Here is a 267471-nt window from a genome sequence, read left to right as displayed (position 1 = left end):
CCCCTGGTCTAGAAGAACGGAGAGCAGCTGGCTGGGAGGGAGAAAGAGTGAACCTCTCTTTTGAGATGTGGCTATACCCGTTTCATATGTCCTTGGAAACAGACATTACGTTTACATGAATAATGATTTTTCAGCTCTGGGGCATCTCACTTTACATTTGGAGGTTGTGTTATAAGGAAAATTGGGGTTAGCCTTTACAGCCAAAATCCCCATCAAGTGACCCAGTATCCTCAAAGTCCATGATCGGTCAGAGAAGAATGGGTGGAGGCAGAAACCAGTAGAGGAAAGCAAGGGATATCTTTATTTTCTGTTGCAACAGAGTTCCCTCTCCCCTTGCAAGAAGGTGAGGACCTGGGACAAAGGTGTGTAACAACTTCAGAAATTCCCCAACCCCTTAGCCAAAGACCACCCACAAGCATCCTACAAGCCTAACAAAAGAAGCAATTTACAACAGAAATTTGAGACTATGACTTGTCTCCTGTCTGTCAGGATACCTAATAATGCTTGCTGATTGCCTTTTCCTGGCAACTGGGGCCATTATGTATTCTGAAATTGTAAATACCTTAGTTCTTGAATCCATTGTTACAAAGCTACCCTTATTCATACACAGAATATGCCCTTTTGACAGTTCTGCTCTGCTTTTAACAGATACTTGCCAGATCATTTTACCAATTGTGTGAGAAGTTTATCTATTTACAGGATTCAAAAGATTGCACATGAAAAGAACTATTAGAAAAGGTTTTACAATATTTCTTGGAGTTTTATGAAGAAAAATCTTCAGGGGATGGGGGTTGGTCAAGGCTTTGAAAACGGTATAGGTGCAATTTACTCAGAACAAAAGGCCAAACTAATTGTTAACAACGTGGTGACAGAAGAATTTAAGATGGAGAAAGGGACACGACAAGGCTGCCCAATTTCCCCATTGCTTTTTATTTCGGTCCTGGAGGTTTTGCTAAACATGATTAGAAGGGACCATTTGATCAAAGGTATTCAGGTCGGAGCTAAACAGTACAAACTTAAAGCGTTTGCAGATGACTTAGTATTGACATTACAGGAGCCAGAATCTAGTACTAAAAGAGTATTAGAATTGATTCAGGAATTTGGTCAAGTAGCAGGATTTAAGTTGAACAAATTAAAGACTAAGGTTCTTGAGAAAAATTTAACACTGACTGAGAAAGAGAGGTTTCAGAAGGAGACGGGTTTAACACTGGTTAAGAAAGTAAAATACCTAGGGGTTAATATGACTGCTAAGAACATAAATTTATTCAAAGAGAACGATGAGAAATGTTGGTCAGAAGTGAAAAAGGATTTTGAAATATGGTCAAATTTGAAGCTTTCCTTGTTTGGTCGAATTGCTGTTATAAAGATGAATGTATTGCCAAGAATTTTATTTTTATTTCAATCATTGCAAATTTTGGACAAAATGGACTGTTTCAAGAAGTGGCAGAGAGATATTTCTAGATTTGTCTGGCAGGGCAAGAAGCCCAGAATAAAATTTAAAATATTAACTGATGCAAAGGATAGAGGTGGATTTGCCCTGCCAGACCTTAAACTTTACTATGAATCAGCAGCATTTTGCTGGTTGAAAGAATGTCTGCCTCTTGAGAACACAGACATTTTGGATTTAGAAGGTTTTAATAATGTTTTTGGGTGGCATGCATATTTGTGGTATGACAAGGTTAAAGCACATAAAGCATTTAAAAACCATATTGTCAGAAGAGCACTGTTTAATGTCTGGACAAGATATAAAGACTTGCTTGAAAATAAAACCCCAAGGTGGTTATCACCGATGGAAGCGAAGGCTCAGAAAAAGCTCAATATGGAGGCCAAATGGCCAAAATATTGGGAGATTTTGGAACAGGAGGGTGACAAACTGAAACTGCAGAGTTTTGAGAAACTAAAAGATAAAGTGCGAGATTGGCTTCATTATTATCAAATAAGGGAGGCTTATAACTTGGACAAAAAAATTGGCTTCCAGGTGGAAAAATCAAAATTGGAAACAGAACTGTTAGATCCCAAAATTAAGACATTATCAAGAAGGTATGACTTGCTGTTGAAATGGAATACTCAGGATGAAACGGTTAAATCTGCTATGATAAAATGGGCACAAGATGTTGGACATAACATAATGTTTGCTGACTGGGAACAGTTGTGGACCACAGGTATGAAATTCACGGCATGTAATGCCTTAAGAGAGAATGTTATGAAAATGATATACAGGTGGTACATGACTCCAGTCAAGCTTGCAAAAATATATCATTTGCCTGATAATAAGTGTTGGAAATGTAAAGAAAATGAAGGTACATTCTTTCACCTTTGGTGGACGTGCCCAAGGATTAAGGCTTTCTGGGAGATGATCTATAATGAAATGAAAAAGGTATTTAAATATACCTTCCTGAAGAAACCAGAGGCCTTTCTCCTGGGCATGGTCGGCCAATTGGTGCCAAAGAAGGACAGAACTTTCTTTATGTATGCAACAACAGCAGCAAGAATTCTCATCGCAAAGTATTGGAAGACTCAAGATCTACCCACCTTGGAAGAATGGCAGATGAAAGTGATAGACTATATGGAATTGGCGGAAATGACAGGCAGAATCCGAGACCAGGGAGAAGAGTTGGTGGAAGAAGATTGGAAGAAGTTTAAAGACTATTTGCAGAAACATTGTAAAATTAATGAATGCTAAAATGATGTTGGATTGAAATGAAGTGGCTTTAGCAATAAGGTTAAAAAGAATATGTAAAAATGGACTGATAATTAGATGAAAATATAAAGTTATAATATGTTAAGATATAGAATTAAGATAAAAACAAAGAGGGAAAGGATTTGCTGAATTAAGTATATGAATTGGAATACAAAAAAGGGAGGTGTGAGGAGGTCAGGAAACAAGTAATTGAAATATAAGATACGAAAAGATTGGTTTGTTTTTAATTGTTTTTTATTTCTTCATGTATTTTGCATTTTTCTTTGCATTTTTGTATCTTTTTTATTTTTATTTTTATTTTTATTTTCTTATTCTGTAATTCTCTTTTGTCTGTAAAATTTCAATAAAAATCTTTAAATAGAAAAGGTTTTACCAAGATACTTTCTTCCTCTGCAGAGAAGATATTTGGGGTCTTTAAGAGAGTCAAGATGACTTCCAGATTGCTCTGTGAACTCAAATAGAGTGTATTCCTCCCCCCCAAAAAATATTTCCTAATTTTTAATGGTGAAGGTTTGGTTTTCTGTGAAGTGTGTGTCCACTATGTGTGCCTAAAATCCGTTTAACAGTTGGCCAGCATGGTTCTCTCTTCAAAGGCCGTACTTCGTTGTTCACTGAACAGCTTTCCAGGAACAAAACAATTAACCTCTTGTTCCTCTGCTACCCAAACCAAAATGATGCCAAAGGGTGCCTAAGTGAGTCTGAATCTATTCTTCAAGTAATCCCTGCTTTTCCTCCTCTCTCCCTTGTTTCCTGTTATCTCTTCCACAGTCCCAGTTTCGAATCTCAGGGCAGGATTCTGCACCTCCTGCCAAGGTTATTCTGAAAACAGTCTTCTAGTGTCTGAGGGTGCCACAGAAAGCTATTTTTACCTCTTCAACACACTTTGTATTTTCAAAGGATATCATTTCCTGGTCTTCTTGACCGTTTCCTGCACCAGAGTCCTTCCATGCTGAGCCTTGACAGAAAGAGATGCTACAAATAAAAGCATCATTGCTGCTCTGTAAATAATGGCTTTAGCCAAGGATGGGGAACCTCTGGCCAACCAGCAATTGCTGGCCACTAGGCTTTCCAAGGCATGAGGCAAATATCTACAACACCTAGCGTAGGTATTTACAAAGGTATTCAAAAACTCATTTATTACCCCCTCCCTCACTTTCAAAGCCAATACATCCCAGTTTCTTCAACAACCAATTGCTGTTTCAACAGTTGTGACAGGGAGCAATAGGACAGCCCCGTGCAGGGCCAGCCTGAAACATTTTGGCACCTGAGGAAAACTGCAAAATGGCGGTCCCCCTGGGACAAGGGAGGAGTGAAGACCTACATTGGCAAAAAGGGGGAGAATCAAATCAACCGGGTTGAAGTGGGAATCAAAGCCTGTTGCGGGGTTGAAAGGGGGCGAAAGGGGCCCACCCTGAATCATGCCGGTTGGGTGCCCAGCCCAGAAGACCATAGAAGGCAGCCCTATTCTCCTAGAGAATGTGCAACATAAGCAAAAATATGTACATGATTGCATCTTGTTATGTTTATATGCCTCAAAATTTAAGCATCTGGTTTTAAAAAATGAATGATCGGGATGAGATGACAGCTTTATTTATGTGTTGCTCCCACTGATCAGCATTGGCCAGGTAAAGAATGGGCAGGCACAGACATTGGCTGTCAATAAGTGCTTTAAAAAACAGGACATCCCCCTTCCAGAATGTGCCTGTTTAGCAATGAATATAGGAAACCATGACTACAGCTCCCTCACAGAAATTAAATGTTAATGCATCTTCAAGCAACTTGTGGCAGTGGCACCATGAAAAAGATAGGGTTGCCATACGTCTGATATTTCCTGGACATAGCCGGAATATGGTAGTTGAAAACAGTATCCGGGCAGAAATCACTTGAGAGTCTGGGAAAATCCAGGCATATGGCATCCCATGTCAGAAGTCTAGATTTTGGTGAATTTCCTTAAAAATAGCACAAAAACTCAAATTTTGGGCAAAACTAAAACAAAACAAACCTCGAACAACTTTGGCAGCAACAACTTTTGTGTCCGGATTTTCACTTTTTGCAGTGCTTTTTTCCCCTAAAAACATTTTTAGGGGTACTCTCATTTTGACTCAATAAAATCACAATTTTATAGTTCAAATTGGCAAAAATAAATACAGTAAATGGACAAAAGTACAAAGATTCACATAATGTTTAGGGGTATAAGTACCCATGCGACCCCCCCCCCCCGGAAAAAAGCACTGCCTTTTTGAAATATGACAACCCTAAAATAAACCCTTACTAAAGACACATGAGTTTCTTTTTAGACCAGTGATTCCCAAAGTGGGTGGTACTGCCCTGGGTGCAGTAGGATTGCCTACTACCACCCCCTGCTAAGAGACAAGGGGGTGGCAGGGACAGTGGAGGGACGTTGGGGCAGTTGGGAGTCGTTGGGGGTGCAAATGATTATCAGACCTTGAAATCCTGGTATCACTGGTTGAAGTTTACCAGTTTTGTTGACTTAAACTAAATAGTTTTATTTTGATTTTGAATAAACATGAAATTCTGCTACTCTGAATAATTCTTCTTATAGAGTAGAGGGTACTGTGGGTGGGTTTATGGAACCAAGGGTGGGGGTGCCCCAAAAGTTTGGGAACCGCTGTTCTAGGCTGCTTTTCCTGCCTGGTCTTTTGCTTTCTTGACAAATCAGGACCTGTCAAAGAAATGGTTTTAAATTTCATAGTGGTAATGAAATCCTTTTTGTAGACCCCTTCACCACAGACCAGCAAAAGCTGCATCATTTCAAAATGAAAAGCTGGTCTTCACCTTTCTCTTTGCAGCCCACTCAGTGACTTATACACAACCCAATATGCTTGGCTGGGGGGCCCAGGTAAGCTGCTCTCCTCATAATCACAGGTCACAGTGCACACACACCATTAGAATAGCAATGCCCTTCAACTTTGAGGTGGCCCAGCTCCCTCAGATATTTTATTGTCAGGGGGGTGGACCCCTTAGCCCCTAGGAGTTGGCTCTGTGATGCTTGATAATATTCTCTCAACAGACGTTGATTTTCTCTCTCAGCCAGCTAGTTCCCATTACACTCCTTCCAGCACCTTTCCTATTTCCATTTTTTATTTTGATTATGGCTATTTTGTCTGAGAGTGAAGTTGGTATTGTTCCATTTCCTCAAGTCTCTCTTCATTTGTCGCCACAGGGGCTCATAATCACGGACGTATCATTTGCTGAGGTTTCTGGTTATTTGAACCCCTATGTACCTGATTTTTTTATATTTAATTTTTTATTAGAAATTTAAACAAAACATATTATCGAAAAACATGTCATTCTTCATTTTTTAACCATTTCCCTCCCGCCCCCCCACCCTCCCATACAAGACCCACCCCCCCACCCCACCTGACTTCCCTCAGTTCCAATCTTTGGTTTCTCTGTGAATGCTATTCTCTGCATGTTACAAAGTTGTATAGATCCTTAAATTATCTAACTGATTATTATCAATAAAGAGTTTGTAAATGTTTATTCAAAACCTGCCAAGGAGTCCAGTTCGCTTTGTTGCGTCTTCAAATACTTTGTAAAGGGTTCCCATTCATCTTTGAAGTCACAGTTATCCTTGTCCTGTAGCTTGTATGTCAATTTTGCCAGTTCTGCATAGTCCATCAATTTTTCTTGCCATGATTCTTTAGTTGGGGTTTCTTCAGTCTTCCATCCTTGTGCTATTAGAAATCTTGCGGCCGTTGTTGCATACATGAAGATGTTTTTCAACTTTTTTGGCAGGTCTTTCCCTACAATCCCTAACAAAAATGCTTCAGGTTTTTAAACAAATGTTAAGTGGAACATTTTCTTCAATTCATTGTATATCATTTCCCAATTTTTTTTAATTACATTATAATCCCACCACATATGATAAAATGTCCCCTCCTTTTCCTTACACTTCCAACATATATTTGAACTAATTTTGTACATTTTCCCTAACTGCACTGGTGTCATAAACCATCTATACATCCTCTTCATATAATTCTCCTTCAACAGGGAACAGTCTGTAAATTTTTCCATAACTTTTCCCAATCTTCCATCATAATATTATCGCCTACATCTTGTGCCCATTTAATCATGACTGATTTTACCTCTTCATCTTTCGTCTCCCATTCTAATAGTATGCTGTATGCTGCCTTCAATAATTTCACTTTCCCTTCAATCACTTCCGTTTGGAACCTAGATCTTGTATAGCTAAATCCTTTCTTACTGTCTTCTTTATACATTTTGTATACAGTGGTACCTCGAGTTACATACGCTTCAGGTTACATACGCTTCAGGTTACAGACTCCGCTAACCCAGAAATAGTACCTTGGGTTAAGAACTTTGCTTCAGGATGAGAACAGAAATCCTGCTCCAACGGCGCGGCGGCAGCAGGAGGCCCCATTAGCTAAAGTGGTGCTTCAGGTTAAGAACAGTTTCAGGTTAAGAACGGACCTCCGGAACGAATTAAGTACTTAACCCGAGGTACCACTGTAATTGTCAATAGTCCAACCAACTTTGAAAATGATCTTTGATCTCATCGTAATCTCTTAATTTCCATTTTCCGTCATGATCCTTTAATAGATCAACATATGTGAGCCATTTTCCTTTCTTTCCGAGTGGTTTGAGCAGTAATGCTTCATATGGTGAAAGCCACCAAGGGGTCTTTTGTTCCAATAAATCTTTATATCTCTCCCATGCTCTCATTAATTATTTCCTAATTATATGGTTATAAAAACTTCTGTGGACCTTTCCTTTCCCATACCATAGATATATCCATGCCAGCCAAATCTATTGTCGTGTCCTTCTAATTCTAATGCCTCTTGCTTATCCAACCTCATCTAGTCCCTGACCCATACCAGACAAGCAGATTCGTAATACAATTTAAGGTCTGGGAGGGCAAACCCGCCTCTATCTTTTATATCTGTAAGTATTTTATGTTTTATCTTTGGCCTTTTGCTCCCCCCCCCCCCCCCCGATAAATTTTGAGATCTCTTTCTGCCATTTTTTAAAACATTCATCTTTCAGGATGACTGGTATTGATTGAAAAAGAAATAGCATTTTTGGCAACATATTCATTTTAATCACCGATATTTTGCCTAACAGTGAGAGATTCATTCTGCTCCAAATTTCTAGATTTCTTTTTACCTCAAGCCAATTTTTTTCATAGTTATTTTTAAATAGGTTTATATTTCTTGATGTTAACCAAATCCCTAAATACTTAACCTTTTTATGGACTTCAATCTCAATGTTTTATTCTAACTCTGCCTAGGTATCTGAATTTAGTGAAGCAGAGTTTTATCTTTGTGATGTTGGTGAATTCCTTTTGGGTATGCAAGACGTGTATGTGTATTGTTATGTATTGAAGTTCTCACCCTGGCCACCAGGAGTATTGTGTAGATAGTTTTCACTCAGGTCCACGTCAGTTATTTTAGGCGGGAAATCCTCGGTTGTTGCTGCTACAATGTTGACAGCCGGCTGCCTATAAAAGCAGGCCGGCTGAGCTGTTTGCTGTTTAGTTCTGCTCTGGCCTCTGAATAAACAAGAGCTGTTTGAAGAATCGCTGTGTCGTCTGATATGTTCACCCACAACTTAATGTGTTTTTTTTGAAGCACATAGCCTCAGATTTTGCAAAGTTTACTTGTAGGCCCGACAACATTGTGAATATCTTGAGTTCTTTAGTTAGGGTGGTTGCTGTGTTTATGGGGTCTGGGGTTTGTTATTTTAATAAATTTTATTTTTTGCATTTTCTATTTTACATAAATGAGTTAAAAACATAAATATATAATCCCCATTGACTTCCCTCCCCCACCCTTTTGGATCTTAATATAATGTTTTCCCCCTCTGCATCTCTTTCGTAACTATTCTTATAAATCCTTTTCAATCCTGTTCAAATTTTTACTACAGGTTTTCTGTCAATCCTAGCAATGTACGGTATGTATCTGTTTACTATAGTTTTTCCTGTAAATTATAAACTTTCCCCAATCTTTATTAAAGACCTCCTCTTCTTGTTTTCAGTTTCTTCCTATGCCATCCCTGCATAGTTCATCAGTTTTGTTTGCTGTTCTTTGGTCAGAGTTGTACCATCTTTCCATTTCTGGGCTAAGAGAGCCCGTGAAACAGTGGTCACATGCATAAATAGTTTCGTCTGGTCCTTCAGGATCTCTGGTCCCATAACGCAGGCTGAGACCCTACCTGCCTGCGACTGTCTCGCCAGAGTGGTGCATGCTCTAGTTATCTCCCGCTTGGACTACTGCAATGCGCTCTACGTGGGGCTACCTTTGAAGGTGACTGGGAAACTACAACTAATCCAGAATGCGGCAGCTAGACTGGTGACTGGGCGCGGCCGCCGAGACCACATAATGAAAAACCTACATTGGCTCCCAGTACGTTTCCGAGCACAATTCAAAGTGCTGGTGTTGACCTTTAAAGCCCTAAACGGCCTCGGCCCAGTATACCTGAAGGAGCGTCTCCACCCCCATTGTTCTGCCCGGACACTGAGGTCCAGCGCCGAGGGCCTTCTGGCGGTTCCCTCATTGCGAGAAGCAAAGCTACAGGGAACCAGGCAGAGGGACTTCTTGGTAGTGGCGCCCGCCCTGTGGAACGCCCTCCCATCAGATGTAAAAGCGATAAATAACTACCTGACATTTAGAAGACATCTTAAGGCAGCCCTGTTCAGGGAAGTTTTTAATGTGTGATATTTTAGTGTATTTTTGGTTTCTATGGAAGCCGCCCAGAGTGGCTGGGGAAACCCAGCCAGATGGGCGGGGTACAAATAATAAATTATTATTATTATAATACCTAAAAGAAAAGCTTCTGGTTTCTTAGGAAAAGTTATTTTCAGCATCCCCCCCATTCATTATGGGGTCTGGTGTTGTGAACATCAGGTCATCTGTGATGAGCCCTAGTTTATAGGTTTTCATTGATTGATTGATTGATTGATTGATCGACTGACTAACTGAATGTTAGTGACTGCCATTTACCCCAGCAGGCCCTGCCATGCCTTATCGTCAACCTATCTGCTGATGGGGGGCTTGTTTCACAGCTGCCCCCTCTCTGGGTCACCTTGGATCTTCTTGGGGTGTGTAGGGTTGCCATCTGTCCTGTACAATACAGGCTTGTCCCATACAGTCATACCTCATGTTACGTTTGCTTCATGATACGTTTTTTCAGGCTGCGTCCCGCGGCGACCCAGAAGTACCAGAAAGGGTTACTTCCGGGTTTCACTGCTTGCGCATGCGCAGAAGCGCCAAATCACGCTTTGTGCATGCACAGAAGCATCAAATCACGCCTTGCACCTGTGCAGATATGGCGCTCAGGTTGCGGGCTTTTCATGTTGCGAATGGGCCTCTGGAACGGATCCTGTTCACAACTGTATTTAAATGTAAAATGCTGCATCCTGTATTAATACAGTTTTGTCTTGTATTTCAGGCCTTTCTCTCCCCCCCCCTCGCCAAATTAGGGGTCCTCTCCAAATGCATGTGTTTGAAAAGGTGTATGAAAGGTCATGCATTTAAGCTCTGGGTAGTCAAGGGCAGACAGATTTACAAATTCATGCGTATGTGTGTGTGCGCCTGCGCGTGTGACACAATTCAGAGAGGACCTCCTTTTGGGCTGCAATAAATTGTCATGGGTCGCTTTGAAGTCACTTCAGCAGCGAAAACCGTTCCCCAACCGCCCCGCTTTTTGCAGGAACGAAGGTGGCAAACCTCGGTGCGGGGCTCCAAGACCCAAACCCACTCTCATCCCTCCGAGGAGGGGAATTAAGGACCCGGCCAGTAGCCCATCTAGTACAGTACACTCCTCTTCCATTGCCTAACGGGATGCTTGTTGGAAACCCGCAAGCAGGACTTTGAGCACAGCTTCCAGCAACTGGCATTCAGAAGCATTGCTTGCCTCCGTCGTGACCAGTAACCGCCGACAACTTATTTATCCCCCGTGAATTTCCCCAACCCTCTTCTAAAGCCATCCAGGTTGGTGGCCATCACTACCTCCTGAGGGAGTTTAGCTGCTTCTTTTTCTCCCCAAATTCAGTTTTCTTGAGTGTCCCAGAGATCCAGTGTGAGGAGAGAGGGAAGAAACACTTCCTCCGCCGATTCCCCTCTGTCACTCTTCTCTGAACCTTTCAATTATATACACGTGTGTATGTTTGTGCTTGTATAACGTGGCAGGGGGGACACTTTGGGTACCCCGCGAGGGCAGCCAGTCCCCTCAGGCGACGAGGAGGACCAGATACCCAACCGCTCTTCTTCCCTCAGGGGCTTCCCGCCCTTTCTGAGCCATTGCTGCGTGCGAGACGTGACCACCGCGCCGCCAGCCGGTGCCCCGGTTCCCCCACCCACTCCGAGATTGACGCGACCCTCTGAGCCAATCCTCGGCGCGGGTGGCGCTGCCCGGCCAATCCCGAAGCCGGTAGTAGGCGGGGCTCCGGTCGACCCGCTCAGGTCACCACAGCGCTAGCTCGTCCTCCCTCCTCCTCTTTCTCTTGCTGCCGGCGAACGAGGAAGAGGTTGCAGTTTGTTTGCTCCTGCTGCGAAAATGTCTCTCTCCAACAAACTCACCCTGGACAAAGTGGACGTGAAGGGCAAGCGCGTGGTCATGCGGTGAGCTGCTTTCGCTGCTTCTTTTTCGTCGTAGGCCTGCACCGCAGGGCTGGGTGCAAAACTGGGTAGCCTGGGGTGGTGGGCGCGGATGGAAAAGCAACGCATCTTCAAGAGGGTTTGGCGGGAGGGGGAGGTTGGCTTACCTGTTCGCATTTATATATGTGCAATGTGTATTGAGGTTTTCAGTTAAGTGGTGGCAAAGCAAGTGATGTAAGAATTAGAACGTAAATGAACATAAACCGTTATGGGTTGGGTTTATTTTTATGGTAACGTTCACTGAGGCTTTCAATTAAGTACTGGCGAAGCAGATAATGTTAGGGGGAGAAACAAACAGTTGTATTTATATCCCACCTTCCCCAGGCCACTCCAAAGAGATCTAGGTAGTTTTCTCTAATCTCATTTTATCCCCCCAACAACCCTGCGAGGTAGGCCGAGAGGCAGCGACTGGCTCAAGGTCACTCAGTGATCTTTATGGCTGAGCAGGGAGTTCAACTCTGGCCTGCCAGAAGGCCTACCTAGTGCAACACTTCAAACACTACAACACAGTGACTTGCATCTGCTGCTGAACTTTTCAGCCATCACAGAATATTTACATGGCATATCAGTTCCCCCCCCCCCTTTTGCAATGACATATATCTACTTTGGGGTCAAAATAGCCTTAAGGCCCATATTTACCTACGTGGGAAGGAGCAGTATTGTGGAATGATTAGCACAAACCCATTACAGTATAGAAAAGTAGTAAAGCGCTGTCCTTTAGGTGCTAACCATAAAGCCACAGGAACAGAAAACCATAAAAACTCTAGTTTCTGTTTTAATTGAGATGTTACACATCTTATGCTGTGTATTCTGAACATGGTTACTTATAAATAATTGAACACAGTGGGGACAAGATTATGCTGTTTGATTCCAAATCTGGGAGAACTGGACTGTGATTATGTTTTGTAGGACTTCTAAAAGGAAAGTATTAACTTATACTAACAGTGCTTAATAATCACTGTACAAATCACTATACAAGTTGCTAATACAGGATGCACATAGTAAACCTTTTTCCGCTTGCAGGTGCATATTTTATTCATAGCTTGTTGGCTCCTGTGGCTTGTGTCACTAATTTCAATCCCGCCCTCAGCAATAAGACTCTGAGAATTGCAGTGATTCCTATCAGGCACAGGAAAGGAGTTGTAGGTGGTTCCGTTATCCAGAAGTAATACTGAGCTCTCTATAGTCAATTAAACGAAGGACAACTTCAAAGCAAGATCTTAATTTTCATTTCAGCATCCCTTTGGGTGTTGCAAACTACATAGAACTATATTTTCATGCATAGTATATTATAATTTCAGAAATGTGCTTTAATTAAGCTATTTATTTCAACTAATATTAAAGAGGGCTTTTCATTTAGTCCAGCATTTGATTGACAGGGAAGGTTGTAAATGCCAAACTATTCCAAGCCTGGCAAGAGATCATAGGTGGGGGCTGGAGTCTAAAATCCAAGCTAAGGAATTGTATGCCTACAGAGCATAATCAAAATTAGAAGAGGGAAAATCAGTTGCATCTAAACTTTGTAGTACTACCTTATTAAAAGCAGAAGTCAGTCAAACCAGAATTTTGAACTGGGGGGAAGTACTTTAATTTCAGGTATTGAGTTCTAAGCCTCAGAAAGAGTTTAAACTGCCATGAAAAATTTGTTATGAAATAGTTTGCTGCTCATACCACATGTGTGTGAGTTTTTTTGTCTCCAAACCTTGTATATGTATATTATAAAAGTCTCCAGTATTTTTTTTTCAAGGTCATTGAGGTTTAGCAAAGGCATTTCATTTTGTTATTCATATTTCAGTTTCTTCCTTGAAGATATTAACAGTTTCTCTCTTAAACCTTTGTGAAACTTTCAGTGGAACACTTTCACTTTTCTACATTTTTTATACGTCTATCCCAAAGACTTGCATTACCAAGTGACCTTAATGTCATGGGCACTTTTTCATTCATACCCTGCTTTTCTAAGCATCTTCCATTGTGGTAATAGTTGCCAGCTTGCAGTCTGGTCACTGACTCCACCTTTATTCACTGTGAAGACACTTGTGCTGCACACAAACTAAGGAGATTGGTGAGCAGGGCCTCCTACTTGATACCCTGAGTAGAGATGTCCAGTGGCCTGTTTGTGTTTATGCAGGCCAATGGATACAACTATATAGGTGCAAAGTTCAGGCAGGGAAACTCTGACTTTTATCATTATCTCCATTGGTTCAGTGTTGTGCTCTAAATTGCCGCCTGATTTATAGCTGGATGACTAGAGCATCAAAAGCATGGAGCTTTTTATTTATTCAATTTGCATGCCACCCTTCATCCAAAGATCTCAGGGCAGTCCACAGCATATAAAAACAAAATAAAAACATACAATACATAATAAAAGCTTACCCATTATATGCTGTGGCCATCAGTCCAATTCTCCCATCTGTCCTCCACATTTACCATCTAACTTAATGATAGCAGAATGTTACATACCAAAGCATGTTATTTATGGAGAAGCCTAGAAAAGAAATGATTTGCTCCTGCATTTCTTTTGTGCCTTTGAAACTTGGGGAATGTTATTCTAAAAATCTTACATTGAGTAGAGTCAGCATGTTTCCTGGCACTACCTTTTCCTGTGTTAATTGCTTAAAACAAAATCTAGTCCTGTTAATCGTAATGTGTTCTGCTCTGCCAGTTGCTATATTATGCAACGAGACTTCCTGTCTCCTTCAGCTTTGGGGCACAGCATGCTTTGTAGAAATGGCTTCTGAGGCTCTTCCTGCTCTTCTGTCTGTTGGGCAGGCTACATCATGCGGGCCTTTGCTGAGTAATCTCCCTGCGTAGGCATGTGAGATGAGTCTTTCTGGAAGCACCGTTTGCTATTGAATCTACGTTTTTGTACAGTGCTGGCTGAATCAAGCAGGCCTCTTATAAAACCCAAACCTTGTACATGGTTGCTAAATGCTTGAGACAAATGCTTCCTAAATGTTATGTGCTTGTTTTTGACATCCCAGATGATGAGAACCCTAAAGTTTTGTTAGAATTATCTTTTTTAATATAAGTTTTATTTTATAATATTTTGCTAGAATTGCCAAGCATCTGTGATCAGGGAGATTGTATACAGCACTTAAAATAGTAGTTTACACAAAAGTGGGGCAGTAGTTAAATAAATAAATAAATAAATAAATAAATGGTAATTGCAACATCCCAGAGTATTTAAGTTGGAGAGAGAAACAGTGGTTGACCCAAGGAAATCATACAAGCTTGAGAAGTGACTTGATCCTAGATTTTCTGTATAAAAGTCCATTGCTTTAGTCACAGCCAAGCTTCTGGTGGTGGTCTTTGATCTGCAAGTACTTCAGATGCAGTATATGCCGCATCCTTCCTGGATTATTATTATTTTACAACAGTATAGCTAAAGCAGTTTGTGAAGGAAAATAAGGGATTATAACAGATATTGAAGATGATTGCACTCTGTGTTTACCTTGCCTGTAAAACTCATATTGTGTCTAGGTGGCTTTTGTGCCTCTCAAACCCCTACCCTTCCTGGTTATGGAATGGGTATTAGAACATTTTTCTCCTATTCTCTGCCTTACTCTTTGAATTCAACCTTTGCTTTCTAGTCAAGGGCATCTCTGTTAATACTTTTGATAACTTAGATATTCATAACTGGTCACTTTTATTTTAGGCCAGGGGTGGCCAACCTGTGACATACCCACAGGTATTGTTGGACTGCAGCCTTCATCATCATTGGCCGTGCTGACTGGAGTTGATGGAACTTGGGGCCCAACAACATTCTGGTGTTCTAATTCGCATAGTAATGAATTTCTAAACTTTTGCCTGCCTAGAGGTTGAACAGTGGCAGAAGCCTCCAGCAGAAAATATATCTGGCTTATATAGCCTTGTTCATGAGTGTTGAAGCTGTCTCAGCATGATTTACTCATTTGCAAAATTTCCTTTCCAAGGAGCTCTTTGTTGTGTACATGGTTCTCCCCCTCATTTTATCCCCACAACAATCCCGCAATGTGAATTAGACTGAGATTGAGTGACTGGCCCAAGCTCACATAGTGAGTTTCATGGTGAAGTGGAGACTTGAGCCCTGGTCTCCTAGGTCCTAGTCAGACACACTGATGATTATGCCATGATGGCACAAGTGGATTAATTCACTCAAGCAGCCTCTGAAACAGGACAGCTTTTGCAAAACCCTTTTGCAAATCTTCTCCTTTTTTGCAACAGTTTTACCCAAAGTGATTCAGCACAGTTAGGCTTTTCCCTTCGCATGGTCTCTTTGCTCCACCACTGCCCCCTGGTTTTGAAATTTATATTCCTGGTATAGAGAAGAGAGGTTGCATGGATTTGAGAGCCTTTGAGTGCTGTACCAACCAACACAGCAGGGGAAGGGAGTAGTGCAGTAATACTATGACAGCTGTCCCTCTGCACTCACCCCACCCAAGTGCAACTTTTGCTGCAGCTCCTTTTTGAGTATCTTGCCTGTTTTGAGACATTAACAACAGCGTCCAGTAATTAATGGTGTTTGTGTGAACAACTACTTGCACTGAAACATTTCTGTCCCTTTTTTTAGGGTTGACTTCAATGTTCCAATGAAGGACAACAAAATAACCAACAACCAAAGGTAAGAGTCCCCGCAAATTTCAAGTAGGACATATGCTTAGTCATTCCTTGCTTAGTGATTCTAGTAGACTGTGACTCAGTAAAAGAAAAAGGTAATTCACTCATATGAGGTTTCAGGACTGATGCCCTGGCATTTCCAGGTAAGATACTGAGGTACTGATGATGTGAAACATGTCTTGGGCTCATTCTGTCCTGCCAAGCTAGATTTAGGGCCATAGCTCAGTGGTAGAGCATCTGCGTTGCAAGCAGAAGTTCCCAGGTTCATACCTGAACGGTATCTCCAAGTGGGGTTGGGAGAGACTCCCTTCCTACAATCCTGGAGAGTTGCTGCTAGTTAGCGTAGCGTAGACAATACTGAATTAGATGTACCAATTGCCTGGCTTTGTATAAGGCAGCTTTCTATTTGAATCTAGCAGTAGTCAAAGTTGATAGCAAGATAGCCTCTTATTAAAGGCAACTCATCATACCAGCTTCATGTTTCCTGCTAATGCTGTGCTAGGCTTTAGGGGGCTTGAGCAGGAGAGGTGTGTTCGAGACCATTGGTCTCTTAGCAGCTCACACTTGCATTGTACTTTAGGAGGAGAGGCCTCTCCACACACCTTTTTGAATTTGACCACTGCTGGTGTATTGTTTTGCCTTCTGTTGGCCGGGAGGAAAGAAAGGGGCAAGGCAGGGCCAAACAGGGAGAAAAACTTGAGGCAGGATCTGTACTTAGGAGCTCTGTGACCTGTCTCCCTTGAAGCAGGTCACCTCTTGCAGGCTGTGGTTCCAGCAGCAAGAAGCCCTGCTGACCTCTGTAACTGTTGGATGTGCCTCTTTTTCTCTGGATTGATATTTTAAAACAGGATTAGAAATTATTTTATTGAGAATGAGGATAAAAAACATTTATCCACTGCAGAACATTCATTTCAGAGTAGCTAACTAGGCATTGCCACAGCCGTTTCTTTTTAACACAACCACCCAAAAGGGGCTATATATTATTTTGACTTGTATATTCAGCCTTTCTGCATTTTGAGTAGTTATTGCACCAAACGGATAGTCTGTGCACCAAGCAAGTTAATGGCTGCAAAGATTTTAATGGTATCAAACTGATCCATCTTTAACAGGACTAGTGAAACATTTGTTACAGTCCCATACATGGTAAAGTGATAGTGACCAAGGCAGTTTGTATTGTAGGGATTTACACTGATTGACAGGTTCAACTGCAAACTACACGCGGCTTTTGTGGACTTGACCTCCGCTTTTGACTCCATCCCTAGAGATAGGCTATGGCAGAAGCTTAGTTACACCAACATAGATAAGAGACTCCTCCACCTTCTTATGGAAATTCATAATGACATATCGGCCAGAGTAAAATTTGGCCCTCTGGGAGCTCTTTCTGATTCTTTCCCTCTGAATAAAGGGGTCAAACAGGGCTGCCTCTTGGCCCCTTTTCTATTTAATTTCTACATTAATGACATCGTTACAACCATGATGGCCCTAAACCAATCTGCCCCCTCTTTACAACAGCGCAAGATCCCCATATTACTCTATGCGGATGACATGGTGATACTGTCTTTAACCAAGCAGGGCTTAAACAACATGCTCAGAGGGCTCATGACATATTGTGATACCAACTCCCTCAAAATCAATTTCGCCAAAACCAAAATTCTTACTTTTGGCACGAAAACTCGGAAGCCATTCTGGAAATTTGAGGGCCACTCTATTGAATATTGCTCAGCATTCAAGTATTTGGGCATCACTTTTCAGCATGGGCTTAGTTGGTCAGCTCACCTAAATATGACCATCCTGGCTGCCCGTAGAAACATCAAAGCCTTGGAGAAATTCTTCTATGCAAAAGGCGGCCAGTTGGTTCCTCCAATCAGAAAAGCATTTATCAGCAAAGTCCTCCTGATGTTACTGTATGGGGTTGAAATCTGGGGGTGGAATTTAAAAACACTACAACGGCTCGAGATTCTACAAAACTCTTTTGCACGAAAGTTACTGGGCCTCCCCAAGGGCTCGGTTGCTGCACAGTTAAGAACAGAACTGGGCCTCCCCTCTATTGTTGCGAGAGCCCACATTAGAATAATTAGTTTTTATTGTAAATTAATCAATGCCCCAGGCTCCCTACTAGCCAGGCAAGCCTTTTTAACTTGTGCTCATAACAACAAATGGTCCAAGGCCATGGAGATTATCACGGCACGCTACTCCCTCCCAGATCTTGACACGCTGTCATCTTGGGACCATCATAATATCCGGGCCTGGATATTATGAGGCCATGGACCAGGCACAGTCCACCACAGCTCGCCTCTCCAAGTGACTCCCTAAAGTGAAAGTGGTAAGATCACTGGCCAACTACTTGATAGACTTGACGGAGCCCAATTTGAGAAGAGCGTTTACCATGGCCCGTTTCCATTCTATACCCATGGCCTTCTTGCAGGGGATTTACTTCAAGACCCCCATTACTCAGCGTCTATGTTCATGCACAATGAATGAAGTAGAGAACTTCATACATTTCTTTTTCTACTGCCCTATTTATGAGCTAATAAGAACTAAGCTCCTCCTCTTGATCCTGCCCACCATCACATCTAAGGAAGACTGTTTGAAATCGCTTCTTGTGGATGCAAATCCCCAAATTTCACGTGGGGTGGCAATCTTTATAGTGCAGGCTTTGAAACTCAGGGCTACACTGACTGGGTAGTGTGTCCCAGACCTGGACCTGTTTTAATTCTTTGTATTACCTTTTTAACCTAATGTGCCGAGCCTATTTTGGGGCCATTATATGTTTTATATACATCTGCATTTTAGACTCCCGGCGCTGGCAACTAAATTTTTACATTATTGTTTTAGGGTAATTTAAATGTCACAATGCCAGTAATATCGTTTGAATCTTGTTAGGTTGCTTCTCTCTAGCATTTTTGTCTTATCCTGCTATGGCTGTATGCTAATGCAATAAAGGTTTGATGATGATGGTATTGTAGGGAACAGTTAGTGTGGTATAGCAGCTGATGAGGGAGAATATTTCTACCTTGGTGAGGTAGGAATGAAGAGGTTAATGGGATCTATTACTTCCTGATTCTAATAACCCTTGATTCTGTAGCTCATGTGCATAATCTCTCCTTTAAAACCATGATCTGTTGATGTAGCTTAGATGCCGCAGGAACTGCTGTGGGAACCTTCTGTTCTTCTATTTTCGTTGCAGAATCAAGGCAGCTGTCCCAAGCATCAAGCATTGCTTAGACAATGGAGCCAAGTCTGTGGTGCTGATGAGTCACCTGGGCCGGCCTGATGGGGTTCCTATGCCCGACAAATACTCCTTGAAACCAGTAGCAGCAGAGCTCAAAGCTTTGCTAAGCAGGTATGGCACAATGACATTACAGACTGACTAGAAAGAGGTGCTTTGAATGATAATTTGTTGTGAAGCATTCTTATAATTGGTAAACTGAGGCTATACATTTATCTGGGAATTGTCTCCAGGGATGTCATGTTCCTGAATGAGTGCGTGGGTGCAGAGGTGGAAGCTGCTTGCGCTAATCCTGCAACTGGCTCAGTCATTCTTCTGGAAAACCTCCGATTCCATGTAGAAGAGGAAGGGAAGGGAAAGGACGCTTCAGGGAACAAGGTGAGACATCTTGTCTTGTGTTCTGCTTTCTCTACTGCATCACTTCTGGGTGCTTAAATTGTGCCACTCTCATGTAGATGTTTCCACAAAGTTACTAATAGTTCATGCTCTCAGATGGCGTTAGAGTTAGAAATTGATACATGCCACCCCAATCTCCCAAGTGGTGAGAGAATCCAGGGGTTCTAGGTGATTCTCCAAGGTTCAATTTTCTTGGGATGAAGGCAGCAGTGACTGTGGTGTCCTTGGGATATATGGTTTTATTTGCACCAATATAGGTATCATTCATTTTATGCAGGGGTTATGTTCAGGGGGTGACATGCATACACCAAAGCATATGTATACCAACCACCCGCTTGGAGTTGCCCCCACACAAGCAATCTATTATCTGTAACCCTTTTCCTTGATATGGTTACAAAGACAACTTGTAGCAACTACCATGAAGAGATGCTCAGCTGAGCGTTTAAGCCTGATATGTAAATAATTCACAGGAGATTGATGATATGCATATAAGTATAGAGCAGTGCATGAGTGCTGATTAACCATCTTGTGCCCAGCGAATGAAGGAAGAGTGCTGGCTAAATAACTAAAATCACTGTTTAAGGCTGTGGTACCCAAAGCGGGTGGCGCTGTGGGTTAAACCACAGAGCCCAGGACTTGCCGATCAGAAGGTCGGCGATTCAAATCCCCGCGATGGGGTGAGCTCCCGTTGCTCAGTCCCTGCTCCTGGCAACCTAGCAGTTCGAAAGCACGTCAAAGTGCAAGTAGATAAATAGGTACTGCTCCAGCAGGAAAGTAAACGGCGTTTCTGTGCGCTGCTCTGGTTCACCAGAAGCGGCTTAGTCATGCTGGCCACATGACCCAGAAGCTGTACGCTGGCTCCCTCGGCCAATAAAGCGAGATGAGCACCGCAACCCCAGAGTCGATCACGACTGGACCTAATGGTCAGGGGTCCCTTTACCTTTACCTTTTACCCAAAGTGGATGGTACTTGGGGTGGGGGTGCTAATAGGCAGTGGACTGCTGGAGGTGTAAATGACTATCAGACTTTGAAAAAACTAGTATCACTGGATCAAGATCATCAATTTGAATTAACTACACTAAATAATTTTAATTGGATTTTAAATACATGTGCAATTAATTGTTACCGTTTTGAATGTTACTGGGTGATTCTCTTCCTTAGTGGGTTGTGCAAACCACTATTTTGAGTACTGCTTTTTATAGGTTAGGGTGGGGAGTTACTGGAACCATAGGGTTGGCGGTCTGAAATGGTTTGGGAAACACAGGTTTAAGGGTATGTTTTTGCAGGAAATATCTTCAGCAAGAGCATGTGAGAAGCATGTTTCCCTTCTCCGCTCAGTTAATGCTGTGATTTGTTCATAGGCTGTTTGAACCCTGTTAACTGGGACTGGCAAAACCTTTGAATCCAGATGCCACACTCTGCTTGGGCAGCCGCTTGGGTATCCATACCTCTTGACATTTTAATGAAGGTCGCCATGACCATTTGGTTTCTTTTCTTAGCACCTCTGACCCTATTAAGACTTGAGTCTTGGCTCCCTTTCGATGCAGCCACAGTGATATATAGTACAGTGTCCTTTTTTAGGTTGATACAGAACACCACACTGTGCTATAAAAGCACATGCAAATTAACTTCTCAAGATGAAGAGCTTGAATTTAGAGATTCCAGCTTCAGCCTCTTGGCACAATCCTTTCGTCCTCATCTCCAGTCGAAAGTAACTGTCAAGTTACCTTGCATTTACACTTTTAACACTTGTTCCCATGGTCCCATTTTTTTCTTAAGACCCTGGCTTCCCTTTTTGTTGTCTACCTCTCTTCTATTCTTGAAATATTGGGATAGTATTGCCTGTATCACTGAAATGTAATTATTTACTTGCAAAATTTTCTATGCTGCCAATATTAAGAAAAAAGATTGTGTTGTGAACAGCATAAAATAAGTTATAGAACTACTTATCAGGAGGAATAATCCTCAATGAATGTAGAATATTTGGAATTGCCCATTTGGGTGCAGTTCATCTTTTGAGAGGATTTCCATCTTAAATTACAGAAAAGCTAAGTATTTGCTCTTGTTGTGCACTTTTAAGTATGGCTTGTTTCTCATTGTTTTCCTGCTTTAGTACAGGCTTGGAGAAGCAACAGGAAAGGTGGCTGCCTCAACAAGCCTGAGCTGAATAAACGGCAGATGCCTTAGAAATGCTGCAGCAAACACTTAAGATGTGTTGCGCCTATGTGCTGTGCTGGTGACTTAATCAGGAGCTAAAGGAGAATGGATTGCACATACTTCCTATTCTGCTAGCTGCCACTGGCTGTAGTAGAGACAGTTAAACTAAGTACATAAAGCTGATCAGCTGAGGAGATGAAGCAGCAATTGATTGTATTAGTTTAAACCAATAATAATAATAGATTTTTTTCCCTCCTCAAGGTTAGAGGAATGCTACAGATCTGTACTGCCTATATGCAACTGTTAGTTGGCAGTGTTTCCTGCTGCTTCCGAGTCTTGAAACAGGATTATTTTTAAGATCCCTACCTCCACTGCCATATGAGCAGAGGCTTTGGCAGGTTGAACTGCACAACTCAACCAAAGCCATACTAGATATTTGTTTGCTTGTTTGCTTGTTTGCTTGTTTGCTTGTTTGTTTCATTTATATCCCACCTTTTTCTCCAAGGAGCTCATTTAATCCCTGGAACAATGTTGTGAGGTAGGCTAGGCCTAGTAGGGATTTGAACCCAGGTATCCCAGTTCCTAGTCTAACCACTACACCACACTGCTTCTCAGTGTGTTGTTGGCCAAGAAGGCTGAAGAGAGCTTGCTTATTTATTTATTTATTTATTTATTTAACTAATTGGTTGCTTGACAAGATAACTCAAAAGCATAGCACCTACATTGAGACCAGCATAAAAGAAAAAACCAAGAAAAATCTAGAAGACAATCCTATTTTTAAAAGGCAAGATTAAAACATCCCACTCTCTGAAGGAGGCCATACATAATTAAAAGCCAGAAAAGAAAAACTTTTTATGCGTGAAGCTAGCATTTCGAAAGCATGTCAGAATGCAAGTAGATAAATAGGTACCGCTCTGGCGGGAAGGTAAACAGCTTTTCCGTGCGCTGCTCTGGTTCACCAGAAGCGGCTTAGTCATGCTGGCCACATGACCCGGAAGCTGTACGCCGGCTCCCTCAGCCAATAAAGCGAGATGAGCGCCGCGGCCCCAGAGTCAGTCACGACTGGACCTAATGGTCAGGGGTCCCTTTACCTTTTATGTTATGGTGCCAGACAGTCTCAGGGAGAGCATCCCACAAGCACAGAGCCACCACTGAAAAGGCCTGTTCTCATGTTGCCACCCTCTGAACCTCCTCTGGAGGGGGCACCTAAAAAGGGCTTCAGATTATCATTGCAAGGTCCAAATCGGTTCATATGGAGAGAGGTGGTCCTTGAGATACTGAGTCACATAAGACTTTAAGAGCTTTGCCCTGTTTTTAATGGGAGAGTTAGCAGGCAGAGTCCATTTGCCTTTGACTAGTTCAAAATGTGATTGCGTTGTTGTTGTTGTTGTTGTTGTTGTTGATGATGATGATGTTTAAGTTGCAAAAATACTGTGTGCATTCATTCTGATTCAAGAGGCAGAAGGGGAGTCACATCCTCTCTTAATTTTTTTATAATGAACATTTATCAGAGTAGAATCTGCACCCCTTCCAGAATGGCTTTCACTAGCCTAGAAAAGAGAAGAGCTCTGGTCTTTGCATTGAATGAGAACCACCTTGTGGTGGAAGCAATATGACGAGCTGTTCTTCTGTACATAGTTCAGAAACGGCACAGAAATGTGGCCCATTCTCCTAGTGAACTGTTTTGAGGTTTCATTGCAGTCAACCTGTATAAAGTTTGCTACATAAAATAAATGAAACAACCTGTACAGAAGTGCTTAATGATGATGGCATTTTAATGAAGCTTAAAACCCACCTGTCTTCCTTATTTTTTTGTACTTTTCGTATGTACTGCATTCACTTTCCATTTTTAAAATACTGCTGTCAAGATGAGAGTTTACATGTGTGCTCAGAGGCATTTAAAATACATCTTATACCAGGAGATCAACTGTTGTGATTACTGAATGGAAAGGTTCCCTACCCTGCCCAGGAAAAGCTCTTAACAATTCTATTTAAACAGTGATTTAGTGGCTTCTAATGCCTATTGATAAAGTAACTAAAACTGGTGAGTTTTAAATTCTCTTTCTCTTCCCAGATCAAGGCTGATCAAGCAAAGGTTGATGCTTTCAGAGTGTCACTTTCTAAACTTGGAGATGTTTATATCAATGATGCTTTTGGAACTGCACACAGAGCTCACAGGTATGTAAGCCTCTGACTTTTATTTTGTCATGGCTGGGCTTCTATCTGTTTCAGAGACTGGCTTTTAACAAAACGCACATGTTGCTTGAGTGTTATGAATCCTCAAAGTGCTTTACAAAGAAAAACGCATTAACATTATCAATAAAAGACAGTAAAAACAGGTAAATAATAAACTAAAAACAGATTGAAACACATGTAACTTCTGCAGGACTAGATGGGCTCACCTAAACAAAAATGTTTTTAAGATGAGCTGGAAAGAGTATAGCGAAGGTACCTGCCTGATATGAGTAGGCAGGGAGTACCAGGGTATAGGTTTTTGCCACACTTACAGCACAAAGAATTATGTGGCACCTGTAACAGCACCCATTCCACAAAACTTTAGGTTTGGATTCTCACCATTATCACAGAATCCTTTCAATCTTTTATGAAATACACAGTGATATTTGCTTTATTAACAATGTAGTATTGTTTGCTTTATGCACTGAAAACAGCTTTATATGGGCTCAGTTTTACTCAGACTGCTGAGTTGTATATTCTACTAAGCAGCTGCATTACATTGACACCCAGTGGGATGGAAAATTTTGACTGCCATAGGCCTTGGATACTCCTTGATTCGGTTTTGAAAACTAAGTTTGCCAAGGTATGAGAAGTATGTTTCTGTCATGCACATGTTTTAAATCTATATCCTTTGTCAAGTTGCAGAAATGACTTTCAGGTTTTGCCATGCAGCCTCTAAAAACCACTCTTCATTTAACAAAGCAAAACTCTGGTGATGGATCTTTTCACTTCCCTTTTCCCGGAATTTCACCCAGTAGCATAAAATGGGTATTCCATATTGAAAATGTTAAAAAAAAAAGTTCCTTACAGAATCTGCAGGTCATGTGCCTGTTAGATCAGAAAAAAAGATCTGGACTTCTGTTATCTAAAAGTATATACCTAAAAGTATCTAGATAGAAGAGCTCAACTATTTTTATGATACAAGGCATGGTTTAATTTCTGAGGTCACACAGTGCCACCAGTATATGCAAATGCCTGGCTCATTTAAGACTATATAGAACCTTTATTCTCAATAGTGATGGAGTTCACAAGGTGGAGAAGGCTTCTGCGGTGTATCTTTGTGTTTTATGTCTGCACTTTTATTTGTTAACAAATCAATTTTTTTATGTGGACTTCTGAAGTAACATGCCTTTTACACAGTTATTTATTCATTGCTAAATATTTGCACAGTTGTAGACATGAAGGGTTTTGTAGCATCCTTTCATATAGCATCAAAAACAACAGTGGAACTCATTTTTATTGGCTGATTTGTATATTTTCTCTCCGATGTAACAGTTCCATGGTAGGTGTCAATCTGCCCCACAAAGCTGCTGGTTTCCTGATGAAGAAAGAACTGGAGTATTTTGCAAGAGCTCTAGAGAACCCAGAGCGACCCTTCCTAGCAATCCTGGGAGGGTAAGGACAAAATATATTTGCCTATATTGTTGTTTGCTTCTACCTTTATGTAAACTTGCAACTAATTGGTTTACTGTGCAAATAGTTTTATCTTCCATATTTTCAACGCTATGTCTATTTCAGTAATTCTTTTAAAAAATAATATTTTTAAATTTTATTAAATGTGTAACAAACAAGCCTGAAGTACCCCCAACAATCCAACAAAGGGGGGTGGTGGTAAGAAAAAACATTTGAGCATGATTAGGTATAAGATAAGGAGAAAATATTAAAAGAATTTGTGCAAAAAAGGCAATATGGCAGTATTCCAAGATAAGACACAGCAGATCAGAAACTCATGTATTGTAATCAAGAACTACACCACATGAAATCACATTTGGATAAGATTTGCCTGAATGTGTTGTTAAACTACAAAAATGGGCCCACGTCTCCTCCAAGAACCTGAAGTTGGTGGGTCAGTTTCTCTGATGTGGCTATAAATAAGGCATTTTCAAACCAGTTCATAATAGAGTACATAAAAGTGTAGAGTACAGTCAGTGCATCTTGTGTCATGGGCCAAATCAGCATGTCTGTGTGTCTGCCTGTGGCTGACCTTTCCACCAAAGTTTAAAGTACAAACATAGTCCTTATTCAGCAGTGCTGTGTGTAAATTGACACTGCCTGTCGTTATGCAACTATGAGGAACTGTAGCTGGATACATGTCAGCTCCTACAGCTTCCAAGACGCATAGTTTGATGATGTAGATGTAGATGTACAGTCTCAGAACATGCGGTCAGATGCCAGAATTCTATATGTTAAGCCTAAAATGTTGTTTTTGTCTGGAATACCCCCCCCCCCGGCTTTGCTTAGAAAAATGAAATTAGGGTTTTTAAAAGCATTTATCAGGGTTTTGTTTTTTTAAGAATGCAGATTGTCACAAATGTAGTTATACAAAATCATAATTCTCATGCAAATCTCAAGGACTGCATTGCAATTAAGATTTCATTCTTATTGTGCACTGCTTTGAATCTTCCTGATTGCCCCAATTACAGCTTTCAAATGTGTATGATAAAGTACAAAGACCTGAGCTGCTTTGATGGCAAAATCTTTCTGTTCCTTTCTTCCCTGCAAAAACAAAGCAAGCTTTTGACGCTGAGCAAAGGCCCCCCTGTGGGGGCAAGCATGCAACCATGGATAATAGGGAACACAGTATCCTTGCAGCTCTTGACTTGACCAATCTCTGTTCATTTGCTGTGCTGCTGCTACCAGAAGTCCATTAAATTTCTCAATGGCGTTTCCAAAGGCCAGCCTTCCCTGTGCTGACTGAGAATGATGGGACTTGTAGTCCAAAACGCAGAGGTTGGGAGCAAGCCTGCTTCCCCCAGTTTTAAACATATTGTGCCAACTCAATTCATAATGTTAAAAACAGTAGGTGTGCTGTTTTAATCTCTTACCTAAAACTGCAGTGTGTACAGTTGTACCTTGGCTCCTGAACAGAGTACAGTACAGTACAGTTGTACCTTGGCTCCTGAACGCCTTGGGAATCAAACGTTCTGGCTCCCGAATGATCAAAAACAGGAAGTGAGTGGGGGTTTTTTGGAAGCCGAACATTCAGTGTGGCTTCCGCTATTGTTTCCAGCATGTCTGCACAATTGGAAACCAATCAGAAGCTACGCCTTGGCTTCCGAACTTTTTGGAAGTCGAACAGAGGTAGGATTGTAGACACTACATTTGGTCAGCCCATTATTGTGGGTGTCAAATGAAACCAGCTGGTGAGAAGATGGGTGATAAATTCAATAATTTATAGAGCACTTGCTTTGCATAATAAAAGTCCAGTCTAGTCCCTATCATCTCCAAGTAGGGCTGAGAGAGAACGCTGTTTGAAATCCTGGAGAATTCCTGCCAGTCCTTGGAGAGTATACTTTGCTAGATTGACCAGTGAATATGACTACTCTGACATTAATGAATCCATGCTAGTCATTTCCTGTGTTCCTATTAACTAGTGCTACCAGTACAGTTGTACCTTGGTACTTGTTGAACGGCTTGGTACTCTTGCGTTTCGGCTCCTGAACGATCGAAACCTGGAAGTGAGTGTTCCGGTTTTCAAACTTTTTTTGGAAGCCAAACATCCAATGCAGCTTCCACTGTTGTTTCCGACACACCTGCACAATTGGAAGCCAGTCGGAAGCTGCGCCTTGGTTTCTGAATTCTTCGGAAGTCAAATAGACTTTCGGAACACATTCTGTTCGAAAACCAAGGTATGATTGTAGTGCATAATGTCTTTTAGAAATAACTATTTAGAGCATTTTCAGCCAAAAAGGTTCCCAGGGTGGCTTACATACAATCAATAAAAACAAGACAGTGCCTTGTTCAGAATCCGTTTTTTTTTGGGGGGGGGGTAGGGAGCAGCACACTAGAGTGGCCAGCTTTGGAGACCCTGGGTATTTTCCTTCCCACTTTGCTGCAACTTTTCCTGTTTCGCTTTGAGTTAAATTGCTTCATGCTTCTGTAAAATGAGATGAAATCCTAGTAACATCCAATGCAGTGGAAGAAGTTGGAACAAGAGTCCAACCATACCACATACATAAATGTTGGATACCTCCTGTAGTTCTAGTATTTATAGATACACATTCAAATCATTAGCCAAACCTCGATTTTTTCCCCAGGCAGGGGTGGAGAGTGGGCTTCTAACAGTTGTAACTTTAATTTAAGAGAATTATTAGATTATCATGCATATGTATCAATACATGTGACTTCCTCATTAATCAATAATTATGTATTTGTTCTCTCTATTTATTTTTCTGTATTAGGTACTGATAACAAGTGAAACTTGGCAATAGTAGGCTTGTCTACAACCCTGCTAATAAAGTGGTGCATCAACTCACATTTTTTTCTTCTTCCCCTAACCTCTCTCTATTCATCAGTGCTAAAGTTCAGGATAAGATTCAGCTGATCAAAAACCTGCTGGATCAAGTCAATGAGATGATTATCGGTGGTGGAATGGCTTTTACCTTCCTTAAAGTGCTCAAAAACATGAAGGTATGCAACCTGCAGTGTCTGCTATATATAATTTGGGTGATAAAGATGCTTATTATGTTTCCTTGACTGTTTCTTTATAACCTTTCCCCAAGCTGGTGTCTTCCATGTGTTGTGGACTGCAACTCTCATCCGCCCCAGCATCATATGGCTGTGATGGCTGAGGCTGATGGGAATTGTAGTTTGAAACTTCCAGAGAACACAAGCTTGGGGAAGACTGTTCCATATGTGCAATCTTAATTGACAATAGTTTTTGAACTGCATTCTATGGCTTAAAATTTGCTAAACAGATCTGGATGCAAATTCATGAGCAAAATAAATCATGTATAACAGGACATTGGATTTGGGGGCAGGCTAGGCTGCTGGTAAAATCTATGGCTGTTGGCTGTAACTTAAACGCTCGGAGGACAAGCTGAAAATGTTTTTCCTGCAGCTTCATGTAGTTTATCTGGTGTTTTCTTATTTATATATATTCAACATAATAAAGTTATGGGATGCGGGTGGCGCTGTGGGTTAAACCACAGAGCCTAGGATTGCCAATCAGAAGGTCGGCGGTTCGAATCCCTGCCACGGGGTGAGCTCCCATTGCTCAGTCCCTGCTCCTGCCAACCTAGCAGTTCTAAAGCATGTCAAAAGTGCAAGTAGATAAATAGGTACCGCTCTGGCGGGAAGGTAAATGGTGTTTCCGTGCACTGCTCTGGTTTGCCAGAAGCGGCTTAGTCATGCTGGCCACATGACCCAGAAGCTGTACGCAGGCTCCCTCGGCCAATAAAGCGAGATGGGCGCCACAACCCCAGAGTCGGCCACGACTTTACCTAACATAATAAAGTATACCAACAAATGCCAAATAGAAGTAGAAAGAGATTTCTAGAACTAAACATAATTTGGATTTATTTAATTTATTATGTTAAGACTTTGTAGTGAAAAAAAGATTTTCATTACAAAGTCTTAACACAATAAATTAATATCACAGGGTTCCAAGTAACACAAAAGGATTTACATTATCCTGTTCTTTATTATTCTAGTACGTTATAAAAAGACTTCATTTCTCTATGAAGACATTTGTTTGTTACCTGCCTTCTTTGGTTTTCACTATGTAAGCTTAACCATGCTTACTTACTATGTGCCTTCAGTTATACTTCAGGCACCAGGCAAAAATATTCCTCTTCACCCAGACCTTTGGCTGATTGACATCTAATGCTCTTTTAAATGTGTTATGGTAGGGGGGATTTTTGGTTTTTTCTTATATTTTTAAAGTATTTTGTGGGTTTCATGTTGTAGCTTTATGTTGTGAACCGCCCTGAGATTTACAGGTGTCAGTATACAAATTTAATAAATAATAATAGTCCTAGGTTTTAGTTATAAATTTCCTCAGGGTTGCTTTTCTTGATATCTTTCCCCCCGCCCTGCCCCCTTCTGGCAAATAATAATCCTGGCAGCAGTTAAGAGGTTGCATTAATTCTCTGTCCTCTGTTAGTTACAGTTTCTTTAACATACCTATATTATCTGTTGATGTTACTTGGATTTAATAATAAAAAATACCTTGCTTTCGAGATTCTGATTTGCTTTGTAGCGGTCTACACAAACATCTGTAGATAGCTACATAGTGCATTGTCTTCTGCTTCCAGATTGGCAACTCTCTGTATGATGAAGAAGGATCAAAAATAGTCAAGGACCTGATGGCTAAAGCAGAGAAGAATGGTGTACGCATCACTTTGCCTGTTGACTTCGTCACTGCAGATAAATTTGATGAGAATGCTAACACTGGAGAAGCCACTGTGGCCTCTGGGATACCTGATGGATGGATGGTAGGTTTAACTCTTGATTTCCTGCAGATGTTTTGGATTGCAGCTCCCATCATCTCCAGATAGCATAGGGTTGATGGGAGTTGCAGTCAAAAGCATCAAAGGGACCCACATGGAGAATTCTGGTTTAAAGACTGGGGAGAGGTTGGGGTGGGTGGGTTGAGGAGCTCTTCTACTTGTTTGATCTTTCTGGTGCAGTGGCTGAACAGCTACCACCCTCCCCTTTTTGATCCTAGGGTTTGGATTGTGGTCCTGAAAGTGTTAAGCTGTTTGTGGAAGCAGTGGGCAGGGCCAAGCTGATTGTATGGAACGGTCCAGTTGGTGTCTTTGAGTGGGACAAGTTTTCTAAAGGAACTAAAGCTGTGATGGATAAAGTTGTGGAAGTTACATCCAAAGGCACTATCACCATCATTGGTAAGAGCCACCATTCGTCTTCTTCTCCAGTTCAAATGAATAGTTTTTCAGTCTTTTGGAATACTTGATTTATTTATTTTCTCTTCATAAGAAGGGCGTAAGAAGTTGCCTTATACATGGTCAGACTCTGGGACCGAGCTTTTAAGCCAGTGGTTCCCAAACATTTTGGGGCCACTGCCCCCTTGGTTTCACAAACTCATCCCCAGTACCCCCTGTCCTACCCTAACTGATTAAACATTATTCAGAAAAGCAGATTCTACAACCCAATAACAAAGATAGTAACAATGGAATTCAAAATAGTAAAAATTAATTGTGCATTTATTCAGAATCCAACTAAAACTATTTAACTGATGAACTTGCTCCAGTGATACCAGCCTTTCAAAGTCTCATAGTCATTTTAATCTCCAGTGACCCCCTTGCCTCTTAGCACACACCCCAGCAATCCCTTTGGTGCAGTGGTTTTCAGCCATTGTGCCCCTGGGGTGCCTTTAATGATAGCCAGGGGTGCTCCAGGCAACTCTGGCCTCTGTCCCTCTTTCCTTTCCTCCGATGCCCTCTTGCTTTTATGCCTCCCAAAGGCTTGCACACCTGTTTATTGCAGCAGCCCTGCCCATAAGTTCCACAGGTGAACTTGGCATTTTTGGCAGGCGCCAAAAAGAGTATGGCAATGGCTCCTGCCTGATGTCTATAGGCAGGGAGTTCCAAAGTATAGGTCCTGCCACACTAAAATACCAGTTTCTTACAAATGCAAAAAGTATTATGTGGCACCTATCACCATGCCAGTGTATAGGGTAAGGCGACCTCGCAGTTAAGCTTCCAAATTATGCTTCCAAAACCATTTTCAGGTTCCTTGACTGTGTTTTCTTGAACAGGTGGTGGAGACACTGCTACATGCTGTGCCAAATGGAACACCGAGGATAAAGTTAGTCATGTTAGCACTGGAGGTGGTGCCAGCTTGGAACTCCTAGAAGGTAGTGTGTGTTTTCCTCCCTCTTCCTTAAAGATGTCCAGGGGATTAATTTTGTTTGTATGCTTTTTTGTACCTAGGTCATGCTTACAGCTACCCACACACATGATTACTCTTCAAAGACCAGGGCCAGGTGGCTAAAGAAAATCAATGTCATGTTATACTACTGTTTGTTTCTTTAGAATTGTAAAGTTGGAAGGGACCTCAAGAGTCATCTAATCCAATCCCCTGCAATGCAGGAATCTCAGCTAACGCATCCATGACAGATAGCCACCCAACCTCCCCTTTCAGCCCAAAGGCTCTCAAGAATAAACAGATGCATACAAATACAATAATATAAAATAATGCAAATACAATACAAATGCATATACAATACAATAAAAATAAATCTTAATATTTCAAAAGTATTGATACATTCATTTTCCTGACAAAAAGGCAGCAGATTATTCCCAGTGAAAGACTTGAAAGCGAGAGAGAGCAGGATGAGCAGCTCCTCCTAAGGTTCTTGAGCAGGGACGTGGGGCAAGACAAGTAGAGTAGCTGGTGCCTGTGATGGTTCCAGCAGACCCCACATAGGGACCATTTTCATGACAGCTGCAGTTTTGCATAACAGTATATTTGATGGTGACCAGAAAAAGGTCTACATCTCACAAGCACTCGGACTGAGGCCTCCATAAAACCCAGACCCAGGACATAATTTCTGGCCACATGCCTTGACTAAACAAAGGGGTGAAACTAATGTTTACTATGTGCCCCCCCCCCGCCGCCGCCGCCAAAAAAAGGCTTATGCACTTAACCAAATTCATTGCCTACTCTTTCACCAGGCTCGTAATTCCAGGACTAAAGAGTTGCCCTCATATTTGCAGCTCTTTAAAAGAGCTGTCTATAATAGAAACAGTTTAGAAAATTGCTTTATATTGAGTCAGACCCTTGATCCATCTTAGCAATGTTTACACTCACTGGCAGTGGCTCCCCAAGATCCCAGCCCCACCTGGAGATGCCACTGGGGGATCAAACATGGGGCCTTTTCCATGCAAAGCAGATGGTTCACCACTGAGCTGGATTACTGTCCCGTGTCGGTGTTCAATCAGTGTTACTCAGTGTTCAATCAGCATTGTCAATGGAAGTTTTTTGTGGGTGCTGTTGTTTCATGAATGACTCTTGGGAGCTTCCTCTGGTAATTAGCTGTTTCTTAATACATGTACATTTTCCAAACCCTAGTGCCTTCCCCCTAAAAAAGAAAGAGGCGGCACTGGACTCGTCAGCTGTTGTTACCAAAAGTTATGTTCTGAAAGGGCTTTGTTTCTGTTGCCTAGGAAGTAGTGGGGAAAGGAAAAAATGCAGACCAATAAAAGGAGACCTGCAATGGTATACACACCAAAGGAAGACATTTTGGGAAATGTAGGCTTTGCTAAGTGGCACTAAACTTCAGAGTTTTAAATTGCACCAAACTCCTTTTCCTTAACTGTAGAAGAATTGTTAGGCAGCTTCAGACTGGGGAGAAAGGAATTGGATAAAAAGTCACAGATTGCAGAATTCGTTTAAAAAATAATTTTGTATTGGATTACATCAAGCAATACAATAAAAATAATGGGTTTTACAAATACAAAAAAGCAGTGCAGTATATCTGGAGGAGACTTAGGTAAATAGAGTACTTAAGGCCATTTGGAAAGCCAAATTTCACAATGTACCATGGAGAGGGAGTCGTGTGTGTCTGTATTCATTGTAAATAAGATAAAAGTGAGTGTAACCTACCTCACAGGGTGGTTGTGAGGATAAAATGGAGAGGGAGGAGAACCATGGAGGACAGAGGGGATAGAAAGGCAATAAATGATAGCAGTGACCTGAGTTTGTCAAAAGGCCTTGCTCAAAATCTCACTAAGTGGCTTTTAGACCGGCTACTGCTGCCTCATTCTTACCCCCAGCCTGCCCCAGAATGATAATAGGCCTCTTTAAAAAGCTTACTCAGAGGGTGCTCATGGAGAGCTTTCAGCACTTGAGGCAATTTTAATACTTTATTATCTGTCCACCTTCAGGACTGTGACTGTGCTTTCTATACAGATCAGCATTTAAAGTTTTTCACAATCCTGGCTAATACCCCAGCAACAAACTTAATGATAATAACTAAGTTGCACAGTGCAAGATGTGTATCAGAAATTCAGAGAAAAAATAAAATAATCTTAGGGTTTTAAGATGCAGCCCCAAGCATATTTATCTGGGAATATGTTTAATTGAATTAAAAGAGGCTTACCTCTGAGAAGTCTGGCACTGGATTACTCCGCTGTTCTGAAAAGAACTGTTTCTGGTTCTGTGTGAAAGCACCTGTCAATTAAGCTTTTAAACCTATTTTAGTAGAAAGGTGAAAGTGTTGGCAGAATTATGGCACGATCCTAACTACATCTACTCAGAAGTAAATCCTGTTGAACTATGTGGGGATTAGGATTGCAGCTTTAGACTGCTGATGGGTTTCAGGCTTTGTAGATGTAACATCTCTGTTAACCTTTATTGGGTACCAATTAATTTCTGGGCAGAATTCAATGTGTGGGTATTTTTCCTTTTCATTAAAAAAAACACTCATATGTGTTCTGGGTCTTTTGTTCAGCTCAAGAGCTGCATTCTCCTGGACAGCCTTCCAAGGGCCACATGGAAATCATGGGCAGCACCTGAGGCAAAACTGGGTGGAGATATTCATAGAAATTTTGCTTCTGTGCCTTAGGCTAGTTGCTCTACACACACACAGAGACCCCCCTTTCTATCCTCCTTCCAAGAAAACAGACTGCATTATCAGAGCTCAAAGATACATTAAAGTCAGGCAAAAACTCTGAAGGAGGGTGTGAAGCAGAGGAGTGTAGGTGTGTGGCCGGGGGGGGGGGATTCCCAAGAGTGAGACGGAGGCAGGGAAGAATGACATTGGGCCCCCTGTCATGTATAATACTATTATTTGTATGCTGCCCTTTCACAAAAAGAATCATGCGCAGATCTACAACCACAAAAAATATGTCCCAAAATCAACCATCATGAAAATAATCTCATAGCAACATAATAGCAAGTTTCTATGATAACTAAAATAACAAGGGAGCGTGGCAGTTTCACCTTGGTCCTATGAAGACTCCTGTGATGTTGCTTAAAGCTTCCAAAGGTGCAGGGGTGATTCCTTGACCACCAAAACACACACACACACACACACACACACACACACTGCAAGTCTCCAATCTGAAGGAAAGGTGGGGTACAGAGACTCTAAAATAAATTATTAAAAATTATATTTTATGCCATAAAATTTAAATATTGCTTGACTATAAAAAAGGTCAAAAATCTGAAGGCTGTTTACAAAAAACCAAAAAAACAAAACAATTATCAACAATTTTTCCCCCCATTTAAAACCTTCCACATTAAAATAACAATAGGCTGAAGACAGGTTAAAATACACATCAACTTTCTGAGCATCTGGACAGGCTTGTCTAAACAAGAATGTTTTTAGCAGATGCCAAAAAAAAAGTACAGCAAAGACACCTGCCTGATATAAGGCAGTCATGAAAGTGTCAGCCAAAGCCAGTTTCCATGTACCATCCTTTATAGATTCTTTATAAATGTGTTAAAAGATGTTCCATGATGCATCATCTTTATATGTGTTTGTCTCTCTTACGCTGTGCAGGTAAAGTTCTTCCTGGTGTGGCTGCTCTGAGCAACGTGTAGCAGTAGATGAGAGCGTGGGATGAATAAGAGCTCCCCCCCCCCCGACATGTTCCTGTGCACAGCCCTTAAAGCAACCACTGCAGCGCTTCTGTATTCGTACTGGCAGCAGAGTCAGATAAAGTAACCTGGAAAATTTACAGCAGCGTTAAAATGGCTCTTGTCTGCAGTTTACCTGATGTTGACTGTTGCCCCACCTGAATTTAGTGTTAAATGGTTTTTGTGATATTTAGAGTGGATATATTTATATATTTTTGCCTTCTTACCAAGGCCAAGTTCCCCTACTAGTTGTCAGTACCTCAAAGCAAGTTTCTTTATTCAATCTCAACAGCTTGTTTAGCTACTGCTAATTCTCACCTTTGCACAGTACCACAAGGTGGAGGGAAAATACAGATGTCAACTGCAATGTTAGCTTCTAAATAAATGTTTTGAGATGCAAACAGAGTTGAAAGTGTGTTTCTTCTCCCCCCGCCCCCAACCCCTGGGCTATCATGCACATTATCTTCACACTGTTTTGTGCATCTGGTTATTCTTGTATACTTCTATAGTCTTGCTTATATTTCTTACCCTTTGGAGGACATGGTGGGGACGTATGTTAACAACAGGCAAATTATCTAGCACTTGTTTATTTAAGCCTGGCAGATAGATAAAAGACAACCAAAAAAGATTATCTTATTAGTACTGGAAAATTGCAGGTTGGACCCGTTTCTAGGACAGCTTGTGCCCTCCAGATATTTGAGACTGCAGAAATCCTGCTGCCACATATTTGCTGGATGCAGGTGCTGGCAGCTGGCTTTGGCTGAGGGAAGTTGCAACCTTAAAACATCAGGAGAGCACCAGGTTGGGTGCAACTATTTGAAAAGGCCTCTTACGTCTGGTGTTTGGAGTCTGAATGAATTACATAGGTACAGTTTTCTGTTTTAGACTGGGATGAACTAGAAGAAATATATTTTTATTAGTTTTTCAGTTGTATAGAGAGCAAACCAGAACATAAAGTCTACATAAAGAATTCCCCTCCTCCAAAGCAGAACGGGAGAGCAGGAACATTAGCACTGTATATAAGATAATCATATATCAATGAGAGGCAAAAATAAATACCAGTGCAATAATAAAAGCTGGACCTTGATAGAAGACCTGAAGTCAAGTTATCCTGGTGGTTTCCAACAGGTGTTGTGACAAAATGTGGACTGGATGAGCTTAACTTTTAGGTGAATTTGTAGGTGGTTAACTGGCCAAACCCAAAGATTGCTCACTAATGGTTCCTCCTCATCCTGGAAAAAAAGGACAAGTGGGATGCTGCAGGGTTCTGTCCTGGGCCTGTTGTTCAGCATTTTTATAAACAACTTAGATTGCAGGTAATGAAGCGATGCTCATACAATTTGCAGATGGCACCAAACTGGAAGGGGTAGCAAATGCCACTGAAGACAGAATCTGGATTCAATATGACCTTAACAGGTTTGAGAGCGGGACGCAAACTAACACAATTTCAGTAGGGACAAATGTAAGGTGCTTCACTTAGGCAGGAAGAACCAACTGCAGAAATATAAGATGGGGAACACATTGTTTACCAGTAGTACATGTGAAAAGGATTTAGGGGTCTTACTAGACCACAAGTTGAACATGAATGGGATGCAGCAGCAAAAAAAGCTAATGCTACCATCAACAGTGTCCCAATCAAGGGAAGTAAATAGATCTACAGTGGTACCTCGGGTTACATACGCTACAGGTTACAGACTCCGCTAACACAGAAATAGTACCTTGGGTTAAGAACTTTGCTTCAGGATGAGAACAGAAATCGTGCAGCAGCGGCAGCAGGAGGCCCCATTAGCTAAAAGTGGTGCTTCAGTTTAAGAACGGACCTCCGGAACGAATTAAGTACTTAACCCGAGGTACCACTGTATTCTACCTTGGTTAGACCACACCGAGAGTACTGTGTGCAGGTCAGGGTATGACCATTTAAGAAATAAATATTTAAGTATGGTGTTTAAGAAGGATATTGACAAGATGGAACATGTGCAGAGGAGAGGTTCAGGAAAGCAAGCCTTATGAGGAATGGTTGAGGGTGCTGGGTATGTTTAGCCTGGAGAAGAAACTGAGAGAAGAGATGATAACCACATTCAGATATCTCAAGGGCTGGCTGCTACATGGAAGAGGGAATAAGGTTGTTTGCTCTGGAGGGTAGGACCCAAACCAATGGATTCAAATTACAAGAAAGGAGATTTTGACCAAACATTGGGAAGAACTTTCTGACGATAAGTGCTGTTTGATAGTGTCTTAAGCCAAGGTTGGACGGCCATCTGTCATGGATGCTTTTGTTGAGATATCTGCATTTCATCCCTTGAAGTCCCTTTCAACTCTACCATTCTATGATTAAAATAAAGTCCCAGCATATCACAGTAAAAGATTCTGGCCCCACAGCAAACCTAAAAGGTAAAGGTACCCCTGACCGTTAGGTCCAGTCGCAGACAACCCGGGTTGTGGCACTCATCTGACTCATCTCTGGCGGGAAGGGAGCCGGCATTTGTCCGCAGACAGCTTCCGGTTCATGTGGCCAGCATGACTAAGCCACTTCTGGTGAACCAGAGCAGCACACGGAAACGCCGTTTAGTTCCTGCCAGAGCGGTACCTATTTATCTCCTTGCACTTTGGCATGCTTTTGAACTGCTAGGTGGGCAGGAGCCGGGACCGAACAATGGGAGCTCACCCAGTCATGGGGATTCAAACCGCCAACCTTCTGATCGGCAAGCCCAAGAGTGGTTTAGACCACAGTGCCACCCGCTCTTAATCCTAATCTTTTAAGATTGCCTTGAGGTTACCCAAAATTTTAGAGTAAAGATCTCAGATAAGTAGGTGGTGTTTCGCACAGTTTAGAATTATTCAGAATTAACAGTTTTCCTAATACTTAATTTAATATTAGTTTTACTTGTATGAGTTTTATTGTTTTGGATTTGATCATTGAACCAGACTTGCACAGCCTCTGCAATAATGCCCCCCTTTTAAATTTAGTACAGTATAGTATGCATTGTAAATCTTTCAAAGTGCTCCTAAGTGAGCATGTGATATTTTTTAAACTCTCTATAACAATTATAAGTAGTGGACTGCAATTTTTAATGCTTATTCAGAGACAAATTATTTAATTTCTTGTTTATGGCAGGAAACAAATTGCTTCTATTCCTTCCTTCCCTGAATTCCCTAAATTTAAATTTATCTGAACTACCATACATGTACTCCTGAATTTGCTTCAAGTCTGAGGGTGTAATTCTCCATGTATTATATTGCATTAGCTTTCCTGATTATAATCTTCTGTCCAGTTGCTCCATGATTCACCCAGAAAATGGCAGGAAAGGACTATATACCTATATTCTGCCTCAAATTTTATTACTTTACTCCTATTTTCTGGGTTAGGGTTGCAAATAGATTGTTTCTGGAACCAATTAACACAGAAATGAGTGCCAAGTTTTCACTATATTCCACTAGATTTCCAGAAGTGCCCTTTATGACACATGAAAGTTCAAATATAATACAGTTAGGGAAACTGAATAAACTGCCATACTAATGTAGCATGAGTTGGAGGATAAAGAAGAACATGCTATTCACTACTTCAGAGAAAGGCTAAAACATGAAGAGTGCTGATATGATAACAAGGTTTTTGGGGGAAGCAATAGATTGAGAGGAGACGATAATCCCTTGGGGATACAGGATAAATTCTGTTACCAATAACAGGATATAGCTACTGAGAAGTTTGAAGATATTTTCCTGTTATGGGAAATCCAATTATACTCTTTTGGAGGGTGGGTGTTAATCTTTGCAGGAGCAGCATAGCTGATTTTTAGTCCGAAGCATGAGCTTTGGACTTAAATGCAAATACATGGCTGAAGTTCAAATAATTGGTCTAGCAGTGGAGGTGGCAGTTGGAGAGAAGGCAGAGGAGAGCAAACATTTGGAGTACATTTAATAAGTAACCAAAGATAAAAGGGTTAAAGCAAAGAGTGTTGCACCTTAAAGGCAAACATTACAGAAGCTTTTTGAAAGTTTAAGCCATTGTAAATGTTTTGGTCTATAAGCTGCCTCAAGTCTTAGTCTGTGGCAGCAGAAACAATATATGATGCTACTCTTACGATGTATAAAGGCTAAGCTTTGAGAACATGAAGTTGTTTGAACAGAACAGAGGAACCTGCCTGTGCCAAATAAGCACATGGGTCCACCAAGCTCAGAATTGTCAACACAGACTACTAGCAGATACCCCCTCTCCAACATTTCACACAGGGTATTTATTCCTCTGCTTTGCTTGGGGAAGCTGGAGTTTGTTTTGAAGCCAGGCCTTTCTCTGCGCAAAGCCACAGTTCTACTTTTAGAGCTGATTTGTTAACTGTTTGCATTTCCATCCCACCTTCTTTTCTCCAAGGAGCTCAGTGTGGCATACAGGCAGACCCCCGTTTATGCATCATGTTCAATATGTGTGTGACCATGTATACGCACATCGCACCGAACCCAAAAGGGACCTTTGAAGGAAAGTCTTTATTCTGCACATGACTGTGACATGTTTGGGAAAGTCTTGCTTCAAAGTTTCGTCTCTGTACATGCTGCATAAATCGTTCTGCACAAATCATTCTAATACTAAGACATTCCCTCACCACCCCAGAATGTTCAGTTCACATTGAGTTCATGAAACACTGTAACCTGACCTGTTCTTAATGCATACAGTAGTTGACCACATCTACGGATGAATGCTATATCAATCACTATTAAAAGTTTAATAAGGAGGTTTTCATGCCTGTCTAGTTCTGTGCTCCCTTTCCCAGCCTTTAATCTATCGGTGATTAATGCCTATATGCAACCTTTTGCTTTGTACTTGTGTTAACCAATCAGCAATAAGCACATATGTGGCAATGCTGTAATATTCAATAAAAGAGGCTCCTTGAGACTTGCTCAGGAGATGCCTCCCAGATGACACCCGCTACCTGTCTGTCGTTATTTTGACCCAACAGACCTTGAAACATCACTAAAGGGGCGGAACTGGGTGTTTGCAGGCTTTTCCAATTGGTTTCAATTACATGCGATTTCACTGATGTACATGGTGCCTCAGAACATAACCCCCACATAAATGGGGGGAGCTGTACATAGTTCTTTCTCCCTCCTCATTTAATTCCCACAACAACCCTGTTGAGGTAGGTTAAGCTGAGGGTGAGTGCCTGGCCCAAGGTCACCCAGTGGGTGACCTTCCTGGCTGATGGTCGGGATCTGAACCCATCTCCCAGGTCCTAGTCTGACATTCACTACTATACTGGCTCTCAAGACCGAAAGGGGAGACAGATGCACCGTTCAGCATGAGAGCTTGCATTGCAGCCAAATACTGTATTCGGGTTTTGAGTTTTGAAATGCACTTTAGGCATCAATAACTGCTGAGAGAGGGAAAGAGCATAACTGCCCTTATAATTTCATCTCTTTCACCAAACTTTCCATAAATGTTGCAGAAAAGCTGGTGTACCCAGCAGGAGCTGCTGCGCAATCAATTTCTGCCCTTGCAGCCCTGCTGCAAGACAGCCACCACTTTCTAGGCTATGAAGTGTGAGATGGTGGTAAGAAACTATGTCTGCTGGGAGAGCATACAAGTCCGGGCTGCAAAACAAGAAAAACCCTTAACCACCTACAGTTATCGCAATTCACAGGTGCAAACTCAAAAGGGTATGTTTGGACTGGTTACCTCATACTGGCATCTCCCACTGGGACCTTCTGCATACAAACAGATAATCTGCCACTGGGATAAGACCCTTCCCAACTATGTTTGAATCTTCAGCTCTTTAGAGCAGTGCTTCCCAAACTTCCGGTTAGCGCCAGCGCTTAATGGCGGACCTCACCCGGAGCTCCGGGAGAGGTCTACTTCGTAGGTTCGGGTCCTGTCAGCTACGGCGGAGCGGGGACCCTTAAAAATCACAGGCGCGTTGCCTGTGAACCGGAGACTCGGCGGGCACCTTTGCGCCCCCCCGACGCTGTGAAATAGCCTTTTTAAAGGCTGCAGATCAGCGGAGGGGGTGAGAAGCGGTGCTGAGAGTCGTTCTTACCCAGCCTGCGAGGAGAAGCCGCGTCGCCATTAGCGGAGAGCGCTGATTTCTTCCGGCGAAATTGGACTAAAAAACAACTATCCGTGAGTAGGATTGACCGCTAAAATATAATTGGATATTAAAATTAAAGAAATTGGGCACCGAGACGGATAAGCACTAAAAAGGAAGTCTGCTTTCCGTTCTGTAGCAAGATCAAAGCGAAAGGCATTCCAGCTGTAACTGCTTGAGAGGAAATTTGTGGGAGCTAAGAAATTCATCACCAAAGCAAAGAACTCCCTCCCCGAAGGGCAGAAGGGGGGGAAGAAGATTTTAAAGTGTTTTTCTGCCAATTTTAAAGAATTGAATTAAATACCGCTGTTCTTATACCTGGGATCGGACGCTCGGAGGAAAGGAACCGGCTAAAGATTGTTGCTATAAGAAGGTTAAAAAGTATCTTTAATTGACTTGGGTTACTCTCAACTTGAAATATTTACTTTGTTGCACTGCAAAGCTACTTACAGGACACTATTGATTTTAGACCCCACAGAAAGAGAAAATAACAATTGGAAGGGATTAGGAAAGTTTTGTTTACTTTTAGGAGAGTGTGGGTTTACTTGGAGTAGTAAAAATTGATTCTGCGCCCTCTGGTGGATCTACAAATTGTTACAGCAACGAGTGAAATCTATGAGAACTTTTGTTTGACGGCTCAAGAGTCTGGGAATGACCTTGACTAAAAGACTTTGTTATGGCAGATGGTAAAGAGAAAGAGGATTTACAGGAAACAACTTTGAGATCTGGCAAACAATATAAAATTGACTCTTTTATGCAGAGAAGGGCTTCAGTATCAGGAGCCTCTGGAATTACAGCTGTTCCAAAGGCAAGAGTGAAAACAATGTCTACAGAAGAATCATTTGCCAAGGTATTGGAGAAGATAAATGACTCTTTGGAGGAACTTAAAAAACAAGGTGCAGAAACTAAAGCACAAGTTGCTGAAACTAAAGTACAAGTTGCTGAAACAAATAAGAAAATTGAAGAAATCTCTGGGAAAATTGACTCAAATACAAAAAGTATAACTGACCTTGGGAATAAAGTGAATTCAAATACAGAAGCAATTGGGCAAATATTGCAAGAATCATCTACAACAAGAAAAATAGCTGAGGAAGCCAAAGAAATTGCAACTGCTGCGGAGGCAAAGTTTCCACCAGTGTTTAAGAAACTAGATGAATATGAACTGGCACTTTCTATGCAGGACATGCAACGCAAGGAGAGAAATCTAAGGATCAGACTTGTGCCGGAAAAGGAAGAAGATAACCTGGTGGACTACTTGACTAAAGAATTTTCTGACTTTTGGAAGCAGGAGCTGGGCAAAGAAGAATTTAAGATAGAAAGTGCTTTCAGATTGGGAGCAAGGCAGAGGAAGAATCGACCCAGAGATTGTCTTATAACTTTAAGATCAAAGGAGGAGCGAGATAAAATATTGAACCTGCATTACCAAACAACCCTTCGAATCGAAGACTTTTATATTGAGATCTTCAAAGACATCCCTAAGAGTATCTTGGACGCAAGAGGACATTACAAGGACCTGGTGATACTGCTGAGAAAGAACTACATACCATTCAGGTGGGAGTTCCCCCAAGGCCTGTCTTTTAAATACAAGGGAAAGAAGAGAAGAATAAAGACCCTGAGTGATAAAGACAAGTTTATGGGAGAACACGAAGAAGACCTACAGAAAGAGACTTATCCAGGACAAGGGCATCCTTCATTAGATACGGAAAAGGAATTACCGACAAACGAGGAACAAAAATTGGGAGCTGTAGGAGGAAAGAGCAAGTAACCCCATCATGGCCCTGCAACTTCTAACTTGGAATTGTAACGGTTTGAACATCCCTAGAAGGAGAAAAAATATATTTCATGCTTTGAAGAAAGATCAATTAGACTTAATTTGTTTACAAGAGACCCATGTGACAAGAGCTCATAGAAAGTTACTAGTAAATAAGAAATTGGGACAAGAATTTATATCTTCAGACAGAGTAAAAAAGAGAGGAGTGGTGATTTATGCAAAGGAGAAGCTCCAACCGAAACAAATCTTTAAAGATGACCAAGGAAGATATTTGGCAATTGAAATTCAATTTCAAGGAGAGAAGTATTTGATAGTGGGAATTTATGCACCAAATGAAGGGAAAGCTGAATTTTTTAAGAAGTTGCATGAGATTTTGATGGACCACATGGATTGTAAACTAATCATGATGGGAGATATGAATGGAGTAGTTTCAACAAATATGGACAAAGTACAAAGACAGGTAGTAACAAAAGATGGAAGACTACCAAAGACTTTTTTTGAAATGACTGACAATATGGACTTGATTGACATATGGAGAACAAAACACCCACTAGAAAGAGAGGGAACCTTCTTTTCTGAAGCCAAAATGACATGGACAAGGATCGACCAAATTTGGGTAACTAGCAGTATGGCGCAAAACATAAAGAGAGTGGAAATCTGCCCAAAAACTTTCTCCGACCACAATGCAGTGAAGATGGTGATGAGGCAAACAACAACTGGCTCCTTCAGATGGAGAATGAATGACACCTTATTTAGAGATGAGGAGATTTGTAAGAAGGCCCAAAAAACCTTGACAGACTATTTTGAAATTAATCTAAGGACTAAAGTAGAAAAAAGAATAATATGGGACGCAAGCAAAGCCGTGATGAGAGGGTTCTTGATACAACAAAATACATTAAAGAAAAGGAAACAAAATGAGAGGAAGGAAAAAATTCTGGAAAAAATAAAAGAAGGGGAAAGGAAACTAAGATCGAAGCCAAAATCACAAGAGATCTTAAGAGAAATCAAACTATATCAAACACAATATATGGAACTGACGAATCAAGAACTAGAGTGGAAAATTAAGCAAATGAGACAAAAGACTTTTGAATCGGCTGATAAATGTGGCAAGCTATTGGCTTGGCAAATAAAGAAGAGACAAAAACTCAACACGGTAATAAATTTAGAAGTGGAAGGAAAGAACATAAGCAACCCAGCGGAAATTAGGAATTGTTTTCAGAACTACTTTAGACAACTCTACACACAAGGGCCGCAAAAACAAACAGATATACAACAATTCCTCGAGAAAAATGGGCTGAAAGAGATCTCACAGGAAAGTAAGACAATCTTGAATCAGGAAATATCAGCACAGGAAATAGAAGATGCCATTCAAAACATGACGTTGGGCAAATCACCTGGACCGGATGGACTGACTTCCAAATATTATAAAGTCTTAAAGGCAGGGCTTATACAACCTTTGAAGGAAGTCTGCAATGAGATCATGGAGGGGAGGAAGGCACCCGATACGTGGAGAGAGGCCTATATTACACTTATACCAAAGACAGAGACTGAAAAGACTCAACTGAATCTTCAGCTCTTTAGAGCAGTGCTTCCCAAACTTGGGTCTCTCTCTCTCTTTCTGTTTTGCGACTACAATTCCCATCACTGCTAGCTAGAGGTGATGGGAGTTGTAGTCCAAAAACAGCTGGAGACCAAAGTTTGAGAAATACTGCTTTAGAGGAAAGGTGGGATAGAAATTTAATAATAAACGCTCTGCAGAAGCAATGCCTCTTACTTTTGTTCTTGAGTGACAGCATTATGCATGTCTGTTCACAAGCAAGTCTTACTGGGTTCAATGATGCTTACTCCCAAATGTGCACAGGATCACACACACTCCATGTGTGCTTAGAGCAGTCTTGTAACAAGAGCCTTCTAGAGACCCTGTGGTGTGGTGTGCCAGCTAGAACTAGGCCTCAAAGTGACCTTGGGCCCGTCACTGCCTCTCAGCCTAACCTACCTCACAGGGTTGTTGTGAGGATAAAATAGAGAGGGAGAAGGCGACCACGTACACCACCTTGAGCTCCTCGGAGGAAAGGTGGGATGCAAATGCAATGAAATTAATAATCATTATCATCATTCTACTGCCCTCCAGATGTTTTGGGTTACAACACCCACAGGCTGATGTGCTTGCTGACAGGGGCTGGTGGGAGTTGTAGTCCACCCAAGACGTCCGAAAGACACCTGGGTTGGTGAAGTCTGCTTTAGAATGCACTTCTGGTAAATCAGAAGTGGGTTCTGGTGGAGGTGCCGCTGCGATGCACCCACTGCCTTGCCATAATCGACGAGACAGCAAAGGTTGTTCGGAGCAATGAACTACATTTCCCAAGAGCCTTTGCTGCTCACCGTATCTTCTAGCTGCACGCTGAGGATCGTAGCTGAAGTTGGCTGGTAAAAGTTAACGAGAGGAAGAGGGCGGCTGCCTGCCCTTGTTAACCATGGGGGCTTCCGAGGGCGAAGGCGCACGGTAAGGTGGATAGGAGGGAGCGAGGCGCCGCGTGGTAGGGGGCTTTGTCCAGCTACTGCCCTTGCAACAGCCAGTTTCCTGGAAGGGGGAGCTTGTGAGAGTCGGTGAGCTGCCGTGCATGGCTGCTTTGCAAGCCCCGATGCAAGCGGGGTCTAGGGCAGCTGCGGCGGGAAGGGAGCACGGAGGTTGAACCCGCCGCCTCTAATCCGCCCTCGGAGCGGCTTCGTAGCTGCTGACGAGTAAAACAGAACGCGCCTTTGTGGGAGTTGGAGAAGGAAGGCTTGCCTGCCTGCTGCGGGGAGAAGTGTTTGGATGGGGCGCAACTTAATAGCAGAGCGTGCGCAGGTGGAAAGTCCCAGCTTCTGTCCCTGGACTTTCTCCAGGTAGGTCTGGGCCTCTGGGGGACAGCCTTGGTCTGAAACCCTGGAGAGTTGCTGCCGGCCAGTGTATACAATACTGAGCTAGGTGGACAGATTTGATAAAAGGCAGGTCGGGGGTAGGGTTAGCTTAGCGCAAGAAGGTCTCGTTTGCATGCAGAAGGCCCCAGATTCAGTCCTTGGCAGCTTCAGGTAGAATTGGGAGAAAAACTCCGGAGAGCCGCTGCCAGTCAGTGCAGGCAATACTGAGTTGGATGGATTAATGGCAGTGCCCGATATCATTCCCGTTCCAACACCTGCTGCACCAAGGCTGGCTGCAAGATCTGCCCGTAAATTGTATCTTTAAACCATTTCCTTCAAAACCAAGAAAGGAACGCCCACTTTGCTTTAGCTTTATATTACACCATTAGTGAACATAGTGTAATATTACACCATTAGTGAACATGAAATTTGTATATACACACACACACATACACATATGGCTGCAAGGTCCCTAGGGTTGGAGCAGGTCTGTAGCCAGATATTATTAGTAATATTTTGCAAGGGTAATTGCAGAGCTTTGCTTTTTGTTTTCATTTAAAACTGGCCCATAATGGCTTTTCAAAAAGGCCTGTGGAGCCACATACCACCAGTAGGGGGTGCTACATTTCTATTTGCATTTACCTTTTCCAAGGCATAAAAGTGACAGGATGAGAAGAACCACCTTTAGTTTTGCTTGCCTGCAGTTTGTATGTAGGGTTGGATACATGACAGAAGTTTATAAAATCATGCATGGCATGGGGGAAATGGATAGAGAGAAGTTTTCCTCCGTCTCTTGTAATAACCCTGGTGGACATACAATGAAGATTCAGGGGAGTTTAAAGAAAGCACCTCTTCATGCAGCACATAGTGTTAAATTATGGAACTTGCTCCCACAGGAGGCAGTGGTGGCCGCCAGCCAACCTAGATGGCTTTAAAACAGGATTAGACCGACTCATAAAGGAGAAGGCCACAATGGCTGTGCTCTGCCTCCACAGATGGGAATTGCTTCTGAATACCAGTTGCTGGAAACCACCAGAGTGGAGAATGGCTCATAGGCTTGAATCCTGCTTGTGGGTTTTGCCTTGGGGCATCTGGTTGGTCCCTGTGAGGAGAGGGTCCTGGACTAGATGGGTCATAGGCCTGACCCAGCAGGGCTCTTCTTTTGTGTTGTTATAAATGCTGTGTTTCTGATCACAATAAGCATCTGCATAACTGGGTCATTCTCTCGGCTTGAATGGGGTTTGAATTCAGCAGAGACTCTCCGAACTTGTTCAAGGAGGCTTCCCTTGTGATAGCAGCACCTTCTGTAGAACCAAGAACATGGCCAAAGCAAATTTATGCCTCCTCTGAATTCCTTGTTACAGTACTTTCTCTCATTCCAAGAAAGTGACTCTCTTTTTTTTTTTAAAATAAATTTTTATTAGAGTTTTACAAGAGAAAAAAAATAAAAATTTACAGAATAAAAAAAAAGAAAAACCACAGATAAAAATAGACAATACAAAAAAGAAAACGCACAAAATACACAAAAAACAGCTAAATAAGAAAAAAAAAGAAATTAAAAAGATAAAACAAATCCATTTTTCTCAATATCCTCAAAGTCATATGCTTGTATCCTTGACCTCCTCACACCTCCCCCCTTTTGTGTTCCCATTTTCATACTTAATTCAGCAAATTCTTACCCTTTTTCAAATATCTTAACTTTGTGTCATAACATATTATACCTCAATATTTTCAACCATTCATCAATACATTTTTTACATAATCTTATTAACTTTTGTCACTAGTTACCACTTATTACCAATCCAAGCATAATTTTAACATTCATTAATTTTACAGTATTTCCGAAGATAGTCTTTAAATTTCTTCCAGTCTTCTTCCACCAACTCTTCTCCCAGGTCTCGGATTCTGCCAGTCATTTCCGCCAATTCCATATAGTCCATCAGCTTCATCTGCCACTCTTCCAGGGTGGGTAGCTCTTGTGTCTTCCAATACTTTGCGATGAGAATTCTTGCTGCTGTTGTTGCATACATAAAGAAAGTTCTGTCCTTCTTTGGCACCATTTGGCCGACCATGCCCAAGAGAAAGGCCTCTGGCTTCTTAAGGAATGTATATTTAAATATTTTTTTCATTTCGTTATAGATCATCTCCCAGAAAGCCTTAATCTTTGGGCACGTCCACCAAAGGTGAAAAAATGTTCCTTCATTTTCTTTACACTTCCAACATTTATTATCGGGCAAATGATAGATTTTTGCAAGCTTGACTGGTGTCATGTACCACCTGTATATCATTTTCATAATATTCTCTCTTAGGGCATTACATGCCGTAAACTTCATACCTGTGGTCCACAACTGTTCCCAGTCAGCAAACATGATGTTATGACCAACATCTTGTGCCCATTTAATCATAGCAGATTTAACTGTTTCATCCTGCGTGTTCCATTTTAGCAGCAAGTTATACATTCTTGAAAGTGTTTTAGTTTTGGGTTCTAACAATTCAGTTTCCAGTTTTGATTTTTCCACCTGGAAGCCTATTTTTTTATCCAAATTATAGGCCTCTCTTATTTGAAAATAATGCAGCCAATCTCGCACCTTATCTTTTAATTTCTCAAAACTCTGCAATTTCAATTTATCTCCTTCTTGTTCCAATATTTCCCAATATTTCGGCCATTTGGCCTCCATATTGGACTTTTTCAGTGCCTTTGCTTCCATTGGTGACAACCACCTTCATCACCAAGAAAGTGACTCTCAAAAGAATCAAGAGCCGCTTCATGGTACTAATCGTAGGCATCATTATAGCATAATAGTAGCATCATAGCACCATCAATGTACATGGCATGTTCTGGGGAAGAGCCATAGCTTAGTGGAAGAGCTTTTCCAATGTGTGCAGAAGGTCCTGCTATATTAGATCAAATATCTATGTAGCATTCTGTTCCTAAAAGTGCCAGCCAGGCATTTCTGGGAAGCTTACAAGTCTGGCACAAACAACCACCACTCTTTTGTGTGGTTTGTCCCCAGGATCATGCCTAGAAATCGTTGATTTGATCCTGCCATGCTGGCTAAGGTAGATGGGAGCTGACGACCAAAATATCTGGAGGGTATCAAGTTGGAGAAGATCAGTCCAAATCTCCAATAAAGCCATACAAACTGCTGAATTTGTTTTCCTTGGACCTAACACAAGGGTGTGTGGAAGGTAGATTGGGATCTGGTGATGGATCTCTTGAGTGATTTATCGTGACACCCAATCATTTTATAAGAGCAACAATGAAACAACTTTTCCCACCTAAGATGCAGACGACCACATTTATTTTTTATTTATTTCACTGCATTGCTATCCCACTTTTTTCTCCAAGGAGCTCAGTGTGGCATCCATTGTTCTCACCTTCTTCATATAATACCCACAACAGCCCTGTGAGGTGGATTAGGCTGAGAGGCAGCGACAGACATGCCCCCCGGCCCCCCGGCAAGGTCTCCCAGGTCCACTGGGAGATTTAAACCCTGGTCTCCAAGGTCTTAGTCCAACATTCTAGCCACGACACCATGCTGGTGTAATGAGGAATGCTAACAGGGGGTGGCCTCTTGTGTCAAAGGGCTGTATAAGTTCAGTTCAGTTCTGGTGCATAAAAATTCCTCAACTCAGAATATGTATTATTCTGCTTATTTATTAGTTGCTTTTCTGGCCAAGAACTCACAAAGCTCAGAGAAGGGAGATAAAGCAACAGAGCATTAGGCAGAACATGGAGTATGGATACAGACAAAGATGTGTATGAGAGAAACCAAACTGGATCATCTAAACTCTCTTTAAGGTAATAGTAACAAATGCACGTGTTTAAGGCTTTGTTGAATGTTAGAGCTGGAGGGGCCAATGAATGGTAACATAAAGAGAGTTCCATTACTGCAGGGCCGCCACCAAGAAGGCCTTGTGAGCTTGCCAGCCTAACTGACTTCAGCACTGTTTTTTCAATTCTAACTGTGTGGTTTTTTACACCTGGCTCCAGCTGGTAGATTGTGAGGTTCTAGTACAGGGTGCACATCTATATGGAGAAGTATTCATTGAACTGCTGGGTATTTGAATGGCTCTAGAGATGCAAGCAGGTCATAGATCTCAGACTACTTTAATCCCCACCAAGAACCTTGAAGGTAGCACCCAGATGTGCTACAAGATTTTGCAGCTATGTATATTAAAGCCACCTGATAACTGTCTTCACCCGCTGGGGAGACAGGAATAAGAGAATGTAAAAGTGCTTCCCGATGACCTGTATGTGGAGCCTTTATCCTGATTTTTTTGCAGGGAGGTTAGACAGTGTGGTGCTAAGTAAGTGTAGTCCCACACTCTCCAATGCATTTTTCTGCCACCTTCCTTATCGCAAAATGTCTGATCTTTTAGAGAAGTGGATTTGTTGCACAAGACCTCCCAATCAACTGTAAATGCACATCCTGAATTTGCTGGTATGTGTTTGCATCCTACCTGAAAATAGTAGTGTCCTGTTATTATCCTGGTTGTCTTTGATATAGACAAATAGGGAGTGGCGTATTGGGAATTTATGGGTTATTTCTGTGACTTTTAATCCATTTTAACAAATGAGCTTGAGTTAATCTCTTGTGGCATGTTTTTGAACTAGTGAAGATTCCTGCGCACTTTGCAGCTCCAGAGTTTTTAAGGAGAAAAATTCTGCAGATTCTCTTTTCAGTGGTCTTCACTGTGCAACAAACATCCTTCTATGGAAATTTAACACCGATGGCTGCAGTCTCATGTTCTTTCACTGACAGAAGACCTTTAGGGTACCCTTTTGTTCAGCACCATCCCTGTTGCACAGCTTCTTAATAACCTGAGATAGAGCTCTTTCCAGCCACATTCCTATGGGAGGCAATGGCAACAAAAAGGCATTTTGGAGCCTTCCAATTTGTTTGCAGAGTAGCCCTTGTGTTCTCTGTTCTTTCCGTGGACCAGAAGTAACCTTTTGCTCAGTTGTGTAACTTGGCTTGAGAAATGCACTACAATTTAGTGGCTTTTACTAGCTCCTTTCCTGCGCTGTTTCCTGTATTCTGACATTGTAGTGTGATCTATTCATGGAAAATCGCAAGCTTCCTTTATCTGGCAGGCCCTCAAGAGTGCGCTGCTGCAGCTCACGGAGTGGGGGGAGGGAAGGAGGAACATTTGGCAAAGGGAACCTGGGATGTCCTGCTCCTTTCCTTGCTCCTTTCCTGTTCAGCTCAAGTTGTCGTGTCTGGCTTTGTTTGGTTAGAAAACGCAATGCATTCCTGCTCTCCTGAAATTAAAGGAAACTGGTCACAGAAGAACTATTACAGTACAGTACAAGAGAACTGTTTCTGAAAGGGTAAAGGAACCAGCGTGCCTCTTTTCCAGAACTTCCTAGAGCTGTCTTTCAGTCAGGGCTTTCCTGACCACCACCACCACCATCATTTTAACCTAATAATATCTTTACACTACCAGTGGATAGCGAAAAGTTTTTTCTCCCTCTCTCATAGCGCTAGAACTCGTAGACATCTAATGAAGCTGGATATTAGAAGATTCAGGACACGGATGAAAGAGAGTCATTCTTCATACAGAGCAGAATTAAACTATGGAACTCTCTCCCAAAGGAGGCAGTGATGGCCACCCACTTAGATGGCTTTAAAAGAGGCTTAGGCACATTCATGGGGGAGCATAAGGCTATAGGCCATGAAGACTATGCTCTGCCTCCATGGTCAGAAGCAACAAATGCTTATGAATACCAGTTGCTGGAAATCACAGAAGGGTAGAGGGCTTTCTTGTGGGCTTCCTTTTGGGGAATCTGGTTGGCCACAGTGAGAACAGGATGCTGGACCAGATGCTGGCTGGGCCATTGTTGGCTTGATCCAGAAGGCTCTTATGTTCAGAGTTCCCAATTTAAGACCAGGGTATGCATTGCAATGATATCGGATTCAACATTCAAATGATCAAAGCTCACAGATTTCCCACCAATCTTCACCAGTGCCTGCATGAGTCATGGTGAACAGACTAAGCCAACCAGTTCCCAAAGGCCAAGCAGAACAAGTACATCTTCAGTGATTGTTGAGGAAACATTGGTGGGGGAGTCAAGTGTCCCTTCAATGGAAAGGATTTCTACAGCCATAGTGCCTATATAAGCAAGAAGGCCCTGCTGTGAGCCGCTGCAGAATAAGCTGTAGCAGCCCTCCCAGCAGATCTCAAGGCATGGGTTGACAAATGCTGGTTAGAAACACTCCTTGAAATACCTTGTTCCCCCAGGTTTATCCCAAATTTCATTTTTTCCAGAAAATATGCAAAACACTTTGTACAAAGTTTTGATTGTGCTATTGGCTAACTGTAACCACTCTGGAATGGTCAACCGCTGGAGGTTGTGGACTCTCTTTGCTTGGAAGTTTTTAAGTAGAGGTTAGGTGGCCATCTGTCATGGATGCTTTAGTTGAGATTCCTGCATTGCAGGGGGTTGGACTAGATGACCCTTGGGATCCCTTCCAACACTACAATTCTGTGATTCTACAATTCCATGGAAGTTGCGCACCACTGGAGGCCTCATGCCCATTTTTCTTTGGCAGGGTGGTAGAACGGGGTATGGCAAAGGGCAGTGGCCAAGAAACTTACAGGACATAGTCCACAAATCTGGGGACTTAAAGGCAAGTCACCTTTTTCAGTCACAAGGTTTTCATTTGTGTTACATTAACAAGGAGCCCCCCTGCCTCCAGATTCTGTACTTTGCGGTGTGGGATTATTCCCAAACTATTTCGGTCCTTCATGTGAGTTTGTCAAATGCTTTGGTTCTAAGCAACTACCTAAACACTGAATGTGTCATTACTTGCCTCTTCCCTGAGGTGACCCTTTCCCCCCCACACCTCCAATTCTTGATCCTCTGTCCTTTGTTGATTTACCTGCTGAAATGTACCCCAGTTGTGGTTGTTGATGTGCTATATGTACTTTAATTTTTTTCTTTATTTAAAACATATCTCAATAAAAAACTAAATTACCAACAAACATATCAGCCTGGATTCCTAGCCAGTCAGGGATGGGGAACCTGTGGCCCTTTAGATGTTGGTTGGAATTCAACCCCATCAGCCTCAGCCACCATGATAAATGGTCAGAGACGATGTAATCTAGCCTAGCAACATGTGGTGAGTCAGAGGTTTCCCCAGGATCAGGCAGAGTGAAGTTGAGGGTCAGGGAAGTGGTGTGCCTAAGCTAGACAGCTGTCCTTGGGTGGAGGAGAGGGGCAGACCATGCTGAAGTCTGATACAGCTGCCAGGCAAATTGGCTTCTGCATATGGAATGAGAAGGGCTGGCATCCTGTCGCTCAACACAGAGCAAAATGTTTTCAACCAGTCCTGGTTTTTTGTTAAGAGCAACATCCAAAACTGTCCCATTGGTACATCTCACTAGACCAGTGGTTCCCAAACCTTTTCAGGCCACTCCTTGCCCTTGGTTCCTTAAACCTCGTTCCCAGTGGCCCTTGCATTATTGCCTTGATGGCTGTGGAGGAAGTAAGTGGTGGAGCATGAAAGGTGTTGAAAAGCAAACTTTTTGAGTTTCTTGTCCATGGTCTCTCCCAGCTTCAGAGGCACCATTACAGTTCTTTGCCAAGGGCACAAAGGAGCCTAGGTACACCTCTCATTCTAGTATACTCAGGACTGTAGCTCTGGGAGGGGAATTGGCGGGGAGGGTCTTCTAACAACTCAGTGCCCTTTATAAACTCCATCTCTCAGAATTCTTTGGGGGAAGCCATGATGGTTTAAAGTGGCTTCCTGGTGCTTTAAATGTATGGTGGGAATGTGCCCTTTGTTTCCTTGGGATTGAAAAGGGCATCTCATGGGAACTTGACCGGACATGGCAGTGAAGTACTGTGCTGCAAAGTCCTAATTGCAACTCCAACCTTTGCCAGGACTTCACTGTGTGGCCTCGACTGCACTTGGCCACAAGGGGCCTGTCAGTACGATGCAGGTAATGCTTGCCTACCCGGCAGGGTTGTTTGTAAGAATTGCTGAACTTAATGTGTGTGAATCCGTGCGAGGAAGATGGCTTTGGGTCTTCTGTGTGAGATCGTCTGTGTCCTTGTGGAACTTAACTCTGCGTTAACGCGGGACAAGATCCTGCAGCAAAATCAGGAGCCTTTTGCAAAGCCTACTCCGGAGGGGCGCTGCCTGAGACCGGGCTCTTTTGCAACTCTTTCTGCTGCAGAAGCCAGAGATGACAAAAGAACCGTGTCTCGCCTCCCTCCCTCTCCCTCTTTGTCAATGAGCGCGACTGGCAGGCCGGGCAGCCAACGGAAATCTGCAGCTGGGCCGGCTCGGGCCAGTGAGCAGGCGGCGTGTGGCTTTGGGCAGACCTTCCTGCCTGCCTCTCCTTCCAAGCCTTTGGTTTCCAAAGCGGCTGCTGTTGCTTTAAAGTCTTCGGGAGGAGGGCGCGTCCGGAGCGCGCAAAGGCGATGGAGATGGGGCGCTTGGCAAGGCTGCGGCGGCGCTGAGCGCGCTCTCCCTCCTTGGTTGAGGCTCCCCTAGGCAAGCGAGGGGCTGAGTCTCTCCGCTTCCCCGAGGCACTCCGCTCCCACTGCTCCCTCCCTCCCCCCCTCCCCGGCCATGTTTCCTCGTTAGCGGGCGGAGCGCTGAACGCCTGCGCGCAAGGGGAGAGCGGCGCTCTGGAGTTTGGCACCAGCAGCAGGCAAGCGAATCTTTCTTGCCGCCCCGGGAACGCGGGGATGGGCCGCCTGCACGCTTCTGCCTGTCCCCCGGGCAGCGGCAGCAGCTCCCGCTGAGACTGTGCAGAGGAAGCGCCCCTTTTCCAGCCTTTTCGCACGCGACAAACTGAGTCGTCGGGACGGACGCCCCTACCACCCCACCCTTGCTTTTCTCCAGCGGCACCGTTTCCGCCCCTTTGGACCTCCGCCTCCGCCTCCTGTGATGCTGGGACGCGCACAGGTTTGGTTTCTTGGGCAATATATATATTATATATATTAACCCAACTTTTTGAAAACAAAAGTATATAATTCCTGCATGTTGAAGGCAAAAGGCTGGTGAAGGGGTTTTGCAACTGGGAAATCAAGTTCCTTCCAGTATTCCTTCTCTCTCACGGGCCTGTGTGTGTGCCAGGAATGAAAAGTTATGCACTTTTGTTTCCCTGCGACAGCAACACCCTTAAGACGAAAGTGGCTTCTCTGGCAATTCGTAATTTTACTTAACATGGGGGAAGATATGCAGGAGCTATCTGGTGTGGAACCTGATGGATTTTTAAAGTTTTAGCCCAGTTAGATTTATCAAGTTATTCTCCAAGTGGGCTTGTCAGTCTTCGCTGCCAAATGACAACAATGACAACTAATACTTTATTTTGCCACTTTTAACTTTTTTGTATTATTTATTTTATTGCATTTACATCCCCCACTTATTTATCCAAGGAGCCAAAGGTGGCACACATAATTCATCCCTTCCTCATTTAATTCCCACAACAACCCTAGATTAGACTGAGACTGGCCCCCAGGGGGTCAACCCCAATGAACTTCATGGGCAACTGGAGATTTGAACCCTGGTCTCTCCCAGGTCATGATCCAAGACACTAACCACTACACCACACTGGCCCATATGTAAACTGAACCATAACAGCATCCTTTCTTGCAATAATATTGGGATGGAAAGTAACATTAGTTAAAGGGGCAACTGGATAGTAGAACTTGAGTACTGATTTTTAATTTGAATTGTTTATCATTAATTCCTGGCTTCCTTTGTTCCAAATCAGTTCCATCTATGCTTAAGCAGAGGGCCCAGTTGTTCTTGCCTCTTACACTTCTTCAGAAACTGCTTTCTGTGCTTTGCTGTCAAGCAAACAGAAGTGAGCAGTATGTCTTTTCAGTACCTTTTTTAATGGGCATTCTTTAAGTGGGTGGAAATAGACCCAAGCATATATTTTGGTAGTACTGTGTGTCTGGTCAATACTGGAGCAGAGCAACCACATTCCTTGCAATTGTGTATTATTTCGTCTTCAGTTTTTCCAGTTCGTTTTTGTCAACTGTTTTCAAGTACAGATGAAATTAAAGTACAACTGAACCAATTAACAAATAACCAAACACTTCAGGCTTTTCTCCAGAAACATTGATCTAAAGAGTGCACCAAGCCTAAGAGCATTAAACCACATTCACTTGCAATTAGATGTTTTATTTCTTTTGCTAACAGAAGTGATCAGCCACAACTCAATGTTTACCTGAAATAGCACCAATACATTACTTGGCTGTGTATATAGCACACATGGTGCCTGCATACACCATGCTGAGGCAAAGCATGTCTGCCTGTACATCCTGTGGTTCCATCTCTTATTGCTCCCAGGCTGTGTCACAGGGCAGAGGAGGAATGCCGTGGAACGGGTGCTCCACCCCTCCAGTTAGCTTCTCAGTTTCCCACGGTGGGGTGTGACACAAGCTGGCTCTTTCCAGTGCTGTGCTTCTGGGATTCTTGGAAAAGATGGGATTGGAAGGGTCTGGCTGGATGGGCGGGATGGAGGCATGAGCATCCTCATTTGTTACATGTGGTTTGCGTGCAAATCATTGCGGTTGCAGAATCCAGACTGTTGACACTTTGCAGAGCCAGTAAACTCTCCCAGGTCAAGTCTATGTGGTCACTTGCCTCTTCCCATTGATGGTGAAACAGTGATGGTATCACCTAACTTATACCAGCACTAAGGGTGAAGCATTTTACAACTTAAGTCACTGGTTTCCAAAGTGAGTGGTACTGCCCCCAGGAGGTGGTGGGATTACTTAGGGGGCAGCAGGGAGGCACTGGAGGTGTAAATGACTATCAGACTTTGAAAAGATGGCATCACTTGCTCAGGTTCATCAGTTTTATTGAATTAGTTAAACTCAATAGTTTTAACTGGATTTTGAATCAGTGTGTAATTAGTTGTTACTGTTTGGGATTTCATTGTGTTGCTATCTTCCTTAGTGGCTGCTGTAAACCGCTATTCTGAATAATGCTTTTTATAGGGTAAGAAGCGCTGGGGATGAGCTTATGGAATCAAGGGGGCAGTGGCCCAAATTAATCAGTTTTAAACTATGGAAGGTTTCCCCAATCAACTGGGCAGCAAAGAAGAAACAAAATGGGTAAAGAGACTGGGTTGTATCTGAAGGCAGCTCTGTTTACGGAAGTTTTTAATGTTTTTAATACTTTGGGCTGGGTTGTCATCAATATGCTGATGACACCCAGCTTTATCTGTTGATGGATGGCTGCCCTGACTTGGCCCTGGACACACTGACCAGATGCTTGGAAGCTGTGGCTGGATGGCCGCGTGGGAGCTGGTTGAAGTTAAATCCTTCGAAGACAGAGGTCCTCTGGCTGGGTCAGGATGACATAGGGTTGGGGGGCCAACTCCCATCTCTTGCGGGGGCTCAATTAGTGCCAGTGCCTTCTGTCAAGAGCTTGGGTGTAACCTTCGACGCCTCCCTTTCCATGGAGGCACAGGTTGCAGCCACAGCAAAGGTGGCATTTTCCCATCTCCGCCATATTAAGCAGTTGGCCCCTTTCCTTTCTCTCCCTGATCTGGCCACATGTGACGGTCACCTCTAGGCTTGCTCGTTGTAACGCGCTCTACGCGGGGCTGCCCTTGAAGCTGACCCAGAAACTCCAGCGGGTGCAGAATGCCGCGGCGAGGCTCCTTAAGGGGTTCTTGCCGCGGGATCACATTCACCCAGTGCTTTACCAACTGCACTGGCTCCTGGTGGAGTACAGGGTCAGGTTTAAGGTGCTGGTTTTGACCTTTAAAGCCCTACGCAACCTAGGACCCACGTACCTACAGGACCACCTCTCTTGGTATGCCCCGTGGAGGACCTTAAGGTCCACAAATGACAACACTTTGAAGGTCCCAAATCGCAAGGTGGTTAGATTGGTATCAACTGGGACCAGGGCCTTTTCAGTACTCGCCCTGACTTGGTGGAAGGCTCTGTCACAAGAGACTAGGGCCCTGCGGGACTTGATATCTTTCCACAGGGCCTGCAAGACAGAGCTGTTCCGCCTGGCCTTTGGTTTGGGCTCAGTCTGACCCTTATGTTTTCCCTCCCCTTATGGTTTTGATCCATGGGCTACTTTTAAAATGAGGCTGCGTTTTAAATTGCATTTTAACCTGTATTTTAAATTGTCCCCCCCCCTTATGTTTTTATTGTAATTCTACTGGTGTTAGCCGTCCTGAGCCCGGCTCTGACTGGGGAGGGCAGGGTATAAATAAATTATTATTATTATTATTATTATTATTATTATTATTATTATTATGTTTTTAATATTATGTTGGGAGCCGCCCAGAGTGGCTGGGGAAGCCCAGCCAGATGGGCAGGGTATAAATATATGATGATAATGATGATGATGATCAGTTATACTCAAAGTAGACCCATTAAAAATAACAGGCAAGACTAACTTAAATGCATTATTTCCGGTGGGATTATTCTGAGTAGAACTTGGTTCGATATAACTCATAATTTTTAATGCAGATATTAAAAAATAGAGAGTGGAAGTATCATTGAGAGAACCATTGTCCCTTTTCTCTCCCAGAGGAGGAAATACCTTATCCAAAAAGATCATTGCTACAACCTGCTTGTATGATCAAAAGCAAAGTATGTAGGCAGAAATATTTTTACACATGCAGATTTGTGTAAACATTTTTTTAAATGGTGCAAAATTAGCCCTACTTAGGTATTGTTAACTGTGTTAAAATCTTTGGTTGGGGCAAGTTCTGCTCCCTGCCCCCAATGTCTCTTCAGCCTCACTTTTTTTTCTGATCTATTGTATTCCAGTACAGCAGCACTGATACTTCCCTCCCATATCACCCCACATAGGTTAATTTTTAGTACGGTACGGATAACAGAATGATCTGGTTTGTATATTGTGATAAGCCAAACCATGACTTATTTCGTGTGCAGGCTCCCATAGAAGAGGCTGTGGCCTCCCTGATTTTTGCTGCTGTGTTGAATCATAGAATTGGAAGTTGGAAGGAGTTAAGCTATGGCTCCGCTTAGTGTGCCACTTAAAACTGGGCTTTTGGTTTAGCTTCCTTAGGTAAAGATAAAGGTACTCCTGACCGTTAGGTCCAGTTGTGGACGACTCTGGGGTTGCGCGCTCATCTTGCTCTTTAGGCCAAGGGAGCCAGCGTACAGCTTCCGGGTCATGTGGCCAACATGACTGCTTCTGGTGAACCAGAGCAGTGCATGGAAACACCCTTTACCTTCCTGCCAGAGCGGTACCTATTTATCTACTTGCACTTGACGTGCTTTTGAACTTCTAGGTGGGCAGGAGCAGGTTCTGAGCAATGGGAGCTCACCCTGTGGTGGGGATTCGAACTGCCGACCTTCTGATTGGCAAGCCCTAGGCTCAGTGGTTTAGACCACAGCGCCACCCGCCTGGTGCAACCAAAGCTTATCCTATTGTTTGTAGCTCATGGTTTGTTTTGGAGAACTATATCATAAGTTCAAAGTAAGACAACATGCTATGGCAAACCATGGCTTAGCTCAGTGAGGCATAGTGGCAGAACAACCAGAAAGGAATGAAGTGACTGCAGTCTCCTCTCCCTGAGTCCATATACTCATGCTAAACTTATGGTTTGACTTGGTGTGGTGTCTGAATACCAAGTGTGTTTATGACCCTTATATTGTTACGTAGCAGCATGGTAGGCCCTGCAAAGGGATTGGTCTGGGCATAATACATGCTAAATTTGTTTTATTTCATAAAATTTACATGCCGCTTGATTGTAAACAGCAACAGCAACCCTCCAAGTGGCTGTTGCATCCAAGGTATTTGAGAACTGATGTTAACATCTCACTCTTGCTTACAAGACTAAAATGAAACTGCATTGGAATGAACAGATCTTATTCCACCTTTGCAGTTCAGTGCAACCCATAAAAGACTTAAACACTGCATGTTCCTGTGAGTTACAAGGCAGGTTGTGCTCTGAGTTTGACCCATTATTTTTTCTCCCTTCTCTCAGGACAAACAAGTGAAGAACTAGTCCAGTGGTTCCCCAACTTCTTTGCACCCCCACCCTGTTGGTTCCATAAACACACCCCCAGAACCCACTACGCAACACATAAAAAGCATTATTCCCCTTGCACAACCCACTAAGGAAGATAATAAATGAAATTCAAAACAATAACCACTAATTGCACTTTAATTCACAATCCTGTTGAAACGGTTTAGTTTAATTAATTCAAGAAAACTGATGAACTTGATCCAACGATACCAGCTTTTCAAAGTCTGATATTCATTTATGCTTCTAATGGCCCCCCTTTAGCCCCCTTGCCTCTTAGAGCCCCCTGGGTTATCCTCCCCAGGGGGCAGTGCTACCTACTTTGGAAACCACTGAGCTAGAGTGCTAGGTTTCGTAGTTGCAAAGATCTCTGAGTGTACACCAGAAATTAGTTCCTCCTGTTCCATGGTTATGCTAGCATGTGACTAATCAGATCTCCAGAACTGGTGCCATCAGTCCAATCTAATCCTAGCTTAAGGACTTGTTAGATTCAAGTGATGGGGAATAGAGAGTTTGACCCTTTAAAAAATGTAGTTTACCCTCCAAGAAAAATTCACGAAGGGAAAATTGCCCTGAACAGTACGCATGGGAAATCTCTGGCCCTCCAGTTGTGGTTGGGCTCCAACCCCCTTTCTCCTGGGCAGTGCTATGGGATAATGGTAGTTAACTACAACTACCATTATGTTGTTGAACTACATTTGGAGCGATGCATGTTCCCCATCTCTGGCCTGCAGTGAGGCTTGAAGGGTGTGTTTGTGTCTACTGTAACACTGAAGTCTGCCAACTGGAGCCAGATATAATATGGTGACTCAAAAGGTAGAACTAATTGCCTGCCTGATCCGCATGCTGGGATGACCTGTATATTTCAAGTACTGTACAACATTTTAATTACTACTGATTTGAACGTAGGAACATAACAAGAACCCTGCTGGATCAGGCCAGTTGCCCATCTAGTCTACCATCCTGTCCCTGCAGTGCCCAACCAGATGCCTATGGGATACCAACCAGATGCCCATGTCTCCTCTCCTGTGGTGTCCAGCAACTGGCATTCAGAAGCATTGCTGCCCCCAACTGTGGAGGCAGAGCAGAGCCATCCCGGCTGGTAGCCGTCAGTAGTCCTCTCCTCCATGTATTTATCTAATCCTTTTTAAAGCCATCCCAAGTTGGTGGCCATCACTGCCTCTGGTGGGAGTGAGTTCCCTAGTTTAACTATGCACTGCATGAAGAAGAACTTCCTCTTATTTTTTCTGAATCTTCCAATATTCAGTTTCATTGGAGGTCCGTGAGCTCTAGATTAAGATTGAGAGAGGACTGGGATCCCAATCTCCCAGGTCTTAGTCCAACACTCTGAATCGCTACACCACATTGGCTCTCTCTATATGCATAACTACTTGATCCTGATAAGAACAGGAGTGCACACCAAGACCATATTAGTACTCCTCCTAGACTCAGGAGACTGGGAGGTGTCAACTGGTGAAACATCCCAGGGCAAGCAGGTCAACTCCCAGTATTTGATAGTGCTGGGGTGGGCATGGTAAGAGAGTAGGGCCGGGCAATATATCGTCCAAAACTGGTATGAAGTCCATATCGTGACATCAGTTTCATAATTTTTGACTTGGCAATCATGATGCAGGGAAAACCGTGAAGCCAGTCAATGCCTCTACATAGCTCCATCCTTATTTCAGACATAGTGATATATCAGTGTATCACAGTGTTTAGCTGGTGATATATCACAATGTTGAAAACCAGATATCGCCCAGCCCTATCGGAGAGAGGTAGGTGGGGATGGAGCAGGAGGAGGAACTCCCAGCTCCCATTGTGCAGATGGAGGAAGCTAGACAGCATTTGCAGTGTCCTGACTCAGTCAGTCCCTTTTGAGAGTTTAGTCTTACTGCCATGCCTCTTCTTAGGTGAAGGTAATTCGGGGGTAGTTTTAATAATACAGTGGTACATTGGTTTTCGAACAGCTTAGTTCACGAACAACTTGGAACCCAAACGCTGAAAAACCGGAAGTAGGTGTTCCGGTTTTCAAACTTTTTTCGGAAGCTGAACATGCTCCGTTTTGAGTCTCCCTGTTGCGCTGCTATTTTGGATCCCCCCCATTGTAATTCAAGCCTTCCATTCCCAATTGCAGTGTTCTGTGGTGATATTTGGAGGTTATATTTGGTGCTTTTGTTTTTACTATTTATTTTGCATTTTTTTGTTTTGAGGCTTTTTCAGTTAATTTGTTTTTGGGACTGCGTGGATCCCAGTTCAGCTACTGATTGATTGATTGATTGATTGATTGATTGATTGATTGATTGTGTGACTGTGGAAATGGATAAAAGCCCTCATCCAAACAATGACTATAACCAGTTAAATAAATTGTTTAAATGGTTAGTAAGGAAATGATTATTTTTCTCTTTCCAAAAAAGTACAACAGAAATATTGTCCAAATATAAACAGTTAACTTATTAAACCTCACCATAATTTCATAATTATCTGTCTATGTATTTCTAATAGTATATCAAATCAGTAATTTTTGATGTAACTGTAAAAACTACTCTGAAAATTTATTATTCCAAAAATGGTTGTAAATATTATATGGTTGTAAATATTAAGATTATACCAGAAAGAATGAGTCTTTCTGTAAAAAAAATGATTTAAATCAAGCCTTACTGACTAGTGATTTAAATCGTGATTTAAATCGATTTGATTTAAATCAAATCCACCCTGTACAGTACATTGATTATTGCTTTCATTTTATGGATCAATGGTCTCGTTAGATAATAAAATTCATGTTAAATTGCTGTTTTAGGGGTTGTTTTTAAAAGTCTGGAACGGATTAATCCGTTTTGCATTACTTTCTATGGGAAAGCGCACCTTGGTTTTGGAACAGACTAAATTTGAGAACCAAGGTACCACTGTACTGTTTTATCTAGACCGGACCAATTACAATATGTGGCATCAATTCATTAGTATTTAATAAAGAGTTATACTATGATAAAGTAAAATTAAAAAGTTCTGCTGTGTGCCCTTTGAAACCCTTTCACATACCCTGGGCAAGGGATACGCACACTGCTAATGGGGAAACACTGCAACAAGTAATTGATTACTTGAGACAGGGTGTGTATCCTGCTCTTCAGTTCAACAACTTCACCGTGGTGTAAGTGCTGAGTAAAAAGTAGGTCACAAATATAAATCTGAAAATTGAGAGTTCTGTGACCAAATCCAGCAGAGCCATCAAAGAATCCATTCACCACATTAGGGCCAACCTAAATGCCACCCTGTGCTAATAGTGGCTGAGAACTTGTGTCCCCTGTTCAAACCTTGCCTTTGCCGTCCACTCATTGGGGGCCTTAGTTAAGGCTAGGCTCCTGCCCTGTCTCTGACTCACCCGATAGAGCAGCTGTGTGTCTTGCTTTACAGAGGTCAGTTCTCTACAAACAGTTTGTGTGTGTCTGAAAGGCTATCCACTGCAAATCTAGTTTAAAGATCCCCAAAAGGAGAGATCAGGGAGGCCTGATCCCTAGTTTGCAGCTGGGCATCAGGCTGAGTAAGCAACACAGGTCACCTGTTCACAGCAGCGCTAAGGTGTGTTGCTGTTCAGATCATAGCTATTATTACAAAAATTGTGGGTTTTTTTGTAATTAGCACATGCAAATTTTATGTAAATCTGCACCCTCTTCTCTTTTTCCCTTTTTGGCAATGTACAAAGGGCCACCCTATCAGCAGGTCATCTACAATAATTATATTGGTCTCCCTTAAAGAGCAGTTGTCAGGATTAGTGAGATAATATACTGAGAAGCACTTCGGCCATAATAAAAGGGCTTTCAGTGCTAAGCACAATTATAATCTCAGCTGGCATTTCTGCAAAAGTATATTACAGTGGCCGGGACAGGGGAGAGGGGGCATGGATAGGTGGGTAAATTTGTGCGCTTATCTGATCTCTCTGCGCGCACTGCAGCTTGACATTTTTGATCCTTGTTAAAAACGATATGCTAAACATGCTCCCCCCCCATTAATGCAGATGACATTGATTTGAGCACTAGGCAAACTCACATTGTGATCTCATGTGGTTTTCATTAACTGGGACCCCAGAGCAGAAAGAGAGGCCTGGGCTAAATAAGCAGAGGAATGGCAAAAACCACTCAAATAAATGAAGATGACGTTGAAGCATTCTTGGGATATTTGTGGGATGGGGCTTCTAACAACAGAGAGGAAAAAGCAGGACCTGGATCGCTAAGGAGCAAAGCAAAGGGAATGGAGCTGAACTATAACTCCTAAATTCCTGCTTGTGTTGGGTCACTGGCGCTTGAGATAGGGGTAGAACTGTACTGGGTAGGCTTTTTGGCCTGCCTAGCACTTTCACAATGGGTGTGTAAATATTATATAGGTTTCCCAAGTGGGCAGTGCTGTCAACCTTCCCTTTTTTTTGCGGGAAATTACCTTATTCCAGCACCGTTTCCCGCTGCTATCCCAGATTGTTAGATATCCCGTAGACTGACCCCGGGACAGGTGAGGCTGCTGATCCCTTATTTTCAAATCTGAAAGTTGACATCTATGCACTGGGGAGGCAGTGGGATTACGAAGGCGGGGGCACTAAGAGACAAGGGTGTGGCAGGGGGGTCCCTGGAGGTGTAAATGACTACCAGAAGTTCATCCATTTTGTTGAATTAATTTAATGAAATAGTTTTAATTGCATTTTGAATTAAGGTGCAATTCATTGTCTCAGTTTTGAATTTTATTCCTTAGTGGGTTGCTTAGTGAGAACTGCTATTATGAATAATAGGGCAGAGGACACTGGAGGCGAGTTTATGGAACTGAAAAGCTTTTGGGACCTGAAAAGCTTTTGGGACCACTAGGAATCTTTTGCCCAATATGGGGCTCAAACCCATGGCCCAGAGATGAATGGTCTCATGCTCTAGAGCCTGAGCTATCTCAAGTCCACTTGGGGTTTCTGGCTTGGAAAGAGCTTTTAAGCTCTCTGCTTTGCTTGTTGGGCAAGGCCCACTTAGCATACAGGGTCTAGAAGTGCTGGGGAATCTCTCTCTTCCCATCACATGCTAGCCACAGGGGTGGCTCAAAGAGTTTGGGTATACATGAATTTCGTGTATATGCAGAACTCTTGGAATTGAACTCCCCATGTAACCTGTGATCATACTGTGTTTGGTTCACTTTGGAGAATTTGGCCCAGCAAATTATTATTATAATATTATTATTTCGATCTGAATGTGTTCTGGTACTCCAGTTTTGAACTTTAATTGATTGGGAAACGCTCAGATCACATGGGCTGTGGTTACAGCTTAAACTCCTTTCTTAAAATGGCAAGTGGTTGCTGAAAATGAGCTTTTGCCTTGCATCACCGGGTCATAGGAGCAATTTCCATTATGCCTTTCGCCTGTACGACTCCGTTGCCTTAGGAGCTGGGAAGCTGAGCTCATGCTAAGAATATGTGTATGTCTCCTGCAGTCTCACTTCTTGTTTCTAATTAACAGGAGGTGGTGGTGAGGGTGACTCTCACTCTCTGGAATGAGGATGTGTAATACTGGCCCTTGTCCATGCACCTGCTTGGTGCCACACCTGTGTGATCACCTGAGACACAGTTGGTAGGCAACTGGGATAGGGGTAGCTAAAGCAGCATAATTGTCAATGCGGCCCATTTCTTTGTCACTGTATTTACTTAATTGGGACCAATTGTGTACACTTCAGTATAATTGACTTTTAACTCTAGTTATACAGAAAGCTGAAAAGTCGTTGTTTTGTAAACATTCTTCTTAGCCAAGCTTTCCATTCCATGCCTTCCTCCTGGTCATTTCACTCTCCTGTCAACATGCTCCTATTTTTTCTGCTCCACCTCAAGGGTCCTAGTTACTTGAAGAAACCCCGAAGAGTTCCACAGGCTCTGAGTTGGGTCCTTTAGGATTTCTGTCCCCTCTGCTTTTGATCTCTGTTGTTTGCTTATGGGAATTTTTAGTTCTGGGCAGAAGCCACCTTTTGAAGTTTTCATTATGTACTGCACAGCCTGATGACAGCGATGCCTCAGGCTGAACAGGACACTGAGCATTTGTCCTTTTTGCCCAGCCCTTTTCTAATGGATTCACTTTCACAACTCTTCCCCATTTTACTAAAGGGGGGTTCTTTCAGGAATAGCTTTGAGTGTGGTGTACACTCAGAGGTTTACTGCTGGGTTGAGGGCAGAGAAATGCTTCTGATTCTCAGAGACTTCTCATAAGACTGTCAACACAGTTTCCTTCCTCTTGCAACTCAGGTGGATGCTTGTGTTGTGCTTGCATTTTTCAAACATAATGAGAGCCTTCTGAGAATAGTATGAACCTTCCACTGTGAAATAATAGTCTACTAACCCAAGCCTTTGAGCCCTCTAGTTTTATTTATTATGGCTAACATTGGATTACTCATAGGGGCAGGCCTGCCCTGGTGCCCTGCCCACAAAGGGAGGTGAACTTGTTCTTTCCAATTAGGAATATTTCCCTATTAATTTCTTGGCTGGGCTCTTTCCAGGGCAGGTTATTGCAGGTTACACCAAATCTTGTGGCCCACTTTTCTTAGCTTTGCAAGCAGAGGAGAAGCACTTGTATGTGCCTGTTACTGTTTCAGTTGCAGCAGACAATCTGACAAATACCGTATTTTTCGCTCTATAAGACACACTTTTTCCCTCCTAAAAAGTAAGGGGACATGTGTGTGCGTCTTATGGAGCGAATGCAGGCTGCGCAGCTATCCCAGAAGCCAGAACAGCAAGAGGGATCTCTGTGCAGCGCTCCCTCTTGCCGTTCTAGCATCTGGCTTAGCCCCTCAGTCCCTTCCCCCACCTCCCGGAAAAGCCCCCAAGAGCTGCGCTCCCTTTAAAGAGCTGTGTGGAGCTCTTGGGGGCTTTTCCCCGAGGAGTGAGAAGGGCAGCCGGTCAGTGACAGACTGCCCTTCTCCCTCCTCGGGGAAAAGCCTGCAACTCCACACCACACGGCTTGTGAAAGGGAGTGCTGAGCAGAGCCTGGGATGCATACAGGCTCTGCTCAGCGCTTCCTTTAAAGAATATTTTTTTTCTTGCATTCCCCCTCTAAAAACTAGGTGCGTCTTATGGTCAAGTGTGTCTTATGGAGTGAAAAATACGGTAGCTTGCAGCACTCTCTGGAAGTAGTATGTGGCATAATTTGCAAGTACTTCATCCCCCATGTGATCACTTACATCTTGCTTATTTCATTCCATATTTTTCAAGTGGCCTTTTTGACATTTGAAGTGTGCACTGCATGGAATTAGGATAATTGAAGCAATTGCAGGATGAGTTTGTAGCCCTCTCCAGAGAGTACCCCCGAGGCACTGCGCTCCATTAACAACACCTTTGCTTCAAAAACATGAACCCATTCCTCAAATGTCCTTGATACCCTGGTTTCCATTCCCTAGCTCTGGTTGATGTGACCATCAGACACTCTCTCCCTGGTGATGAGGCAGCACTGCAGGTCTAAGCAGGGTGAGATGCCTGCAGGGTCTCTGATGTGAGGTGAAAGTGCTGTGGCCTGCTTCTTGAGGGCCCCAGCCAGGAAATAACCATGCAAAATGGAGGAAATGAGGTGACGATAAATAGAGGAAGGAGAAATAAAGGAAAACACTGTATCGGTGAAATGAACAGGTGAGCAAAAATAAGTAAATAAGAATGAAAGAATAGGATGGTGAATAAAATGGAGGAGAGATAAGATCAGGTTGGGGACTACAAGCTTGCGTGAGGGCATGACGTTTAAGCATGTGGGTCATTACACTAAGGCGTACCTTGGACTGATGCAGGCAGGTAAAATTGTGCTGTTGCTGTCGATTGATTGAATATTGCTGGAATTTAGGCCTGCAGAAAATGGTGATGACTTTGGAGGTAATTGATTTTGAACTTGGTCACACAATCAGGAGCCAGTCTTTGTCATCTTAATCATCCCAGTCAGCATGAGAGAGGAATTCCTGGGCATTGTGGCTTATTCGTATGATCCCACCCAATGAAGTAATCTCCTCTACCACCACCCCTTAAATAGATTTTTAAGATTGAAAACTAGGATCTGTGGGATGTTTTTGGCGACCAAAGTGTACTCTGGAGAACAGAGAAATGTGTGTCTGTCTGTTTAAAACAACAGCATGTGAAACAAGTAAATGGGATTATCCAGTTGACACTGAGAGAATATGGCAGCGAAGAGGCACGAATAGACTTTCACGTTGTCTAATACAAATAAAGCCCCTCTTTATTTCTAATAAAAATAAATGATTTGGGCTGCTTACAGCTTGGCAGAAGCAATTAACAGTAGGACTTAGGAGCCTTCACGTTAGGATTTGTGGTACCTCAGCAGGCTAGGGGGAGGAAGGTTGGAAAGGTGGAGTCAGATTACTTTGTCACGGCTGCATTCCTCTATTCAGGTACCCCATCTGGCCTGTGTGTGTGTGTCTTTGAAGGTGACTGCATAGAATCTGTTGGGGAACTGCCTTCCCCACTTCAAAACAGTCTCCTTGCCGAGGTGAACAGCCTGTTCTGACCATAGTTGGTGCTCAGCCTGGGAATGTAACATTGGATGCAGTCATGGGCATGGTAACACGCATGCCTTTGTTCACATCAACCAATTGCACCTTCTGCGCATTTAACACGCATTCAACCTACACAGTTTCAGCCACATGCGTGCTGGATGAAATTGCACAAAGTAGACAGCTTAAAAGCCGTTTTTGCACCAGGTCTGCTTGGGCTCACCCTGTGTGAAAAGAGGTTTTAAGCTCTTTGCACTACTTGCTGGGCAAGTCCTGCTCAGTGTGCTAGCTCTGGGAATACAGAGAGCTATCTCTCTCCCTCCCACACTAGGCGTCAGGGCAGCTCCAAGGGTTTGGGTATATGCGATTTTCATGTATATACAGAACCCTAGGAACTGAGCCTCTGTGTGAGATTCAGTCATACTGTACTTTAAGTAGGGCTACCTTTGGAAACTTCAAGGAGTCCAGAATGCTGATTACAGCCAGTTTTGGAGAGCTTGTGACTCGCTTCCTGCCACAGCTACACTGATTCCCAGTCTGTTTGCAGGCCAAAATCTGAAATGCGGGCTATGACCTTTTGAATCATTAATGACTTGGGACCAGTGTGCTTCAAGAACTCTCTTTCCCCTGATGAACTTGTCCTTAAGATTTTCTGGAAAGGCTGCCCTTTGCATCCCAACAGCATCTGAGCAGTGTGTCTGTTTGGGATGTGGTCTCTCTCTGTGGCCATTCCAAGTCCGTGGAACTGTCTTCCTAGTGCAGTGATGGCAAATCTTTTAGAGACTGAGTGCCCAAACTGCAACTCCGAACCCACTTATTTATCGCAAAGTGCCAACATGGCAATTTAACCTGTATATCTCTTTTTTTTTTCTGTGTGTTTCATGTTTCTTCTTTATGACTGCTGTTTTAATAAATAATCCTTCATAAAAGTTATTGCATTACATTCTTCATTAAATTTTCTTTCCATTGATATATAATTTTATGGTATAACTCAGTTCTATTTTTCTAAAAAAATGTTTAGGGATACTCTCATATTGACTCAAGAAAATCACCACTGGGGGGAAAATAAATACAGTTCAAATTGGGAAAAATAAATACAGTGGTACCTCAGTTTTTGAACAGCTTAGTTCTCAAACTACTTGGAACCTGAGCACTTCAAACCCAGAAATGAGTGTTCCGGTTTTGGAATGTTTTTCGGAAGCCGAACATGCTCTGTTCTGAGTATAACTTCCATTTTGAGTGCCACACTTAATTTTCCTAGTGAGTGAAGGCAGGCCGGGCAGCAAGCAAGCAGGCACCTGCCGCCCACCAGCGATGGGTCCCTCCGCTGCCGCTGCCACAACAGCAACCACCCCCTCCTCCAGCTCTGGCGGCCCCGGTGCTGAGTGAGGGAAGGCTGGTTCGGCCCTGCTGGGGCAACTGCGCGCGTGCCCATTGAGAGGGCTCTGAGTGCTGTCTCTGGCATGCGTGTCATAGGTTCGCCACCACTCTCCTAGTGGGTCCTGCCTGGCTCTCCTTTCTTGTGGTCCTCTGTTGCAAGAGGAGGACTTTTCTTTTACAGCAGATATTTGACCAGCTGCTCTGTTAAGGTTTTAGTCTTTGTATTTCAGTCTGAATCTGTCCCCCGCCCCCCGTTTTCCTTGTATTTCCCTTCACTGCTTGTTATTTTAACTATGTTTGTGTTGTGAGTGGCTTTGGGCATTTTTTTTTTTTAAAAATGGACAGCTGAAGTAAGAATGGTTTTAGTAAGCTCCTTGTAAAACATGCCAGAAAGGTTCTGCTTTTCTGTTGTTCTAAGACTTGGATTTACCTTTGCTGGAATGTTTGTTGGCAGATGTCTTTAGGAAGCCTTTTCCCGGCAGTTGTGCTGGCTGCGGCTGATGGTAATTGCAGTCCAAAACATCTGGGGGGGCAGCAGAGTGCTAAACACTGGTACATCCTTCTGAATCTAGCAGGAGGAGATTTGTTTTAGGAAAATAAGAAGAACCTTCGGGTTCAAGGCAGTGTCCCATCTACAGCATCCTTCTCTCACAGTGGCCAACCAAATGCCCCAATGGGAAGCCCACAAGCAAGATTTGAGTGCAAGAGCTCTCCCTCCTGTGGTTTCCAGCAACTGGTATTCAGAAGCATTACTGCCTCCAGCTGTGGAGGCAGAGCATAGCCATCATGGCTAGTAGCCACCCACAGCCCTCTCCTCCATGAATTTGTCTCGTTACCGAATTTCTCATGGCATGCATAATTTCATAAACTTCTGTCATGTCGCTTCTTATTTAACCAATTTAAATTTGATTATCTTCTTGGGTTTAGCCACAGAATCCATACAATCAGTGGCTCAATAGAGATTCTCTGTGTGTTTAATCACAAATAAAGACTTGAACTTGGGTGAAATAATAATTGTTATTGCAATATCTACTTTTTATATCTGCTTTTAAAAAACATTCCAAGATGCTATTTGGCACCCTCCCTCAGTTCCTCTGCCAACTCATCTTGCTTTATAACATATCTATAGTTCAGAGTTCCATCATTATTCAGAACAGTTTCTGTAAAGTCTTAAATGAGCCAGGCATTTGCATATACTGGTGGTGCTGAGTGACTGTCTCCCTCAATATTTGAATAAGAAATAAAACAATGGCATATTGTCATTCAACCTATGTCCTTTAGTTACTGATTTTGTTCCTCACAATTTGCTAGAATGTAGAGAAGGGGTGTCCAACTCAAATGGGTTATGGAACCCAATTACACCCACCCACCCCACCCCACACACACACACAGAGAGTTTTGTAATAAATCCTTGATCAATTTTGGCAGAAGAGTAGGGTGTTAGGAGGATTGGTGAATTAAAGCACATCTCCTCTACTCAAACCCCCCCCCCCCGAATACCAGCTCTTCCTCCAAAGACCAAATGCATACAAACAACATGCTCCAAAATCCTTTCACGTTGCAGAAACAGCTGCTGTTATCACATGCTTGCATACACACATGCACACACTCCTGCCAGCCAAAACAACCTCTGTCGCACAAGGCTCGGCTGCCTGTTCCCATAGCTTTCATTTTTGGTTGCAAGTGACAAATACATAAGAACAGAGGGAGAGCCTGTGGGATCAGACCAATAGCCCATCTAGCCCAGCGACCTTTTCTCACAGTGGCCAACCAAATGCCCCAATGAGAAGTCCACAATCAGGATCTGAGGATAAGAGCACTCTCTGGTGGCTTCCGTAATTATGTATGAAGAACCCCTGCTGAATACCCGGTGGCCCATCTAGTCCTGCATCCTCTTCTCACATGGCCAACAAGATGCCTTGTGGGATCCTCTCTAGCAGGACCCGAGTCACTGGTGAGACTCTGTTCTTTCTGCTGGACTGCTAATAATTTAAGTGCAATGGAGAGAGGCTAATGCAGTTATCATTGGGAGACCAGCCCCCTTGCCCTACAGATAACGTGCTTCTCTAGCGTTGAAGTCAGCTCTTTTATCGTCTGGGGTGCTATGGGCCACTGGGGGGGGGGGTCCGGAAAGGCTCTTGCGCCTTAAAGTGGACACTCAGGTTGCAAACGTGTTCCGTGCGGGATGCACGTTCGCAACCCGCAGTGTTCGCAACCCGTGTCTGCGCACGCGCGGGTTGCGATTTGGCACTTTTGCGCATGCGCAAAGCGCGGTTTAGCTCTTTTGCGCATGCGCGACCACCGAAACCTGGAAGTAACCCATTCCGGTACTTCCAGGTTTCGGCGGTCCGTAACATGAAGAAACGCAACCTGAAACGTTTGTATTTGTGTCAGCACTGACATTGGCAGCATTCAACTTACTTAGATTGTAATTTTAACTGATTCTGATCTGCTCAGTTTTATTTCGCTTAGGGTCGGAGCTTAAGAAGAAAATGTGCTTCTTTACCTAGAAATAGGTGCTGTTTACTGCACTTCCTTTTGCTTAAAGTAATATCTTTTTAATGCATCATTTTAATCAAGCATGTCAAAACTGGATGCAGTCTTATCAAATGAAAGTAGTAGTAGATGAAAGTAGGAATGTTTCCTTAAAAAAAATCCCAACAATTCTTAACTTCATTTTTCAGTTTCTAAAAGGACACGTAACAAACATAAACATGTTATCCCTAACCCCCAATAAATATTCCATGCATATACCTTGTAAGAAATGCAGCCAAACATTAAATTTTTAAATAGTTTAGAGTGGATCACATCAGTTAAATGTCTCCATTGTCTAGCAGAAAGAACAGAGTCTCACCAGTGACTCGGGTCCTGCTAGAGAGGATCCCACAAGACAATGTGGGACAATGTGGGTAGCACTATTATCATTACAGTAGTGTGTAATACTAATTTATTTGCTAAATGGAATGCAATTTGTTTTCTAATACTCCCCCTAGCAACAGATCCAGGAGTTGGTTCTTAAAATATTTTCAGGAGCAGAGTCACACATTCAGCCTATTCATTTTTCACAATATTGTTTTGAAATCTTTCCTAAAATATCATTACCATGATAATGCCAAGGTTTCATATTTGATCCCCTATGGGACAGCTACATATACCTGCATTGCAGGGGGTTGGACTAGATGATCCTCAGGGTCCCTTGCAACTCTACAGTTCTACTCTCTGTCTTAACAGATTTGCCCAGAGGAAGCTGTGGGCAGCTGTGGGTGGGGGGCAGCACTGCCCTTTCCAGCACACTGAATATACATGGGCCAGGGGCCATACAGTTTCAAAATCACCGTTGGCCTTTGTGTTCCTGAGCACGCTAAGATGCTTCATCCATTTCTCTATAAGGGCTGTGTTGCATAGCCTATCTCACCATGCCTCCAGAGTTAAGTTAGTAGCTGTTTTCTAATACTGCCTTATTTAATCAGTTTCTACCATTTCTTGTTTTTCAGAATTTTCTAAAGTGTCAAGGAATTGCCAAGCTAACCCAAATTTCAAGGGACCCAAAAATACGCTGCCACTATTGACTAAGGAAGAAAAGAGGGACTATCGTCATCTCTCATACCAAAACTCCCACTTCATGCTGCAAGAGCCAAGGCTGGAGTCGCCAATTTAAGTTTGTTTTCTAAGGTACACCAAAGGCCTCCACAATCTTTTCCAAGCAAGAAGATAACTGTGGGCAGCTTTCATGTGGCTGTATAAATCTCTGTTGGAAAATGCGTGTATCTTAGTTTGCCAACCGCGGTAAGATAGGTTTGACCGCAGGCAGAAGGAGCAGGGGTGAGCCAGGAGCTCTTCACTGCCCTCCCTTACCGGGTTTCAGAGTGAGCTTTTAAAATGCAGTGTCTTGGCATTCTTTTTTATGTATCGCAAAGCTTTATTGCAGTGACACATTTTTAATATCACATTTTTCATAGCAATTGTTAATTGGACAAACATAAATGGGATTCAGCCTTAGGTGCCGACCACAAGTCATTTGAATAATTAATATTTATAAATACTGGTGTGGGTGTAACATATTGTTCTAGATTAGTAAGAAACACTACTTGATATGACAATGATATTTTATGTATTACTTGTGCTAAATCCATAAACCGATTATAAGAAGGTAGCACTATTATCATTACAGTAGTGTGTAATACTAATTTATTTGCTAAATGGAATGCAATTTGTTTTCTAATACTCCCCCTAGCAACAGATCCAGGAGTTGGTTCTTAAAATATTTTCAGGAGCAGAGTCACACATTCAGCCTATTCATTTTTCACAATATTGTTTTGAAATCTTTCCTAAAATATCCCAGCAGTGTTTTGGCTTTCTTGTGATGATGGTGGCACGGTCCTGTTTGATAAAATTTCTATGGAGGTCAATCCATGAGGTCTCTCAATTATCCCTGTATATATGAAAGATCCAGGGATACTTTGCTGGAGAAGCTGGATAATGTGATAAACCTACACATGGTTTTGGACAGCTAAGTCGCAGTTGAACTCAGTGACAGAGGCATGTCGAGGGTTGTTTGCACCCTTGGCAAGGAGCTGTATCGTTCTCCACAACCCAAAACCCCCCACTTCTCCCATGTTTGATCTCACCGCTTATTGAACATACAATTAAGCTGTAATTATCACTGGCCGTATTTTTTGCATCTCATTCCCATTCAGCTACCATCTTATAAATTTCTCCTTTGTATGCCTTGGGAGGGGAGGGGAGAGAAGATGAATATTTCAATCCATGCCTTCTGGAAATGTGATATTCAAGAGTAACGACAACAGGATTGAGGTTTTATGCCCTTTTCTAAATTTTTCCAGCATTATGATATCCTTTAAGAGATGTGGTGACCAGAATTATAAACAGTATTTCTAGAGCAGTTGCTCCATAGACTTGTATAAAGCGGTTATGATATTGCCAGTTCCGTTCTCAATCCTTTTCAAAATGATCCCTAAACTTTAATCCCCCCCCCTTTTTTTTTTACCGCTGCCACAACTGGATCAACATCTTAATTGATCCATCCACTATGACCATAAGATGTCATTCTTGGTCAGTCACCACCAGCTCAGACCTCAGTAACATATGTAATGTTAGAATCAGCAGGCATCACTTTACACTTGTTAACATTGAACTAGTTTTGTGATTTTAATTCTCATTCACCCCGTTTGGAGAGATTCTTTTGGTCGCCTCATAGCCTCTTTTAGTTCAACAACAACCCTGTACAACTTAGTGTCATCAGCAAACTTTGCTGGACTAGATGATCCCATAGCTGTCAACTTTCCCCTTTTTTTAAGGGAAATCCTATTCGGAATAAGGGAATTCCCCTTTAAAAAGGGGATACGTTGACAGCTATGGATGATCCTCAGGGTCCCTTCCAACTCTATGATTCTGTGATCTCCAGAAAGGACTAGAAAGATGCCGTGTCTCATGCTGCAAACCTAGGTTCAAAAAGCAGACAACATGCATCCAGTAAATTTAACTCACTATCACAGATGGATAGGACCGGAACGATGAATTAAACCAGAATGGTTTTCTTATCTATTTCAAGATATAAGAATATTTACCCTACTTTCACTCCCTGCTCCATACCAAACACACCATCAGATACACAAAATAAAACTTCAGAATGGGTAGGTACACAGAAAGGGTAAAGGTAAATGACTCCTGGACAGTTAAGTCCAGTCAAAGGTGACTATTGGATCAGGAAAGGAAACCCAAAGGAAATCTTCCTTTTTTGTCATAATTTTCAGTCTGCTCTCCCCAGCCCTGCATTCCTAGGGGAAAAAAGAGAGATGCAGCAGAACCCAAATAAAGGGGGGAAACCGTTATTCTGCAGGGAAGCCAGCAAAAATATTATTATTAGAAGAAATGAAAGCCAAAGCAAGAGAAGAGAGGCACTGCTTTGCTGCTAGAGCCGTTTTGAGAAGCAAAACCAGAACCAATTAGAAACCCCTTAAATAACCAGCCAGCACAGCAAGAGGTCCACAAGTAAAACTTGCAAACCTCAATGGGTCTCACACTGAGAGACTATCTGAAATTCCCCAGAAGATACCATCAGTTGCTACCTGCAAAGTTAGTGATTTAAGGGGTGAAAATCAGCCAGATCTCACCTCCTGCTCCTGGCCCAAGAGAGAAGTAGTCCATTTTACTGCGTGCAAGCAGTTTGTTTGCTTGCTTATGCAAATCGTACAACAATTGAAAGTTTTCCTCTTCAGCACATCAAAAGGCTTTCTGGAGAGTGGGCTGAAAGGCTGTCTTCGGCTCTTCTACCCAACCAGAGGAGAGTCCCAAATCTCGTAGCAGGAAATCTCAACTTGGTTGCAAGGGGGTGCTCCTGAGTTGCAGAAAACAGCTAGAAACTGGGGACTTTTTAGTGGCCATGACCTCTGGATCTTTGAAGATTTAATCTTGGATACAAACTCTTAGAAATAATTGCATCCTCTGGAGAGTGTGGATGATTGGTATATTACTTTAAAAAAAATATTTTTACTGTGTTAGGCATTATTCCCTCTCCTGCTTAGTTTTAAGCTGTTAAATTAGATTGGTTTATTTCTATTGTTTTATACAACCATATAACATTTTTTTGGTATTGATTGATTGATGACATTTCTAATTGTTTCTAGCATACGATCCCAGAAATTGCATATAGGCAAGCCTTTGGAACTGCCCCACAACTAGTGAATGAGGGTTAGAAATAGAGAATTCCCTGTTCTCCCAGAGCCTGTGTACAAATTAAGTCTTGCCGAGCAAGCAAGGCGGAGAGCTTAGAATCCGTTTTCACTCTGGTTCCTCATGGGTTACCCAGTGCAAAACAAAGTGTTAAGCTCTCCACCTTGTTTACATTTAACAATCATTTCTGTGCTCTACTCCTGCTGCTGCCAGGAAACAAGTCAGAGTCTAGTTCAGTGGTTCCCGAAGGGGCAGTAGCACTACCTGGTAGAGGTGGGATTATGTAAGGGGGTTCTAAGAGGCAAGGGGACAGCAGGAGGCGCTGAGGGTGTAAATGACGCTCAGACTTTGAAAAGCTGCTGTCACTGGATCAAGTTCATCAGTTTGGTTCAGGGGTCACCAACCTTTTTCAGTCGTGGGCCGGTCCACCGTCCCTCAGACCTTGTGGTGGGCCGGACTATATTTTGAAAAAATAAATAAATGAATGAATTCCTATGCCCCACAAATAACCCAGAGAAGCATTTTAAATAAAAGCGCACATTCTACTCATGTAAAAACACCAGGCAGGCCCCACAAATAACCCAGAGAAGCATTTTAAATAAAAGGACACATTCTACTCATGTAAAAACACGCTGATTCCCAGACCATCCATGGGCCGGATTGAGAAGGCGATTGGGCCGCATCTGGCCCCCAGGCCTTAGGTTGCCTACCCCTGGTCTGGTTGGATCAATTAAACGGAACAGTTTTTGTTGGATTTTGAATAAATGTGCAAGTAACTGATACTGTTCCAAATTTTATTATCTTATTATATTCCTTAGTGGATCATGAAAACCGCTATTCTAAATAACATTCTTTATAAGGTAAGGTTGGTGGGGAATGGGCACCAGCTTATTGGAACCAAGGGGCTGATGGGCCAAAACTGTTAGGGAACCAGTGGACTAGCTTGTTGCGATGTCCAAACTTGGGCTTTTGGTTTGTTTTTCTCCAAACAAGGAGCAAATAAGGAGCTTACTGCTTGGAAGTTTGCTTTTTCTAAAAGAAACCGCACAGCCATGAACTCTGTCCCTTTTCCTGGCAACATAGCAGGAGTTGTGGCAGTGGGCGGGGGGAGGGAGGGGAGAGAGAGCAAAGTGGGAATTTTTTAGCCATGTCTGAAAATGAGGTTTCAACCATGGTTCAACATGATGGTGTGAACTTGACAGTATAGACGCTGTCTGTATTTTAGCAATCAAACCTATGGCTAGTCTCTTGACGCTCCTTGTGGCTCTTATTTCAGACCACCTTCTCAGATAAATCCCTTTGTCTGAATTTATTTATTATTTCACAAAATTTAGACATGGCTTGATTATTTAAAAAAAAAACCCCACAACAACCCTTCAACGTGGTTTACAAAGGGAACAAAGCAATAAAATTATCACTAAAAACAGTAAAAAAAAAACCTCTTATAAACATATAAAAGATTAAAGCAGCAATAAATGAAAAACAGATTAAAACGTGTGTCAGCATTCTACATGTCTGCACAGGTAGGTCTAAACAAAAATGTTTTTAGCAGGCACTGGAAAGAGTGCATTGAAAGTGCCTTGCCTGATGTCAATAAGCAGGGAGTTCCAGACTATAGGTCCAGCAACACTAAAAGATTGATTTCTTGCAAATGTGGAACAGGCAGCGCCCGTAATAGTGCTAATGCCACAGATTGAAGCAGTCAGGGTAAGGCAGTCTCATAGACAAACTGGTCCCAAGGTGCTAATGGCAATCTTTTTGTTAAGCCCCACTCACTGAATAAGGAAAGGTATGGGGTTTTCTGCCTTCTCCCTCCGAACTTCCACCTTTCTCACTCAACATGTAGGCCAACAATCCCCTCTTTTCTTTCCCTCATTTCCAGGTCACGGGCAGCCTGCGCGCCCCCTTTCGCATTCCACCCCCGAGGCCTCGCAGTTGAGATGAGGAATTCAGACGAGCAAACGGCCACGACAGTTTTACAGCGCCTGCTGCAGGAGCAGCTGCGATATGGGAACCCAAACGACAGCCGCAACCTCCTCGCTTTGCACCACCAAGCTACGGGCAACGCACCCACTTTCGCCAGCAACGGGAGCCCAGGGGCTCCAAGCGAAGGGCTGAGCCCTCAGGACCACCAGGCCGGAGCCCATGTTGCCCGCCAGGAGCCCCAGGGCCAGGAAATACAAATGGACAACAGTGTCATGGAGAAGCAGCTCTCCCCAAGGCTCCAGAACAGCGAAGACCTCCCAACCTATGAGGAAGCAAAAGTCCAGTCCCAGTACTTCAGGGGCCAACAGCACGCCAGCGTTGGGGCGGCATTTTATGTGACGGGGGTCTCCAACCAGAAGATGAGGACTGAGGGGCGCCCGACAGTCCAGCGTGTGAGCCCTGGGAAGGTCCACCAGGACGAAGGACTCAAGGACCTAAAGCAAGGGCACGTCCGCTCCCTGAGTGAGAGGCTGATGCAGCTGTCTCTGGCCACCAGTGGTGTGAAGGCCCACGCGCCCGTCACAAGCGCCCCGCTCTCCCCGCTCTCTTCCCAGCAGACCAACGACTTCTACAAGAACTCTGTGACAGCCCCGCCCCAGCCAAATATGAAAGGGATGGAGCACAGGGGGCCTCCTCCCGAGTACCCCTACAAAAACATGCCCACCCCTCCGATGAGCTGTAAGCAGATGGACCCCGGGCATTTCTACAGCGACCACCGCCTGGGTCAGCAAGGCCGAGCTGACGGGCCACTGATGAGGTACCAGCATCCTCCTGAATATGGATCTTTCAGGTAAGCAGCCTGCCTTTCATGCACGAAACCAAAGAAAGGGAGCAAATCAGCCCAAGGTCCTCAAAGGGCCCAGAATGAGCTACAGTAAGCCCGCAACATACACCGGGCTTATGTTCCAAGGACAACGCCCAAAGCTAAAATCGCTTATAGTCAAGACACATTGGGTTCAGTGGCACGCCAGATTGCCAAAGTCATTTTTCCTGGAACCCTGCACCCTGTCAACCCCCTTTTAATTTTTCTTGCAACACACATAACTCCTGATTGCACACAAGTTAAATGCACATAACTTGTGGGCTTACTGTATTTTGCTGGCGCTTTTGAGAATTTCTTCTCAGCTTTTTCCTTACCTGTCTGCACAAACCATCCTTGGGAACTTGTGGTATTTTCAGGTGATGTCTCGGTTTTGTACTTCGCTAATGGGAATCAAGAGAAAATAAGGAGCCTGCAGGATGCAGGCCAATGGCCCATCTAGTCCAGCATTCTGTTCTCACAGTGGCCAACCAGATGCTCAAAAGCCCTTTTCCTTACTGTGGTTTCCAGGAACTAGTATTCAGAAGCATTTCTGTCTCTGACACTGGAGGCAAAACATGGCCATCATGGTGGCCAGTAGCCGTCCTAATGTGAAACTGGCTTTCCTTAAAAACAGCTGGAGGAGCAAGAGGACTTCCTGATAGCTGCACCTGTCACTGAAAAGTGCTGTAGGCAGAAAGGGATGTGAGAGGCCTGACCCTTCCAGGATAGAGATTACTAGAGTGGTAATTCTCCCGCTGGTGGTTTTACATAGCAGTTACTGGGTCATCACTCAAGCTAGCAGCAGTCAGCTCAGTCAAGCTTCCCATTCACTTAGATCTGTGCATCATTCCTTCTTGGTTGCTCCTATTGACTACCAGTGTAGATCTTGTGGCAACCAGAGAAAAATATTTTGCTGGTGTAGCACATTTGTTACTCCGGCTCCCTGCTGGAGTATGTTTTAGAGTTTGTTAGAGACTGATATATATAAACAAACACTTGCTCATCTTTTTACCAGCCTCTTGAGTGACATGTTTTCTGTTTGGCATTGTTGCAGGGAGGTTACTATGGGAATGTTGTACAGTATTTGTGATTTTTGCTTACTACTGTTTCAGTGGGTTTTTTCTTTGTAAACTATCCTGGAATTTGATAACAAAGTGCAGTTATATTTGTAAGTTAAGCAGATAACTAAAATAATAGACTGTAGAAAGCTGTGATGGTTGCTCTGTCTATCTCAGTATGGTCTACACTGAGTGGCAGCGGTTCTCCTGGGTGTTGGACATAAGATACCTAGGGATCCCATTGAGAATTGAATTGGCACCTTCTTCATGCAGAGCAGACGCTGTACTCCTCAGTTAGCTATGGCTCCTGCTGTGGATGTCTGTGGCTTTCAAACTTACTTCCCCCAGGGCACAAGTGCCACATCAATTTATTCACTACAGAATGCTTGCCCATTGCAGAGGATTCTGGGAAATGTTCCAGGGTACCCTCTTCCATGCCTTTCCCTTTTGCTCTCCATGAACAGAAACCACACTCTGCAGCAGGATGCTGTCAGCTCTCTGTGGCTGCTCTTGTGGTGTACTGCATGGTTGAGCAAGGGTTTCGTTGAATATAGTCTGAATTAGAACCTGGTGGTGTGTTCAGCAAGCCCAACCCTCTCATTAGATAGTGTGAGGCAGATTCTCAGGGGGCAGCTGCAGCTCACAGTTATTGCTCCAGAGCCTCTAGCAACTCCCCTCTGTTGCCACATAGCCTCCCTTTGTCCCACCACTGCAATTTGGCCTGCTGCCTCAGGGTTGGTGGAGGATGCTCTCCCATTGCTAGTGTTTAAGTAAGATCCATTTGCCAGTTCGGTGGAATTCTAGGCCCAACCTTCAAACCTTTAAGAGCCAGTGTGGCGTAGTGGTTAAAGTTTTGGACTAGGACCTGGAAGGCCAGAGTTCAAATCCCCACTTGGCCATGGAGCCCCAGTCACTGCCTCTTATAGCCTAACCTACCTCACAAGATTGTAGTGGGCATTAAATGAGGAGGGGGATAAACCATGTGTGCCACCTTTCGCTCCTTGGAGGAAAAAAGAAGGGATCTAAATGTGATATATAAACAAACTATCCTTTCTGTCTTCAAATCTTTATTGTTATGATCAATGTAAGAAGCACACAAAACACATTGTCCAGATATGCTGAGTAGGGTTTAAAATAAAACAATTAGTTCAGTCATTTATTCATTGCATTTCCATCCTACCTTTTCCTCTTAAAGAGCTCAAGGTGTGGTGTGCATGGCTCTGCCCCTCATTTAATGAGATTCACGGCCAAGTGGGTAGGTGGGTGAGATTTGAGTCCTGGTCTCTTCCAGGTCCTCATCCCCACACTGGCTCTTGCCTTCTTGACAGCAAATAGAATCTCTAAGCATTCTACAGGAGAACAAAGCATTAAAACAATGGACATGGGACAAAGTTGCAAGCATCTGTTTGTTCGTTCGTTTGTTTGTTTGTTTACAAAAATAATAATTCAAAATACAGTTAAAATTGACGATTGAGCTGAAATATAACTAAATTGCATTTCAGCATTCCACATATCTAGATAGGCTTGCCTAAACAAAAATGCTTCTAGCCTTCGCCAAAAGGAGTACAGGGAAGGCGCATGCCTGATGTCAGTTGTTGCCTTGACCGTGTACATCCCCCTTGGTATGTGTTCTTGGAGAGGCACTGAGATATCTCTCTCTGTCTGTCTGTCTCTCTCTTGTTGTATGGACGCATAGGCATTTTCCTTCCACATTGGTTCCACACTTGCCTCACTTGCTGAGGGAAGAGTCTGGTGTTCTTGAGTCTATAGGATTCTTGCTGTGCTTTTGGCTCAGGCATTGATGATGGAGCGTTTTTTTTCCAAATCTGGTGCCTCCAAAGATTGGAAATGTAAGCCTAGGCTTACCGGCTGCTTTGTTTCACTGAAGAAACGTGTTCTCCCATCCAGGAGTGACTCTGTTACCTTCTACACTTCACGATACGACATGTGAGTTGTCCCAAATATCAACAAAAGTTCTGTGCATTTTTCAGATTGCAGGTAGACAATTGATGGGGTTTTGCTGGATGAATTCTGCGCTGCTTCTCTGTTTTAAGCTTTGGTTTGCATGCATGATTTGAAATTAGTTGTATAATACCTCTGAATAGAGATTGAAGAGCAGCAGGAAAGGACCCCCCCCTTTCTGATTGTTGGTTGATGTATTCTAAATTTTGTCTTTGCAGAAAAGTTTGCATTGCAGAGGGGGTTCGACTTTGGGGGCCTTCCAACTCTTCAATTCTGTGACTCTATGAAATGAGAAATATGATTGCTGCCCAGCTTGGACCAGAATTTATTTATTTGTCCCAGTCAGCAAATTGTGTCCAATATTCTAGCCAGTGGGAATATTAAAAGAGTTTACCTGAGCACATGCAGAGTGCCTTTTCCTCCCATTGAGCAAGGGAGCCACCAGCTGCTACTGCTACTGCTGCGCTGACAGTCAGCTTTATTGAACACAGCCAAAGGCATTTCCAGTACAAAAATTATATAGTTTCTAAAGCAATGCATGAATTAAAGGAGATGCATGTTGCAGAAAGTCACAGGACAACCATTAGTAGCCATGTGTGCCATCCAGCAAGGGTAACAAAACATTGTGTTAAGATTTATAATACATGATAATTCTTGACAGTGCAAGTTTAGCTACCGAATGTGTAATGTGTTTATCAGCTAGACATTCTGAATACAGCTGAAGAATAGGGGATAAATATCTCTCTTTGGGCTCCAAATGGAAAGGGCAGAACAGCAAATTTTATTTCTTACGCAAATTTTATTCCTAAAGACTATATATAATCTTTATTCTCAATAATGAGAATAATATTAATATACATAGGTGCATAATACTTTTATTTTTATAAATCTTTATTATTTGTAAAAGGAATATTTGTATAAGTTAATACTTTATTATTTATTTGGACCTGTACTATAGCTTTGTACTTTTGTCCTTCCATGCTGCGGCACTTAATGGCTTAAATTTTTGATTCTTTGTTATGTCTGCACTTCGTTGCAATTATCAAATCAATAAAAGAAAAGCAGATATGCATGGAGATATGCATAATATTTTAGATCTGATTACAACTGAATATCCATATCCATTCTGCAACTGAGATTCCAAGGTATCTCCTGTCCAAATATGCTGAGGGCATCTGCCGAAACCTAGGTTTTGTAAAAGCTCCGAGGAGCTGTGAATAGAAATAACAGCGCCTTGAATGATTGATCTTGATTTTAGGTGTACCAGATGGGGGGGGGGGGGGAAGCATCAACCACAGATGCTTTGTCTTGATCAACATCATGATCCAAAATCCAGTTCCTGAGAACATGGGGACTAAGATATTTCCGCATGGGGAGATTACAAATCCTTTGTCTATCTTTTATTTAGGGCTGCCATTTATCTGGGGGGGGGGGGAATTTTGGATTCTGAGGTTTTCCGTAAAAGAAAAAAGCTCAACTTTTTAATTATTATTTTCATTAATTATTTTATTTTATTTATTGCCTACCCATCATCCTAAGGTCCTAGGGGGGGCGGGTTGCAATAGGAGTACTATTTAATAGATCTCTTACATGGAAGAACACAAAAATTATAACAGTGAAATAGCATTTCAAATGCTCCAACCAGCAAAGCTTAGCGTTCCAGGCTGTTTAGTCTATGACAATATCTGATGTACGCTAAACAGATTCTAGCTGCAATCAATGAAGGACCAAGCTCAAGGCTCCCCGTGTCTGCTTCATAAACTTATTCTGCAGAATTTCCAGCTCAGATTTGGCTCCTATTCCCCAAGCTTATGCCCCACGTAACATTTGTGGTATGATTTTAGCCACAAAGATCTCAACAGCAGTATTGATTAATTAGCCGCCTTTTGTATGGACCTGGCATGCAGTAATTTAATTGCACCCATAAGAGTTTCTCATCATGTGGATCTGTTCAAGGGCATGCCCATCTAATGACCACCTGAACTTAGGTGCCTTCTTCCTATGTCTAATGGCCTTAGTTTTCCTATTGTTTACTGCCAGCTGATCTTCTTTTACAGAGTTGCCCAAATTTGGTTAATGTTCCTTTAAAGCCTGTTCTGTTCGAGGAGAGCAAGATCAGGTCATCAGCCCAAAGCATTTCAGACAAATTACGATTTCCAATTGAAGGGGGAAAGTAGGAAGGGGAAAGCCGTACAGTCATACCTCGGGTTGAATGTGCTTCGGGATGAGCGTGTTCGAGTTGCACTCCGCGGCAACCCGGAAGGAACGGAGTGTGTTACTTGCGGGTTTCGCCACTTGCGCATGCGCAGATGCTCAAAATCACGTCATGCGCAGAAGCACCGAAATGTGACCCGCGCAAATGTGCGGACACGGGTTACGTTTGCTTCTAAATGCGAACGGGGCTCCGGAACGGATCCCGTTCTCATCTAGAGGTACCACTGTACCTGGATTTAAATAGTTAATAGTTACTAGAAATTACGCCAAAATATAGCCTTGTTTCATTCCTTGCTTGATAAGAAATGCTCGTGATAAGGCAAATAATTCTCTTGATGTTGTAACTGAATAACCAGAGTATTATTTTATCAATGTTTATGCTATAATCACTCTCTGTTAAATTAAAGGCTGATGAACATGAACAGTGGCTATAAAAATGAACTTGTTTGGATTGTTTGTGTGTTCACAAATTTGCTGATAAGTCTGGTCTACAGTACTCCTGCCCTGCATGAAACCTGCTTGTTTTTCACAGATTGTTTCCTATCCCATTCTTGTAACTTATTTAGTTAACTTATATAGTTTAGAGACTACATCTAAAAGACTGGTAGGTCTGTAGCTCCAAGGCTCTGAGCAATCACTTTTCTTAAGGATTGGCATGGCACAACTATACGGGAACGCCATCTTGAAGGAAAGTGACCAGTTGTGTTGCTAAGTTCGCCAGAATTGGAGACCACCAACTAACAGCTAAAGTCATGTCTTCCACTCTGCTCTGAAAGTCAGACCTATGAATAATTGCCTAAACCAGATGCCTAACTCTGTGTGAGATCAGGCAGTGAGCCTTCCCGATGCTCAGGGTCATCAGAGCTTGAGGCATTCAAACCCACAAAGATGAAAAACATCCTCTCCCCTGGTATGTAGTTGAGCAGCTTTGTAGTAGTCTAGGTCTACTTGCCAAGAAGGTGGCGTCCAGCCCTGAGGAGGAAAAAAACGCTATTTTGCATGGTGTCTTTCAAAAGTGGTGAGCACTTTGCTCTTAGGTTCTTTTTTTGCGTAAAAACATAAATTGGGTTTGTGCTAAGTCAGGGTAGTGCTAAGTCAGTAGTTCTGTTGGCGCAAAGATTTCTCCTTGCACAGCGGAACTTTCCCACTTCTTCTCTCCCCCCCCCCACCTCCTAAATCTATTCTGGGGTTCCTCCAGTCCTCTGGAGCCAGTGTGGCGTAATGGTTAGGGTGTGGGACTGTGACCTGAGAGAGCAGGGTTCAAATCCCCACTCAGCCATGAAGCTCACTGGGTGACTTTGGGCCAGTCAGCATCTCTTGGCCTAACCTACCTCACAGGGTTTTTGTGAGGATGAAATGAGGAGGAGGAGAACCATCTACACCACCCTGAGCTCCTTGGAAGGTAAAGGGAGTTTATAAATGTAATAAAGAAAGAAATAAAATAAAGATGCAGGGCAGGGAACATGAGACATAGAGAGGGAGATGCCTTGTTGTGCTAACAGTAGTCCTTGAGCTGATTGGACACTTTAGTTCAGTGGTTCCCCAAGTGGGCAATAGCACATACCCACACCCCAGGGAGCGCTAACAGGCAGGGAGGCGCTGGAGGTTTCAGTGACTGTCAGACTTCGAAAAACTGGTATCACCAGATCAAGTTCATCAGTTTTGTTAAATTAATTAAACTGAATAGTTTCAATTGCATTTTGAATAAATGTGCGATTAATCATTGCTGTTCTGAATTTTCATTGTCTTGTTACCTTCCTTAGTGGAATGTGCAAACCGCTATTCTGAATCATGCTTTTTATAGGGCAGGGGGCATTGGGGCTGAGTTTACGGAACCAACCTTCAAAAACAGTTCAGGAAGCCTTTGGTTTCTTTCATGCAGGAAAACCAATCTCTGCGTTTTCCTAAATACTCTGCTTTTTGGTTCTTGTTTAGGACCCTTAAATCAGGCCAACCTGTGACTCTCAGTGCTGGCTGGAGCTGATGGAGGTTGGAAGGCAACAACTTCAGGAGGGCCACAGGCTCCCCACCCTTCCTTTGATTATTCAAAGACCTGAACCTCTCATGTATTATTTAATCTTTACCCATCTCATCCCAATGCAGTATTTTTCTGCCCTAACCACCGGAAGACAGGGTGATTAATACATCCTGCACTTCACTTGCAAATAGCATCCCTACGGAATAGCATCCCTGTAATCGCCAACTGCCTGCACTTTCTATAAACAATCAAAAGATATCGTTGATTCGAAAGGTTTTCTGTTAGGGTTTTAGTCTTGTTCTAAATGCACTTGCTGTTTTTAACTTGTTTAAATCACTTTGAGATGGTGGTTTAGAAACTGACAGATTGCTCATGATTATGATAATAAAATTATCATAACCACTACTATTAATGTTAATAATGTCCTTTCCTAGAGGCTCATTTTCTATGGGAATTTCAACCAACAGACAGCCTTTGGGTGTTAAAGTGTATTAGAGTTATTTCTTGTCTTGGGGCATTTTTTTCTGCATTGGGGTAGCACAGTCTCCTCCACTCCCCATGGTCAGATTCACCATATTTTTATTTAAATCATAGCAATCAATTCTAAATCTGTCTCTATGCTTATAAATCAGCACACCGATTTAATGCAAAATCTGTATCTTCTGGTGATGCATTTCTTCCTTTTGGGCTGTGAATCCCGTTCTGCATATTTGAATTTAAATATTCACATGACTTCATTTCCCTCTTTTTAGGAGAACTTTAGAATGTTTTTTTTTGCCAGAAGCAGCTAAAATTTCACCTCTATAATATGTACAAGGATTCCCTCCTCCCTTCTTTTTAACCTGAATAACCCCCATTGTGAAGACAGTTGTAACAGAAGAACAGTAAGAAGACTTAAACACATAGTTCCTAACTTGTAATTTGTGGAGGGAGGCAATAGCAGCAGCAATGGGGGTGTGGAAGTGAGACTCAGGTGGCAATTAATTAATTCAGGTAATATTATGCAATGGAAGCAGGGCAGCAGCGGACTAAGAACACCTAAAACTTAGAAATAAATTCCTTGCCCTCCAACCAAGAGCTCAGAGCAGCTGAGAGCACTTGTAGGCTGCATACTTTTTGCCATTCAGTTCATTTTCATTGTTAATTATTACTGTACTAGAGTTTATTTACAACCAAAATATTTTTTTAAAAAACCACCCCATATTTCCACCCTATAACTACAGTACAGTTGTATTTTATGCTGTGGTTTGGTTCCAGGGGTTCAGTATGTGCACAAAAATGTGTACAGTTGTACCTTGGTTTTCAAACAGCTTAGTTCTCAAACATTTTGGCTCCCGAACACCGCAAACCCAGACGTGACTGTTCCGGTTTGCGAACTATTTTTGGAAGCCGAATGTCTGACGCTGCTTCCGATTGGCTGCAGGAGCTTCCTGTAGCTAATCGGAAGCTGAGCTTTGGTTTTGGAAGTCGAAAGGGCTTCCGGAACAGATTCCGTTCGACTTCCAAGGTATGACTGTATACTCAACCTTCCTCCATACGAGCATCTCAACTTTCCAGAGTGACTGTGCTGAGAGGGCCCTGCTAATGTGAAATCTCCTGGGATCTCAAGACAGCCCTGTGAGATCTCGTGAGTACATCCCAGAACCAACGTGACAAGGAGGGCCTTGTCCCCCCAAACAAGGCTGAGAGCTGAAAGGATATTTTTGCTCCAGGAAAACCTAGTGCAAAAAGAGCTTTGAAGCTCTCCACCTTTATCTTGCAGAATTTCAACCCGTCAGTCTTCAGCTGAGTATGATTGAAGTCACATTAGTTCAATGCCCATAAGATGTACACAAAGCATAGCTAAAAGCGAACAGAATCCAAAATGAACCAGTAATTCATTTTCCATAGGGTACTTTGAAATAATACTGTGCTCACAAAATATCAGCAAATGTTAACGTTACTGTCCCCCAAAGCAACTCCTTAGCATTAATAATAATAATAATAATAAGTATCTGACTTCAGACTAAGAAGACAAAGCTTGCAAAATATGTAGGACAGGGTTCAACTGTTCAAGACTGCAATGAACTGCTAAGCTATTATGTATTTATATTTGGTTCAGGTCAAGCTGATCTTCTCTCGCCGATCTTGCCTAATAAACAGCTGGCTAGTGGTTGTTGTTCCTTCGGCCAATGGACAGGGCAAGACTGTCCTTTCGCCTCCTTTCTGCAGTCCCAGGCCATCTGTCACGGCTATGAATTCAGCAGGGTTGAGTTTGCATATAACACTTAATGTGGTTCCTGACAAATTTAAGGGGAAACACGGACCCTTTTCTCTTTTCTGAAACCACACCCACATCTTCCTCGTTTACTGTTTGGAGGAGATATTGAGCCAGTTGTGATGTGGTAGCTGGAGTGTCGGACTAGGACCTTGGAGACCAGAGTTCAAATCACCAGTTGGCCACGAAGCTTACTGGGTGATCTTGGGCCAGTCACTACTTGTCAGCTGGACCTACCTTGCAGAGTTGCTCTGAGGATAAAATGGGGAGGAGAAAGACTATGCATGTCACCTTGAACTCCTTGCAGGAAAGGTGAGTTATAAAGGAGATAATTAGATCAATAATGAATACCATAAACTGTGTCTCGTTCTCCCTCCCTTTTTTGGAGTCGGAGGAGTAGCTTCCACAGACCAGACCAGGCACTATATGGTTTTGTGGAATCCTTTATGTTTTTCTGACTAGAACCCTGTGGTCCACTAACTGGAACCAGGTCCCATATAGTGGCTTTTGCCTGATGTGCTTTTATGTGATGCATGTGCTTTGTGTGTGTACAGGTGCAGAACATAGATTTAAGGACCAGGGTTCCTCTAGGCATTTGCTTAGCCCACGAATCATGACTAGGTCACAGAATCCACTACTCCTGCTTAGTCTTTAGATGGTTTGGGCAGGATTTTTGTCAATTGGTCAGTCATTAATGGTTGAGGTTGTTGGGTTTGTTTAGCCTGGAGGAGAGAAGACTGATGTTCTAAGACATGATAGCCATATTCAATTATCTGAACGGCCGTCACATAGGAGAGGGAGCCAGCTTGTTTTCTACTGCTACAGGGGGTAGGACACAAACCAGTGGCTTCAAGTTACAAGAAAGGAGAAACATCAGGAAGAACTTTCTGACAGTCAGAGCTATTTGATAATGGGGTGGACTTACCTTGGAAAGTAGTAGGCTCCTCTTCTTTGAAGGCTTTCAAGCAGAGGTTGGATGGCCATCTTGTTAGAGATTCTTTAGCTAGATTCTTACATTGCAGAGGGTACAACTGGATGACCTTGTGGTCTCTTCTGACTTTGCATGATTCTGTGATTTATTATCCCGTTACAGACCCAGAGCATACAAACAATAGAAACATTGAAGATTGATTAAAACATTTCCTTGTTTAAAATTCAGTATGATGCAAAAGATAAGATATGCACATATTTAAAATACTATATGATATGGAAAATAAAAACATGAGATACAATTTGCAATTAACGTGAAAGTTTCATCTTCGGAGACCTTTCAGCTGAGAAGCAAATCTTGGTCATTAACGTTGTTATTCTTTTTATCTGCCAAGAAATATTCCATTCCTGGGTCTTGCCAGAGTGTTTCTTCATAAGGGACAAAAGCTTTTTGTTGCTTGGAGATCTGCTGGTAGATCCCAATCTACCTTCTGTCCTGTCCTGCCATATATAGTGGCCATCTGTATGTGTTCTATTCGCATCTTGGGGTGTTAGGGATAATCCTTGTTAAAGGTACCTCCGTTGTTAATCCTCTTGTTCTTAAGGGAAATTCAAATATCTCTTTTTGTAATGTTTATTTCCCAATAAACTGAGTCCCTTCCTCCAACTCCTTAGAATCTGCATCTCGGAGTGGCAGATGTCTGTCATATCTCTCTGGCATGCATAGGTGTATGTAAATGGACATGCATGATCTCAGAATGTCAGATTGCTATTTGCTGTGGACTAGCATACCCAGCCCCCCGCCCCCGCCTGGACAACTGTCTGTCCAGATAAGTAAATTTATTAGACAGACAGGCAGTCTTTGAGTAGCATCTCTTCTAGACGTAGTATCTCTGTTATGAGATTCAAACCCTCTTGCATGTGACTTTTAAAAGATTTTTTCAAAGAACAAACTTACCAGAACACATTGCTTCAAATGCCACGGTAGGACAGACTGTTCTAAGATAAAATGGAAACCCTCTTAGAATCATAGAGTTGGAAGGGACCCTGAGGGTCATCTAGTCCAACCCCCTGCAATGCAGGAATATGCAGCTGTCCCATGCAGGGATCAAACCTGCAACCTTGCTGTTATTAGCACCACATTCTTGTCAGCTCTAACCAACTGAGCTATCCTGTCTTGCAAGGTCTCTGTTTCCGATGCTGTTTAAAATCTCCAAGGGCTCGCAAGGCCTCAGACGTGAATTCTGGTGCTTCATGAGGCACCGGAAGTTGTGTCAGGGGTCCAGCAATGTGGGTTCTGAGCACCCACAACAAAATTTTTGTGGGTGCTCAGGCCCCTGGGGCCCCCTATAGTTGGCACCCCTGACCTGATCCAGCAGGGCTGTTCTTGTGTTAAGTAGACAATGTGTTAGCAGGTGATTTCTGGTGTTGGTGACAGAGAACATCTAACATGTGGGCTGGTGTCGCTGCTCTTGCTAACCAGTTTGTTACCAGATGAAATTCAAGGTGGTGAGGCTCTGCTTTTAACCTGAGCATTGATTGCTGAAGGTGTGTCTTCTTCCATATGAGACCTTCCCATTCTTTAAGAACTTGCTTAGATTATTTTCTTTGTATGTTGGTGGTCATTGTGGAGAGGGCTTCCTTGATGGCGGCCTACAGATTACAGAACCAGTGGCCTAATCATTCATTCATAGCATTTGTACCCTGTTCTTTAGCTGAAAGGGCTTCCAGAACTGCTAACGAAAGTGAGTGGTAAGGCAGTCTTTGTCCTTAGGATTACATTCTTAAAGTTAAGGTTCTTGTAATGGACAGCTGGTATGGAGAGTTCAGGAAGCCTGATGGAATGATTGCTGCTGGGTAGCAATTGAGGGAGCACATATGTCTTTTTCGGTACCCTAACGGAACAGCATCCAGCAGATTCAGGGCTGTGTCTCTTCAAAGGAAACTGTAAACAAGCTTTTAATGTTTGCCACATCTTTTGGGAGAGGGAATGCTCACTGTCTCCTTTACATAGTTGCATTGATGTTTTCACTGCATTTTTTTAAAAAAAATATTATTCTCCTTCTGGAGAACAGCAGGCAAAATATTTTTCACAAATAAATATAAATGGAGAATGCAGCAGGTAAGAAATTTTTGGGAGGTTCAGACAGTAAACCTTAACATGAGAACGAAGGTTTTTGCAGTGGGGCACTTTGATCACTCTTCTTTTTCCCTTTGGCATGCTAGAAGGGATTTTTTTAAGCCAGCCTCAAAAAATTTTATTTGCTTCTGAAATGGTTATGCTTTCAGGCTAATTTGTATTTGATGGAAAATTGATATACAGTAGCTGGGCCAAACAAGCATCTAGTTCTCACTGAGGTTGTCAGTCAGTACCAACTGACTGTACCAATTCAGACTGCACATGGGGGCCCATGTGACTGACAGTTCCTGCATGCCAGGAAAAAAGGACAAAGTCTTACACATTAAAAATGAGTTCTCTGGGTTGAAGACTTTTTACCTGACCTGCTAACTCTTCATACGTAGGAACCATTTTTGGTCGGGTACCATTCCATGGTCAAAACCATCACCTGCAATCTGAAGCGGTACAGTGCAGGTTCTAGGTCAGACTACAATGCCCACCAGCCCCTGCAGGTCAGACTACAACTCCCAGCAACCCCTGCGGGCTGGACTACAACTCCCATCACCCCCTGCATCATATGGCCAGGCTGTAGAGGCCTTGGCCACACACCCATCTCTGTTCATATGACTTTGTCTCTTTGCCAGATCAGCCCAAGTGAGCCACTGGTGTTTGTTGGTCTTTGCAGGCAGAACCCGGAGCACCAGCTGCAGCAGAGGCCTCCTCACCACCACAGCCCAACGTCTTCACTCACCTCCTTGGGCTCCATGACGCTCCTGCAGTCGCTGCCTCCCTCCAGGGTGTCTCCTTCCCAGCCTCCAAACACCCCTGTCCAAGGAGACCCTTTCTCCCAGCAACGGACCCAGCAGCTCTTTCTGCCCAGCCATGTCCACCAGGGAGAGCTTTACCGGCTCTGCCAGCCTGTGGTTGGGCAGCCGCAGCAGCATTTCCAGCAGCAGCAGCAGATGCAGATGCAGATGCAAATGCAGCAGCAACATCATCAGCATCAGCAAGGGGACTCCTACTCGGCCCTCAGCAGGCCCCAGCCGACCCCTTCCCCATACCAGCAGATGCCTGTCGACCCTTTCGCCATTGTCTCCAGGGCCCAGCAGATGGTGGAGATCCTCTCTGATGAGAACAGAGCTTTGCACCAGGAGCTGGAAGGGTGCTATGAGAAAGTAGCCAGGCTCCAAAAGGTAAGAACTGGTGGAACCTCCCCATCCCACCCCCATTTAGTATTTCATTCTTAGGAGTGTAAGAAGCGCCCTTCAGACCGCTGCCCTTCCAAGTCCAGCATCCTGTTCTCACAGCGGCCAACCAGATGCCTGTATGGAATCCGCAGGCCGGGCCTGAGCACAAGAGCCCTCTCCTGTCCTGCAGTCTCCATCAACAGCATTGTTGCCTCTGACGTGGAGGCCAAGTGCAGCCTCCATCATGGCTAGTAGCCGTTGATAGCTTTATCCTCCATTAATTTGCCCACTCCTCTTTCTAAGCCATCCAAGTTGTTGGCCCTCACTGCCTCCTGTGGGAGGGAGTTCCACCGTTTAACTGTGCGCTGAGTAAAGAAGTACTTTCTTTTATCTGTCCAACATTCTTCCAATATTCAGCTTCATCAGATATCAGCAAGTTCTAGTTTTATGAGACAGGGAGGAAAACGATTCTCTGTCCACTTTCTCCAGGCCATGCATAATTTTATGAACTCCTATTGTTTGGCCTCTTATTCGCCTTTGCTCTGAACTGAGAAGTCCCAAACGTTGCCACCTTTCCTCATAGGGAGTGATGGCATTCCCTTCATCACTTTGATTGCCCTTTTCTGAAGCCGGAGAACACCACAGTTGTTGTGTGCAAGCATCTACTGGGAGACCTTTTTATGTCTTGGTTTAGCCTGCATGTATACTGTTGGACCACATTTGCTTTTGCGTACATCTGCTGCTGTCTTGCTTATGGCTTCAGAAGACCCTTGCACAGTGGCTGAGACCTGCTTTGTACAGAGAGAGTCCTGGCTTCAGTCCCCAGCAGCATCTCTAGAGAGGGCTGGGCAAGTCTGGCCTGAATCCTTGGAGAACATCTTCCGGTCAACGTGCATAACACTTGAGCCATGTTGACCAAGAAGGCAGCTTCCTGTGCACATGTCCTAGAAATTGTGGCTTTTGTGAGGGTGTTGAAACATCTCTCGTTGACCCACAAAACTTTGCGTTTTTTGGAAAGGTGGAGGAGACTCATTTCATAGAATCATAGAATTGTAGAGTTGGAAGGGACCCTGGGGTCATCTAGTCCAAGCCCTTGCAATGCAGAATCTCAGCTAAAGCCTCCATGACAGATGCTACATTCTGAGGGAGTCTGTTTCACTACTGAGCAGCTCCTACCACTAGAAAGTTCTTCCTGATGTTTAGTCAGAATCTTGAAGCCATTGGTTCAGGTCCTACGCTCTGGAGCAGGAGAAAACAAGCTTGCTCCATCTTCCATGGGACACCCTTTTAGATGGCTTGTGGGCATCCAGTGAAGCTGAATGTTGGCAGATTCAGGGCAGACAAAAGAAAAGACTTCTACACAGCATAGAGTTAAACTATGGAACTTGCTCCCACGGGAGGCAGTGATGGACACCAACTTGGATGTCTTTAACAGAGATTTAGACAAATGGATGGCTTTAACTTGGATGGCTTTAACAGAGATTTAGACAAATGGATGGAGGAGAGGGCAATTGATGGCTACTAGCCAGGGTGTCATGCTCTGCCCTCCACAGTTGGAGGCAGTAATGCTTCTGAATACCAGTTGCTGGAAACCACAGAAGGGGAGAGGGCTCTTGCTTGTGGGCTTCCTTTTGAGGCATCTGGTTGACCACTGTGAGAACAGGATGCTGAACTAGATGGGCCACTGGTCTGATCCATTGGTCAACCTAACTCGGTATTGTCCACACTGACTGACAGCAACTCTCCAGGATTTCAGACACGGGGTCTCTACCAGTCCTACCTGGAGATGCTGGGGCTTGAACCTGGGACCTTTTGCATGCAAAGCAGATGCTCTGATCATTGAGCTATGGCCCTCCTTCTCCCATCCAATTTTCTCAGGACCAGACCTGCTTGCTTCAGTACCAGAACAGTATCGTGTGCCTTTGGTTCACTGAGTGAAAGGTGTTCTGTTTGCAACATGGTTGTGATCTGCGTTCTTTTGCATGAGGTCTAGTCATTCATTCCCCCACTACCACCACAAAGCCTATATATGTTCATGCTAAATACTGTTATATAGTGGATAGGTAGGTAGGTACATGATGATAGATAGATAGATAGATGACAGATAGATAGATAGATGATAGATAGAGAGATAGATGATGGATAGAAAATGCATGCATAGTTTTCTTTTCTTGTTTGCTCCAGCTGGAAACAGAAATTCAGCAAGTTTCAGAAGCCTACAATAACCTGGAAAAGTCTTCCACAAAGCGGGAGACTCTGGAGAAGACCATGAGGAACAAGCTGGAAGGAGAGATACGAAGGCTGCATGACTTCAATAGAGACCTCAGAGGTAAATTTCTGTTTGTACATGAGTTTAAAGCAGGCTTCCCTGGGCTTGGAGTTGCTGGGCTCCAGCTCCCATCAACCCCTGCCAGCAAAGCCAGTGGTCAAGGATGATAGGAGTTGCAGTCCAGGAACACATTATGCCAATGTCATTTTCTTCCAGGTACAGGTGTTCCAGTTAGAGCCATGGCTACTGTGCAGGCTAATAAAAATCACGTTTGGCCACTAAGGCTACCAGCATTTCTCTAAACAGATGGTCCCAGGAGTGCAGACACATTCATTATAAAGACATTTAAAATACTCTACGTGTTAGCACTGATAACTGATGACTGACTAATGTATGTAATTAAGATTAGTACTATGATAGAAAGATTTTTGATTCTAATACTACACTATTTATTTCCCTTGTAAATAATTTTTATTGGCTTACAAGTCTTAGCACGCCTCCCCTTACAACAGCTCTGTGTAGTAACTTGGACTGGGAAAACATTGGTATCCTGCTTGCCTGCGAAACTTGCTGTATGGCAGCTCTGAGGTCTCTGAGAACTCACCCATTCATTCATTTTATATCCCACCTTCTTTCCCCCACAAGGAGCTCAAGGTGCTATACATAGTTCTCCCCTGGCTCATTTAATCCACACGACAACCCTGTGAGGTTGGTTAGATTGAGAGGCAATAACTAGCCCAAAGTCACCCAGTGAGCTTCATGGTTGAGCGGGGATTTGAACGCTGGTCTCCTAGGTCCTAGTCCGACACTCTAACCCCTACTCCACACAGGCACTCTGTTCTGCTGAGAGCGTGTGACGAACTCCAGGTTGTCTGATAGGCTTCACAGCTCAAGGGAGATTTCTACTCAAGTGCAGCATTCTCTGTCTTCTGACTCTGTTGTAGCGACACAGATGTTGAATTGTGCCATTGTGGCAGTTTGCCATACCTAAAAGCTCTCTAGCCTATTTTGAGAAATTCTATGCTTAAAACTTTTATTTATTTATAGCTTTTTCTAACTACACCCTTCAGCCAGGAAAGAAGTAAGCAGAGGCTTGACAACCATATGTCAGGAGTGCTCTGATGGTGTTTCCTGCTTGGCAGGGGGTTGGACTCGATGGCCCTTGTGGTCTCTTCCAACTCTATGATTCTATGAAGTCTTGGAGGCTGTTTTCAGATCACTTTTTGAAAGAAAGAAAGAAAGAAAGAAAGAAAGAAAGAAAGACTGTCACTGTCCTCAGGCACACCATCTAAAAGACACAGCAGAAAAGGCAAATGAGTGGGGAAGGAGGAGAAAATAAGCAAACTCAGATACCATAAGAGATCTTCTAATGAGCAGCATTTCAAGGGGGAGGAAGGGCTAATAACAGCTGGTTTCTCAGGTGCTCCAGTAAAGTGACCCTGCACCTCTCCTTCTCTCCCACTGCCCCCTCACCACCCCTGATTGCCTAACAGAGTCTTCTTGAAATGCTGTTGCACTTATTTCTTCAGCCATGAGAACTAGCCTCCATTGTGGCCAGTAGCCATTGATAGCTTTACCATCCCTTAATTTATCCAGTCATCTTTTATTGCTATCCACTTCACTGCAACTTAGTATCAGCTCCAGCCGGAGCACCAGATTGATTGAGGAAGCTTGGTGTTAGGAAAACGTACAGTATGCTAACTGCAATTAGCTGTGCGGATTCTGTAAAATGTATTTATCTTCTCTTCTGCAGAGCGTATGGAAACAGCCAACAAGCAGCTTGCGGAGAAGGAAGGCTCTGAGGATAACAAGAAAACCATCTGCCAGCTCTTTGCACAAAGTGAGTCTGAATTTCTCCTTTAATATGGTTGAGGCCTGTTGCAAAGTTGGGCTTGAGGTGACAGAAATCACTAAGGCAAGCAGTGGGTGGGCTTGGGAATGGCTCAGCATAGCATAAGATGGTGAGATGCTGGCGGTGTCTTTAAAAAAAATTAGGCGCAATCAGTGCTGCTCATAGTGATGAGCAGTTTCACTTTCCCACCCTTTACTCACTACAGTTCTTGACTTCCACACGTTCACACTTCGCCTGAACATTTATTTGTCTACCCCTTGGTTCTCCCCCACATTACCGCTACCTTTCCTAAATTGCACTGGATGTAGTTCTATAGTGCAGAACAAAGTGAGAGATTATAGAATTCTCCCAGCTCTTCCTGGAGATGCCAGCAGGGATTTCTTTTCTGGCTCATTGAACTGATGCAAAGGGAGCAATTTACTAAGCCTTCCCTACATGAGCGAACCCATTTTTTTGCTGCAAAGAAGCATTAAAATTGAGCTGCAAACCACAGACAAGCACACACAACCTGCTTTCTCCCGAGGTAGAACACTGGCCCATCTAGCTCAGTATTGTCAACACTGGCTGATAGTGGCCCTCCAGGCTTCCAGACGTGGAGCATGCCCAGACCTTGCAGGAGATGCTGGGGACTGAACCACACTCAGAGCAGATGCTGTACCACTGAGCTATAGTGTTAACTCCACTTGTCTTCCTCTAGGCACTTCTGAAGTGCAGGGTCCTTGAGACTGAATATAAATCCACCGTGTAGCCACATGGGTGAAACTAGGCCAATCCAGACTAGAGAGCAGGATGGATGGTGGTGCTGGTGTTTCCTCTGAGGAAGAACTATACTATGCCGCTTCTTTGCTAGTGTGTGTAGTTTTAGCCTTGGGTTACAAACCCTGCCTGGAGGAGCAGATGGATTATAGTAAAAACCAATGTTACAGGTTCTTACGACATTTCCGCTGGGCTGAAATGTCTCAGGACTTAAGCAAGGTAAATGCTGATTTACTGTCCTCAGAGCTCCACCCAGTAGACAGCACTTAACTGTGTTGCCATTGCATTAAAATTAAAATTGCAATTTAAAAAAATGTTATTTCATGATAGGATTACTAGAATGTGGTCTATGTGGGGCTTGATCCAAAAGCTGCAGTTAGTGCAGAATGCTGTGGCACAATTGGTGATGGGAATGAGACCCTGTCAGCATATAACATTTATAAACAGAGCCCTACCACTAAAATCTCAATGTGAATACAGTGTAAAATTCTGTGTGTGATTATCTTCTGCTTCCATTCTCTCCGCACCTGCAAGACTGGCACTGCTTAGCTTGTCTGCTGGCTGGATAAAATCTGGTTCTGTTAACAAAATGACTTGGTGTGATTTCTTAGGCATGGGATGATGCCGCAGCTTGGAATGTGCTTTCTCCTGTGTTGGCAGGGCTGGATGTATTTTATTCAAGAGGTGTGTATTCTGCAGCTGAGTCAGTGTTGGCATCCAACTGGTAGAATGCCGAGAACCACAGCAGCTCCACAAAAAGCAGCACCCTTGGTGAATTCATTCTTCATTTCTGCCGCGCCACCTCATGCCTTAGGCATGCCTGGATTATTCTGTTTGTTTTGTTTTGTTTTTTAACATAGTAACCCGTAAAATGGGTCTTGTTTGGACACCTCACTGCAGAGGTTCCAGATAGTTCATTCTTCGTAGAACACTTCTTGTTGGATTAAAGCAAGCCGCGAATCCATTCCATTTGGGATTCATCTCGTGTGTGTGTGCTTGCTTCAGCCAAATCAAATGTCCTTAGTTGAAGTCCAATTTACACAATTCCCTTGTGTGGGGGTAGACTCACTTCTCTCCCTCTAATCACCCAACCCAAATCACACTAGGCATATTGTGTGGAAGTCATCCAAATCCTTAATCACTAGCACAAAATGTTGTTTTTGCACACCAGAATTGACTTTCCTTCACACGAACAAGGAATTGCACAGTTAGGATCTATGTTTGCATGGGTGTTGTCTGTCTCATTTGTAGCAAACTCCACTGTGGAGTTCATGTAGCTAAGGAGTGGGGCGAAGGCTGGACTTGACCAAAGCAGTCAGATAATCTTCCTGGGAATTAGGTGTGCGAAATCACTCCTGCTAGCTGTATATTATCCTTTTCTGTACACGGTGAGGCACTGAATTCGACATCTGCAAGAGCTATGATTTTTGAGGCTGTTAATATATAAAACACAGGTGGACAAACATCAGGCTTGCAGAATCGTAATTTGTTTTTTTACTAGAACTTGAGATCCACCAGTGTCACAGCCTGGCACATGGTTGTAGTAGGGATAAAAGTGTCAGGGGGGAACCATGCCAACTGTCTTGCACTCCTTGGAGGAAAGGTAGAATGAAGAAGGGTGATACGCATTTTAAAAGAAACAGAGATTTTAAATGGATTTCCCAGAAGACGACTCAATCTTTCTCCTTGCCCTTCTGCCCATTTTCTTAAAAAGTTTTCCTTCCACTCCCCTTTTATTCGGACAGACAAAGAAACCCAGAGGGAGAAGGAGAAGCTAGAGATCGAGCTGGCTGGAGTTCGCTCTGCTAATGAGGAACAGAGGAGGCACATTGAAATTCGCGACCAGGCTTTGAACAATGCTCAGGCCAAAGTGGTGAAACTGGAAGAAGAGGTAAGGCCCCATTCCCCAGCTCAGAGGAGCTGCTGGAGGTTCTCGTCACATGTTCAGTCTGTTTCTTGTTTCACACTTTTGTGTTTGCATTCTGTCATCTACATTCACTTTTAACGGAAAAGCAAAGAAAGTCATATCAAGTTGCGCAGTAGCATAAATGATTCTTATTAATCCATACAAATTATCCAGATGCCCATCATATAATGTCCTGGGGGCAGCACAAAAGCTTTTTTCATCTATCTCAAGAGAGTCATGAAAGAATATAGTTAAAGCTGTATTTCTCAGTTTAGTCATATCTGCAAAGGTCCCTTGGAGAGTTTAGAAAGTTTGGAAATTGGTCTTAAAAACAAAACATTTTGAAAAGGAAAACCTCCACTGCTTTCATCTCAAATAAGTGAGATCCCAGCCAGCATTTGTGCTTAAAGCTCTTGCGAAGGGCCAGGTTGGTGCTTTTCATTCCTCTTGCAAATTAATGTGGATGCTTTTCCATGAATGAGCATCAGTTAAACTTATAGGATCTGCACTGCTAAAAGGCAGTAAGAATGGAAAGTCCTTAAGGATGCCAGCTTGACTGCCGGACCCCTTTTCTTCAAACACTCACTGAGCATTATTAAGGAAACTAAAATCCCTAAAAGACTTGCCCTTTTCTTTTTTACTGTAATTTTCCAAAACACCATTGTGTGAAGGGTGTTTGAGTTCTGAAAAGGAGAACTAGGCCTATGATTTTAGCACCGACTGGTTATCAAGCTGTTATAGGTGGTTTAGCCAGATCCTTTGTGTGCTTAGTACACATTTCTGAGCCCGTAATTGTAAATAATTTCCAATCTAGCCTTACGAAAGAGGAAGGATTTTGCCAAGTGGTGTTCTTGGCACATGTAGATAATTGGTGTGTGTATGTGTGTGTGTTGTGCACGCTGCTTCTTCGCTTTTCTTGCTCCCTTGACTCTCCTCTGCTTGCTTAACCTTTTCCAGACTCCTTTTTAAGAGGATGATTGGGCATAGTGTTGTAAAGGCTGTTTTTATGCAAGTCCAGTTGGGCCTCTGAGCTCGCTTTTGGAAATAAAGTAGGGTGGGGTGGCTTCATTCCTGATGCCCAGATAACAAAATTGGACGGTGGCATGCTTATTCTTCAGTGCGTCTGAGACAGCGGGATTTCAGTCTTTGCGCAGCTGGGTATGTGGGGAATAAAATGGGGAACTGTGCTCTCCTCCTTTCTCTGTTTTTTTCTTTCCATGCTTCCAAAAGTAGCAGTGGGGGGTGGGGGGCTTGTAGATGGGGTGGGCTACATGAGCTCATTGTGCAGGTGGGGGAACTGGGCTGGCCAGGGACTGGTGGCTGTTGTGGTCCAGGGTATCTTGGGGTCACCAGGGTGACCAAGGCTGTAAAAGAAAAGAAAGAAACCCTCATGCAATGGAATGCTGGTGCTATTGTGTTTTCAGTACAAATGTTGGAGGATGGTCGCAGCTGCTAGATTATCTGATTTCAGAGCAGCTGCATTAAAAACGTAAAAACCTGCTGGATCAGACCCGTGGCCCACCTAGTACAGCATCCTGTTCTCCTAAACAGTTGCCTGCGGGAAACCAGCACGCAGGATTCAGGCACAAGACCACTCCCTACTCCTGCAGTTTCCAGCAACTCAGAAGCATTGCTGCCTCCAGCTGTAGAGGCAGAGCACAGCCATTGTTGCTGGTAGCCCTCTTCTCCTTCATGAATTTGCCCTAATCCCCTTTTAAAGCTGCCTTGGTTGTCTTCCCATCTCCTTTGAAGAGAGGGGTTGTTTTCTGTGTCTGCGCCCTGGAAGTCTTCTCTCACCCAGATTTTAATAGGAGCTGGAGAAGGATTCATCTCTGTTACGAGACAAACATTGCCAAGCGTCTTGGGACTCATTCCCAAACTGAGGCAGCTCTAGAGTTATGGCTGAATGATTGCTTGGAATTTTTGACCCGCTGGGAAGACATCTTGTGCTTTGGGTCACTATGCAGAATATGCACCAAAAGAATTTTTGAAAATAAGGGAAGGTTCCTTGATCAGCATCAATAGGGATAATATGGCCATGGTTTTCTAATTTGCTTTCTTTCCGCCGAATAACTATTGTGGTGATCAAATCCAAGCTGCCAATAGTATTTGTTTCAAAGTATACTTTTCAAATTTTGGTTTTCTCCAATAGTCTGCAGTTGTTGTAGCCAAGCCAGTGGCGTAGCGTGGGTTGTCAGCACCCGGGGCAAGGCAAGTAATTTACGCCCCCTAACCCTTGGATTTGCGCCCCCTAACCCGTGGATTTGCGCCCCCTAACCCATTGATTTGCCCTAACCCCAGATGTTGCGCCCGGTGCGGTCCGCCCCCCCTGCACCCCCCACGCTACGCCACTGAGCCAAGCTTTTCCCTTTGTTATATGGGAAGATATGAATTCCGTTTCTTTCATCAAATTCCTTAAAATAAAAAAGAAGATTTTTATTAAAGTTTTTCACAATACAATAAGATAGCCGCTACTATAACTACAAGCAGAACAAGTAGAATATAGATTCCTCTCCCAAAGGCAATTATCAGCCCCACCCCAACATATCAGTCCCTCCCATCTCTCACCTGGGATCCTTCCTTTCTCCTCCCAGCCACTCACCCTGGGAGGAGGGACAACACTTCCCTGTCTCCCACCCAGGGTCCTCCATGAACCATCCACCACCCACATGAATACTTAATTCCCTGGACCTTAACAAAGGCCCCAAGCATAGCATTCCAAAGAAAAAATAAAAAGAAGAAACAGAGAGAGAGAGAGAGAGAAAGAAAAGAAAAGAAAAGGAAAGAAAGAAAGAAAGAAAGAAAGAAAGAAAGAAAGAAAGAAAGAAAGAAAGAAAAGATTAAAGATAGATAAAACGGGCTTCCAATTTTCCATTTGCCAATTACATTTAAAAGAAATAATCAGTCAGTCCATGATAACTTCCATCTTCTCCACTTTCTGTTAAACAGTATTTCTTTTAAGTCAAAGCCTCTCAGAATCATTCTTTTCTTTTCCCCCACCAAAGTCCAAGTCGGGTTCCCAGATTATTATTATTGGTAAATATCAACCAAGTTTTTTCTTTAATATTAACCTTACCTCCATTAATTCCCACCACCAGTTTTCCCCTTTGTTCTTAGAGACAGGAAGTGGCTGTTACAAGTTTTCTGATTGTAAATTTTAATCAGCAGAGAAATCTCTGTAATTTGCATTTTTCTTGTCCCAGAGGTTTTCTTACCCACAGAGGGTTGTTACGTGGCGTTTGGGCACAGTGTCAGCTCCTCAGCTTGCTGTCTCATTCTGTCACCCATCCAAGCCCCCAGGTGCAGGAAGCAGAGAACAGCCTTGATCAAAGCATTTGAGGTTTCTCCTATTTGATCGCTCTTATCTCCCAAAATGATTTAATAGTCAGACCATCTGTCTTACTATCATCAATCACCACATAGTTATCTTCTGTCAGCGGAACTGATAGAGAAGGTCAGTCCGCTATTCCTTCTCTCGGAAGTGCGGGGTGGGGGGGATATCACCAGATCAAATTCCAGTTTCTGTGAAGGCTTTGGGGGTTTTTTGTGGGGGTTTTTGCAGTGTGTGTGTGTGATTATTTACTCCCCGCCTCAAGTGCAGTATGGTTGATGTGCTCACCCAAGAATATTCATTTTACTCATCTTTTCCACCATTTATTGCATTTCTATCCCAACGTTCCCTCCAAGGAGCTCAAGGTGGCATACACAGCTCTCCCCCATTTAATCTACCCCATTTAATCTGCACAACAACCCTGTGAGGTAGGTTAGGCTGAAAGGCAGTGATTTGCCCTAAGGTCACCCAGTGAGCTTCATAGCTAATTGTGGGGAACTGAACCCTGGATTCCCAGGTCTTAGTGCAACACTCTATGACTAGGACACCATAGATATAACATGTCTGTCTATAGTCTGTGTGTGTGTTTCAAGGGTCCATGCATATGCAGTGCCACAGAAATTGCTGGGTTTTTAAACTGTTTTAAAAAAACAAAAACGCTCCATTTTGGTCTGTGAGTTAATTTTCCAGAGGTGCTCTTTGAGGGTTATAACTTATTTTAAAATAAGCAAACAGAAAGTGGGAAAGAACTGACCAGATGGGTTTGGCTTGAGTTGCTGTTGAGGCACGGTGGCGCTTCGTGACGTCTGGTTCTCAAAGGTTCTGTGCAACAACTCAGCAATGCTCAAAACCCTCCCATTCAGAATACAGGTTTATTCTCTAATCAAAAGATAAGGAAGTACATACGTACAAGAGAAGGAACATATAAGAGAAATAAGAGTGTATGGAGAATAGCACTTGCAGAGAAAATAACTCAAGATGTAGGGGGAAAAGAAACCGGAAACTTTCTATGCCAGTTGGTGGCTATTCATTACGTATGTATCCAGAATGCGTTGGCTGCATCAGTACAGATCTGACTTCCTGATTGCTTTCCCTTTGTTAAAGTTATGTTTGTGCGTGTCCTTTCTCCTTCAGGTTTCGGAGACTATAATGATTTGATGCATAAGATCCCTGTTGTAGAAATGGCAAAAATAGATACTAAACAAACACGAGTGATGATCATGCAATAGAATATAAAGGAGGCAGTGGGAGACTTTAGCATTTTTTCTTTGTATGGATATTATCGTGTCCATTTAATGTATATTAATGCAAAATCAATAAAAAGATTAGGAATGAGGAGAGAGAAGTAATACTGGACCAAAGCACTTGGCTGATGAAATACTTTTCAGCCATAGCAGGCATCTCCTTGAAGCAAAATTATTTCTGCTCTTGGAGAGGCCTGTGATGTTTTGCTGGCTCGAATCAGTTACTTTAGTTGGTTTAAGAAGGGTTTGATCAATTAAAAGTGTGTCTGCAATGAACATCAGTTTACAAAAAAGATAAAACAATTAAATTAGCAATACAAAAAATCAACACCCATAATTTAGAATTTTCAGAAAGTTAAAATAACAATAGACTAAGAACAGATTAAAACTTGTCAAGTTTTAATGTCAAGTTTCTAAGCAGTTGGGTAGGCCTATCTGAATAATAATGTTTAGCTCGTGCCAAAAAGCACTGTGAAGGCGCCTGCCTGATGTCAATAGGCAGGGAGTTCCAAAGTGCAGGTGCTGCCATACCAAATTGTTTGAATTGTTGTCATCTGCTCTGGGACCTCTTGGTGGTGGTGGTGGTGATGATCATCATTATTAATGATGTTTTGGACTGCAGTTCTCATCAGCCCCAGATAGGATAGCTGTGTTCCCATCACCAACCCCACCAACATAGGACTGTCCTGGCTGGGGATGATGGGAACTGTAGTCCAAACCAGCTTGCAAACTCTCCAGCTGGTCAGTGGGTGTGAGAACAGAGTCCTGGGCCTTTGACCTGGCTCTTCTTATGTTCTTATAATGTCCTGCATCCAGTGCCTTACCACTGAGCTACAGCCCTTCCCCTGATTTGGGGGGACAGCAAAAGGGTGGTTGTTGCCCTCCCCCTGCTGTGCTTTTGGGATGACTGGGGGGAGGGGGGATCTGGCTCTTGACGAAGGCTTGCTGGAGCTAGCAGGTGCTGTGATGCTTCTGGACGCTGAAGGAGCTTCACCACCTACACTCCCCCCACCCTTTTTTTCTTTTAGTTGAAGAAGAAGCAGGTTTATGTTGAGAAGGTGGAGAAAATGCAGCAGGCCTTGGTTCAGCTGCAGGCAGCCTGCGAGAAGCGCGAACAGCTGGAACACCGACTGCGGACACGGCTGGAGAGGGAACTCGAATCCCTCCGGATGCAGCAGGTAAGAGGATCTTAAGCAGAACTCCACCTTCCAACTGAGTATTGAAAGTGTTGGTGCTGCCCTTTAAAGCCCTAAACGGCCTTGGCCCAGTAAACCTGAAGGAGCGTCTCCACCTCCATCATCCAGACACCAGCTCCGAGGGCCTTCTGGCAGTTCCCTCACTGCGAGAAGCAAAGTTACAGGGAACCAGGCAGAGGGTCTTCTCGGTAGTGGCGCCCGCCCTGTGGAACGCCCCCCCCCATCAGATGTCAAGGAAATAAACAACTATCTGACTTTCAGAGCACATTTCAAGGCAGCCCTGTTTAGGGAAGTTTTTAATGTTTGATCTTTTATCATGTTTTTAATATTCTGCTGGGAGCCACCTAGAGTGGCTGGGGCAACCCAGCCAAATGGGCAGGGTATAAATAATAGGAGGAGGAGGAGCTGGGCTTCTGGTTTTTAAAAAGCCCTAGTGAAACTTATTTAACCGACTACTTTTTTGAAAGGAGGTGAACACACACAGGAACCTAACCCTAACACCACGTCAGCTGCTTTGTCCCTCTAGCTCAGTATTGTTTACACTGACTGGCAGCAGCTCTCCAGCATTTCAGGCAGGGAATCTTTCCCAGCCCTACCTGGAAATGGGATTGAACCCAGGACCTTCTGCATGTGGAGCAGACGCTGTGCCACTGGCCCTAGTTAGCGACTCAAGAGTGAGCGTTTGTTTTCTGTTAGGAGACACATCACAGGCGCCTTTCCTTCTGCTGCTTCCTGCACTGTTCATAAAGTGCCTCTGTTATGTAATGAATTTAGTGTGTGTCAAAGCAGAGCTTCCAGCTGAACAGTTGTCAGGTTGTCCCACTGCGTGGTTTTCAGCCCATGGTGAGATGTGTGCATTTTTCTTACTAGGGGATAAAAACTGTTCTGTCCAAGTGACCCACAGAACGGCTTGGTCCCACAACTGATAATTAGCACACTTCAAACTTGCCAAGCAATCCAACATTTGGCTGACTTAGGTGAATCAGACTTTATTCTCCAGGAAGCCACAGAGTTAGCAAGTGTAATAATAATGTGATCAGTGGGACAGTCGCTCAGTGTCCCCAGTGTAGGCACACCTACAATTTTATAGTAATGATGGAGCTTGCAGGTGGAGAACACTTTTATTTTTGCATTTCTTCGATACTTATAAATGGAATATTTGTATGAATCAATGCCTTGTTACCCCTTCTGGAGCTGCACTGTAAAGGCTATGATGTCCTATGGTTTATCTTTATCTTTATTTATAACCCAGACTGGAAAAGCCAGCTTACACGAATTAAAACAACTCTGATAAAATGCAGAAGGCTAAAAACATGAAAGATGATAGTTTAAAAATAATTAAACTCTAATACAATTAAAGCAATATAAAAACAGGTCTATTGATAAAAACAGCACAGTCAGTCCCCAAGAGACTGTCAGAATAAAACAGTTTTCACCTGCCAGTGGAAAGACAGCAAGGAGGGAGCCAGTTTGCCTTCTCTAGGGAGGGAGTTCCAGAGTCTGGGAGCAGCCACCAATAAGGCCCTCTAGGTTTACATTTTCAATTCATTGTATTCTTTCCCTTTGTATTATGTTTGCACTTTTCAACGAATATTTATCCTGAAACAAAAAATTAATAATGTGTTCAGCGGGGATTTCTGATATGGCAGCAGCCTTCGTTCTAAGCAGCTTATTGGCTCGTTTCATCATCAGCGCCAGGGGACGTCTCAGCCGGCCAGTGTCTCTGAATACAACGCCACAGCACTTATGGAGCTCCTGCGGGAAAAGGAGGAACGGATTCTTGCCTTGGAAGCAGATATGACGAAGTGGGAACAGAAGTACCTGGAAGAAAGCGTCATGAGGCAGTTTGCATTGGATGCTGCAGCTACAGTTGCTGCCCAGAGGTAGGAAGCGGAGTTGATAGTACAGAAACCGGGGGAGAGGAAATAATATCTATAGAGCCCACGTCCCCACAGTGTTTTTATTTATTTATTCATTTCATTTCATTCATGGAGTATGGCTCCGTAGACTGATGTGCAAGTAAGGCGTGTCTGTTTCAAGGGCTGAAGCATATTCTGATGGAAGCCACTGAGGTCACCTGAGCCTCAGACGACAGCAAAGGATGCAGAAGCTGTGTACCCACTCCTTTAGAAGAGAGTGTTGTTTTCCTCTGCTTTTAAAAATGTTTTAAATTTTTTTTGCCCCTTTTGTTCTTATTTACTTCAATTCGCTGTTATACTCTTAGTAAAACATATTTTAAAAGAAAAAGAAAAAAAGAGTGGGCAACCTCCAGGATCTCGTTATTATGAACCTGGCTTGTAATAAAAGTTTGTGTACTTTTTCATACAACCACAAGGGCTAGTATTTCTAAATTTCTCAATAAAACTCAATCCGGCAGCCACCCAAACCTTGCGTTGTGTGGCAACATGGGATTCTTCAGATACAGGAGTTTGGCTAGCATTTGGATGAGGTTCAGCTCCACTGGTTACACGCAGGAGCTCCACTGCAATGAGTTCTGTTGGGTAGGGATCCTGCTAACACGCTGCCCAGCTACTAGTCCTGCTTGTTTTTCAGGGACACCACTGTCATCAGCCATTCGCCCAACGCCAGTTATGACACCTCTCTTGAAGCCCGCATCCAGAAGGAAGAGGAGGAAATCCTGATGGCTAACAGGAGATGCCTAGACATGGAGGGAAGGTAAACTGCAGCTTGATCATTTTTCTTGTGCTGTTCTTTTGTATTAGTTTTTAAATACATAATTAATTAGGATAGGAAACGTTTCTTCTCTTCACACACCCACACCCTTTTTCCTGGAGTCAAAACTGATATGCTGCACAATCCATAGGATTGCAGAAAACAACACCAGAGGAAGAGATTTTGGCTAACCAGGTGGCTCCTCCACTCCCAGGATCGGATAACTTGGTCCATGGAAGAGGAGCGTGACTTCTTTGATGTGTGTGCACATACCCAACTCCCTCCCTCCCATAAAATTTCTATACTAAATTGTAAAAACAAACAAATCTCAAACCAGTTTACAAAAAGAACAAAAAACAATAAGATTGTCAGTTAAAAACAGCTGTTCAAAACATTGAAAAAACACACAATTAAAATCAATGATAAGCCAGTTTAAATCACATTTCAGCCTTCTACATATCTGGGTAGGCTTGCCTAAACAAAACTGTACCTGCCTGATGTCAAGAGACAGGGAGTTCCAAAGTGTGAGTTCTTACAAATGTGGAACAAGTGTTATGTTGCAACTATGACAGTGTAAAAGCTAGATATTTCTTGGTTCCTCCTTCCATGTGAACATCCTTTGTGTCCAGCATCAAACTGAATTGCTTTGAACCATGTCTGAACACTGCCCAGCAAGTCTCCTCTTGGAATGTGATTTTTTTTGTATTAAAAAATGCTTCATTTTCAAGAACCTTTATAGTTTCTCTGGCTCTTCTTTCTCTTGCCCCGATTAGAAACCCCATTGAGCTTCAGACATGTCTTGCCAATTATATTTATACTAGCGTTAATTAAATTCAGTCACCTTCACATTATGTATAAATTTGTAACACGTGAAATTTAAGCATTAGTTGATGAATGCTTATATTAATTTAAAATGATAATCTGATTATTCCTGTTCCTATTTGTTCTCTCATCTATTTATTTATCTCTTATCTTTTTGGCTTATTAATAATCAGTTCTTTAACATAAAATTGTTGTTTTAATATTCCTTTTTCCTAGGAATTAAGTGGTTGGTTATTGTTGTTTTACGATTTTCATACACATATTAATAAAGTGATATTTTGTAGTTATTTATCTCTGTGGATTAATAAAGGACATTGAGAGTAGTTAACATACCATTTCAGGATCAAGAAAGTTTATGTTATTTGGAAGGGGGATTGAATTTCTGTTTCCACATTGGTTAGATTTTTCTTGTTTGTAGTGATAAAATTGTAACTTTTATATTTACAAAACAATAACAATTATTTAAAGAAAAGTCTTGCCAACCTTGTGCCCTCCTGATGGTTTCTTGGACCTCAAGTCCCATCAACATCAGGACAAATTATCTGGGGTCTTCTTGAGTGTAGCAGGACATCCCTCAGCTCATTTGCGAGAGCCCATGGGCTGTCAAGCATGCTATTGACAAACCCATGAACTCTGCCCAGTTTTCTTAATATTTGGGAAGAGGGATGCAGTCAGAAAAAGCCTCAGGATCACTGATATATTGATGACTGTCCTTTTGCCCTGTCCTAGGATCAAGACACTCCATGCTCAAATCATTGAGAAGGATGCCATGATTAAAGTGCTCCAGCAGCGTTCCAGGAAAGAGGCCAGCAAGACTGACCAGCTGTCTTCCATGAGGCCAGCAAAATCCCTGATGTCCATCTCCAACACTGGCTCAGGCTTGCTCTCCCATTCTTCAACACTGAGCAGCACACCCATTCTGGAAGATAAGAGAGAGGACAAGAGCTGGAAGGGCAGCTTAGGTGATTTACACGTGTGTGTGTTGTGTGTGTGTGGTGTGTTTTCACAAATCATACATGGGATCTGAGCAGTCCAGTTGACCAGAGATCAAATCCTGCCTTGCAGGACTGGCCCTATCCTTAGGTAGAATTTAATTTTGACATCGGGGACATGTATTTTTAGAACTTGTCCCCATGGAAGTGACGGAGAGTCAGCTCAAACTGCCATCTTGATTTATCGTTGTATTTGAACAATCACTGGAATTTTCTCTCTCTGGTGCCAATATGTTGACACCAGGCTCAAATACCTGCGGCAAGGGGTGGGGTGGACACATCTTCCTGCTTTGGGCAGTGAGGAACACGACAGCCATCAGTGAAACACATACACAGCAGCACAAATGCATCTTTTCCCACTCTGTACTTCTGGCTGTGCCATTATAGTCACTTGCCTAAGGTTGTACTGTTGGAAGTGTGTGTTTGTGTTGTGACCCTCTGGAATGCATACTTTAGTAAGGCTCTTGGCTCTTTTTTATTGTTAAAAACTCTACATTGCCTTAACAGACTGGGTGCTGTGGGATGCTCCCAGGGAGCAGAATATAAGACGAAGCTGGCATCATGCATCTGGTGTGCAACTGCCTTGTCCTTTTTCTCCCCTTCAGGTGTTCTGCTGGGAACAGAATGCCGCTCCGAATCCATTCCTTCCACTCCTTCGCCCATCCTCCCCTCCCCTCCGCTGCTGTTTGCACACTCCAAGACCGGCAGCCGAGACTGTAGCACTCAAACGGACCGGGGAAGTGAGCAAAGCAAGGTCTCCGCCTCCTCTTCCTCCTCTGCCTTGCCTCCTGTGCAGGGGAGGCTCCCTGCTATGAATCTGACCTACACTTCGGACAAAGCAGGTAATGAGGACTTTCCCCTTGGCTAAGCCAGGACTTAAGAATAACGAACAACAATAATTTAAAGGCTTCCAATGAGTTAAAGTGACATTCTGCCCAGGGGCCATACTGGCTGGAGATGATAGGAGTTGCCGTCTAAAATATTTGGAGGGCATCAGGTCGGGAAACAGCTTATCTCACCAGTTAAATCACTTAAAGATTGCAGCCCTAGTTGGAAGGCATTTTGCTAGATGGAAACAAGAGCTGGAAAAGTATATTTTTGCTCTATAAGATGCACCTTTTCCCTCCTAAAAAGTAAGGGGAAATGTGTGTGCGTCTTATGGAGCAAATGCAGGCTGCACAGCTATACCAGAAGCCAGAACAGCAAGAGAGAGCGCTGCGCAGCACTCCCTCTTGCTGTTCTAGCTTCTGGCTTAGCCCCTCAGTCCCTTCCCCCACCTCCCGGAAAAGCCCCCCAGAGCCGCACTCCCTTTAAAAAGCTGCGTGAAGCATGCATGCGGTTCTTGGGTGTTTTTCCCCGAGGAGAGAGAAGGGCAGCCCACAAGCCTACAAGTGCCACACACATGCTCCACGCAGCTCATGAAAGGGAGTGCTGAGCAGAGCCTGGGGTGCATACAGGCTCTGCTCAGCGCTCCCTTTAAAGAATTTTTTTTTTCTTGCATCCCCCCTCTAAAAAGCGTCTTATGGTCAGGTGCGTCTTATGGCGCGAAAAATACAGTAGTTGTCAATTGGCTACCACCCCTATAAACTTATACACACCCCGCCACCTTTTAAACTTATTTCCTTCTCTTGCTTTATAGATACACCAGTTTTCCATTCCAACACTCTAGAAAGGAAGAACCCAGCTCAGAATTTGGGGCAGGACCTCAACGATGCAGAAATGGTGGAGTATCTCATCTGAAGAAATCAAAAGCTGAAGCAGACTAGCAAGAAGTGTCTCCGTACCCTTCCCCCTGTGAAACTTTTTTTTTTTTTTAAAGCAGATCATAGTAAAGGAAGCCAGAGCTTTCTGCTGTTTTGTATATATATATATTTTCTCAAAGGTATGGGCAGGTTAACTTATATTTTGTTCCAAAATTATTAAAGTAGTTCTGGCTGTTTTTTTTTAAGAAGGTTCTTTCCCATACCTTCTTTCTGTTTCTTTAAAAATACTGGATCTGATAGCATCTGGATAAAAATTAAACCAAGCTCCTAAATGCACTAAATTTTTGAAATGTCAGTATTATTTTTGTTATTAAAAAACAACAACCCTGTGTTGTAAGGAAAGTAAGGACCTTATTTAGACGTTGACGTCCATAATGCCTTTTTACAAAGCCTGTTACTTCCCAGGTTTCTCTTTTTGCCAGATGATTACATGGTGCTGTCACTTTCGAGTGTCGTTTAAGTGTCCCAAATATTCAGGGGTCTCTGAGAACCATTATACGTATGGGACTCCAAAGGGTGGGACGACATTTTTTCACGTTCCTTGCCCTCCTTATGAGAGTGTCCGTTTTCACAGAACATTCCAGGACTAGAAAAAAATAAGTTGATTTCCACAATGTGCCTGCACTCGTTTTTTTGTTTTTTAAAAAATACATCTTATTGTTCATATCATTCTGTCCTTTTGTTAGATACCCCAAGATGTAAGGGGAGTTTTCTGTTTATTTCATATATGTCAAAGGGCTTCCTACCCTTGCAGCAGGATGAGGAATAATGCATCCCATTCAGGATTTCAGTGAACAAGCTGTGAGCCTTTTCTCCATGTTGTTCTGCTGTTCTGTTCCGTTTAAACTGCAGCCATTCAGCTGGCTTGACTGGAGTTACTGCTAAACTAAGCAAGTGGCAGGGTGTGTCACCAGACAGAAACCTGATTTTCTGTGTGGCCATGCTGGGGAGTTTTCCCTAAACCATATTTTTGCCTCTTCCACATGCCTTCTTCGACTATAATCGATTCATTCCAGAAGTTAGCAGCTTTTTCTCTTAAAATAATTGTATATTTTGATGTAAGAATGTAGTGCCTTACTCAAGATAATAGTTACACTGGGGTCCTTTTCTAAATAAAGTAAAGCAACCCTGCAGGTTGAAAACCTTGCATTTTCCTGAAAACTCTCATTAATCTTCTGCACGAATTTAGAAATTATAATAGATTCATACCTAAGGTTTCAGGTTTTCATACCCATACATATAGACACACACCTGTAACTTGCATTATTTTGTTTCTTGGGAGCTGACATAAATATTGCAGCACTAGGTAGCAAACTTTGCAGGGATCGATTTCAAACATGCATTTTAAAGTTTGAAAAATGAATGTGTTTCTGTCGTACATGTTTTTAACAACTGCCAGCACAGATCCCAAAGTTACGTATATTAGAGAAATGAGTAGATGTGGAGGAGTAACTAGATTAAGTCATTCAGAGGCAACAGAAGGAACCCTTGAACAAAATGTAAACTGTGGGTTAAGTTGTGTCCGAAGGGAAGTGCCTTCTGAGTGTGAGTCTACTCTCCTTTATCCAGGTGCCTCCCATCCTGTGGTAGGTGAGAGAGCATGTTGCATGCAACCTCTCCTTAGCATCTTCAGAAGATCTGAAATGGCATAAAAAAAGTGAAGAATCCATTGTGTCCTATGGTGCCTTTTGAACTTCAGGATTATTTCCCTTAACAGGGACAAAGCAAGTGATCTTATACCATATAATTATTTGAGAGTGTACTCACCCCAGGCCAGCGGAAGGAGTTCTGGAGGGCTGCAGGTTCGTCCCTGAAATGTTGTGCCAGGCTGGGTAGGAGAAGGAGATTTCTCTATGCGCATTTGGGGACACCCTGAATCTGCTGATTTTTTATTTTTTGCAACTCTGCTGCTGCAAATTAACTTCATAGTAGCTGGGAGTTTTGTGCAAGCAAGTGAGGTTTTCCACTAGTCACCCACTCTTTTCATTATGCTAATTATGGGACTTTGGGAATCTGCCTGGTAATTAGGAAAATTTGTTTTCCTCGCATGTAACTTTTGGCCTGCTGTGGAATTAAGTTGGAAGTTGACACTACTTAGAAGAAGTTATGCTGCGCAACGCTCCTTCTTCTGCTTCTCTTTTCCTCTGTAAAATTTATTGGTACTGGACATGAGGCAAGACAATATAAAACTGATAACCTTTGTGCTTGAACCAAACGTTAGACTAAGAGTTTTAACACAAACTCGGGTAATAGAAGCTATGCTGTAGATGAGTCTTCCCCAGCTGGGAACACCACAACTCCCATCTTCCCCAGCCTGCATGGCCAGTGGTGAGGGGGGACAGTAGTAGTTCTAAACATCTTGAAGGCACCAGTGGGGAAGACTATGTGTAGATTGTATAGAGGAAGGCTCTGTAGTTTTTCTCACGTGTTGCAGGGGGGTTGGACTGACCCTTAGGGTTACGTCCAATCCTATGATTCTGAAAGCAAATCAACAGGAGTTGCGTTCCCCCCAACCCTGTCGCAACACTCCAGGGGTCTTTCCTGCAGCTTCTTCCCACTGGGAACAGACCCATTAGACCAGATGATTCAGGAACTGGTTGCAGGGGTGATGCCAACATCTTGTGTCTCCAGTCTGTTGGAAGGAGGGAATTTGCGGAACTCTGAACATGTTGAATGTCTTCGCTTGGTGCCTCTCTCTCTATATATATATATTTCTTCTCCTGCACCAGTATAGGAATGTGTGTATTATTATTTTTTATGTCTAGACTGTAAACCTCATGACAAAGTGTACCTGTACTGTATTTATGGAGAAAATAAAATTGTTTCTGCAAATATGTTTGCTTCAGACTGTTTTTATCGCTTCTACTTTTTCAGTATCCACATCAGTGTTTAGATGGTGGAAACACAGTGGTACCTCTGGTTACATACTTAATTCATTCTGGAGGTCCGTTCTTAACCTGAAACTGTTCTTAACCTGAAGCACCACTTTAGCTAATGGAGCCTCCCGCTTCTGCCGCTACACGATTTCTGTTCTCATCCTAAAGCAAAGTTCTTAACCTGAGGTACTATTTCTGGGTTAGCGGAGTCTGTAACCTGAAGCGTATGTAACCCGAGGTACCACTGCATTTGCAACAGGGGTGGCTAACTTGAGGCTCTCAGGATTTGAACAGAGGACTGCAAGGGCCTAGTCCAGTGTTTCCCAAACTTTTTGGACTACAACTCCCATCCTTTGTAGAGGGTGGCGCTGTGGTCTAAACCACTGAGCTTCTTGGGCTTGCCGATCAGAAGGTCGGCAGTAGGTACCGCTCCAACAGGAAGGTAAACAGCTTAGTCATGCTGGCCACATGACCCGGAAAAACTGTCTGCGGACAAACGCCAGCTCCCTCGGCCTGTAAAGCGAGATGAGTGCCACAACCCCAGAGTCTGACTGGACTTAACTGTCAGGGGTCCTTTACCTTTAGTAGAGCACTTTAATTGTGCAAATGGCACAATAGAAGGGCTAATTTCCTTTTCCTCACTGACATGGGCTAAAGAGAGACCACACAGCTCACCTTGCCTCTACATCAATTTGGCTGCGGGGATGATCACAAGACAAAGCATTTTGCATTGGAATGGGGGCAATATGAACATGCACACAGCAGAAATAGTTATAATGGAGCAGGCTGGCCCAATGTGTGGTTTACCAAAACAAGCTTTAACCCCCAAGATGACAGTGGACTTTCAACTTTTGCCCCTCCCTTCCCTGCAAAAACAGGCTGTCAAGATGTAGGGCAGGTGAGCCACACACAGCTTTGTGGCTCACATATTGCCCTGGGCCAAAGCTCTGAAACAGGATCCCTTTTCCTCTCAAGGATGCAGCTGCTGCTTAGGGAAATGTTTGCTGACTCCTTTTTGGCAGAGATGAGAAACCTAAATCTAAATCTTTCCTGAAACATTCATGGGGCAACCAAAACATCCTGTGCATTAGATTCCAGCTTGCAGCTAGAGGAAAGTCCACCACCACAATATTGATGATAAGAAGAAACATAACTTTGGGGTGGAATAACATTCTGTACACATCAGTCATCGAAATTCTCTGCAATAAAACATGAGCCGTGAAAGGATTTTGGCTGCTTAAAAAGGTAAGCTACTTTAAAAGTCAAGGCAATTTCTAGTGCCTTGTCTTACCCATGTAAACCTATTTTAAAGTTGAACTTGGCTATGATGGAAGCTGCTGTATAGTGAATCAGAGGTTCATTTAGCTCAGTATTGTCTACACTGACTGGCAGCTGCTCCTTTCCAGAATCTGAAGTCTTACCCAACCTCATGGAGATTGAACCGCTAAGCTTTCAGCCACATGCATTTATCTGTGATGTATGAACATACACACCTAACCTTTCTACAAAAGTACACAAAGGCACCAAACTGACACACAGTACAAAGCAAGATAAAAACACAACTAAAGACAGGGCTAAATGCAGCCTAAAAACAAAACTCACAGCAGTGAAAAGCAGCAGGGTTTGTTTTTTTAAAAGCAGGTCTCACAACGCATTTATGGGACATCTTCTTTGGGCCCTGGGAAAGTCCTCCTCACAAGCCAGAAGAACTTTCCAGGGTGCTCCCCATTTCCAGGTTCCACTTCCAGGCTCCCAGCACCACTTGTGTGCATGGTCATGCGCAAATAGAGTATGCATAAATGGGGAGTTGCCTGTATATAATTATTGGGTGCCAAGATCCAAGTTTGGGGAAAGTATTTTTTGGTGTGAGAACTACAGAAATTTAAAGTCAAAAAATATGCAGTATAGTAAGGAAATATAGAATGTTAGACCTTTAAAATATCCCCTTGTGAGTTCCAAGGTTCCCCTCTTCTCCTAGCAAAGAAAAATACCACAGGTTTTGTAAATTAAAAATGGTTTACTTACAAACTCTCCAAAGAGAGCAGCATTCAGAAATTCAGAAAGAGAGCATTCAGAAAAAGTTGCATAGGCAGTGAAACTAGACTTAGTTCCAAAATAGTAACGTTCCTAAATAATCAATATAGGAATTCAAGAGTGGCTTGTGAGAGCCATGAACCTAAGCTGGAACAACCATTTCCATCAATCAAAATCCATTAGAACTATTTTGTTTAAGTAATTCAAAACAATTGATGAACATGATCCAGCTTTTTAAAATATTTCGATCTTTTAAGAGTTGCATCTTACACAGGGATTCAGTTCCAAGTGTCCCATGTATCCACAAGAACACATACTTGAACAATCCATATGGGAGCATCTTTACCCTTCTGTAACCCGCATGCTGAGAGGGCCTTTTTGCATTGGGTCTGCTTGGCTTACCAGGTGCAAAATGAGCTTTTGAGCTCTCTGCATTGCTTAAGGGGCAGGGCCCTCTCAGCATGCCAGCCCTGCGATATCTTGTGAGAGCATCTCAGAGTCCACACACTGAGTGGGCCTTGCCTGGTAAGCAAGGCAGAGAGCTGAAAAGCTCTTTCCATACCAGATAAACCCTGCGCAAAAAGAGCTCATAAGCTAGGGTTGCCATATGCTAAGGTTACCAGATTTTTTTTCAATGAATCCAGGGACACTTTTCAACTCCCTACTAAATAGATGGATTTTGTCAGGGGACTGATCTGGGGACTGTCCTCAGGAAACAGGGACATCTGGTAACCTTACCATATGTTAATATGTCATATCCGGAATACTGCAGTTGGCTTACTGCCAAAGAAAACAGCTGGCTGTAAATTACAAGAAAGTCGTCGTGTTTTCAAGAAACTATAGGACCCATAGATGGTATAATCAGTTGACTGAACAAGTTAAAGTCTTTAAATAGGTAAAGATAAAGGTACCCCTGCCCGTACGGGCCAGTCATGTCCGACTCTAGGGTTGTGCGCCCATCTCACTTAAGAGGCCGGGGGCCAGCGCTGTCCAGAGACACTTCCGGGTCACGTGGCCAGCGTGACGAAGCTGCTCTGGCGAGCCAGCACCAGCGCCGCACACGGAAACGCCGTTTACCTTCCCGCTATAAAGCGGTACCTATTTATCTACTTGCACCTAGGGGTGCTTTCGAACTGCTAGGTGGGCAGGAGCTGGGACCGAAAGATGGGAGCTCACATCACCGCGGGGATACTTTGGCCTTATTTTCCAGGCAACAGGGTCATGGGGAGCACTTCAGAAATATGCAAACCAAAAAGCGTCCAAAAGTGCCAAAATTCTGACACACTTTTTCCATACAAAAGGTGGCAATCACATACCATCAGCACTTGAAGCCCTTAAAGCTAAACCCCTAGCAGAGTTATTATATGGGGCTCAGATGTGAACAGGCCCTCACCTTGGATATACAGAAGATGCTCAATCTAAGTTCCTAAGGCAAAAAAATTCTGTTCCATCCTGTGTTCCAAATGCTTCATTGTGCTTAGAGGGTAACCTCCCCTCTGTTTAATTACAGATTTGGCGTAGGACATTTAATTATTGGCTTCGCCTAAATTTAAACCCCACTGGTCTACTACCCTTAGTATCACAAGCTTGTCGTGAGAGTGCTTGGACTAAAGTTGTCAACCAAAAGCTTTACTTTTCTGGTTTATCACCACAACAGTTATTAATACTGGACTTCAGTAAAGCAAATAATTTAATTAGACAGTGCATATATGATACTGAGTGACAGAATAATCTGGCCACAATAAGGAAATTTTGTCCATGGTACAGTATGATTATTTTCCAATTAGTCATTATGACACTTTGGCACCCTATTTGCAAAATTTAACAATTGCAAAATACAGGTGCACTTTTCACTTTCACAAGATTGTATTTGAGGGTCGATTTCAAAAAATTCCACTAGAAAAATGGTTATGTCCCTGTGGAGATGGCAGTATTGAGTCAGTGGCTCATGTGCTTCTGACTCGCACTCTTTATAAAGATTTGAGGAGTGAGGTTATTACCCCTCTATTATTGTTCTTGCCAGGTCGCTCAACCATTGCTACTGTGTTCTTTATTTTAGCAGATCAAGATGCAGATCAAGATGAGCAGGTGACAGAGAAAACTGCAAGGTTTTTAGCAGGGGCAATTAGAATAAGATATGCTATTTGATTGTTGATGTAAACCCCCCAAATGTATTTTCCATAGTTAAGTTTTAACCTGTATCTTCAGTACATTTTATTCAGTTTTATTGCTATGGCTAGTGGCTGATGCAAATAAAGATTCTTCTTCTACTGCAGTTGACAGCAGTATCTGTGCAGGAATCGGTAAAACATCTGGGAAAATTTGGACGTATGGCAGTGCCGTTTTCCCATAAAAATAGCTGAAGGAAGGCATTTTCTAAAGTGATTTTGCCCAAAAGGCTCAACAACTTTGGGCAAAGCAAAAAAAGAAAGAAAGCTGAACAACTTTTCTATTCAGATTTTCACTGTTGGAAATATGGCAACCCTATTGCAAGCTCCCTGCCTTCCATGTGTGTGTTTGCAACTGCTTAATGTGTAAATTTAATGTGCATAGTATGCAATCACACTGTACCCCTCCAGTGCTCCCCTGCCAGCCCCTTGCCTCTTAGCGACCCACACTCCCAGGTAACCTCACTGCCCCCCAGGGGCAGACAGTGTCATTTGAAATTTAATATAAGTATCTGTAGGATTCAGCTTTTACTGTAGTAATAAAGTTTGGCTGCACTATGGGGACTGGCACAAAGAGATATTGGATAGCAGCAGACTTCTGTAACAACTGTTAGGGAATTGCCTTAGGTCAGTGACGTTGATGATTCAATTTATTAAATCTGCATACCACCCTTTATCTGTAGATCTCAGGGCGGTTCACAACACACAATTACAATATAAAAAACACAAAATATATAATACAAAAACATTGTGTCAATACCAGGATTTAAGATTCTTGATTGATTTAAGATTATAAGATTGTATGATCATTGTATAATTTTAAACAGTTGTATTATTTTGGAAAAGTGTGTGTCCATGGCTATCATGAATGGACCGTGCACTTTTGAATCCACCACTACACGACTGGAGGCTGGTGCATCAGGGCAAATGAGGCACTGCCCCACCTCCCCGAGTCTTGATTCCTCCAAGCCCACCTCCCTACTTACTTCCAACCAGTCCCAGGGGTGATTGGCCCTCCCCATTAGTCTCAGGGCTCACCCTGACTTTCTTTTCTTGCTGTGTTTCTAGGCACAGGCCCACACTTTAAAGCATTGTGTCCAATCACTTTTTCTTTTTCTTCCCATTTTGTCCTGCAAAACCTCACTCTTTACCACTGAACTGGAGCAAATGGCAACCCATGGAGAATCTGAATCACCTGTTGTTTCAATTCCAGACCCTCCAAGTCTCCCTGGAACTGGGAGGTGCTTGAATGTGTGCCTCCAGCCCTTAGGACTCTGTGCTCTTAGGCTCCTGGAGAATGTCCTTGGGCAGGTCTGCTTGCCCTTCTACACCTGATTTGCCTGCCTGTCCTGCTCCTCTCCAAGGCAGCCAGTGTGTCAAGGTGCATAGGAAGCTGCCTTATATGCAATCAGACCATTGGTCCATCTGGCTCAGTATCAGCTACATGGACCAGCAATGGCTCTTCAAAGATTCAGGCAGGAGTCTTCTCCTACTCCTACCTGGAGATTCCAGGGATTGAAACTGGGAGTCTCTTCATGCCACGTAGATGCTCTACTGCTGAGCAACGTCTGTCTGCCTTGCCTCCCCATAACAGGCAGAGGCTGCCAGAGTCTTCATCACCCATTCCTGTGCATTACAAACAGCCCAGGCATCCAAGACAGTTTTAGCCTCCTTTCCTTAACAGTGGAACAAGACTGGCCAAGAGCCCAAGGGCTCAGGGTTAAGGTCAGGCTGACCAGTCAGATCCAGAGAAAAATTCCTTTGGCAGCTGGTTTGTGCAAGCCAGAGCAGACATCAGAGGTGCTCAGTCCTTTCCTGTTTCCCCCCATCTCCCCTCTTGTTGCTACACTGATTGTTGGCTCAATGTTTCAGGAATGTGACTCTTGGCAGAGAGGTTGTGAGGGGATGATCAGCAGGAAGCAGATTGAGGGTGTCCATGTTTGTGTTCTGTGGTTGGCCATGGTGGGCTCAGCTCATCAATCTTTTTGGCAATCTGGTGCAGGTCTGGGTGCTGTCTGGAAATGCAAAAAGGAATGAAGCTGTCTTAAATGTCTAAGTTGTTTAACATTCTGGAAATCCATAGGGGGTGGGAGCATCCTCCCCTGCTCACTTCCAACCTTTGTCTGGAAGCTTAATGTCTCACCATAGATGGGCAGGGGGACAGACATTTTATTGATCATGGCTTTGCATGGTCTAGGTCTCATCTAGTTCTACAGCGAAATAGTGAGATCCTACATTGAATCACCTGCAGCAGGGATCAGCAAACTTATCAGCTGTGGGCCAGTCCACCATCCCTCAGTCCTTGTGGGGGGGGCAGACTATATTTTTGGGGGGAAATGAACAAATTCCTATGCCCCATAAATAATCCAGAGACACATTTTAAATAAAAGGACACATTCTACTCATGTAAAAACATGCTGATTCCCGGACTGTCCACAGGCCAGATTGAGAAGGCGATTGGGCTGCATCCGGCCGCCGGGCCTTAGGTTGCCTACCCCTGACCTACAGCATAACCTCATTTTTAAACTTGCTACTTTGGTGTGTGTGTGTGTGTGTGTGTGTGTGTGTGCCCAGCTGCAAAAATAGTGTTGAGATCAACTTAAGATACCATATTTTTTCCCGAATATAAGCCACACCTTTAAAATTGGAGAGGGGAAAAGAAAAGTTACCGTATTTTTCGCCCTATAGGACGCACTTTTTCCCCTCCAAAAATGAAGGGGAAATGTGTATGCGTCCTATGAGGCGAATGCAAGCTTTCGCTGAAGCCTGGAGAGCGAGAGGGGTCAGTGCGCACCGACCCCTCTCGCTCTCCAGGCTTCAGGAAGCTATCCGCAAGCCTTGGGAGCCCGTGGGAGTTCCCGCCGGGGTCCCACAACTTGCGGAGAGCTGCCTGCATCCCAAAACCTGGGGCGCGCAGCGGAGCGCACCCCGGGCTTCGAGCACCTCTCCGCAAGCTGTGGGAGCCCGGCGGGAAGTCGCGCCGGGCTCCCACGGCTTGCAGAGAGCTGCCTGCATCCCGAAACCTGGGGTGCGTGCCCCGGGCTTTGGGCAGATATCCACAAGCCTGGGGAGACCGGCGCGACTTCCCGCCAGGCTCCCTAGGCTTGCGGATAGCAGCCTGTTCTGGGGGCTGGGGTCGGGGGAAGCTTGGGCTTCCCCCGCCCCAGCCCCGCACCTGGGGGGGAAATAATTTTTTTTCTTTATTTCCCCCCCCAAAAAAACTAGGTGCACCCTATGGGCTGGTGCGCCCTATGGGGCGAAAAATACGGTACCCGAATATAAGCCACTCCCTTCCTTGCTGCTCCTGGCTACATATGGGGGGGGGGGGAGCCACGCTGCGTTGCTGGCGGCCTTTCCTCTTCCTCGCTCTCTCCCTTCCTGGCCTTGGGGGAGAGGACAGGGGACTGCAAGTGGGGTGGGTGACGCTTCACTGCGCTCCTGGCTGCATACCGTAAAGTTGCGAATATAAGCCGCACTTTAACTTTTCAGGGTTGGAATTTGGGGGGGGGGGGAGTGAGTCCAATATGGTAGTCATGGCTGCAACATTTGATGTTTGCTGCCCTGGCTTTTTTTTGGAAAGGGTGGGAGGCAAATCTGAGAGCCAATGTGGGATAGTGGTTAGAGCAGGGGTTGTCAACCTGGTCCCTACAGCCCACTAGTGGGCATTTCAGGATTCTAGGTGGGCAGTAGGGGGTTCTACGGCACAAGCTGAATCCTCCTTCCATTGAGCACTGGTGGGCGGTAAGGAAATTTTACCATCAAGAAAGATGCATTAGTGGGCACTAGGTATAAAAAAGGTTGACTACCCCTGAGTTAGAGGGGTGGACCAGGGATAGCAGGGCTCAAATCCCCACTCAGCCATGAACCTCATTGTGTGTCCTTGGTTCAGTCACTACCTGTTAGCTGAACCTACTTCACAGGATTGTTGTGGGAAAACTAATGAGGGATAGGGAAAATCATGAAAGCCACCTTGGAGGAAGAGGTGGTGTATAAATGTAAAAAAATGTAAGTAAATAATAGTACTTAAGCCTGGCCAGCAGTTGCTGTACTTGTGAGCTTCTAGGGACCACTTTACGTGCTACGCACAAATAGAAATGGTGAACAGCATGGAGACTAGCAGTCTGAAACAGCACGAAGATGACAAGGCAGAGATGAGCGAGGTGGATCACTCCTTTAACCCCCACTCGAGGCAATTTTACAGACGGAAAATTAGTTAATTTTTCCAAACAGATTTTACCCCAAAATTTTACCCGGATTTTACAGTGGTACCTTGGGTTAAGAATTTAATTCGTTCCGAAGGTCCATTCTTAACCTGAAACTGTTCTTAACTTGAAGCACCACTTTAGCTAATGGGGCCTCCCGCTGCTGCCGCCGAGTCGCCACTGTGCGATTTCTGTTCTTATCCTGAAGCAAAGTTCTTAACCCGAGGAACTATTTCTGGGTTAGCAGAGTCTGTAACCTGAAGCGTTTGTAACCCGAGGTACCACTGTACTCTAAAAGCTCAACTGATTTAGGGCAGTGGAGGGTGCTTTTGTGGTTTTTTTTTGAAAATCCACATCACTTTATGGCACACACTTTCTGCTTATGATAGTAGGACCCAAAGTATATTTAGGAGATCGATCCTTATCATCCCACCCCTACAAGTTTTGAAGGGAAAGGACCCAGCAAATGTTTTCAGAACAAAACTGTACTACATATTACCTGATGAGAGCTTGCATTTGCTGAATTGAGCTTAGCAGAGGAAAGCTAGCCTGTCAGTGCAAGGAAGGACAGCAGATACTTCAAACTGTGCTCTAGTATCTAATCTATGTAGAGTAAAGCAAAGGAAATGGATATAGATATAGATAAGGCTTCCAACATGGGATTTGTGAAGGACAGATGTATACAGTGCTCAGATTTTAACTATATGCACTCAAAAACTTTTATTTGCACAAATGTAATACAGAGACCAAGTGCACAGAATGGGACTAGCCAATGTGGTGCCTCCAACTGTTGCACTCCAGCTTCCATCAGCCCTTGCCAGGGTGGTCTATGGACAGGGATGATTGTAGGAGAAAGACCACGGGTCATCCTTGACTCCATCAGCCCTTGCCAGGTGGTCTATGGACAGGGGTGATTGTAGGAGGAAGACCACAGGTCATCCATCCAAGGATTAGTTAGTGAGTCAAGGACCAGTGATACAATTTTTCTTCTAATCTCTTCTTTTCTAACGATGATTAGATGACAGCAGTCAAGGTAAGAAAAGTGAGCAAAGCTGCAAGGGCAGGACTATAGCCACAGGAAGCCTGACTGGTTTCTCTTTTATAAGAGCATTTTGCTTATAACTCTGAGCAAGTCCACCCTCCTCTGCTTTTGCCTTTTCACATTGTCGACATCAGCCCCTCCCAACTTTGTGCTCTCCAGATTCAAACTAATCATCTCCAATGAACAAGGCCATAGTCCAAAAACATCGGGAGGGCACCATTTTGGAAAAGGCTGGCCTGCATGTCCCTGTCGATTATAGACTTCCTTTAAGACATTGAAAATAGCAGCTCCTTGAGGGCTAGGGGACACTTGGGGAGGACAGGGAACACAGGGTTGTTTGTTTGTTATTATGTCTTAACTTCTTGTCTTCATTTTGAAGAGGGGGGAAATAGCAGCTCTTAAAATTATATAGCTATATGGTTCGAGGCAGTGGTTCTCTTTTCTAGGGGTATTCACAGGTACGCAGTACCAGCACCTCTTTTGTTCTTGTTAAAAAGTGTGGCACTTACTGCAACAACTTCATAGTGAGTACCAACAGCTCTTTTTCTAGCAAAGAAAGCACGGGTACTGGGCAAAACAATCAGCTGTCTACAGGAAGTCTACCTTGGATTGCCAGCTTTATAAACTGGGTTGCACTGTAGTTTGGAAGCAGATTTTTTTGGATAGAACAAATTGCTTAAGTACCTAAAAAACCTTGCTGAATAAGGCCAAAGGCCCATCTAGTCCAGCTTGCTGTTCTCACAGTACTCAAGCAGATGCCTCTATGAAAACTACAAGTGGAACCTGAGCACAAGAACCCTCTCCCCACTTGTGATTCTCAGCAATGGATATGCAGAGGCACGTTGTCTCCGACAGTACAGGAAGAACATAGGAAAGCTAACCCTAGCATGAATCCATTTGGCACCCATTTATACAGATACTAGTTAAGTGACGTGGTGCTTTGGGGTTGGCTTTTCATCCAGAAGGTAGAACCTCTTCCTTTTTTCCTTGCTCCCCTTCCTTTTCTTTCTAAATATATTGCAATGGGAAAGAATCCAAAAGTTCACAGGAGTGTTGCATTGTGCACTGTGATGGTGGTGTGGCGCTAATTAAAGAATGTAATTTTGAATGGTGCTTAGCTAGGTGAGAGATTTCTGAACAGAAACAGATTGAATGAAACCAAAATGGGGCCCTTCAAATAAAAATCCACACACAACCAGTCTTGTAATGTTGTGATATAACATTTATAGAGCTGAAGGCACATTCTTGACAAGATTATAACTGTGGCATACCCGCCAAATGTAAAATATTATGCATTAAAAGCAAATATTGCACGAAGTTGTTGGTTTTTTGGTTTTGTTTTACAGAGCGTATCCTGAAAATCAAGACATTACATATAGTCATGGCAAGAACTTACGATTTTTTCAGCTGAAAATTAAATGCAACCCAATGTGTACTCACAATGGTACTTTGTAGAACCCATAATCAGAGTCCCAAGGAGATGAAAACATTTCTCGTTTCCTTAAAAATGCAGGACAGCTTTACAGGAGATTGGGAAAGGCCATTCTTATTGTCACAGGTGACCTACAAATCTGGGCTCACCCAAAACATTTGGAAGGCACCCCAAAAATAATAATGGGTGTGTGCACACTAAGCATGTTAGATTTGCTTACTGAGAAGTTGGGACCAGCGGTCGCAACAAACAAGTGAGCTGTCATGTAACTTGTAAAGCAACCTTCAGTCAAGTTTTCAGAAATCCTGGACCTGTGTAAGCCACCAGTGAGTCACCTTTGTACTAAAATACCTACATATTTTATTTTTAAAAAAGCAATGGGAAAAATGCTATGTAAGCTTCAACCATCTTCCCAGTTGCAGGAGTACACATACACACATCATGTGAGCATTGAACCACCAATGGAACTGCACTCACTGCATTTTGTTTAGATTATCTTACCTCCTAGTCCACTGGCCTTCAACTGGTAGGTTGGGACCTGCTAGTGGGTGGTGGCCCAATCCAATATGGGTTGCAACAGGGGCACTGCCACCATGAAAAATATGGCAAAAGATTAAGAAATGGGTCCCCAAATGAATGTTCGGGTTAGAAGTAGGTCCTAGGTCTGAAAAGGTTGGAGAGCCCATCAATACTGCGTATTTGCAGCAGATGGATATAAACCAGTGACATCACCAACCCAACTCTTATCTGAAAGCAGTTTTTCATTTTTAAAGAAAACGTAATTGCTTTTAACAGACACACCTAAAAAGAGAGAGATGGGTGTACATTTAACTGAATAAATGTACATGTAGCGCTTTAAAAAACTAACAAGGTAGACATCCTACTTGGCAAAACAGGGAGGGGAGGACAAGACAGATGATTAAATCAGCATTCAGTTTGCCAGCCAGCCAAATGTGATCTAGAGGAAAGGGAAGCCCTGACTTGCATTTATGTCTGGATTTACTTTTTGGCTAGTAATTTAAATGAAGCAGACAGCAGAACATCTTGCCTAACAGTGGAGAAGAGCAATAAATAAATCAAATAAAATGTAAATGCATAGCTTTTTCTGCAGCTTTTTTAAAATAGCTTTTTTGATATTTTAACACACGAGTTAACATAAAACTGTACATAAATGTGCTCAAGACAGGAAACAAACCATATTTACAGGCAGAGTACATTTTATCGGACTCACTTGCTAGATCATCACCTTGCCGTGGTGAGTAAGGTCAAAGGGAAGGAGCTAGGCAAATAAGGATCCAAGAAGTGCGCAATGGCAGAACAGGCAGAAGATAACAAGTGGCATGTTACAACGGCTGTGAAGGCAGATGAAGGCTGCAGCAGATAGGAATCTACCAATCGTCGTGATACTCATGCCATCGGAATAGAGCCTTACTGCAAAGACTGTGTCATGGTCAGCACACACTGATCTACACACATAAAACAAATTCACGCACAGGCATCTTTCAAAAACCCATCCCAAACCCCAAAAGTGCCATGGTGATTGACAATGGTAATGCGGGCAGGACCATGAAATCTGGAATCCCCTAGTCATAAACCGGCACATGGGCGGTGAATACAGATTCAGTTGTTCTGACTCAAGGAATGAGGCAGTTGAGCAGCTCAGCAGCTGTATCCATGACTGAGCAGCCCTTTTTAGGATCCACTCTGCTCACCCTGAAAACGGGGGAGGGGCTAAAAAATGTGCCCTAGACGTAGTCTACCCTCCTTTTTCCCTGACTGGATTACCACACCCAGTGGGGTCACCACCCAGAGGTCATAAAAGACAATTGAACTTTGGAAGATGGAATATATGGACTTTGTGGGATAACACAGAAAATGAGCATCCTGAATGCAGAACTGCCATCATTGCAAGAGAGCTGCAACGTTTTAACATTGATATTGAAGTGCCTCAAGACTCTCGAAGAGCAGGCGAGGGACAACTGAAGGAAGAAAAAGGAGGCTACACATTCTTCTGGAAAGGTCTATCGAAACATCGAAAAATGGGGTAGGCTTCGCTATCAAAAATGATCTTGTGAAGCTCTTGTCAGAAGTCCCTACCGGCATTAATGAGCGACTGTCAACCATTTGAATAAAGCTCACCAAAAACCAACAGGCTACTATTCTAAGTGCTTATGCACCAACACTGGATGCCAATGAAGACATTAAAGAAAAACATTTACTCTCAGCTGGATACCATCCTATCAGAGACACCTAAGTCCTCCTGGGTGATTTTAATGCAAGAGTTGGGCAAGATTTTGATCTGTGGCCTGGGACTATTGGAAAAGGAGCAGTTGGCAACAGCAACCAGAACGGAATCTTACTTTTGACTATATGTGCAGTACACAACCTTGATATTACTCATTTCCGGGTTTGAACTCCTCAGGTTCCAAGTAGTTCAAGAACTAGGCTGTTCAAAAACTGAGGTACCACTGTATTTTTCCCCCAATTTGAACTGTATTTATCCCCGCCCCCCGTGGTGATTTTCTTGAGTCAATATGAGAGTACCCCTAAACATTTTTAAAGAAAAATAGCACTGTTATACCATAAAATTATATATCAATGGAAAGAAAATTTAATGAAGAATGTAATGCAATAACTTTCATGAAGGATTATTTATTACAACAGCAGTCATAAAGAAGAAACATGAAACACACAGAAAAAATGAGATATACAGGTTAAATTGCCGTGTTGGCACTTTGCGATAAATAAGTGGGTTTAGGGTTGCAGTTTGGGCACTCGGTCTCTAAAAGGTTTGCCATCACTGTCTTAGACTATGTAAGTGTCCAAGCTGAAGATCACTGTGATGTGCTCCTTACCAGAGCTATGACAAGTTCTGACAACTGCTGGACAGATCACCAATTAATACGCTCCACAACGGCTATCAAGATACCTCAATGCAGGCTTCAAGGAAGGAAACGCAAATAAAGTCTATTCATTCATTCAAGGAAACAAAAGTGCAAAGTGAACACTGAAGCTCTTCAAGATCCTATTAAGTGGGATTGCTTCCAAATGACTTTTAAGGACCATCTTTTTTCAGAGTTCCCTGATAACGATGAGGAACACTGGACCAAGCTAAAAACATCCATTATTGCAGCCTGTGAACAAACTATTGGATACCAAACCAAGAAACTTCAGGACTAGTTTGATGAGATGGCAGTGAGATTGAACGCATTATTGACAAGAAAAGGGAGGCCTTTCAGATCTGGCAAAGAGATAGAAACTGCGCCACTAAGAAAAAAACCTATGCCAACGCTAAGGCTGAGGTTCACAGAGGAACCAGAAAACTAAATAACACCTGGTGGATAAAAAAAAGCTCAATAGATCCAGCACTTAGCTGACACTCATGAAGCACAGTTTCTTTAAAACCACAAACACCATCTATGGGCCAATAAATCATGACATATACCCCCTACACTCAACAGATGGTACTACACTTCTAAAAGATAAAGAAGCTATTCCACTATGCTGGAAAGAACAATACCAGCATCTCCTTAACCACAACTCCGCCATAGCTGCTGAGGTCTTCTCACAAATTCTGCAAAAACAAATCAGAGACCAGCTTACAGTATCTCCAAATCTGGGAAAGTTGTGTACAGTTATTAACCAAATGAAAAACAACAAAAACAGCAGACCTGATGGGATACCTGCCAAAGTCTTCAAAGTGGGCGGAATTGAACTTACACAACAACTTCACAAGCTCATCGAAAAAATCTGGGAGAGAGAAGAGATCCCACTTATAAACGCCATCCCCAACTCCACGAAAGATTCCATCAACGGTGTCTCTGAAAAGTTTTACACATCACTTGGGAATACTGGCGAACTAATGCCAGTGCACCGGAAGAAGCAAAGATCACCAGTGTCGAAGCAATGATTCTTCAACATCAACTTTGTTGAACTGGTCATGTTTTACAGATAGCTCGTTATTGTCTTCCAAAGCAATTACTCTATTCCAAACTTAAAAATAGAAAGCATAATGCCGGTGGTCAACAAAAGAGGTTTAAAGACTCTCTCAAGGCAAATCTTTAAAAATGTGGTATAAACACCGACAATTGGGAAACACTGGCCTGTGAGTGCTCCTTTTGGAGAATAACCTTTACCAAAGGTTTCATGTACTCTGAAGACGCTTGAACTCAGGATGAAAGGGAGAAACGTGCTAGGAGGAAGGCACGCTTGGCAAACCCTCACCGTGATCAACTCCCGTTTGGAAACCTCTGTCCCCACTATGGAAGGACGTGTGAATCCAGAACTGGCCTCCACAGTCACTTACAGACTCACTGCTAAAACCGTGTTCATGGAAGACAACCTTACTCGGCTATGAGCGATTGCCAAAGAAGAAAGAAGAAGACATTTTATCGGAGCACTGTACAGTCAAGACAGTAAAGCAATTTTGGTTCTTTGAATTAAAGCCAAGTATAAGCTATTATTCACAAAGCGTCAAGATGAACATTCCAAAAAAGTTTAGCAAATCACACATAGAAAGGGAAGACACACTGGGTGGGCTTCTGCATCAAGTATGTGATAGCAGTACATTTCAAACCACCACAGAATCATAGAATTGCAGGGTTGGAAGTGACCCCAAGGGACGCCCTACAATGTAGATAAAAGCTACACACTAACTCTGCTGCTGAGGAAACAGTGCCTTTGGATCCTCTTTCATTTTTTAAAAAATTAGATTTTATTAAAGCTTTTTCATAATACAACTAGATAAAAGAAACTTAAAAGAAAAGAGAGAAAGAGAAAAGCAGAGTCCTCTGTCAAAGGAAGCTTGTAACTTTGGTCTCACACAGGACGTAGTGAACTCTCCCAGCTGCCACCTGGGAGCTTTCCTTTCTTCTCCCAGTCTCTAACCCTGAGAGTTAGAGAGTCTTCCTTTCCATGCCTCTCGGTCAGGGTCCTTCCACCAATTATCCACTACCTTCGTGTGTATGTAATCCTTGGACCCCAATAATGTCCCAGAGCAGAGGAAACCAAAGATGAAAAATAAAGATAGAGAAGAAAGAAGATAAAACACATCCTCTTTCAGATCTTTTCTGTAAGGAAGCCACTAAAATACACTATCCTATTTCTTGGCCAGTAGCCCTTAAGAGGACAGAGAGGAAACCAAATCTAACAGCTGGCAGTGAAACATTATGGATTCTACCTTCTATTTTCTGCCACAAGAGACACAGAGAAGACTGGAAGATTGTTATGACATGATCATGAATGGCAAATGCTAGTAGCTCATCTCCTGCCAAAAGATAGCACCTACTCCCACAACTTATCTTGTGAATGATCAAAGTGATGTGACAGCTGAAATCCTTTAAATGTTTCATCAAAACACGTCACAAATATTTTTCGAAAGGGGAAAGTGCAGATTTGTTCAGCCTCAAAAAACAAAAACATCCACTGTCAACTGATACAGACCCGACTGTGTGGTCCTCCACACCAATTCTCTGGTTTCTCCCTAACTATAATTCAACTTAGATATCAACCCTTTCAATACAAGCCTTGACATATAACCGTTGCTCCAAAGGAAGAAAACTGTAATACTTCTAGTCCAGGCATAGGCAAACTCGGCCCTCCAGAAGTTTTGGGACTATAATTCCCATCCTCCCTAGCTAACAGGACCAGTGGTCAGTGATGATGAGAGTTGTAGTCCCAAAACATCTGGAGGGCTGAGTTTGCCTATGCCTGTTCTAGAATAATACCATTTATCAGGCAACAAACAGGAACTAAACTGAGGTATCATATGGGTCAGATTTTCTTGAGGTGGCAGGACAGGAAGTTAATGGCTCTTCACTGCAGGCTTAACGGGCAATGAAACTGCAGAGCAAGTAAAGTGGATATTTATTCAGGCAAGTAAAGGCTCCCAGACTGGCATGCCATTAAAATTTTAAAATATCTGTTTCTCAGAGTGAAGCCATCACCAGCTCTGCTTTAATAGGCTGATTCCATCAGAAAGAAATTGACTGCTCTTTCCAACTAATATTTCAAGCATGCTTTGTGTAAATTACAAGGGAGGGGAGAATATAACTTCAAGGGCAGAACTGTGAGATGCAGAAAAATAAATTTATTTCCAAGATTTCTGTTTCACACAGATCAAACATCAAAAACTATTTTCTGTAGACCCTCGCCCCTCAGTATCTTTCCATAATTATTACTATTTTGAAACTCAACATGATTGTGAAAATATTTCATTGAGCTTTCCAGCCACTATTGGGCAGTCAATATGGTGTTCTATGGTCAGTTAAGCTGCAGTCTTACAAACATTTCTAGTTTAAAGATTTTTAAAGCACACAATTTACTTAGTTTCAAATACACATATTTTTTCACCACTCTTGCCAGTGGTGTTTGATGGCTGGCACAGGACCCAACACTGGCATCTAACACGCCAGGGGAAAGGGGGCAAATTGACAGGAAGGGGCCCTTGGCCCTTGCTTTTCCTTTGAAGCCAGCCCCACTCCCTTTTCTGGTAAACCCAGTCTCTTGAGTCAAACCGAGGCTGCAGGGGGTGAGTGGCCACATAACTGCCAAGGAGAAGGGCTGGTGTGGGCCAGCATGATTCCTGAATGTGGGACAGACCTGCACAGGGTATGTGCCAGAGAAGGTCAGGATTCTGAGTCAGATGATTACTTACTCCCTAGCAGTGGACTTTCACTGATATACTTTCTGCACTCTTATTGTCCCATCATGACCTGGGGTGGGAGTGAAACAGCTGCAGTTTGGCTTCATTTCCCCCTTAAGTATGGCTTTAGGAATGGGATTAATGATGACTAAAACTGATGCATTAATGCCCCTGCAGGTCAGGAACAAGAGCCCTGGTGATTTCTGAACTGTGGTCCTCTCTCTTGCTACTTTAAACACTATAAAAATGCCTCTATTATCAGGTTAAAGGACTCTACAATGTATGTCTTCAACCATTGTTCAAACATCAACATGGCAATATTCACTCCAAAGGATTATAATCTAAAACCTGCTGAACTGTAAACATGGTGAGAAACGTGGGCAAACCTAGCGCAAATCTCTTTAAAAGTTAAATAATATAACAAATGTATTTTAAACTCTGTGATGCAGGGAGACAAAACAATAGCTTCCCATCAATGCAGAACCCGCACTTTGGCTTAGCTCTGTCTTCCCAACCCTTATGCCCTCAAGATGTTCTGAACTGCAAAACTCCCGACAGACCCAAGCCAGCATAGTTGTAACTGTAGCGGTAGCATTGCGACAACCATGACAATTTTTAGTTGAGCAAAACGGAAAAGAAATTAAAAGTTCCAAGACGAAATTTTGTGATCTGCTCAGAAATAAATAAATAAAGAATGCTCAGGAGCCTTTAAAAAAAACTAAACAAAAAAACCTCAAACTCGAAATGCAAGAATGGGAGCTCCCTGAAAGCGCTGAAGGAAAACACATCTTTTTAAACTCTGCAGTTTCAAACATCTCAAACTCACCAGCATACATCTCAGATCACAGAATCATAGAACTGGAAGGAACCGTGAAGGACATCTAGTCCAACCTGCTGCAATGCAGGAATATTTTTGCCCAACATGGGGCTCAAAACCCACGACCCTGAGATTAAGAGTATCATGCTCTGCCGACTGAGCCACTCCATCTTTATGAAGTTACAAAGACATAGACCTTTGAGTAATGAAAAACATCACAAGGCATGGCCCTGACTCCTTGATTCTTTGTGTGGCAGTAGCTGTGGCAAGAGTGGAGCTCCTCTATACACTTGAAAGCACCGTTCTCACCAGCAGCCTCGGGTGAGTGCACTGAATTGTCTATAGCTCTGCAGCTGGAATGGGGAGGAGAAACAAATAACGGGAATTGTTTCCTTTTTTTTCAAATAATGGGAAAACCTGTGTTGCAATGTTTTCTGAAAAATGCCATTTTACACATAGCAAATTAGGAAGAAATTATGAAGACAACCATTACAAAATAAGGCACATCTGTGTTTAAAAAAAAAAAGGAAAGGAAAAAAGAAATCATGGTTTCTATCCTTACTTGTTCACACTCTATAAAATAATGTCGCATTGCATGCAAAGACATGGCCTGGAAACCATGTGCTGGTGACTGCCCTTTCATGATCCCAGCAGCTCAGCAGTGTCTTGCTCTGCACTGGCTTCCAGTGCATACTGTGGCTTGTGAGTGTTGGTTTTGGATAATACTGGCAAAGCACTGCAGAAACTGCCAGCCTCTTGAGTTGGAAGTGATTTTTGGGGGTGGGGGTGGGGATATAATTGCTCTGGTCAACTGAGCAATTGAAATCCAATTCAAAACGATCGGAAACACAGTGCAGCTGGTCAACCTCCAGAATAGATCAGTGCATGAAGAGAGACCAAGTCCACTTCTCAGCAAAAAGAAGACTTTCAGAGAGTTGTGTCATCTTCCTCCCGTGAATCTACAACTAGAAGGGAGTGCTTGTCTGGCTCACTGAGGACTATGCTGCTAAGGGACCGCTTGTCAGAGAAGAGGGAGTTTAAGGAAGCTCGGCTGTAAGTGACAATTCGGTCCATGAGGTTCAGCTTTGGGGATCTTGGTCCAGTTTCATCAATTCCAATGTGGACACTGATTTCGGAAGGGCTCTTCTGCCTCACCTGGCCATGGGTACGCCGTTCATATTTCTCACAGGTAGGTTTCTTATAGCTAAAGGGAAGGAAAAATGCACAAAAATCATGTATGCATTAGTTTGAAACAGGGTTGCAATTTAATCATTCAGTTAATAATTATTAAAGCTTGTAGTCTTGACTCTAGATGATAACCTAGAGGCTGAGAGGGAGGGTGTGTCAGAAGGAAGATGAATTGATATTGATGTTTATATATTCGTAACTTTGTATTAATGTAACATTTTTATATGTAACTGTGTGTTTCTGTAATATTTTGTTTTAAGTTGCCTTTTTTGTACCCCTCTTAAAGAGATTTAAAAAAATATATTAAGAGGTACAGAAATTAAATAATCAATAATCAAATCAAACTGTGCCAGTTTCCTCCCGTGACTGGCTCCAGAGGTGCCCAGCTACAATATCATCCATAACCAGAACAGACCAGGCTGAGGAGCCAGACAGTTCTCTATGTTGCCTGCAATGTCTTTGTGCAAAGGGAGGAATTCCTAACTGGGATGGTAGTGTGGATATAAATTCTACTTCTCTTAAAATGCTGCCGCAGGGCTGAGGAGGACAAATTGGGAATGTGAAAACCATGGTAGTTCAGCAACTAACAGTATTTGTTAGTCTGGATAGACAACTTCAATTTGATCCCAAATTTAACCAAGGATCAAATCAGTAATTAGGCTAACGAGCTCAATCTGCAATAACTGCAAAAATTGGCATGTGATGAGGCTGAATGAGACAATCAATGCATTAAAAATACATTATTGAAAGCTCACTGAACTGAACAGTAGTTATGGGGCAGGGGATTCTTCTGGAAAACTGCAGGCACAGGTAAGTCCTACCTGAATTTTCAAAAGGCAGGACAGAGCCCAGCTTGCTGGTTATCCTCTTTGGAAGAGCAAATTATTTTTCTCAAAATGCAACCATGGATTTCACAAGCAAGTCATGAAAGTAAGAATGCGAAGCTTGAGGATACTGTACTTACAATTTTAGCAGCAGAGAAGACAACACAACAGAAACGGAAGAGGCAGCCATTGCTGCAGAGCCCATCCAAGGCTGCAGAACCAAACCAACTGGAAGGAAGACACCTGGGGAGAGAAATTGGAAATAACTCTAGGGGATGTTAAAGAACAAAGTCACAAACATGATTCTGAAATGCATTTAAAAAAATCAAAGCATGTTAAATTAGTGTTTATGTAGGGGGCAAAGCAGAGCTGAAGGCAAAACCCAAGTTTAGGATTTATGGACTTGCAGAGGACCTAGCTAGAGTGTCAATTGTAGAGTTTTGTAACACTGCATGTTTAATCAAACAGCTGGAATTAGAACAGCCTGGAAACTGCAGCTGGTCCAAAGCAAGGCCAGCTTGACCATTTATGGTCCATTTACTTTTCCCATCACTTTTTAATTGGTTTTAACCTTTAAACTCATAAATGTGTTGGAACCAGGTTTTTTCTCACGTGTACCTGCCTACCCATTGCTTAAGGCCCTCTTCTGAAGTTCAGCTCACTCAAATAACTTTGGGTTATGGGGCAGCATGCAAATGCCAAAAATTAAGCAAGCAAGCAAGCAAGCAAGCAAGCAAGCAAGCAAGCAAGCAAGTAAATCTAATCCAGTTTGTTCAGCCCAGACACTGAGGTCCAGTTCTGAGGGCCTTCTGGCAGTTCTTCATTGTGAGATGTGAAGCTACAGGGAACCAGGCAGACGGCCTTCTCAGTAATGAAGCCTTCCCCGTGGAACACGCCCCCCATCAGTTGTCAAGGAAATAAACAACTATACAACTTTCAACAGACATCTGAAGGCAGCCCTGTATCAATAAGTTTTTTAAGTCTGAAATGTCAGTATTTTTTAATATTCTGTTGGAAGCTGCTCAGAGTGGCAGGGGGAAACCCAGTCAGATAGGTAGGGTATGTATGTATGTATGAATAAATAAATAAATAAAAACTGGAAAAGCTTCCCTTTTTTCTACCCACTATAATTTGCACGAACATTTAAAAATGAGTTTGGGTATCAGTTGCAACCCTTAACATTCTTCTTTCTGTGCAACATATTTATATCAACTACAGAGCTTTCTTCTTTTTCTCACACACAAATTTCTCCCACATAAGGAATTGTTAATTGATATATACTTGCAATTAATGTTCCATGGAAGAAGAAAAAATGCAATATTATACATATTGTCAAAGTCCAGAATCATCACATACCAGCAGCTACAGGAACTCCGACAAGATTGTAAATGAGAGCGAAGACAAAGTTGATTCGTATCCTTTTAACAGTCTTCCGTGATAAATCTATGCTTGCCACCACATCCAGCAAATCATTCTGCCAAGTAAGAATTAACAAGACTAGTTACATTGATGGCATAATTTGTTTTACATTGAATTAAGGGTCTTCACTCTATCCAATCACTTACCCTAATCAAAACCACATCTGCTGCCTCAATGGCCACATCTGTGCCTGTGCCAATGGCAATTCCAACATTAGCCATGGCAAGAGCAGGGGAATCATTGATCCCATCCCCCACCATTGCTACCCGTTTCCCTTCATCCTGCAGTTGCTTTACTTTGGCAACCTTGTGGGAAGGAAGGACTTCAGCAAACACTTTAGTGATGCCAACCTGAAAAAGAAAAGGAAGTCCAAAATCACACCAGAAGATTCCTCAGACACACAAAAATACAGCTGTTAAGAATAATGAGTTCTGTGGAACTACGAGATTCTCATCTTCGAAAAGCATTCCCCCAACAATGAGTGGCATTGCTTAGAAATATCAAAGCATTATTTAACTCAGTACATCTCAAGCGATCTGATACTGTAGACCAGCAATCCCTGCCTCCAAATGTTCCAGGGACCAGTAGCATATCTGGTCCCTGAAGCACCCCACCCAACCTGAGCTGTGGTGGAGTCACCAGGGTGGCTCTCAGAACCTGCCTGTGGACCACCACTTTGAGTAGCACTGATTTAACTGATGCTCTGATGACTAAATAAGTAACCTATTGCATTTTTAAAAATTGAAGGGGGGAACCTTTGGACCTTGTAGGCATTAGGAAAATTGCCTGAAGCAAGGCAAGCCAACATATGGAGCAGCTTACCTGAGAGGCAATAGACCTGGCTGTTTTGCTGTTATCACCAGTCATCAGAACAACTTCTAAGCCCATAGCCTTCAAAGTACGGACTGCCAGCTCTGCTTCAGGTTTCACAGTATCAGCAATAGCTACCAAGCCACAGAGTTCTCCTAGACAGACATGAATATGTTTCCATTAATCCTCTTTGTTTTCTGAAGAGCACAGAAAGACTATTTTTCGTCTTTCCTTCACCCCCTTTCTCCTTCCACCCATGGGGCATTGCACAAATTTAAAGATGGGCTGTTCTTCTCACTTTCCAAGGCTGTGATACTGGTTTCCTGGGCGGAAAGCTTCCAGAAAGTTTCCCAAAGCCCTAGAACTATTGGTATTTAGCTTGTCTTACATGTAGAACACAAAACTTTAAAAGTATGCCACATTACATGCCCTCCTTCCCTTTCTCTCTCTCTCTCTAGATCTCAAATAATATTTCTAATAGCCAAACCTATCTGAATCGAGGTTCTGTGGGAATCAATAATGCATATTAAATGTCGCTTAAATGTTATATGCAAATGCATTTACTGGCAGCTTTACTAGGAAAGCAATTTAACGGAAGTAATTGTAAATACACACAGGTCCTGCTTTGCAAACATAATCTGTTCCTGTGAAACGGTTTGTAAGGCGGGTGCTCACATAGCAAGCTCCATGCCTTCCTAGGGAGAAAACCACAACATGCACCCAAATTGTTTAAATAAAACCCTGTAAAACCATTAACAACATTACTATAATGAATAAAATCACAAACACTGTTACAATTAAACTACATACCTGTATTTATTCAACAAGAAAGCAACGAAACACAAGCCAAACACAGTTTTGTGGCACAAAGAGTTGACAAGGGAGGAAGGGAATGGGGATTTTTTGGTGAATGCAATTGTGTATCTGTAAATTTGTCTCTCCGTATATCTGTCTCTCTGACTGTTGTTCGGATATCTGATTCAAGACATTCACTTGGTAATGTTAGGTTACAAATCCTTCATGTGTAGATACCTGAAGACTTGTATAACAAGTGTTTACATACTGGGACCTGTGTGTATTTTAAGACACAAGTCAATTGAAAATACTTATTTACATTGCTTAATGTTTAAAAGAAAATGACACTGGATAGGATTACTGTACTGCTTTGTGTATATATTTATTATAGGAATAGTCAACAAGGAAAAAGAAGTTAAGAACAATGTTAGACCTGCCAGTTTGACAGGATTTGTAGCCACACATTGGATTATCTATTAATATTATGAAACAATTCATTTTGAGAACTGGAATATTTTATATAGAAAAATATAGCATACTGTAAGAACATGAGAAGAACCTGCAGGATCAGACCAATGGCACATCTAGTGCAGCATCCTGTTATCATATTCTGCTCTCATGGTTAGTAGCCTTTTGATACCTGTCTCCTCCACAAATTTGTCTAATTCTCTCTTAGAGCTCTCTTTTATCTGTCTTGAAAATATTTTGCTCCTTATTGCTTGAAGTACAACTTTTTCAGTCACTGTTTACTCCTCAGCTGCATTCTTCCCTGCCTTTTCAATGTATCACACATAAAATCCAATCCTAATCCTCATTATCAAGCTTACCATCCACAGCCACAAGAACAGCAGTGCGACCTCGACGTTCGTGCTCAATCATGGCATTATCAACTTCATTTCTGACAAGCAGACCATTTCTAGACATCCACTCCCGGTTTCCAATTAGAACAGAATACTTGTGGGAACCCCAAGTAGCTGAAAGGAAAATATTACTGCAGTTTCTGAGAAACAGGTGACCTGTTAATTACACACTACTGCTGATGCATGCTAAGTTTGCAGGAGCATTTAGTCATGGCTATTCACGAACATTTATTCACTAGGGACCTATGGCTAGGGACCACAGGTGTGTGGTCAGAATTATCCAGATTATGCACTTGTGCAACAGTGTGCTTACAGCTGAGCTACATGAGCAGCACCGTCACACGGTACAACTTTAGTTGGGACTGTATTACTTCAAGCTGAAGGTAGGGGAAATTGCATGTTTGAAGGCACTCCCAGTGTATTCGAGTCTAGTTTTAATCCTGACAAAAGCTTATTTGGGAGTGGGGAGGGAGAAAGATTCAGATAGACATCCATCCTGATCTCCAGTAAGAGATGATTCAGTCCAGTGAGAACTGCAACACATGTTTCTCCCACTTGGAATGCCTTGCAATATGTTAAATTGATAAAATAAGGGAAATAGTTGACTAAAGAAAACTAAAAGAGAGTGAGAGATGCTGCTCCAGGTAGGAAAATATACTAAACTACAGCTCCACTGAGTTTTGGGCTAGCATACACCCCATTTTACTCTCTTCCTCATGCAAAGATAGACAACTGAAAGCTTTCACTTTTGATGCCAAATAAAAGGCAGTTTCCCAATACAGCTGAACTCAAGAAACCAGTTTATAGGAAACCAAAAGCTGGCACTTTCAGTTGTGCTTAAAGGAGGGAAAGAGGTAGTGTATGCACTCAAGGCTTACTTCATCTCATTCTTGTGACACTAAACCACAGTTACATCGGAAGTGGATCAGAATAAAGAAGATCAAGAGGAAATTGCCCCCAATTCCCGTAAGAGCTTTTACAAGGCACAATTTAAAACTATTGGGCTGGTATTTTACTCTTTTAAAAGCAAAGGAGACCTCAGATCCCACCCTCAGTGAAAGAGAAAGGCTGATGCACCTCTAGCAACAGATGCCAAAACAAGGCTTCTGCTTACATGAAACACATTTGACAGATTCATCTCAACTTACTTGGCAACTGCTCATCAATAATCAAGGCAGGATGCATAATTTCCTCAATCTTCTCATCCATTTTCACAAGGGCTGAATTCCTGACATTGTTCTCTTCCATGGTCTCACTCCTGCTGCACAGCAGGGCTTCAATATTGGTGACTTTACAGCTAATGCCACAGCCAGGGACTACTTGAAAATCAGTACAAGTTCCAAGGGTGTCTGTGTCCAATTCCTAAAGAGAATATATAATCAGATAGTGCTTGGGATTTGGTAAATGCATACTAGACTTTAAAAGTCATTTTGCAAAAGCATATACACATCCAAGATTGTAATGTGAGAAACTGAGCCTTCAGAGGCATTGGCTCAGTCCTGTGGAACACCCTGCCACTAGGGATTCAGCAGGTGCCATCTGTGCCAACTTTTAAATGTGTGAAAACTTTTCTGTTACACCAGGCCTATGAAGGCAATAAGGAGTATACCCCCCCATAATGACCTATTGATACTTGTATTTAATTTCTTTTTTCTTTTAACTAGTTTTAAACTTTTTTGTTTTTTGTTTGTTTTTAAATTGTTGTAAACTGCTGTGATATATCTTTATGATGCAGTGGTATATCAGTATTTTTATAAATAAATAATACATAGTAGGTTGAGGGAACAAAAGTACAAAGGAGCTTAAGACTAAAGAGGTGCTAAGAAATAATCACATATTTGTAAGACCTGTAAATAATGAGGCTTTTCAGAAAGCCAAGCGAGGTTTATTAATTTCAGTGGGTCTTCTCTGAGCAGAACTTACGTTATATACAACCCCATAAATTTCTAGACAATTCAGAATTGTGTACACAGAGCTGTATTAATTATAATTATTTAAATATAATTCACTAAGTAAAATGAACCAGTTACTAAAATATACTGTAGTAAATATCATTGTGGTGCCCATTGGCTTACATTGTTATCCCACCCTTGTTCCAAGCAGCTCAGAGTGGCATGCACGATTCTCTCTCCACCCCAACCCTCCCCATTTGATGACATCCTGATAACCATCCTATGAGACAGATTAAACTAAAACAGAGCAATTGGGTCAAGGTAACCAAGTGAGCTTCATGTGTTAGTGGATATTTGAACCTGGGTGGCCCCATCCCAGTATGACATGCTGAGAGAGACTGTAGGCGCACATCCCTCTGCTGGTCAGAATACTGCCGCTGTTCCTTTACCTCAGAGCATGCTATGAGTTCAAAATCCTGTACTCATGAACTCTCACTCCAGAGAGAAATCTGATGACAAAGACAGCTTTACCATGTCACAGCATTTCCAGATAAGATGTGAATATGTAGCAAATGCGGTTATTTCACTGCATGGCAGGAAAGTTCAGACATGGCTGTATGTCCCCCACAATTAAGTTGGTGCTTGGCAGATAGTTAAGAGGGTGAATCAATAAATCTCTGTATTAGCTCCTCTACCTGTTTGCAGTATTTGGTAATAGCTGCTCCCAGGGGGTGCTCACTGTTGCTCTCAGCGGTTCCCACTAGTGCCAAAATCTTATTGCGTGGCATCCGGTTACTCTCCACTAGGATCTTCACCTGCATCACCACTGGAGTTCCATGGGTGATGGTCCCTGTCTTATCAAATACCACAACCTTAACCTGTAAAAAGAACGCAAACCACATTAGAAGCCAAGTGCTTTCTGTCCCCCCCTTTTTTTTTTGCAGATTAAAGTCATACAAGCTTTGTTTGGGGAAAGATGAAGTTAACCAGATCCTTTTTAGAAACATGACAGTTTGTGGCCAAACTGTAAAGGAAAGTCTGATTTCTTACCTTGTGAGCCATCTCTAGAGGTTCTCCACCTTTGATCAAGATGCCATTTTGTGCTCCTACACCAGTACCCACCATCACAGCTGTTGGGGTTGCTAGTCCCAAAGAACAAGGGCAAGCAATACAAAGCACTGTAATGGAGGCTTGGAAAGCAAAGCGGATTATCACTTCGTCTTTGGAAATGCTCTTATTGTACCCCTATTGACAAACAAACAATTAGTTGCTTAGGTATGAGCAAGGGTTGCTCACAAGAAAAATACAGCTTATTCTAAGGCAACTTTGACCACTCACTAACTGGCTCACAAATTTATTTAGGGCTTAATTTGAAGTGTGGTGCTGACCTACAAAATTCTGTGTGGCCTGGGCCCCACATATCTATGGGACCACCTCCACTTCAAGGCCAACCTAAATCAATTTACAGGTGAAACTTGAAAAATTAGAATATTGTGGAAAAGTTCATTTATTTCAGTAATTCAACTTAAAAGGTGAAACTAATATATGAGATAGACTCATGACACGTAAAGCAAGATATGCCAAGCCTTTATTTGTTATAATTGTGATGATTATGGCATACAGCTGATAAAATCCCCAAATTAACAATTTCAGAAAATTAGAATATTAAATGAAATTAGCAAAACAAGGATTGCAAATAGAGCAATATTGGACCTCTGAGAAGTAGAAGCACGCATATGTACTCAGTACTTTGTTTGGGCCCCTTTTACAACAATTACTGCCTCAATGCAGCGTGGTATGGATGCTCTCAGTCTGTGGCACTGCTGAGGTGTTATGGAAGACCAGGATGCTTCAGTAGCAGCCTTCAGCTCTTCTGCACTGCTCGGTCTCATGTCTCTCATCTTTCTCTTGGCAATGTCCCATAGATTCTCTATGGGGTCAGGTCAGGCGAGTTTGCTGGCCAATCAAGCACAGTAATCCCATGGGCATTGAATCAGGTTTTGGTACTTTTGGCAGTGTGGGCAGGTGCCAAGTCCTGCTGGAAAATAAAGTCAGGATCCCCATAAAGTCTGTGGAAGGAAGCATGAAGTGCTCCAAAATCTCCTGGTAGACTGCTGCATTGACCCTGGACTTAATGAAGCACAGTGGACCAACACCAGCTGATGACATGGTTCCCCAAATCAACACAGACTGTGGAAACTCACACTGGACTTCAAGCATCTGGCATTGTGTGCCTCCCCATTCCTACACCAGACTCTGGGTCCTTGATTTCCAAATGAGATGCAAAAGTTGCTCTCATCAGAAAAGAGGACTTGGGACCACTGATAAACAGACCAGTTCTTTTTTTCTTTAGCCCAGGTAAGACGCTTCTGACGTTGTTTCTTGTTCAGGAGCGGCTTGACAAGAGGAATACAACACTTGAAGCCCATCTCCAGGATCCATCTGTGTGTGGTGGCTCTTGATGAACTAACTCCAGCCTCAGCCCACTCCTTGTGAAAGTCCCCAACACGTTTGAATGGTCTTTTCCTGACAATCCTCTCCAGGCTGCGGTCATCCCTGCTGCTTGTGCATCTTTTTCTTCCACACTTTCCCCTTCTGTATAACTTTCCATTAATGTGCTTTGAGACAGCTTCGAGACTTTGGGAACATCCAACTTCTTCTGCAATTACCTTTTGAGGCTTTCCCTCCTTATGGAGGGTCTCAATGATGGCTTTCTGCACAACTGTCAGGTCAGCAGCCTCCCCCATGATTGTGCTTCCTACTGAACCAGACTGAGAGACCATTTAAAGTCTCAGGAACCCATTGCAGGTGTTATGGATTGAATAGCTACTGAACCTTTTCACAATATTCTAATTTTCTGAGATTGTTAATTTAGGGTTTTCATCAGATGCACGCCATAACCATCACAATTATAACAAATAAAAGCTTGACATATCTCGTTTTGCATGTCATGAGTCTCTCTTATATATTAGTTTCACCTTTTAAGTTGAATTACTGAAATAAATGAACTTTTCCATGATATTCTAATTTTTCAAGTTTCACCTGTATTTCCAGGTTTCAAGGCTGGGCACTCTTGGTGGCTGGACCTCAACTTGGGAATTTGCTTCTGTGTTTCACTTGACACTTAACTAAGCATGAATCTGGGCGTACTTCCAAAAGCTACACAAGAAGCATTTGTTGAAATTATGTATTGACCCACGTGGAGTGCTTGGAAAGAGGTAGATTATAAGTACAATTAAATAAAATTTCAAGGTTTAAAATTCTAAAAAGTTATAATTGCCTCTGCAAACCTACATTTGCCCCTCGGTGCTCATATAAATCATGTAATTAAATCCATTACCCTTTTTAAGGCTAGTAATTCCCGATCATGCCCTCATTAAAAACTGCATGTAAACAGATTGGTCAATTGATAAGCACATCAAGAATAACCGCAAATGTTCCCACCCTACTTCCATGCTTGAAGGGAAAGGGGGCTGCTTGTTTTCGCTGGACATGCTTCCAAAAGCAGCACTGGGAGAGAGAAGTGTTCCTCCTTCCCAGGACTCCTCTTTGAGGCCCTTCAGTGATAAGCAGGAGTGACTTCTCTCTCCACTGACCAACATGAAGGGAGATCAATCCAGCTTGATTCAGGTGCACGAGAGCTCCCTACAAGAAACTCTTTCTACCTCACCCAACATGCTCAATTTGGCTGGGCTTTGGTATCCTGGCTTCAAAGTACCGAATCCCCTGGCATCATTTGTGACATCTCCTGACTGACAGGTGGATGGCCCTGCAAGGCAGATCTTTATAAGGATCTGGTCTGCTGAGCCAATAAGATTCTCCAGCCCTGCATTACTTCCAAAGACAATGTAGGGAGTGTCAACAGCATTAAAGGGTTGAAACCTGGAAGTGAAACAAATCTTCCCAAAAAAGAATACCAGACTTACAAGAAAATAGGTTTCCACAATTTCGAAATCAACAAATCCGATCACTATCCAGGCAAAAAGTGTAAGCACAGAAACACCAACAATAAATGGAACGAAGTAGCCACTAAGTTTGTCTGCAAACTGCTGAATTGGAGCCTAAAGCACAGGGAGAGAAAAAGAAAATAAATTCTAGCCATCTTCTCTGAGGCTTGAGGTTGTCTCAGAGATTGTCTACACCAGGGATGTCCAACAGGTTGATCTACTGGTTGATCCCCAGGAGGTTTTGGTAGATCGCAGTCGATTGCTGACTCTTCCATCCAGCCCTGCCCTCTAGATTGCTAGAACAGAAGAAGGAGCTTTTGCTGCGAGGCTGACTGTTTCATTAGTTATCTCCCCCCCCCAAAAAAAACGGGGCTTCCTTCCCTTAAAAAAAAGCTCAACAACTTTGACCTGAACCCCTCAAAAAGGGGTAGTTCACTGCCAGTTTTTAATTGTGTGTGTTGGTTGCAGTCTTTTGGAAGATGGCTGTCCCTGGTCTACACATTTGCCTAAGTAGCAAATTCACTCTGAGTAACAGGCAGTCTCCCATCACTGGCACCTTTGCACTTGTGTCTTTTTCTGCAGTCCTAACAATACATCTTTTTTGCAATGCTTTGCTTGAATAGCTTCCAAATTACACAAAATGATTTGCTTTACAGTCTGCTTACCAACTGCCGTGATCAGAGAACGTGAGACCTATAAGGATGGGAATTTTAAGTTGCCTCTCTGCTGAAGACCAATTTGGTACACTAAGTAAGCATGTAATGATGTCAAATTTGATTCATAAATTTGTTGTACTGAATCAAAGCCGAAGAAACAGGCTAAAAAACTTAACTTCCTTCCTACTATTGCTTATTGAAAGTACCTTGGATGTCTGTGCTTCTTCCACAAGTTTGACGATCTGGGAGAGAGTAGTGTCACATCCAACGTGGGTTGCAGAGATCAGCAATGATCCATTCTGGTTAATAGAGCCTGCAATGACTGTACTGCCGGGTTTTTTAGTCACAGGCATAGCTTCACCTGCATAAATTGATTTGCCAGCATAACATTAAGTGACACAATTCTTTGCATTTCCCCCTCTCATCCCCTAGTCTTAATTTTCATTTTGTCTCTTTTCCTTCCTACCCACACCATTAGTTAGTTTCAAGCACCCGTTGAAATAAATATAACACAGCTTGCCTGTGATGAGTGATTCGTCCACCATAGAATGTCCCTCAATAACACGGCCGTCCACTGGAAACTTGCCTCCTGGAATCACTTTGACAATGTCACCCCGCTGAACCAGCTCAACATCAACTTGCTCTTCACTAAGAGGACACACAAAATTCCTTAGTCCTTATTTATCCACAACTGAAATAAAGCCTTAGAATGTGCAGCTGAATCTGTGCATATTCATGGTTTGACCATAAGTCTTGCCACATCTTTCTCTCCTCCAAATACCAGCAATTTAGACTGCAAGTTATTTAGGGTGAAAGAATATCTTCTGCTTCTATTTCTCTACAAAATGCCATATATATTGATGGGGCCATACAAAAATAAAGAGCACGGGGGGGGGGGAATCAATGAGCACAACATACTGAAATGTATTCAGGTTACCTTTCAAAAAAAATTATTAAAAAACTACAGTAAAGCACAATACCTCAAGAGGATGTTGTCTGGGCCTAAAGTAACAATAGTTGCTTCAGTTGCTTGTAGTGAAATCAGTTTTGCAAGGGCTTCCGATGTTTTACCCTATAAAAGCATAGAGCCACATATGTTAAATTCAAAGTACCACCTAAAGATTATTGCAAGCAACAAAGTCATATGCAGCACAAGCCATGCTTCTAGCAAATAAATAAGTTCTAAGTAAGTAAAATAGTCTTCTGTTATTCTCCTTGGAATGAAGATGGACTTAAGTGTGGGGGAAGCATGCATTCCGAAGTATTTGTCTTGAAAACAGTGAATGTATATTTAACACAATTCTGCCAGGTACAGAATGACATACCTGTACTCTCTCTTGGATTCTAACAGGCATCATGTAACTGACAAATAACTGAGCACTAAACTTTTAGGATAATCTTACAAAACTAGCAGTGCCAAATCTGCGAGTGCTTTAATAAATGCCCCCCTAAATATATGAGCGTTTATATTTTTATATTTACCTTGGCCACATGCTCCAGCCATCGCCCCAATGCAATGAATACAAAGAGCATGGGTGGTGTGTCAAAGAAAGTCACAGGGTTGACTTTTGCCCTCTCAACCATTGCAACCAAAAGAATAACAAAGGAGTAGGCAAATGCAATGGTGGTTGCCAAAACGATCAGCACATCCATATTGGCAGTCTTATGCTTCAGTGCTTTGTAAGCTTGGATGTAGAAATACCAGCCACCAAATAACTGAAAGCACAGCAAAATCCACAATTACATTTTGCACATAAACACACTATATAAGGACTGGAGATCTGTGAACTGTCATTCTCCTCCTGGGTTCAGATAATTCTCCCTGGTAGGGTGGCTAAGCAAACAGGCAGCAGACTGCCTAGAAAAATCTGATGGAAGCTCAGCTTTAATAGAGAGGCATTGTTGAAGTGTGGAGCCGAATTATTGCATTTTGTTCCATTATAACAAAACTTAAAAGGAACAAGCATTAATATTTCAGATTTTTGTCTAGAGGGGTGGCAGTACAGTAAAGGTAACTTAGACTACAGGGCCTAATGTGCTTTCAGCTAATAAGAACACAAGAAGATCCTGCTGGGTCAGGCCAATGGTCTATCTAGTCCATCATCCTATTCTCAAAGTGACCAACCAGATGCTTGAGGGAAATCAGCAAGCAGAACCTGAGAAAAAGGGCCCTCTTCCCTCATGTGGCTTCCAGCAACTGGTGTCCAGAAGCACTGCTGCCTCCAAATGTGGAAGGAAGAGCAAAGCCTTTCTGGTTAGTAACCATCAATAGCCCTCTCACCCATGAATTTCTCTAACCCTCTTCTAAAAGCACCTACCGTATTTTTCACTCCATAAGACACTTTTTTCCTCCTAAAAAGGAGGAAAAGCAAGGCAGGAGGAGGGACAGACGGCAGCCCCTTCTGCCCCTCCTCCCAGCTGATGGGAGAGCCGCTTACACGGCTCCTGTCCCAGCGTCTCCTCCTCCTTTTTTTGCTCCGGTTCCGGCGTCACCTCGGAGGCGAGGCAAGGCAGCTGTCCACCACAGGTACGCACAAATGTGAAGCTCTCCCTCTCTTTTCCTTCCTTTCTTCCCTCCCTCTTCCAACTTGAATAAAATATGGGGGAGGGGGAGAGAGGCCAGGTAAGCCCCACCTCACATACCATAATTCAGCCTTTGTCAACCTGTGGGTCCCCAGATGTTGTTGAACTACAACTCCCATCGCCCCTAAATTTATTGAATAGTTTAGTAAAACATTTGATTCAGAATATTTTTTTTCTTGTTTTCCTCCTCTAAAAACTAGGGGAGTCTTATGGTCAGGGACGCGGGTGGCGCTGTGGGTAAAACCTCAGTGCCTAGGACTTGCCGATCGCATGGTCGGCGGTTCGAATCCCCGCGGCGGGGTGTGCTCCCGTCATTCGGTCCCAGCGCCTGCCAACCTAGCAGTTCGAAAGCACCCCCGGGTGCAAGTAGATAAATAGGGACTGCTTACTAGCGGGAAGGTAAACGGCGTTCCGTGTGCTGCGCTGGCTCGCCAGATGCAGCTTGTCACGCTGGCCACGTGACCCGGAAGTGTCTGCGGACAGCGCTGGCTCCCGGCCTATAGAGTGAGATGAGCGCACAACCCTAGAGTCTGGCAAGACTGGCCCGAACGGGCAGGGGTACCTTTACCTTTATGGTCAGGTGCATCTTATAGAGTGAAAAATACGGCAGCTCAGTGGCCATCACTGCATCTTGTGGGAACAGCATTCCCCAAGGGATAATACACTGGGGGCTGGATCTAAAATGGGCAGGGCATCTCCTTTTCTTCCCTTATCTCTGTGCCATTCCCCACCCCCAAGCACACTCAAGAAATTAGGCCAAGGGTTGGCAGCAAGTTTGTCCACCTGCTTTATTCCATATGGTTCATTCAAAGGAATCTTGGCATGAAATTTAAATACTATTACACTAGCATTTGATTTATTTCTACTTGCCTGCACAGGGACACACAACAGAAAGGAGAGCAAATTCATAACAGACAAGCCAGGAAGGATCTGGCGCTCTAAGAACATTGATGAATGATATGCTTCCATTTCTTCTTTGGTCATGTTTGCAACCTTGTGCATGGATGACATCTGGCTGTCTATAACCATCATGTAAATCATCAGTCCCATTACAGGAATGCAGAAAATTAGGCTTACAAGGAAGGATCGTTTCCATCTTAATAAATAAGAGAACAAGATAATAGTGAAGAAATTATAACAACATTGAAAGGAAAGTGTTTGACTATGGAGAAAAATTCATGCATCTAGCACCTTGAGCATGACAGGAAGCATTTAGTAGGGTGAATGATTCACTTTAATGGAAGGTCTCCCCCAGCCCATCAATGTAAGTTGCAGGTGCAGCAGAAGGCTATGGTTTAAAGACCTCTAGCCCAGGATCCTGATCCAGATCCCCATGCTGCCAGTCCACTGGGAAAAGAAGAAGCAAAGGAAATCTCTTTGCTCAATGCAAATTGCAATTAGGCTGTGTGTACACTATTGGCTTTAAAGAACATGTGAAGTGTATTTCCACCATTCAAAGAATTTTGGGTGTTGTAGTTTAATCCTCACAGAATTACAATTCCTTTAACTAAATACAGGGCCCTGAATTCATTGAGGGGGGAAATGTACTTTAAAGGTACAGTGTGTACACAGCCAGAGTGAATGAAAGAGAATATTCATGAATCATGGACTGATAGGAACATGCAGCCCATTGAAATGCTTCCGAGGAAATAGAGCTCTTCGGAAGAAAAAGGTTCCCCACCCCCGCTTAAAACAGAACTGCATTCTGGATTCTCAAAGAAGGAATCAAACATCTTGAATGGGATTGGAGCACGAATAAAAGAATACTCACTGCCTTATCTCCTGTTTGTGATCTAAGTGACTAGCAGATCTATCCTTCTTCACCAGCACAGCATTAAATCCTAAATTCTAAAAAAAAAGGGGGGGGGATTTGTTGTAGTGTACAAATGTTGCAGACAGTTTCGAAAGCTAGGGAAAAACACATTCAGAGTGCAAGAAAGCAGATCCCTCCCACAAAGCTGTTTCAAAATGTTAGAGGAGTTTTAACTGTATTTCAGTAAATGATGCAAACATATGACTCAAACACACCATGCTTCTTGAGGATACCATGCAGTTGTCTGGATATCTGCATATCACCTGTGCATATATTGCTAATAATAAACACCTTAAAAACATGGTGCTGTACAATATGCAACATAAAACAATGTACACCTACCTACAGGAAGGTTTTGGCCAATCTAAATCAGAGATGGGGATCCTCTGGTCTGTCGGCCAAACTTGGCCTGCCAGTCATCTCCCTTTGGCCTGCAAGCCTGTTTGGAGAGGCCATACTCACCTCCCCTATACCAGACATCAAATATGACATCAGTTGTGAGGCAGGTAAGGACAGAGCTTCAAAGAAACCATCAGGATCTTAAAGTGGGATCTCACATGTTCCTTTGCTTGATGCTCCCAATGGCCCATCAGCTGAAGGAGGGAGTAGTAGTTCCAGTCACTGGAAACTGCTTCTCTAAGCTTCCCTGCACAGCTAATTTCTACCTCTGACACCGTAGGAGAAAAGGAGCCAGTCGGGGTGGTTTGCAAATCCTCCCATGTTTTTCCTTTCAACTTGCAACATCAGGATTGGAGACCAGTGGGGAGGCTCACAAACTGGCTGAGGTAATTTTCTCTCACTCCCATTCACCTGTCCCACTGCCCCCTGTGTGGGAAGGAATGGAAAGAAGCCTGCATTTTAAAGTTATCTTCTTCTCTGGCTTCACACAGCAGCAGCAAGAGGGGGAATATTTTAAAATGCAGGCTTCTCTCTTGTGTGTCCTTGAGCAGCTGCTGGTGCTCCAGAACCCTGCAAGGGATGCTCACGGGTGAGCAAGACAACCCAACAGTCAATCACAGGGTGTCATTATATGACATCCTGTGATTGACCAGAAGATGAGGCCCCCAACTGTCAGATTGGCCCATGAGGCAAATCTCGATAAGAATGTGGCCTGTGGAACCAAAAATGTTCCCTGCCCATGATCTAAGCAGACAAACATGAGGAAATAAAGATGGAAGCATGAAGAAAGGCAGGCAACTGAAAAAGGTAAGAGTTGGGGGAGCGAGACAGGGACAGAGACAAAGTCTCCAAGATTACAATTGTCTTTATACTGTTTTGGGGGGACAGGGGGCGGGCAGGTGTGGGGGATTCCCTGGTCCTGAATGGGGTAACTGTGCCCCTGAAAGACCAGGTGCGCAGCCTGGGAGTCATTTTGGACTCACAGCTGTCCATGGAGGCGCAGGTTAATTCTGTGTCCAGGACGGCTGTCTACCAGCTCCACCTGGTACGCAGGCTAAGACCCTACCTGCCCGCAGACTGTCTCGCCAGAGTGGTGCATGCTCTAGTTATCTCCCACTTGGACTATTGCAATGTGCTCTATGTGGGGCTACCTTTGAAGGTGACCCGGAAACTGCAATTAATCCAGAATGCAGCAGCTAGACTAGTGACTGGGACTGGCCGCCGGGACCACATAACACTGGTCCTGAGAGATCTGCACTGGCTCCCAGTACATTTCCGAGCACAATTCAAAGTGTTGGTGCTGACCTTTAAAGCCCTAAACGGCCTCGGTCCTGTATACCAGAAGGAGCGTCTCTACCCCCATCGTCCAGCCCGGACACTGAGATCCAGCGCCGAGGGCCTTCTGGCGGTTCCCTCATTGCGAGAAGTGAGGTTACAGGGAACCAGACAGAGGGACTTCTTGGTAGTGGCGCCCACCCTGTGGAGCACCCTCCCTTCAGATGTGAAGGAAATAAACAGCTATCCTATCTTTAAAAGACATCTGAAGGCAGCCCTGCTTAGGGAAGTTTTTAATTTTTAATGCTGTACTGTTTTTAACATTTGATTGGAAGGTGCCCAGCGTGGCTGGGGAAACTCAGCCAGATGGGCGGGGTATAAATAATAAATTATTATTATTATTATTATTACTACTGGTATCTTTACTATCCACAATGGGCTCAACAATCTTCAGCTGCAAAATATGTTCCACTAACACGGTGGTATTTATATGTGAAAAATGAACCAGCAAATTGCTACATTCACAAGACTACTTACCTCTATAATCCGTATAATATCTCTTGGGCCAACTATCTCAGGATCATACTTAATATGTGCTTTATTTGTTGCAAGTGCTACAGAGCTGTACAGAATCCCTTTTGTTTTCATAAGTGTGGATTCTATTTTATGAACACATGAGGCACATGTCATTCCCCTCACCTGTTAAAACAAAAGTTTATTGTTTGCACAATATTCTCTCTTCAGAGATAATTTTGCATGCATCATAAATAATTAAGTTGATTAGTAATTCCAATTGGAAAATGGCACTGTTCCCAGTCAATGACCTAAAATTGCACTAACTTTATTTTATTGATTCTGTAGCACAACTGTTTCACAGTGTTATTTTAATTTCAGAAGGAAGGCAGAATACTTTTTTATAAACAGATGAACCTTAAAGTTGTAAATATTTTTTTATTTTACTTTTTATCTTTTATAAACCACTTCAAGGGTTTTTACAATCAAGCAGTGTATAAATGTTGTGAAATAAATAAATAAATGGAGTATAAACGTAAACCTAGCTGGCCAGCAGAGAGTACTGTTGCTCAATTGTATTATGAATCAGACACACCAAAATAAAATAAAAACTTGAGCTGCCAAGACAGAGGGCTCATTCACACTTACCTCTCCCCCCATGTTTTCAAGGCACATATCTGCACTTTAAGGCTTCATGTCCAAGACCATTCCCGCCCCCTCACCACTTTCCCTAGGAAAACCCGCTCCTTAGCACTGACTTGGAACAAATGGCAACTTGGGTTTTCTGTGGGTTGCCTTTTGCTCCAATTCTGCAGTCTGGAGAGGGCTTTTAATGGAGAAAGTGCCAACAACAACAACAACAACACTCTGACACAGAGCTTTAAAGGATGGACTTGTGCCTAGAAATGTGGCACAAATGGGCATGAGCTCAGACTTCACCTCTCTTAATCCCCCCCCTTTTATACTGAAAACTTGACTAAATGTTTGTTGCCCTAACACAAGCTGGCATGGAGGCTAAGTTTAAATTTTAAGAATTAGCTTCACTCCACCCCTGCTACAGTCCTGACAAAAGTTGTTCCATACAAACACCAGGTGTCTGCAGCTAATTGCTGGAGCTTGCCAAGTAGTAATCTCTCTGACATACACTCTCTCACACATGCAAAAGAAGAGGAGGTGGGGGATATAAATTACTCTGAATGCTTTTGGAATCAGAGTTACTGACACACAATCTGTAGAGGAATTTTCTTTAATTAACTCTGTTTGTATGAAAAGCTCACTAGGTAAAACAGCTGAGTGTTAAATGACATTGATTATTAAATTATTTGCTTACAACAAGTTCCAGGATGCCATCTCCTTCATCATAGTTCTCCAGAACTGTAGCTCCAAAGCCCAGGTCCCTAATCAATTCCGCTACAGCTGATGGCTGGATGATGGAAGGATTATACCTCACTTCTGCCTTCCCAGCCATTAGAGCAACAAGAACAGAGTGTATTCCTAGAGACACAAGGCCACACAAAGGAACATTACATAAAGAAATTAGGAGTGCAATATACAGTGGGATGATCTTGCTCAGCCTTCTGCAATCAGGTAGTCTTCAGATGTTATGGACCACCACTCCATTGATGACTGGGGATTCATGGGAGTTGTAATTCAAAACATCTGAGGAGTACCCATTAGGGAAGGCTGAGTTGTGCCATATACCTCTATACAGATTAGGCCATAACAGCAATACTGGAACATAATAGGCATTACATGCAACAGCTAAAGGAGCCAACTTATTCACAGAATGTGGTCTGGCTCTAATTTGAGTCAAGGTAAAGGCTTTGATAGCCACCTTGATTTTTTGAACAGGTAGACAAGCTATAAATGCTAGAATGGATAAATAACTACTTCTCCACATTCCACTTCACTTCATATATTCAATGTAGATTAAAGTTAGAAAAAAAGGTGAATATTGTTTTTGCGCCCATTACAAAGAAAGTATACAATATTGTTTAGTGTGGAAGTTCTCAATGCAGCACCTGTGGGAACCACAGTGTCCTCAAACAACCACCTTAGCACCCTGCCAGTCCATATCCTCTTCCCAATTTCTAATGTATGACATGTCTTTAGGCACCAGGCGAAAACATTCTTCTTTGGCCATTAAACAATCTACGACCTTTTAAAAGTGGGGGAGGGGAACTGTTATTAAGATTCTTTCTGTGATTGTTTTACTGTTTTTTATTATTATGCTCTGTAAATTATGTTTTTAATGTTGTACACCGCCAAAGGATCTTCAGATAAAGAGTGGCATATAAATTGAATATATAATAATAATAAACCCCTGCAATGAAGGGGAAAGATACACAGTCATTGTGCTGCTGCGACAGCAGTGCCGTTGGATCCTCTTTCATATCTTTTTTGAAAGGCAGCCACTAAAATACACTATCCTATTTCTTGGCCACTAGCCTTTAAGAGTTTAGAGAGGGAACAAAAACTGATAGCTGGCAGTGAAACATTATGGATTCCACCTTCTATTTTCTGCCACAAGAGACACAGAGAAGACTGGAAGATTGTTACGTCTTATGGTAATGAATGGCAAATGCTACTAGCTCTTCTCCTGCCGAAGGATGGCATTCACTTCCACAACGTATCACTCCATTTCTTCATCCCTGCTAAAGATGCAAGCCTTAGAATTTAAACTGTATAATCAGAATCCCTGAAGGGCCTACATATTTGCGTCACCTGAGCTTTAAAAGGTCAGGTTAAACATCACTAAAATGGTGTCAGGGAACTTAAATCCATTTTACTAATGTATATCTCACCATCTTCTCTCTTCAGATTCCTTTCAATGTTTGCCACACAGGAAGCACATGTCATGCCAGTGACTTGAATGTAGCACTTGGAAGGCACACTTGCATCCTGCTTATTGTGGACGGGGGAGAGGTTGGAGTGAGCTTCCATTTTGAAGTGTTTATTATCCTGAGATTCTGCCAGCCTTTCTTGTGAGGGCTGAGTTATTAGCACCAAAGGTTCTGTACTTGCGGGACCTGGGAACAGAAAAGAATAATTTTAATGTGTTTGAACAACTGCTGCAACTATGTTAGTCCCAAGGACACTGGATGCATTCATTTCACATCTGAAGGAGCTAAAAATACCAGCTCTCTCAGTCTACCTTATTTCTAGCTGAGCCCAGAAGATACCTTTGAATTTGAGAAGCAGAGAAAATAGCAAATCCCATGCTTCCTAACTGGAAAATTACCCTTAGGATATCCTTTCCAGTTAAACAGAAGCCATAAGGCATCTCGTCTCTTTAGGGGGCATGCTTGCTTTCTATATGTATGCTCTAGAAACATGTGCTTCAAACAATTGTTTTGTGTTCCTGCTTATTATCTCAGAGTATCTGTAGTGTTGTGAGTGGCTGCTAGCCTTTATGTTGAAACACTACAAATATTCTAAGATAATAAGAACATGAACCAATTGTTTAAAGCACATGCTTGTAGAGCATACATGTAGAAAGCAAGCATGTAGAGCTGAAGGAGGGGCATCTTCCCAGATCTTTGAAGACATCAGCAACATTCAATCAGATACACCATACCATGTGCAATCTCATAGACCTATTAATTTCAGTGGGGCTATGCAGAACAACGTATTGTTGGAATGTACACAATGGGGCAGACCTGCCCATCTCCAAATCAGCTGCCTTTAATGACACCCAATATTTCCTTTCCTGTGTCCCCACCCCCAAAAAACTAGGGTGAGTGACTCCTGGTTAGGCCATTTCAGAATCAGTATTAAGAGATTATAATTACCATATGGATTTGCACAACCCCCTCCAGAGAAAGCTACCTTTCAAAATAGCAGTTGGATTTGCTCTATAAGCATAATTTAAAGAGCTATCACCTGTTAAGGATGCATCAAAACCCATATCCTCAATGCCATTCCTTAAGTCATCTGGAGAGGTCTGCATGGGGTCATATTCTATAGTCCCATTATGATTCAGAAGAGACACATGTATTGCCTTCACGCCTGGCTTCTGGGAAATTACTCTCTCAATTGACTGTACACAAGAATTGCAGGTCATTCCTTCTATATTTATCACGGTAGTGCATGTCAAGGGATGGTGCATGATGCTGTTGACAGCTCTTGGAGATTTCAGCGGAGATTTAGGTGTGTTCAGAAGTGCAGCATTTTCATGTCCGTCAAAAAGGCTGACCTTAAAAGTCTCTGGGGATACTGCTTCTATGGCTCTTCTCAGTGCACTTATGCTGATTAGGCTGGGATTGTACTTTACAATGGCAGATTTTTCCTCTAAAGAAACCGCTATACTAGTTACTGCAGGGAGTGCTGATATGCTGCTTTGAATATTGAAGACACATGAATTGCAGTGCATGCCATCAACTCGGAATGTTATGGTCTTCAAACATTGTGTGTACTCTGGAGATTCTTGCGGAGCTTTTTCTGAGCATTTGGTTTGTGTGTTCTTCAGCCGCTCTACATCAATAGCACCAAGTTTGAGGGGCTTAGGCTGCTTCTTTATCGATGCCATGAAACCGGCAGCTTCTATTTGGTTTTTTATTTCCTCCGATGTGATGAGATGAGGCTGATAAACCACCACAGCTTCCTGATTGTCCAGGGAGACTAGAAGATAAATGGTGAATTGTTAGTATGTTTCCCTAATGGTGTTTCACCTAAAATTCTGGTTTCCCCCTCCATGTTAGCAGGCTAATCCAATCTCTTGCCCACCTCTGAAAGGTCTGCTGCCACTGGCAAGCCAGGTGGGGAAAGGCTGCAAAATCACAGATATACCAGTGCATAACACAGTGTGCAACACAGACGGGTCACATGCCCGCAATGGTGGTGTTTAGCTTTCAAAGGGAGAGGAGCACTGTCCCTATGGGAATGTGATAAACTGTGTCATGCAATTGGGGAAGGAGTTCTGCCACCCTCAAATGAGCCTCTGTCTACTAATATAGCTTTGTCTTCTTTTGCTATTAACACCACTCATTCTACAGCACACAATTGCACCACAACAGAAAATGGAAATTGAATATACAGAACTGGGAGGGAATTAAAAGATATGTAACAAGAAAAGAATTATGGAATATTATTTTAACATGTGGTCACAGTGGAAAGACTTTAAAGAAGAAGCACAGCTGAAATTTATTACTAATAAAAATAATTAGGAACCCTTCTTGGACTTTTCAAGGGAAAAGGAAATGAATTATTTTGAGAGAGTTGGACTTAAGAGAAATATTAACAGAAAGTGGAGAAGATGGATATTCCCATGAACGTATTAAATAACTTTTTGAAATGAAACTGGCAGATGGAAAATCAGAGAACTTTTTATCTCTCTTTATTGCTTCTTTTCTCTTTCTCTCATTTTTAAAATTTCCTTTCCTTTTCCTTCCCTTCTCTTTCCCTCATTCTTTCTGCTTCTTTGTTTTTCTTTTTTCCCTATTTCTTTTGCAGCTGTTTTTGTCTCTTTTTAAATTTACATTAGTTTTCTATATTTTATTGCATTATAAAAAACTTTAGTAAAAATCTTAATACAAAAAGAAAACTTCCTGGGTACAAAATAAAGCTGGCTTCAAAATAGGTAGTGTGTGTCTGTAAGCCCCCAGACACATGTCTGATCAGTTTGGAAGCATGGTGGAAAGAGTCTCCTCAGAGGCAGAATAAAGTATAAAGGAATATCTCCTTTGTTACAGAATACCTGCCCAGAGGAGGCAGGGGAAGTGGACACATAAAGGGTCCTCTCTATGAACTCTCTGTGTACTAGCCTGTGCTTGTCCAGCAAAGCATGCATTTGTGATTTGGCTGCAAACTCTACACAGAATAGGGTAAAAGAAAGAGTCCACGCAGCTACCTAGTTGGGTATACCAAATAAAGGGTTGCAATACTGGAAAACTCATGGGAAATGATCAAGCAACATATAAGGCCAGGAAAAACCAAACTCTAATCCGTTTTAATTACCTTTAATTCGTGTGACACCTTGCAGTTTGCCAATCTTTCCTTCAATAGTGCTAGTGCAAGAATGGCAAGTCATCCCCTCTACTTTCATCCTTAATGCAACATCGCTTGTTTGGAATAAATTTGAATCTTCAGACATTCCAGGATTTATTTCATGCACTACATTCTCTGAACTGAATTCTGGCACTATTTGGTTGATCTGCTTGCCATTTATAATAGAGGAGACAAATGTTACAACTACAGACTTTCTGTCAGAAGAGCTTTTCACATCCAAGATGCCCTTGGTTTGCAGGAGGTTGGTACGGATTTCTTCACATGTTAATGCTGATTGAGCTGGTATTGTAAGAAAAATGGTGTCTGCTAAAACAGGTTTAGAGTTTGCATTAGTAAGTGTAGCATCAAATCCCATGTCATCTATAGCTTCTTGTAGTGACTCTGGAGTTTGCTTTTTGGGGTTATAAATAATGGCTGCATTCTTATTTTCCAGTGAAACCTTGAAGGGAAAGCAGAAAAAGAAAAAAAGAAAAAACATGTTAGACAACTTTGCCAAACAAAGATTAAAATCTCAAGGTGGCATTAACATATCAGGCAGCTTTGTCCTATTATAGTGACACCCTGCACGTGATTCCACTCATCTGAGAAGGAAGTGTAAGACTGTACCTATTAAACCACAAATTAAATTGGATTTATCTGTAAGACAAGATGACTGGCTACAAGATGAGTCACAATAAAAGTGGCCAGATTCTTTCTGAGTATCACACACATAATACAGTATAAATTTCTCACAAGCACTTTCCAAAGTGCCCTAAGCATACATAACACTCTACATACAGCGAAGATTATACTAATCCCATGTTGCACTGTCCCTTGCACTGATCAGGCTTGAAATGAAACTCTACAGGTTAAAAGGTTAAAAAGAGAAAGAAAAGAGCTGGTATAGACTTAGAATAACTGAACTGTAGAGTTCAAAGGGATCCTGAGAATCACCTAGTAGTCCAACCCCCTGCAATGCAAGAATATCATCACTGACAGATAGCTGAACCTCAGCTTTAAAATCTCCAAGGAAAGAGTGTCCACCACCTCCCAAGGGAGTATGTTGCACTGTCAAACAGCTCTTATAAATCCTTTCTTGTAACTTGAATCCCTTGGTTCATGTCCTAGCCTCCAGAGCAGGAGAATACAAGTTTGCTCCATCTTCCATGTGACACCCATTGAGAAGTCTGGAGATGGCTACCATGTCTTCTCTCAGTCTCCTCTTTTCTAAGCTAAACAAACCTAGTTCCCTCAACCATTCCTCATAATGCTTAGTTTCCAGACCCTTTAATATCTTGATGTGTTCGTCAAGTGACTTCCCACTTGTCCAGATTCATGCTCCCTACTGTCGTCCAGCAGGAGTCCAGTCATATCCTGGGTGGCTCATACTTGGAGGAGTGACCCATGTCACTCTGAACATCTCCATCTGTCTTCAGAGTTACCGTTCCCACCCACCCACCTTGTTCTAGTTCACTGATTAGTGTGATGGTTTCAGCAAGAACTACAACATTTACTCTGAATTTCTCTTCCTTCTCCGAGCCCCATAGAACTGAACTTCTGGTGCCTGACCAGCTAATCAAAACCTGTTCCAGGAAAAACAGCCAAATGATGTGAGTGACAAAGAGATCTTTGAAAAAGAGAGCATATATTTCATTTTGAGAAATGTAGCTGTTAAAACTGTTTTAAAACTGATCCTGATCTTTTTCAATAGGGATAGAAAAGTCAGGAATTCACTAACTAGGATAGAGAATAAGGAACTGATGAATTAGTAGCAGCAGAAAATAATTTGTACTTCATACACAACCTTGCTGACATCACTAGCTTTTCACATCAGACAGGGCAACTGTCTCAAAATTGGATTTGCTTTCAACAAGCTGAGTTCTTTTCTGACTATTTCAATTTTCCAAAGGGCAAACTGATGCCACTAAAAAGCCAATTACATTAATTCCAAATTTTATTATTTTCCTTAGGCAAAACACAACCAGGAAGCCACTCTTATGATCTAATTACACAAACGTAATCTATTTAACTAACATAGCTTCTCTGCTCTGCGTTTGCCTAAGGTAGAAATGATTGATTTACCTGCAATTATATGTAAGATAACCAAAATGCATGCTCTCCGAAACAGCAGTAAACGTATACTATTTCCCCCATCATTAAGAATAGTATTTCCAAAGTGCACAACTTAATCCCTTAGTGCTCAACTTGATCTCTTAGCAAGAACCCAGATGGTGCTCTTCAAAAAAACTTTAGATGAATTATATCCTGTGAACTGCTTAGCCGAACAAGGCCTACCACACCTCATATACCCTTTGATCAGGTAACAATGTGAAAAAAAATACTTACTTTAATATGGTGAACCCCATTTAGTTTTCCAATATGCTGCTCGATAGTCTGTACACAAGAATTGCATGTCATTCCCTCCACACAAACATCAATTGATCTGGCACCTGATACTGGATCCATTCTATTTACTGCTTCACATTCCTGAAAGATGTAAAGGAAGAAAAACAGATGTGGTATTTGTACTCAGGCAAAAAATGGCCTATGTTAATTTCCGGCCCACTGGACTACTTATCTTACATGAAACTTAACAAAGACCATATGCCACCTGTAAAGACAGGGCTACAGAAATTCTCAAAGTACTTCCATGCATCCACTAAAATTGTCATTATATTTTAAAAAGAGTATTATCAAGTGTTATCTTGTGACCTAACTGCAGAATCCAGTACACATTAATTGGGGATATCCATCTGAAATACTGGATTTCTACCCATCCAAATAGTAGAAGCAGTACAGGAAGGTTTCAGTTATGAAATGCCATGAAGGCACCTTGGAAAGGAAGAGTGTGTTGGAGAAAAGCCTATTTTTTACATAGCAAACTTGATGGCTTTATGCAGGTATCCCCCACCACTTAGGTGGAGGTTATGTTCCAGGCCCCGCTACATATAAGTGAAATCACGTAATGTGAGGAGCATCCTCTAATGCCAACTTTTTCCTGCTCTCCAGCTTTCTCTCCCACTCTTTCTCCAATCCAGACCAAAATATCTAGGGTTTAAGCTCTGGGGCCAGTTGGAGGCTGGAGGATGAGCAGGAAAGTGGCTGTAGCCTGCGCTACCCCCCACACCAGCTGTAAGCATAGTCTAAACAAAGCCCCATCACACCTTAGATCCCTCCGGGGCTTCCTCCACCCTCACAGACATCCTCATGGATGTCCAAACCACAAGGACTCTCCAGCTATCTCCTGCCATTTCCTGGTAGGATTCTATCTAATTATATACCGGCACCAGTGCTGGGGGAGACACAGGGTTATGCATACCCCTAAACATTTTGTGAATCTAAGTTTGGCCTAATTGAGGGGCAGTATTTCAACATGAGTAAGAAAATGAGAGTACCCCTAAACATTTTTTGGGGGGGAAAGCACTGACCAGCAGCATGTGTATGCATGGTCACGTGTGAGTGGGGAGGTGCCTGTACAACATTATGCTGTGGACAAGAACAGCAGTCCACCTTTTTTTCTTTTTTTTTTGTCAAGGGCAGACACACAGTGGCCGGGGGGGGGGGGGAGAAATCCACTGCTGTATTTTTCTAAGCCAGGCACTCCAACCTGAGGCTCAGGAGCCCTGCTGGGGTGATACACTGACAACCTAATGCACACTTTTTTGGGATTTACTCCATCTTGGGCAGGTTCAATAATGGCTTTGACTTCACCCAATCTGCTGTTATCAGGGTGTATGACACACTGGGACAGGGTAGATGGAAGGCGTAAAGGGATACGTAATGTAGGGAGGGGCAGTCAAATCCTTTATGATGCTACCCAGCAAGTCTGATGTAGAAGGCAAAATAAAGGGTGTGCACACGGATTGGTCACAAAGGCTGATAATGAGGCCAAACTTAGATTCACAAAATATTTAGGGGTATGCAAAGGCTGGGCCAGAAGCAGTGTTAGAAACTCAAATATATGTTAGGCACCAAATGGCTCCTTAGACCAAGGTTGCAGTCACCAAAATGAAATGTCTAGTTGCCATTTGGGAGTAAGACGGCTCTAAAGTCTTATTTTTAAAAAATGATGGATTGACTGTGATTAACAGATGTATTAGTATACGTCTGGGGTGGGATAAGCGAAGACAAGCTACAACAATTAATTCTAACATTGTTCACTACACCTGCTCCGGTTGCAGAGAAAAAGCATTTTGGTTCCTGAAATTCATTCTGATTGTGCAGATAAAATATAACTGACAGAACTCTACTGGATGTAGTATTAGTGTGTGAAAACAATCAAGATCCAAAGATCCCCAGGCATGAACCTCCAGGTGGTGGAGACGTCAGGTGCCACCCTGGCATCCAGGCATCTTCATATGGTCTCAAGTGGCCAATAGTAAGGTGCAAAATGCACTTGGCGCATTTCAAAAACTGACCAGAAGGTCTGGTTGGTCCATGCAGATGCCAGGCTATTGGTTCATGCAGCACTCCTCCTGATTGATTGAGCCGTATTTGGAGTGAGGATCCCCCCACTTCACCTTACGTAGTGAGGGGTTATACCCTGAATTTGAACTTTATGCAAAACACACTTTACTCAGGTGGGATTCCATCTGCAGCCTCTGTACACCCGGCATCTATGATCAGCAAATGTTTTCAGCAGGGGGCCAGTTCACTGTCCCTCAGATCTTGTGGGGGGCCATACTATTTTTTGGGGGGGGGGAATGAAAGAATTCCTATGCCCCACAAATAACCCAGAGATGCATTTTAAATAAAAGCACACATTCTACTCATGTAAAAACACCAGGCAGGCCCCACAAATAACCCAGAGTTGCATTTTAAATAAAAGGACACATTCTACTCATGTGAAACATGCTGATTCCCAGACCGTCTGCAGGCCGAATTTAGAAGGTGATTGGGCCAGACCCGGCCCCCGGGCCTTAGTTTGCCTCCCCTTGATATAGGGAGCTGTTCCACAGAGTTTGCATTGTGGATTTCTCCCACGAGCTCCACTGCTTTTGTCCAGAAATTGTTATCTTTTTGCCAGTCATGAAACCGGAAGTGGGACCCCTTCCCAGATGTATACTGAGTTCCCATTTGCTGCATGCAGTGAGCCATTGGAGGCTGCTACTCTGTGTGTCTATGGCTCCCACCTTGTTGCTTCCCCAGCACCTTCCTCTGCCTGCTTGTCTGTCCATGGAGCTACATGGGTGTTGGGTGGGCTTCCAAATGTTAAGTTCTAGAATATAAGATCCTTGCAGTTAATTTTTTGGAGGTATGGAGATGCAACAGAACTTCATAAAATATCATGTACACTGATCAAGATGCATAATCAAACAAAGCATTGCTTGCATTCAGTAATTTTTCCAAATAAACACATAAACTAAAAGAATACCCTAATAAAAATGTGAGGTGCATATAGGCAAGATTTTCCACAATGGAAACCACCACTACGTCACAGGCCATTATGTGATGCTTTAAATATATACCTTCCTGCGACAAGCAACCTGTGATTTCATTCAGACTATTTTATCCAAAGGTAAATAAAGGCCGGGGGGAGTAGAGTACATGGTACTGTCACCAATAAGCACTGCAACCTGTACTTGGTCCAAAAATATCCAACAGCAAAAAGGATGGCAGGCCTACAATTGTACCATCATCTGTGTGCACAAATCCCTGGAAGATTGACCCAAACAACAAATGTGGAATAATACAATTATCTCTGCAATTCAAATGTGACCAAGCCCTTGTTTACATAAATTCCAAACAGATAGAATGAGGTCATTAGGAAAACAGGTAATTAAAGCCTTCCTTTCATGCTGACAATATCATCATCTTTGGAGTAACTGGGATACTGTATAAGGAATGAACAATTAATTCAAATTGTATAAATTTCCAGAATAAAAAATGGACATACAGCCCTCATATATAACTACCCTCTACATAATATTCCTGAAGAGTTCGCAAGATGTTTGGCAATTTGTAAATTAACACTTGATCAGATCAAAATAGAGAGTTTGCTATTAAATTGGAGTACAGTGGTACCTCGGGTTACATACGCTTCAGGTTACATACGCTTCAGGTTACAGAGTTTGCTAACCCAGAAATAGTGCTTCAGGCTAAGAACTTTGCTTCAGGATAAGAACAGATATTACCTGAAGCGTATGTAACCTGAGGTACCACTGTATTCAGTTTGGGGGTAGCACAAAACACAGGGTTTGCGCCACAAAACTTTGGCATCAGTTTGGAGGGGATCCAAAATTTCAAGGTTACATGTTAATGAAGCTTTTTTACTTCCCCAAATCTCTTGAAAAACCCTAAACACAAAACATGTACAAAACAAGGGGTTTTAGAATTTCATATTCACCTGCTGCTAATTTTACACCTTATGGTATAAAAGCTCTGTTTGTCACATAACAATTTCAATAAAGATTATTACCCTATTACAAATACAGACACAGAACAAGAAGTTTAGGTGGCAGTTAAGTAGCAGGTGCAAATCAACTTTAACAAAAGATGGTTTTCACGTAACTAAGTTCAAATAATAGATAAAAGGGGATTTGGCTAAGATGCATTTCCTACCCTATTATGCTCTTTACCTTCTTTTAGAAGATTGCTGTAACAACTGTAATTTGCACAGGTTGAGATGTTTTCTGTAAATATTAGTTCACTGAACAACTACATTTTAACCTGACTAATAATACCATGCTATATTAAACCACAATGGTATGAAGATTAAGTAGTCAATGTGATCTTCACAGCCCCTAAGAATAGTTGAAATCCGTCTGTCTCAGGAGACCATGGAGGAGTGCGCCTTTGGGGGTGAAGTCAAACTTTTGGAAGGTTACAGCACCTGCTGTGGCTGTAGAGACTGATATAGGGGTGATATGTTTTGTTACAGCTGAGGCAGATGAAGGTGTCCAGTTGTGCTGCTGCAGATGAACCATGGCATTTCTGCTCTCTGTTCCAAGTGGCCATTCCTCCTCTGGTCACTGCTATAGATGTAAAACCTGACCATCTGTTTCCAGTAACTGCATCATCTGAAAACAAAATCTCTTGGATAAGGACCCGCAACACTTTTGTCTTGGCGCAGAGACATGCCAGGTTGAACATTGCTCCAAAGGCATAGGAGACTACCAGGGAGAAGTATTTGCCAAAAAGAGTTGGGGCAAGAACACAACCCTGTTTATATAACCTCTCTATATAGGGAAGGTGTCCGGGAATGAGCAGTAATGTATTACATAATGTTAAGAAAATAAACCTTGTTTTTTCAGTGAATAACTAGCTAAAATATGACTTGAATCTAGGCACAGAACTACAAACTTGGGAATGTAAACAAAAACGCAACACTAGCTCAAAAAGAAAAAAATGGTGTAAAATTGCAGAAAGCTTAGCTTGAAGCTTCATTGTTAACTCTGTGTTGCTGGACAAAAGCAGAGAGCTTGCCTGTGAATGCACAATTGCGGATGTTAATTTGCTTACAGCTCAGCTTCCCTGAACTTAGCACTCTGAACTTCCCTCCTTGCCAGTCAGTTCTAAGCACTAACACCCACTGAGTTCAGATAAGCCAACCAAAGTTTAAATTCTTGGCTTGGCATACACTGGCGGAAGTCCAAAAACTTGCCATAGGTTCACACCCATGATACAATTGCAGATGAGCAAAGATTTTTATTTTTAGGTTCTCTTTCATTAGCACACTTCTGAAGGCCCAATTTACTTTTAAAACTCAACTAAGTTTCAAAGTATGTCCTGTGAAATGGCACAAGGGGCTGCTGTTTTGGAAATAAAAGGTACGGTAATCTAATGCCCTCATGGGCACAAAAAGTTAGTTGTACAGTTCTCTGCATCCTGTCCTTTATCTACACAATTTACATTTACATTTTTGTGCATCATGAAATTACGGTAAGCAAGTCCTGTCAGAGATACTTTAAGTTTAATAAACGTATAACTTGCTTGTTTAAAAAAATTCTTCACAAAGAAGCTTACAAAAAATAGGAAACAAAGCACATGCAAGACAAATACAATTTAAAACTTATGACCCCCCAAAGTTCTCAGTTAGTGTTATATTTTAACTAAAGAGATGGAATAGCTCATCAACTGCTGTTTTTCATTCAAAGAGCCTGAAATGATGAATTGAGGGAGGCTAGTCTCTCCAACTTTCACACTACACTCTCATGACAAAGCAGTAGACAACGCCCCTTTGTTCTCTCCAGCACTAGAAGAAACCACTATAGAGAGCTACTTTACATTTTTTAACATTAGGAAGCAGAGAGCAGAGCCGAGGCAGTACATGGATATAGTGTTAAGAAGAGATTAAAATATTCTCCCAAAATAAGGAACTGGAGACAAGAACACCTTGGTTATGTGTAAAGATGTCACCATAATCACTTAGATGACATCACCAATGCACAAGGCAAATAAAAGCAACTTAGTACTGTAGTGTGTCTTTAACAAACACATACAATTCTCTGGTCTTCTATTGCAAGACCTACAAAGAACCCATAAGAATCAAACAAACCACTATAATATGGTTATTTTTAAATCTCTCCTTATAGGACACACACACATCCGGGCACACCTACTTTGCTATTTTCTTGTATTTCTCAAGCCCTCTGTGTAAACCTAAGGAACTTATCTACTGAACCTGTGAAAGTTTTTTGTTTCGGGGGGAGATTTTAAGAAAATAAATATGGGGGGGGGGAGAGAGAAAGGGATGCAGGAAGATTACGAGAGAGGTGATGCAGGAAGTTATGGGCTGCAAGTTAATGAAAGGACGGGCCACCCCTAGGGGCTCCCCGATTGCTCCTCAAGTCACCCCAGGGTGCCACAGCCCACTGGTTGCAAACCACTGGTCCAGCAGATTATACTCCATGCCTTGCTCTGTGTTCTCACCTTGGTGGGTCACACAAGTTGTGCAATGTTGGGTGGCCACTTCACACATGAACAAACCAAGATGAATTGAAGAATTAGTTGTTTTTTAATTCCACATGCACAACGGGCATAACATTTCCATGTTTCAAAAATATGCACTGATTCATAATCTAAATAATGATGGGAACTGTAGCCACTCTTGCTGTAGATAGGCAGCTACACCTCAACAGTGGCTTGCTCCGGACACTTAGTAAATTCATGATGGAGACAGTATTTGAATACTAGGCATTATAATACAGCAATTAACTTACATATTATTTTCAATACTTCTGTTCTGCAAACCTGCAACTTGCACAGGGGTTATGTTCTGAAGACCGCACCTAAAGCGAAAATTGTGTGTTGTCAAAACACAATGGGTGCAGTAGCATATGGTATTGCCAAAGTCTTTTTTCTCAGAGTCTGCCCCCTTCTCTCCCTCTTAATTTTTTTTGCCAAGCACATAAAGCTGAATGTGCACAAGTTAAATGCACATAAGTTGCAAGTATACTTTGCTGCCTTTCTACAAGGCACTGAAGTATTATTTAAAGTACAAATACTTCTAAAATAAGAAAAAAGCCAATAAAACTAATAATTTCTGGCCATTTGTGGTCTCCAAATAGTACATAAACTCTCTGGTCTGGGTCTTTTCTCCTTTGCCTTCCTCTGAGGGAAAAATGATTCAATAACATATGATCTTCCTTTTTAAAAATAACAATAGAATTTTTGCTATCAGTTCAAGGACCTAACCAAATATTTCTACATATGTTTCTTGTTATGCTTAACTGATGCCTTTGTTCACTTCACTAATGATGAATAAGGCATTTGTATGCCAAGCTGGTACATCAAATATATTTTAGTTAATTACTCACCTAATTTATCAGTATAGGTGTGTTTTTGTGATATGAAGGAACTGCAATGCACACCTATAGCTTCATACATCTCACCTGCCAGCCATTGTTGGAAGGAAAAGCCACATACAGTATTGTCTTCTTCTGTTGTTAGTCACACGCCAGAATTTTTTTTAAAGCCCCAGAATATAGCATGTACTCCATTATTCTCACCAAACAGTCAACTAAAGGTTTAGCTAATAATTAAATTGGATAATTAAATAACCAGTGTTAGAAACTCAGATATATAAGCTAGGCACCTAATTGCTCCTTAAACCCAGGGACTCAGCTACATTAGTCCAAAAAAACTCCAGATGGTGCTGGAGAGCAAAACAAAATATTTCTTTGTGATTTTCCAGTGTTTTCCCCTTTTGTTATAACAATTTAATTTCTAACTTATTTATAGCATTTTCTTTCTGCTTGTAGATCCACCCCCTGTTACAGTCACAAAAATGAAATGTTTAGTTGCCATTTTTGGGCAAGACAGCTCTAAAGTTTCATTTTTCAAATGATGGACTGACTGAAATTGATTCTCACTTAAGCATCTGGTTAGTTCAGATGACAACCTTGTGCTAGGTTAAGAACTTTGAAAACTTAAAGTAGAAAAGTTGCTTTATCCAGAGACAGCCAACATATATATTGGCCTATTCCTACCTCTTTTTCTTAATGGTGACACAGACCATTAATAAGACATAAGAACATTCTTTACAACTGTGAGCAAGGCAGTGGGGGTAGAGTAAGTGAGGACAAGCTACAACAATTACCAGTAACTCTAACATTGTTCACTACACCTGCTCAGGCTGCAGAGAAAAAGCATTTTGGTTCCTGAAATTCATCCTGATTGTGCAGATAAAATATAACTGACAGAATTCTACTGGATGTAGTATTAGTGTGTGAAAACAGTCAAAATCCAAAGATCCCCAGGCATGAACCTCCAGGTGGTGGAGACGTCAGGCGCCACCCTGGCACCCAGGTATCTTCATATGATCTCAAGTGGCTGGGAAAGGGAAAGGGACCCCTGACCATTAGGTCCAGTCGTAGCCGACTCTGGGGTTGCGGCGCTCATCTCGCTTTATTGGCTGAGGGAGCCGGCGTACAGCTTCTGGGTCATGTGGCCAGCATGACTAAGCCGCTTCTGGCGAACCAGAGCAGCACACGGAAACGCCGTTTACCTTCCCGCCAGAGCAGTACCTATATATCTACTTGCACTTTGACGTGCTTTCGAACTCCTAGGTTGGCAGGAGTGGCTGATAGTCAGTGGCTAATTTCGAACACTGTAAATAACCAAGATGAAGGCTGATGTTCTAGTAAGGTAAAGGTAAAGGTACCCCTGCCCGTACGGGCCAGTCGTGTCCGACTCTAGGGTTACGTGCTCATCTCGCTCTAGAGGCCGTGAGCCGGCGCCGTCCGAAGACACTTCTGGGTCACGTGGCCAGCGTGACGAAGCTGCAGCTGGCGAGCCAGCACCAGCGCAGCACACGGAAACGCCGTTTACCTTCCCACTATAAAGTGGTACCTATTTATCTACTTGCACTTAAGAGTGCTTTCGAACTGCTAGGTGGGCAAGAGCTGGGACCGAACGACGGGAGCTCACCCCGCCGCGGGGATTCGAATCGCCAACCATACGATCGGCAAGTCCTAGGCACTGAGGTTTTACCCACAGCGCCACCTGCGTCCACAGCGCCACCCGCGTCCAATGTTCTAGTACTCTTCACAAAAACAAGTTCATTCACACTAGCTCATTCGCACAAAATCAAGCCCTAAGCCAGGAGTGGGGAACCTGTGGCCCTCCAGATGTTAGTTGGACTCCAACTTCAGTCCTAATCACCAGGGCCAAGGATCAGGGATGGTGGAAGTTATAATGCAATATCAGGAGGGTTGCCTACCCCTGCCCTAAATCCTGTCTTTCTGTATAATGCTTTACTGCATCCCTGCACTTTTTACTGCTTTTTTAGTAGTATGTATTGATGAGGTTATTATATAGTTTGTAACACCTAATGGTATTTAAGTGTCTCTGTCCACAGATTTCAAATGGCGTTAATAGCACCTTTCTCCATATTACATTCAGTGACTAAAGTAAGGACACTAGCCTAAGATATAATTATTTAAAGCTCTCAGAGCATCTCACAACAAAAAAGAGACACATTGAAGTTCAATAAAAATAAAAAAGTGTTTAAAAAAGCAAGCAAAAGAGTAAAAACATATGAAACAAATGAAAAGCCTAGGAAATTAAAGAAGGTATCCACCTAACATTGAAATGACACCATGGAGGTCCCAGGTGAGCATCCCTGGGGAGGGCATTCCACAGTTTAGAGCATCACAGTATGTTCTCTTCTGTAGCCACCTTCCACACTTCACTTTGTGGGGGCACTTGATTCATAGCCTCTGCATCAACTGGGCTTGGAAATGGACTGGACTGTGCTCAAGCGAAGATGGTGAAGCACCAGCATTCTGAATCATTTTGAAAGTAGCCCTATGTATAATGCATTGGAGTAGCCCAAATGGGAAGTTACCAGCTGAAAGATAACACGAAAGGTTATCACTGAACACATAGGGTTGCAGCTGGTGAAGCAGCCAAAACTGATAAAGACACTCTTGTACACAAACATTACTTCTGCCTCTAGTGACAGGTGGATCAATAGCCTAGAGGTGCTTATCTTGGCTTATTAAGCTGAGATGATACCTGAACTGTTTGGGGAAAGGTAAAGGTAAAGGACCCTGGACGGTTAAGTCCAGTTGAATTTGACTATAGGGTGCGGCACTCACCTCTGCTTTCAAGCAAGGGAACTGGCATTTGTCCGCAGATAGCTTTCCGGGTTATGTGGCCAGCATGACTAACCCACTTCTGGCACACAGAACACCATGACGAGCACCACAGCAGTACCTATTTAACTACACACACTGGTATGATTTCAAACTGCTAGGTTGGCAGGAGCTCGATCAGCAAGCCCAAGGGCACCCTGATGGCACCAGAAGTGGTTAACAATCTAACTTTAGCATGTCTGAAAAGCTGGGTACATAGATATACTGTGTGCTTTCTAGGGATAGCTACTTATATATAGTATAATTTTTATTTTAGATCTACCTAGTATTGTGTCCCTTCCAGTTGTCCAATCTGACATTTATTGTATTCATTCATTACATTATCAATGTTATGAAACTATTTCTAAAATCAGAAAGGTTTAGTAGTAGTGTTGCATCACATACAACTTTACTGACAGCCAGGAAGCCCCTTTCAATTATACATAAAGGGGAAGGAGGATGTCTGATGTATATGGGAAGCAGTTATGGCTAACAACTTGGATGGCTTTAAAAAAAGATGAGGAAAATTCATTAGGAATAAGGCTATCAATGACTACTAGTCATGATGGCTATGCTCTGCCTCCACTGCCTGAGGTGGTAATGCTTTTTAATAGCAATTGCTGGAAACCACAGGAGAGAAAGAGGGCTCTTGTGCCTCAGTCCTGCTTGCAGGTTTTTCACAAGAATCTATTTGGCCGCTATGAGAACAGGTGTGTTGGAACAGATGAACCATTGCCCTCTTCCAGCAGGCTCTTCTTTTGTTCTTATATGGCTCAATCAGTTACGGACTTTACATGGAAAAACAATTCACTGAAATCACTGCACGTTCATGTAAGGCACCAATCTTAACTTCACTAACCACTATATTCATCATTTGAGTCGTCTACTACAGATATCACTTCCATTTTTAAAAAAAAAGTTGTGTGAGTATTTTATACTATTTTACTCTAAAAGAAAGTATGCCTTGGCTCATCACCCTAAAATACAAGAATGAGTTTAAGTAGAAAGATCAGTTCTCCACTTGTATAAGATATTATCAGAATAAGATCTGGATCTCATTAATAATGATTCATTACCACCATTTCTAAACCAACAGAACATGCATATACTAAACTGTACCATTATAAAGAACAAAAGTAGTTCAGCTTGTTTTTTAAATGCAACTGTAGCAAAATAAAGTGTTCCTATAATTACCTTAATAAGGTCTAGTGACCTGTTTACTGTGTAGGATTTGATCAAAATATTATGCAATTACATATGAAAGGAAGAATCTACTCTACCAGCTTTCCTCCCTTCAAAGCCACTCACACATATGTCAGAAAGAGAAGAATCATTTAGTGATTCCATGTTTAGTGTTTGTATATTTATGAAATTTTAAAGTGGTTGATTTGATTGTTGTACATTACTTTGACACTTACATGAAAGGGAGTTTACATAAAGCTTTTAAACAAAAAAGTAAGAAGAAACTGAAACAGCTTTAATCAGCCTTCCTGAACTTTTTCTGACCACCTGTCATACATACATATATATTTCCTACCTTAATTAGTACACACTTACAGGTTCAGTTTAACGACAGCATTTTCCTACTGCATTATACTTAATGCATTTATCATATCCAATATTATGTTGAAAGAAGAAACAGTTGAAGGACTATAATTATATTTGCACAAAAATGGATGATAGTTTTAAAAGAGAAAAGGATGGAAAATAAATGCGAAAGGGGGAAAAAACTAGTGGGAAGCAGTGATTGAAAGAGTAGTTAAATTAATGTGCAAACAAAATTCTATCACAGAAAACAGGAACCAAAGAACAATTTCAGACCACTCCAATCATATTCTGTCCCCATCCTCCAATAAATCAGCAGACTTAGCCACCTATTCCTTATCACAAACTGCCTTGGAAACACCTCTCAGTTACAAAAACAGCTTGTCATGTGGAATGAGAGATTGCTATTTGAGAAACATAAGTCCAAAATTGCCCCAACTCCTGGGGCTTGTGGAACTAGTTGTAGTCCATGGGATCCTGGCCCATGCTCCATCCCATGCAATCTTCTCTGTTTACATAGTTTTGGCACCATTATCCCTCAGATGTTCATCAAAAGTTTACACTGTTTTGCACAAAACAAGAAACACCAAGTCCACAATGTCCCACATAATTGTCCTCTGGGAACAAGCTAAACACCTTGAGAAGACAAGTAACTAGCCCTAATATCACAGATTTCACAAGGCTGATTCAACAGAGGGAGTAAACTTGACCTGTTCATTACACGAAGCAGCATCAGCATCCCACTGATCAAGGGGCTTTTACCCTGTGTTCTATATGCTAGCTCTCCTTGGTAAACCACCTCAATGCTAACAAGGGACTAAAACAAAAGCAAAAACTTTTGCACATCACAAATATGTATTTCCAAACACACCAAATCAGGGGAGAGCATCTGGCCCCATCCTCTGGCCAAGGTGGGCAGACATCTCTAAAACCCAGGCACAAGATACCCGACAGAATGAAACCTCCACAGATGGGGCATATCTGGAGCGGGCCTCGCATCCACAAGCAGAATCAAATGCTTTTCAGGAAGGTTGACTTTAAAGACAGACACACTCAGCAGGTACATCAGCATTAATTAATGAACTAAAAGATGCCTCTTGAGGGACATATTCTGGCTCTCGCTTGCTCTCCCTTTAGGAATAAATAAATAAAAATGTCTAAGTGAGTGGATGGTGCATTAATTAAGTTTGCTTAACAGGAAATTTTAAAAAGATTGTTTATTCTTTAAACAAAGGAAGAGATCCCTGCCCCAAGAGGCTTGCAATCCAGAAAGCTACTCTCCACAACAGGCGCTGTGGGAAGATGACGGAAAGGGAAGCGAAGCCGACCAAAAGAGCTCTTGAGCCTGTGCAGAGTGCTTCCCCTTGCCGCCCTCCTTCTCCAGCACGCTAGTCCTTCCACGGAGGGGTCGATTGCGGATACACACCCAGCAGTCTCCGCTCAAGAGAATAAGGAAGCTGGAGGGAAGGGGGGGGTGGATGCGTTTCATCTATTATACTTATAATATTTATTCATTCGCAGCCCACCTTTTCCACCTCCAAGGAGCTCGAAGGGGTCCACATCGCTCTCCCCCCTTCCTCGTTTTGTCCTCACAACAACCCTGCTAGGTAGACTGAGGAGCGATTTACCTCAGGCGCCAGCGAGGGGTGTCTCGTTCGTTCTTTCTTCCGTCTGCCGGCCTTTCACGTGGCAGGAGGGCGCTCCTCTCCGCCCGGACAGGCTCCTTACCTGGCCAGATTTCTGCCCCTCAAGAGGCGCCGGCCGACCGCAAACAGCGCGGCGGACTCTTTCCCCTCCTGTTTCCCTAAGTTCCCCCCGCCCCCTTGAGGCTTGGCCCCGCCCCTCCCAACGACGGTTGCTACACACTTTGCGCTGTCATCGCGCTCGTCGTTTCCCTCCTTCCGCCCCGCGGAATCACGTGGAAGAGAACGGATGATCATGTGACAAGGAAGATGACGCTAGGCCACATGATGCCCCGCCTCAATAACCTCTAAGGCAGAGCTGTAGGTATAGACTTAAAGCCCGTTAAAGGAACCCGCTGCTGGACTCCAACTCCCATCAGCCCCAGCCAGCAAGGGCGAATAGCTGAAGGGCGGTGGGAGCTGTAGTCCAACCACACTGTACTCCAACGGTCGTTTCTCACTGATGGTCTAAATGGAAGGCTGGAAGTGTGCAGAGGCAGCTTTGCAGGGGGGAGGGCTCAGTTTAGAGAAAAGGAAAATTGATGCAGAAAAGTTTTCCCCCTTCTCTCATAATAATGAATATAAATAATAAATGATAGGAATCCAATAGAGCTGAATGATGGAAAATCCAGGACGGAATAAAAGGAAGTACCTCTTCATGTAGCGCAGTTAAACTGTGGAACTCACCCCCACAGGAGACAGTGAAGGCCACCAACTTGGAATAGCTTTGAAAGAGGATTAGAAAAGTTGATGGGAAGATAAGGCCATAGATAGCTACCGGCCGTGAGGGATGTATTCTTTGTCCACTAATATCAAAGGCAGTAACGCTTCTGAATTCTGGTTCCTGGAGTGTTGCCCTTGTGCTCAGGTCCTGCTTTCTGACCTCCCACAGGTAGATTACTAGATTAGATGAGCTATTGGCCTGATCCAGCAGGGTGCCTTTGGACAGATGCTTAAAAGCCTGCCTGAGGAACTGACGCTTTGCCCTCGGCCCAGGCATGAGGGAGCTCGTTCTTATGGTTTGGGTGGCATTGCAAGTAACAAGAACAGCCCTTTGTTATGCAATGATTTAATACAAACTTGAGTGCACTTCAATAAAGCTAGTATCTAATCCTCTTAGAACTGCTTTAACTTGTTTTAGGATGTGGCTATAACTGTTGCAAATTGCACTTTAGAAATGTCCCTTTAAGAAAAAAAAGAAAGCATCCTTGTGCTTATGGCAGTGGCCTTATGGAGCATGTTCCAGTGTTGTGTTATCCCCTTTTCTGTAGATGAAACTAAAATTTTAAGACCCAGCTGATGAGGGGAAAGATGCTATTCTCTTGAGTTGCAGAGATATAACTGTCTACCGGTTTCTTGCAGGAGTCTGGCAGTTTCTAAAGTTTAGTCAATTTTCTTGTTTCTCACAGTGTTAACATGAAAAGTTGGTTTGCTACACTATATATTGCATACCTTAATCAATAAAAGGCTGAAAGACTGACAATCACATACTTAACTACACTAGATGTCAATTATACATCTATACCATGAGGCAGCCATTCCAACATTTAGTTTTAATTTCCCAATCCATCAGATAACAAACCTATTTTTAAAATTAGACATTATTCCAGAAAAAAATTAATACTTTTTTCCAGGTAAAGGGGGTTGCTATGGGCAACCCAGTAGCTTCCATCACTGCCTGTTTACATATGACTGAGCTTAAGAATACCATAAATTCTACCATAACCCCTTTAAGAAGTATTTCAGATATTATGGGAGATGTTTTCCAAGGTGTCTTTGTTTTTTTGTTGGATTAACTCAATTAACGATAATGTCAAGTTTGCATATCATATGTATCTAAAGAAAATTCCATTCTTGGATGTCTTTGTGTAACAGGGTATACTAAGCCTACAGACAGAAATTCATTGTTACATCATTCTAAAAATTACCCCAAACATCTAAAGAACAACCTATCATATGGACAGTTTCTATATTAAAAGAGAAACTGTACGTCATAACAGTTTATAGGCTGATCAATTCTCTCTGGATTTATACAAGGGCTTCCCAAAACAGGTGGTTCTTGAGTCCAGATTGAGAGCTGACAATATCAGCAGAGAGAACAAGCTGGTCATCGCAAACACGCTTTCCCAACAACATAAGGGACGACTCTACACATGGACATCACCAGATGGGCAGCATCGAAATCAGATTGATTATATTCTCTGCAGCCAAAGATGGAGAAGCTCTATACAGTCAGCAAAAACAAGGCCTGGAGCTGACTGTGGCTCAGATCATCAGCTTCTTATAGCAAAATTCAAGCTTAAACTGAAGAAAGTAGGAAAAACCACTGGGCCGGTAAGATACAATCTAAGTCAAATCCCTTACGAATACACAGTGGAAATGAGGAAGAGGTTTAAGGATTTAGATTTGGTGGACAGAGTGCCTGAAGAACTATGGATGGAGGCTCGTAACATTATACAGGAGGCAGCAACTAAAACCATCCCAATGAAAAGGAAATGCAAGAAAGCAAAGTGGCTGTCCAATGAGGCCTTACAAATAGCGGGGGAGAAAAGGCAAACAAAATGCGAGGGACCTTAAAGACCAACTAAGTTAGTTCTTGGTATGAGCTTTCGTGTGCATGCACACTTCTTGTGTGCATGCACACGAAAGCTCATACCAAGAACTAACTTAGTTGGTCTTTAAGGTGCTACTGGCAGGAAAAAAATTTTTTTGTTTTGACTATGGCAGACCAACACGGCTACCTATCTGAAAATGCGAGGGAGATAGTGAAAGATACAGGAAATTGAATGCAGATTTCCAGAAAACAGCAAGGAGAGACAAGAAGGCCTTCCTAAACAAGCAATGCAAAAAACTAGAGGAAAACAATAGAAAGGGAAAAACCAGAGATCTGTTCAAGAAAATTGGAGATATGAAGGAACATTTCGTACAAAGATTACCATAATAAAAGACAAAAGTGGAAAGGACCTAACAGAAGCAGAAGACATCAAGAAGAGGGGGCAAGAATACACAGAGGAATTATACCAGAAAGATATGGATGTCTCGTACACCCCAGGTAGTGTAGTTGCTGACCTTGAGCCAGACATCCTGGAGAGTGAAGTCAAATGGGCCTTAGAAAGCACTGCTAATAACAAGGCCAGTGGAAGTGATGATATTCCAGCTGAACTATTTAAAATGTTAAACGATGATGCTGTTAAGGTGTTACACTCAATATGCCAGCAAATTTGGAAAACTCAGCAGTGGCCAGAGGATTGGAGATCAGTCTACATCCCAATCCCAAAGAAGGACACTGCCAAAGAATGCTCCAACTACCGCACAATTGCACTCATTTCACACGCTAGCAAGGTTATGCTTAAAATTCTACAAGGCAGGCTTAAGCAGTATGTGGACAGAGAACTCCCAGAAGTGCAACCTGGATTTCGAAGGGGCAGAGGAACCAGAGACCAAATTGCAAGCATGCGCTGGATTATGGAAAAAGCTGGAGAGTTCCAGAAAGACTACTTCTGCTTCATTGACTATGCAAAAGCCTTTGACTGTGTCGACCACAGCAAACTATGGCAAGTTCTTAAAGAAATGGGAGTGCCTGATCACCTCATCTGTCTCTGAGAAATCTCTGTGGGACAAGAAGCTACAGTTAGAATTGGATATGGAACAACTGACTGGTTCAAAATTGGGAAAGGAGTACGGCAAGGCTGTATATTGTCTCCCTGCTTATTTAACTTATATGCAGAATTCATCATGCGAAAGGCTGGGCTGGATGAATCCCAAGCCGGAATTAAGATCGCCGGAAGAAATATCAACCACCTCAGATATGCAGATGACACAACCTTGATGGCAGAAAGTGAGGAGGAATTAAAGAACCTTTTAATGAGGGTGAAAGAGGAGAGCGCAAAATATGGTCTGAAGCTCAACATCAAAAAACCGAAGATCATGGCCACTGGGCCCATCACCTCCTGGCAAATAGAAGGGAAAGAAATGGAGGCAGTGAGAGATTTTACTTTCTTGGGCTCCATGATCACTGCAGATGGTGACAGCAGTCACGAAATTAAAAAAATGTGTGCTCCTTGGGAGAAAGGCGATGGCAAACCTAGACAGCATCTTAAAAAGCAGAGACATCACCTTGCCAACAAAGGTCCGTATAGTTAAAGCCATGGTTTTCCCGGTAGTGATGTATGGAAGTGAGAGCTGGACCATAAAGAAGGCTGATCGCCGAAGAATTGATGCTTTTGAATTATGGTGCTGGAGGAGACTCTTGAGAGTCCCATGGACTGCAAGAAGATCAAACGCATCCATTCTTAAGGAAATTAGCCGAGTGCTCACTGGAAGGACAGATCGTGAAGCTGAGGCTCCAATACTTTGGCCACCTCATGAGAAGAGAAGACTCCCTGGAAAAGACCCTGATTTTGGGAAAGATTGAGGGCACAAGGAGAAGGGGACGACAGAGGACGAGATGGTTGGGCAGTGTTCTTGAAGCTACAAACATGAGTCTGACCAAACTGCGGGAAGCAGTGGAAGACTGTGCCTGGCGTGCTCTGGTCCGTGGGGTCACAAAGAGTCGGACACGACTAAACGACTAAACAAATATCAGCAGACATTCATTGTTTGCAGCTCAGTCTGTTACCAAAACACAGATAATTCTAGTCCTTTGAATTAAACTATTTCACCTACAGTATAAAACAGATGGTACACAAACAATGACATAATATAAAATACTTACCAGAGTGCCACAGAGCCCACCTTGCAGCATTTAACATAATTTGTAATTTGGCAGATAATTAGTTCATGTGTATATTTTGCATATGACATCTCAGTTACCTTAAACACTTGTAAGTGTGGTCACTGTACATGTTGTTCTCAAAGTTTAGAAATTAAATAAAATTTTAATCCTATTTATAAAGCAATATGTTAATATCATTTACCAATTGTAACTCTATGCATGTTGTGTGCATGTTCATGTGTATTTTATTGTGTCCAGATACCAATGACGGAAGAGTTAGTGAAGTTATTCTAATCCATGAAGAACATCATGTCAAACATTTATGTCACATTCTGCCTCCAATTGTTTTGGGGCTGGCTCCTTTTTAGTTTCATAAGCACAATACTCTACTGTCACAATACATTTTGACAATTCAGTTTAGTAATCTGTACTACCAAAGTTGAAGACAGGAGTGCCTGGCGTGCTCTGGTCCATGGGGTCACGAAGAGTCGGACACGACTAAACGACTAAACAACAACTACCAAAGTACTCTTTTCTACCTAGCTATAAGGGACAAAATTAATGGAACAAAGCCAATAATTTTAATGTTTAAATGCATTTATTAAATCACAGATAATTGTGTCCTCTACAGGCATAGTATTAGGATATTCCAATAAAAGCTCCAGCGAACCCATGGCTGCTCCCAACTTTTCAGCAGAGGATTTAACCCAGCATCTCTACTCCTCTCTCCATTCTTTTGGGGTAATTCGACCAACAGGAGACAAATTCCATTCTATCCCTGTTTGTGTTACAACCTGCAAGTAACAGTAAAGAATCAACAGTCAAGCACAGTGAAATCTTACTTTCCAACAGCTGCAACTTTCTCTTAGAAGTTTTAAGCCAGATCCTCAAAGGCAAACCAGCTGAATGTACCTTTCTCAGCAACACCCATTATATTTTTTCTCTTTGTAATGAGACAATGCACACGTACCATCAGTGAAACAACGAAAAGATAACCAATGGCCCCTTAAGTTCTCTTGAAGCGTTCTGATCTGGATTTATCCAATGTAATTTTTAAAAAGGGTATTCTATACATATGGTACATAGCAATGTAGTGTTATATATTGTTAAGCAGTGACAGGTGTTTTCTTTAGAGAGCGAGAAATGTCTCTCTGAAGCTATAAACTTCCTGTACTTTGGTGTAGCCCTCAACACCACTCAACCAGCTGCACAAACAGAAGGCATGAAGCTTAACTGTAAAATTGTTTTGTGTAAATTAAGGACCAGCTATACATCAGTTTCCACAGACCAAACTTCAATATGTCAAGGCAGAACTCAAGTTCTGGCAGCTTACTATTTCTTCATTCCACTGATGTCCTAGTTCTGAATAACCTAAACCACCATATATTAATTAAATCTAGCTCCCAATCTAAGACTTTATAATCTATTTGGCACACATGTCTTCTTAGTTGCAGCATCCAGACTGTGGAGCTTCTACTGAAGACTAAGCTGCCCTCTTCCTCATTAGCCTGCCTCTGAATGGTGAAGGCTAACCTAGATATGATTTTTAAAATGTTGCTTAGATGTTTTCCCTCATTTCATCTGGTTTTGATGAGGCCAAAAAGTTGATTGTCGATTCTGTTCTTATGCTGCTGAAATTATTCATATTACAGAATCTGTGTCCTGAACTTTTAACTATTATGCTGCTCTGAGGGCCCTCCTTTGGCAGAAAAGTGGCTTATAAATTTTAATTAAAAAACCCCTTAGTGCAACATATTTTTTAATGTTGCACTTTAAAGGCAAATCTGTCCTGCAAAATCTTTTAAGTGTCATACCACCACTGCAGTACATCAACCTCGGGATGCTAAGCAATGAGAGTAACCATACAGTGGTACCTCGGGTTAAGTACTTAATTCGTTCCGGAGGTCCATTCTTAACCTGAAACTGTTCTTAACCTGAAGCACCACTTTAGCTAATGGGGCCTCCCACTGCCGCTGCGCAGCCGGAGCACGATTTCTGTTCTCATCCTGAAGCCAAGTTCTTAATCCGAGGTACTATTTCTGGGTTAGGGGAGTCTGTAACCTGAAGCATATGTAATCCAAGGTACCACTGTATTTTCTTTTTAATAGCAGAATAGGAAAACATTTTACACAATTTCTCGGGATTTCTTAAAGAGCTGTGATGATGCTTTCATTTGTTAATTTTTTGTAAAATTAAATTTCATCCATATATAGCCTGACCTATGGCTTTTCCAGAAGGAATTGTTACTTCCAATTGACAGGGCTAAATGCAAAGCTGAAATACTTACATAGCTCCAAATGGAGACACAAAACAGAGCCCCACCAAGTAAAATCAAGTTGCCATATTTGTCATGAAAATCAGGCCCATGTTTGTGGTGAACTTGTCTTGCCGCAGTACGCTGCACGCCACGAGCTAAAACACAAGATGAAACTTTTAGTTAAGAACCTCTTTTACTATGTGATGACTTGTGCATTAAATAGGAAAGAACTACAATATCCACCACAGGTACTTTCAAACCATTTGAATATTACAATGCATATATATGGCTGCAACAAAAACAACTTGGCAAATTGTGAAGTTGCATGACTTGTTTGCAATGGGATCCACTTGTTCAGACACACTCCACTTTGTGATCAATGGGAAACTAAGTCCACCATCCGATGCATTTCCATACCCACACACTTTGCACTTTATTATCTCTGTCCCTCTCTCTGCAGAAAAAGAGAGCCTCTTCTATAGCCAAGCTATTGAAAGACATCAGTGAACCCACATTTCAGAACTCACAGCCTCTCATTCCCATTGGATTTGTTGCGGTAACACTTGACTCAGGGTTTTTTTTGTATTTTTAATGCTCCCCACTTAGGGTAATACACACTGGATTTACACCTGCTATTAGAATTTAGAATGAAATCTCTGAAAAATCTGAAAAGCTCTGAATGAAATCTTCTGAAAAATCTAAGTTGGAGACGGAGCTGTTGGATACTAAAGGTAAAAATTTGTCTAAAATGTATAAGTTATTGCTGGAGTGGCATACAAAAGATGAACAAGTTAAATCTGTGATGATAGATTGGGCAAGAGATCTAGGACATAACATAATGCTTGACGATTGGGAAAGACTGTGGAAGAAAGGGGTTAAGTTCATCGCATGTACTGTGTTAAAGGAAAATATAATGAAAATGATGTATAGATGGTATTTGACCCCTTTTAAACCAGCTAAGATTTATCATAACTGTTGGAATGTAAAGGAAAAAAAGGAACTTTTTATCACATGTGGTGGACCTGCCCCAAGGTAAAAGACTTCTGGGAAAAGATTTATAATGAATTGGAAAAAATGTAGATTTGGTTGGCACGTATATTTATGGCATAATAAAGCAAAAATCCATAAAGGATTTGGAAACCACATATTTTGAAGATCTCTAATAGAAATATGAGATAGATATAAAAATCTATTCGAACGAAAAACACCGTATTGGTTATCCCCATTAGAAGCAATGAGTGTGCAAAAGATCAATATGTGTGGAAATTGGATAACTTGCAGGAGATTAATACAAAAAGAAGGAAGTAAATGGAAGATGAAACCATATGAGGAAGTTAAATATGTAAATGATTGGCTACACTTTCATCAGGTTAATGAAATGTTTAAACAGGACTTTAAAGAAAAAGGGTTTGATGAAAATAAATCAAAGTTTGAAGTTGAGATATTAAGCAATAAATATAAAATTTTGTCTAAAATGTATAAATTGCTGCTTGAATGGCATTTGAAGGATGAGGAGGTAAAGTCGGTTATGATTCATTGGGCTAAAGATATTGAGTATAGTATACAGCTGAACGATTGGGGAAAATTATGGAAAGAAGGCTTAAAATTTACTGCATGCAATGCTTTAAAAGAAAATGATGAAAATGATGTATAGATGGTATATTACACCTGTTAAATTGGCTAAAATGTATAAGGTAAGCAACAAATGTTGGAAATGTAAAGAAAAAGAAGGAACATTTTATCATATGTGGTGGGAATGTAAAAAGTAAAAAACTTCTGGGAAATGATATATAATGAGATGAAAATGTTGAAATATACATTTCAAAAAATGTTGAAATATACATTTATTAAGAAACCAGAAGCATTTTTACTGGGCATTTAGGAGATGATATAAACAGAAAGGACTGTAAGCTGTTTTTATATGCAATGACGGCAGCAAGAATATTATTGGCACAAAAATAGAAGCAAGAAGAATTACCCACGAAAGAAGATTGGAGGATGAAATTGATGGACTATGCATAATTAGACAAGCTAACAGGAAGAATTTGAAACGGCGGGACCAAAGATTCACAGAAGATTGGTGTAAATTTATGGACTATTTGAAAAGTAATTGTGACGACCAGATTACATTTGTGGGTTTGCAAGAAGTTTTGTGAGGTGAATAATTTGAATTAATGCATAATTGGATAAAAAGGGAGACATTAGTTAAGATAATTAAAGGCAATATGAAATTAAGAAATGCAGAAGAAATGATAAAAATGGGGGATCATCAGAGGTGTTGATGGAAGTCCAAAAAGATTGTATAAAATGTGAAATTTTGTGGTATGCATGATAATATGTTTTAAAATGAATAAAAATTAATTAAAGAAAGAAAGAAAGAAATGTTGAAATATACATTTATAAAGAAACCAGAAGCCTTTCTTCTTGGAATAATTGGTCGGGAATTGCCCAAGAAAGATGTTAAATTATTTTTGTATGCCACAACTGCTGCTCCAATTTTACTAGCTAAAAAGTGGAAAACGCAAGAATTACCAACTGTGGAAGAATGGCAGATGAAGATGATGGATTTTTTGGAGCTAGCCGACCTAACCAGAAGAGTCCGCGACCAGAAGGAGGAGGAGTATCAGGAAGAATGGACTAAATTTAATGATTAGTTAGTTAAATATGTTAAGTTAAATTAATTTGAAACAGCTTGCAGGTATTAGATTGGCTTAGGATTTTATATAAGTTAAGTGTTGAATTAATATGTTTAATTTCAAATTGAAAAGATATAAGGAAGTTAAACGACTAAGTTAAGTTTATAAGAACTCTGATTTGGAAAACCATTAAAAAGATATACATTTTAATCCAACCAAGGGGAAGCGAGGAAGTCGCTTAACAATGTTAATAAGTATAACTTTAATAAGGTTATGATTTATGTTTGGTTGTTTGGTTGGTTGGTTTGTTTGTTTATAATTTTGTGAAAATTAGTAAACATTTGGGGGGGGAACCAGAATGAAATCTCTATTTATTTTACTGTTCTGACATCACTATTCAGAATTCCTACATACTTACTAAAGTAGTTTAGGGTAGCTGGATGAATTTGCCAAATACAAAATGTTTTCACAGGAAGCCAACAAAGGTCTCCAACATTTGAAACAAATATCACTTTCAAAAGTTTGCATGGGTATGAAGTTCTACTTTGAATGTGTCATTCTCTAAAATTCCAAGAGAAAGAAATATGTACTCAGCAGCCCAATCCTATCAAGTTACAATCTTTATTTTCAATGGAGCATCCTCACACTGATTACTGTGCTTTCTCCATACAAGAATGAAATTGAAAGATTATTATTTATTAAGCTCTAATTGCTGGTTGTCCTAGGACTGCATAAACAAAGGCAAATGTGCTATGGCCTCTGCCCCCAACCAGGTAACCTGGGACTCGCAGAAAATGCACCATGGCACAGACAATTGCAACCCCATCAATTTGCCAGTGAATAAGCAGCCAATTCAGCACTTGCTCTCCTCTTCTTTTCCCAGTCACCTTGTACTATTAGGTTATTATCTTGATGTAGGAGCCATCTCATCTTTTAAAATGAATACAGTGCTTAGAAAGTGTTATGTACCGTACTTTTGTGTGTTTTAAACCACCCTTCTTTTGGAATAATAAAGGAGGACAGCTGGAATCCCAAGTGCCTGCAAGTAAGGATGAAAAAGACCTCTGCCTTGAATCCCTGGAGAGCTACTGCCAGTCAATGAACACAATCCTGGGCTAGTTGCGGAGAAAGCCATTTCCCCCTGAATCAATGGAAAAACGAGAATACATCATCTCCCTTTACAGCTGGCAATGCAAAGCGCCGTCTCTATTAAAACTGCTGCAGTGTCTGCGTCTCGCCCTCCTTTTACATCCATCTCTAGAAGAGGGAGCCGGCAAAGCTGGATCTCATTCGCCACGTGCGATGCTCGGGATGGCCATTTAACTAACTGAGGTTCTGCCCCACCCCAACAAAAAGGCTCCCCGCACCCAGCATAAATCCTGGCTACATGAAAGCGCTGCACTACCGTCTCCCTTTAGCAGCACCCCCCCAAACCCCCCCCCACACCTCCACCAACATAGCTGTTTGGAGCTTCAGCCTATACAGGTAGTCCTGGGTGCCACCTCCCGCAGGACCCTCGCAGCTCAGCAACTGGCGCTGTCAAGTGTGATCCGTCCACACAGACAGGCTGCACAGATCACAGCAGATGGCGAGGCAGGAGGGCCCTAAACGCGAGACCCCGGCGCCGAGCACGGCCCTAGCAAGGGAGACCCCGGCCAGTATGGAGAAGTCGGAGGAGGGTTGCCTCTGTCCGCCGCCACCCAAAACCGCGCGGAGAACGGAGGGCCGACCTTCCCCTGCACACTCACCCGCGAAGCGCAGAGCTCCCCTTGCCAAAGGAAAAAACATGTCTCTGCCTCAGGATCGGACTCAGCCCCTCAGAGTTCCTCTCCCGGCGTCCTTGGCAAGCACAGGTGAAGAGCACAATGGCCGTCGCCGCGCAAGACGTGACCTGCGCATGTGCCCCCCCCCCCGCCTTCCGAGAAGAGCATGCTGGGAAATATAGTATGGCTGGAATAATTGCCGAGGGACCCAGCCCGGCACCCCCAGTTCTTTTGGGAGTGGTGGGTGGGAAAGAGTAGCTTGTGGCTGGCCTGCCTCTGGCCGGCCTCGGGGTTTCGGGGTCTGTGGATTCAGGAAAGGATCGGGAGCGAGGGAAGCCGAGACCTATTGCCTCGGCGAGGTTGAGAGTCCCTTTGCGTGCCTCTTCCCCGCAGTGTCAGGATGGCCGAGTGGTCTAAGGCGCCAGACTCAAGGCGGACGCATAGAGTTGCCTTCCCGCGAGCGGGGCTGGGTGTTCTGGTCTCTGTATAGAGGCGTGGGTTCGAATCCCACTTCTGACACATCCCTTTTTTCTTTTTTTATTCCGTTGCATCTTGTTTCATTTCTAATAAAAAAGAAAATCCATTGCACAAAGCACAGCGGGCTGGAGGAGTTGTTGCTTCGCCTCCGCTTTCCTTAGTTCTTGCTCCAGGAAAGCGGTTACCCTCCAGGTCTCCCTGACGGTTCAGTGGCGGCTGCTGCTTTTCTTTTTTCTTTTAAATATTTGTTCGTTCGGGTCTTCCATTAAATACTGACATGACAGACAATGTAAAACAATAGTAGCACAAAACCTGTACACAAACCGATGCGTGGATGGGTGGCGGCTATTGCCATTCACGCGTAATTCCTTTGCACTGGGATCATTTGCGGCAAAAATAGAATGATTATAAATCAATAATTAAATGGCAACGAAGGAACAGTACTGCGCTCTCGCTCGCTCGCTCTCTCTTTAAAGCATTGCGAGTGTTATCGTCATCATCGCCAAGAATGGAACTCGAAAAGTGATTTAGGGAAGTCAAACGGGCAAGGGGGACAAACAGGGTTCGAAGTCCACATTATGATAACCGTTTCATAACATGTTATCTGGCAAACTTCCCCATTTGGGAAAAACCGTATAACCAGCCAGTGTTTCTTACTGCTTCCGCTGCCTCCTGCAAGGGGCAGCGAGCGACTCACAAGAGCAGGGCGTAGCAGCCCATAAGCGGGACTGGGTAAAAGGCGAATCCAGATGATTTTAAACGAATCCTCATGAGTTCATATGATTTTTTCATTCAAATTAAATAAAACCACATTGATGCTGTAGACCATGTCTTAGGCTGTAGGCAGCATCAAAAAAATCATGCATCCACTGTTTCGTGGGGCCGCAATGGCGCAAAAACATGGTTAAAAAACACGGATCCTCATGATTTTTGCACTAGATGAATCTGGGTTAAAGGCGGATCTACACGGATCCTAATGGATCTTCCACTTTTTAAAAAATAACTCCAACAAATCCAGGTTCAAATCACATCTGGAAAGCCCGCCTACAGACTGGACTATAAAAAACGTGGATCCAACACCTAGCCATGCGCTAGCACCACAAAAACATGGATCCTCATGAATTCATATTATTTTATATTGAGACAAAATAAAAACACCATGATACTCTACACCACGTGTCTCTAGGCAGAACCAAAAAACACACATCCACTGTTTCGTGGTACCGCAATGGCGCAAAAACATGGTTAAAAAACACGGATCCTCATAGATCCTCATGATTTTTGCACTAGATCAGCCCAAAGTCACCATCAGATCAAATATCATGGCCATGGGCACAGCCTGCACAACAAAAATCATGGATCCACGGCTTCCTGGCGACACCGTGGCCCAAAAACGTGGTTTTGAAGCATGGATCCTCATGCTTTTTGCATTGGGCCAACCCAAACTCACCGTCAAATCATGGCCATGGGCATAGCCTGCACCACAAAAATCACATATCCACGGCTTCCTGGCAACTCCATGGCCCAAAAATGTGGTTTCGAAGCACGGATCCTCATGGATCCTCACACTTTTTGCATTGCACCACCCCAAACTCACCATCAAATCACAAATCATAGCCAGGGGCACAGCCTGCACCACAAAAATCATGTATCCACGGCTTCCTGGGAACTCCATGGCCCAAATACGTGATTTCGAAGCACGGATCCTCATGGATCCTCACGCTTTATGCATTGAGCTACCCCAAACTCACCATCAATTCACACATCATAGCCAGGGGCACAGCCTGCACCACAAAAATCATGAGTTGCACTACAAAAATCACAAAAATGCCCTTAGCAGCACTGTTAATGTTACCACTGGAACATTATTATTAGAGCCGATAGGAGAATGTACAACTATATATTGTACCAAGATATGGTTCATCTTCAAGAACAGATCAAATACATGCTGAAGTGTTAAAGAGGAGAAAAAATATGAAACTGCTTACATGCTGTCAACTAATATCAAGATTCAAGAAAGACTGTATGGCAACCTGTTAAATGAGTGAAAAGCCAGAATTTGAGTCCATCATAACAGAGGTCTACATTTTGGGTAAAATTTATAAACTATTACTCAAATATGACACCAAGCCTGAACAAGCAAAACCTTATATGACAAAATGGATGCAAAAATTTTAAGAGCAGTTTACAGTGGAACAATGAGAACAATTATGAATAAAGGAATAAAATTCACTGCAAGTTAAGCCCTAAAACAAAATTGGTACAGTGGAACCTTGGGTTGCAGACATAACCCGTGATGGAGGCATGTCTGCAACCCAGAGCGTTCGCATCCTGAAGCAGCGCGTCTGCACAGGCGTTGGCGCAATTTGGCGCTTTTGTGCATGCGCAAGCGGTGAAACCCGGAAGTAACCCGTTCCGGTACTTCCAGGTTTCCTGCAGTCCACAACCCCAAAATACGTAACCTGAAGCGGCCGTAACATGAGGTATGACTGTACAAAAATGTTCTTTAAATGCTATATAACTTTGAAAGATATACAGAAGATGAATAATGAAATGAATGGACATTGCTGGAAATGTCATAGACCGCAAGGAACCTTCTTCCATTTATGGTGGATCTGTGAAAAGACCAAAAAGTTTTGGAGGAAAGTTCATTTCGAAATGAAAAAATGTAAAAAAAGCAAAATTTGCATTGGACCCCAAAACTATGCCTTTGGGAATGACTCCTTCAGCTACTGTATTGTGAAATCATCAGTGGAACTATTTGTTATATGACCACAGCAGTCAGAGTGTGTTGGCTAACATATGGAAATCTGACATATGTCCTGAAATAGATGCATGGAAAGAGAAACTATCAGAAAATGAAGTAATGGCAAAACTCGCGAATTTAGTAAATGATAGACTAATGGCAGAACATAAAAAAACTTGGAATCTTTATAATTTGTATACAACTTAACAGAACAGTAACAAAATGAACATCTGTATGGATTTGTATAATAGACCTTAGGTTACAAAAATATTTCCTGTTTAAAAACAGAATCTTTATGTGTATATTATAAATAAATATAGTAGAAGAAATCTTGTCTGTCTGATTTTAAATAATTTTTGCTTTAGATTTTTATAATCATATATGGTATTTCTCCAATAGCAAACTACCTAGAATTGGAAATAATATTTAGTACACTAACCTTTGTTTAACTCTTGATAAATGTCAGCTTGCTGAGTTATTTTGTATCATTGTGATTCAATGTTATATTTGCCAGCAGGCAGACCCAGCAATACAGAATTTTGCTGCTTAGCAAGAGATTTGGGGAAGTTGCTGCTGTTCTTCAGTGTGATAAGATTACACGCTGAGTACTTGTCTCCCGTTTACTGTGCAAGCAAGTCAGCCAGTACCTGCCAGCAATCTCATCCTAGGTCACCTCCTATGCAGCATCAGGCAGGTGAAGTCACTAACATCCATGAAAAAATATACCTAAGGTGAATTCTGGGACTCCAGAATCCACAGATACCTGCACAGTCTCTAGCTCAGGTGTGGGGAACCTCTGGCCCTCTAGATGTTGCTGAACTCCTGCTTGCTGGAGTTGACGGGAGTTGCAGTCTAGCAAGAGCTGGGGTGGCCAAAGGTTCCCCACACCTCACCAGAGGAAAAGGATTTTGTATATGCTCAGGAGCACATTTGCCCTGCAGTCTTTGAAATGCTACATCCCCCTTGGAGATCAAGGATTTCTGTGCATGCTCCAGGACACTCAGCCAAGGTGCCAGCATTTTGGTCAGTCCAAAGGTAGCTGCTGCTTTCTTTAGACACAGTGTCTGCTGAAATTGCTGATAAATTTGCACTGGCTTCCTTGCCCTTTGGGACTATCTGAGGCGGGGACTGGAACAGCCCTGCCTCTTTGAGGACTTGTTAATTTATTTTAGCACTCCTTTGGAAACAAGCAGGTATGTGCTTTTTGCGACTGGGCATAGTTCCAAATGTGAATTCCACAGAAAAACAACAGACTGTAAAGCATTCATGTGCCCAATGTGCCCATGGCTCTGGAATTCATGTGCTCTCATGCCAGAGAGGTTTTATGAGGTCAGTTTCACTGCTGAGCAAATTTGATGGTTCCTTTCCCCACTTAGGCCAGACAGGTCCCCCACGCATCTGCCTTTAATGTTATGGCCCACCATTAAACTTGCATGCACCACAAAATGTGCCACCCACATAGAAAGAGCAGACTGCATTTACCCTTTTCTCTCCCAATTTGAGTTCCACCTGAAAATTATGTGGCAGAAGTTACAAATGCTTGCAAATCCATGCCCCTGCTTAATTCACATAAGTGCAGAAAGGTAGTGATATTATTAAGCCCCCCGCAGCAAATGTAGAAAAAGAGAGCCATCAAGCACCTTAGAAACAAATGGATTTATCGTGGCAGAGCCAGTTGTAGGGCTAGAGCAGGCATCCCCAAACTTGGCCCTCCAGCTGTTTTGGGACTACAACCCCCATCATCCCTAGCTAACAGGACCAGTGGTCAGGGATGATGGGAATTGTAGTCCCAAAACAGCTGGAGGGTCGAGTTTGGGGATGTCTGGGCTAGAGAGTTTGGGATTAGAGCATTCTGCATATCTGATAAAAAGCACAAATCCACAGCGTTCCCCCCCCTCCCATCAATCTGTGGGGAATTTGATGCCCCTCCCCCCTTCAGCCTCCAAAATGGGTGGGGTTGCAGAGAAACAAATTTCTGGGCTTAATACAAAGCTTAATAGAAATGATAAATGGAGATGAGATGAAATGGAATTACAAACAATACAGAATGTATGCAGAAAAGACGAAATAGAAAATTGAATATATGGTAATTCACATAAAATCCAGTAAAATATGACGGATTGAATGATTAGCAATTGGATATGATTTGCATGCCGATTAGCAAATGGCAAGCACTGGCAAAGCAATAAAAGGGACTAACATATTCGATAATAATTTTTTTATTAATTTTCAATTTCAATCCAATAATAGCCTCATTATAACGATACCAAACTATAATACATTTACTAACACTTATTGTTCAAATACAAAATTATATAATTTAGGTGGCCTCCCGTGTGCTAGAATAGATGGTTGATTATTTTATTTCTGCATTCCAAAATCTTACAAATTTCAATTACATTCCAGTCAAAAAAAATAATCCCTTATACAACTGCAATATTCACTCCATAAATAATAAAGGATGGGGAAGAGACAGCTCTAAGTCTCCATTGTAAATCTTTTGCAAAATAGAGTTTCCCTCCCTTTTTCCTTTTTTTTTTTTTACACACACAGTTCTGTTTGATGTTATCTTCCATATCTATAAGCCTTGGTTTCTAACTGCCTCAACCGTTCCTCATAAGGCTTGGTTTCCAGACCCTTCATCATCCTGGTCACCCTCCTCTGCTCACTTTCCAGCTGCTCAATATCTTTCTTCAACTAGCCTGCACTGACTGGCAGCAGCTCTCCAGGGTTTCGGAGGGGGGGACATTCCCAGCCCCCCCCCCCGAGATGCCGCCCAGGACAGCCAAGCAGATGGTCCAATCCTGTGCTATGGAGATGCCTAGCCTGCTTGGAAGGTTGTGAGGCTGGTCTCCCTTTGGGAATGGGGCTGCAGGAAGAAGAATGTGAAATGAAGATGCAGCCCAGCTGCAGGTGGAACAGCAGGTGCCTCCGAGTTCTGACAGAGGAGCATCACCACTCAGGAGGGGCCAGGTGAGGCCAGGTCCGGGGGGGGGGGGGTTGCCACAGTGACAAGTGTGGGAATGTTCAGGGATGCAGGAGAGGATATATTGTCTGATAATACCCTTTCCAACTTGTGTTAACAAGTTTAAAATTTTAGCAGAGTAACATTCCCCCTTTTAAACTTGCTGCGGATGCGTTTGCTCAGGCTCACTAAAGCCTCTATAATAACTGTTCTGGTATTTTCCCCTTACTCCCTCATAAAAGATAAGACACGACACAGTCTTCTATAAAAGTATAAAAAGGTTTACTCACATATCATTCTGTTCACAATCAGATCCCAGAAGGTAGACTTAGCTTAGAAAAGTAACATACACTTGGAAACTATTCCATAAGAAGACAGTCCCTTTGTCCTCTCTTGGCTGGAGCCAAGAGGGCATCTTTGGTTAAGCAGATGTTGCTTCTTCGATGCATGTAGTGAAAGAGAGAAATACGCTGCCCTGCCCTGTGCTTTTGTCATTACCTGCACAGGTGAGACCACAACCACCTCTAGTCACATGCAGAGGAAGTCTGTCCCAGCCCAGAAGGAAACAAGAAGTTTACCTGCTGGCTGGACAAACATTCCTCCCTCCCCATGTGTAAACATGTTCACTCTAGGAATGTTGTACTTGACTGCTCTTGTGTTTCACATCCCACAACAAGGACCCGCCCTCCTTTGTGACATCTCTTGCTTCTCCTTTAAAAGCCACTGACTTGCAGGTGGCCATTGTGGGTTAGTGAGGAGAGGTCAGAGGAGAGAGGAGAGAGGAGATGGTGGCGGTGGCGGTGGCGGCGGTGGCAGCGGTTGGTGGAGAGTAGGCGGAGGATTAGTGAATTGTTCTTTTTTCATTTTCTTATTTTGATTGTGATTTCATTTATTACTTTTATTTGATTTATTTTTATTTTATTTTATTCTTTTAACACTTTTATTTATTTTATTTTTTGTTCTTTGTTTTAATATTTTTGTTTTTTGTTTTTTGTGCACATCTGTGCATATTCTGTATATATTTTGTATATTTTTATTTTTTACATAGAGGCGTAGTTAGGGTTAAGTGTAGGGTTAGGGCGGGGGTTAGGTATAGACTTAGGGCAGGGGTTGGGGTTGGGGTCAGATTTAGACTTGGGTGGGCATTTCAGATAGTTACTTTAGATAGGAGGGTGGGATCTTTCGTGGACGACATGGGCAGGCTGTAAGTAGCATCACTTTCTCTTCATTTCGGGGGGGGGGGGTTTGAGTCTGTTTCCCAGCCAAGTTGTCCTGGCCAAGTCCCCAATCCATGTAGGCTGGATCCACTCTTGTCCTTGAGATGGCTTCATGTCTGGCACTCAGAGACCAGGAGGGCAGTGATTATCACCCAGGCAGAAGGGTTGGTGTGTACGTGGTCTCATGCTTCAGGGATGATGGCTGCCCCTCATCTTCCTTCTGAGCAGAACAGCATTGGAACGGTGTCAATCCGATGTTGGATTGCTTTTATATGAATATTTGAACATTTTCCCGCTGCAAGAGTAGGTGAGTGCTATGACCAAATATCATCTTCTTCTTCTTCTTCTTCTTCTTCTTCTTCTTCTTCTTCTTCTTCTCACTCGTAGCCGAGTAAGATTGACTTCCATGAACAGTGAGTTTTAACCGTGAGTCCATAAGTGGTTGTGGAGGCCAATTCTGGATCCACACATCCTTCCACAGTGGGGACATAGTTTTCTGGGCGGGAGTTGATCACAGTGAGGGTTTGCCAAGCGTGCCTTCCTCTTAGCTCGTTTCTCCCTTGCATCCTGAGTTCAAGTGTCTTCAAAGCCCATGACACCTTTGGTAAAGGCTGTTCTCCTATTGGAGCGCTCGCAGGCCAGTGTTTCCCAGCCATTGGACATGACCAGTCCAACAAAGTTGGTGTTGAAGAGTCATTGCTTCAACACTGGTGATCTTTGCTTCTTCCAGGACACTGGTATTAGTTCGCCTGCCTTCCCAAGTGGTGTGTCACATTTTCCGGAGATATCGTTGACGGAATCTTTCAAGGAGTTGGAGATGGCGTTTATAAGTGATCCATGTTTCACAAGCATACAGCTGGGTTGGTAGTGCAAGAGCCTAGACTGAAACTTAAAAGACTAGTTTCAATGGACCAAGAATGGTTTTCATGGCTGGTTCTGACTTTCCCCTTTTCTCAGTGGGAATTCCTACTTGTAGAGCAGAGGCCACGGCTGGTCAGCAGCTGCAGTGCCTGTGTGCTTTGTTCTGTTGTTGTTGTTGTTTAGTCGTTTAGTTGTGTCCGACTCTATGTGACCCCATGGTTTTGACTTCCCTTCATGGCTCTTTCTTCTTCTTCATCACACACTTGCAGAATCCAACCCAGCATTCAAACTCTCTTCTTTCTTTTCCCGCAGGAACTGAAGAGGCACTTCCGGCTTCTGCTGGGCAGTCTCCTTATGGAAGCCCCCAACCCTGACACCCTCCTCCACCTTCTCAGTGTAAGTGTCCCGATGGCATCAGGGGTGGTTTTAGGGTTGTTCCCCCCCTGTCCCTTACTCAATGGACTGCCCTATTTCTGGGGCACAGAGCCTGTTTGGCCCCCAATTTGGTCCAAGACCAAAGCTGGCAAACCCTCATGGTCCAGAAGTGCCAGGGACTCTGTGGTGGGGGCAGTGGGGCCCGCTTTGGCCCAGACTGGCCCCTGACTCTGAGACGCTCTTTCCTCCTGCAGGAGCTCCGAGGATACGCCCTGGAGGAAAATGGGGAGGCTCAAGAACTAGCGGCCAGCAGCATTTCCTTGCTGCTGGCCATTGCCCGGAAATACCCCAACCTCAGAGTAAGTACCTTGCCTTCTGCTATTCATTTCTTTGGTTACTTCCATCCCCCCAAGATCACATCCCCAAGTGATCTTTAGTGCAGATGATGTGGGGTGTGTCCCTGGAAGCCAGGATGAGGCCAGAGACTTTTCCTGCCTCCTTTCCTGCTGCTGCCCACATATTCTGCCTATTATGTGCAGCCCATGATAGCCTTTCCCTGAATATGCCATCAGCAGCACAACATTCCTTTTGGGGAACCTCTTCACCCCGTCCTCCACCTCCTCCCCACTGGTCTTGAACCGTTTCATTTCATGCCCGTTTTCCTACTGCTTTCCAACTTCTTCTGCTGCCTCCTCTATGTTGCTGCAGCTGCTCTTCAGTCTCTTGGCTTGCTTGCCGGCTGCGGTGCTCAACTCCTCGGCCATTGCAAAGCACTAGAAGAGATCAACTGAAAGCTAACTAAGTCCATTTAAAGGGCACGTCAGCCATAGAAACCTTCTTTACACAGATATTGAATCGATCACTCAAAATCAACTTACAAAATACAATTCTCTTAAAGCAACCAAGCAAGTAAATCCAAAAGGAGCTGCTGGGGGTTTAGGTGCAGTAATATCTGGACAGATACAGATCACCCAGCACAGACAGGGTATCTGCAGCATCCAGATGTTAAGACTATAAACCCCCGTCAGCCCCAGCCAGCAGAGCCAATGGTCAGGGTGGGTGTTATTATTTCATTTCATTTGTGAATCACTTTCCATGAAGCATGATGAATTGGGAGTAGAACAAGATCCAGATCCAGAGGGCCACAGATTCCGCATCCCAGCACTACAGAAGCAACTCTAGAATCCTCACCAGATTCTAGATCAGAATTACCAGAGAATATATCCCTTTTGGCTTTGTAAGTTTCCACATGCAAGCCTAAATTCTGTAAGGGTAGAAATCAAATCTTCCAAGCTAGCATTGGCCATAGCAAACTCCAACAACATCAAGCCTTTATCATTAACCATCATTTCAATGTGCTATTTGGAACAGGTAAATTTGGGAGGGACAAAATGGTTTCAGGACTTTTTCTGTGCGCTTCAGACATGTGGTTTGTGTTTGTGTGTGTGTGTGTGTGTGAGTGCGTGCGCTTGGTATATTTGTGAACATTTATTTTATATATGTACGACCTTAAAGTTCTTATAACAATATTTGATATTATAATATTAATGATATAATAAGATAATGATAATAATTATTATTTTATTTATACCTCACCCATCTGACTAAGGCTGCCGGAGCCACTCTGGACGGCTTCCAACAAAAATAAAAACATAAGAAAACATTACATACTTCCCTATACAGGGCTGCCCTCTACAGGTTGCATAGTTACTTGATCTTCTTGGCTCCAGAATCGCACAACTCCATGCCCTCACAATGTTTCTCTCGGGGACAACATACCACACCCTCCAACATTTCTCCGATGGAAATAGGAGCGTCCTGAGGAAAAGCGGGACTTTCTGGGATCAAATCAGAAACCAGAATGGCTTCTGTAAATCCAGGACTGTCCCTGGAAAGTAGAGACAAAAACCACGGTTTTGGGCCATGGAGTTTCCAGGAAGCCGTGGATCCGAGTTTTTTGTGGTACAGGCTGTGTCGCTGTGACAGTGAGTTAGGGGTGGCCCAATGCAAAAAGTGTGAGGATCCATGAGGACCTGTGCTTCCGAACCTCGTTTTTGGGCCATGATATGGCCAGGAAGCCGTGGATCCTAGATTTTTGTGGTGCAGGTTATGCCCATGGGCATGATATGTAATTTGATGGTGAGTTTGGGTTCGCCAAATGCAAAAAGCGTGAGGATCCATGGGGATCCATGCTTCAAAACCATGTTTTAGGGCCATGGTGTTGCCAGTAAGCTGTGGATCAGTGATTTTTGTGATGCATGCTGTGCCCATGGCCATGATGTTTGATCTGATGGTGACTTCGGGCTGATCTAGTGCAAAAATCATGAGGATCCATGAGGATTCATGTTTTTTAACCATGTTTTTGCGCCATTGTGGCCCCACGAAACAGTAGGTGCATGATTTTTTTGATGCTGCCTACAGACTAAGACATGGTCTATAGTATCATCGCAGTTTTATTTATATTTGAATGAAAAAATCATATGAATTCATGAGGATCAGTTTAAAATCAGCTGGATCTGCCTTTTACCCGTTTCCGCACTGGATCAGCCCGAAGTCACCATCAGATCAAACATCATGTCCATGGGCATAGCATGCACCACAAAAATCACGGATCCACGGCTTTCTGGCAACACTGTGGCCCAAAAATGTGTTACTGAACCATGGGTGCTCATGGATCCTCAGGGTTTTTGCATTGGGCCACCCCAAACACACTGTCACATCACACATCATAGCCAGGGGCACAGCCTGCACCACAAAAAACTCAAACCCACAGCTTCCTGGCCATACCACGGCCCCAAAGCGTGGTTTTGAAGCACGGATCCTCACGCATCCACACGCTTTTTGCATTGGGGCAACCGTAACTCACAGTCAAATCACACATCAGTGTCAGGGGCACAGCCTGCACCACAAAAAACACGGATCCATACATTGGCCTAAAAACATGTTTTCGGAGCACGGATCCTCATGGATCCTCACGCTTTTTACATTGGGGCTAACTCACCATCAAATCACACGTCATGTTCATGGGCACAGCCTGAACCACAAAAAAATTGGATCCACGGCTTTCTGGAAACTCCATGGCCCAAAAACGTGGTTCTGAAGTAAGGATCCTCATGGATCCTCATGCTTTTTGCACTGGGGCAACCGTAACTCACCATCACATCACACATCACAGCCAGGGGGCACAGCCTGCACCAAAAAAACTCGGATCCACGGCTTCCTGGCAACTCCATGGCCCAAAACATGGTTTCGAAGCACGTATCCTCATGGATCCTCAGGGTTTTTGCATTAGGGCACCCCAAACTCACCGTCAAATTACACGTCATGTTCATGGGCACAGCCTGCACACAAAAAACACGGATCCACGGCTTCCTGGCAACACTGTGAGCCAAAAACATGGTTCTGAAGCACCTGTAGCCGCCATCAGGAGTCCCGGTGTGATCCTGGACACTTTCGTCTCTATAGAGGCACTGGTCACAAATGTAGCCACACTGGCATTTTTAAATCTATGCCAGGTTAGGTGATTGGTACCGTAGCTGTCCCTTTCTAACCTAGCCATGGTGATCCATGCAGCAGTCACCTGCACACTAGACTACTTTAACTTGCTCTACACCTGAACTGGGGAAGGCAGGGTATAAATGCAATAAACAGATGATAGATAGATAGATAGATAGATAGATAGATAGATAGATAGATAGAAACATAGAAACACAGGGCTTCCCATGAGACTGCTCCAAATGGTCTAAAATGCAGATGCATGAGTTCTGACTGGGACTTTGTGGAGAGCCCACATTCAGTTGGTTGTTCATCAGCTGGATTGGCTCCAGGTGGAGTATTGAATCAGGTTCAGGGTTGTGGTGCTAACCTTTAAAGCCTTAAACAGTCTATGACCTTTCTTATCTGTGGGAATTATCTTCCACTACACCCCCCAAAGAGTGTGATGCTCATCTAACAGCAACCTACTGGTGGTCCCTGGCCCAAAACATATCCAGCTGTCCTCAACCAGAGCCAGAGCCTTTTTGGTGGAACGCTTTGTCTAATGAGACCAGGGCTCAGTTCTCTCACTCATTGGATCATCACCTTGTTGTGGTGAGTGGGCTTGCACATTCCTATGGCCCTTGTGAGCAAAGCCATTGGGAATCTCGTACTCCCAGCAGGGTCACCCAAGATGGTAAGGTCAAAGGGAATGAAATATACTCGGAGTCCTGTAGTGATTTCATGCTCTTTATTGCAGCTTGTAAAACAGTGATTGAATTTCTCTCCCAAACCTCAGGCTTTTATATAGATTATTTACACAATGAGTCCCGTCTGATTGACTGATTCTGCTTCCCTCCTGGAGCCTGATTGGTCTTTTCCTGCAAGCTGATCAGTTGTTGCATTCTAGGATCCTACTTGCCTATTGTTCTAGGATCCAAGCTTAGTACATAACACCTCTCCCCTCTAAGTTCCCGTTGCACCCAGAAGGTTAGCATTCGTAGTCGTTGAGGTGTGCCGGTCACCTAAGTATGCGTTGTGGTCTCGGGTGTCTCTCAGTAGGGGTTCCTGGTTCTGGCTCTTGTTCCGGGGCTGCCAGCTGTGATGGGGCCGTTGGGTTGGGCGCTGCTGGTCCACTCGGTCATGGTTCTGGTTCCTGTGGCTGCTCTGCCTCTGGGGTCACTTCTGGACTTCCTAGTTCTGCCTCCCTTACCCACTCCTCCTGCTCTATGGGCCTCACCCTTCTGCTATTCCCTTGGGATTCCTCTATCCAGCCCTCCTCACAGTTTCCCCCAAGAATCGTCGCTGTAGTTGATCGCACCAAGCTTGCCCCCCCACGGGGCCAGTCGCCCTTATTACTTTGGCGGGTACCCATGCTGAGCCCGCCCCGAAGTTCTTTGCGTGCACTGGGTCGTGGGGCTGGAAGGTCCAGGGGTTCCTACCTTCCCCCACTGCTGCCTCGTCATGGGCCCTGTCAGGGTGAAGGCGGTCCAGTCTTGTGAGATGCTGGCCCATGAGTAGTTCCGCTGGGCTCTGGCCGGTCATTGTGCTGGGGGTGCTATGCTGGGCTAGTAGAAATGAAGCGAGGCAGTAATCCCAATCCCCTTGCATCATGCGGTGAAGGGCGTCTTTGGTGGTCCACACCATATGCTCTGCTTGGCTGTTGGTGGCGGGGTGGAATAGCGCTGATCGTGTATGATGGATGGCATTTTGCGTTGCGAAAGTATGGAACTCCTCTGACGTGAATGCTGTTTCATTGTTCAAGACGAGGGTGTCAGGGAGCCCATGGGTTGCGAACAGCCTACGTAGTACTCGGATGTCCACAGCCATGGAAGTGCACAGTACCTGGGCGGCCTCCAGCCATTTAGAGTATGAATCCACCACTACAAAGAATGTCCACATGCAGGTGGGACCACGGCGCTTGGGCGGACTCCCAGGGTTAGATGGCAGCCCTTGGAGGATCTGGGCAGGACTCCTGGCAGGTCTGGCAGTATTTAACCCAGGCCTCTATCTCCCCATGGATTCCTGGCCACCACACATAGCTCCCTGCAAGGGCCTTCATTCTCAGTACCCCTGGGTGTGTTTTGTGTAGGGCTATGAGGACCATTTGGCGCAGAGGCTGGGGAATGACCACCCTTCCTCCCCATAACAGGCACCCCTTGTGGGCTGACAGTTCGTGTTTGCAGGTCGTATAGCCCACAAATTCCGACCCAGGTTTGCTACTGGGCCATCCCAAGCACACCCAGTCCAGGACCCGGGAGATGATCCTGTCCTTCATGGAGTGGCATGCTACTTCAGGCGCATGAATGGGGCGGTCAGGAAGCTGTTCCATGCTCATGACCTCATGTGCGGGTGCTGGGTCAGGGCCAGTCTCAAGTAGTGGCAGTCTGCTGACAGCGTCTGCATGGCCCATCGCCTTTCTGGGCCGGTGGACCAGTGTATACTGGTAGCTGGTGAGGAAAATCGACCACCTGAGGATGCAGGGTGACAGTACTTGAGGGGTCTGCTTCTCAGGGGCGAATAGGCCAAGCAGCGGGTTGTGGTCGGTCACAATGGTAAAGGGGCGCCCATACAAGAAATTGTGAACTTTATTTACTCCCTTCACGACTGCCAGGCCCTCTTGGTCTATTTGCGAATAGTTCCTCTCAGCTCTGGAGAGGGTCTGGGAAAAGTAAGCCACCGGCACCTCTCTTCCATCTGGAAGTTGGTGGCACAGGCATCTTCCAAAAACCCAACCCAAACCCCAAAAGTGCCATGGCGATCGGCAAATGGTAACGGGGGCAGGATCGTGAAATCTGGAAGCCCCTAGTCATGAACCAGCACATGGGCGGTGGATACAGATTCAGTTGTTCTGACTCAAGGAATGAGGCAGTTGAGCAGCTCAGCAGCTGTATCCATGACTGAGCAGCCCTTTTTAGGATCCACTCTGCTCACCCTGAAAAGGGGGAGGGGCTAGAAAATGTGCCCTAGATGTAGTCTACCCTCCTTTTTCCCTGACTGGATTACCGCACCCAGTGGGGTCACCACCCGGAGGTCATAAAAGACAACTGAACTTTGGAAGATGGAATATATGGACTTTGTGGGATAACACAGAAAATGAGCATCCTGAATGCAGAACTGCCATCATTGCAAGAGAGCTGCAACGTTTTAACATTGATATTGAAGTGCTTCAAGACTCTCGAAGAGCAGGCAAGGGACAACTGAAGGAAGAAAAAGGAGGCTACACATTCTTCTGGAAAGGTCTATCTGAACAAGAACATTGAATACATGGGGAAGGCTTCGCTATCAAAAACGACCTTGTGAAGCTCCTGTCAGAAGTCCCTACCGGCATTAATGAGCGACTCTCAACCCTTTGAATAGAGTTCACCAAAAACCAAAAGGCTACTGTTCTAAATGCTTATGCACCAACACTGGATGCCACTGAAGACATTAAAGAAAAATTTTACTCTCAGATGGATACCATCCTATCAGAGACACCTAAGTCCTCCTGGGTGATTTTAATGCAAGAGTTGGGCAAGATTTCGATCTGTGGCTGGGACTATTGGAAAAGAAGGAGTTGGCAACAGCAACCAGAACAGAATCTTACTTTTGACTATATGTGCAGTACACAACCTTGATATTACTCATTTCCGGGTTTGAACTCCTCAGGTTCCAAGTAGTTCAAGAACTAGGCTGTTCAAAAACTGAGGTACCACTGTATTTATTTTTCCCAATTTGAACTGTATTTATCCCCGCCCCCGTGGTGATTTTCTTGAGTCAATATGAGAGTACCCCTAAACATTTTTTTAGAAAAAATAGCACAGATTAATGAAGAATGTAATGCAATAACTTTTATGAAGGATTATTTATTACAACAGCAGTCATAAAGAAGAAACATGAAACACACAGAAAAAATGAGATATACAGGTTAAATTGGCGTGTTGGCACTTTGCGATAAATAAATGGGTTTAGAGTTACAGTTTGGGCACTTGGTCTCTAAAAGGTTTGCCATCACTGTCTTAGGCTATGTAATTGTCCAAGGTGAAGATCACCGTGATGTGCTCCTTACCAGAGCTATCACAACTGCTGGACAGATCACCAATTAATACACTCCACGATGGCTATCAAGATACCTCAATGCAGGCTTCAAGGAAGGAAACAAAGGTGCATTAATGAGCGACTCTCAACCCTTTGAATAAAGCTCACAAAAAACCAACAGGCTACTATTATAAGCGCTTATGCACCAACACTGGATGCCACTGAAGACATTATAGAAAAATTTTACTCTCAGATGGATACCATCCTATCAGAGACGCCTAAGGAAGATAAAATTATCCTCCTGGGTGATTGCAAGAGTTGGGCGAGATTTTGATTTGTGGCCTGGGACTATTGGGAAAGAAGGAGTTGGCAACAGCAACCAGAACAGAATCTTACTTTTGACAATATGTGCAGCGCACAACCTTGTTATTACCAACACACTCTTTTGACAGAAAAATAAATTAGAAACTTCATGGAGGGATCCTCGGTCAAACCACTGGCACCTCTTAGACTATGTTATTGTCCGTGCTAAAGATCGACGTGATGTGCTTCTTACCAGAGCTATGACAAGCACCGATGACTATTGGACAGATCACCGACTAATATGCTCCATGATGGCTATCAAGGATGTAGTGATCAGATGGGATTACAATGAGGAATTATAAAATATACATCAAGCCATTGTGTCCACGATGAATGCATTGTGTTGACTGGGTTTGATATATTGACAATAATTTCTGATTAAATCCCATAAGCTTCTACATTTATGCCATTTTTCCTCTACTGTCCATTTCTCTTGCTCGACAAGTCATGCACTGAAGGCAAGCATCCTGGGTCATCAAAGACAGTGGGCAGTTTCTTTTGATGTAACTTTTCTGATAAGTTACATCTGATAAGATAACATCTTAGGATGTTAATCTTAGGGCCAGGAAACAGATCTCACCAGAAGGTGATAATGATTGCTGCCTTCCTGGCCATCCTCCTTATCATGTATATTGCTTGCTTACGACCTCAGGGGTTGCCAAATGCACTCCTTTGTAGTTCTGTTTTGTTTACCCCAGAAATATTTGTGCTTAATTAGTTTAACTTTGTCCCCATGTGGGGTTTGTCGAAATGCTCAGAAGAAATCTGATTGGTTCTTACGAACACTCTGTAAAAAGTTCTTTTGTGAATAAAACGACCTGGGCCAGGAGGTGGAGAGACAGATTATTATACGCACCCTTCCCAGAGTCTTGCTGGTTCAAGCCTCTGTGTGTATTCTTATTAATCAGACTTCAATCCTTCCTTTACTTTGAGAACACCTCAAGGATTATACCTCAATGCAGGCTTCAAGGAAGGAAACCAAGGCACAAAATGAACACTCAAGCCCTTCAAGATCCCATTAAGCGGGATTGCTTCCAAACGACTCTTAAGGACCATCTTTTTTCAGAGTTCCCTGATAACAATGAGGAACACTGGACCAAGCTAAAAACATCCATTATTGCAGCCTGTGAACAAACTATTGGATACCAAACCAAGAAACACCAGGACTGGTTTGATGAGAATGACAGTCAGATTGAACACATGATTGACAAGAAAATGAAGGCATTTCAGATCTGGCAAAAAGATAGAAACTGTGCCATTAAGAAAAAAAACCTATGCCAATGCTAAGGCTGAAGTTCAAAGAAGAACCAGAGAACTAAAAAACACCTGGTGGATAAAAAAGAGCCTCAATAGATCCAGCACTTAGCTGACACTCATGATGCACAGTTTCTTTAAAGCCACAAAGACCATCTATGGACCAATAAATCATGGCATATTCCCCCTATGCTCAGCAGATGGCACCACACTTCTAAAAGATAAAGAAGCTATTGAACTGCTCTGGAAAGGACACTACCAACATCTCCTTAACTGCAACTCTCCCATAGCTGCTGAGGTCGTCTCACAAATTCTGCAACAGCAAGTTAGAGATGAGCTTGCAGTATCTCCAAATCTGGGAGAGTTGTGTACAGCTATTAACCAAGTGAAAAACAACAAAGCCAGTGGACCTGATGGGATACCTGCTGAAATCTTCAAAGTGGGTGGAATTGAACTTACACAACAACTTCACAAGCTCATTGAAAAAATCTGGAGGAGAGAAGCGATCCCAGCAGACTTCAGGGATGCCGAAATTATCAATCTCTTTAAAAAAGGTGACAGAACTGATTGCGGAAACGATCGAGGCATCTCTCTATTAGATGCAGCTGGCAAAATCCTCGTAAGGATCTTAGCAAACTGTCTCTTAACAATATCCGAGGTGACCCTTCCTGAATCCCAAAATGGTTTTCGGCCTTCTAGGGGGACAGTGGACATGATTTTCACCACTCGACAACTTCAGGAAAAATGCAGAGAGCAAAACCGACCCCTGTATATGGTGTTTATTGACCTGACTAAGGCTTTCGACACTGTAAATCGTAATGCCCTGTGGACTGTCCTTCTGAAAATTGGCTGCCCAGATGAATTTGTAAACATCTTTTGGCTCCTCCATGATAACATGACAGCAACAATCGCAGATAACAATGGCTCTCAAATTGAACCATTCACAGTGGGATCAGGTGTTAAACAGGATTGTGTTATTGCCCCAACTCTATTCATTATTTTCATTGCCATGATCCTACATTTTTTCGAAGGGAAACTCCCCACTGGGGTAGAAATCATATATCAAACAGATGGAAAGAAAGCTCTTCAATCTGAGCAGGCTGAAAGCAAAGAGTAAGGTTACCATAACTTCTGTCATAGAGCTTCAGTATGCTGATGACAACATAGTGTGTGCACACTCAGAGGATGACCTCCAAACCATCCTAAATATCTTCACAGAAGCTTATGAAAAGCTTGGCCTGTCGCTCAACATCCAAAAAACCAAAGTGCTGCACTGACAAGTACAAAATAACCCCTCTGCAGCGCCACAAATCCAACTCAATGGTGTAACATTGGAAAATGTCGATCACTTCTCCTACCTAGGCAGTTATCTTTCCACAAGGGTCAACACTGATGCCGAAATCCAGCATCGCCTGAGCTCTGTGAGTTCAGCTTTCTCCCAAATGAAGTGCAGAGTGTTTGAGGACTAGGACATTTGCAGGGAAACCCAAATGCTTGTTTACATAGCTATCGTACTACCAACCTAACTGTATGCTTGTGAAACATGGACCACTTACAAATGTCATCTCCAGCTTCGCAAAAGATTCCATCAACGGTGTCTCTGAAAAATCTTACACATCACTTGGGAAGACAGGTGATCACCAGTGTTGAAGCAATGATTCTTCAGCATCAACTTTGTTGGACTGGTCATGTTTTACAGATGCCTGATGATCATCTTCCAAAGCAACTACTCTATTCCAAACATAAAAATGGAAAGCGTAATGCTGGTGGTCAGCAAAAGAGGTTTAAAGACTGTCTCAAGGCAAATCTAAAAAAATGTAGTATAAACACTGACAACTGGGAAACACTGGCCTGCGAGCACTCCAGTTGTAGAACAGCCTTTACCAAAGGTGTCATGGACTTTGAAGACACTCAAACTCAGGACACAAGGGAGAAACGTGCTAAGAGGAATGCACGCTTGGCAAATCCACACCGTGATCAACTCCCACCCGGAAACCAATGTCCCCACTGTGGAAGGTCATGTGGGTCCAGAATTGGCCTCCACAGTCACTTACGGACTCATTGTTAAAACTGTGTTTATGGAAGACAATCTTACTCAGCTACGAGTGATCGAAGAAGAAGAGGAAGAAGAAGAAGATGGTCTGTTCTATAGAGCTTGTAAGACCGAGTTGTTTCACCAGTCCTAAGGTTGAGGGCAGCAATGGTTTTATTTTTACCTTTCCCTTCCCCTCCCCTTTTTATTTTCTTCTCACTCTTTCCCTCTTCCTGTTGGTCCTTTCCCTCTTCCCCTTTTATCCTTACCCTTACTGGGCTAGTAGCTGGTAATCAGGGTGCCTCAGTTATTGGAGTCAATTATCTTTTAATCTGTTTTATTGAATTTCTGATGTTGTACACTGCTCTGAGCCCACTTTGGTGAGGAGAGCAGCTTAAAAATCTAATAATAATTATAATTATTGTTTTTAAAAAAGGGCCAGGGTGAAGGCTGAAGCCCATTCTCCCCTTTCACTGTGGTACCAATCCAAATTTGGCCCCCGTGGTGCTTTTCCCACAAGGAGGTCACAACTGCTGCCCTGCTGCAAGTCCCTGTGGCAATCTTGTGTTTCGCAGTCTCAATTTGCCCTTAGAACTGATGGCATACTTGCATTCTTTTGCAATGCTAGAATATTGCTTTTCCTCAATTGCCTTATAACAGGATTAAGTGGTGGTTGCACCTGATTTTTAATGTGATGTTATATGCCTCAGAAACATTTGATAATTCCCATTCCCACAGGCCATGAGATACACTTAATCAGAAGAGATCCCCTTCATCAACAATCCTTGCACTTGCTCTTGTCCCTTTTTGATTGTCTGCACTGAGAGGGTGCAGAGGACACGCACTCACCTGCCATAAGGGTGAGTGCGTAATGAGCCACTGTTTGAAATATCATGTGCATTCCATAGCTTCCCTGCAAAAGGAAGTCCTGCTTGCTAATGTTTTGGAGTTCCTTGAGAAGGGTTACAAGCACCTGCATGAGGGTAAGCTGTTAGACATGATATGCTTGGACTTCCAAAGGGGTTTTTGATTAGAAACCTCACCAGACTACTGAGAATAATCTTACCAGCCATGGGACCAAAGATTGGGCCCACTAGGGGATTACAAATTGGTCAAGCGACAGGAAGTTGGAACAAATGGACAATTCTCCCAGTGAAAGAAAGTGAGTACTTGGGTCCCACAAGGATCAGAACTGCTATTATTTCATTTATTCATGTATGATCTGGAATTAGTGCTGAGCAGTATAGTGGCTATGTTGGCAAACCAAATTCCATGCTGGAGACTATTGAAAAAAGGAACTGAATATGAAATGGTCAGTATTGTAATGTCCCTGTACAGTTCTATAGTGTGGTCCCATTTGGAATACCACGTACAGTTTTGGCATAGCTGGGAAAAGTGCAGAAAAGGGTGTTCTCACTCTGTGTGGGATGGTCGTTCTCTTTCATGGAGTGTGTGGCATAGGGAGGGATGCACAGTGATGGAGATGGCAGACACATTCCTTGCCAGTCTGATCAGCCAAATCAACTCTGGTGATCAACAGGGTGGTAGATGTGGCAACCAGATTGCTCTTATATCTAGAACTGGGCAACCAAATGATTAAGGAGTAACAGGGCTTTTCCTTTGAGAAAAGGCTGAAGAGTTTGGAAATGTTCAGTCTATAAGAGGTGAGTAAGCGGGGAGCAGACATGATAGAGGTTTAAAAAATTAAGAAGATAAAGTGGATAGAGAGAACTTTTCGTCCCTCTCCCATAATACTGACCTCAGGGGCAACCAGCAAAAGGAAATACGGTACCACTTTACTCCATGAGAGATTAAACTGTGGAGTTAACTGCATGAACATTTAGTGATGGCCACAGGAAAAAGAAAAAAAATTATTGGGACAAAAATTCTGGCCCACTGGTCTTATGCACCCTTTTAGAATTAACTTTGGGAAAGTGTTCCAATAAAAGAGACCATTCCAATATATAGAGCTTTCTTAGTGACATTATTGAGCAATTGCGCAGAAAGGTAGAGACAGAGACACAGCATTAAAGCCGATCATTTAACATTTTCCTGTATAATTTTATATACATTTGTGTCAAGAGAAAGGCGAAATGGATAGAAATAGCAAGATACACACAGGTGAAGGGAGAACTGAGAAAATCAGAGCTTGGGTTGGATTTTAAAAAAATATACAGTGGTACCTCGGGTTAAGAACTTAATTCATTCTGGAGGTCCGTTCTTAACCTGAAACTGTTCTTAACCTGAAGCACCACTTTAGCTAATGGGGCCTCCTGCTGCCGCCACGCCGCCAGAGCACAATTTCTGTTCTCATCCTGAAGCAAAGTTCTTAACCCGAGGTACTATTTCTGTGTTAGCAGAGTCTGTAACCTGAAGCGTCTGTAACCCGAGGTACCACTGTAATTTAAACATTTACTTAACTGTCACAAAGATCAAATATGCACAACTTTCTTTTGCAGAGGTCAGCCTGCAATTAACTATCAGCCTCACGCAGCCTTCTCCTCTGTCTGTCCACATGCTCATCATATGGAGACCTGAAAGCATAATGCAGAGAATTATATGCTGAACTTACATTCTTCATTCCTCCTTTCATAAAAACTTTTCCTAAACATTTGTCCTATCTTTTAGGAAGATATTTCAGGCTTTAGGTGCCATCATAACACTAATGTTTCAAAAATGATAGCAGGGCATTACTGACAACTGGAAAAGGCACTTCAGGTTTGGTGTGGTGGTTATGAGTGGTGGACTCATAATCTGGTGAGCCGGGTTCACTTCCCCCTCCTCCACATGCAGCTGCTGGGTGACCTTGGGCTGGTCACAGTTCTCTCTGAAGTTTCTCAGCCCCACCCACCTCACAGGGTGTCTGTTGTGGGGGAGGAAGGGAAAGGCGATTGTGAGATGCTTTGAGATTCCTTAAAGGGACTGAAAGGCGGTGTATCAAGTTCAAACCCTTCAGGCTGCTATTATTGCACTAAGATACACAGATACTTCACTTGGACTGCACTCGTCCCCAAAACATCATATCAAGGACTGGAAAACAACAACTGCATCATGCTTAGATCACAAGATGATGCAGGTGTTTCCCCAAAACCATCCACAGTTGGGTGGCTAAAATGGACACAAACATTGACATGAGACAGCCACTGTAGCATCAGAGTGGAGTTAACGAAAGAAAAGATGATCCTTTGGGGGAGGGCTAATTGAATCTGCCCCCCTTCCCACGCATCTACCTGTGAAGATGTTGGTGTGCTGGCAATCAAAAAACGTGTGGGGAGGTGAGACAAAGGTTTTTCTTAGCTATACATGCAGGGAGGGAGCAAAATTCCAGTAGAATTGTGCCAGCATGTCAGTGGGCTTACCTCAGCCCAAACTGGCTGCTGTGTAGATCTGTGAGGCCCTCACTTCGTTTATAGTCCCCTTTCTCCCCAGCAGGGACTCCAAAAGAAACACATCCTTCTCCTGACTTCTACTTGGGACTCACACCGCCAGTTCTAGTGGTGCATCCAGCACCTCAGGGGCTCCCCTTGGTTGCTTATGAGAAGAACTGGCTCTGCATTCCATACAAAATGTTGTTGTGCCTGCTGTTTGCTGCAGGGACTGAAGATTCCTTCCCCCAGGTTTTGGCCCTGATCAAGAACCAGTTAAGCACTTCCATGCCCCATTCATTTAAACTGCAGAATAAACTTGGCCCTTCCATGAATCCCACTGAAATCTATAACATTATTTGGTTGTGTCTCAGCATATTTATGGGAAATGTCACTATTACAAAGAGCTTGGAAGAAGAGTTTGGACTTGATATTCTGCCTTTCACTCTCCTTAAGGAGTCTCAAAGCAGCTAACAATCTCCTTTCCCTACCTCCCCCACACCAGACACCCTGTGAGGAGCTGCATGTGGAGGAGCGGGGAAGCGAACCCAGGTCACCAGATTATGAGTCCACCGCTCTTAACCACTACACCACACTGGCTCAAAGACTAATAGATGCCAGCTATACATAAGCTTTAGCTTAAAAAATAGCAACAATATCTATCTAATGGAACAGTGCAGTGTACTAGCTAGTGTCATAGAATCATAAAATCATAGAGCTGGAAGAGACCGCAAGAGCCATCTAGTCCAACCCGCTGCCATGCTGGGACATACAAGCAAAGCATTCCTGACAGATGGCCAGCCAGCCTCCACTTAAAAATCTCCAAAGAAGGAGACTCCACCACTCTCTGAGGGGGCATATTCCACTGTCCAACAGACCTTACTGCCAGAAAGTCCTTCTTAATGTTTAGGTGCAATCTCTTTTCCCATAGTTTGAATCCATTATTCTGCGTCTAGAACAGCAGAAATCAAGCTTGCTCCCTCTTCAACATGACATCCCTTCAAATATTTAAACATGGCTATCATGTCACTCCTTAATCTTCTCTTCTCTAGATTAAACAAATCCAGCTCCCTAAGTCTCTCCTCATAGGGCTTGGATTCCAGACCTTTTACATTTTGGTCACCCTCCTCTGGACATGCTCCAGCTTGACAATATCCTTCTTCAACTATGGTGCCCAGAACTGGACACAGTATTTAAGCTGTGGTCTGACCAACCAGAATAGTGTGGTAGGATTCCTTTGCTTGATCTAGACACTATACTCCTATTGATGCAGCCCAGAATCGCATTGGCGTTCTTAGCTGCCACATCACACTGTTGACTCATGTTCAGCTTGTGGCCGACTAAGACTCCCAGATCCTTTACACAGGTACTGTTGTTAAGCCAAGTGTCCCCCATCTGTGCATTTCATTTTTTCTACCCAGGTGTAGTACCTTACATTTCTCCCTATTTAACTCCATTTTGTTGGTTTTGGCCCAGCTCTCTAGGCTATTCAGGTCATTTTGAGTCCTGATCCTCTCCTCTGGGGTATTTGCAACCCCTCCCAGTTTGGTGTCATTTGCAAATTTGATCAGCATCATCCAAATCATTTATAAAAATATTGAATAGCACCAGGCAGGCCCAGGACAGAACCTTGTGGAACCCCACTAGCCATTTCTTTCCAGGATGAAGATGAGCCGCTGATGAGCACTCTTTGGGTTCAGCCCGTCAACCAATTACAAATCCACCTCACAGTAACTTTGTCTAGCCCACATTTTACTAGCTTTTTTGCAATAATATCATGGGGGACCTTTTCAAAGGCCTTACTGAAGTCAAGGTAAGCTGGTACAAGGGAAAGCAGGATTGTAATTACCGTAAAAATTACTGATCACTTTGGATCAGCAGTCTCAACCTAACCCACTACATGGGGAGAGCCACGTGTTCCTTTGGAAGGCAGGTGGAATACAGTGTGATATACTGACAGCTGTTTTAAAAGATATAACTGTAACTTAAAACCCAGTATCAGAATAAAAGAAAAAAGATGGTCCCTGTGTTGATAGTCAAGTCTGCATGATGGGGCCACCTCCAGTGACCATGTGGCCTGATATAAGAGGGTTCTAAAATCAGTCCTGAAAGTAGACTGATTGAGAATGACACACACATAGCTTTTGCTCTTCCATTAACAGGGTGAGCTGAAGCAAATTCTTGCCTCCCTTTGGGCTTAGCAATATTTCCTACAGCATTCTTGTTGAAGGGCATTGGAGAGTTAAGTGAGGGTCACTTTTCTGTTTTTCCACCAAGCCCCCAGACAAGAATGCTACAGCATCAGCTCCAAACGCTCAGTTTCATAACAAAAAATACTCAACGGAGTTAGGACTGAGGGTAGGGGAAGTACAATCATCATCTTTCTAGTCCTCTAGAAGCTGACCCTTTTGGTCATTTTGGTCATGGAGCCAAATATCTGTTCCCAAGTTTAAAGAGTCTAAACAAGTAAAGAACAAGCTTGCCCTTTACATACAAAAGCCCTGAAATTCAGCCCACTGGGTAACTGCTAATGGGGCTGGGAGGAGGGAGGTAAGGACTAGCACCTTCTCTGCCCTCCACCTCCAACAGCTACACCTGAAAGTTTCATGATGGGGTTCGATTTGAGAAGCTGAATGTTTATAAAGGCACTTGGCCAATTTCTGCCACAGAAACTCTGGACAGAAACACTCTGCAGGTTCAGCCCCCAAAAGAAACTGTTCTATGGTCTCTGTGTTGGGAAATGGGAACAGATCTTCCTCATCACCAACCCTCCCTCTGCAAATCAGTATCACTATGAGGCTGAACTGAACAGCTTGCTCCAGAGTTTTAAGAGATTCGTTTCTGTGGTGTAGTGGTTAAGAGTGGTGGACTCTAACTCATAACCCACCTACTTTCAGCAGCCAGAAACATCATAACCAGGCAATGGAGAGACCTGTCAGGAGTCAGCATGGACCAATGGTACCAAATAGTATGGGAAACAACCTTACTAGAAAAATTAACCAATAAACTGAAACTTACACAGGGACAAATAGAAGAAGATGCCTTCACCCCGATATGGCTCCCCTTTATCACATACACAACCCAACAAGACAAAAATCCACCAACAACATACAAATCAATATGGCTAATCTGATCCAAAACACCCACCCACCCCACTCACACGTGAAAACAAAGACCACCTGAAATATACTCAGAGTCAAGAGTGGATTTCATGCTCTTTATTCAGCTCACAGTGGTGAGGAGGGAACGAAAGTCCCCTCAAAGTATCTGCTTTATATACATTATTTACACAATGGGCTGCACGTGATTGGCTAATTCCGGAATTCTCCTGTAGGCCAATCAGGTTGTGGATTCACTTCTATCTGGAGCTGGATTGGGTGGCTCCTGCCAACCAATCATACTGCTGCATTGTTCTAGGACCAATCAGACTGCTGCAGTTTGGATCCTATTGTTCTAGGACCAATCAGACTGCTGCATTTTGGACCCTATTGTTCTAGGACTAATCAGACTGCTGCAGTTTGGATCCTATTCAACTCAGTACATAACACCACCACAGCCAACCACAAATGAACAACCACACCCTAGGCCAACCCCAACCTCTCTCACCACCAAAGGAACATAAGTGAACAACAAAGAATGTGCACAAGCAACGCTGACACCAAACCTTACATATATTAAGTAAAATGGAAACATCATCACCCAACCCTCCCATCTCCCCCCCACCTCTTTCCCCCTTTTCTTCCTAGTATCTCAACAAATGAAACTGATCTGTAAAGATGTTACATGGGGGAAAAATACGAGAGAGACATTGCACAAACTTTTGTAAATCAAGAAAATCTTTGATAAAAATACATTTTAAAAAAAAGAGTGGTGGGCTCTAATCTAGTCAGCTGGGTTCGCATCCCCGCTCCTCCACATGCAAGCTGCTGGGTGACCTTGGGCCAGTCACAGTTCTCTCTGAACTCTCTCAGCCCCACCTACCTCACAAGGTGTCTGTTGTGGGGGTGGAAGGGAAAGGAGATTTTTAGCTGCTTTGAGACTCCTTAAAGTAGATAAAAGCAGGATATACAAACCAACTCCATTAATAAGAATTCTATGGAAAAGGACCATCCCAGCCATGATGATGAAAACTATGTGTTTGGATTTTGCTGTATTATACCAACCTGTGGAATATGACAGTTCGCAGTTTCAAAATCTGTTTGGCCACAGTGGATTGACAATATGGATACATGAAAACCTCTGGAAGATCTTTTGAATCAATGCCTATGTGAAAGTAGTGGTACCAGTCCTTGCAGTTTCCTTCACAGTAAACCATAGTTAGGTCACCACTGGGCCTCCTGCACCCTTCCTTCAAAAAACATAGTGACCAGCAGCCTTCAAACAAGGAAAGTAAAATATCTGAGCAATAGGTTAGTGTATCCTTCCATCCCTCTGGGCATGATCTAGACACAGTAATGTGACTCTCTTTCAAGATTTGTCTCTTCTTGGGAGGAACAGCATCAATTTCCAGTTGAAAATATTTGTCTTGTCCTTCAAGATAGGTTTTCCCACTGGAAGGAAGCATACATCACACTGATACCGAAAACAGAATCTGAAAAGACACAACTAAAGAACTACCGTCCCATCTCCCTTCTAAATGTGGATTACAAAATTTTTGCAGACATTTTAGCCAACAGATTAAAAAAAGTGTTAGCTGAAGTAATACATAAGGATCAGGCAGGCTTTCTCCCAGGCAGACATTTGTCTGACAACACAAGGAATATAATTGATATTTTGGAGCTGTTGCAAATGAATATAAATACAAAAGCAGTATTAATTTTTATTGATGCGGAGAAGGCCTTTGATAATATTTCTTGGAACTTTATGAAGAAAAATCTTAAAGGGATGGGAGTGGGACAGGGGTTTGAAAATGGTATAGAAGCAATTTATTCAGAACAGAAAGCAAAATTGATAGTAAATAATGTGGTGGCGGAAGAATTTAAAATAGAAAAAGGAACACGGCAGGGCTGCCCTATCTCCCCATTACTATTTATTTCGGTCCTGGAGGTGCTGTTGAACATGATCAGAAGGGATCGGTCTATTAAAGGAATTCAGGTCGGAGCCAAACAATACAAATTGAAAGCTTTTGCAGATGACCTGGTTTTGACATTACAGGAGCCAGAATCTAGTACGAAAAGAGTTTTAGAACTGATTCAAGAATTTGGTCATGTGGCAGGATTTAGATTAAATAAGTTAAAAACTAAAGTATTAGAGAAGAATTTAACATCAATGGAAAAAGAAAGGTTTCAGAATGAAACAGGTTTAACTGTGGTTAAGAAAGTGAAATACCTAGGGATTAATATGACTGCGAAAAACTTGAACTTATTTAAGGATAATTATGAGAAATGTTGGTCAGAAGTGAAAAAAGATTTAGAAATTTGGTCCAAATTGAGGCTTTCCTTGTTGGGTCGAATTGCAGCTATAAAGATGAATGTATTGCCAAAAATGTTATTTTTGTTTCAATCATTGCAAATTTTGGACAAGATGGACTGTTTCAAGAAGTGGCAGAGAGATATTTCTAGATTTGTCTGGCAGGGCAAGAAGCCCAGAATAAAGTTTAAAATATTAACAGATGCAAAGGAAAGAGGTGGATTTGCCCTGCCAGACCTTAAACTGTACTATGAATCAGCAGCTTTCTGCTGGTTGAAAGACTGGCTACTTCTTGAGAACACAGACATTTTGGATTTGGAAGGTTTCAATAATGTTTTTGGGTGGCATGCATATTTGTGGTATGACAAGGTTAAAGCACATAAGGCATTCAAAAACCATATTGACAGGAAAGCATTGTTTAATGTCTGGATAAGATACAAAGACTTATTGGAAAATAAAACCCCAAGGTGGCTTTCGCCAATGGAAGCTAAGGCTCAGAAAAAGCTCAATATGGAGGCCAAATGGCCAAAATATTGGGAAATTCTGGAGCAAGAAGGTGACAAATTGAAGTTGCAGAGTTTTGAGAAACTAAAAGATAAAGTGCGAGATTGGCTTCATTATTATCAAATAAGAGAGGCCTATAATATGGATAAAAAAAATTGGTTTCCAGGTGGAAAAATCAAAGTTGGAAATAGAATTGCTAGAGCCGAAAACTAAGATCTTGTCAAGAATGTATAACTTGCTGTTAAAATGGAATACACAGGATGAAACGGTCAAATCAGCTATGATCAAATGGGCGCAAGACGTAGGTCATAATATTATGTTTGCTGACTGGGAACAGTTGTGGACCACCGGTGTGAAGTTTACGGCATGTAATGCCTTAAAGGAGAATATTATGAAAATGATTTACAGGTGGTACATGACCCCAGTTAAGCTTGCAAAAATTTATCACCTGCCTGATAATAAGTGTTGGAAATGTAAAGAAGCTGAGGGAACATTCTTTCATCTTTGGTGGACGTGCCCAAAGGTTAAGGCTTACTGGGAAATGATCTATAATGAACTGAAGAAGGTATTTAAATTTACCTTTCCTAAGAAACCAGAGGCCTTCCTTTTGGGCATAGTCGGCCAATTGGTGCCAAAGAAAGACAGAACATTTTTTATGTACACAACAACAGCAGCAAGAATACTTCTCGCTAAATATTGGAAGACACAAGATTTGCCCACCGTGGAAGAATGGCAGATACAAGTGATAGAATATATGGAGATGGCAGAAATGACTGGCAGAATTCGAGACCTGGGAGAAGAGTTGATGGAAGAGGACTGGAAAAAGTTCAAGGATTATCTACAGAAATATAGTAAATTGTTTGAATGTTAAAATGATGTGGGATGTAAAGGTAACATGGCATTTGGGATATGGTTAAAAGAGGTATGAAAAAAGGATCTAAAAAAGAGGGGAAATTAGAGATATAACAAGTGGGAGTATACAATTATAAATGAGATGTGAAAGAGGGTTAGAATTTGCTGAATTTGAGGGGGCCACTAGGTGGCGCATCGGAAGATGGCTGACAATAACATCTCTCCGACCCACACGAGGTAATTTGGAGGCTATGATGGGGGTAATTAGCCTCCTTAACCCCCCCAGGATTATGGGGGGGACGGCCCTTGCCTGCTGTGCCCTATACCACCCCCGAATTTGTGGGGGTGGGGGCACTAGGCACAAAGCCCTCCTGTGGGATTCCGGCACTCCTTGATGCCGTCTCTGATCCGCGCCTCTAGTTTGCAAGAATCTTCAAAAGAAACAATTTGGACGAGATAAATTGCACATACTTCAAGGAAAAAGGGGGAGTAAAGACTGCTGACAGAAGAGATCTCTGATAACAAGGCAAGAATAAAATATGAGAAGATACGACAAGATACGGTATTGCAAATGACTGAGGGGGGAGGGGGGAAAAACCTTCCATTCCTTTTTACGTGATTTAACAAGAATCCCCTCCCCTAATAAGTCAGAACTTTAAGGACTTAAGCTGTGATTTAAGGCTGTGTGGAGATAAACTTTCGAACCAAAGCAATGTTTCAAGACGAAGCTGGAAAGTTAAGAGTTTTGGAATGACGCAGTTAAAAATGCCGTCGCCATCTTGGGAGGCATTGTTGGAGCTCTTGGGTCTGGGAGGAGAAAGAGAGAAATAGTGCTGTTTACATATCGTGGATAAACTCCTCTGTGGGATTTAAGAGCGAAAAATGCCTGATTTATGATGGAAAGAGTGATGTTATCTACGAAGGAGATATATGGAAACCATCTGGACTTAGATTGGAAGAACGGGAAATTTACACAGGATTATTATATTTGCTTATCGGCTTAAGGAGACTAACAGAAGAGATCGTAAAAGAAAAAGAGAAATTATATGAACAAGATATGATGTGGAAACACCAAGATAAGACTGGATAGAATTATGAACTTTGTCTGGACTGATTGGGACTGATTTGGACACTAACGCAGTAATAAGAAGATGATTTGAATCCCCCTTTGGATCTTGAAGTATGGGTTCCCCCAACAAAATTTAAAAATTTGGCTTTGTAATTTGGAATTTATGTGATGTGATTTAATTTGATGTGATTGGCCAGTTAATAAAAATTATTAAAAAAAAAAAAAGAATTTGCTGAATTTGATGGAATAAAGAGGAACACAAAAAAGGGAGATGCGAGGAGGTCAGGAAAGAGGGATATAGAACCTTGAAATTTGAAAGTGGATTCTTTTTCTTTTTCTTGTTTGTTATTGAGTGTGTATTTTTTGTTTTTTGTGTTGATATGTTTTTTGTTTGATTTTTATGTGTTGTAAAATCTTAATAAACATTTATTAAAAAAAACACAAGATAGGTTTTCCCATTGTACTGTATTATTTCTTTTGCAATCCAGGGTCTAATGGCAGCCATATCCTTTTGTGTGAACTGTAATTGGGCAGCAGAAGCAATCAGATGTGCAATGGTACATGTGAAAGGATCACAGTCACTGGAATTATCTTGCCTAGGTATATCAATTGTTGCAAAAAATGACCAGTCTGCAAAACTATAGGGACATTTTGAATCCATCTCATACAGACATGCTAAGAAGGATGTTATTGCATCAATCACAGAGTGGTTCAATCCATGTTTGGAATCTAGGTAGAGCATGTTCTTCCTTTTAAAAATGATTACTATCAGTATCCAGTGGACTTCTCTGTCATTTACTGGAATAATCAAAACATCTTTCTTTAGCCCTCCAAATCTCAAACAGTACTTCAGGGCTTGCACTGGCAATCTTTGTCACATCTGCATGAAGTGGCAACTAAGTGGGAAAATTGTTCCATCGTGACCTAGCTCTTTGGCCATGATCATCCTGGAGGCAAGAAATGCATCTATTATGTGGTCATTTATCCAGTTTGATCCTTTCAGTGTGTTTATGTCATAGTCATACACACAGATGTTGGCAACTGAACCCACAAGTCCCATGTTTGTAGACTGAGTGTGGGGAAGGTACAGTTGTGCCATGGGGGAACTGATGTACAAATCAGTGATTTGCCCAAACACTTCTCACTTTGTGTTGAGAATATGGGGCTGCTATCAAAAGAATCAATATTGGTCACTGTCAAATCCTCTTTCCCACTTTTTGGAGTGGAGGTCATCTGAGGTTGAGTGCTTTCCATGTGTCTCGTAGCCAGTCGGTGATCTGTTTTTAAGGAGTCCAATTCTTCAGCAGCCTGCACTAAATCAGATGCTGGAGCTACTGTTATCTTTTCCTGCAGTCTGGGGAACTTTCTTCCCAATCTACTCTTCTGTCTTTTATTTCGCTTCAACTGTGTGAGCTGCAACCGGCGAGGCTTCCCTGGTTCTGGCGGCATGCCGATAGATTTTTTGGCAGCTTTAATATGGTAACAAGTATAATACGGTAACATTGAATCACAATGGTACAAAATAACTCAGCAGGCTGACATTTATCAAGAGTTACTAAATATTACTATTAGGGCTTAACTAGCAGTGAATTTTATTCCTTTATTCATAATTGTTCTCATCATTTCACTGTCATCTGCTCTTAAAATTTTTGCATCCATTTTCTAATACAAGGTTTTGCTTGTTCGGGCTCGGTGTCATATTTCAGTAATAGTTTATAACTTGTACCCAAAAGGTAGACCTCTGTTATGCTGGACTCAAATTCTGTCTTTTCACTGATTTAACTGTTTGCCATACAATCTTTGTTGAATCTGGATATTAGTTGACAGTATGTAAGCAGTTTCATATTTTTTCTCCTCTTTAATACTTCGGCATGTTTTTGATCCCTTCTTGAAGATGAACCATATCTTGGTACGATATATAGTTGTACATTCTCCTCTTGGCTCTAATAGTAACATTCCAATGGTGACATTTGTGATTTTTATGGTGCAACTCATGATTTTTGAGGTGCAGGCTGTGCCCATGGACATGACGTGTGATTTGACAGTGAGTTTGCAGTGGCCCAATGCAAAAAGCGTGAGGATCCACGAGGATCCGTGCTTTGAAACCATGTTTTTGGGCTATGGTATGGCAGCAAGGTGTGGATCCAAGTTTTTTGTGGTGCAGGCTGTGCCCCTGGCTATGATGTGTGATTTAGTGGTAAGTTTGGGGTGGCCCAATGCAAAAAGCGTGAGGATCCATGAAGATCCGTGCTTTGAAACCACGTTTTTCGGTCATGGTATGGCCAGGAAGCCGTGGATTCAAGTTTCTCGTGGTGCAGCGTGTGCCCTTGGCTATGATGTGTGATTTAGTGGTGAGTTTGGGGTGGCCCAATGCAAAAAGCGTGAGGATCCATGAAGACCCATGCTTTGAAACCACGTTCTTGGGTCATGGTATGGCCAGGAAGCCGTGGATCTGAGGTTTTTGTGGTTCAGGCTGTGCCCCTGGCTATGATGTTCGATCTGATGGTGAGTTTGGGGTGGCCCAATGCAAAAAGCATAGGATCAATGAGGATCTGTGCTTAGAAACCATGTTTTGGGGCCATGGTGTGGCCAGAAAGCCATGGATCCGAGATTTTTTTGGTGTAGGCTGTGCCCATGGCCATGATGTTCGATCTGATGGTGACATTGGGCTGGGGCAAATGGACCTCGGCGCCTAGGAACTGTCATTTATTGTATCAAAATGTGATTTCTGTGGATAAAGTTCCCACTCCTTTATCGCCACAAATCCCATCTGCTTATCTGTGGCTTGTGGAATAGGTTGGTTGGTTTTGCAAGCCTGGAAGTAGGTGTGTGATGCCCGACTCTTGTTTTTTCCTGAAATGCTGTTTATTACCCAGAATGCGCTTTGGGAGGTGTGGAAACTTCATGGCTTATGGTAATTGTCGTCCCCATCCTGTCCAGTTTGTAGAAAGTCGGTGTAGCAATTTTTTTCAAATGGGTTCTGGACACGAAGGGGCTAATAAATCTATTATGACCTTAGAAGTATTGCCAGTTGCCTCTAAGAAGACACCACAGCCTTTTGAATCAGTTTTATTTGTAAAGGAGCTGCTCCCTTCCTGGTTTTGCACCATTAGAATAAACTGTGCTTAAAAGCAGCCCAGAAATGTTCTTATAAATTGGGTGTGGGAAATCTGTGGCACTCCAGCCTTTGTTGGTTTCCCAACTCCCACCACCCTGAACCATCAGCCTTGCTGATTGAGACCAATGGGAACTGGAGTACAATGATGCCTGCAGGGTCAACAAGGCGAAGGTTCCGTACTTTTTCTAAATAAGACAAAAATGCATTCAAGTTGGTTTTGCTTATGAGCAAATAAGCATCTTATTGAGCTGTAACACTGTGCACATTACCTGGGAACAGGGCTGGCTGAAAACATTTTGGAACCTTAAAGGTAAAGGTAAAGGGATCCCTGACCATTAGGTCCAGTCGTGACCGACTCTGGGGTTGCGGCGCTCATCTCGCTTTATTGGCCGAGGGAGCCAGCGTACAGCTTCTGGGTCATGTGGCCAGCATGACTGAACCGCTTCTGGTGAACCAGAGCAGCGCACGGAAACGCTGTTTACCTTCCCGCCGGAGCGGTACCTATTTATCTACTTGCACTTTGACGTGCTTTCGAACTGTCAGGTTAGCAGGAGCAGGGACCGAGCAACGGGAGCTCACCCCGTCATGGGGATTTGAACCGCCAACCTTCAGATTGGCAAGTCCTAGGCTCTGTGGTTTTTTAGGAGAGTCACTAAGTGGCACCCCCCTTCCCTGACCTGGAAAAAGAGGTGAATGAAGATCTATATCAGGAACAAAGAGAAAAATAAAGCTCTACATCAGAATCCACTGCCCCTGTGGATCCTGCTGCCTGAAGCAGTCGCCTCACCTTGCCTCATGGGCCCTACCTAGGAGTAATGGTTGGTTGGCATGCCTCTGTCTCAGGGGACAACGGAAGAGTGCACCTTTGGGGTTGAAGTCAAACCCTAATTCGTTTAAATGGGGCTTACATCTGAATAACGTTGCATACTTGCATCGGCTTGCAAGTGTTCAGAGTGCTCCACGTAAGCTATTTTGTGGCAGACTACCAAGTCTTCATCCTTTACACTTATACATCTGAGGGGATGCTGATAGTACTAATATCCCAACACCCTCTTTTCACTGTGGCCAACCAGATACCCCAAGGGGAAACCCACAAGCAAAGCACAATAGTGCCCTCCCCTTCTACAGTTTCCAGAACATGGTAAAACTCTGCTCCCACGTGCTTTCTACACAAAATAAAAAACAAAATGGGAATGCCAGAAGCTGCCGTCTGCTGGGCAGTTTGCAGGTGAAGGAAGAGCTGGTTTTCCCCCTGACATTAAGCAAAGGCAATATTGCAGTCACTACCACCAGAGGGCAGCAGAGCCTGCACAGTGCAGCCTGTGCAGATTTAAAATCAACAGCACAACCCTATACAACATGGGTAGGCAAACGAAGGCCCAGGGGCCGGATCTGGACCTATCGCCTTCTAAATCTGGCCCACGGACGGTCCGGGAATCAGTGTGTTTTCACATGAGTAGAAAGTGTGCTTTTATTTAAAAGGCATCTCTGGGTTATTTGTGGGGCATAGGTTCATTCCCCCACCCCACCCCAAAATATAGTCTGGCCCACCACATGGTCTGAGGGATGGTGGACCGGCCCCCTGCTGAAAAAGTTTGCTAACCTCTGCACAAGTTACTCAGAGATTCCACTGAGTTCAATGGAGGTTGCTCCCATTTAAGTGTATAGATGACTGCCGCCTTAGTGGCTAATCTCTCCGTCTTCTTTTGTTGGCATCCGTGTGTCTCGGGAGACAATGGAGGAGTGCACCTTTGGGAGTGAGGTTCAGCTGCTGGACAGTTGCAGTAGCTGCTGTGGCAGTAAATACCGAAGCAGCACAGTCATGATTTGTTGCAGCTGGGAAAGATGAAGGCTACTGCAGATGCCCCATGGTGCTTCATCTCTCTATGAGCCACCCAGCAGTCATTCCTCCTCTAGTCACTGCTATGGGTGCACAACTTGACTGTCTGTCTCCAGACACTATGGTCATCTGCAAAGGATTCCCACACATGTTGCCAACCTTCATGTCATGATTGTAGACATCTTTGTAACACAGAGTTGGCCTGTGTTGGATGCCAGTTCCTCATACATAACACCCTTGGGGATCCTGCCATCCTCCATTCTGTGGATGTTATGTACTAAGCTTGGATCCTAGAACAATAGGCAAGTAGGATTCTAGAATGCAACAACTGATTGGCTTGCAGGAAAAGACCAATCAGGCTCCAGGAGGAAGTTAATCAGCCTATTAGGCTGGTAGGATCGTAGAATGCAACAACTGATTGGCCTGCAACAGCAGTCCAATCAGGCTCCAGGAGGGAAGCAGAATCAGCCAATCAGACGGGACTCATTGTGTAAATAATGTATATGAAAGCCTGAGGTTTGGGGGGGGGCAATTCAATCACTGTTGTACAAGCTGCAATAAAGAGCATGAAATCACTGCAGGATTCTGAGTATATTTCAGTGGATGTGACGAAGCCAGCACAGATGTTGCTGAGACAGGAGTGTGAACATGCTGGGAATGTGGGCTTTGGAGGGAACATCTTTGTTTAAGACTCTGTCCTGCCATGTGATGCCCCAAATCCTCGTAACACAGCATACATGGAAAGCATTGAGTCCTTGCTCCTGGTAAGTTGCCCACAACCAATGGCGTAGCGTGGGGGGTGCAGGGGGGGCGGGCCGCACCGGGCGCAACATCTGGGGTTAGGGCAAATCCATGGGTTAGGGGGCGCAAATCCACGGGTTAGGGGGCGCAAATCCACGGGTTAGGGGGCGCAAATTACTTGCCTTGCCCCGGGTGCTGACAACCCACGCTACGCCACTGCCCACAACTCACTTCCATAAAGCAGCATGCTCAACATGCAAGCTTGGTAGACCTTCATCTTGGTATTGGACATTAGCATCACATTTCCCCACATCCTTTTGGAGAGGCGAGCCTTTGCTGTAGCTGCCTTGCCAATACACTTGTCTAGCTCAGCATCAGTGGAGAGGCTGCTAATTACGGTGGGACCCAGGTAGACAAATTTGTCTACCTCCTTAAGTGGGTGGTCACCAATGCTTAAGACCAAGGTGTAAGTAAGGCTGAACTCCCTACAAGCTTGGATGGGGGCGCAAAATGTCTGATGAACCTCTATAATAATAAAAAATAAATAATATTTTTTTATTTATACCCCGCGCTTCTCGGTTCAGGAAACCGAGCTCAGGTTGGCTAACAACAAATTTAAAACACTTAATTGATGCTACAAAAAAAAAAGCATAAAATACAGTATAAAGCGTAAATAACAATAAAATCAAAAATTACTTTAGGGGGAAAATCCACCCAATAAACATTAGATGATCACCAGGGCTAGCTGGCTAAATTAGTCTCACTTGGGCCAGCAAGTAGACCAGGGGAGAACCAGTTGTGGGATCCCAGAGCGGGCAATCTTCACAAAAAGGGGAGGGGGAGAGAAGGAAGGGGAACAAAAGATCAGGCCAGGTTCAAATTGAAAGCCAGGCGGAATAGTTCTGTCTTATAGGCCCTGCAGAAGGAAGTTAAATCCTGCATGGCCCTAGTCTCATGGGACAGAGCGTTCCACCAGGTCGGAGCCATCACTGAGAAGGCCCTGACCCTGGTGGAGGATAATCTAATTTCATTAGGTCCCGGGACCTCTAAACTATGATAATTCATGGACCTTAAGGTCCTCTGCAGGGCATACCAGGAGAGGCAGTCCTGTAAGACGAGGGCCCTAAGTCACAAAGGGCTTTAAAGGTCAAAACCAGCACCTTAAACCTGACCTGATACTCCAGCGGGAGCCAGTGCAACTGGTAAAGCACTGGGTGAGGAGCCTCGCTGCAGCATTCTGCACCCGTTGGAGTTTCTGGGACAGTTTCAAGGGCAGCCCCGCGTAGAGCAAATTACAGTAGTCAAGCCTGGAGGTGACCGTCACATGGATCACTGTGGCCAGGTCAGGGCGGGAAAGGTAAGGGACCAACTGCTTGATGCGGCAAAGGTGGAAAAGTGTTGCCTTAGCTGTTGTTGCTGTAACCTGTGCCTCCATGGAAAGGGAGGCATCGAAGGTTACACCCAAGCTCTTGACAGAAGGTGCTGGCACTAAGTGAGCCCCCGGAAGAGAAGGGAGTTGGTCCCTCATCCCCATGCCATCCCGACCCAGCCAGAGGACCTCTGTCTTCGAAGGATTTAGTTTCAACCAGCTCCCACGCAGCCATCCAGCCACAGCTTCCAAGCATCTGGTCAGTGTGTCCGGGGTCGAGTCGGTGTGGCCATCCATCAGCAGATAGAGCTGAGTGTCATCAGCATATTGGTGACAGCCCAGCCCAAAGCTCCGGATAATCTGGGCAAGGGGGCTTCCTGGGAGTGTGCTGTGCCATCTGCAACCATCTCTCAGGTAAGGATCCACCACACTTTTATCTTGGCTCTGAGACGTACCAGTTTGTTGCTCCTTGAATGGATGTTCACACCCTCTTCAGTTGAGCTGAAGGCATATAAGAGCAACATGGAGAAGAATGTGCCAAAGAGAGTTGGGGCAAGAACAGAGCCCTGTTTCACACTGTCCTTTATAGGGAAGATGCCTGAGGATGAACTGTCCTATTGGATGGTGCTGTGCATTTTCTCGTGGAAGGGCACAATAATCTTGTGAAATTTAAGGCAGGTGGTAACTGACCAGTGACCAGTGAGACACACCACTGGCCACCAATTAAGGCAACCCATAGTGCTTGTACCTTACTCCAATCAGACTGAGCTTATAAATCAAAACTGATGCTTCCCTCATTGTTTTTGCTGCATTTTCAGCACAGCACTAAAGTGATTTCCCTGGGGCTCAAGCCTGGGCAGTGTGTATCAAGGTCCTAGGCTGCCCAGAAAAACAAGACCTCCTTCTTGGCCTCAATGATGTGGTCCAAAGGAAAGCGGAGCAATGCATGTGGCACCAACTTGGCTGCAGGAGTTGCCAGAAAGAGGCATACAAGGCGCCACCCAACTGTCTTAGGGATGTCTTAGGGATGCCACTAATGATTTGTGTAGGGTTTACTTCTCCCGAAGATGTCCCACAAGGCAGGGGAGATTTAGGATCAGAGTTTTCCTTCTCCTAGACGGGCTACCTTCTCAGGTTGGCAAGCCCCTTCTGCCTCTCACTTCCCTCCATATCTTGTGCAGAAACCAGCTTCTTGACCATTGGACCCACTGTTGGTCTCATCTTCTCAGTCCGCTGCCTTCTTTACCGTGTGAAATTACCACCTTCTAGGTAAGATCTGAAAGCCCCCAGATTTAGGACGTGTGTGTGTGTGTTTGAACTGCAGAAAACTTAAGTGATGTCATAAGCAGCAGACCAGATATATCAAATACCTAAAAGACCCACTTTTCCTGCAGACCTCTGTGGGTGTTTGGGACTTTGGGTTAAGGGCAGAAGATATATTGTAATAATAACCACAATAACTGTGACTATTATTCTCCTACCTAGCAACTAGGTAAGGTTGCGAGAGAGAAAGACCTACCCATTTGCTCTTAAGTAATATAATAATAATATACATTGTTTTTTAAAAAGGGATTTAAAAAATAAATCTCTCATTTATTGCTGGCATCCTATATCTCTCAATAGAACCTTCTAGCAATTGCAATTGCACTGAGCTATTGCAATCAAGTCCATTGTTATAATTATAGTAAATCAGGCCTACGGGTGTTTATGCAAACATGATAAATGTCCTGGAAACCAAGTCTTATGATGTACCATTGAAGGAACTGGCTGTTTAGTCTGGAGAAGAGGAGACTGAGATGAGATAGGATTGCATTCTCAAGGGCTGTCATGTGGAAGATGGAGCAAGCTTTTTTTCTCCTGCTGGGGGTGGGGGTGGGTAGGACTTGAACTGATGGGTTCAAGTTATAAGAAAGGAGATTATGACTAAATATCAGGAAGAACTTTCTGACAGTAAGATTGGTTCAACAGTGGAATGGTCTCCCTCAAGCGTGTGTGGACTCTCCTTCATTGGAGGCAGGTATATCACTTTGATCATCTGCAGGAACGTCCCTGGTCATTCCGCAAGTTGGCAAAGTTCATTTGACAACAACAAGAAACCAAGCCTTAGTCAGATGGTGGGGTATTTGCTCCACTGCCAGAGATTCAGCAGGCACCTTCTTCTTCTTCTTTAATTATTTTTTTTTTACTGATTTTCTGTTCTCATAACAATTATTCAATATCAGCATTTAATATCCATTTTCTAGTGTCCCGTCCCCCGCCGTTGACTTCCCCCAACTTCCATTTCTGGTTTGTTACACCAAATGTTATATTCTGCTGTTTATATATAATGTTCTGTTACCACTAGTATTTCTTGTTCTCTGTAAGTAAAGTTGTAAATGTTTATTTAAATCCTGCCTACAAGTCCATGGGTTTTTTGTTTTGTTTCTGCAAGTGTGTTGTAAAGGGTTCCCATTCTTTTCCAAAGTCACTATAGTCCTTTTCACACAGTTTGTCCGTTAACTTTGCCAGTTCTGCACAGTTCATCAATTTTTCTTGCTATTGCTCCTTGGATGGTATTTCTCCAGTCTTCCAGTCTTGTGCTATTAGAATTCTTGCTGCCATAGTAGTGTTTTGGGGGGACAGGAGGTGGGCAGGTGTGGAGGACTTCCTGGTCCTGAATGGGGTAACTGTGCCCCTGAAGGACAAGGTGTGCAGCCTGGGAGTCATTTTGGACTCACAGCTGTCCATGGAGGCACAGGTCAATTCTGTGTCCAGGGCAGCTGTCTACCAGCTCCATCTGGTACGCAGGCTGAGACCCTACCTGTCCGTGGACTACCTCGCCAGAGTGGTGCATGTTCTGGTTATCTCCCACATGGCCTACTGCAATGCGCTTTATGTGGGGCTACCTTTGAAGGTGACCCAGAAACTACAATTAATCCAGAATGTGGCAGCTAGACTGGTGACTGGGAGCGGCCGCTGAGACCACATAACACCGGTCTTGAAAGACTTACATTGGCTCCCAGTACATTTCCGAGCAGAATTCAAAGTGTTGGTGTTGACCTTTAAAACCCTAAATGGCCTTGGTCCAGTATATCTGAAGGAGCATCTCCCCCCCCCCCCGTTGTTCTACTCGGACACTGAGGTCCAGCGCCAAGGGCCTTCTGGCGGTTCCCTCACTGCGAGAAGCCAAGTTACAGGGAACCAGGCAGAGGGATTTCTTGGTAGTGGCACCCACCCTGTGGAACGCCCTCCCACGAGATTTCAAAGAGAAGAGCAACTACCAGACTTTTAGAAGACATTTGAAGGCAGCCCTGTTTAGGGAAACTTTTAATGTTTGATGCATTACTGTATTTTAATATTTTTTTGGAAGCCGCCCAGAGTGGCTGGGGAAGCCCAGCCAAATGGGCAGGGTATAAATATGTTGTTGTTGTTGTTGTTGTTGTTGTTGTTGTTGTTGTTGTTGTTGTTGTTGTTGTTGTTGTCATCTGTTTTTTCATCTTTTATTTTGGGGAGATTGCTACTTTTTATATATTCTTCCATCAGTGTCTTCTTTTCAGTTCCTTTTTTATAAAGATCTTCTGTAAAGTACTTAATGAAGGCTTCCTTTATTTCCTTTGGTTTGTCAGTGACCTTCAGCAGGCACCTTCTGACATAACCTTCAAATGCCTGTTAAAAGCTTTTCTATTCCACCAGGTCTGTGCAGGCAATTAAGAACACATCTTTCCACAATAGTTAATTGATGCCTGGTTTTATTTTTATGGTTCTTATTATAATTTTATGTATTATGGAAAACTGCTTTGATATTTTTCTTTGAAACAGCAGTATATAAGTGGCGCTTGGGGGGGAATTGTCATCGCGCCACTCTGGTCGGGGACAGAAGGTGGCACAAGGGAGGGAGATGTCGTCACGCCACTCCTTGGTGTGTGGAGTGCCTCAGGGTGCGATACTCTCCCCGATGCTTTTCAACATCTTTATGCGCCCCCTCGCCCAGCTTGTCCGGAGTTTTGGGCTGGGTTGCCATCAGTATGCCGATGACACCCAACTCTATCTGTTGATGGATGGCCATCCTGACTCGGCCCCAGACACACTGACCAGATGTCTGGAAGCTGTGGCTGGATGGTTACGTGGGAGCCGGTTGAAGTTAAATCCTTCGAAGACAGAGGTCCTTTGGCTGGGACGGGACGATATGGGATTGAGGGGGCAACTCCCATCTCTTGCGGGGGTGCAATTAGTGCCAGCACCGTCCGTTAAGAGTTTGGGTGTAATCTTCGATACCTCCCTCTCTATGGAGGCGCAGATTACAGCTGTAACAAAGGCGGCATTTTTTCATCTCCACCAAGCTAAGCAGTTGGCCCCTTATCTCTCTCGCCCTGACCTAGCCACTGTGATCCACGCGACGGTCACCTCCAGACTGGATTATTGTAACTCGCTCTACGTGGGGCTGCCCTTGAGACTGACCCAGAAACTCCAGCGGGTGCAGAATGCCGCGGCGAGACTCCTTATGGGGTCTTCGCTGCGAGACCACATTCATCTGGTACTATACCAGCTGCACTGGCTCCCGGTGGAGTACAGGATCAGGTTTAAGGTGCTGGTTTTAACCTTTAAAGCCCTATACGGCCTAGGACCCTCGTACCTACGGGACCGCCTCTCCTGGTATGCCCCACCGAGAAACCTACGGTCTTCAAATAAAAACATCCTGAAGGTCCCAGGCCTCAGAGAGGTTAGGCTGGCCTCAACTAGAGCCAGGGCCTTCTCGGCTGTGGCTCCAATCTGGTGGAATGCTCTGTCACAAGAGACTAGGGCCCTGCGGGACCTGACATCTTTCCGCAGGGCCTGCAAGACAGAGTTGTTCCACCAGGCCTTTGGTCAGGGCGCAGCCTGACTCCCTCCTCTGGCAACCTGCAGAGAATTTTGCTTAATGGTTGCCATCAACTTGATTTTAATTAATTTTTATAATGAAATATTTTTAGAATGTTGGATTATTTGATTGTTTGATTATTTGATTGTTGTTAGCCGCCCTGAGCCCGGCTTCGGCTGGGGAGGGCGGGATATAAATAAAATTTATTATTATTATTATTATTATTTGCTTGTATTTGAATAATATTTGAATAATAATAACATATACAGTCATACCTCGGGTTGAATGTGCTTCAGGTTGAGCGCTTTCGGGTTGCGCTCCGCGGCAACCCAGAAGTAACGGGGTATGTTACCTCTGGGTTTCTCCGCATGCGCACACGCTCAAAATGACATCATGTGCATGCATGGAAGTGGCAAAACTCGACCTGCGCATGCACAGACGCGCCATCACGTCTTGCATTCTGTTCAGGATGCAAACGGGGCTCTGGAACGGATCCCGTTCGCATCCCGAGGTACCACTGTAAGGCTAAGCCAGACTGTTGATCCATCTTGTTCGATACTGTCTGCACAGATTTGGCAGCACACACCCTGCCCCACACAGGCCCAGTTTTCCCAATTTTCCAAGGACAGTCCTGGGATTACAAAAGCCAACCTGGCTTCTGATTTGATCCTGGAATGGCCCTATTTCTCTCTCCAGCAGAACCACAGCAAAGGGATGTTTGTGTGTGTTGAGTATTTTGCCCTAGGTGATGCCTCCAGAGGGGCGCTATTGAGGCTCCCACCCTGGGGGGGGGGGCAAATGCACATAGTGGGGTTGGAGGGTATGTGTTTTTCTTTCTTTCTTTCTTTTCAGTCCTGTATTTATTTTTTATTATTGATTTCATTTTACATGTTAGTTGCCATACATTTTCAACACTATACATTACATATATAATAGTATATATACAGATTCCCCACATCTAACTCTAAACCCTATACTCAACTCACCATTTACCCAAATACCCATGTGACTTCATCCACTCCACTTCCAAGTAGGGAGGAGTTGCAGTGGACTGCATGGCCACCCACTCCCCACCGGGGGCAGGGGACTTTTTCTCCTGTTGCCTGGGGGATCCTGGCCACGTCAGAGCCTGGCCGCCAATCCGCTGGCTGGGGGGCGTGGCCGGGACAGTTTAAATGGAGGAGCAAGCCAGAGGACTTCCTCTTTGGCTCGCTCCCTCAATTTGCAGGTTAGGCACTGGCCTTACTATGGACCTCGGTTGGTCGCCTTGGTTGTCCGAGGGGCCTGGTGGGAATTTTTCCACTTGGCAAATTGGCACTGGCCACTTGGTTTTCACCTACCTCGTAGCAATCGGCACAACTTTGTTAGGGTTGCGGTTAGGCATTGTTTGACCTTGTGTGGGGGAGGGGAGGTGTGGCCATCACCTGTCCCTCCATGCTTAAGGGTATTCCATTAAAGGAATCTGGGGGTGTTGATCTAGTCCGAAGCCCGGCTGGGGGCTAGGGCCTTGACACGACCCCGACGGGAACATCATGGGGAGCTCAAGTTGGTTCACATCGACAGGGCTCCCCCTACCAGTGGCTTACCCTTACTGGACTTCCTGCACAATGGGCAGGAGTTAGATATAGTCAGGTCCAATCGATGCCTAAGCCAATACCGCTCACATTCTGTAATTCAAAAAAGTTGTGGCCAAAATTTGCCCAATAAACCTAAATAAACCTAACATCTGTCTCCTTGTGTGAGTTCTTTCCAGTGGCGTAGCGTGGGGGGTGCAGGGGGGGCCGGCCGCACCGGGCGCAACATCTGGGGGGGCGCGCTCGCACTCGCAGCTCTCTGCCCCTACCTGGCTCACTCACTCTCACTGCAGTGCTGGCTGTGTGAATCCGATCCGAGCCGCCGGGTCGCTGCCCACTGTGGAGGGGGTGGGTACCAGGCGTGCGGTGTGGAGAGAGAGCGAGGGACTATCTGGGGGAGGGACAGTGCAGCGGCCGCCCAGCGCAGCGCTGAGCGCGGGAGAGAACCACACCAGACCAGACCAGGCAGCAGCAAGAAGAAGCTGGCAGCGGCGGCAGGTTAGGGGTTAGGGGGCGCAAATTACTTTCCTTGCCCCGGGTTAGGGGGCGCAAATTACTTGCCTTGCCCCGGGTTAGGGGGTGCAAATTACTTGCCCCGGGTTAGGGGGCGCAAATTACTTGCCTTGCCCCGGGTGCTGACAACCCACGCTACGCCGCTGGTTCTTTCCCAACGAGGGGGTGGATGTGGTCTCGACACACAACTTCATTCACATGCATGATATCATTCTTGCTACCTTAAAACTCTAACATTGTGTTCATAAATATTCATAACATTACTCAATCCTCTATTTTAAATTCTTAGCTTAATGTACTCAATCAGTACTTCTCCAAACATTTCTATTGAAATACAGTCATACCTCTTGTTACATTAGCTTCAGGTTACGTCTTTTCAGGTTGCGTCCCATGGCGACCCGGAAGTACTGGAAAGGGTTACTTCCAGGTTTCACTGCTCGCGCATGCGCAGACGCGCAAAATTGCGTCATGTGCATGTGCAGAAGCGGCGAATCGTGACCCGCACGTGCGCAGGCGCGTGTTGCATTCTCTTCAGGTTGTGAACAGGGCTAAGGAACGGATCACTTTTGCAACCAGAGGTACCACTGTAATTTTGTACGATATATTCTTCAACACACTCCAATTCCTTTCTTAATTTTTGTTTTGATTGTATTATGATTGTCACTGTTATCTTGGCTAATTCCATATATGTGCAAAATATAATTTGCCACTCTGACATTGAAGGAGTCTCCTCACTCTTCCAGTTTTTGGCCACCAGTATTCTAGCAGTTGTTGTTGCGTATAAAAATATTCTAACCTTGTCTTTGGGAATATCGTCTGAAACTAGACCATGAAGAAACGCTTCAGGTCTTTTTTGAAAGGTTATTTTAAAGATTTCTTTCAATTCCTCATAAATATTATTCCAGAAGTTCTTTATCTTTACACAATTCCACCAAATATGATATAATTATTATTATTATTATTATTATTATTATTATTTATTTTTACCCCGCCCATCTGGCTGAGTTTCTCCAGCCACTCTGGGCAACTTTTTTTTATAGTGAGCCTTCAGTCTTTTTACATCTCCAACATAAATTTGTGAGTAGTTTATAAATTTTAGCCAGTTTGACCGGGGTCATATACCACCTATAATTCATCTTCATGATATTTTCTTTAATAGCGGTGCACACAGTAAAGTTTATATCATATTTCCATAACCTTTCCCATCTCTCAAACCAAATTGCGTAGTCCAGATCTTGTCCCCATTTTATCAATAATTCCTTGGTTTGCTCACCTTTTAATTCCCACTCAAGAAGCAGGTTATATGCTTTTGAGAGATTTATCTTTTGTAGAATTTCTAATTGGAATTTACCATCGTTTTCGCTCCATAAGATGCACCTGACCATAAGACGCACCTAGTTTTTAGAGGAGGAAAACAAGAAAAAAAAAAATCTGAATGAAACAGTGGATGTATGATTTTTGTGATTGATGCTGTGGCCACAGACATGTGATCTGATGGTGAATTTGGGGTGACCCAATGTAAAAATCCTGAGGATCCACTGGCTTTTACCTCCCCCCTCCTAGGCAGCCTCTGCTAGCGTCCCTTATCTCTCTCCCGATCCCACTAATCAGCTGTTTCCTTTCAACACTCCCTTCCCTCTCCTTTGCCTTAGTGTCTTTTCCTTAGCTGGAGCAGCTTTTTGCTCCTCCTTTTCTTCTAATTTCTCTCCTTGTTGCTTTAGTCTTCCTGTCCCCCCCCCCACCTTTGCAAGTTTGCTGTCTTTACCTCCCCCCCCCCCAGTCTCCTTTCTCTCTAGCTCCCTTATCTCTCTCCCTAATCAGCAAACTATCAGAGGCTTTGTTTCAATACCCACTTCCCTCTTTCAAAAAAAAGAGCATGATCTGCTTTTTGCCAATGGCAAATTTGGCTCCAGGGACCACGCATTCGCTCCATAAGACGCACAGACATTTCCCCTTACTTTATAGGAAGAAAAAAGTGTGTCTTATGGAGTGAAAAATACGGTCTGTTTTTCCTTCAAAAAACCTATTTTCTTGTCACAAACAAATTTATCATTCAGTTGGTAATACTGGAGCCAGCTAGTGCAATATACTTTTAGTTCTTCATACGATTTAAGTTTTAAGTGTCCTCCCTCCTCTTCTATCAACTGTCTATATGTGGTTCTAATTTTGCCCATATTTTTCTTTTTAATTGAGAGTATTTCAAATGGGGCCGCCCATCAAGGGATTTTAGGTTCCAAAAGCCTATGATGATTCCTCCAGACTTTAATTAATGGATTCCTAATAATTCACCTTTAATTCTAAAAGTTTTTTAACCCTCTCTTTTCGGTCTTCCAGTGTCAGGAGTAAGTCATCTGCAAATGCATGACGTTTATAAGATATGTACCCCAGAGCAATTCCTTTTATGCTCTCATCTAGTCTTATATCTTGATTAAGTGTTTCTAAAGTTAAAATGAACAGGAGCTGGGAGAGTGGGTACCCTTGCCTTGTTCCCCTTTCAATCTTGAAGGTCTCTGACATTTCAGAATTAAGCTTATCATTAATTCTAATTAATTCTGAAGTGTGTGTTTTTCTTTTTGTAAATCTACCACAGAATAAAGTAAAATCGAGATTAAGGGATTTTCTGAGGACTGAGGAGGGTGTGTGTGCTGTGTGCCCCATTGGTGCAGTGGTGCTGGTGGAACTGCTCTTTGGGGGTGGGGGACACAAAAAATAAGGGGGTTGAGGTGGGTTAGTTGTGGGGAGATAGCTCAGTCAGTAGGTCATGAAACTTTCAATCTCAGGGTTGCGGGTTCAAGACCCACATGGGATGAAAGATTCCTGCATTGCAGGGGGTTGAACCAGATAGCCCTTGTAGTCTCTTCCAGCTCTACATTTCTATGATTCTACCTTCTCCATGTGAAGCAGAGGCTCAGCCACTGAGCAAACATGTTTATATGCATCTACTGGTGTCCAGATCTCATGCGCTTAGCTCAGGGGTAGGCAACCTAAGGCCTGGGGGCTGGATGCAGCCCAATCACCTTCTAAATCTGGCCTGTGGGCGGTCCGGGAATCAGCATGTTTTTCCATGCGTAGAAGGTGTCCTTTTATTTAAAATGCATCTCTGGGTTATTTGTGGGGGCTGCCTGGTGTTTTTACATGAGTAGAATGTGTGCTTTTATTTAAAATGCATTGCTGGGTTATTTGTGGGGCATAGGAATTCGTTCATCCCCCCCCCCAAAAAAAATATTGTCCGACCCACCACATGGTCTGAGGGATGGTGGACCGGCCCACAGCTGAAAAAGGTTGCTGACCCCTGTCTTAGATAGAAGAAAGGGTCTCTGAAACTCAGCAGAGTGCATCTCTAATAACCAGAAGGCATCCCTCCCTTTTCTACGATTTCCTCTGCCATATCAGCAACTTCAGGCCTTTCCAGATGCCTGGCAAAATGTGAGCTTTGTTTGCAATTCTGCAGCTTCCAATACCTTCTTGTTTAACATTCCTCACTCCAAATAAAGCTTTATTGTAGTTCTATCTTGTGTGAAGTTCCTTTACAATAATCACCGTCCAATTCCAGTTCTGAAGGTTTTCTCTCTGTAGAGTTGGAAGGGATTCCTAGGGTCATCTAGTCCAACCCTCTGCAATGCAGGATGGCCATCCAACCTCTGCCTAAAATCCTCCAATGAAGGAGAGTCTGTATTGTTCAACTATTGCTCAAACATGGGTTTTAAAAATGTGCTCTCCTTGTATTTTTATTCCTTTCTATTCCATAAAGATAGTAGCAGTAGTTGCAATACTTGGCAGCCAGCGTTGAGCATGTCTTCCTATTTGTGGCCATTAACATATATAAGCATGTGCATTATTCCTGGATTCAGTCATCTTTTATTTTCTAGCTCTAATCTACAGTAGCAGACTAGTAATGGACAATACTACAACCAGGTGTCTGAAAAATAAGGGTTTTTTTAACAGTTTTGTTAACAAAATTAATAATAATAGAAAATTAAATAGATTTTCCATATTGGAAGCATCTTAGGTTTTTGGCTTATTTGGAGGCAGCAAACATTTTCGGTTAGGCCACGCCCTTGTTGGCAGCCATTTTGTGATTGGTGCCCTTGGCACCTTTTCAAAATTCAGAATGTGTCCACAGACTCAAAAAAGTTGGCAGATGCTGCCCTATGCATAACCATTTGACACTTTGGAAGTGGACCATAAGGGGAGGAAGCAAAGAGGTAAATACTTCAAATCCCCTCCTAGTAGACAGAACAATTAATGGAGATTTCCTGGCTGGGAACATAACAGATACATGGATATTGGAAGGCGTTAGCTGTGAATTAGGGCACCCACCCAACCCAACAGGCACAGCAGAGGTCTTCTGTGCTATCCCCTGCTGCATGTTTGTCGATGGTGGCAGCCCCTGAGGCCAGCCATGAACAGGTGTGGGCAGGCTGGGGCTCAAGTCAAGCACTTTTAGCAGAACCCTCTGCAGGTTAACTTGGAAAGAGGCCCCACTGTGTCCATAAGAAGAAGCTTTTGGATCAGGCCAGTAGTCCATCTAGTTCAGCATCCTGTTCTCACAATGGCCAACCAGATGCCCACAAAGGGAAGCCCACAAATAGGACCTGAGCACAGCTACTTCCCCCTCCTGCTATTTCCAGCAACTGGTATTCAAAAGCAGTACTGCCTCTGACCATGGAAGTAGAGCACAGCCATCATGGCTAGTAGCCACCGATAGCTGTATCCTCTGGGAATTTGTCCAACCCTGTTTCAAAGCCATCTAAGGTGGCCCCCACTGACTCCTGTAGACGTGAGCTCTGTATATCATGTGAAGACGTAGTTTCTTTTATCTGTCCTGACTCTCCCAACATTCTGCTTCATTCATTGTCCACAAGTTTTACTGCTAAGACAGAGGGGGAAATAACCTTTCTGTACCCATGTTCTCCATGCCATGCACAATTTTGAAACTTCAGTTGGGTTGCCATGTTAGGAAAGGGTGCACAGAGGGCAACCATACAGAACTACACTGGCTCCCCGATTTTTTTCTAGGCACAGTGTAATTTTGTGCAGAAATGCAGCCCCAATGACATTGTTGCAGAGGTAGGATGTTTCCCTCCTTTTATATCCAGGAATTATGTACTTGTATTCGTACATAGAAAGACCTTTCTATACTATGTATCATGAAAATGTGTGAATGTGCATGTCTTGTGGAGAAGGTTGCTTGTTCTTAGGATAAACGATGAAACAGGAATATAAAAGTAGGAAGTTGCACTGGCTGGCAGTAGCTCTCCAGGATTCTCAGACAGTCTTTTCTTTTCTTTTCTTTTCTTTTCTTTTCTTTTCTTTTCTTTTCTTTTCTTTTCTTTTCCTTTCCTTTCCTTTCCTTTCCTTTCCTTTCCTTTCCTTTCCTTTCCTTTCCTTTCCTTTCCTTTTCCTTCCTTCCTTCCTTCCTTCCTTCCTTCCTTCCTTCCTTCCTTTCTTTCTTTCTCAGCCCTACATGGAGATGCCAAGGATTGAACCCAGGACTTTCTGCGTGCAAAGCAGAACTACTGAATTACACGCCTTCCCCTAAACTTGGGATGTTTGCGTGCTCTACTGCATATAACAGGCACGTGGGAGTATCCCTCTCCTTTAGAAATGTTGCCGATTGAAGCAACTAGCCTATTAGTGAAACAGGGTTATGGAAATGAAGAGATATCGAAGCAAGTTGGCAGTCAAAACAACAGGTGCCTCAAACTTTTGAAGGAAGACTCAAGAGGAAAAATATTTGCTGTCCTATTAAGTGGGCTGCCAAGATTGTTAATTTGGGACCTACTTGTTAGACCTAAAAGTGCATTTTATCAAGCAATTATGGTATATTTCATAAAAGAGGAACAATGTAGGATCCAAATGGATTACACTAGGCCAGGCCGTGCTGTGCAGCTTACAAGTTTTATACTAGCTTTATACCTTCTGCAGAGGCTTCTTGAACTTTTGCGCACTTCTTTCCAGTTTTTGATAAGGCATTTGGAGACCTTGGCACTGTGATTAAAGGGAAAGCAGCCCGGCCACTGCGTCTAAACAAAAAGAGGGGGTACAAATTGTTTTGAAGAACCAACAGTGGAAGCACGCCAAAGTTTACTGAGGGAGAAACTGTTGATACGGAAGGGGCAATGATGTTGATTCCACTGCCGCTCCAGATGGCTTATGATCGTTCATAGGCTACATTTGTCTAGATCCACCCACATAGATAGTGAAATTGGTTGGAAGTTTCAGTCCAACCCCCTAGTCCTATCACTGATGTGGGTAGTCTTAGGTCTACTTTCCATAGAGCACACTTCAGTTTCTCCTGGCTTGCTCATATTGGCTTCACTATGTGTAGAATTCCTCGAGCTTCGGGTGAGTGCACTGAGATTGGTAACTATGATTTTTTTTTAATTGACCTGATATACCAGGGGCTGGGTGAAATGGGGGGAGAGAGATAAGAGTTGTATTACTTACTTTGATTAATCACTTTGGCAATGCTACTTTCATAGTATTGTAGAGCTGGAAGGGACCCCAGGGGTCTAGTGCAACCCCTTGAAATGCTTGTCCATGTGAGAAATGCAAACAGATGGATGAAGCTTTCTTCCTCTTTCCATTGCAGGAATTCAGGTGCAGCAAGCTGACCCAATTCTAGAGGTTAGTATTTGTGGGAGCAGGAGTGAAGACCTGTGCCCCTTGCCTCTGCTCCCCCCAATCTCAGGAAAATGCCCATTTTAGGTTTTTGTCCCCTGGAGCACCCCATTTTGCCCCCATGGCTTTCACAGTTCTGTAGTCTAGGAAAGTCCTTTCCTGATTGAAAGCCTGACTTTCTCCACATTCAGGGTCTTTCTGGGGATGATCTTTTCCTCTTCTGTGTGGCCTTCACCTGTGAACAAGCCTATAATGAGGGTGAGGATAGAGTGGAGTATAATAAAGATGCTGTGTCCATGGTCATTTTGGTAAGTGAGGTTCAGGATGAAAAATCCAGTGGGGAGGTGGGCAGAAGGGGTGGGGGGGTGGTTTGGGAAACACTTTGGGCAAGGGAAGTTTGTGGGTCTGGCAAAGAAGAAGAATGTGCAGGCATTTGGGACAGGCATTCCAACTGCAATTGAAGTCAACCCCTGAGTCTGGGGCTGGAGCAGCCCCCCTGAATTCCATGGGGAACTGACTTTGCTCTTCTGCTGTTTGAACTCTTCTCAGGACATCATGGGGAGATGGACCCAGTTTCCGAATCCCGTGAGAATACTGAAGAGGGGAATGGAAGATATTGTCTGCCTCACGTATGTTGTTGGCACTGTTTGTTTGTGTGTGTGTGTCTATTCATGGTAATTGGGTATTAGAAGTGGTGAGAGGGGGGGGGGAGAGAGAGAGAGAGAGATGCTTGAGGAAAGGGCAGCCAGCAGTTGGCAGTATAGGGCAATGGAAGTTTCTTTTTTTTTTTTTTTGGAAAAAGAAAGAAGTCTTGATTGATGACTTTTATGCTTCCAGGGCTAGGTGTATCTCCCCCCCCCCCCATCTCATCCCTTCCTTGAAGGAAGCTGGAACTTGATGGGTCAATAGGGAGATGTCTGGCATGGAGGGGGCTATTTACTCAGTGGGTCATGGAGGTCTCAAATTGTGGGGCTCTGTCTCAAGAGCCCTGATCCAACGGGGTCAGTCTGTGGGTCAGGCATGGTCCTGATTCTGGAACCTGGCTTGGTGTCTGCTCCCTCTGCCTCCAGTGCTAATGACCTGGGGGAAGCCAGCTGACCCCTCCTGGACTTAGTTTGAGACACAGCCCAGACTTCTGCTGGGTGGCGGTGGAGGGGGGCAACATTTCAGAAGAAAAAGATATAAGAAGGGCATGAGAGGGGCTTAAGGCTCGCAACACCCCTGGAAACCACCCACAGGTCTGTGGAAAACTCATCATGTTGTTTCTTGCTTCATCATGACAGTTTCATGAAACCTCCATTTGCGCAAAGTAAGAAATCGGCCATCATCCATGGGATGCTTTTTCCAATTGCTCACACTTATGGACTGAGTAATGCTGAAAAGGAGGTAAAGTCTTTGTAGCTTTGATCATTACTCTTGAGTTTTGACTTCTACTGGTTCAATTTATCTCCTGAAAGTTTTGCACCATCTTTTCATTTCTTACTGTTTTTTTTAGTGAGAGAGTAAACTTAGCTGCACAAAAAATGTTTTTGGTTTCACTGGTTTCCAGCTATTACACACAAGGATTTTTTAAACATCATCTCCAATCAGAAAGTGAATTTTGCCTCGTTTTGTCAGTGAGCGAAAACTTAGTCTCATTTGAAGCTGGCATTTGTCTCTATTCTGCCAGTTTGCTTTAGTACCACCCTTATCCAATGCTAAAAATCTGTTAACTATTCTCACCCCCCATGTCTTTCCACATCATCTCCTCCTGTGAATCTGTGAATCCACCTCTGTGAAAATGGTTTTCACCACCAGGCTCTCAAGCAGCTGTTTCATGCAGTTGTGAGGCGCCTGCTGACTGAAGACCCAACCGCTCAGTGCCTAAGAACCCTCTCGGAAGTAAGTGTGTTGGTGGGACGAGGGTATTGATTCAATTCAGTAGAGCCTGCTGGCATAAAAGCTTGATCAGGCAGCATCACAAACCCAGAACATGGGTGTCTCCTGACACGCTGGGGAAGGGCAAGCCACTCAGACAGGGGGCCACCCTTGTCAAGGCCCTTTCTTCAGTCTCCACCTGGGTGCAGCAGCTGGGGGGGGGCAAAGCAAATTTGGGGCTGGGTAACTTGGGAGAAAGTAGTTCTTTTTTGCTGTTTGGAACAATGAGCAAAGAATCTCCCTCAGATAGTGGGGGAGACTTCTTGGTGGAAGCGGTAGCTTGCCTCTCTAGCCAAAACCAGCCCCTAAACTAAGGTCCTTTTTCCTCCCACAGGCACTGGCTTATTATTTCACTTTAGGGAATGAAGCAGAAAAGGATATGGCTACCAGCAGCACCCACGTTTTGCTGGTACATGCACTGAGAGTCATTAACCTGACAGTAAGTACTCTATTTTATGGCCCAGAGAGGTTTCTCAAGGTGGCTTACTGAAATATACTCAGAGTCCTACAGTGATTTCATGCTCTTTATTGCAGCTTGTAAAACAGTGATTGATTTCTGCCCCAAACCTCAGGATTTTGTATACATTATTTACACAATGAGTCCCATCTGACTGGCTTATTCTGCTTCCCTCCTGGAGCCTGATTGGTCTTTTCCTGCAAGCCAATCAGTTGTTGCATTCTAGGATCCTACTTGCCTATTGTTCTATGATCCAAGCTTAGTACAGTGGTACCTCGGGTTACATACACTTCAGGTTACATACACTGCAGGTTACAGACTCCGCTAACCCAGAAATAGTACCTCAGGTTAAGAACTTTGCTTCAGGATGAGAACAGAAATTGTGTTGCAGCGGCGTGGCGGCAACAGGAGGCCCCATTAGCTAAAGTGGTGCTTCAGGTTAAGAACAGTTTCAGGTTAAGAACGGACCTCCGGAACAAATTAAGTACTTAAGCCGAGGTACCACTGTACATAACACTTACAAAAGACTCTCAATGAAAGTGATATCCAAGCTTGGTGTCAGACAGAGAAATAATGTGGTCTCCCAGTATGTCCAGGATTATTCAGGTGGTATTTTGTGCTCTTCTTTGGTGTTGCCCTTTGGCCTCCGCCTACTAGGCAGCAGAGCCCACAGAGGTCCTAGGAGGCAAGGGAGTGAGGTTAAAAAAGGACCTGATTCAGGCTTTTCTTGATTTTACAGGCTGAGGTCATAAAGAGCGTTCTTCCCCAGCAGTTCTCTGCACTGTTCCAAAACATCTGCGAAGGCAAGTACTCCATTCTGCAAGCACAGAACAAACCCACAGGGCTCACTCTCCACCCCAAAGCCATCCTTGGCAGCCTAACTGGGGTCTGAGGAGGGCTCACTTCTTTGCTGTAACACACCTGGTTGCTGTAACACAGCTCAGTTTGAAATCCCAGCCCTGCCTCAAAGCCCCCAAGCAAGGTGGAGAGTGAACAGCTGTTCCCAGATGCTATGGGGATGCTGGCTCCAAGTGGTGGACCCCCAATGGTCTGGCAATGGGGATGGGGATGTTGGGGGTGGGTAGCAGCCCCACTGGGCTTTGCCAGGGCATGGGAGGGGGCATTACCTGCCTAAGAATGCCTGGTGATGAGTCTGGGCCTTCTTGTAAGGAAGACTCACTTTTCTTATCTTTTTTTCCATCCAGCGGACGTCCAGCCTGGAGTTGTGGATGTGTTCCCAGTACTGGATTACGCAGAATGAATCCTCTTCATTAACCAGATTGATGTGTGTGGTCAGAGATAAAGGAGGGATCATTGTCTGGTGTTATAATAATAATAAAAATAATAAATTTTATTTATTTCCCACCCTCCCCAGCTGAAGCCGGGCTCAGGGCGGCTAACAACAGTAAAAGAGTACAACAGTATCTGGTGGATTTTCCCATTTTAAATAAAAAACCAATTTTGTTCTAAGCTTACATTTGTCTTTGTGATTTCTGTTCCATCACTTTACTTGCACCCCTGTGCTGTGGTTTGGAGGTTTCTTTCTGGGGGCGGGGAGGAAAGAGACACTGCTGGCAACTTCTGAGGGCGATTTAGATCAAGTAAAAGGCCACTCAAGATGCCTCCCCAGTTGCTGCTTTGATTTTTATTTTTTTAAGAAATCCTGGAGCATCCATATCATCATGTGGGCCTACTTGAATAAGAGATTGTCTTTCCCAGGCTTCCTCAACCTCAGCCCTCCAGATGTTTTTGGCCTGCAACTCCCATGATCCCTAGCTAGCAGGACTAGTGGTCAGGGATTATGGGAATTGTAGTCTCAAAACATCTGGAGGGCCGAGGCTGAGGAAGCCTGGTCTTTCCTCTCCGTATGAGCAGCAGAACACTGTTCCACAGTGATGCCACCTGGACAGGAGTTGGGGAAGCAGAACGGTCAGGAGGGCAGGTGGCACAGCACATTGTGAAGCTTTGATGGGAAGAGTCTGCCCTTTTAAATTCAGCAAGTGCAGACTTCCTCATCAATACTTCTCTGGACTTGGGGGGGGGGGGAAGATGCAGCTGTGAAAAGCTGCATAACAGGCAGGAGTATAGCAGGTGAAGGGTTTTTCTTGAGAGCAGTGGTGAGAAGGCCTGGCCTGTTACGTGGCCCTGAAGGTACAACAGCCCTGCCAAGGAAATTATGTATGGTAACATGAGATGCTAAGCAAGAATACTTGGAAGCACTCAAATGGTTTATATTTTGACAAGGTTGCCTAAAATATGTGCCTGTGTCCTGTAAGAGAGAGAGAGAGAGAGAGGTGAGAGAGAGGAAGGGCTGGGTGGGGGAAAAGGCAGGCAGGCACACAGGAAGATCCAAGGACCTGTTCTGTTGTCCCTTCTGGAACTTGCTCCGCTGGGAAGAATTCCTGGCATTAATATGGTATGATTTTATTACTTATGCTAACAATTTTGTACATGATATTGTTCCTCCTGCAGCTTTCAGATAGATGTGATTAATCTTTTAGAATACTATCTGTATACATTATCATCATCATCATCCATTATCATTATTATTCTGCAGTCAAATTTTAATTCACTGAGCATCCATAAGTGTATATGAGACTTATCCACACTTGCTCTTGTCCTGCTGCTTTTCCCTGTGGAAAACTACTCTTTAGTGCTCAATTGGGGAAAACAGAAATACTGGTTTTCCCTGGATTGCCATTTTTTCCAGTCTATCACTAAAAAATTAGTTTTCCCTTGGAAAAGGAGCAGGGCAAGGAGGAAACTATATGGACCTGTGCTTTCTAGGCATAGCACAAGCCGACATGTGGATGAGTTCTAAGTGAGGAATGAAAAGGGAGGAGAGTAAGGGCTTACCCACACTTACGTTTCTTCCTATCTTTCCAGGCATGGTCTGCATGTTCTAGCATGTCATATTTATTTATTTATTTTTGGTCTGGAGCTGTCTCTGTGAAAACCTACACTTTAAACTTCAATCTGAGCACATGTCAATCCACAGAAAACCCGAATTGTCATTTGCTTTAATTCAGATTTAAAGAGAAGATATTGATGGGGAAAGCTCAGTGCAAAAAGCCCACTCAGATACAGAGTGTTAAAGCATGAACCTCTGTTAAAAAGGGAGGGGGGTAGATATTGTTAGTTAAAAGTTTAATGTTTTTGGTGCAGATTGTCCCTTTGGAGCACCAGGGGGATTCCTTTAGCAAAGGAGTTTATCATCACAAGCACGCATGCACACACACACACCTCATTTCCATTCTAATCATTCCAATCTGTGAGCAGCCTCACCCGCCCCCCTCATTTGGGCCTTGAAGAATGGCCATAGGAAGCCCCCTCTGGCTTCAGCATTGAGGTCAGCGAGTGCTATGCGGCCCTAGTGAAAGTAGCCTCTCCTTTGTTTCCTGGGTGGGCAAAATAAATGTGCAACTGTAAATATTTTTATATTTGTGGTAATCAATCAGAGGATAATTTTATTGTTGTTAAAGATAGAATTCTGCATTTTGCCAGGGAGATTTAGAACTTCAAGCTTCTTTTATGCTTTTATCCATTTTGCTTTTACTTCACTTTGTTCAGATTCTGATACTTTTCATTTCAGTTTAATATTTGTTAAAAGACAGACAATATTTCCTTTTCGCCTGACATTTTGTGAAAATTCAGGGTCTCAAGTTTGTGTTGTAGTTTATCAAGTCTGAGTTAACTTCCACTTCTGTAATACACATTTAAAGCTCTGGGATACCATTTTAAACAGTTGTGGCTGCCCCAAAACATCCTTGAAACTGTAGTTTATTAAGGTTGATGTGAGAATTATTAGGAGACTCCTATTCCTTTCACAGAGTTACAATTTCCAGAGTTCCCTGGAAAATGGGAAGAGGAATGGATTGGTAAATAACTGGTTCTAGAGAAAGTTACTATGTGAGGAGGATAAGGGGTTTCCTAACAACTCTCAGGACCCTTAACAAACTACAGTCCCAGGATATGAGCCACTCCTAGGTGCCTTCAGCATCCCCAATAAAATATTTGAGAGAGCAGGACCACCTCAAAGTTGATGGGCATCACCATTCAAATGGGTGTGGGTGTGGGTGGGTGGGTAGGTGGTGTCATGTGATTTATTATGCGGGGTGGGGCTTACTTGCTCCCCCTCCCCAATATTTTATTCAAGTTGGCGCCTCTGGTACCCAGGATACTTTTGGGGGCAGCCATCACTGTTTAAAATGGTCTGAGCAATTGCCTTGATACTGGCAATTTTTTCTAACGTGTGTGTTTTTGGATTCATGTAACAGGGATAAAAGTAATGCGGTCGTGTTCTGAGATAATGATGGGAGTTTAAGAACACAATAGGAGTCCACTGAACCCAAGGGTCCAGGGTTCAAATCCCGACTCGGCCATAAAGTTCACAGGATGACTTTTGGCCAGGTCTTCAGCTCTCGGCCTCCTTTACCTCACAGAGTTATTGTGAGTACCACCATGTGTACCACCTTGAGTTCCTTGGAGGAAAGATGGGGCTTCTATGTAATGAAAAATACAACACCAAAAAAGACCCCCTCGGAGCACAATTTAAAAAAAAAAAAAAGATGCATGGAGGTCGTGAATGTAGGTGAGCACCCAGGTGAAGAGAAAATGTGCATCCATCATACAAAGAAGCCCACACATTAAAATGAAAATGAAAGAACATTACAACTACTGGAATTTATAATACACAATGGCAAATGAGGAGTCACCAGGTAGCCAGCCCTACAGGTGTGTTCCAAGTTGGTGCCGTAAACTGAATCCCAGTTGCAGCCTACCTTATTTCCTTCCATGCCTCTGAGGGATGCAAGATTGGATAGGGGGAGGACTATGGGGGGGAGCCTAGATCCTGCTGCCTTGATTTCTTTGTGAGAAAGAAATGAATGGGTGGGCCAGGGATTGTGCAGCTGCTTGAAGGTGACCCTGGCAGAGAGAGCTGGCCTGGAGCCCAGAGGCCATTGGGCCAGTCCTTGGCCAGGCTCCGACCACACAATTTGCTGTGGAATCCTGTGAAATGTTTCCTTTCCCATCAGACCAGTTCAATTAACCATCTCCTTCAGAGGACTTCCTTTGATCCGCAGAGGTCAGAAAATATTGCTATCTCTTTTGGCTCAGTTTAAAATCAGGAAGGTATTCTGCCTCCCCTATTTCACAGGGGAGTGTGTTTTGCCAGATGCTGCTGAAAATAAAGTTAGGGAAGAGCAGTACTTTTTTCTTTTAAAAATGTTTAGGGGTACTTTCATTTTCCTGCTTGTATTGAAATACTGCCCCTCAATGAGGCCAAACTTAGATTCACAAATGTTTAGGGGTATGTGTGTACCCCTGCATCCCCCCCCAGAAAAAAAGCACTGGGGAAGAGAGAGGAGACATCCTTAAGCCTTGTGTCCTGTTCCCCTCCCCAACCTTCCAGCCAGTTTTTAAATATGCTCCTTGGTTATTTGACCCTTCTAAATCCCATGTTAGCTGTTATGTGAGCCAAAATCTTTCCCCGGGAGTTTTCTGATAAATTTTCTGAGTTGCCACCACCACTCAAAATATTCAAGAAAATGGCCCCCTACCCCGAATATCACTACTCACAAATCGAATGAGGAATTATGGGAGTTCAGTTTTCACTTAGCCCTAAAATACACACCCCTTCTGTGCAAGGTTCACACCTGAACCTTTGGGTGCTCTCTTCCATGGGTGCATTTCTAGCACCTAGAGTTGGTTTCCCAAATCCCAACTCCTATCAACCGCAGACAGCAGGCCTGAGAGTTAGGGATAAGGGGAAGGAGGGGAGTTGGGAGTCCAGCAGAAACACCTATAAGCAGGGCCGGATTTAGATGAAGAGAGGCCCTAGGCTCAGTGGCGTAGCGTGGGTTGTCAGCACCCGGGGCAAGGCAAGTAATTTACGCCCCCTAACCCGTGGATTTGCGCCCCCTAACCCATTGATTTGCCCTAACCCCAGATGTTGCGCCCGGTGCGGTCCGCCCCCCCTGCACCCCCCACGCTACGCCACTGCCTAGGCTGCTCCACTTGTGAGGCCCCTCCCCATCCCCCACCCTCACGACTAGAAGAAAATGGAAGAGTGTTATAGACAAAATTGAGTGAAGCCAAGGATGATGATGGGCATTTAAAATTCTGCAATTCTCAATTTCTCCTCAAAAGGACATAAGATGTTATTGTTAAATATCATGTTGATTTTTTTAAATGCATAAAATTAACACTGAAAAACTTTTGCAATTACTGAACTTTGTAAACCTTTTGTGGAATAAGCATTATTTTTTAGGAAAATGAAGTTGTAATGTTATTCTTAAAAAAACAAAAACACCTTGAGTTTACAAATTATATTGCCTGGGAAGTGTAAATAATATGACCATGATTACCTGACATTGTGGCACTTTTAGAATCTACTTTATGTTGTCATTAAAAAGTCAGTTTTAAAATACATATTAAGAAGTAAACTACAACCCTCAAATACAGTAAGGCTAAACTGTTTTCCCCCAGACTTCCTCATAGCAAAATCATCCAAAACTTCATGAATATTTGTTTGTCTAAGTTGGTCACTTTCAATGTACAGAATGCTCAGTGCGGACAACCTCTCTTGAGACATTGTGGCCCTTAATTCATTTTAAATTCTTTGGAGTCTTGAAAAACTCCTCTCTCCTGAGCAGTTAGTGACCATAAGGCTAAGAAATAGCTGCAAAATTGCTTCCACATTAGGAAAGGCCATACAAATTTTGTCCTTGTATATAATTTGATAAAGGTCTGTATGAGACAGAGAATGCTCTGCTGTAGGCCTATGGCTTTGTCTCACTAACAGGTGAAAGTGCAAAAGTTCATCAATAAGTTTCAGGCCAGTATATTCTGGGTATCTTCTATCAACAGTTCCACACCTTGCTGAATTTCTTGCTTAGATGTTGTCAAATCAGCAAGAATGGCAAACAATTGTGCAACATCACTGTACACAGTACTTCTTTTTAAATCGGCTTCAAGTGCATCTAATATAGGAATAAATTATTTTTTCCTAAACCTGTATCTTGAAGAAAGTGCATCTAAGGCATCAGGTGCACTTCTGCCATTTCCTTGCCATTCCCTCACTCTTTGTCTCCTTGTTTTGTAGTTGACATTTGGCAAGGTGGCTTTTGCTTGTTTCTCAAGCTCATCAAAATCATCTCTAATTTTCCTTAAGAAATCCAGAAGTGAACTGTACAAACTTGCACAAGAACTCAGTAACAGGTCTGGTTTCTGAAGGGCTTTGCTGACCTTGTGAAAATGACCTAGCACACGGGTCCAAAAAGGCAGCGTAAACACAGATTCCAGTTCTTACATTTGCTGCAAAAGATTGTTAGCTTGGACCCTGGTCTCCCCCTTCCCATTAATGTCAGAGTCAGTATGAGGTCCAGTTACCAACATGCAGCCTGGCCTCCTGCCTTCTACAGGTAGTTCTGGATCCCTCCGCAGATCCCTTCCCACTGCTGCCTTCCCTGATCCCCAAGACCTCTCTCTGCCTGGGGGCAATCTGCAGTGCATGCTGCAGGCACCAACAGGGCTCTGTGAAGTGTGAAAGATAGACTTCCCTGCCTGGGAGGGGTGAGGCCAGGGCCAGTCACATGTGCTTGCCTTGCTCTGTTCAAGCCAAGGAGGAGGGAAGGAATGGAAGGGACTTGGGAGAGCTTACTTGCCTGGTCTATCTGCCCCATGCAGACCCCCACTCACACTCTCCCCACTGATTAAAGTGCAGCATGTACCACTACTGACCTGACCCTTGAGCTGGGGAAGGTTGTTGACTCTGGGCCTGGTGGCTCTGGATTCTGAGATGGAAAATTATGGGGTGCGAGGATACTCATCAGGGCGGTTAGCAGAAGAAGGAAGTTCCAGCCAAATACAGGAGCAAAACAGCAGTCAGTAGACCACAATATTTATTATTGCGCAACAGGTCTCCACACAGAGTAAGAACCCCGAACATGGGTTACAAGCTCTTTGAAGACCTTCCCTCCCTACCCAGAATACATTTCCAGAACCATCACTCATACATCGCTGATACATCAACATGATGTCACAAGGAGGGAGGGGAGTCGTGAGGTTGCCCAAGTTCATCAACTTGCCTCAGTTCTCAGATCAAGTTCTTAACACCTTAAGTTACCGCTACCTAAATAACAATAAAACTATCTATAATAAAACTATCTGGCCTTCCTGAGGATGGGCTGTGGGAACACCTGGCCTCAGGAAACCCATCAACAGATGTTCATTGTTCCCCTCAAGGGGGGGGGTGCTCTGTACTTGACTGTATATCCCAAGGATTATGGAGGAGGGTGGTATCCAAGTTGAGTACGTGACCTATCCCTTCAAGGATTATGGAGGAAGATGATGTCCAAGTCCGCCTTTCCTTTTGAAGCAAAATGTCATTGAAATAGGAGAATTGGTTATGGCATTGATTTTATGTGATTTTCAAAGGTTAGGAGTCCAGCATGGTCAAGTACAAAGGGATACAATTCTGACACTTCCTTGCAACAATGCAACAAGTTTTGCCAATAGAAACCAGAAGGGATACAATTTGCCAGCCTTCTCCATTAACAGTGCAAAGGCTCATTGCCCTGGGGTTTTGAGGGAGGAGAGGTGTTGAGAGGTGACAAAAATGATTTCAAATAAGTGCCCCCCTTTATTTCCCCTCTTTTATTTCCATAACAAGTCATTGAGTCTGTACTTTGAATAGTGACACCAGGGACCCAGAAGTGGCAGCACTTGTCAGCCCAACCCCTGCACAGCCTCATCAGGACTGGCCTTAAGGCAATTGGAGCAATTGGGCCAAATTGGGCCCCCAGACCGCTCCTAAGGGGGCCCCCGCACCAGGGTAGTCTAGATGGATTGTATTTCTGACTCTAAGATTCCAAGTTGGGACCCAGAGCTTCAAATTGGGCCCCACTGGCTAGCCCTGAGTCTCATAGTTGCTGGGCCCAAGTTGCCTTGCCCTCGCATGAAGTCTTGGGTTTGCAGTTTTGGAGAGTGAAGACTGTGGAGCTGTGGAGCGGGCTGGCTGGCGAGGTCCCCTAGATTTAGAGGCTTTTATGATTGCCTGGCTTTCAGTTTATTGTTTATTAGAAAATTGCATTTTAATATTAAATTGCATTTTATTCCTTTTTGAATATGGTGGTATAAACATGTTTTACATAAATAGGTAAAATGATCATTAACGTAGTCAATGCAAGTTTTAACCAACTTTTACTTTTACTCTATTGCTATTTTAACTTTTAAAAAGTCTTACACTATTATTGCTGTTAATTATTCCTTTTGATAATTTTATTGTTTTATATTTTTCGTAAACCAGTTTCGGGGTTTTTTAATTTAAAAAAGGGTGCATAAATTTTATGAAATAAATAATAGTAAATAATTAATAAACAGCTAGTCTTTTAAAATTGACGCATCCCTCTTACCCCTCCCTCTTACCCCTCCCTTTGGGGGCTGCTGAGCGCAAAGTCCTCCCATCTGGCGCAGAACCCAGAGACAGGCTATGCGGGCTGCCTGTCAGTCCGCACGAAGTCCGCCCAACCGGTCTCTGGCGGCCAATCATATCGCAACAGCTTACCCCATTCTCATTTGTCAACGGGAGTCTGACGCGTCCTTCCTACTCCCCCCTCCCCTCCTGAACTCCTTTCTCCTCCACTTCCAGTCCAAAAAGTAAAAGTTCGGGTAGGGGCGGAGACTTAGTGAAAGAGGAAGAAGGGCAGGGGACCAATAGCTAGGCAGCGGAAGTTTCTTTCACCCAATCCAGTACTGGCCCGACGCGCGGCCTGGCCTATGGGCGCCGGGCTGCCCGTGAGTGGCTTTTCTGCCTGTCGCTGAAGGAAGGGAGGCCGGTTCAGTCATGGCGGCGTTTCTGAGGGTTCTGGCTCTGGCTTTCTTGGCCGTGCTGGCCGGCTCCGGCGTCGGAGGGCAGAAGAAGAAGGAGGTGAGTGGGGCTGGCTGGAGGAGGGCCGATGCGATCGCGATCCAGGCGGGGAGGAGGAGAAGGAGAGGGGCACACCGAGGTCATCCAACCGCCCACCTTTCTTACTCTCAGGGCCCAACTTACGGAGGCTCGCCAACAACTGTTTACTAGGCCCGCAGTTATCCTAGGAAGAGCTTTGTGTGTGTGTGTGGGTGTGTGTGTGGGTGTGTGTGACGGACTACAAGGTTGCCGAGCATGTGCAGAGTGCCGCCCCCCCCCCGTGCCTCAAGCACTTTGCATCGATAATCGCCTCTCGTCTCTCCCACTGCAGTCCTGTGGGAGTCTTCGCCCCCCTCAGGCTGCTGCTGTTAAGTTGCCGCCGCAGAGAGTTCCTTGGTGGAAAGATGGATTGGATTCATAACAAGTGATGACGATGATGAAGATTATAATGAATGAAAAAGTTGTTGGCTGCGCCTTCAGCTGCTGCCAGTTACACTGCAATAGAATACGTTTCGCCTCATTTATGCGCGACCAGGCTGCAGCTATAGGCGCAAGCGAATTAGTGCCGCCAGATTTTAGCAAGAGATACCTAGAAGAGGGCGCGTTTTCCTGTCAGGTAGGGCAAACGACGGGCGCTGCCTGCGCTGAGGAGGAGGATCCGACGGTTATGACTCTTAGTCAGGCAGTGAATGGCAGATGATGAGGGAGAGAACTGAGAATGGGGCAGCATCTAAGGGTGCCTTGGCATGTCTATGCAGACCGTATGTTGTGTGGCCAAGTTCATGGAATCAAAGGCTTGTTGTTGGTTGCATTATCTGAATGCTGTGAACAAGCCTAGTGTACTCCATATAATCTGGACATCTTCCGTGGCCTCTGACCACAGGCTGATGGGAGTTGTAGTCTGCCAACAAAGTTGCAAGCAGCACTGAGGAAGTGAATATTCACCTTGATTTATCAATGCTAGTTGCTGTAAAGAAATGGTACTGGTAAGGAGATGAAATGATAACATACTGGAAAGGCTAAAGAGAAGACATAAGTATTCCATTCTCGGTCTCCCAACACATCTTAGGAGCTGGGTCTGATTCTGGGATCATGCAGCTAATACATTATTATTATTTAAATGTCATGCATGGTTGTTCAGATTAAGCTGTAGCAGCTTAGACTCCTAGCAGAAGACTTGTTTAACAGAAACTGTTTTCTTCTTTCCAATTTTATATTTTAGATGGTTCTTTCAGAAAAAGTGAACCAGCTGATGGAATGGGCTAGCAAACGGTCGGTAATTCGACTGAACGGTGATAAATTTCGTCGTCTTATAAAGGCACCACCAAGAAACTACTCTGTGATTGTTATGTTCACTGCGCTTCAGCCTCACAGACAATGTGTTGTGTGCAAGTATGGATTTAAATTACTTGAAAATTCATTATTACGGAAAACCTTATATACTTTTTTGTGTCACAGTATTTCTTCTTTGTTTTATCTTTTTTACTTCAAACTTATTCTGTTGTACTCAAGGGAAAAGCACCATGCTAGCATTCAAAAAATCAGGTGCACCAAAAGATTGTTGAAGTAGCAATTAATCATTGTGATATTTTGAAAATAATTCTTTTAGAAATGATATAAAGTCATACACAGGGAGTTGCTTTTTAAGTTAAAAGTACTATACCTGCTTCTTATGAAGAGAATTTGACAGAAAGAATGTCTCTTCAAACAATTCATGTAGGTATTGTGCTTGCTAAACCTTATTCAAGCACCTGATTCACAGACCATCATCTTTAATTGACTTAGCATTTGGCATCAGAGACTTAAATTCTACCTGCGCACATCTGAAGTGCCAACCGTAACTGGTTTAGCATTTAGCATTAAAGATTTAAATTCTACTTACTCACACCTGGAGTGCCATCTGTTCTCAAATTATAAAAATATTCTCAAAGAAATGCTCATTGACATGAGGGATCCAGCTAAAGACATTATTTATTGGTACTACATTAGCTGAGACTGAGGGATGTGGGTCTTTGAATCCTACTATATAAAAGGCTTTCTCCAAAGAAAGCAAAATTGCAACTTTGTGGGAACGCCAGGAAGTATATGCATCCCTGTCAGTTCAGATGCTGTTCTTTGGTAGTGGTGACTTGTGGCTGCATGATCATTGCTGCTGTTCAGGTTTCTTCTTACAGCTAGTGTGAAAGTGGGGGCTTACGTTCTTGAAACTTCTGATGGGCTAAATGCTTTTAAATCTTGACATGGTTAGATGCTTGAACAGCACTTTCTTACATTTTTGTAGGCAAGCTGATGAAGAATATCAGATTCTGGCAAACTCATGGCGGTACTCAAGTGCATTCACAAACAGGATCTTTTTTGCCATGGTTGATTTTGATGAAGGCTCTGATGTATTTCAAATGGTAATGTGCTTCTTGCGTAGTTATACTTGTGGAGTAGGATTAAGAAAAAGATGTGCATTACTGTTTTGTTTTTAAAAACGGTTTATACTTTCTGGGGCATCAGTAACATAAACATACTTAATATTACTCTAATATTTAGGATTGCACATTAAGTAATAACTTGCTTCTTCAGAGCATTTCAAACTAAGTGGAGTGGGAGGGAAGAAATAAGCTTTTCTGGTAACCTGTAGTACAACTACTGGTATTTGTGTGAGACAGTGGCGTTTGCAACATAGACCTATGTGTCTTGGTTCACAAGTTATGCCTGGATAACTTCAGAATCTGAGCTCCATTTCAGAGCATGGATTTTAGGTAGCAGCTCAACAGACAATTTGAGTGACAGTACATTTCTTTGTGTTTCTTAAAAAATACAGCTCAACATGAACTCTGCTCCAACCTTCATTAATTTCCCAGCAAAAGGGAAACCGAAAAAAGGTGACACATACGAACTGCAAGTACGAGGTTTTGCTGCTGAACAGCTAGCCCGTTGGGTTGCTGATAGAACTGATGTCAATGTAAGTAAAGGCCAGACTTCAACTTCTATGCAGTGTTTTGCTTCTAACTGTAATATAAAGAAATATATTATTGTTCTGTTGCCTCAAATAGCAGGACTGCCACACGAAGAGAACAAGTTCATGAGCACTTGTCCATCTTTTCCACCATATGCATACACTCAATACAATTATTTCTTTTAAACCAGAACAGTTTACTTAGTCTTATTTTGGTGCTCTATGAAATCATGTTTTCCATGGTGGATGGAGAAAGGGACGGTGGGTTGAACTGTTAGATATTTTTATGGAGAGGCAATTTTGTTGTTTCCTGTGTTTCCCAGTTGTCATGAGCATCCTGGTAAAACTGCTAGTGATTGGAGTGTCTTTTTAAAAATACTTCTGGTATATTCTCATGTCACTTTTCAAATTATTTTCAGGGCATTCTAAAATCCAGCAACAACCCTTTGCTATGGTTTTTGTATTATTCTTGCAGCTTAATCCTATCCTTAATCCTATATTATCTGGGAGTAAGGCCACTGTGTTCGGTGGGAATTGTTTCCACATAAGTGTGCATGTAATAAATGCAGCTTTAAATTGTTTAAAGGTTCTTATTAGAGATCTGTGGGCATCTGCACTATTTACCTGTAAGGTAAGATTGACTGCAACTTGGAGCAGGAATACCTCAGTGGTACATCTCAGTTTGAAATGCTCACTTCATTGTGGTCTAGTATACTCCGTGCTATTTCTGAGGTTTTGGACACAAGATGAAACATTTTCTTTTTAAAGCAGATGTTTTTGTAATGTGCTTCCTGGCTATAGTTTAATTGTAACCTACTTTGAGGTAGCTTATGAGAACAACAGAGTGTAATGTAATTAAAATATTGAAATTATTTGTATACTTCAGTGTTACTTCTCAAAAGCAATTTTCCGTATGGAACACTTTAGATTTTTTTTTTAGAAGTTGAAGTAGCTTTGCTGCATTCTTAAAAACTTACCTATCCCTCTAGTAGTAAAACTGTTCAGGAATTATTGGTGCCTATATATTTTTGTACAGAATTCTTCCAGTTTGCTTTAATGTGCAAACTGTTTTTGACTTTCATAGATCCGTGTGATAAGGCCTCCAAACTATGCTGGGCCCTTGATGTTGGGGCTGCTCCTCGCTGTTATCGGAGGCCTTGTGTACTTAAGAAGAAGCAACCTGGATTTTCTGTATAACAAGACAGGCTGGGCTTTTGCTGCTTTGGTAAGCAAATTATGTTGTAACCACTTTGTTTCCTCTTTTCTCCCCACGATCACTCTCCCAACCTTCCTCATCACTTGGCCTATTCTTTGCATGCATCTACTGTGATCTGGCTGTATTGTTTTTCAGTTTAAAAAACAGATTGTCATTCTGGTTTTTAGTAACAGTTTCTTTTCCACTGATTCAGATGGAAGGGCTGCTGTATCTTGTCCCCCATTCCTGTCAGCATCTCCCTTGAGCCAGTGCCACCAACTGGACTCATCCACTTCAGCCCCGACTGGGCCAGGCGAGCTGGGGTAGTACTTCCAGAGACCACCTTCTGCACAGGAACAGGTCAAAGTGCTGTGGACTCACAGCTTAGAGTTGTGAGCACCGGATTCACTCCAACAAGAAGACAGTTGTTGCACAGCAGAGTATAGCAGAGTATAGCAGAGCATAAACGCCTCAGAGCTCTGTAGAGTATCTTTTATTCTATCTACAACTATAATACACAACTATGTACAGAGCTAAATGAGGTCTAAACGAAAATGCTGAACTGCACTGAGTGTCTGCAGCTGCTCTTAGCAGCAACCTTATCTATACACACGATCTCTCTCTAACACTCAGTGTCTCTCTCTTTCTCTTTGATGTGAGGCTGGAGCGAAATAAGTAGAGAGCAGAAAACCACCCCTCCTCTCTGGAGAATAGGCAGATTCTTGGATATGGGAGGGGTGAAATCTCCTCAATTCCAGGGGAGTATTAGCAAACAGGATGGCTTTGGATCCTGAAGATCCACTGCCATTTCTAGAAAATCCCTTCTTGTTCTCTCCAGTGTCAGAGTTCTGATATCAGAGTGATAATGGCTGTGGACCTTTCTGCAGCTTCATAGAGCAGGTATATGAGGTCAGATCTTCTTGTCTGAGATTGAACCTCTCTGTCTTTTGAGAGGGAAATCAGGAGAATACTATTCTTCCCCCACTCCCACCCCTAAGATTGTGGCAAAATGTTTTTTGTTTGCTTGTTTGTAAATTGTTGTGAGTTTACATTTTAAAGGAAATAAAATAGCTTCATTCCCTTAGTGGGAGCTCTTTTATTTGAGGAAAGATGCAGTTGTGAAATTACTGTTTTCTGTTGGATTATAAAAAGGGTTTTAATTGCTTTGCTTGGGGCATGTTCAGTATTGGCAGCCACTTGTGGACAGGATGCTCTTGGCTATGTCACATGATTGTGTAATATGCAATCATGATGTGGGCATAAATGAAACATAAACTCGTTTTGAGGATTCAACTAGGACACAGGCTCAGAATATATCTGAAATTTAAAGCTGTGGGGAAATAGTGGAAACAAATTAATGATCAGTATTGTTTGAGGTCACTTAAAAGGTGAGCAATGTTTGAATCAGGGATGTCTTTCTTGGTGCTTACAAGTTTACTGATTTCTCAACGTGTTGTTTCCAGTGTTTCGTTCTGGCAATGACATCAGGGCAAATGTGGAATCACATCAGAGGGCCACCATATGCTCATAAGAATCCCCATACAGGTCAAGTGGTAAGTGATCATTTAAAAAACAGACAAACATCAAAACTCCAGTATAACTTTTTAAATATGTTAACATGTCTTTCAGCATATACTCCCCTTCCAAGTTCATTTGTAAAACTCTTAAAACACATGAAAATACAACCCCCATCCCATAAAAGCAGCAGCTACTAAGTATTTTTTCATGTGTCAAAGTGTCAAACAACTCAACCACAGACTTCAATTAATGTTTCTCGAGAGGCTTTCTAAGGACCAGCAGAGTGTCTCTCTGGTTCCAAAGAGTTCCAGAGATTCCTACCCTGGGAGAAAGCACTATTCCTTGCACTCACACAATTTAATAGCTCTTGCTTGATGGACCAGAGAGCAGGGCTCCTGCTTGGGCAGGCTCATACAGGTATAGGTGGTCCTTTAGACAACATAGTCTCCAACGATTTAGGGTTCTAAAGGCCACAACCAGCTCTGAATTGAGTCCAGAAGCAGAGGGGTTGTCAGTGTAACTGATACAGGATAGGTGTATTCAGAACAGGAGGTACAGAATATGTAACAGATACAGAACAGGAGTATTCAGAATAGGTGATACATTTTTTACTGAAGTGTGTAGATTATTGTAGCTAGTATACATTTCTCTCCTGAATCTTTTTTTGCCACACTCTGCCTGTTAAAGAGGTCCCTGATTAGGCATATTCCTTCCTTCAATTTATTGTTAAAGGTTCTGTCTTTCATACCTGTAGGCCTCTTAAATGTGAAACTGAGAGTTTCTAGGCTGTGCTAACAGTGAAAATATTGTGGTTATTTTAAGCAACACTTCATTGCTTTCGGATTCTCACAAACTGTTGGTCACAGTAATGCTTCTAAATCTCGCATTTTCAGTTTTAAAAATATATACGTTTTTGCCTCCTATTTACTTTCACTACATACTGTTCAATTCAAAATTTATGTATCCTGTATTTGTTTGTATTCAACTTGGTTTTGCTCAGACCTGACCCACTGAAATTAAGGAACGTGATTAAATTATGCCCATTAATTTCAATGAGTAAGACTGAATTCAGTGCCACCCCATGTTTAGTAAAAGTGCAGAAGCACATTGAATTGAGTTTTCTGTTTGAAAACTTGCAAAGGTTTAACATGGGGACCTTCTTTATAAGTCTGCTTTAAACCTTGATCAGGAGAGTTCTGTAGTTATTTTGGCACATGGCTTGCAATCAGAGCTCCTGCATGAAGCAGGATTGCCCTCTGTCTCCCCTGCTTTTTGTGCTGGCCCAGATGTTTAGCAAGTTGCTGCGAGTTTTAATCTGCCACCACATCTCTACTTATTTAGATTCATACCAAGAATGATTGAAGACTGGAAATTTTTTTAATTGGCAAAACATGATTCTAACATTTATACATATATACAATGAAAGCCTTGTTTGCCACACAGAGTATTATTTCAATTGACTTCACAAGGGGGTGAGACAGTACGTAATATTGGATGGTGTTACACCATGTGACCTCTGCACAGTGATATCATGGACTGGCTGGCTGAAGGGGAGTGGTGGGTGGCACCAGCCAGGGAACCCCCAATGGAAACCCCAGAGCAGGAAGGCTCAGAGCCAGGGGATTGGTGGTGGGATGCTGAGGAGAGGTCAGGGGGAGAGGCTTGGAAGGAAGGGCTGGATGTTGAAGGTGCAACAGGGTTTAGTGAGTAGGAAGTGTTGGTGACAGGGAGCACTTCAGACTCCGAGGCTGAAGCAGGGGAGGGAGGTCAAGAGGTTGCTGAAGAATCCAGGGACCCTCCCTCTCCTGCTGCGACAAGCTCCCCTCCTTCTTGGTCTCCAAGAATATGCAGAATAATGAGGAGGGCAGAACAGAGACCAGAGGCACGCTTGGGAAATATCTGGGAGAGGAGGAGCCTCAGAAAGGGCGCAAGGCAGGGATCTTCAGTCCTGGCAACTGCTCCATAGTGCTGATACCTGCTGGGAAATGTTGCTGAGTTGTATAAAGTTTAATTGACTAACTCTTTACTAACTTCACTAACAATGAAGCCTTGCGTCTTTCGTGCTGACTTGCATCTGACTCTGGCCCTGACAAGTATGAAGTATGATCACATCTTGTTATGTTCCGGGGACAGAACAAAAACATATATATCCTAACACCCCTGGAACCACCCCTGCATGAGCAATTTTACCTCCCAGAGCTGGTGCACTGAACAGGTCTTACCCCCACAAACAAGGCAGAGAGCTTTTATGCTCTTCTACTGGCATACTGGGCTCTGGGAGGCTCTCTTGTTGCTTCTGGGAGGCTCTCACAAGATCTGAGTTCCCACAAGATCTTCTGAGAGCCTCCCAGAGCTTGGTAGGCAAGGTGCAGAGCTTAAAAGCTATTTGTGTGCCAGGAAAACCCAGAACAAAAGGAGCTTTTAAGCTCTCCAACTTGCATGCAATTAATTTGTAGGCTTTCAACTTGCCAGCTTTCAGCTACAGAGGTTGAAATTGTGCTAGTTAATTGTGTGCAAGATGTGATCATACGGTATTACTAGTAATCCAGGGATTGGACCAGCTGCGTGGATACAAATCAAATGTATTGTGAATTGTAGTTCCTATAGGGAAAATCCATTTAGGCAGTTTTGTAAAAATGCTTATTCAGACATAAAAAATCCGTTTTTGGCATCTTATTTTTGGATTTGGAGGTGGTGGTATGCCAAACAAGTACCCTCCAATTTTCTCACTGGCGTTTCATCTGGTTAGAGAAAAAGCTCAAGGAACTTCTATAATCTTTGGTTTATTCTTATTTCTTAGGTCAACAAAGGAACATGGATATAGGCCTCTGAAAACACATGGAAAGGCATTTTAATATAATTAGACAGGGACCAATCGACCCATATGCTCATTTTCAATGGGTATCATTGGGGCACTTTGTATGGTAGGGGGAAGAGGTATAATTTTATTTTAAGTTAATTTCTTATTTATGCAAAACCGATAAACTTTTTTTAAAAAAACAACTTCAGAAGCCAAACACTGATAGTAAATTCATCTGAATACACTTAAATGGAAGTTGCACACTTCTTAAAGGAGGATAAGGAGTGTGTGTTAGAAAGACCAGTAACCTTTTTAGTTGGGTCCTGTTGCTCCTTTGCATATCTTATACTTAGGGAGAAAGTGAAACTGCATTCCTTGGAAGCAAATCTTTTATGCAGTTTTGTTAGTTGTCGTCTTTAAAGTGCATATATGCATTTCATAAACCAACTGGATAGATTTCCCTTTTGCTGGGAGGTATGGTATTTTGGGTTATGGCTCCAACTTCTGGTCAAGGCAGGTGCAAACACTTTGGAAAAAGGCTATAACAACCATGATGCTCCAGTAAGCAGTGGTTCCCAGGGGGTCTGTGGCACCATTCACATAACAAAAAGTACTATAGAGAGAGCAAATTTTTCAAAACTAGGGGTCCATGGCTTGGCTTTTGAAACAAAAGGGGTCCACAGAACTTAAGTAATTGGGAACCACTAGTTCGCTCCTCTCTTGGTCAGATTAGGTACGATTGCTTCTCTCCGACTCTCTCTTTGGCTCTTGGGTAGATGGAATTGCTGAAAGAGTGCTCTTCCTTGCTTTTTGAGATTGTTATAGGTGACAGTAACAAGGCAGTCTCTAGCCTAGGAGGACTGGGCTATTGCCTTTGTAGGTTAAAGCCAGCATTTTAAATGTAGAAAGCAATCGCTGTTACACATCCTGAAATATTGTTGTAGTCCCTGGCAGGAGATGGACCATCGCATGGAGTATTAGCTGACCTGAGAAGGCAGGTACCACAGTAATATGCTCTGGGAATAACTACTGATTGGAACAGTTTTGCAGAATACCTTTTAAGCAAGTCTGGAGACTGAGTGAACCTGGCTTTTCATCCCCATGTAGATATGTGTGTGAGCATGTGCAAATTTAGATCAGGAATCTTATAATCAAATATGAAATAATCAAAACTGCATAATTTTTTAAACCCTTTTCTTGCAGAGCTATATCCATGGGAGCAGTCAAGCCCAATTTGTTGCTGAAACACACATTGTTCTGTTGTTTAGTATCCTTCTTAACAACAAATACTTAAGCTTGAAAGCCCTTCAACCAGATCTAGCCAAAGTTTCCTTGGGTTTGCATCGGTGACTTTGCAACCTTCTAAAGAAATCATTGATCTGATCAAGCAAGTAGTTGCTGAATTCTGATGCCAGTCAGGTGTGGTTATCTGAATGGAAAACCATTGTAACTGCTAGATTTTCATATAGGTGGTAGCCAACTACGTTAAGAGTAGACTCAGTGAAATGAATACTGTAGATCTAAATGTGTGTCCATTATTTTCAGTGGCTCCTCTCTCAGTAGGATTGCTGTTATTTTTAAGGACAGACATGCTTAGGATGTTTGTACTTTTACCTCTTGTTACAAACGTTCCTGGGGGTTATCTGTATAAGTTTAAGCTCTTAATTGTAACTTCAAGGTGCCACAGACTGTGCATTTCCCTCTCTATGCTTCTTGAGTTTGTTTCTGATAGTACAAACTGAAAATGGCATTGCTTGTAAAGTGAGTTATAATCCATGAAAGCTTTTGACTCAATAAGTTTGTCTTTATAAACTGCTTTGAATTATTTGATTTGGTTAACATTGTGTAACTTATGCTGCCCGCCCCATCCCTAATTCAGTGATTTCCCCCTCCAGCTCCCCTCACTACTGTCTCTTGCTTCCAATTGTGCATAAAAGATAACAAGTCAGGTGGGGTGGGCGGGAATCTAGCAAGGTTTTGAGAATGCAGAGACCTAAAACATAATGACTCTTACCCTTCCTCCTTTTTTCTGTAGTTCAACCCAGAATGCTAGGACAAGGTTGCTGAGTTCAAACTTGGCTCAGTCTTGCAAACTCTGCAACTACAGCAAAAGTTAGGATTTTTCTAAATGCATAGCATTAAGAAACTGGATAGGAATGTGCCGTACTTTTTTTCAGCCTGTTGAAGTGGTTTAGCCTTAAACAGCTTTCTCAGATGCTGGTGTTACTCTTGGGATGGTGCTCCTGCATGAAGCTGCAACTTCTGACCTGGAGGTAGTGAAGAGAAAAAGTAAGTACCAGATTTCGCTTCACCCGGCAGGGATGGTAATGTTGGGTTGCAGCTCCATCTTCTGGTCAATCCTGACACCACAGCATTCTCCTTCCTTCCTTCATTCCTGTGCCTGGAATGCAGTGTGCTTGTATTTTTAAACAGGGAATGCCAGGATGGGAAAAGCAGGTGTGTGTGTGGCCATAAAAAATATTTTGGTACTTGGGAAAACTTTCCTCTGGCAGTTGTGTTGTCAGTAAGAATAGGTTTGTTACTTATTGCTGGTTTTCTAAGTTGTATGGCCTCTTTTGCTCCTTTTGAGAGTTTTCTCACAAATTAATTCAGTTGGAACTGCAGTTAGACAATCTGCGTGGGTGGCGCTGTGGTCTAAACCACTGAGCCTAGGGCTTGCCGATCAGAAGGTTGGCGGTTCGAATCCCCACAACGGGGTGAGCTCCCGTTGTTCAGTCCCAGCTCCTGCCCACCTAGCAGTTCGAAAGCACGTCAAAGTGCAAGTAGATAAATAGGTACCGCTCCAGTGGGAAGGTAAACGGCATTTCTGTGAGCTGCTCTGGTTCGCCAGAAGTGGCTTAGTCATGCTGGTCACATGACCCGGAAGCTGTCTTCGGACAAATGCCGTCTCCCTTGCCCTATAGAATGAGATGAGCGTGCAACCCGAGTCGTCCGCGACTGGACCCTAACAGTCAGGGGTACCTTTACCTTTAAGCATTCTTTAAATTTCAGTTTCATGATTGATTATTTTCATGCTGTTATGGCAAGCTGACTTCATTTTGTGATTTATTTCCTGCAGTAATGTGTATGGCTGGCATCGGTTTGGTGGTCTTGTTCTTCAGTTGGCTGCTGTCAATATTTAGATCTAAGTACCATGGCTATCCATACAGGTATGTATTTTTTGCTATTTAAAATCCCTTTATCCCAATAAATAGCTTTTTAATAGTATTTTGACATCGAGCTTCCCTGAAAAAAAATTGCATAGTTTGTTTGTTTGGATAGTTCCAAACTATTAATAATACTTAGAGAACACTGAACATGGTGTTACTTTTTTCCTTAATGATGTTTTATGAAGTAACACTAATGTCTCAACAAATGAAACTGATCTGTAGAAAACGTAACTTGAAAAAAGAGACATTGCACATACTTTAGTAAACCAAGAAATCTTTAATAAAAAAATACATTTAAATAAATAAATTGATGTTTCATGAAGAATATGAATTAGACTGTTTCTTTAAAACAAGCAAGTTAGAAGATAAATAAACCAGATCAAGGGACGCAAGCATGGCCATTCAGAATGCACAATGCAGTACATCACAGGGTTAAAACCACAGGGGGGAATCTTTATTTTATAACCAGACAAGACTACCTTTTCTGTTTTGTGATTAAAGAAAAAACATACTTTGTAACTTGGGAAGTATTTGGACAAGTCTCTAAAATATGCTAGGCCTACATGCGGTATACAAATGGCATGCACAGGTTCCTGCCTGCAGAGAGATTGTCTAAGTGGGACTTGGAGGGAGAGGACCCTGAGCTAAGAAATCATCAGCTGCTGTTCTGTTGGCATGTTTTCTGTCACACTTCCCAAATGATGCTAACTAAAATTTAAATGCAGCATATTCTGATGCCAAGTACATTTTACATTTCTCTAAAATCAGTGGGTGTTCAGTTTGAGTCTTTAGGATTTGTGAGCAATAATTGCTTATTTTGATTTGGTAACCTGAAAAGTGTGTGTTCTCTCTCTCTCTCTCTCTCTCAGCTTCCTAATGAGCTAAAGAATGTTGCATCTCTGCTGTTTTCCTGAAGCGTGAAATATGTGGACCATGCTACCTCCATTTGAAATGAATAGGAATGAGACTGTTGCACACCAAACCAAAGATGTCAAGTGCCTTGACAATTTGCCCTAAAAGTCATGGGGAGTACAGTGGTACCTCGGGTTAAGTACTTAATTCGTTCCGGAGGTCCATTCTTGACCTGAAACTGTTCTTAACCTGAAGCACCACTTTAGCTAATGGGGCCTCCTGCTGCCGGAGCACGATTTCTGTTCTCATCCTGAAGCAAAGTTCTTAACCCGAGGTATTATTTCTGGGTTAGCGGAGTCTGTAACCTGAAGCGTATGTAACCCAAGGTACCACTGTATTAAGATACATGCTCTTTTCGCCATTTAATTTAGGTCTAGTATAATTTTGCATCTGGGTTCCTTGTTTCTGATTAGTTTAAAAGAAAACTACATTTTAATTCTCAGGCGACAGTCCAAAGACCCTCTTTTAGGCAGATGTTAGTGCCTCTGTGTTATGCATAGAGACACCCTGATAATCACAGTTACCACCACTTGTAGCTTCATGAACTACTGGACTTATTCATAGTTCACCTGCGTTTCAGGGTGGCTTTTAGCAGGGCGGGGGGGCACAGGGAGGGCTGCTTTGACAAGGGAGGTGCCCCAAAACAGTACAGTGTGCATGTGCAGCTTTCCATGTAGCCCTTTGGGCTGTGGCTTTAACTGTTATATACACTGCATTGTATTTCTGGCACCTACAAGGACTTTACATTTTGCCCATATTTTTCTCCCCCTATTGCAAAGGACTCACTGCAGATGCATTCAGTAGGTCCCTCTTTGTAAGATGTTCAGCTTCCAGGTGATCTGATTCTATGTTGGGCAAAAGATTCCTGCATTGCAGGGGGTTGGACTAGATGATCGTCCTGGTCCCTTCCAATTCCATGATGACATTTTTAACCTCGGTTTCTGTGCAACATGTTCCAATGCAGAGCCAACTGGCAAGAGAAGTTGACTCCTTTTTTTTTTTTAAAGTACATGACTTGAAAGAGACTTCCATAAGCCTTTCTCTCTCTCTCAAACCCTGGGAGTATCTTTCAGTAATACTGCTATCATAATTATGAGGGGGGGCCCGGTTGCATTCATTCGCTTTGTAATCTACACTAGAACTCCTTCAGTACAGTGCATCGTCCTCTTACTCCATGCACAGTGCAAATGCTCATGACTACCAGAAAGTGTTTTCTGATGTTGAAACTGTCATGTGGGCTTGTAGCCCCAGCAGACTTTTGTTCAATAAAGAAGCATCCTCAACAATTTGTGTTAAAAGGTGCACAGCCCGTATCTGATTCTCTGTGCAGAGCAGCCTGCTGTATACACATTCACCAGCCAGACAAAGTCAGTGTGGTCAGCCTTGATAGTACCAATTCGCTATTGTGTTAGTCTCCCAAACAAGTGAATGGCACTGTTAAAGCTATTCATATTGCCAACTTGCTATGGGCTAAAAATAAGGCCCTGTTCCAGTATGTTAATGACATGCCTACTGTTCTAGATGCTGCCTGTGTGTGTGTGTGTGTGTGTGTGTGTGTGGTTTGTCGTGCACAGAACTCTTCAGTGCATTTGACACCTGACTCACAGAGCAGTTTTCACATGGAAGCCTGTCTCTAGGAGTTGATTTCCATTGCCAGTTTGGGGCAACATCTCTTAAATCTGAACATATTGCATGCAGAATGCAGGGCAAAGCATCAAACATGTCAGTGCTTTTGCCATTGCCTTGTAATAATACTTCACTGCTTTTCTTTACCTCTGGATGCAGTGGAAAGGTGTGGGGTGAGAGAGGGAAGATCCCAATATGTATAATGAATCTTAGTTGGTGATTGTAAGCTTTATAAGAAAGCCTCTGTTTCTTCTGCTTTTGCTGCTTTCCCCAGCTCCTTCCATATTCAGTGAAAATGATCTGCTTGGTTCTCATCCTGCAGTCCATGAGGATACTAGGAACTGGATCTAGAAGGAATCTTAAAAGGATTCTAGGAACTGTATTAATTTGGAACTTCTGCTTCTTGGCTTGATAACACTGTCTCCTTCAAGGCAGGCCTAATACTGGGTGTGACTGACGACATAGAACAAGAAAAACATAGTGCTTTTTCTCGAAGGGAGTGGGTATGGGGAAGGTAAGGGAAATTATGTTTCTCATTAAAAGTTGAATAGAGGTAACTACTACTATACTGAACAAAGTAGTTTTCTCTTATGCAAATTTGCTATATTTAATTATATTTCAAGTGCCTTAACACCATTAGTCTATTTTTTGATATTGACTCCATAAATATTTTTAAAAATGCATTTTTATACAGCTCACAGCATTCAGTTGTAGCATGGATATTGAAAGGACTACAATGGATTTTGAACAACTTTCAATAAATATTTTACCTACCCCTGCTGTTGTGTTTCTGAACTTTATCACATCTCTAAATCATCATTTGTGGACTACAGTCCACTGTGATGTTTCCCCCTCTGCAAGCCTCAACTTGACGTAAATCAGACTTGCTCAAAAGGTTGCATTTTGATAGAAACATTTTTAGGTGCATTTGACTGAGATGATCTGTATCATAAGTGGCCATCATCTAGCTCTATCACATTTGACTCTGACAAGCAATGTCTGCAGCAGTGAGAACATTGTTGGTAACACCATCCAGGACTTCATTCTGGAAAGGTCTGCAGAGTGACCATCCCACTTGCACATTGTACCACAAGACGCACCTAGTTTTTAGAGGAGGGGAACAAGAAAGCAACGCAAAGCCTCTTGAGCGAAGAGGCAGGAGCACTCCAGCTGCGCTCAAGAGGCTTTGCGTGGCTATCCCTGAAGCCAGGAGAGCAAGAGGAATCCGTGCACACCGATCCCTCTTCTCTCCTGGCTTCAGTGATAGCTGTGCAGCCTGCATTCTCTCCATAAGACGCACACACATTTCCCCTTACTTTTTAAGAGGGGAAAAGTGTGTCTTATAGAGTGAAAAATATGCTATTTATAGTTTTTGTTTGTTTGTTCTATATGCTACCCTTTATTGAAAGGTCCCAGGGCATTGTACAACATTAAGAACAAACTTTACACAGTGTAATAATAAAAACATAATACAGAGGATAATAATACACAGTATAACCATCATCATCATCATCATCACAGCCATAGTCCCCGCATTTAATAGACCATAGATTGAGAGGCTTTCCCTCGTATTCTCCTACAGTAGTTGAGCAGAGAGTGGAGGGATCACTAACACCAAGCCCTGGTAGCAGCAAGGCCCCTGAAGTCAGCTGTCACCTGACTGAATGTTGGGATTCCTGTCTGCTAACTTCCAGCAACAACAAAACCCAAAGCCTTCATTGAACAGCATAAGGGATGGAGTGGGTTCCTACTAACCCACTTTGGGAACCACTGTGCTAACCACTTCAAAAGCGCTTCTCTGCCTTTGACAGTTGCAGAAGATGTGGTGTCCCTGCAGGGCTTCGTCTTCATGCTACACACCTTCGTCTGTTGCATAACCATGTGGCTTGCAGAGAATCCTATCTAGAACACGCAAGTTGACAAGCTATCTAGCCTTAGGAACTTCTGACCACTGGCCATGTGGAAAGCTACACCACTACGGCCTCCCCAGGGAATGTTGTTGGCATCTGTCTGTTGAGCAGGGGTCTGCAACCTAAGGTCCATGGGCCACAAGCAGCCCACAGGGGTCGTTTAACCAGCCCCCTAGCCGCCTGCTTGGCAAGTCCCCATGTGCTGCGCTAAACTGGCACAGTGCAAGGATTCGCTTTTGCAGTGCCGGAAATTGCGCATGCGCAGACGCCAAAAATTGCGGGCACGCGTGCTCATGCTCCGGCCCACAGACGGATCTCTGCTAGAGTGAACTGGCCCAGGCAAGGTAAACCTTGTCGAGCCCTGGTCTTGAGAGACAATGGAAGAGTGCGTCTTTGGGTGTAAAGTTAAAGCAGTTGGAGAGTCATAGCACCTGACGTGGCTGTAGAGACTGATACAGGAGAGGAAGGTTTTATTGCAGATGATGGCATCCGTTTTTGCTGAAAGACCACCTGGATATATGCTACCCACTGGCTTGTCCTGGGCTGGAAGGATCATATGAGAACTTTTCATCTCAGTTGTGTTTTGCTCACGCAAATAAGGTCTTCCAGGGCTCTGGCCTATCTTGTTTTTCTGACCATGCTGTTTAGTCATGATTCACTACAGGCTGTTTCCCACAGCTCAGCCCTGGGAAAAAGCATAGGGATTGTTTGTAGCGATGATATTTTGTAAATGTCAAGGTTGAGCTAAGCAGGTGTCTGAAGTGCATCCGAGACAAGGGATGCAACACAGCTTCAGCTGAGCCAGGAAAGCCTTGTTGCTCAGGCAAAGCCCCAGACTCAACAGCATATTTCTGTAGCACCTTCCTGTTGGAGAGGGTCCCCAAAGGTGGTCCAGAGCCCCAAAGAAGTGCATTGCTGGGATCGTGTAACAAGCAAAAGACCCCTCCTGTGCATATCGAACCAAATACGAGCCCCAACACTGATGACACCTTTCCAGCCATTAATGATATTGTCAGCCTAACACTGCTTTGAAGTTCCTTATCAAGGATGTATAAAGATCAGATAGGGGAAAAATAATCCATCTGGTATATTTCAATGAAGAAAAAGCTTACCTGTGCCTGATGATGTCCTGGAACATTTAGTACTTGCAAGGACGCTGGAGAACAGTGTGTGTGCTCACCAAACACCCTTCCAAGGACAGATAATACTAGAGCTGTTACAAGTGCTGCTTGCTATATCTTAAGAGCATTGGGGTACCTTATTCAGCCGGAGGGCTGCATTCCCTCATAGGGACCCATGTGGGTAGTGGTAGGTGGTACAGTAGGATACATTCCAACCATTAAAAAACCATAGGGTTTCCAATAATAATAATAATAATAATAATAATTTATTATTTCTACCCCACCCATCTGGCTGGGTTTCCCCAGCCACTCTGTGTGGCTTCCAATAGAAGGTTAAAAATACATTAAACAAGAAGAGCCTGCTGCATCAGACCCAATGGGCCATGTAGTCCAGCATTCTGTTCTCATAGTGACCAACTAGATGCCCACAAAGTGAAGCCCATAAGCAAGGCATGGGCACAAGAGCCTTCTTGTCCCCTCTTGTGGTTTCCATCTCCTTTAGTACCGTCTGGTGCAGCTCATTAGGCACTGCAGATTTGAAATCATTTAAAATACCATAGATTTTATAAGACGACTTTTTAACCCCAGAAAAAAGGTTAAAAAGTCAGGGGTCGTCTTATACGCCGGGTATGGGCAGCGGGCTCTGCGCTGGGAGAAAGTTGCCCGGCATGGAGCGGAGCCCGCCACCCGCTGCTGCTGCAGGCTCCGCACTGGGAGAAAGACAAGGCTTATAAGACGAACCCCCAAATTGCAGCTGCCAATTTGGGGGGTCGTCTAATACGCCCTGTCGCCTAATACGCCGGAATCTACGGTAGCTAGTTTTCCTACCTTGGGCTGGATCTCCTCCTTGCATTGTTTATTCTGTTATCACCAGGTTGGGCACTGTTTTCCTTTTAGGTGAAGGCAGAGGCAAAGTAGGGCTTAAGCAGCTCTGTCTTCTTTCTGTCACCCAAAAGCATTTATCTGTCTTCTCCACAGAGAGGACCTACTACTTGGTTGTTCTTCCTCTTGCTTTGAACATAGCCAAAGAAACCTTTAAAAAAAATAATTAACCTCTCTTGCAAGCCTGAGCTCGTTCTGAGGTTTGGCCTGCCTCACCTTCTCCCTGCAACTGTTGGCTACTTGTGTATACACTTCCTTTGTGATTTTCCCTTTCTTCCATTTTTTT

The 267471-nt window shown here is 43.1% G+C and overlaps 6 protein-coding genes and 1 long non-coding RNA gene across 18 annotated transcripts; 5 read left to right on the top strand and 2 right to left on the bottom strand.

The window, feature by feature from the left end:
• Positions 1-10290: 10290 nt before the first annotated feature.
• PGK1 (phosphoglycerate kinase 1) lies at positions 10291-35679 on the top strand. The gene is made up of 11 exons (XM_083596475.1): positions 10291-11304; positions 15890-15940; positions 19124-19279; positions 19399-19543; positions 23793-23896; positions 25229-25348; positions 28249-28363; positions 29989-30168; positions 30402-30579; positions 31452-31550; positions 35202-35679. Exons 1-11 carry the CDS (start codon positions 11240-11242, stop codon positions 35240-35242), a joined length of 1254 nt encoding a protein of 417 aa, XP_083452601.1. The 5' UTR covers positions 10291-11239; the 3' UTR covers positions 35243-35679.
• Positions 35680-45483: 9804 nt separating this feature from the next.
• Positions 45484-114708, top strand: AMOT (angiomotin). 8 transcript variants are annotated; one of them, XR_014543831.1, is made up of 15 exons: positions 45515-45623; positions 49686-49823; positions 73381-73558; positions 78462-79355; positions 92571-93078; positions 95257-95401; positions 97095-97181; positions 99695-99840; positions 105459-105608; positions 107319-107509; positions 108180-108302; positions 109851-110083; positions 110719-110955; positions 111753-114139; positions 114257-114708. XR_014543831.1 is itself a non-coding variant. In XM_083596321.1 (14 exons), exons 4-14 carry the CDS (start codon positions 78520-78522, stop codon positions 111851-111853), a joined length of 2757 nt encoding a protein of 918 aa, XP_083452447.1. In that variant the 5' UTR covers positions 45515-45623; positions 49686-49823; positions 73381-73558; positions 78462-78519; the 3' UTR covers positions 111854-114708. The 8 variants fall into 8 exon arrangements, 5 of the variants coding, with proteins under 5 accessions (XP_083452446.1, XP_083452447.1, XP_083452449.1 ...); XM_083596321.1 differs by having other exon boundaries at positions 111753-114708; XM_083596323.1 differs by having other exon boundaries at positions 45524-46006; positions 111753-114708.
• An 8551-nt stretch (positions 114709-123259) lies between these two features.
• Positions 123260-126653, top strand: LOC310754581. Its single transcript, XR_014543888.1, has 2 exons — positions 123260-123978; positions 124050-126653. It is a non-coding gene; the product is annotated as an uncharacterized lncRNA (long non-coding RNA).
• On the bottom strand, positions 125398-173989 carry ATP7A (ATPase copper transporting alpha). 5 transcript variants are annotated; one of them, XM_083596251.1, is made up of 24 exons: positions 173699-173971; positions 163182-163267; positions 160396-160536; positions 158020-158509; positions 155947-156684; positions 154869-155093; positions 153395-153558; positions 152089-152250; positions 149836-149912; positions 148935-149160; positions 146964-147197; positions 146462-146553; positions 146002-146129; positions 145688-145842; positions 144805-144939; positions 141929-142123; positions 141574-141756; positions 140135-140348; positions 138954-139100; positions 137344-137486; positions 136668-136871; positions 136459-136576; positions 135243-135345; positions 125398-134294 (listed from the first exon to the last, which is right to left on the bottom strand). In XM_083596251.1, exons 2-24 carry the CDS (start codon positions 163224-163226, stop codon positions 134018-134020), a joined length of 4596 nt encoding a protein of 1531 aa, XP_083452377.1. In that variant the 5' UTR covers positions 163227-163267; positions 173699-173971; the 3' UTR covers positions 125398-134017. The 5 variants fall into 5 exon arrangements, with proteins under 5 accessions (XP_083452377.1, XP_083452378.1, XP_083452379.1 ...); XM_083596252.1 differs by having other exon boundaries at positions 173801-173971; XM_083596253.1 differs by lacking the exon at positions 163182-163267 and having other exon boundaries at positions 173699-173989.
• Positions 173990-179147: 5158 nt separating this feature from the next.
• COX7B (cytochrome c oxidase subunit 7B) lies at positions 179148-185370 on the bottom strand. The gene is made up of 3 exons (XM_083596649.1): positions 185210-185370; positions 180856-180980; positions 179148-179362 (listed from the first exon to the last, which is right to left on the bottom strand). The coding sequence occupies exons 1-3, from the start codon at positions 185247-185249 to the stop codon at positions 179285-179287; spliced, it is 243 nt and encodes an 80-aa protein (XP_083452775.1). The 5' UTR covers positions 185250-185370; the 3' UTR covers positions 179148-179284.
• Positions 185371-192846: 7476 nt separating this feature from the next.
• Positions 192847-240455, top strand: LOC310754711 (uncharacterized protein; the record flags this gene model as incomplete). Its single annotated transcript, XM_083596798.1, has 9 exons — positions 192847-194224; positions 236792-236826; positions 237012-237128; positions 237370-237449; positions 238104-238206; positions 238618-238701; positions 239072-239176; positions 239934-239997; positions 240400-240455. The coding sequence occupies exons 1-9, from the start codon at positions 193948-193950 to the stop codon at positions 240453-240455; spliced, it is 921 nt and encodes a 306-aa protein (XP_083452924.1). The 5' UTR covers positions 192847-193947.
• Positions 240456-248951: 8496 nt separating this feature from the next.
• Positions 248952-264050, top strand: MAGT1 (magnesium transporter 1). Its single transcript, XM_083596532.1, has 10 exons — positions 248952-249125; positions 250327-250496; positions 251386-251503; positions 251917-252057; positions 253136-253276; positions 254710-254799; positions 258768-258831; positions 259779-259853; positions 260644-260734; positions 261604-264050. The coding sequence occupies exons 1-10, from the start codon at positions 249042-249044 to the stop codon at positions 261617-261619; spliced, it is 990 nt and encodes a 329-aa protein (XP_083452658.1). The 5' UTR covers positions 248952-249041; the 3' UTR covers positions 261620-264050.
• Positions 264051-267471: the final 3421 nt, after the last annotated feature.

The sequence above is a fragment of the Podarcis filfolensis genome (assembly GCF_964270895.1).
Source record: "Podarcis filfolensis genome assembly, chromosome: Z".
NCBI lineage: Eukaryota > Metazoa > Chordata > Lepidosauria > Squamata > Lacertidae > Podarcis > Podarcis filfolensis.
This window is presented reverse-complemented; position numbering and strand designations above follow the sequence as displayed.

Bases quoted from the DNA above. Each gene is read 5' to 3' on its own strand.
- PGK1 (XM_083596475.1), top strand. From the start codon at position 11,240: ATGTCTCTCTCCAACAAACTCACCCTGGACAAAGTGGACGTGAAGGGC. The intron at 23,897-25,228 runs GTATGTAAGCCT...CCGATGTAACAG, and splicing joins ACTGCACACAGAGCTCACAG to TTCCATGGTAGGTGTCAATC. The intron at 28,364-29,988 runs GTATGCAACCTG...TTCTGCTTCCAG, and splicing joins AAGTGCTCAAAAACATGAAG to ATTGGCAACTCTCTGTATGA.
- AMOT (XM_083596320.1), top strand. From the start codon at position 78,520: ATGAGGAATTCAGACGAGCAAACGGCCACGACAGTTTTACAGCGCCTG. The intron at 79,356-92,570 runs GTAAGCAGCCTG...TGGTCTTTGCAG, and splicing joins CCTGAATATGGATCTTTCAG to GCAGAACCCGGAGCACCAGC. The intron at 107,510-108,179 runs GTAGGAAGCGGA...CTTGTTTTTCAG, and splicing joins GCTACAGTTGCTGCCCAGAG to GGACACCACTGTCATCAGCC.
- ATP7A (XM_083596251.1), bottom strand. From the start codon at position 163,226: ATGGACAGACAAGCAGGCAGAGGAAGGTGCTGGGGAAGCAACAAG. The intron at 155,094-155,946 runs GTGATAGCTCTT...TTCTGTTCCCAG, and splicing joins TTTTGATGCATCCTTAACAG to GTCCCGCAAGTACAGAACCT. The intron at 137,487-138,953 runs GTAAGCTTGATA...ATGTCTGTCTAG, and splicing joins TGTTCTTGTGGCTGTGGATG to GAGAACTCTGTGGCTTGGTA.
- COX7B (XM_083596649.1), bottom strand. From the start codon at position 185,249: ATGTTTTTTCCTTTGGCAAGGGGAGCTCTGCGCTTCGCGG. The intron at 180,981-185,209 runs GTGAGTGTGCAG...CTTGTGTTTTAG, and splicing joins GGGAGCTCTGCGCTTCGCGG to CTCGTGGCGTGCAGCGTACT. The intron at 179,363-180,855 runs GTAAGTATTTCA...TGTTACTTGCAG, and splicing joins GTGTCTCCATTTGGAGCTAT to GTTGTAACACAAACAGGGAT.
- MAGT1 (XM_083596532.1), top strand. From the start codon at position 249,042: ATGGCGGCGTTTCTGAGGGTTCTGGCTCTGGCTTTCTTGGCCGTGCTG. The intron at 254,800-258,767 runs GTAAGTGATCAT...CTTTTCTTGCAG, and splicing joins ATCCCCATACAGGTCAAGTG to AGCTATATCCATGGGAGCAG. The intron at 258,832-259,778 runs GTATCCTTCTTA...CAGCTTTCTCAG, and splicing joins ACACATTGTTCTGTTGTTTA to ATGCTGGTGTTACTCTTGGG.